General features: G+C 50.9%; 9 protein-coding genes, 1 non-coding gene and 1 pseudogene across 32 annotated transcripts; 3 read left to right on the top strand and 8 right to left on the bottom strand.

Annotated features, from left to right (window-relative positions):
* The first annotated feature begins 5,720 nt into the window (after positions 1-5,720).
* Positions 5,721-35,498, top strand: ZER1 (zyg-11 related cell cycle regulator). 2 transcript variants are annotated; one of them, XM_028107790.2, is made up of 16 exons: positions 5,721-5,840; positions 16,968-17,219; positions 19,572-19,722; positions 19,932-20,368; positions 20,680-20,856; positions 21,686-21,800; positions 21,967-22,113; positions 22,461-22,628; positions 26,690-26,905; positions 27,663-27,704; positions 27,866-27,985; positions 28,785-28,900; positions 29,217-29,405; positions 30,607-30,704; positions 32,404-32,506; positions 33,808-35,498. In XM_028107790.2, the coding sequence occupies exons 2-16, from the start codon at positions 17,062-17,064 to the stop codon at positions 33,863-33,865; spliced, it is 2,295 nt and encodes a 764-aa protein (XP_027963591.1). In that variant the 5' UTR covers positions 5,721-5,840; positions 16,968-17,061; the 3' UTR covers positions 33,866-35,498. The 2 variants fall into 2 exon arrangements, with proteins under 2 accessions (XP_027963591.1, XP_027963590.1); XM_028107789.2 differs by having other exon boundaries at positions 22,461-22,634.
* Positions 35,499-39,457: 3,959 nt separating this feature from the next.
* On the top strand, positions 39,458-42,884 carry ZDHHC12 (zDHHC palmitoyltransferase 12). 5 transcript variants are annotated; one of them, XM_028107884.2, is made up of 5 exons: positions 39,458-39,599; positions 41,072-41,208; positions 41,572-41,649; positions 41,857-42,023; positions 42,216-42,884. In XM_028107884.2, the coding sequence occupies exons 1-5, from the start codon at positions 39,500-39,502 to the stop codon at positions 42,544-42,546; spliced, it is 813 nt and encodes a 270-aa protein (XP_027963685.1). In that variant the 5' UTR covers positions 39,458-39,499; the 3' UTR covers positions 42,547-42,884. The 5 variants fall into 5 exon arrangements, with proteins under 5 accessions (XP_027963685.1, XP_027963687.1, XP_087874971.1 ...); XM_028107886.2 differs by having other exon boundaries at positions 42,238-42,523; XM_088018845.1 differs by having other exon boundaries at positions 41,038-41,208; positions 41,766-42,023; positions 42,216-42,523.
* Positions 42,452-53,798, bottom strand: PKN3 (protein kinase N3). The gene is made up of 22 exons (XM_028107883.2): positions 53,575-53,798; positions 50,947-51,187; positions 50,613-50,758; positions 50,022-50,133; positions 49,822-49,949; positions 49,461-49,644; positions 48,371-48,517; positions 48,178-48,287; positions 47,928-48,071; positions 47,432-47,507; positions 47,178-47,346; positions 46,896-46,998; positions 46,721-46,788; positions 46,355-46,418; positions 46,113-46,204; positions 45,597-45,773; positions 44,583-44,645; positions 44,387-44,463; positions 43,815-43,957; positions 43,618-43,725; positions 43,362-43,442; positions 42,452-43,270 (listed from the first exon to the last, which is right to left on the bottom strand). Exons 1-22 carry the CDS (start codon positions 53,782-53,784, stop codon positions 43,058-43,060), a joined length of 2,856 nt encoding a protein of 951 aa, XP_027963684.2. The 5' UTR covers positions 53,785-53,798; the 3' UTR covers positions 42,452-43,057.
* A 3,618-nt stretch (positions 53,799-57,416) lies between these two features.
* Positions 57,417-65,296, bottom strand: SET (SET nuclear proto-oncogene). The gene is made up of 8 exons (XM_028107839.2): positions 64,863-65,296; positions 63,267-63,324; positions 62,471-62,613; positions 62,022-62,125; positions 61,803-61,916; positions 60,688-60,858; positions 60,453-60,599; positions 57,417-59,218 (listed from the first exon to the last, which is right to left on the bottom strand). The coding sequence occupies exons 1-8, from the start codon at positions 64,933-64,935 to the stop codon at positions 59,195-59,197; spliced, it is 834 nt and encodes a 277-aa protein (XP_027963640.1). The 5' UTR covers positions 64,936-65,296; the 3' UTR covers positions 57,417-59,194.
* A 24,579-nt stretch (positions 65,297-89,875) lies between these two features.
* Positions 89,876-111,465, top strand: DYNC2I2 (dynein 2 intermediate chain 2). Its single transcript, XM_028107821.2, has 9 exons — positions 89,876-90,061; positions 101,983-102,231; positions 108,021-108,130; positions 108,586-108,743; positions 109,307-109,416; positions 109,919-110,086; positions 110,284-110,516; positions 110,761-110,918; positions 111,094-111,465. Exons 1-9 carry the CDS (start codon positions 89,876-89,878, stop codon positions 111,330-111,332), a joined length of 1,611 nt encoding a protein of 536 aa, XP_027963622.1. The 3' UTR covers positions 111,333-111,465.
* Positions 111,464-172,330, bottom strand: SPTAN1 (spectrin alpha, non-erythrocytic 1). Of its 9 annotated transcripts, XM_028107815.2 has the most exons (57): positions 172,222-172,330; positions 160,934-161,173; positions 159,858-159,983; positions 155,820-155,960; positions 155,301-155,447; positions 153,208-153,341; positions 152,894-153,038; positions 152,662-152,816; positions 151,788-151,923; positions 150,444-150,545; positions 149,442-149,579; positions 148,859-148,969; positions 148,084-148,161; positions 147,789-147,944; positions 147,346-147,550; positions 146,662-146,843; positions 146,078-146,321; positions 145,764-145,886; positions 145,000-145,217; positions 144,111-144,203; positions 143,630-143,764; positions 142,403-142,551; positions 141,322-141,381; positions 140,007-140,205; positions 139,118-139,222; positions 138,679-138,702; positions 138,136-138,171; positions 136,377-136,424; positions 135,127-135,218; positions 134,700-134,844; positions 134,413-134,594; positions 132,238-132,337; positions 131,876-132,073; positions 131,630-131,776; positions 130,807-130,910; positions 130,540-130,702; positions 130,153-130,167; positions 128,379-128,510; positions 127,843-127,980; positions 126,792-126,896; positions 124,628-124,836; positions 123,505-123,625; positions 123,166-123,287; positions 122,699-122,831; positions 121,157-121,255; positions 118,919-119,078; positions 118,181-118,257; positions 117,397-117,606; positions 116,823-117,119; positions 116,352-116,464; positions 115,942-115,959; positions 113,400-113,454; positions 112,852-113,048; positions 112,685-112,738; positions 112,457-112,603; positions 112,224-112,371; positions 111,464-111,925 (listed from the first exon to the last, which is right to left on the bottom strand). In XM_028107815.2, exons 2-57 carry the CDS (start codon positions 161,168-161,170, stop codon positions 111,800-111,802), a joined length of 7,434 nt encoding a protein of 2,477 aa, XP_027963616.1. In that variant the 5' UTR covers positions 161,171-161,173; positions 172,222-172,330; the 3' UTR covers positions 111,464-111,799. The 9 variants fall into 9 exon arrangements, with proteins under 9 accessions (XP_027963616.1, XP_027963618.1, XP_027963617.1 ...); XM_028107817.2 differs by lacking the exon at positions 115,942-115,959; XM_028107816.2 differs by lacking the exon at positions 130,153-130,167.
* A 5,633-nt stretch (positions 172,331-177,963) lies between these two features.
* Positions 177,964-206,685, bottom strand: GLE1 (GLE1 RNA export mediator). Of its 3 annotated transcripts, XM_028107786.1 has the most exons (16): positions 206,521-206,685; positions 202,702-202,923; positions 199,389-199,499; positions 195,427-195,575; positions 195,135-195,195; positions 194,646-194,900; positions 189,317-189,548; positions 187,575-187,687; positions 187,360-187,429; positions 184,935-185,077; positions 184,644-184,834; positions 183,137-183,266; positions 182,048-182,152; positions 180,787-180,869; positions 180,038-180,101; positions 177,964-179,177 (listed from the first exon to the last, which is right to left on the bottom strand). In XM_028107786.1, exons 1-16 carry the CDS (start codon positions 206,617-206,619, stop codon positions 179,109-179,111), a joined length of 2,097 nt encoding a protein of 698 aa, XP_027963587.1. In that variant the 5' UTR covers positions 206,620-206,685; the 3' UTR covers positions 177,964-179,108. The 3 variants fall into 3 exon arrangements, with proteins under 3 accessions (XP_027963587.1, XP_027963589.1, XP_027963588.1); XM_028107788.1 differs by lacking the exon at positions 199,389-199,499; XM_028107787.1 differs by lacking the exons at positions 177,964-179,177; positions 180,038-180,101 and adding an exon at positions 180,109-180,393.
* Positions 206,686-208,893: 2,208 nt separating this feature from the next.
* Positions 208,894-243,077, bottom strand: ODF2 (outer dense fiber of sperm tails 2). 6 transcript variants are annotated; one of them, XM_028107797.2, is made up of 22 exons: positions 242,914-242,997; positions 241,579-241,817; positions 240,116-240,206; positions 239,112-239,228; positions 238,704-238,829; positions 232,316-232,486; positions 231,302-231,462; positions 230,376-230,505; positions 229,647-229,778; positions 224,923-224,994; positions 223,487-223,558; positions 223,249-223,365; positions 222,354-222,539; positions 221,835-221,944; positions 220,199-220,334; positions 216,648-216,758; positions 216,447-216,551; positions 215,264-215,422; positions 213,872-213,972; positions 211,542-211,704; positions 210,982-211,107; positions 208,895-210,304 (listed from the first exon to the last, which is right to left on the bottom strand). In XM_028107797.2, exons 2-22 carry the CDS (start codon positions 241,608-241,610, stop codon positions 210,116-210,118), a joined length of 2,607 nt encoding a protein of 868 aa, XP_027963598.1. In that variant the 5' UTR covers positions 241,611-241,817; positions 242,914-242,997; the 3' UTR covers positions 208,895-210,115. The 6 variants fall into 6 exon arrangements, with proteins under 6 accessions (XP_027963595.1, XP_027963596.1, XP_027963597.1 ...); XM_088019219.1 differs by having other exon boundaries at positions 238,761-238,829; XM_028107794.2 differs by lacking the exon at positions 241,579-241,817 and having other exon boundaries at positions 208,894-210,304; positions 242,914-243,077.
* On the bottom strand, positions 228,972-229,172 carry LOC114212948 (U2 spliceosomal RNA; annotated as a pseudogene).
* Positions 243,078-254,591: 11,514 nt separating the features above from the next.
* Positions 254,592-265,256, bottom strand: CERCAM (cerebral endothelial cell adhesion molecule). Of its 3 annotated transcripts, XM_028107964.2 has the most exons (13): positions 265,057-265,256; positions 263,512-263,622; positions 263,221-263,338; positions 262,550-262,684; positions 262,239-262,443; positions 260,314-260,433; positions 259,907-259,983; positions 259,699-259,805; positions 258,722-258,854; positions 256,893-257,020; positions 256,514-256,717; positions 255,879-256,125; positions 254,592-255,135 (listed from the first exon to the last, which is right to left on the bottom strand). In XM_028107964.2, exons 1-12 carry the CDS (start codon positions 265,251-265,253, stop codon positions 255,879-255,881), a joined length of 1,782 nt encoding a protein of 593 aa, XP_027963765.1. In that variant the 5' UTR covers positions 265,254-265,256; the 3' UTR covers positions 254,592-255,135. The 3 variants fall into 3 exon arrangements, with proteins under 3 accessions (XP_027963765.1, XP_087875064.1, XP_027963769.1); XM_088018938.1 differs by lacking the exon at positions 260,314-260,433; XM_028107968.2 differs by lacking the exon at positions 263,512-263,622.
* Positions 265,257-273,169: 7,913 nt separating this feature from the next.
* Positions 273,170-273,381, bottom strand: LOC114212949 (small nucleolar RNA U3). Its single transcript, XR_003610084.1, has one exon. It is a non-coding gene; the product is annotated as a small nucleolar RNA U3 (small nucleolar RNA).
* Positions 273,382-279,598: the final 6,217 nt, after the last annotated feature.

Genomic DNA, 279,598 nt, shown 5'->3' with positions numbered 1-279,598 from the left:
AGCCCCGCATCGGGCTCCCTGCTCCGCGGGAAGCCTGCTTCTCCCTCTCCCGCTCCCCCTGCTTGTGTTCCCTCTCTCGCTGTGTCTCTCTCTGTCAAATAAATAAATAAAATCTTTTTAAAAAATGTGTAGTATATGAATTATATCCCAATAAAGTTGTTAAAATGCATTTATTTTTTATTTTATTTATTTTTTTATTTTAGAGAGAGAGAGTCTGTGGGCATAAGCTGTGGGGGGGTGGAGATAGAGGGAGAGAGAGAGAGAGAATCCCAAGCAGGTTCCACGCCCAGTGCAGAGCCCAATGTGGGCCTCCTCTGGAGCCCTATCTCACGACCCTGAGATCATGACCTGAGTCAAAATAAAGAGTCAGACACTTAACCGACTGAGCCACCCAGGTGCCTCCATCCCTTGTGAATATAGATACAAACATTCTGTTAGGAATCTTTAACAGAATAAAAACGTAATGAAATAAACTGAATTCTCAATAGAATAGACTGCCACACAGTCTGTAGTAATTTGTTACAGAAGTTCGAGGAAACGAAAACAATAGTCTGTATAGAAAATTCTAGGGAATCTACAAAAACGCCTCTCAAACTGATAAGTGAGTTTAGTAAGATTTCAGGATACAAAATAAATAAAAGCAATTAAAAGTAAGTAACAAATAATAATTTATTATGGATTAATTTTATTAGGGGCACCTGGCTGGTTCTGTCAGTAGAATATATGACTCTTGATCTCGGGTTTGTGAGTTCAAGCCGCACGTTGGATGTAGAGATTACTTAAATAAGACTTTCAAAAAATTAGTTTTGTTATTATAAATAATAATAAAAGAAAATTTAGAACAATGGTATCTCTGTATTCCAGTTATAAACAGTTGGAAATGGAAATTTAAAAAATACCATGATAGCACCAAAAAAAGAGATATTTGGGGATAAATAGGACTAATTATGCATAAGACCTCTACACTGAAAACTACAAAACATCGCTAAGAGAAATTAAAGACTAAATAAATGGAGAGGGATTTTATGTTCACGGAGCAGGTGATTCAGTAGTGTTAAGGTATCAATTATTTGCAAATTGATCTAGAGATTCAGTGCAGTCGCAATAAAAATCCCAGCAACTTTTTCTTCCCAGAAATTCCTAAGCTGATTCTAAAGTTCATATGGAATGCAAAGGACCAAATGCAAAGGGCAGAACAACTTTGAAAAAGAGGAACAGAGTTGATGGAGTTACGCCACCACCTAACAACTTCAAGACGTATTATATTGCTACAGAATTATATTTGATTTTTATAGAATTATAGGGCTACAGTATGAAGGAGTTTCAAGACTTATTAATTATGAAGGTACTTACATAGTGTTGTGAGACCGAAACGGTAGACAAAGACATCAACAAAACATAGAGTCCATAAACAGATCCCACCCATAAGATTAACTGATTTTTGCCAAAGGTGCAAAGGCAACTTAGTTGGAGAAAGGGTACTCTTTTCAACAAATGATGCTGTCACAGTTGGATACTCATGTGGAAATAAACTTTGATCCCGACCTCACCTCATTTATAGAAATTAACTCAAGGTACGCTGGGGTGGCTCAGTCAGTTAAGCGTCTGCCTTCGGCTCAGGTCATGATCCCAGCGAGAGAGGGAACACAAGCAGGGGGGGTGGGAGAGGGAGAAGCAGGCTTCCCACCGAGCAGGAAGCCCGATGCGGGGCTCGATCCCAGGACCCTGGGATCATGACCTGCGCCGAAGGCAGACGCTTAACCGACTGAGCCACCCAGGCGCCCCTAAATAAAATCTTAAAAAAAAAAAATAAATAGAATAAAGTGAACAATCCAGTGTGACTGGGAAGAATTTTCTCTGCCCATCAAGGTCTTTCTAGCTGGACTGAGAATCAAATTGACGTAAAACAAATTAACAGGAGAAAATCAGAATTAATTTCGTACATATGGGTAATCCACACACACGGAAATTCCAAAAACAGGGAGGCAAAGTGAGATATAGATGTCATTCTGGACCAAGGAGAAGGGGGTGGAGTCTGAGGCTTCAAAAGGAAGAAATATAATTAGTAGGAAAATGAGAAAGAATAAATGTCTGGCAAAAAGGTATTTGCTGGGTCACCTAGAAACAACGGGACAGAGAGGATGTGGATCAAACAGGTCTTGCTCGGTTCCTCCCTGTCTACCATCCCCAGCTCCTAGGAGGGTGTAGTTATCTACGGTGATAGCTCTCTTCCTGGAGCAGGTCCTCTATCAATCCTTTTTAGGCAGTTGTGGGAGTGGGGGCAGGCAGGCGGAGCAAAGAGCTTTTCCTGAATCTGCTGGGTTTTGATTGCATAAGTAACCTTTACGCCAGTGTGGACCATCTTGGGACTGCCTGCCCTTGGCCCCTACAAGTGATTTTCAGAATATTCAGAGTCACACATCTAGAACTATCATCCATCAACCATGCAACCATCATCCCTATCTAATTAAATTTAGACCATTTTCGCCATCCCCCAAAGAAGCTCTGTACCCACTGGCAGTCATTCCCATTTCACCCCCTCCTCAGACCTAGGCAACCACTAATCTACTTTGTCTCTATAGATCTGTCTATTCTGAACATATGAATAGACTCATACAATATATGGCCTTTTGTAACTGGTTTCTTTCATTTAGCACATTTCCAAGGTCCATCCGTGTTGTAGCGTGTCAGTACTTCATTCCTTTTTATTGCTAAATAATATTCCATTGTATGAACATATCATACCATCTCATTTCCATCTGCCAGTTGATAGACATTTGGGTTGTTTCCACTTCTTGACTATTATGAATAATGCTGCTACGAACATTTCCTTTGGGGTATATAACTAGGAGTGGAATTGCTGGGTCATATGGTAACTCTAACTTTTTGAGGAACTGCCAAACTATTTTTCAAAGCAGCTGCACCTTTTGAAATTCCCACCATCAGCATATGAGGGTTCCCATCTCTCTACCTCCTCAGTAATACCTGTTGTTGTCTGTCTCTTTGATCAGATCCATCCTAAGAATATGAGGTTGTATCTCATTGTTTTTCTTAAAACTTACTTTAGAGAGAGAGGTGGGGGGAGAGGAAGGGGGGAGGGGGAAGAACCCCAAGCCGACTCTGAGCTGAACACAGAGCCCAACACACAGGGCTTGATCTCAGGATCCTGGGATCATGACCTGAGCCAAACCTAAGAGTTGGACGCCTTAACCAACTGAGCCACCCAGGCGCCCCTCTCATTGTGGTTTTAATTTGCTTTTCCATGATGACTAATGATGATGAACATCTTTTCATGTGCTTGTTGGTCATTTGTATAACTTTTTTTTTTAATTTAAATTCAATTAGCCAACATAGAGTACATCATTAGTTTCAGGTGTAGAGTTCGGTAATTCATCATTTGCATATAACACCCAGTGCTCATCACTTCATGTGTCCTCTCTAATGCCTGTCACCCAATTACCCCATCCCCCACCCACCTCCCCTCCAACAACCCTGTTTGTTTCCTATAGTTAATTTTTTATTTACTTATTTATTTATTTGAGAGAGAGAGAATGAGAGAGAGAAAGCACATGAGAGGGGGAAGGGTCAGAGGGAGAAGCAGACTCCCTGCTCAGCAGGGAGCCTGATGCGGGACTGGATCCTGAGACTCCAGGATCATGACCTGAGCCGAATGCAGTCGCTTAACCAACTGAGCCACCCAGGCGCCCTGTTTCCCATAGTTAAGCGTCTCTCATGCTTTGTCTCCCTCTTTGATTTCTTCCCATTCGGTTTTCCCTCCCTTCCCCTATGATCTTCTGCACTATTTCTTATATTCCACGTATGAGTGAAACCATATGGTAGTCGTCTTTCTCTGACTGACTTTCATCTGTATAACTTTTTTGGAGAAATGTCTATTCAGTTCTTTTGCCGATTGTAAATTGGGTTATTTGCCTTTTTGTTATTTTGTTGCAAATTCTTTACATATTTTGGATTGCAAGTTCTTTTTTTTAAGATTTTATTTATTTATTTGACAGAGAGAGACATAGTGAGAGCAGGAACACAAGCAGGGGGAGTGGGAGAGGGAGAAGCAGGCTTCCCGCAGAGCAGGGAGCCCGATGCGGGGCTCAATCCCAGGATCCTGGGATCATGACCTGAGCCGAAGGCAGACGCCCAACGACTGAGCCACCCAGGCGCCCCGGATTGCAAGGTCTTTATCAGATATATGATTTGCAAATATCTTCTCCCATTCTATGGGTTATCTTGTCACCTTCCTGATGTCCTTTGAAGCATAAAAGTTTTTAATTTTGATGAACTCCAATTTATTTTTTCTTTTGTCACTGATACTTCTGCTGTCATATAAGAAACCATTGCCTAACCCAGTCTCAAAAACTTACTTTTATGTTTTCTCCTCAGAGTTTTAGCCTCTTACGTACACATGCATATTATACACATATATATGTGTATAATAAAGGACTAAGGACTATAAAGAATTATAAATATATTATATATAATATATATATATATATATATATATATATATATAAAGGACTAAGGGGATCCTCACCAAACTGCTAAGAGCGGTCATCTCTGGGGAAGGGAATGAAATTGGGGTTGGGTTAGGGTTTGAATGGGGATTTTCATTTTTCCTCCCAACATACATTTCTAATTGTTTGGATTTTTTTTTTTTTTGCACGTATGTCTTCTTTTGGTAATTTGAAATCATCAATAGACTTTTCAAAGTATTCAAAATTGTACAAACATAGTTGTACACGGTGGAAGACTACAAAGAAAAAACATGCGCAAAAGTAGTCATGGCATTAGAATTGGCGGGGGGGCGGGGGTTGTGTCAAGAAAGTAGCTTCTAAACTGAGATTAGAAGCTGGAAGAAAGAGCATGTTGGCTATACATATTGCAAGAAGTGTGTTGGATATGAATATAGCAAGAGGACTGTTCAGTCGGGAAGAAATTATTTGAGCCTATAGGAGAGAAGGAGGCTGGAGAGGTGATGCTAGTCGTCTATGTTAAGGGTTGTTAGCAGGAGAGTGCGCTGATCTGCTCCAAGTTCGGGGCGGGGGGGGGGGGGCGGAACCCTCCGGGACGGTGCAGAGAAGGAGCGGAGGGCGCGTGAGGAGGCTGCCGCCGGGATGCAGGGAGGAGATGCTGGTGGACGGAGCCGGGCCCTACTACTGGGGGAGGAGAGGCTGGTCTGCGCGACGGTCAGGACTTGGCGACGGGAACCCGAGCTGAGGGGAAGGCAGGCGCCAAGGCCGACTCCCACTTCCCCACGTGGCGGCCCGTTAAGCAGCGGGCGAAACCGGCGCGCTCCGGGCCGCGTGGGAGAGCGCTACCTGCGGAGCACCCGCTGGGGACGTTCAATGGGGCGCCCGGGGTGGGGGGCGGGGGGCGTCCAGAGAGACGTCGGTGCTGACGCGGGAGGAGGAGTCCGTCCCGCCCGTCACCACTGCCCGGGCTCTGCTGGCCTGCAGGCCACAGCGGGCCCCAAGGCCGGTGTCACACGGCGGGTCCCCCCGCAGCCAGGGAGCCCCCGGAGCAGCGCGCTCGAGGCCCGGTGGGGCCCACCTGCACTCCGCCGCTCGCACACCTGACCCCGCCGGGAGAGGAGCCGCCGCGCGCTCCGGAACCTTTGGCCGCCGCCGCCCGCGTTCGCCGCGGGACCCGTCGGGGGAACCCGTTCGCTGTTGCCAAGGGGCGGTCCCGGAAGTGACGCGCCCCGGGTTTGTTGACAGCGGAGGCGGCGGCGGCTGCAGGCTCCGAGCCTCAGGAGCCGGATCGGGGGAGGGGCCGGGCCCCGGAGCCAGCACCCGGCGGCCCTCAGCCCCGCCCGCAGCCCTAAGGGCAAGGTAACGGCCACGGAGTCCCCCCCCCCGGCGCGACCCCCTCCCTCGCGGGGCTCCAGTCCCCGGGATCCCAAGCTCCGCCCCGCCGACCCCAGTCTCCCGCAGACCCCGGCCCTAGCCTGGCGAGATCCCCTGTCTCCCTGGCGCTCTGGCCCCAGATTCCCCCGGGTCACATCCCCGGCTTCCCTCGCAGAGGAAGCGAGCATCCCGTCGGCTCCCGGTGCCGAGGGTATTTATCTGCGTCCTCCCCCTTTCCCTTCTGCCTCAGGCGCCTGGGCATCGCCGCTGCAACCTCTTGCACAGGTCCATTTCGGCCAGTGGTGGGAGGGCTCCTTTCTCTGCCCCTGCTGCCAGGTTTGAGAAACGTGCCTTTTAAAACCGAGCTCCCTTCCTCCAGAAAGAAAATGACGCCCTGTCGGATGCCCCTACAAAATGGGGGATCGATATAGGGCTAAAAGGGCCAGCCTCTGCCCCTCCTACCTGTTGGACGAGCTTAAGTTCCTGCAAAGCAATGCCTAAAAGCTCAGGGACGGCTTGGATTCTGGAACGACTCCCAAAAGGGATGACAAGGTGTAAGAAATCCAACAGGATGAGGAAGGGATGGGCTGGGGTTGCAAACCTGAGGGCCAGGGGAGCCTGATAGGTGAGTTGAAAGTGAAACTGTCTGCTGGCCACTATAGTTCTGTGTGTGGAAATTGACTTGGCTGCTCTTTGGACCAGGGAGTCCAAGATTTCCAGTCATTGCCTGTGCCTGTCAACGCGCTTGGTTTTTAGGGGAGGGAGGGAGGCCTGGTGCCTCCACAGGGAAAGATAACCCCTTTGGTCTTTTCCACGGAATGTTTCTCTTCACGGTTCAAAATGGTTAGAATGAGCTTTGAAGACAGCTTTGAGAAGAGTAACAGGAGGCTGTGCTTAGAGCAGGAGGTGGTTGCAGTGGTGAGGGGTCTCTGTTTCAGTTTATTGCTTCATTCAGAAAATAAGAAACATATAATATGTAGGGTGTCATGGAGAAAAATAAAGCAGGAAGGGCCATGGCAAGGGCCAGAGGGTGGGGTCACCTTTGTGGAGACGTTGATCAGAGAAGGTCTCAAATAAGGTGACGTCTGAGCAGAGTCCTGAAGGGAGCGAGGGAGCAAGCCATGCATCTGTCTACAGGCAGAGCATTCAACAGCAAGTGCAAAGGTCCTGAGGTAGTATACTTGATGGTTTTAAGAAAGGAGAGGACAATGGGACTGGAGCAGAGTGAAGGAGGGGAAGAGAGGGAACCAGACAATGGTGGGGAGAACGTCAGGGGCTGTCTCTGATGCAGGGTCCCAGAGTACTAAAGGAGCCCCCTTTCAAATCTGTACAAATGTGGTCAGAGAAAATATAGATTTGTTTTAGATGACAAATAGCCATTATGCTCTGGCCTGGCATTATAGGTAATCTTTTTCCATCTTTGTGATGACCCTTGGTGGAATTAATACAAAAAGGACAGCCATAGAGCACTGTAGTTAAATCAGGTCATGCAGCTGCTTCCTGGTTGTGAGAACTTGGACGAGGGACCACCTCAGTGTCCTCATCTATAAAATAGGGTTGTTGGGCTTAATGAGACATCACGCACTGAAGTGCTTAGCGCACTATTTAGCACGGATTAAGTATTCGGTATCTAACAGTTGTGATGATGGCAGTGGCCATGATGAGGAACTGTTTGCATGTGTCTACCTCAAAGCCTTTCTTTTTAGCACCAGCTGGTGGTGCCACCAGCTCTGGCTGCCTCCTGAGCTGGTAGAATTTTGGAGAACAGTGGGGGTGAAGGGAGACACAGTGGACACTTACTGTCACCCCTCAGGGGGAACAATGTTTGTATGTCCTACAGAGAGGATGGTAACTTGGTCTTGGCTTTCTTGACGCCACTCTTAGAAGGTGATGGGGGCTTTTTAAAAAGAGCACAGCAAATCCCCATTCTACCACGTAAAATAGATAAAATGATGGTGTTGGCCTCAGACATGTGGTTGGGATGTGTGTCGCTGATCTGCTGATGGAGAGCGTTAATCTGAGAAGTACCCAGCAGAGGCTGAGACTTTGCAGCCTACCTTATAGGGAGCGGAACAATGGTTGATCTCCCTCCTCACCCCTCAAGCCTGGACTATATCATCAGGCCTGGGTCATAAGCTGAACAAGGTGACTGGGCCAGATGATTTAAAAACGAAAAGTCAGAGCGCTTGGATGCTGAGAGCCAGCCTATTTGAGCAGCTCTTGCGGCTGGAACCTAGGACCAGCCACCTGGGGACCTGGGTTCAAGCCCAAGGTCTGCAGCTGGCTCACTATGTGAACTTGGGGGGCAAGTTCCATCCCCTGTCTGGGCCTCGGTTTTCCTATCTGTATACTAACTCTGAAGGCTGTTGGAAGGATGAAATGAGACCCAGGTCGTGAAAGTATTGGGTGCACTCTAAAGCTCTCTACAGAGGCAAAGAACAGTTCTTGGTATGACTAGTGCCATCAGTGCCTTAGCTGCTCTTGACTCCTGAAAGGCCACTTCAGGGACCCCTGATGGGTCATCTGTTTTGGGACCGACATTCTTTATCTGGCTCAATCACTAAAGCTGATTTTCCACCTTCCAAACGGACAGAAGGCTCTCCCCAGGCATGATTCCTAGGCGATCCCTCCATAATGATTGTTCACCACCTTCTTGGCATCTCCTCAGCAAGCCCACACAATGTGTTTGCAACACATTGACCGATAAGGACCCTGATGAATCCTGAGGCCGACAAATATTGCTTGGGGATCTCGTGCAGGCGAGGCTCCTTCATCTGCAACCAGCCAGCTGTACACTCACTGTGTCATGGAGATGCCATGGATCACACAAGGCCCCCGCCAAGAAGCTTCAAGTCGTGTGGCCAAAATGATATATGCTCATAGCACAGTTACCAGCGGTAACAGATCATCTGTGCTCGGTGCCTAAGGACACGCAGAGTTTTAAGGAGTCAGTGAAGCCTCATCTGCAGAAACAAGATCGGGGGTGGGGGTGGGGGGAATAGTTCCTGCCCCTAGCGTCATGCGAAGGAGAGCCAGGCACTTTCTGGGGGACCTTGGGCAGGTCCTCACACATCTTTGAACCACGGTTTGCTCATCTGGAAAACAAAATATGTCCCTCCTAGGTTATTTGTGCCTTCAGTGAGAACATGCATGGAGAGCTCGGCACTCTGGGTCTGGAACTAACGCATACATGTGTATGTGTTGCGAGGTACAGATAGACCCTTGAACCTATACGTAGTCCGTGGCAGATTACTTTGCCACTCCTCAGCTGCCTCTCTGTAAGTTGTAGATTCTAATAACTCCTGCTTCATGTGGTTGCTGAGGGAGTTAAATGACCTGACGGATATCAAGTTCTTGGAATATGTTGCTTGGTATGGATGTGATTGATCATTAAGTTTGCGTGTGAGCTGGGAACCCAGGTATTCCCCAAGGCCCCTCTGCCTCCAGGTGGCACCAGTGAGCGGGGAGGTGCATGCCTCCCTCATTCCGTTTCTGCATCTTCTTAACATCACCCACTCTGTGGATTATGACCCCGTCGGGATGCTTTCCGCCCCTGGCCTGCACCCTGGCCCCCGGGAGACCCTGTCACTTGCCCTGACTCTCCTCACAGCAGCTTCCCACCCCCAATATCTGGACTGGGATCTGCTCCCTCCTGGAAAACTTCCAGCTTCTGTAAATAGGGCATTTGTTTGGATTCCACCCCCACCCCCCCACCCCCGCCCAGCTCTTGGGTTAATATTTCACGGGGTGGGCGCTGCTCCAAGGCTCAAGCTTCTGGCTCCCCCAGCCTCTCTGTCGGCCGGGTGTCAGGTCGCTGGTGGGGTCCCATGCTCCCTCTGGACCACAGTTCCTCTTTCCACCCACTGCGCTGCATGGACAGAAGACCCAGTGGTGTGGTGAGATGCACGGGTTTGGTTTGGAATCGCATCCCCTGTCATCCGTTGTGTGATTTCAGGCAAGCCTCAGTGTCTTCCTCAGCAAATGGGGGGGTAACAGTCAATAGTCAATACCTCAGCTGCTATAGTGAGATCAGGGCAAAGGCAAACCTTTATTCTGACGCGTGCCAGGCACAGACTGGCACAGAGGATCCGGGAGCCTGCAAGCAGACTGGGTTCCCATCCTCCCCAAGCTCGTGAGCTCACAGGCTGTGGGAAGGTGTTCAGCAATTGTTATACAAATGTCAATTAGCTTCAAGTACCAGATCCTAGGGAATGTGGTTTGTTGGTTAAATAAGGAACTATATGCAGTAAAGCATGAGGGGCTCAGCGCCCCACCTGGAAGAAACCGGGGTGGAGACTGTGGTCACTGCTTCTGTGTTCTGCCTTCTCTCATCTGCTCCCTGCCACTCCCCCCTCACCCCCCATGTCAGAGCTCAGGGTGGATCCAGTGTGAAGAACCTGCTAGAGAAGGGATGGAGGAAGACATGGGGTTCTTCTTTCCATGTGGTGTGCTGTCAGAATCAGAGTTCCCTCTGTCCCTGGTTGCCAGAATCCCAGATGGCCGGTGCTTGCTCCAGGAGTGGGGAGCCCTCGGGGGTGGGTGTGGGGAGGGTAGAGATGACAACCGCCTGGGGGCACCAGTGGCAGGGCGCCCCTGGCCCCTCGGCCTCCCTGCCAAGATGAGGGTGGCCCCTTCCTTCTCCAGCTCACCCCAGCCCCAAGCAGCCAGGTCCCACTGCCAAAGGGTGGTTAGCAGATGGTACCATCTGCCTGGTTTGTCTTTGGGTGACCTTAGTGGCTGAAAGGGTGGTGTTTCTTCCACCCGGGGAACAGGGTCAGGGCCTGGTGGGTACCCGGGTAACTGGGCTCAGCCCTGCCGAAAAGGCAAAGCCCCAGGCGGTGCTCTCTTGTTCAGAGTGGTGAGGGTTCCTCTGTGGCCACTGGGTCCTCCCACTGTCCTGGCACAGTGGACAGGGAGGATACAGAGTGTGCCTTGTGCCCCAGGCACCGGCCACGTCTGCCACAACCTGCAAGTCCCTCTTGTCCCTGCCAGAGGCACGTGTTGAAACCCTACCATCTGTCAGGCCCACACAGGGTGTTCAGCACTTCCTTTGTCCAGCAAATTGTTGTGGAATTGGGCCTCTGGCACCAGCATCCCATACCCTCTGGCCTTTCAGCCTGTGCACATCATTTCTGTCTTCCTGGAATGCCTTTCCCTTCTCTCCCCACCACCAGAGTTAACTGTGACTCCTCTTTCGGGTTGCAGCTGAAATATCACTTCCAAGAAGCCTGCGCATGACTCCCCAGTCCGGGGCAGGTCCCCTGGCATAGGCACCCAGAGTGCCAGATACCTCCTTCTCCAGAACACTGGTCCCAGGGACATGGTGTGAGGTTTGTGTGCTGCTTAGGTGGATGTCTGTCTCCCTCAGAGTCAGTTTGCTCCATAAGGACGAGGACCTTGTCTGGTTTCGCTCACCACTGAACCCACAGTGCTCAATAGACAGCTGCTGAGTGGATAAAGAAGTGACCTGGGCTCAGCGCAGGGCGATGCCACACAAGACAGCCCGGTTCCTGTCCTCACGGAACCGACCGTCTGGCAAGGAAGCCCGATCACGAAACCAGCATCAGTTCAAAGTGTTAGTTGTTCCGGTGGGGCCGTGGGCGCACATGGTGGGAGCACCCTGGCGGGTCAGGGAAGGCTTCCCAGAGGAAGCGATTTTGATACCAAGGCTGGCGATGTTCGGGGCAGTGTTCAAAGGTGGTGTGGGCTGGCGTGTGTGTGGGCGGGGATGCTTCCTGGAGGAGGGACACGGATGTGTTTTGGGGGTGGGAGTAGTATTTAGAATAGAAAGTGGGATAAGTCATTGAATTGGGATGCTCCCAGTTGAAAGAAAACAGACTGAGCAAAGGTCTGAAGGTGACCCTGTGCTTGGGGCCTGTTGCCAGTACCACGAAGGAGGCCAGGCCGGCTGCCGTAGAGCCCAGCAGGCCTCGAGTGGGCCAGAAGGCTGGCTGTGGCTCAGGAGGCCTTGAGTCGCTGCTTGAAGAGAGGGGACTCGGTTTCCAACAGGATGCGCCTCCCTGTCAGCGGTTCTTCCCCGGCTCCTGTTGACCAGGGAAGACCTAGAAGAGAATGAAGGTAAAGGAAGGCCGTGCCCAGTGGCCCAGGCAGCCTGTTTATTGTGCCTTCCCTCAAGGGTGGCACGCAGCCGGTGGGGAATTGGCACCATGGGCCTTGCGGCAAGAGCCCCAGGCCTGGGGAGCACAGGACTGCACCTGGGCAGGAGCAGACCCCGCTCTGTTGGGGACCAGGGGAGGTGAGGCAGGAGAAAGGGATGGTGACGGTGATCACCGTAATTGTAATAGTAGCTTCTTTTTATTGAGCAGTTACCACGGGCCAGGTGCCAGGCTAAGCTCTTCCGATATTCCGTGTTAGCCTCACACAGTGCTCCCTGTTTTAGAGAAGAAACCGAGGCACAGGGCAGTGAAGACCCTTGCCCAAGTTCACCTGCTCTTAAGCGGCAGGGCTGGGACTTGAAGCTGGGTGGGCCTGACTCCAGAGCTCTCAGAGCACTGGCACCAGTAAGTAGTGGTGCTGGCACTTAGACCTTGTGATCCCAGACGGCACAGGGCTCTGGGGCCGCCCACTGGGTTTCTAGAGCAGCCTCGAAGGCTCACATATGGACACGGGGGCTCCAGGAAGCCAGGGGCAGTGCTGGGCCCCGAACTCCTTCAGAGCTCTCCAAGGGTTGATATGATGGAGTCCGAGAGACCAGGTTCAAATCCCACTTTGGACAGAGTAGCCTCTCTCAGCTTGAGTTTTCTCATCTGCAAGGTGGGATCATAAGCAACATTTCTTGTGTACTCAGTCTCATCAAGCCCGAGACCAAGCATTTTCCCGGCATCTCATTTATTCCAGCAGCCCTGTGAAGTGGGGATTATTATCCCATTTTCCAGATGAAGAAACTGAGGTCCAGAGAGCTTAAATAATTTACAGTGAGGGCGCCTGGGTGGCTCAGTTGGTTAAGCGACTGCCTTCGGCTCAGGTCATGATCCTGGAGTCCCGGGATCGAGTCCCGCATCGGGCTCCCTGCTCAGCAGGGAGTCTGCTTCTCCCTCTGACCTTCTTCCCTCTCATGCTCTCTATCTCTCATTCTCTCTCTCTCAATAAAAAAAAAAAAAAATCTTTAAAAAAATAATAATTTACAGTGAATTGTAGAACTGGGTTGAAACATAGATCTATCTGATGACAGAGCCTGCGCTTAAAAAAAAACAAAACAAAAAACTATTGAAGTATAACCTAGCTAGGGAAAGGCCTGGAAAGCGTGAGTGGACAGTTTGATGAATGTGCACCAGCAAACACACCTATCCCCAAGGCCCCCCTGCCACTTTCTAATCACTGCCTCTCTGCAAAGGGAATCACTACCCTGACTTTTAACACCATGGATTCCTTTTGCCTATTTCCCCCCCTTTCCGATATAGACTCTGACAGGAAGATGGTTTGGGATTAATTCCTGACTTTCCTCAGTTCTATAAATGGTTGATTGTTTTCTATCTTGTTCATTCAATTTGAGTGTGAAGGTTCAGTTTTCATTCTCTCTCAGCCACCTGTAGCTAAGGAGCTATACTGTCAGAGCATCACTTCACTGAACCCCAGTCCCCTCTAAATGTGGACCTTTTTGGTGTCCAGGCCATTTTCTTAACTCTCATTGAGTTATAATATACATTTTGAAAAATCATACCAGGGTATACAGCTCCCGAATATTCACAAAGTGAACACACCTATGTATCCAGCACTCTGATGTGGGCCTAGAAGCTTCTCAACACCCAGCCAGATCCCCAAAGTAAACTCATTGCTGACTTCTGCCACCACAGATCAGATTGTTCTGGCTTTTTTTTTTTTTTTTTAACTTAATGGAGTAAAACATGAATGGATTCATTCGGTATATAATATGATACATGCTCTTTTGTGTCTGACTCCTTTCACTAAACTTGGGAGGTTCATCCAGGCTGTTGTGTTAACAGTAGTTTCTGCCTTCTCGTTGCCCTTAATATTTCATTGGTGAGTATACTGTACTTATTTATTCTAATGTCAGGGACATTCAGATTCTTTTCTGGTTTTGGCTATTCTGAATCATGCTGCTGTGAACATTCTGGTCTGTGTCTTTGGGGGAACATGTATATGTGCATCTCTGTTGGGTGTGTGCCTAGGAGTGGAATTGCTGAACATTGAACATATGTGCATATTCAGCTTTAGTAGATAGTGTCGCACAGTATTTCATTATACTGTCAATTCGCACCAATTTACACTCCCACTCGCAGCGTGGGTGACATCCCGCTGTTCCGTCTTCACCATAGCACAAGCTTGGTAGTGCCTGGATTGTTTCCAGTTGAGCCATTCTGGTGGGTGGGACATGGTGTCTCATTGTGGTTTTATGGATATTAATGAAGCTGAGCCCTTTTCCATATGTGTCCATATGTTTTCTATTCTTTATGAAATGCCTGTTCTAGTCTTTTGCCCATTTTTTAGTTGGATGCTATGTCCTTTTAAAACAATTTGGGGGTGTTGCCTGAGTGGTTCAGTCGGTTAGATATCCAACTCTTGATTTCAGCTCAGGTCGTGATTTTGGAGTTGGGAGATTAAGCCCTATGTGGGGCTCCATGCTTAGTGGGGAATCTGCTGGGAATTCTCCTCTCCCTCTGCCCCTCACCCTGCTCGCTTGTGCATGTGCATACATGCACACACATACTCTCTCTCTCCCTCTCTTTCTCTCAAATAAATAAATCTTAAAAAAAAAAAATGATTTGGGAGCGCCTGACTGGCTCAGTCAGTGGAGCATAGGATTCTTGATCTTGGGGTTGTGAGTTTGAGCCCTGCCCTCGGTGTAGAAATTGCTAAAGTCTTTTAAAAATGATCTGTAGAAGGTGTTTATATATTCTGAATATGAGTCATTTGTTGGATATATTATTGGAAATATTTTCTAGTCTGTGGCTTGTCCTTTTTCTTAATGATATCTTTTGATTAACAGAGTCTTATATTTTAAGGCAGTACAATTTTTTCTTTTTATGGTTTCTGGGGTTTTTTGTGACCTGTTTAAGAAATGATTGCCTACTCGGGACACCTGGGTGGCTCAGTCAGTTAAGCAGCTGCCTTTGGCCCGGGTCGTGATCCCGGGGTCTTGGGATCGAGTCCCGCATCAGGCTCCTTGCTCGGCAGGGAGCCTGCTTCTCCCTCTCTCTCCCTCTGCTTGTGCTCTCTCTGTCAATAAATAAAATCTTAAAAAAAAAAAAAAAAAAAAAAGGAGCGGCGCCTGGGTGGCTCAGTTGGTTAAGCAACTGCCTTCAGCTCAGGTCATGATCTCAGGGTCCTGGGATCGAGCCCCGCATCGGGCTCCCTGCTCGGCAGGAAGCCTGCTTCTCCCTCTCCCACTCCCCCTGCTTGTGTTCCCTCTCTCGCTGTCTCTCTCTCTGTCAAATAAATAAAATCTTTAAAAAAAAAAAGAAATGATTGCCTACTCTAAAGTCACAAGATAGACTCCTGTATTTTCTTCTAGAAACCTTGTTGTTTTACCCTTCACATATAGGTCCGTGGTCCATCTTCGATTAATTTTTGTGTATATATGAACAGAAGTTTCTTCACTTCGGTGCAGATTGGTTTATCATTTTTCCTTATGAGTCTTATTTAAGGAATCTTTACCTAGCTCAAGATCATGAAAGTAGTAGGAGACTTTAAGGTTGCTTTTTTTTTAAGTTTATTTATTTATTTTTTTTAGTAATCTGTACTCACGACCCTAAGATTAAGAGTCACATGCTCCTTAGGGGTGCCTCGGTGGCTCAGGCGTTAAGCGTCTGCCTTCAGCTCAGGTCATGATCCCAGGGTCCTGGGATTGAGCCCCGCTTCGGGCTCCCTGCTCAGCGGGAAGCCTGCTTCTCCCTCTCCCACTCCCCCTGCTTGTGTTCCCTCTCTCGCTGTCTTTCTCTCTCTCTCTCTTTCAAATAAATAAATAAATAAAATCTTAAAAAAAAAAAGTCACATGCTCCACCAACTGAGCCAGCCAGGCACCCTGACTTTGTTTATTTATTTATTTGTTTGTTTGTTTGTTTAAGTAGGCTCCCTGCCCAAGGTGGGGCTCAAACTCACAACCCGAGATCAAGCGTCGCATGCTCTTCTGACTGAACCAGCGAGGCACCCCTCAACTTTAGTTCTTTAATAACAGTTTTATTGAGCTACAATTCCTATACCATACAGTATACCTATTTAACATAGATAATTCAGTGGTTTTTAGTATATTCAGAGTTGTGTGACTCTCACCATCATCAATTTTAGAACATTTTTATCACCCCAGAAGAAACCCTGTACCTCTTATCAGTCATTCCCCATTCCTCACAACCCCCCAGCCCTAGGCCACCACTAATCTACTTCTGTCTCCACAGGTTTCCTATTCTGGCTAGACATTACATATAAATGGAACCATACAGTATATGGCCTTTTGTGTCTGGTTTCTCTTACTTAGCATAATGTTTTCAAGGTCTGTCCATGTTGTAGCATGTGTCAATACCTCATTCCTTTTATGGCTGAATAATATTCCATTGTATGGACAGACCATTTCTGTTTATCCATGCATCAGTTAATGGAAAGTAGTTTCCATTTCCTGACTATTATGAATAATACCGCTGTGAACATGAATGTATAATTTTTATGTGGACACATATTTTCATTTCTCTTGGGAGGAGCCTTCACTCTTAATCATATACAATGAGATTCAGTGACAACATGTCTATAAAGTCCCGGCATATACTGACTGTTCCCACAGTGACAGCTATTTATAGGTTAGGTTACATAGTAAGGGATGCCTCAGTGTGGCTGTTAATGGAAGCCCCTGTTATCCTCAGCCCAGCATTGAGTCCCCAGCTTGTCTGCCCACAGACACTGTGAAGGCATAAAAATGCTTGGACAAGGCCTCCTGCTCTTTGCAGGTCAAATCACACCTCGCTAGTGGCATAGCAGAGAGGAGCAGGGAAGGAATCAGGAGCCTTGGGGCATGTCTCTGCTAAGCTGCTAATTTGCGTGTGACATCTGGGGCCTCAGTTTCCCTGCTCAGAGAGTGGGCATAGGGTAGCCAGTGGTTGTGGCTCTTATGTGTGGCTCACTTAGCTTCTTCCTGTCCCCCAGGTTGTGGTTCTGCCAATGATCCTGTGAGTGCTAGGGAGTCACCGCTGCCCCTAGGGGCCCCTGTCCTGGGTTGGTCCACCCGCCTGCCCTCAGCATGGCGTCCGACACCCCCGAGTCCTTGATGGCCCTCTGCACCGACTTCTGCCTGCGCAACCTGGATGGCACATTGGGCTACCTGCTGGACAAGGAGACTCTGCGGCTGCATCCAGACATCTTCCTGCCCAGCGAGATCTGTGACCGGCTCGTCAATGAGTGAGCAGTGGGGGCGCTGGGGCACGGGCCTGAGTCTTAGCATGAGCGCGTGTGGAGGCTCTGGGACCATCCTGTGCACCACACGGGGATGTGGCTATGGATACACACGTGTGAGGGGGTGTGCACACACTTGGGTATCTGTGCGTGCAGGAGAACAAAGTCACGTGTGTGCACGTTGGTATGTGTATGGAGGTGTGTGCATGTGAAGGAATGGGTATATATACACACCTGGGCTTCTGCAGCATGGGATACATTTGAGTGTGTAACTGCGAGTGCACATTACATCTATGAGAGGGTATGAAAACCTGCATATGGGGCGCCTAGGTGGCTCAGATGGTTAAGCGTCTACCTTCGGCTCAGGTCATGATCCCAGGGTCCTGGGATCGAGCCCTGCATTGGGCTCCCTGCTCAGTAGGGAGTCTGCTTCTCCCTCTCCCTCTGCCACTCCCCCACCACTCATGCTCTCTCTCTCTCACTCTGCTCTCTCTCTCAAATCAATAAATAAAATCTTTAAAACAAAAGAAGAAGAAAAGAAGAAGAAGAAGAAAAAAGAAACCCCAAAACTAATGATGTAATGTATGGTGATTAACATAACATAATAATAAAAAAATAAAAAGAAAGAAAAAAGAAACCTGCATATAAATGAAGGAGTTCTGTGCTGTTCTGTGTGTGCGCACGCGTACCTGTGCCTACAAACACGTGTCTGTGTGTGCACATGGCCACGAACATGTTTATGCTCTGGTACACAAATAATGGATCTATGACCAGGAATCGAATCATTCAGAAAATCTTTATGTGGACCCTCCAGGGGACTCCCCACTATTAGAGGCTCCTAGCAATAGGATATGCATTCACTCACCTCAGGGAGTTCAGTCTAGATGCCCAGAAGGAAACTTGTTAGACCAAACAGTTGCACATAAAAGTGGGAACTTGTGGGGCACCTGGCTGGCTCAGTCAGTGGAGCGTGCGACTCTTGATCTTGGGGTTGTGAGTTTGAACTCCACATTGGGTGTGGAGTTTATTTAAAAATAAAATCTTTAAAAAAAGTTTTTTTAATATTTATTTATTTGGGAAGTAGAGGGGCAGGAGGGCAGGAGGGGTAGAGGGAGCAGGAGAAGCAGGCTCCCAGCCGAGCAGGGAGCCCGATGTGGGGCTCGATCCCAGGACCTTGGGATCATGACCTGCAAAGGCAGACACTTAATGGACTGAGCTACCCAGGTGCCCCAAAATCTTTTTTAAAAAATGTATTTATTTATTTGAGAGAGCACAAGTGGGAAAGGCAGGAGGGAAAGGGAGAGAGAGAATCCCAAGCAGACTCCCCACTGAGCCGAATACAGGGCTCCATCCCAAGACCCTGAGACATGACCTGAGCCGAAATCAAAAATCTTTAAAAATCTTTAAAGCATCAATAAAATAGGGAGCGCCTGGGTGTCTCAGTCCATTGAGTGGCTGACTCTTGATTTCGGCTCAGGTCATGATCTCAGGGCCATGAGCTCGAGCCCCACATTGGACTCCACACTCACCAGGGAGTCTGCTTCACTCTCTCCCTCTCCCTCTACCCCTCCCCTGCTTGCTCTCTCTCTCTCTCTCTCAAATAAATAAATCTTAAAAACAAATAAATAAAATAAAATCTGAATAAAAGAAAGGAGAAAGAGTGGGAACTTGTATGTGACCCGAGGACAGAGCCCGACTTGTAATCATGTTCTGAGCATTTAATGTGGGTCAGGCACTCGCTTGGACGCTTTGCAGACCAGAGTTATGTCCATTTTACAGATGAAGAAACTAAAGTCTGGGGAAGTTCCATTACTCATGTCAAGTTGCCCAAGTGTTGAACAGCCACGCTAGGATTTAGAGTCCAGAGTGTTTGACTCCCAAGGCTTTTCCACCAGACCAAGATTCTTGTATCAACTGGCATCTCAAACGGAGTTTTATTGAGTGCTTGCCCTGCACCCAGCTGGGAATGTTAAACCCCTTGGCTTAATCTTCGTATTGGAAAGGGTCCCGGGAGGGGCCGGTCAAGGAACAGAAGCTGGCTTAAAATGAGGAATGTGGACGTGTGTGTTTGTTATAGATGTGTACGGCTTTGGGAGGAAGAGTTTGGGATTCGCTATTGATTACAGGCCCCTTTATCACCTTTGCCCCCCTGGTGCCTGGGGCCACCCTTCATCTCACCTGCAAGGGGGTCAGGATCCAAGCAGGTGCTCTTAGAAAGAGGGGCAGGGAGCGGAGGAGATGGAAGCTGCTGATGGGTGGTGAGGGAAGTTTCCAGGGACAGGACACCTGGAGCTGAGCCTTTAGAGAGGACAACGGTCCCCGGGCCCCTCCCACTAGCCAGGCTTTCCTCCCTCCCAGGTATGTGGAGCTGGTCAACGCCGCCTGCAACTTTGAGCCGCACGAGAGCTTCTTCAGCCTTTTCTCAGACCCCCGCAGCACCCGCCTCACCCGGATCCACCTCCGCGAGGACCTGGTGCAGGACCAGGACCTGGAGGCCATCCGCAAGCAGGTGAGACCTGCATCGCCAGCCAGGGGGGCTGGCCATGGGGAGGCCGGCCAGAGAGGGTCAGTGAGTCGCCTCCAGCACAAGAATCTGGCGTGCCCCCTCCTTATGCACGCCCCTCCCCAAGCCTGCCTGTGGTCTGGGGTCAGGCCTGGGGGTCGCCGGAGGCGGGGGTTGGTGGGCTGTGGTGATGACGGAGCTGTGCCTGCTACCAGGACCTGGTGGAGCTGTACCTGACCAACTGCGAGAAGCTGTCCGCCAAGAGTCTGCAGACGCTGAGGAGCTTTAGCCACACCCTGGTGTCCTTGAGCCTCTTCGGCTGTGCAAACATTTTCTATGAGGAGGAGAACCCAGGGGGCTGTGAAGACGAGTGCCTCGTCAACCCCACCTGCCAGGTGCTGGTCAAGGACTTCACCTTTGAGGGCTTTAGCCGCCTACGCTTCCTCAACTTGGGCCGCATGATCGACGGGGTCCCTGTGGAGTCCCTGCTACGGCCACTCAACTCCCTGGCTGCCTTGGACCTCTCAGGCATCCAGACGAGCGATGCGGCCTTCCTAACCCAGTGGAAAGACAGCCTGGTGTCCCTTGTGCTCTACAACATGGACCTTTCAGACGATCACATCCGGGTCATCGTCCAGCTGCACAAGCTACGGTGAGCTGCTGGCCTGGAGCTCACTGGGGTAAGGGTGGGGGGTGGGGGTTGGCAGTCCCAGGAGGTTTGTGAGCCCCTGGCCAGGCAGAAGTGGGTTTGGAAGAGTCAGTCCCCTTCCTTAAGCCCAGTGTTTTGGCTGCATCCCGGCTGTTCAGGGCCTTGGGGTGCCAGCAGGCTCTTCCCCAGAATGCCCTGGAGCAGCTGTGGCAGGGATGGGCCCTCCCGTGCCATGGGCTGAAAGAGCAGGGGTCTCTGAGGAAACCCCAACCCGTGTCCAGCTCCTGACCTTTGGCCCCCACTCCAATCTCCAGACACCTGGACATCTCCCGAGACCGCCTCTCCAGCTACTACAAGTTCAAGCTGACTCGCAAGGTGCTGAGCCTCTTTGTGCAAAAGCTGGGGAACCTGATGTCCCTGGACATCTCTGGCCACATGATCCTGGAGAACTGCAGCATCTCCAAGATGGACGAGGAGGCAGGGCAGACTAGGTGGGGACCCACCCGCCATGGTTGCCAGCAGGGTGTCATTCAACAAGCATTTATTTACCGAGCCAAGTCCTGTGCTGGGTGCTAGAGATAAAGAAACGAAGCAGGCCCTGCCCTCTGGAGTCTGTACGAGCTAATGGGGACAGAGGAGTCATTAATAGGACTGTGGTAGGGGAGGCACAGGGCTGTGGGGTTGCCCTGAGGATCAGGAAAGAGGAAGGAAGAATGGCATCCAAGCTGTCCTGAAAGCTCCTTCTGAGTTTGCCAGAGGAAAGGCGTTCCAGCAGAGGGAACAGCATACGCAAAGACTGGAAGGTGCAAGCTTGAGGAGTGACCAGGAAATTAGGACACTCAGCCTGGCTAGAGATCGGTGGCGGTGGTAGGATGGGCCAGCAGTGTCCACCATGCATTAGGTATCACAGCAGATAGGTTGCTTCCTGGCTCGGTTGGTTGAGAGATCCGATTCAAACCCATCCAGCTATAATTGGCTATAAGCCCTATTACCAGCCATACGTTTGCGGGGTTTGGTTGACGGGCATGTCCTTCATGATTGTTGGTAGAACTTTACATAAAGTGGACAAGTCCTCACTAGAAGGGCATATAGTATTTTCCAGAGATGGTTGTAACAGTATCTCCCATCCCACATGTTATACAATTTGACCTTGCCATCTTTCTGTCAAGAGGTGGGGGTCTATGTCCCAAAATACGAGACAGGAGGGCCTAGAAGGGGGCCCCAAGTAAACGCCTAGCCACCCTCAGGGAGGAGCCCTCCTGAATGAACCCAGGGCAGCCCCCGTCCATAGGCCACTGACCCAACACCCTCTTTCCCCAGCATTGAGCCTTCCAAGAGCAGCATCATGCCTTTCCGGGCCCTGAAGAGGCCACTGCAGTTCCTTGGGCTCTTCGAGACCTCCCTGTGCCGGCTGACACACATTCCCGCCTACAAAGTGAGAGAGAGAGTTGGGGAGGGGAGGAATACGGAGCCCTGGGACAAGGGGAGGGGGTGGCCTGGGGGCCCCACGGTGTCTACCCTGGGGCTAGAGATGGAGCTGGGATCTAGGGATCCTACCACTTGGCCTCTTCTGGGTGGTTCTGAGCATGTTCCATTCCCAGGTAAGTGGTGACAAAAATGAGGAGCAGGTGCTGAATGCCATAGAGGCCTACACGGAGCATAGGCCTGAGATCACCTCACGGGCCATCAACCTGCTTTTTGACATCGCACGCATCGAGCGCTGCAACCAGCTTCTTCGGGCCTTGAAGGTCAGCCTCAACCTGGGGGTCCTTGGTCTCCTGCCCATCCCCAGCTGGCAGGTGCTGGATTTGGTTGAGCCGGAGCCCCCGTCCCTCCTCTGCACCTCCTCCTCATCCCCGGGACTCCAGCCGTCCTACCCCCGAGCCCCAGGCCTGACTCGTCCCAGCACCGGCCTTGTCCCAGACCTGTGGCCCTCTCCTAGTTTCTGCCCGCCATCCTCACTTCTCTCAGAGAACAGGATTGGGATAAGCTGTAGCCCAGAGGACCCACCGCAGCCCCCTGGCAGAGCCCTCGGCCTGGCCTTGCACAACTTGAATGGGACGTGCCAACCCAGGCCTGTCCTGTCTTCCTACAGCTGGTCATCACGGCCCTCAAGTGCCACAAGTATGACAAGAACATTCAAGTCACGGGCAGCGCTGCCCTCTTCTACCTGACCAATTCTGAGTACCGCTCCGAGCAGAGCGTCAAGCTACGCCGACAGGTCATCCAGGTGGTGCTGAATGGCATGGAATCCTACCAGGAGGTGACGGTGAGCCCCCTACCCACGACAGCCCTGCATGCTCAGGCCCAGCCCCTCCTTTTCCCGTGCACCCTGTGTCCCAGCCTCACCAACCTGGTCCCTCAGGGGCCATCCTTTGCCGCCTGGCTCTGTACTGCACCCGCCCTTACCCACAGCATCCCTCCCAGACTCTGGGACCTGGCATTCAGGACCCTGTCATCCGGCCCCACCTGACCAGTCCATCCCCCACGGCCACCCCCCACCCAGGGACCCTGTTCTCCTCCTGCCCCTGGGCCTCTGCTCACGCTGACTCCTCAGCCCTTCTGCCCAGTAACACTCTGCTGCCGGGGGAGGAGGGATTGTTTTCCAATAGATGCTTTTATTATAAAAGTCACACAAATTTTGACCTTAGAAAAATTGTAATTACAGATAGAAAGAAAAAGAAACACCACCCATAATCCCACCACACAGAGATAGCCACCGTTGATGTTGGATACCAGTTGTTCTGGATTTCGCCCGTGCATGTTTATTTAGTAGATGGGGTCATTCTGCACTTACTGTTTGCATAATGTGGATTTTTATTTCAGCAGTGTCTTCTGAATGTGACCATCTCCCAGATCAACAAACATTTTTACAACAGAACTCTTAATGTTTTTTTCTGATTATAAAAGTAAGACGTCTAATGCTTGAAAACAAACTCAAACACCACTGACCCTTGAACCTCATTGGTTTCAACTGTGCAGGTCCACTTAGATGTAGATTTCTTCTTTAAAGATTTTATTTATTTATTTATTTGAGAGAGAGAGAGAGAGAGAGAGAGAAAGAGTTAGGGGAGGAGCAGAGGAAGAGGGACTAGCCGACTCCATGCTGAGCACAGAGCCACGGAGCCACGGAGCCCAGAGCCTGATGGAGGGCTCGGTCCCACGACTCTGAGATCATGACCTGAGCTGAAATCAAGAGTCAGATGCTCAACCTACTGAGCCACCCAGGCACCCCTTTTTTTAAAAAACAGATTTATTCAGGGGCGTCTGGGTGGCTCAGTTGGTTAAGCGTCTGCCTTCGGCTCAGGTCATGATCTCAGGGTCCTGGGATCGAGCCCCGCATGGGGCTCCCTGCTCAGCGGGAAGCCTGCTTCTCCCTCTCCCGCTCCCCCTGCTTGGGTTCCCTCTATCGCTGTGTCTCTTTCTGTCAAATAAATAAATAAAATCTCAAAAAAAACAGATTTATTTATTTATTTGAGAGAGATCGAGATCAAGCAGGAGCAGGGGGGGTAAGGGCAGAGGGAGAGAGAGAATCTTAGGCAGGCTCCGTGCCTAGCACAGAGCCCGACACGGGGCTCTATCTCACAACCCTGAGACCATGACCTGAGCCAAAATCAAGAGTCTGGACACTTAACTGACTGAGCCACCCAGGCACCCCAGATGCAGATTTTATTTGACAAATACAGTATACACTGTCAATGTATTTTCTCTTCCTCATGATTTCCTTACATATTCTTTGCTCTAGCTTACTTTATCGTAAGACTACAATATGTACCACATATAACATGCAGAATGTGTTAATTGACTATTGACGTTATGTAGTCAACAGTAGGGTATTAGTGGTGAAGTTCTGGGAGGAGTCAGAAGTTATTCGTGGATTTTCAGCTGCACGGCAGTGGGTGCGGAGGAGGTCGGTGCCCCTAACTCTCAGGTTGTCCAAGGGTTGACCATGATATGAAAATGTGTTGGGACGCCTGGGTGACTCAGTCGGTTAAGTGTCTGACTTCGGCTCAGGTCATGATCCCAGGGTCCTGGGATCGAGTCCCTTGTCAGGCTCCTTGCTCAGCAGGAAGCCCGCTTCTCCCTCTCCCTCTGCCTGCCACTCCCCCTGCTTGTGCTCTCTCTCTGTGTGTCAAATAAATAATAAAATCTTAAAAAGAAAAAAGAAAATGTGTTAACTACAGAGTGAAAGTTGTCCCCAGTCCAGCTCTCCTCCCCCTCACAGCTGGGCTTAACCGTTGTGTTATAGTTGTTGGTTATCAGCACAGTGTTCGGCATCCTCACCCAGGGAAGGCCGCTCTGGAGCACACTGTGAGCTGGAGCTGGGAGGCAGTGGCCAAGCCCTATCCCCACAGAGTAGCAGGCCGGGCTGACCCACAGGCCCGGGCTATAGTCACTGAGTTAGCCCCTGTGTGCTATTTCAAATAAGGCTTTGCTGACTCTAGTCAATTGCTTATCCTTATAATACATGACTAAAAGGGGCATTGCCAGGGCAGTGAATGGGTAGGTGTCTTTTTAAAGCATCTGGGACGTACTTTCGAATTATCCTCCTGAAAGTCTCTGTAGGGATGAGAAGGCCTGCTTTCCCACTGCCTGCCAACTCCAGACTTTAGAGCAACTGTTTTCTACATTGAGATTGATCTTATCTTCAGGTAAAAGGGCTGTCTTTTTTTTTTTTTTTTTTTTTTTACAAAAATGCTAGTTGAAGACTCCCAAACAAATTAATAAACTCTATCAAAGAAATGGAAATTAAAATGACGAGATACCACATTTCATCTCAAGAGACCGATGATCCTCAGCGTTGACAGAGGTCAGGGGAGAGTACTTTCACATACTTCTCACTGGTGAGGTATGAATTGTACCACCGTTTTGGAGGCCAACTGGCAGAATTTGCCAAAACTGGAAATGCATTGATGTTTGGGCCTATGTATTCCACAATTCAGATGTTTTTTAGAGGAAGAAGATATACATACATCCACCCTTTTTAATTAAAGATAAATTAGAGGAAACCAGAATGTTTTAGCAATAGGGACCTGGAAAAGTAACATACTCCCACAATGGGATATTATGGTAAATCTGTACATCCCTAATGTGGAAAGATGTCCACTGCATATTGATAAGTGAAAAGTTTTGGACCAATATGTATAATATCGTTTTTTGCCTCACCTCTCCCCCAAATATATATTTGTATTTGCATGATAGAAAAATCTAGAAGGACATGCACCAAACTTTGAATAGCGATTACTTCTGGGGAATAAAGTGAGAGACTTTAACTTTTTGCTCAAATACTACTATTTGAACTTTTTACAGTGAGTAAGTATTGGCTCTTGTAATTTAAAATAAATTTTTTCTCAAATTAAAAAATGTATGTGTAATTTTGGGGGAAAAGTTAACTAAGGGGCTACCCTCTAAATTACGTAATTAATAAAGTACAATGATCTCCCAAAATCTAACGAGAAAGGATGGAAGGAAATTAAATTACAGGCATACGCTCCAAGAATACTTAAAAAAAAAATCCACAGACAACGCAAAAAGAAATCGAAGATGTCGAGGAGCGTGAGGCCTCCTACTCTGCCAGTAGAACTGCCAGCTGGTACAGCCACTTTGGTAAACTGTCTGGTTCACCTGGTCAAGTCGAAGACATGCACGCCGTGTGACCCAGAAGAAACCATGTGTGTGGACGCCAAGATGCATGCACGAGCATCATTTGAAGTTGCCAAACACTGAAGCCCCCTCAGATGCCCACCAACAGTGGGATGGGCGAATAAATTCAAGTACCGTAATGCAGTGGACGAATGAATGCTTTTCAGCTGCTTATAACAACATAGGTGATCTTGCAAACCTATGGTAAACAACAATAAGCAAGATGCTAGAGAATCTCTCGTGTAAGTTTATCTTGCAAACCTATGGTAAACAACAATAAGCAAGATGCTAGAGAATCTTTCATGTAGACTAGCAGGGACGGTAGTTCTCTCTAGTGTGGAGAGGGGCCGAAGACCAGGAAGGGACCTATGGGAATTTCCGGGTGCCGGCAGTGTTCTGTTTCCTGACCCAGGCTGTGGTTACATGGTTGCCGAAAAGCTTGTTTGCTTCATAAATGCTCGTAAAACTATACATTTGTGTTTTATGTCCTCTCTGTATGAAAATTATATTTTACAGTTTTTTTAAACATAAAAAAAAAAAATAGCCTTGGAGGCTCCTCTTCCAGAAAGCCTTCCTGGACCACTTCAGCTCTGGATGATCTCACGCCTCTAGAGCGCCCCTGGAGTCCAGCTCCCGAGTCCGACCCTGACTGTGCTTCCCTTGTCTCCTGTCCTGGCCCAGGTCCAGCGGAACTGCTGTCTGACCCTCTGTAACTTCAGCATCCCCGAGGAGCTGGAATTCCAGTACCGCCGGGTCAACGAGCTCCTGCTCAGCATCCTCAACCCCACTCGGCAGGACGAGTCGATCCAGCGCATCGCCGTGCACCTGTGCAACGCCCTGGTCTGCCAAGTGGACAATGACCACAAGGAGGCCGTGGGCAAGATGGGCTTCGTTGTGGTGCGTGCCCTCGGGTGGCCCCGCCTCCCCTCCCTCCCTGCCTGCCTTCTCCAGAGCCCCTCTGCCGCCTGAAGGATTTCAGCTAGACCAAAGGAAGAATCTCCTCACCATGAATGTAGCTTATGTCCCCGTAGATTTGCTCCGCCTAAAACATTCTGGCATCTTCTCCCAGCCGCTCCAGCTGCCCACTTGGTCCCACTGTCCAAGCCACTCCTGGCTCCTCGGACCAGGTCCCCTGTTAGGTCTTTCTCACTGGGGTTAAATAAGTATCTGAGGGACTGTCTGTTTAATGTCGGCCTCCCCACTGGGTTGTGAGTTCTGTAGGGAAAGATGCCACACTCTTGCCTTCTTCCGTCATGACATCCCCAGCACTTTCTAGCATGGGGCCTGGCACACAGTGGGAAGAGTTAAGTATTTGCTGAAGAGTGGAAGGAAAGAATGAGGAAGGAGCATCTGTTCTCCTCTTTCTTTAGCGCTGGATAGGCTGGAGCCCACAGAGGAGAGGGCCAGGCCCAAAGCTACATAGGGAACCAGGGTCGAGCCAGGACTAGCACCCAGGTCTCCCGATGCTAGGGACCAAGTCTGTGGGTTGCACTTCTTCAAACAGCCCCCCTAGACCAGATAGGCACGTTTGGTCTTTTCAGGATGCATTAGCCAGGAGTAGAAGTGCTGATTCTCCTCTATCCATCTTGGTTCTTGGGGGACACAGTAGCTCTTGAGCCCTGGCCCCCCCGCAAGTTCTCTTCTCTGCCCACAGACCATGCTGAAGCTGATTCAGAAGAAGCTGCTGGATAAGATAGTAAGTCGAGCCTTCATGAAGCCACTCTGCCCCTCCCCGAGCCCGAGAGGGGATGGTTTTTCCCCGGAGGATACCCAGGTTTTGTTAGGGGGCGCCCTCGCAGGTGTCAGGAGCCTGCAGGGCCCTCCAGGTGAGCTGTGCTGAGCCCACTGTCCCTTCAGTGTGACCAGGTGATGGAGTTCTCCTGGAGCGCCCTATGGAACATCACGGACGAGACGCCCGACAACTGCGAGATGTTCCTCAATTTCAATGGCATGAAGCTCTTCCTGGACTGCCTGAAGGTACTGCCCGTGTCCAGCGAGGCGGCCTCCTTGACCACACACACGGCCACTCTTCTGTCCCCAGGCGTCCCACCACCCAGATCTGTCAGCAGCCCCTCTCCCCATGGTTCCCACGGAAGGGCAGTGGGGGCCGACTTACAGGCCCACCCCTCTCTCAGAGCCCTCCCTCCCAAGGGAAAACCCAGTCCCATCCTCCTCCACAGCGATTTCTCGGGCTGCCCACAGTCTGGCTGGGGTTCACTGGGATGTCAGCTGGATAGAATTCTGTCCAGGAGGATGGTCTTTTAAAAGTCATCATTGGGGCACCTGGCTGGCTCAGCTGGTAGAGCATACGACTCTTGATCTCAGGGTCATGGGTTCAAGCCCCACGTTTTCAAGAGCTTCCTTTAAAAAAATAAATTACAAAATGGTAGCAATTATAAAAAATAAATATAAAACTCATCCTTTATTTTCTTTCTCGAGTTTCTACAAAGTTTCCCTTCAACTAATACTTTGAGCTTTTGGCAAATAGAACCATGTTTGTCCTCTTGGGAGTTTTTTAGGTCAGATCTCCATTCAGCCTTTGATTTTGTAGCAAGGAGTCCCCACCATTTGAATCCTGTGTGGCATGTACCCAGCACTGTACTCGGTGCAATAGAAGATGTGAGGGCAGCATATTGCTCCCCCTCTTTGTCTAGTTGGAGTGGCCAGATACCCATAAAGTTTCTAGGCTAACAGTACCAGACACTTCACAACACAACAGTACCAGACACTAAGTAAGTCCTAATTGATGTGGCCCCAATGGCTCTCATTTTGCCAGGAATTCCCAGAGAAGCAGGAACTGCATCGGAACATGCTAGGACTCTTGGGAAATGTGGCCGAGGTGAAGGAGCTGCGGCCCCAGCTAATGACTTCCCAGTTTATCAGTGTCTTCAGGTTGGTATTTCTTTCCCTTTTTGCCTTGGTTGCCAGGATGCTCAAGGCTGTAGTCTGTGTTCAGTTGCAGCAACTGCTCTCTGCCTAGGTTTCCGTTAGAAATGTCACCTTCCGTCTACAAGTGGTTTCTCTCAAGCCTCCATAAATGGTCCTCTTGTGGCTATGTCTTCAGCAACCGCAGATCTTTAGAATAGTCACCTGGGTATGGATAATAGGTGATAAGTCAGCAACGCCTCTGGCATCCGGTTTGTAAGCTGGGGCCCAGCAGCTGGTGTCTGAAGAGGGACTTGGAGGGATTTTTCTCTCTTCTTGGCAGCAACCTGCTGGAGAGCAAGGCCGATGGGATTGAGGTTTCATACAATGCCTGCGGTGTCCTCTCCCACATCATGTTCGATGGGCCTGAGGCGTGGGGCATCTGCGAACCCCAGCGGGAGGAGGTGGAGGAGCGCATGTGGGCAGCCATCCAGAGCTGGGACATCAACTCTCGGAGAAATATCAATTACAGGTGCGGAGCGGGGATGGCAGGGAGGGGTGTGTGAGTGGGGTCCGTGGGCAGACAGGACGCTCGTTCCCAGCAAGGCCTTTCTTCTCATCTCCTGTCGGCTCTCCCTGAGGGACAGCCCCCACACAGCCCACATCTCACCCATAAAGCTGGGTGCATCTTTCATGTAGATCAGTGTACCCAAAGCATGTAGTTTACAAACATTTGAGACGTGCTTATTTGTGGGAAGAAAGAAAAAGAAGAGGAAAATAGCGACACGCACTAGGGAACAAAACAGAAACCATTCGTGAGCTTGCTCCCTGAAAGAACCCCTACTCCCAGTCTGGCGCCCCCCTCCCAGCACTTTCCCTCTGCACTGAGTTCGTTCTTTGCAGTGCAGCTGGTGTCCAGTCTTCCTATCTTATGGCTGGATTTGCAGCCACAAGATAGGGGTCTCCCTCCTCAGGTCGTGACTGGGTCACTTTCTGGGTGTGGATGGGCCATCTTGTACTGTGACACTGACATCAAAAACCCATACTGGGGGACACCTGGGTGGCTCAGTTGGCGAGGTGTTTGCCTTCAGCTCAGGTCATGATCCCGGGGTCCTGGGATCGAGCCCCGCATCGGGCTCCCTGCTCAGCGGGGAGTCTGCTTCTCCCTCTGCCTGCCGCTCCCCCTCCTTATGCTCGTTCTCTCTGACAAATGAACAAAATCCTAAAAAAAAAAAAAAAAAAAAGAAAACCGACATTGGGAGGAGCAGGCTCATGCTTCTGGCTTTGCCCAGGCTCCGGTGACTGCCGTTTCCAAGGAGACATGAGCTGGAGTCACTGGCCCAGGGGGTTTGCATTTTCAGGCTCTGGGGCCATGACTCCAGGGTGGCCTGTAGAAGGCCATTATAAGAAGTGCAGTCTCATCTCTGTTTCTCACGGTACTTCTCCCTGCCTCCCCAAGACCAGCTCTCTCCTCCTTGCCGAGGTCCCCCATTTCTGCACCGCCTAATCAGCGTCCCTCCTGCCTCCCTTACATGCCCCTGCTCTTGACCTCTCTCACAAGCGAGCTCCCTTCATGGAGCCTGAAGGGCCCGATGCCCCCGTGTCTGCTGCAGCCTACTAGACTGCTCGTGGGTTTTCTGTAGGACCCTCCAGGAAGGAGCTTTCCAGCAGGAGAAGACGCACTCCCACAATCCTTGGCATCAGAAGTGACCCTGATCTCTGTCTTTCTACAGGTCATTTGAGCCAATTCTTCGCCTCCTTCCCCAGGGCATCTCCCCTGTCAGCCAACACTGGGCCACCTGGGCCCTGTACAACCTAGTGTCTGTCTACCGTGAGTACCCACTCGCCCTTCGTTCGGACATGGGGCTGCTCACCAGGCAGCAAGCACACTTGCCCCCAGGGAACTTATAACCTGGGTGCGTAGTACTGAGAGAGCTGGCATCAGTGTCTGTACCTGGGAACACAGCCCTCCACTTTCCAGCATCTGTGGGACGCCCAGCAGAATGGCTGGCCCTGCCCCATCACCAGAAGCAAGCCTGGCAGGCCCGACGGCCCATCCAGAGTTCCCAGACAGCTTTCTTAATGTCTCCTGCTTCCATAGAAGTGAATAGTCAAAAATCTCCATGCCTTCTGCAGGACAGAGTAAGACCAACCCAAAGAACTAAGCCCCAAGGAAACAGCTTTCCAAGAGAACAGGAGAGAACTTTATAACAGAATTCTAACTTTATTCCTCAGAGAGCGCCCCATCCTCCCATAGAAGAGCCTGAACCGTCCTCTACTGGGTGGCTCTGGGGGGAGGAGAAAGAAGGGCTAGCACTAGGAGACCCGGACGACAGGCCTCGTTCTCTTTCTTACTGGTTACGTGACCTCGTGCAGGCCATTTAACCTCTCTGGGCCTCGGTTTCCTCCTCTGTAGAATGGGGCCAGCGATAATGCCTACCGCATAAGATCAATGTGAAAAGAGAACCAGCACAAAGTGCCCAGTTCGGTGCCTGGATCCTGCTCAGTCCCGTTAACTGGCAAAATGGATCAGAGTGCGGGTTCTGGGGGCAGACATCTGGCTTTGAACCCTGGCTCTCCCACTGGCTGTAGCTGTGTTGCTTTGAGCAGGTTTCTCAACCTCTCTGTGCCTCAATTTCCTCATCTTTAAAATGGGATAAAAATAGGATTGCTGTGAAATAAGGCATGTAAAGTGCTTGGAACAGTGCTTGGCCCATACCAACTCTTCAATGAGCATCAGCCTTTTTCACCACTACTTGAGGTTAGTCTTCCTAAAAAGTAGCACCTGACCTCAGAGAGGCAGTATAGTCCAGAGGGAAGAGCCCTGAGCTGGGACTCCCTCGGACAAGCTTCCAGAATGACTTTGGATGAATTACTTCCTCCCTCTGAACCTGGGTTCTTTCATCTGTAAAATGGAGATCGTAAAAGTAGCTCTGACTACATAGCTACGTAGAGGGGGCGGGGGTTGAGGGGTGGGGAGGGTCCACTGAAATGCCTGTGTTCTCCATGGAGCATAAAGCCCTGGATCCTGAGCACTAGAATATTCTTTATCGGCGTGAACCGTGAACCACCCAATAATAGGAAGGAATGCTGCTTCCAACCTGGCTGGCCACCAGGATCACCTGGTAGTATACTGTGAAAAATACAAATAAATACGGGTTCCTGGGTCTGTTGACTCAGAATACCCAAGGGCAGGGCTTAGGAATCTGTATTTTTACAAAAACTTCTCTGAGAATAGAAGCCACTGGTTTGGGTGTTATTTCCCATGGGTGAGCTGTGGAAAGAAACGTGGCTGCGTCCCAAAGTAGCCTTTTCCAAGGATTCACCCCTTGCTCCCCCAGCGGGCCCAGGAACTCGGGCCCACGGGGCTGGGCAGACAGGCGGCTCCCAGGTGCAGCGGCCCTCACCCAGGCCTGCGTCTCCACTCCCCCCACCCCTCGGGGAGGGCAGCCCTCGCAGCAAGGGTGGGTTCTGGGTCACAGGCTGCTGGAAGACCGACCTGGTCACCTGCTCTCCGCCCCTCCCCACAGCGGACAAGTACTGCCCCCTGCTGATCAAAGAAGGGGGGCTGCCCCTGTTGAGGGACATGATCAAGATGGCGACCGCTCGGCAGGAGACGAAGGAAATGGCCCGGTAAGAGACGGGCAGTGTTTCTGCTTGCAGCCTCGGTGTGGGGGAGCGGGGGGCGCCATGGGGGGCCCCCTGAGATTCGCAGGGGCAAGTCGGGGTGAAGTGTGGAGGCAGACAGCATACTGCTGTCCAGCGGGGCCCTCCCTGAGTGTCATTCCGGCCACAGTGTGGCCGGAAACTCGATCGTCCGGCTCTGCGCAGAGCATCATTGCCCTCCTCTGTAAGCTTCATTTTCTCTCACTCCAGTGAATTCCATCCTCTCCTCCCTGGCCCTTACCGAGTTAGATCAGAATTCATTATTTTTGGCCAAAGACCTTCCAATGAAAGAGGACACCCCGTGGCAAAGTATATTCTAGAGAACTGGCGGGCGAGTGCAAATGGGTTTGCACACGTGGGGGTGTGAAGCCGTGCACAGGGCAGAGCTGCCAGTCCCTTTGAACATCTACCCCAGTCCCTTTGCACATCTCTGTAAGACCTGAGATGTGTATCCAAGCCAGCCGACCTGTCTGAAGCAGGTGTGAGTGGCACCAAGAGGGAGCTCAGAAGTCACTCCGCCCATCCCACTCCTGTCCCACTCTGGGCACCCCTCACTTCCTAAGAGGCAGTAGGCACCTCTTTAGCACATGGAGGCTGCAGTGAACACTGCCCCCTGTCCCCGACCCCAACCCAAGGTCCATCCAAGGTCCCAGGTGACACCTGACTGCAGTGGGGCAGCGGTTCTCAAGGGTCAGTCTGGAGGGGGCGCAAGACCAGGGCTCTGAGCACCAGTGGCAGGGGTTCCCCGAGACCGCTGCACCGGGCCTGGCCGCTGGAGGGTGTCAGGGGCCCTCATGCTGGCACGGCTGCCCTGGCCCCACCTAGCCTGCCTCGGGCCCAGGATCTCCTGGCAAATCTGACATGCAGGCAGTCTGGGGACCGCTAGTAGGCTGCCCGGGTAGGCAGGGGGAAAGTGAAGAAGGCAGCGGTGCTCAAGAAAGGAGCAGGGAGGGTTGTGAAAGTCAGGCCTGAGCCAATTTAGGGGAGCCCCTAAACAGTGAGGCCCTGGGGCTGAGAGGTAGGGAAGGGAGGCCCGAGGAGGAGGGAGGGGGGCACAGGGGGCCGATCGTATTGGTGGCCACAGGTGCCATGTCCTGGGCACTCGGCATGTGCCAGCCACCCCGCCAGCACCCCTAAACGCACCTCCTCCGTCAGCATCAGCATCACTGCTGACATTTGCTAGCAAATCCAGTGGCCTCATCTGCCGGGAGGAGCCAGGCCCACCCGACCCAAGGCCGCCCTCTGATCCTCTCTCCCGTGGTCTCCAGCAAGGTGATTGAGCACTGCAGTAACTTTAAAGAGGAGAACATGGACACGTCCAGATAGAGGCCTCCGCCGCCACGGCCGCCACTGCTCTGGACCACAAGGCTGGGAGGAAGCTCTCAAGCAGCCCAGCGGGCGGACCCCCACCCGGGAGCCTCCCACTGGATGAAGGGACACGGGGACTTTTGCACAACCGACGCTTTTCCTTAACATTAGTGAGATATATATATATTATATATATATATATATATATTATTTTTTTTGGTTAGGAAGTGTGAAGTTTTGTGTGTATGATTTCTGTACAAAAACAAAAGAACACTCCTTGAGTCCCTGCAGCTTCCTTGGCCACTCTCAAGCCCCACCTCCAAGCCTTCATTGCTGCCGCTCACTCCTACCCCCTTCAGACTCAATGCCTCTAAGTTGTGAGAGTCCGGGCCTTTCCCAGTGACCTCAGACCCTGGCCTCGCTTCCCATTAGGAGAGGCAGCGGGCTTCTAACAGCCCACTCCCGCACCCCAACCCACCCGCCAAAGCCTGAGAACCCCATCTGGGCTCCTGGGTGTGGCTGCTGGGGTTTGGGATGAAAACTAGCCCCACTGGGTCTCCCGAATGCCTTGGTGCTCCCAGCCGTGGGCCATCTGGGGCAAGGAAGTGAGTGCCCAGGCCCAGGCCGCCCCAGCCCCTGGGGATCCTCAGGAGCGGGGCTCCGAGGAGCCCCGCCAGTTCTCTGGCCAGGCCTGCCTGAGGCCACGCTGCTATGGAGGCTGCCTCCTGGTCTCCCACCAGGTCCCAGGCTACTGAAGGCCCCAGCCCAGGGCTGGTCAGAACTCAGGCAGATTCCACTGCCCCTTCTGCCAAACATATTCAGCACTCGCCCCAGCCCTGGGAGCCAGCACCGCTGGGGCCAGGGGCTTGCTCCTCACTCCCCAGCCCTTCCCCTGCCCCAAGCACCCATGGTGCCCAGGCACCCCACCAGCAGAACTGAGCCGGCCTCTTTTGCCCCTCCCCTCCCCGCCCCGCTGCCCGGAGGACCCCACACGTCTCTCGGTGAGGCAGGAGGTCCCCACTCCAGCCGGACCCGCAGCAACAGGTAGCTGCCTCCAGACCAGCACTGGGCACAGCCTACGGTGGCCCCATTGGCCATTCTGAGCCCCTCCTCCCTGCCCCCAGGCTTTACCTTGGGAACCTCTGTGCTGTGTTTCAGAGAAGTGTGAGCTGCAAATGTATCCTGAAATATCTTGTGGTCCTCCCTTGATGTAACTCCGAATTGCTTCTCTGGAGACAGGCGGCGGCGAGGAGGCCCCCCCACCCCCCAGAATAAAGCGCTGGGGGAGCAGGGCCGACTCTGCAGGCATCCCCGAGGGGATGACCTTTCTTCCTTCCTCCTTCCCTGGGCCCGTGTGTGGATTCTGCTAGCGTTTCTGCCTGGAGGTAGAACAGGCTGGATGAGCAGCCCAGGGGAGAGGCACCAGGCCTTCTCCCCCTGAAGTCTGTCCCTGCCAGCCCTGGGAAGGAGGCGGCTGCCCTTCTCTTCCCAAGCTTGGCAGACAGGCCACAGCTGGCCCGCCCCTCCATGCTCACATGGCCTGAGCCAGACCCTGGGCAGAGGTCACGTCGCGTTGCTTTACCACCTGGGGCCTGGGTAAATGTCTGTACTTTGGGATGTCACAGAAATACATTTTTGTGCAAAGTGGAAAGAGCAGAGTGTCTTTTTTTTGCGGAAGGGATGGGGTCAGGAGACGGGCTGGAGCCACTTCGGGCACTGGGCCTTGAATGAGGGGACCTGGAGTGGGGAGGGTGCCTCGGGTCGATTCATGTGCCCAGCCTGGAGGGCCAGTCAACTGCAGCCTGGGGACAGGTGGCAGATTGGGCTGAAGTACCTGCCTGCTCTCATTCTCCCCACGCCCCCATGCCCAGACACGGGTACAGCTCTCAGCAGGCCCCCTGCCAGAGTGGTCCAGTCTGATGGTAGAGACGATGTTCCGTGTGAGATTAGGACCCAGTGTGCAGTGGGCAGGGAGCACAGAGAGGGTGCCTGCCGTGGGCTGGTAGGAGTGGGGGCGGGGGACCCGCACTTCAGCGAGGGCAGAGCACCCTCAGTGTGGAGGTAAGAGACAACATCGTGTCCCCAAGCAGGCAGGGAGGCTTCTCACGAGAGGAGACGTGTGAGCTGAATCCAGCAAAAGACAAGGCTGCCGGGGGGGTTAAGCGTCCGACTCTTTTTTTTTTTTTTAAGATTTTATTTATTTATTTATTTGACAGAGAGACACAGCGAGAGAGGGAACACAAGCAGCGGGAGCAGGAGAGGAAGAAGCAGGCTTCCCGCCAAGCAGGGAGTCCGATGTGGGGCTCGATCCCAGGACCCTGGGATCATGACCTGAGCCAAAGGCAGACACCCAACGACTGAGCCACCCAGGCGCCCCTAAGCGTCCGACTCTTTTTTTTTTTAAAGATTTTATTTATTTATTTGAGAGAGAATGAGAGCACGAGAGGGAAGAGGGTCAGAGAGAGAAGCAGACTCCCTGCTGAGCCGGGAGCCCGCTGTGGGACTCGATCCCGGGACTCCAGGATCATGACCCGAGCCGAAGGCAGTCGCTTAACCAACTGAGCCACCCAGGTGCCCCGTGTCCGACTCAATTTCAGCTCAGGTCATGCTCTCACGGTCACGGGATCGAGCCCCATGTTGGGCTCCCCATTTGGTGGGTACTCTCCTTGAGATTCTCTCCCTCTCCCTCTGCCCCTCCCCTCCTCTAAAATAAATAAATCCTAAAATAAAAAAAAAAGACGGCTGCCAGGTCTGGCCGTGGGGGAGCCACGGAAAGAGCATGGAAAGGCACGGCAGACAGAGGGCCCTGCTGGAGGGGCCTTCCCGGGAGAGCCAGGAAGCTGCCCCCTGTAGCTGCCGCAAAGCAAAGGAACAAGGGCACGAGCAGGAGGCCACAGAGAAGCGGCTGGGCGTCCGGCTTTGTCCCGGCGTCACCGCCGACCATGCCCTCGGTGCTCCTGAGGCACTAGTAAGGCTGCACCCAATCGAGGAGAGTGGTTCCCCAAAGAACAATCTAGGTGCTCGTGGCCGATCGAAGGGGATCATTCCCCGACAAATGCCAGGCGGGTGTGTGCCCAATGCCCAGAGACAAAGACTCGCTCCTCGACCGAACTCTAGTCAGGCTCCCCTGGGCCCTCTTCTCAGCTAGGACTCAACCTGGGCCCATCAGAGCCCTACTACGTACGGGCTCTCACCACAAGTGATTTTGTCCATGTCCCTCCCCTGCCTTAAAACAACCACTGGGGCGCCTGGGGGGCTCAGTCGTTACGCATCTGCCTTCCACTCAGGTCGTGATCCCAGGGTCCTGGGATCGAGCCCCGCATCGGGCTCCCTGCTCCGCGGGAAGCCTGCTTCTCCCTCTCCCGCTCCCCCTGCTTGTGTTCCCTTCTCGCTGTGTCTCTCTCTGTCACATAAAATCTTAAAAACAAAACAAAACAAAACACTTAACCACTAAGGTGGTTTCTAACAGCTCAAGGTCGCAGCCCTAGGATGACCCCAGTCCCCCTTAAAGGGCCTCCCTGAGAGCGCTCAGGATGCCAAAAGGATTTACTGTTTATTTTAGCCACCACCTGAGCAGAGCCCCCCCCCCACCGCCCCCCGAAGCATTTACTAAAAAGGGCTTACAGTTGGGAATCTTCCTCTGCCCCTTTGAAATGTATTTGTGTCTTCTACAACTCCGGAGACCTGAGAGCCATTCCTTCAAAGAGCAATGCTCAGGAAGAATCCGGCCTCCATCTCGCAGTCCCTGGGGGAGGTCAGGCACCTAACTTCAACTGTTACCAGCTAGCACACACAGCTGGCCTACTCAGCATTTACACTGACCGATGCTTTGTAATTTTTCACTTCCCTGAGTCTGCTCAAGCCACCGCCATTCCCTCTCCCTCCACTCCCTCCTGCTCCCTTTAAAACACCCAGTCACCTCTGTACAAAGCAGAGTTGCATTCAATTTACACTGCAATAGCATGGTACTGATGAAAATCTGTCCTTACCACTTTAACTAGTGTCTGACTTTGTCTATCTTTCACACCAGCACAGGGCCTGACTCATGGAAGCTTCAGGATGATTTAAGTGTTTCCATTCAGCACACTAAGTCACCCATTGCAGTAACCAAGACTGAGTTGCAAGTGACAGTCACTCAACTCAAATACTTACCCAGGCTAGTCAAAGGTGGGAGGGAGTTCAGTAAAGGAACCTAGAGGTTAAGATCAGCTTCAGGAATAGCTGGATCCAGGGGCCCAGACAACGTTGCTAAGACTCTCTCACTCCCTTTCAGTGCTGCTTATCTCTATGACTCTGTGAGTTGACTTCATTCTCTCCTGCCACAGTCTCCCTCCACATAGTGTAAAGACAGCTGCCAGTTACCTTTACATCCTAATTCCTTATGTTTGAGTTGGGAGAGAATGCCCCTTTCTCTCTCAGCATTTACAGTACTCTTCTAGAATGATTCTGATTGGCTCTGCTGAGTCACATGTCCACCACCTAGGACCAATTACTGGGGGCATTGAGATAGGGAACCAGGTTTGGCTCTCTAGAGTCACATGCCCACATCTTGTCTCCTGCCACCCTGTGGAGTGAGGGACACAGTTCCTCCAGAACCACATGGGATGGGGAAGCATCAGTTCCCCAACAGAAAAGGGGATGCTGAGCTGACAAAACAGATGCCAGAAGGGGCATCTGGAGGAGCCGGAAGGGCAGATCTGTCGGAGAAGGTGGATGTTGGTATCTGTGGGAAGTGTGGCTGGAAAGGTGGGACTGAATGGGGAATGCCCTGGGGACACAGTTGAAGGAGGGTGAACAGTGAACGATGATGAGGTTTCGTCTGAGATAGCCCGAAGCCTCGGGTTGGATAAGTCCTTCCGGCAGGGTGAGGTGTTGGTTTATAGCGGGGGAGACGACAGTCGCGTGCTAGACACTGGCTGTACCTGCATTATTTAATCCTCCCGACCACCTTGGCAGGGGGGGATGCTGTCATCAGTCTTCACTACAGAGACAGAAAACAGAGCTCAGAGTGGTTAGGAACCTGCCCAAGCTCACACAGGTTAGGAAGGGGCAGTGCTGGTACTTCTGACTCTGACTCCACTTGGGCCCCTCCTACCCAGGATCTGCACCACGGACGACCACTTTGCCCTCATCCTGTTTGCAATATCTAAAAATGAATAGCAAGGCGGTAAGGGTGTCACCACGGAGCAACCGAGGCCGAGTCCTTACCCTCTACAGACCTCAGGCATCACACCCTCGAAACCTGAACAACACAAGCTGGAGTCACACCAAACACCTTGAACATGGAAGCGCCCAGGGAACTGTACGCATGCGCGAGGCCGTGGGGATGGGGAGGGCGGGGTGGGAGCCCAAGGGGGCGGGGTCAAGACTCGCGCCTGCTCCTCGGCTTTCGAAAGTTACCTGGCTGGTGGGGGCTGGGGTTGGGGGAGTTACCAGCTGCGCGCGCGCCGACCCCGCCCCCAACCTCTTCAGGCACCTGTTGGCTCGAGGGCCCCCTCAGCCGCGGCTGCCATCCAATAGGCAGCCTCCCCGACCCAATCAGGCCCCGCCCACCCCCAGATCCACCAATCCGCGGGTGGCCGCGGCCCCTCTCTCCCTCGAAGGGCCCGCCCCTCCAGGCGCTTCTTCCGGGTGGGGCCCCAGGCGGAGGAGATGGCGCCGTGGGCGCTCCTCAGCCCTGGGGTCCTGGTGCGGACCGGGCACACTGTGCTGACCTGGGGGATCACGCTGGTGCTCTTCCTGCACGATACCGGTGAGCCGGACCCCGCGCGATCCCGGACCCACCCAATCCCGCGTGGTTCCCCAGACGTTTGGGTCTCACTGGGTCTCCTGCTGAAGCCCCAGAAATCCTGGGATTCACCCCATTTCCGCCAGCTCCTGAGCCTCTTCCCCATCTATCATTCCAAGAGCCACCTGCCTCCTGCCTAATACCCAGTTGATCCCTAATTAATCCCAGCATCTTCCTGATCCCTGCCAGATGCGCTGTGCATCCCAGGACCCACCCGGTGCCCACCAGATCCGACGAGATCAGGGAGCCCCCATCTCCCCTGATCCCGGGACCCACCCGGTCCTTCCCAGGAATTGACTCCCAACCGTCCCTCCGTAAGATTCCGAGAATCAAGTAGACCAAGGACTGGCACCCCGCCCATTTCCGTGGCCACTAGCTGCCCAAGTCCAGGCTCCCCACCCTCTGGAGCAAGAAAACACCGAGGGGAGTGGCCTGTCCCGCATTTCCCCATCCTCACTTCTTGCCCTGAGGTCCTCATCCACCCCACTGCCCCGACCCCACTAACATCCTTTCCCCTCTTTACCTGCCAGGCTGCCTCCAACCCAAGTTCTCACCCTCCCTCCCTGCCAACGAGGGTAGCCCCACTGCCTCCATCCTTGCTCCAGCCTCAACCGCTGGACTGGAGGTGTTGTCACTTTCCTGCCAAGACCTTCTCAAGCCTCCCCCACGGTCTTCACTCTTAATCCTAAAAACCTGCTCAGTCTCCCCATCAGAAAGGAGCCCCCAACCCACCTTCCCTTCTCTGCTCCTTTTCACAACCGCGGGGCCCCAGAGCTGTCCACACTCTGTTATCTAACTGTCCCATGCCCCTCACTCCTCGCCCCTACTCCCCCCCAAATCCTCATTCACCCCCATGAGTTGGAGAGTCCCTGGCCAGCCCCTCCTCTATCTCTGTCTCATGGGCATATCAGACCTGGCTGGTCTCCCCATCATGGAGCCGAAGGCAGGGACCCCCTCCTCCCTCTCCCACACATCTAGGCAAGTCTGGCCCCTTCACCCCCTTCCTCCTTACCTATCCAGCAGCCCTTTGTCTCCACTCTTCCTGCCTGCCTGTGCGCTCTCGGCTGCCCTCCTCTCCCTCCTGGATAGGCTCTCTGCCTCCAGGCTTCCTCCCCCCCCACATCTGTCTTTTCTCCAGCAGGAGGGTTTCCAGAAACAGATCTCACCCTGTAAGCTTACATGGTTCCCTATCGCCCTTTGCCCTCCAGATAAAATGCAGATGAACTTTTTTTTTTTTTTTTGGCTGGGCCCAAACTTCTCCCTCCTGTACCCTATGCAGCGGCCACACTTGCAGACTTGACCACTCATTAAACCCCATCTCCAGGCCTTTGCTCAGCCAGGGACAGACTCTCCACCTTCAGCTACATCCCCCTACACATAGCCTCCTCCTGTTCGCCTCCAGCCCCAGCCTCACTCTCCTTCTCCGGCCTCTCCAGCGCTGCGGCAGTGGGAAGAGCAGGGGGAGCTGCTCCTGCCCCTTACCTTCCTGCTGCTCGTGCTGGCCTCCCTGCTGCTCTACCTGGCCGTGTCGCTCATGGACCCGGGCTATGTGAATGTCCAGCCCCAGCCCCAGGTAAGCAGGGGGCCCCTTTCCCCCACCAACAGGACACACAAGGCCCCTGTAACAGTCTCACGCCAGGATCTGTGCAGAGTGCTTTGCGGGGGGTACCTCAGTGAATCCTCTTAGCGGCCCTAGAACCCCCTCCTACAATGAGGAAGTTGCCAAGGCCCAGCGAGGGGATACAACTGAAAGAGGTCACACAGCTTCGCTTCACTCAGACCAGAGCATTCTGCCCTACCCTACCCCCTCCAAGACACAGGGGATGGGCCCCCAACAGCGCAGACCCAGAGCTAAGCTAGCCCCCAAGGGAAATGCCCACCTGTACCATCTGCCTCCCAAGGGGACCCTATCTTATACCTCATCTCCCACTTTCAGGAGGAGGTCAAGGAGGAGCAGACAGCCATGGTTCCTCAAGCCATCCCCCTTCGGCGCTGCAGATACTGCCTGGTGCTGGTGGGTGACCAGGGACCTCCACGGGGGTGGGGGGGGAGCGCGGGCACCGGCGGGGGGGGGGCAAGGTGGAGACTCCCTGACCTCCTGCCCCCATGCCGTGGCCTCCCCCCCTCCAGGAAGGCCTCCCAGATTGAGGCCCCAGCCTCCTGACCTCATCACTCCCCTCAGGGGAGCCGGCCTTGAGCCCTCCCCTCTCCATGCCCACAGCAGCCCCTGCGGGCCCGGCACTGCCGCGAGTGTCGGCGCTGCGTGCGCCGCTACGACCACCACTGCCCCTGGATGGAGAACTGCGTGGGGGAGCGCAACCACCCGCTCTTCGTGGCCTACCTGGCGCTGCAGCTGGTGGTGCTTCTGTGGGGCCTGTACCTGGCATGGTGGGTGCCACTGCCGCCCGGGGTATGGGGGGAGGGCCGCAGCATGCACCTGCAAGGTGGAGAGAGCCAGGACTCCCTCTTGGTGGCCTCGGACCTTCTCCCAAATGGCCTGCCCCCCCCGCCTCCCCAGGGCTCCCTGGGGCACCCCTGCCGTCCCCCCACGTTGCTCCCCATCTCTGTCCTGCCCTGCAGGTCTGGCCTCCATTTCTCCCAGCCTTGGGGGCTATGGCTGCGGTCCAGCGGGCTGCTCTTTGCCACCTTCCTGCTGCTCTCCCTCTTCTCTTTGGCGGCCAGCCTGCTCCTCGCCTCACACCTCTACCTGGTGGCCAGCAACACCACCACCTGGGAGTTCATCTCCTCGCACCGCATTGCCTACCTCCGCCAGCGCCCCAGCAACCCCTTTGACCGCGGCCTGACCCGCAACCTGGCCCACTTCTTCTGCGGATGGCCCTCGGGGTCCTGGGAGACTCTCTGGGCCGAGGGAGAGGACGAGGAGGAGGAGGGCAGGAGCCAGGCTGTGTAGGGTCGCTGGAGGCCAGGCCGCCATCTTGTGCCTGAAAACCAGAGAGGATGTGCCCCGCTGGGGTCGGCCCTCAGAGAGCCTGAGGTTCTTCACTCCTGCCTGTTCCTCCCAGGCCTCAGAGCCGAGCTGAATGACAGGACCCCTGCCTCAGTGGGCAGTTCTGCCCTCCAAAGGAAGAAGGGGAGGCAGAGGACCTGTTGGGGGGCTCGGGCACCAGCGACCTGGGCTTCAGAGACCTCCACCCCGCCTCCGACGCCAGGATGCCTCCAGAGGGCACAGTTTTACTAGTTTAATAATCCATAAAGCAAGTCAAGTATTAAAAAACCAAACCAAACTGCTCCTTGCTGTGCTGCCCTTTCTGGTCCAGGTCTCCCAGGGGGTGGGGAGCTCCCCACAACAGCCCCACCACTGCCACTTCAAGGCCCAAGACCCCCGAAGAACCCGGCAAGGCCCAGGCCTCCAGGGCAGGGCACGCAGCTGGGCAGACAGGGCGGACGTGCCAGAGAGGCCCTCAGGGCCCCAGGAATCCTTCTGACACAAAGTCGAAGTCTCGGAAGGCGGCCTGCTGGCGGGCGGTCAGGGGGCAGCGCGGGTCAGGCGGGGTCAGGGCCGGCGGCAGCCCCGTGAACTCGCCCTCGAAGTAGCGCAGGTCCGTAGGGCCACAGAGCGTGGGCAGGAAGGGGGGCCGGACGGTGCGGGCAAGCAGGGCCTGCCAGTCGGTGGTCTGCGGGCGAGGACAGAGCTGCCTGAGACAGCGAACAGTGGCCCACGCGGCCCAACGCCTCCCACTGTGCCAGACGCCCAGCACCACTCACCCTGAAGAAAGGCTGGGTCTTGATCTCCTCCGCATCCTGCTCACCCGCTCCCAGGCGCTGCTCCGGGCACTTCTGCAGGAGCTGGGCAAGAGGATGGGGGGCTCACGGAGGGCACTCGGCCCCAGACACTGCCCACCTGCCTGGGTTCCCCAAGTGAGCTGGGCCACAGGGCCCCCAAGAGAATGGGTGGTGATGGGGCAGCCGTGCGCCGCAGCCACTGTCCAGCCCAGCCCTGCCCAGCCCCTGCGGTGATTACCTTCTGAATGAGCTCGAGACCTTGCACCGACAGAAAGCGGGGATATGGGGCATCCGCGTTGACGATGCAGTCAAATACCTCCTCCTCTGTGTCCCCGGGGAATGGGCACTACGGAGAAAGGGGGCTCAACAGGGTGCCTAAGCCACCCCCACCCCACCCCAACCTAGAGGCCCTGGCAGCCCAGGTCCAGTGCTCACCTCGCCCACCAGCATCTCATAGAGCAGCACACCCAACCCCCACCAGTCCACAGCCCGTGTGTAGGCCTCCTGGGTCAGCACTTCCGGGGCCAGGAACTCTGGGGTGCCGCAGAAGGTGCTTGTCCGGTCCCCAAAGCCGATCCCTGCAAACCAGCATCCACACTGGTGCCGGCCCGATGTGTCTCATCCACATAACCTCAGTGGGTGTGAGAATCAACAGCCAGCCCTCATGACCTCAGGTACGAAACCCCGTGCCAAGCCCTGCCCCATACCCTTGGAGGTGGGAGCATTTTTATGCCATCAGACAGGAAGAAGCGGAGCCTCAGCCAAGCTCACATGCCAAGGTCATGAAGAAAAAGAACCCGGTGCCCTCTCCCACCCCGAGTATGGCCTCTCCCTCTGGCTGAGGGCAAGCTGGGGTTCTTTAAGAGGGTCTAGGGCTGGGAAGGAAAAACCAGTATGTCCAGCTGGTCCCTGGAATGAGGGCTGGGGTGGGGGGGGCCCAGACCCTGCTGGCCTGGGCTGGGCGAGCAAGGCTGGAGGACAGGGGATGCTGGGCAAGAGGCACCCACCTTCCTTACACAGCCCAAAGTCTGCGATCTTCAGGAAACCCTGGGCATCCAGCAGAAGGTTATCCAACTTCAGGTCCCTGAGGGTGAGGGGGGCAGATCAAGGGGGCCCTGGAGCATCACAGGAGGAGGGCAGTGGATGCTCCTTTACCACCCCACTACCCGCCCCCCCCCCCCCAGCACCTCCGGGGCAAGTTACCTGTAAATGATCTTTTTCTCATGTAAGAACTGCAACCCGAGGACCACACAGGCCAGGTAGAACCTGTGGGTGGCGTGGGGGGAAGTTGAGGCCCAGGACTGTGGGGGGCAGGGCAGGGGTACACCAGGATGGCCCTGGCCCTGGCAGCCCTGGGTGACCCAGCCAGAGTCAGGTTAGATGAGAGCCTGAGGGGAGCCTCATGCCAGGGGGAGGGGCGGGGGAGAGCGGATGCTTCTGCAGACAGTGGCCCCAAGGCTGCTGCCCGCTGACAGCCTACCCTTCTTGGGCTCTGAGATTGTGCCAGGAATGATGCCACGTGTCCTCACGGCTTACTCTCCCACATCCCCCCAGCCACCCGCAGCTAATACTCGTCACATCTGTTTTTCAAAGGAGGATCTAAGACTCCAGGTCAGGGATGCCCCTGGGGTCACACAGCTAGTGGCAGACCCAGACTCCAGGGCCTGCACTCTGCTGGGCAAGAAATAATTCCAGGGGTGCCTGGGTGGCTCAGTCAGTTAAGCGTCTGCCTTCGGCTCAGGTCAGGATCCCAGGGTCCTGGGATCGAGTCCCGCATCGGGCTCCCTGCTCAGCGGGGAGCCTGCTTCTCCCTCTGCCTGCCGCTCCCCCCTGCTTGTGCGCGCGCGCTCTCTCTCTCTCTCTCTCTGACAAATAAATAAAATCTTTAAGAAAAAAAGAAAAAAAATAACTCCAGCTGCTAGTCACTCACTAGTCACAGGTTCCCGTACTCCACAATTTATAAACATTGGATTCATCTACCCAACAAGCCTATGAAATAGTTCTCATTCACCCCATTCACAGCTCCGTAAACCGAGGCCCAAGGTCACAGTGCCGTGAGAGCTGAAGAGAGCCGACAACCAGGATTTGAACCAAGGCTTCCCTGACTCCACACTGTTCTGCTGCTGGGCACCCTGGGGGAAGCAGGGCAAAGGGAGCGGGCAGAGGGGACCAGGGAAGGCTTGCTGGAAGAGGCAGACAAGAGGGGTGGGCACCCACTGGGCCTGGGGCTCAGGGAAGACGTCCTCGTGGATCTGCATCATGAGGTCACCACCGGGTGCAAACTCGGTCACGAAGCAGGCGTGGCTAGAGGTCTGGAAGCAGGCAAGGAGGGAGAGCAGGAAGGGGTGCCCCGTGCGGCCCACGGCCTCCAGGATGCGTTTCTCGCAATACAGGCTGCGATGGGGGAGGGGGGAGAGGGGGCGTTTGGAGGGAAGGAAGACCCCTGAGAGCTGAGCCCTGCCACCCACACAACAGCCCTGGCCCTCTGGGTCTTCTAAGTGCCAGGCGGTAGAATGATGGTTTCTACGTCTCAGGCAGAGAGAAGAGGGGACCCGCCCAAGGGCACCCAGTTAACCGCTGCAGGTGCTAGAGAAAGAACCCAGGACTGGCTGGTCCCAGAGGGTCACCTCTTCAAAGCCCCAGGAGCACTCAGCTGCCTTCTGGCGCCCCCAGCCCAGGCCCACCATCCGGGGTCCCCTGCAGCGCTGGGTGCCCACGGGCCTGACTACACACCTCTCCATCTCGTCCCGGCTCAGCACCTCCTGCTTCTTGAGCGCTTTGATGGCGTAATATTTCCCCGTCCCCTTGAACTGGACCAGGAGGACCTGGGGACCAGGAAGAGCTCGGGCTCCAGGTGGACAGCACGAGGCATCCTTTGCTCCCCCCACCCAGGGCCCCATGGGTCACAGCCTCCTCCCAGCTCAGGTGCTGGGGCCTGCTCACCCACTCCCACGAGACCCTCCTCAGCCCACTACCTTTCCGAAGTGTCCCCGGCCCAGCACGGCCAAGCAGCGGAAGTCCTGAAGCCGGGGGGGTTTCCTGCAAGAGAGAAGGCACGGGAAGACCCCTGGGACAAGAGCTGGGCCTCCATGAATTGCTGCTCCAAACCACCCACGCCCAGTCCTGGGCTGTCCCTACCAGTGAGGCTGGAAAGCCCGGGGCTGGGGGGTTCCTGGGACAGAGGTTTCCTAGAGTCCAGAATGCAGCTGGAGCTCAATAATGTAGGTTTAGTGAGTAAGAACCTGAGAGCAAGGAGCATCAGATGATGTCTGAATGGACACGCAAACACCCGAGGGAGTAGGTAAATGTCTCAAGCATAACAGTGAGCCTGACGGGGGTACCTGGTGGCTGAGGTGGGACGAGGCGGCCCGAGTCGCGTCCTGGGCTCCATGTGGGGGCGTTTGGTGCGCTGTGAGGGCAGAGGGGCTCAGAGCAGAGCCGGGCTTCCTGCCCTCTTTCCCTCCAGCCCCACCATCCCTAGCCCAGCAGCCCCCAGGGCCACCAGCACCCCCTCACCGGGATCTCCTCGGGGGTCGGCTCCCGGGGCAGGTAGAGGCGTGGGGGCTTGGGCGGGGGCCTCGTCTCTTCTCCCAGGGGGCTCTTCTTGGGTGGGAAATTACTACGCGGAGAAAGCAGACATGTGGTGGGGCACAGGCCAATGGAAGAGCCATGGGGACGGACACACAGCAATGCCAGCGACAGACAGACGGAGGGTCACAGGGTGAGCAACACCAGTTGCACCTGGAGAGAGGCAGACGTGGCAGGGAAGCGGGCAGCCAAGGCGGGGTGGCTCCTCACCTGGGCGAGGCAGAGTCAGTAGCTCCCCGGGGTGTGGCCGGGCTCTGGGGGCACACTTTGGGGGGGCTGATCGTGTTTGGGGAGCTGCAGGGGGGCAGCAGGCTCATGACCAAGCGTCCCCAGGCCGTCATGCTGAGGTTCATCTGCGAAGCCCTCAGGAAGTCCTGACCTGGGACAAAAGGGGGGCTCAGTCCCAAGGCCCCCAACGGCCCCTTCCCTGCCCCCTAACTGCACAGCCCTCTCCCCGTCCACACCTCTGCGTTTAGAGAAAATGCGTTTCTGCCTCTGCAGCCGGGGCCTCCTCTCAAAGACAGGGTCACAGAAGGTCACCTGCGGGGGCAGAGGGCAGGGTTGGAGACCGGTCCTCTCCCACCCCACCTGCCACCAGGGCACCTCGCTGTTCTCCAGGATCCCAGTCTGAGCCTCCAGTGGCAATGATGCAGGAGCCAGAGGGGCCCAGAGAGAGGGATTCAAGGTCTGCCTTGGTACCAGTGGGGAAACTGAGGCCCAGAGAAGTGAGGCACTTGTCCAGGGTCGCACGTGAGGCTGGGCAGTCAGGACCAAGACACGGGCCTCTAGACTCCCATGCAGTCCTCAGACAGGGGCTGGGGATCCTTAGATCCTGGAGACCCCCTCCCTCCGGGCCCCAATTTCCACTCCAATGTGCGGATGGGTCACCTAGTCTTGAAGGGCTTTCTAGCTCAGATGGAGCCGGGACCTGTCCAGGTCAGAGGGCAGGGTAGGGGGCACCTGGGCAAAGAGCAGTCCCTGGGGCACCAGGCTGAGGGAGAGCTGGTGACAGGCATTGTCCAGGAAGTCCTCCAGCCGCAGGAAGGCCACGCCGCACAGCTGCCTCCAGTCCCGCCAGCGCACCCCGATCTCCAGCTCCCGGGCCTACGTTGGGGAGGCCAGGCTGAGGAGGGGGGCATGGCACGTGCCCCGACTTGGCCGGCCTTCCGCCCCATGGTCTGAGGTCACACCTGCCCGCCCCAGGGCTCACCCGCTCCAGGGGGACAATAAAGGTCTGGTCCCAGGACTGCTTGGCCACCGGCCCCCAGCCAGTCTGGCCCACGACACGATTGTCCACCTTCAGTACAGCCAGCACTTCAGCTGCAGGGCCAGACAGGGAGCTCAGGGCAGGCGAGGTGTGGAGGTCCTCTGCTGCCCCCAGCTCCCTGCGGCCCCCTACTCACTGGCCAGATCTCCTCCACCACGCTGCGGCTTGGCCCGGCCCCGGAGCCAGCCCTGGGAGGGGCTCCCGGCCAGTGCCACCGCCGGGGACCGTCCAGGCACGGCTGTCAGCAGCTGCTCACAGCCCAGGAGGTGGACCTCCAGCGTCCCTGCGGGGAAAGTGATGGGGAAGCACCGTCAGGTACCATTCTCCCACTGCCACACCCAGGTCTCCCGAAGATGGCTGAACCCAGATTAGTTGGGGTGTTTAGCCAGGAGACAGGCTTGCCCACATTAGTTGGGGTGTTTAGCCAGGAGACAGGATATAAAGTGGCCCCAAGTAGCCAGCCGAATTTTAGCCCTTTTAATAAGCCATGCCCCGCCCTGCCTTCCCCAACTTGTCTACTTGGCCAACTCCCAGAAGCCCTTCAAGGCTAAGTGTAGACACCACCTCCTCCAGGAAGCATTCCTTGATTCCCCAACGCCAGGTGAGGGAGCGCATGCAGCCCCTGTCCTTCCCCTTCTCAGCTCTGCTCACAATAGGATGTGGCCTGTCTAACCCTGAACCAGCTCTGAGCGGGGAAGGTGCTGGGCTCTCTGGCTGGCCCTGTGTCCTGGGTAGGAAGTTCAGGGTTTCCAAAGTCAGCATGCTTAGATTATTTGTTGATGATGATTCAGTTACAATTCAGACAAATCCAGCTCAGGGATAAGAAAGGACTTTCTAGTAGTCCAAACTGCCCAGGACTGAGTACCACAGCCTCCAGGGCTGTGAGCTCCCCTAACATGGAGACTTTAACCATTGTCATGGTTACTTATTTAAATAACAGCTTCGCTGCTCGTGTGCGGACTATGCCGGCACTGTGCCTAGCGCTTCATGCGCGACAGCTCACTGAATTTCACAGCAACCCCACGGAAGTAGGTGCTGTCATCATCCCCATTTGACAGAAGCATAAACTAAGCGTCCAGAAAGCAAAAGTCTGTTGCCCCAGCTCACACAGCTAGGGGGCGGCAGGACCAGGGTTGAAACTCTTCTCCAGAGTTCTCACCCTCTGTGTTTCAGGGTGCTTGCTGGGAGAAAAGGGGAGCCCTGATGTGGGAGGGACTCCTGGCTACCTGTCATGGCAGTGGGCTTCACAAGCACCCCCGAAGGCTGGGGGTTCCCAGACCCAGCGGTCCGCAGCTCCCGGGCCACTCGGCCGCGCAGAGGATGAGCGGGAGGCAGTCCCTCCAGCAGCTGCTCCAAGGCCAGCCGCAGGAGGTCCAGTTTCTGGGAGGACTCCTGCAGCTGGGCCTGAGCCTGAGGAGCAGAAACGGGCAGGGGGGACGGGTCCATGAAGCACGGCGGCCAGGGCCAGTGGCTCGGGCCACCTGCCCGCAACCAGGCCCCACAAGTCCTGGCCACAGTGCAGAGGGTGGCGTGGGGACAAGCAGACGCTCAGAGAGGAGCAGCAATGGGAGGGCACCCTGGTCTGACCTCGGCCAGCGCCTTCCGGTCTTGTGTTCGCCGTCCACCCAGCAGCTTCACCACGTTCTTGGCACCCTCGGCCACGGCAGCCTCGATGCATAGCCGATGTCTTAGCTCCTCTGCCAGCAGCTCGGGACCTGGGAGGAGGGGTCAGCCCTCAGGCCCATGCCCTGCTCTGCCTGGCCCGGCCCCACTTCCCCAAGCCTCACCTGGTTCCGGGGACCCACTGGCTTCCAGGCTGCTGATCTTCATCCGCAGCAGGGCTACCTTCAGCTGGCTGTCCCGCAGCATCTGCTGGGCAGCTGCCAGAAGCTTCCTCTCCTATGGGGGCATGCATGACATATGCCCCCACTGAACCAGGGCCAGCCCTGGGCCTCCCTGGTCAGACCAAGGCTGAAGCCAATCCTCCTTGGTTAGCCTCAGTCTGGGGCAGAGCCTCCTCCATCAGATGAGACAAGAGCTGGGTCAAGCTTCCCCCATCCGATCAGGGCCGAGCTCCCCACATCATGCTGGGAGTTGGGGCTGCGGGTGGGCCTTCCCTACTAGACTGGGAACATGGCCTGGGGTTTCCCCATTAGACCAAGTTGTGCCTTCTGTTAGATTAGGGGTTCAAGCCGTGCCTTGCCCACCAAGCTGAAACTGGGGGGCTGTGCCTCCCCCATCAAACTAATGGTTAAGAATGTGTCTCCCTTATAGGGTCACTGGCCCGGTTGCATTCCCTCTCAGAATAGGGGCTGGGGCAGCACTTCCCCTAATAATCTGAGAGCCACAGCTCCCCGCTCAGACCCCAGGAACCTTACCTTGGGCGTGCCGTTGGCATACGTGTGTGTCATATTCTCTGCCCCCTGCTTCACCTTCAGCTCCACCTGCAGCTGCCTCTGGAGAGCCTCGAGGTGCCGAGCCCTGGGCTGCGCTGCAGGTGGCTGGGGGCCCGCAGCCACAGGTTCTGTGCACAGTGTGGGGCCCATGAAGCCCTGACCCAGAGCTGAGAGCCCCGCGCCCTAGGGCCTTGCTCTCTCCTCCCCTCCTGGGCAGGGGGACACCTGAAGAGGCTCTGAAAGGGCTCAGGGCCGAGGTCGAGGAGCTGGGTGGGCCCGGCACCTCCCATCCCCAGGGGTCCGACCCCTCCCTCACCGGCCAGGCCGGGTCCAGGGCCGGGCAGCAGGATGCGCGCATGCAGTGCCCTCAGCTCTCCGTGTAGCTGCTCCAGGCGGCGGTTGGAGGAGCGCAGGAGTTGCTGCACGTGGCCCAGGTGGCGGCGATCTGTGGCTACCCTCCGCAGGTTCTCTACACCCTCCTTGATTTTCAGCTCCTTCTGGATGGCCCGGCGGATCACCTCTTTCTCATCCTCCGGGGGCCGCTGCTGGGCCCCAGGCTGTGGAATAGCAGAGCAGTAATGCCCCCCGCCATCCCAGCCACTAGCGGCCTCGGGTCCCCCCAGACGGAGGGAGAGGGAGGTATGCCCAGCAGCCAGGATGGACCCCCAGGGCTCGGGAGGCCTCTCTGACCTTCCAGCTAGTATCCCCAGGCCAGATGCAAACCCAAAGCGATGCATCCCGCCCATGTTCCTGTCCTCTGCCACTAGGGAGGAGGGAGAGGGAAAAATTCGCAAAGTTTACAGTCGACTCTTGAACAACACGGGTTTGAACTGTGCCGGTCCACTTATAAGCAAATTGTTTTCAATAAATACAGTACAGGGCTGTAAATGTATTTTCTCTTCCTTACAATTTTTTTTTTTAAGATTTTATTTATTTATCTGACACACAGAGAGATAGCACAAGCAGGGGGAGAGGCAGAGGCAGAGGGAGAAGCAGGCTCCCCGCTGAGCAGGGAGCCCGACGCGGGGCTCGATCCCAGGATCCTGGGATCATGACCTGAGCCGAAGGCAGACGCTTAACCAACTGAGCCACCCAGGCGTCCCTCCTTACGATTTTCTTAATAACGTTTCCTTTTTTTCTAGCTTTTTTTATTTTAAGCACACAGTATAGGATACACATAATGTACAGAATAGGTGTTAGTCAACTGTTGATGTTACCGGTAAGGCTTCTGGTCGCCAGTAGGCCATTAGTAGTTAAGTTCTGGGGGAGTCAAAAGTTATACGTGGATTTTCAACTGCCTGGGGGGGAGTCAGTGCCCCAGACCCCTGGGTTGTTCAAGGGACAAAAGTACACGGTGTCAGGGTCTGAGCTTTGCATACATTAATTTGTCAATCCTCACAACAATCCCATGAGGTAAGTATAGTTATCATCCCCATTTTACAGATGGGGAAGCTGAGACACAGAGAGGTTAAGTAACTTGCCCATGGTCACAACACCGAGAAGGGGATACCACCCTCCCCTCGCCAACCCATCGGGCTGCCCTCTCCAAGGCTGAGATTCCAGCCGAGATTTGGGGCCAGAAAGGAGGCTAGGGAGCCACCCAAGGTCTCACAGAGAGGGCAGCCAGAGGCCTGTGTAGGGGCCAGGGATGTTCCCTCAGGTAGCAAAGCAGAGGCTCAGAGAGGGGCTGAGGAGGTCTCTGGGGGCCATTCCCAGCTCAGCTACTGGGAGGAAGTAGAGGCTTTCTCATACTTCACCCCAGGTGGGAGCAAGGAAGAGGAAAAGCTCCTTCTCAGAAGCCAATATTTCAAACCAACCGGTGCCAAAGCTGACCTCAGCCCAGGGTAACGATGCCCCCCACTCCCCATGGACTCCTCTGGGGCCTCCACCTTACCTCTCGGCTCTCCATCTCCTGAGCCCAGTGTTAGGGGTGCCACCCCAGCCTCAGGGACGCCCCCACCCCAGGCCTCTGCTGGGCTGCTGGCCTGGCTGTCAGAGGGCAGGGGCGGGACTCAGGAAATCCTTTGAGGGCCCTAGGCCGGAGGGCCAGAGCCAAAGGCCTGAGCAAACAAAGATCCCATGGAGCAGGGGGCCCGGCCACTGGGGTCCTGAGTCACCCAGCTGCCGCTGCTGGGCGGAGGTTCACAGGAAATCGGAAAATGTGTACAAGCCACTCCTGGAACAGGCGGAGGGACCTCCGGAGGAAGGGGGTGGGAGGGGGCAGAGGCAGCACTTAAGGTTGCCTGAGACGTTGGGTGGGGGCACTCGAGGAGTCTTGTGGAGGACACTTTGCCCTTGGGCATACCCCATGGTCCTGTCTGCTCTGGGTTGGAATTCTGCCAACTACACACGTCAGCCTTTCTGCTCTACAGCTGGGACCCCACCCCATTTGCTCTGGGCAGACCTCCACCCCTCCCTCCCCACTAACAAACACACAGCTTTGGCTGCTGTGTCCACCAGCACCTACTGCCAGGGCTGGCAGGAACCCCGCCGCCCTCGCCATTTGGACTAGAACCCTCTGTGTACCCGAAGCTTCCTGCCCAGGTGCTGGGCCAGGCCCCCCCAATTCTGTCCAATTGGATTGTGTCCAATCCCCACATGCCTTTGTGATCTGGGAAGGACCCCCCACAAGTGCACAGAGATTGGCCCCCTCCAAGTCCCTCTTCTTCCTGCACACACACACACACACACACACACACACACACACACACTCCTCTCCCCCCAGGACTGGTCCCAATGTGCCCCCACGGCCCCCCTTTGCCTTCCTGGCAGACTCCCATTGGTCTTACAGTCCCACAGGAAAGAACCGATTTGGGGAAACTTTGGGACCCATCCTGGTGGCCCTGACTGCGGATTCGGACGTGCTCGTGCGCTGGCCTGACTAGAGGCTCTGAGTCACTTGGGGGTACTTTGGGGACGTTTTCAGGGCACATGAACGACTCACCCCCATGCTCAGGTTTGCCCTGAGAGGTGTAGCGAAGCCCTGGGCCGGGGCTGAGAAGGGACCCGGGAGGGGCTGGGGGTCGGGTCTAGGGGACGTGGCCGGAGCTCGGGGCGCCCGCGGCGTGAATGAGACGTCCCGACCCCCACGGCCCGCGCCCGCAGCCCTGCCTCTCAGGGCGCCGTTCACCTGCCGCGGCACCCCCTCCTCCATGGCGCCGCTCCGGCCGCTCGGCCCCTCCTCTCGACCACTGCGGTTCCGGAAGCCCCGGCCCCTCCGCCAGGACTTTCAAACTTGAAACTTCCCGGGAAGCCGAGCGGCAGCCGCGGGATCGGGCGCCCCCTCCCGAGGTCCGCTGGTCCTCGCGGGACCTGGGATCAGCGCCGCCTCTCGGCCGCGAGAGGTCAGCGCCCGGGACCCTACTCCTCAACCCGAGGTCACCGCGCCTCCCCGTCTCCCACTTCCCGCGGGCTTTGGGGCCCAGCGCCCCTTTCCTGAGGCCGCAGTTCCGGCTCGGTGTGACGCTGAAGCCCGCCCCGGGAGAGAAGGGCAGGAAGGGACATTTCCCGGGCCGGGGTTCTCTAGCTGCCCTGAGGGGTGGCAGGGTGGCGATAGCGCCGCCTGCCGGCCGCGGGACACTGCCGGGGCGGCCGGCCCGCTCCAGCCTGGCTCAGCGACTGCCTCCGAGCCCCGCCACCACCTGGTTCCCGCGCCTAAGTTTCTCATAGTCTTAGATCCTTGGTGTCAAATGGGCTAATCCCAAACCTGTCTTGGCCCTGTCTAGAGTCACTACTCTAAGAAGGTATGCGTCTCAATAAAGTAAAGCCTCGACCAAATCATGCCAAATTACAAAGGACAGATGAATAAACCAAACATCTCCAGGCACCTGGGTGGCTCAGCTCATGGTCCCAAGGTCCTGGGATCGAGCCCCACGCTGGGCTCCCTGTTCAGCGGGAAGTTTGCTTCTCCCTCTCCCCCTGCTTGTGCTCTCTCTCTCAAATAAATAAAATCTTAAACAAATAAAGCCAAATATCTCTCAGGCCCCCACCACTCAGAGTGGAGCTTTCTGGGTCAGCCAGAGCCACTATTCTTCCCTTGCCCTAAAGAACCCATCCAAACAGAAGACACATTTACATCTTAGGAAATAGCCACAATTTCAGGAAAGCCAATCGGTGGGCACTGACTGACCTGGCAGTGGCTTGCCTGTGTAAGAATTCTAGGATCCTGTGCTAACCAGCACTCTGTGCCAGGACTTCACGGGAAGGAGCCTGGTCCAAGGGGCTGGGAGTAGGGGTCAAATATTGAAGGTGGCTGATTTGCTGACTTGGAATACACGCCCCCCAGTGCTTTTACTGAAGGAAATGTCAGTTCCACTTTGCTCTGACCACCTCCCCCACAAGAGTGGAGAAGGTGATACTGACAAGCCATGGACAATCCTGGGTTGTCCTGCAATGGGAAATCAACCAAATGACACCGACATAGGCAAAGCCAACTTGGTTCAGTGGGGGGCGTGCCTACAGTTCATAATCAGAGGCAAGCCGAGACACTTTTACACATGGGCGCAGAGTTGCTGAGGGCTTAGACAACAGCACATAGTAGGCTCTTTTAAGTGGGTTATTATCAAGTTGTGCTGAGCTGAATGTTAATTAAGCATAATTAAGCAAAAAGACTATTCAGTTTCTGAGTGCAGGTCATAGGATTGAGGGAAAGCACAAACAAGTGAGCAAAGCTCCTCTTTTCAGCAGGCGTCTCCCATCTTGAGGATCGTTTGTCGACTCCTACAGCCAAGAAAGCTGAATTATGTGCAAGAACTCAAAATGATTTTCCAACTTTGCTGTGTTTCACTGCCTCACTGGTCAATAAAGGAAAGGAGGTCAAAAGGAGCAGAAACCATAAACCCCAGGCTGGGCAAACCCACAAGGAAACCAAATCCTAGGCTGATGGAGGAGTCTGACCAAATAGCTTCATCCTGTCTGATGGTACTTCATGAAATTGTAATTCTTAAGAAAACTGAAGTTCACTTCACATTCAACATCCAGGAAATAGTGAATGGTGCACAAACAACTCTCCAGCTAATTGGCTATTAAAACTATATAAACATCAACCCAACAGAAACGTACAACTTTCTGGCAGGGTACATTAAAAAAGTTTTGACTTTCTTTACTTTTTGCTTCCCGGTATTGCAAACATCAATCCATCTGTTTAGATTTGCCTCCCTTGGGTAGCAGGAGCATTTAATGTCACCAACTAATCAAGTTGGCACACACCCTACACTCGCTCTTCTTGTTCTAATCACAAAACTGCAGTCCCTTGCCTTGGACCTGAAACTTCCTAGTCTTCATGAGCACAGCCATATGTTCAAAAGGAAATGGTCACTGCCAGGGTTGGGGCAGGGAGGGAAGGGACGCACTACTTTTCAAAGGGCAAGATGTCCTCTTTAAACAACTGGGGTGGCTACTCATTCTTCTCCTAAAGAACTTGTCTTGATCTCCAGAAACTCTGAGAGTTTTCATCCTTTGCAACAGAATTCCGTTCTTGAAACGGCCAGAAAGACTTCATAGCAAAACCTACCCAAAAAGGCAGAAAAACTAAACCTATGTTTTCGGGACCAAGGGAAACCCTGAAACCAGTTGTTATAATGATAAAAATGACCAAATTAAGCTCAGAAACACAACTGACCAGGAATCCTCTGAAGCCCAAAAGGCCCCCAAATCCAGCAAGTCAAAAATCCTTACCTTTTGGGAGCCAGACAGCTAACACAAGTGAAACAGGCCAGATGTAAAACCAATGGCAACCCAAGGAGACAGGCAGGATCCTGCGGACATTTAAAACTCTACCTCCTAGAGCCAGAGCTGCATCAACCTGCAGGGCCTGTCACAGAGGTCAAGGGACAGTTTAAGTCTTTTAGAAATCAAAACATCCTTGGAGAAACCACCTGCACTGCAGGGATGGTCTAAAATAACCTATTCCTCCAGGTTTGAAATGAAACCTGAGGATACATTACCAGAGATACATTATCTATACATTATGCTCTGTGCCCCAGTTCATGTAGTTTACTCCCTCATAAGCAGAGTTTGGCACAGCTTTGGAAGATGCCCTCTTCCCTGAGAGTACCTCAACTGCCACCACTTGCCCTTCTTTTGAAATGTCCTTGTACCAAACGAGTTTAAAGCCATTCATCTGGCACTTTCCAATACACACTTGCCTAAGGGCCAGCCCGAGAACTCTTGCAACTGGACAAAGTGCACTTGCTACTCTGTAGCACTTTCCAGTACTCACATTGCCACTTGCCTGCCTCACAGCCCAGCTCACTCCTTCACAGGATTTGCAGGCACATGGGGATCTCAATAGTTGGAAGTTACCTTTAAGGGCTATTTTTTTTTTAAATCACCTTCTCAAAAGTAAAGGAACATCTTAAGATTGGTTATTAATTGTGACCTATTACAACCTGACAGCGCTCTGATCTCACCAGCCCATAAGAAGTCAGTTTTAGTAAGCTGTTAACTTTTGAGAAACAAAAATTATAGGCCTACTTAATGAGTAATAATTCAAGCTACTAGGGATACTTTGCTAGCCCAGAGTCCTTTAAATGTTGAGACTTCGATAGGAAAATACTCAATCCCTTCAGGAACTGACTACATTCCAAAGAAGTTTCTTTTCGATGACCTTTACACCTACCCTTTCATACCGACATGATCTCTGCCATACTGTACAATTTGAAGAGCAGTTTCCCCCCCTCCCCAGTCACTATGAACACAAATCACACAGAAAAACTTCCTTATGATCTCAATCCAAAAGCAAGTAACATGTCTCTACAAAACAAGGAGAATGACCCCAGTCAAAAAAAATCTTTATGTTCCTTTATTGGAGCAAGATTCCTGACCAGTATACAGTGATGTATTACTAAACAAGACCTGTGCAGAAATTACATACTATCCATCTAGACAGGTTTTCATTACACTTTGCCTATTGATGGAATAGTTCCATTTATAAACTTTTATACATCAAAAAGCTTTGAATTTTGACCAGGCTGTCCATTAATTCATCTCTGAAAAAGTTAAGTGGCATTTAATTTTAGCTACTATAATTTACAGCATTAAAAAGCTTATGCATTAGGCAGCTTCCCAAAATGGTATCCTATGCACAATGGCATTTAGCAGAGCAGGGCCCGGCATCTCACCCGGATTCACACAGACAGGCCTCGCTGGAGAGCTATATGCTAAATAGCTAGTACTTTGACACAAAAGTACTCCTGAGTTTCTTACCACCAATACGGACTTCTTACTCTGAGAGTCTGTCTTCTTGGCCACATTTCATAGTACCAACGAAGACATGCCAGTAACTGCCTTGTGTGTAACTTGGCATTAGAGCACCAGGTCTGTCTGATGGTGGTGGCAGGCACTATTATTATATCCAGGTAAATAAAGGCCCATTTTTAAAAATGCCAATTTGAGACACAAATCAAGGGCACAACATAATCAGAACTGAGTTTTGAGCAATCTGGTATCCTGACTGATGTGAAGATTTCAGAAACTGACAGCAAATTGTACCCACGATGGCTCCTGGCTTTGGAGACATTACTACATTGATTCAGATCCCTTTCTCAGTCCACAGAGCCCTGAGGTCACCCTGCAAAGTGCGTATCAAAAAATACGGAGTCAGGGTAACAAAGTTTGACAATACGTTATACAAGTCAAACTTGGAAAATCATATTAAATACACCTGTTCTGAGAGAAAAGCATCAAATCCTTTGTGTACACATTTAGTTTTATTGTAACAAAGCAACTTGTACACTTTTAACGTTTAAAACTGAGCATCATCTTTCCTTTCCAGTGAAACAAAAAGAAAATTTAAAAATAAACAGGAACAAAATTACAATAGAGAATGTCAATTCCAAATAAGATCCTACAGGTTCTGCTGATTCTCCCATCGAGTGGCAGGGCTCAAGTCATCATTAGGAGAGAGTTTTATTTTAAAAGTGTCATCTTAAACTGCAAGGATGTCCGTTAAACATCACAATTAAACATGCCAAAGGAGAAGCCATGTTGTCAAAATGCCCACTTAACCCACCCAAACATCTCAAACCCACCCTTTGCTGTCCTTCTATAACCCCATTTTTTTAAGTTTTTTTTCTTTTTTTTAAACAAGAGAAAGTAGACAGGTACATGTTGGTAAATGCTAACTGTCCATATTCACATAGAGACACAGTGTAATCTCTGAGCCCAATATACAGAGAAAGGAGGAAAAAAGCTAGAATTCTATGCACTACTACACAGGGGCCTAGCACCCTCCAGCTTCCAGCAGAGCTAAGGGAGCAGAAGGTTTTTCTTTTTTCCCACAGAGCACGGTGGTGTTGATTCCATAAAGTTTTTGTTGAGACAGGAAGGGATAAAAATGAATTTGGAACAGAAAGGGGTAGAGATTCTTTTCCCACTGTATTCTGCTCAAGGTATTTCCCCCCAAAATAAGTTGAGAACCATGGTATAAAGGGAGAGAAAAGAGACTTCAAAAAACAGGGCGAATGAGCACAAGAGGAGGAAAAAAAAAAAAAAAAAAGACGGCAACTTGCTCCCAGGGACTGAAGAAAATTAAAAAAGGAAGGTTGGAATCCATCAGTGTTCCATTAGTCATCTTCTCCTTCATCCTCCTGTAAGAAAAAAGTGGGCAGTCAATCTTCAAAGGTTAATTCTAAAGTCATTCCTCAACATTCCAACACTTACGGACTTCCACAGAACAAACTACCACGTTACAGGGACTTGTAATCTTATAAGCCTACAAATCCGTCTGTAACAAATCTCAACTGCAAGACCCAGTGATATTGTTTCAGGTAAATTAGTTAACTTTTCAGCACTCACCAAAATCACTCATCTCTTTCACACCAAATAACAGAAACCAAAAACCAATCTATCTCAATCTCACTGTAAGTTTTTTTTTTTAAGTATTTTATTTATTTATTTGACAGAGAAAGACAGAGCGAGAGAGGGAACACAAGCAGGGGGAGTGGGAGAGGGAGAAGCAGGCTTCCCGCTGAGCAGGGAGCCCGATGCAGGGCTCGATCCCAGGACCCTGGGACCATGACCTGAGCCGAAGGCAGACGCTTAACGACTGAGCCACCGAGGCACCCCTCACTATAAGAATTTTTTTTTTAAAGATTTTATTTATTTGAGAGAGAGAGAGAGAGCACATTGAGAGGGGGGAGGGTCAGAGGGAGAAGCAGACTCCCTGCTGAGCAGGGACCCCCCCCCCCCGATGCGGGACTCGATCCCGGGACTCCAGGATCATGACCTGAGCCGAAGGCAGTCGCTTAAGCAACTGAGCCACGCAGGCGCCCTCACTATAAGAATTTTAATGTTTGTCCAAAACATGCAAATCTGTTATTTAGAGATCTCAGAATTTGACCAACGGCACGGCATTATCAGTATCACCTTCATTAAGTACTGGCCAGGGAAGGACAGGATGGAGTACTAACCACAAAGGCAGAACTAGTTACGTAGTTAAATCACAAACACATGACCTTATTAAAATCTTCTTCCATCCTGTACAATAAAATAGCTTGTCTCATTGCAAATCCATAATCAGCTGGCCAGTTCTATTATACAATATATTTATTTATTTTTAAAGATTTTATTTATTTATTTGAGAGAGAGAGAATGAGAGATAGACAGCACGAGAGGGAAGAGGGTCAGAGGACAGACTCCCCGCTAAGCAGGGAGCCCGATGCGGGACTCCATCCCAGGACTCCAGGATCATGACCTGAGCCGAAGGCAGTCGCTTAACCAACTGAGCCACCCAGGCGCCCTACAATATATTTAAACCCACAAAATAACAAGATAAATCCTTTGAGATGATCTTTTTTTGTACTTAACCAAATTTTCTTTTACCTCTCCTTCCTCCCCCTCATCATCATCTTCATCTTCTTCACCTTCATCCTCATCTCCTTCTTCATCGATGTCTTCCAATCCTTCTTCTTCTTCATCATCATCATCATCTTCTTCTCCTTCCCCTTCTTCATCATCCATATCGGGAACCTTAAAAAAACCAAGAGTTACCTGAGGAACTAATTTTCAAACAAAGGAGACAAATACAACCTTGAATAAAGGTACATTCTCAACTCACCAAGTAGTACTGTAACGGATTTGGCCAAATATCATCTTTGATGACCTCTCCTAACTCATCTGCACCTGCATCAGAATGGTCAGTAAACCAGGTGAAGAAGCTCTCTGGTTCCTCATGCTGTCTCTTCCTGCTGGCTTTATTCTGTGTTTGACTTGAACGTTTCGTCAAATCCTAAATGAAGACAGAAGAATTTTTGATACAGGTTTTCCACACCTAAATTCCCTACAAATTAAGATTTTAACCCAAAACTGGGGGGGGGGGGGGGTGTTTGTAACACTGTATGTTATCTAAAACAAATCATAAAACATACAGCAGGTAAATAAATCCTAGAACTCTTAGGTCTGCAAAGACTTGTCAGATTTGTACAACAAGCTTTTCCTGAAAAAGTACCATGTAAATTTGGCTTTTTTTTTACAAAATTAGTTCCACTTTGACAACCACTACCGTAACACAGTACAATAATTTAACATGGGGGGGGGGGGCCTTGGGTGGCTCAGTATCCGGTGATGGAACTGTGCATAGGGCTCTCTGCTCAGCATGGCATCTGCTTATCCCTTTTCCCCTCCCCCTACTCATGCTTGCTCTATCTCCCTCTCTGAAATAAATAAAATCTTTAAGAAATTTTAGGGGTGCCTGGGTGGCTCACTCATTAAGCGTCTGCCTTTGACTCAGGTCATGATCCCAGGGTCCTGGAACTGAGCCCCGCATCGGGCCCTCTGCTCCGCGGGAAGCCTGCTTCTCCCTCTCCCACTCCCCCTGCTTGTGTTCCCTCTCTCACTGTCTCTCTGTCAAATAAATAAAATCCTTTAAAAATTAAATAAATAAATAATTTTATATGGGTTCACCATTAAAACACAGACAAAAATGTAGCTTGGGAAGTAACAAGCCATTTGAAAAAGCTCAGTCACCAATATGAAAACCAAAAAAATGTAGCCTGTTTCTTTAAAGACTTGCACTAGACTTTGTAACAGCTCCAAGCCATTGTATTTGGCTAGAGTTTTTTACAGTTTAAGGATCTGCATCGAACACATCACCAAAGTGGCAAGTATTGGTAAATGGTTCAACTAAACCAAAATACACAAAATGATACCTTCACCCAACAATTCCTCAAATACCTTTCCAGATTTCCATTTGATTTCGGTGGACTTTGAAGATGGATCACCACTCTCATTCAGATGAAATTCTTTGGAGAGAACTTTATTTTCGAAGTAAGGGTTTTCATCAAAATACTATAATAAAAGATTGAAGAACTGGAAATCAATACAAACAGGTCTTCCAACCAAAGCTCCAATTCATTTCCACAGCGGCAAACAAGAGGAGTTACTGATACTTACAAAATCTATTCTGTAACCTGATTTAATATCTTCAAATTCTGTCACTTCAACTCTTGTCAAATAATGCAGCGCCTCTTCATCCTCCTCCCCAAGCAGTGCAGACACTAGACGAGCAAATTATAGGTCAAATGAGTATTAAACAATTCAAGTGATGCCTTTAAAAATTTTCCAAACTTAGTGAGCATCTTTGATTTCATAAATCCATTAAGTGCAAACCATATGGCTCAGTGTTAGAGCTGTCACTATCTTTTACCAAGTAATTAAAGAGAATTCCAAGTTAGAATATAGTCACTTCTAAAACACAGAAAGCTTTAAATGCAAGCCTCCCCTCTCTTGCGTGTTTTAATCTCATGTAACCAAGATGTTGGACCAAGTTCTCAAGCCAAGTCCCTCCACTCTAACAAGCACAGACATCCCATACCCTGGAATAATGCTCCGATACAACATACCTTGTGGATGGTTGACAAATGTTGTTACCCAAAAATTGGGGATTTTGGCGATCAATTCCGACCTCTTCTGAAAAAATGGTTGGCGGAGTTTGTTATATTTCTGTTCTACTTTCAAAATCTCCTCACTGGCTTGTTCATTAAGTCTGAAGCAAATGAAAAACAATGTTGCCAATGATGGTATTTGACAAATACAAAAATTGCTGAAACTCCAGAATATTAGCTTTCAAAGAGTACAAAGTAATTATTTATAATGACCAAAACACCTAGATTTTTGTAGAGACTCAAGTCAAAACTAAGATGGCAATCTGATATGCTTCACCAACACACTCAATAATTAACAGTTCTTAAAGTGCCCAAACTGATCGTTTTGGTAACATTGTATATTTACATCACCAACTCTATCACCAGGCTAACTGCAATTGTTTCCACCTCAAGCAGATGTTTAAAAAAAAAAAAAAGGTGCTAATAAAGTAACAAAGTATAACCCAAGTGGGAGCAACACTGATGCCATGCTAAACTATCAGAAGTCCAGGCACTGCAATTCAGACAACTTGTAGCCTTTGAAAGCAAACCCAAGTTTTACAAGGTCAATGTACTTTCTTCAAAAACTTTTTGGTTAACATACAAGTCTTTCACAGGAAATTAAAACTGAACTTTCAAAATATTTCCAACTAAGTTATAATCATCTTCACTTAGCCAGTGGATACAGATTTATCTGACCCATAGTTTCAATGACTATCAGACTGTAAGCTGCATCTCAGAAAACTTCTGCAAAGTAAACTACAAAAAACTTTACCTGTCTATTTCATTTTGTACTTCATCAATATGTTCAATTGCTTCTTGCTGTTCTTTTTCTGCAAGAAAAAGGTGTATAGGACTCAATACTAGTTAGAATATAAAATTCGTTTTCCTGATGTTGTTTGTGATGTGACATATCAATAAAAGTTTAAAAAAAAAGAAACTGCCAACTACAAGGCATGCTCTCCACGTGTTCGTGCCTGTAGTTGACAAATTACTTTTTAATTAAGACTATTCACAAATCATGCAATCTGCTAGGCTACTCAAGAATGTTTGCAGCACTTTTTGAAGAGTTTCCTTACAAGAAAGAGTCCAGTTACTAAAGTTTCTATTATGAAAGAAAAGGAATAAACCTTATTCAAAAATTCTTAGTTATTTACCACATTATATACCTGTTAACAGAATGATGCCAGCTGTTAACTCCAATACGGAAACTAACCCAACACCATAACGAAAATGAGGACACCACCTATCTCAGTGGTAGAATCACTTCTTACACAAAGTTGAAAATACTGCTCAGTATCGATTACAATTAAGACATCAGACATGCCTGACAGGTAAGGCCCTTGAATCTTCCGGACCATCGTAAAAACACTGGACTTTACCTTCTTAGAATAAGAACCCTAGGATTCGACCCTGACCTTTCTCTCCCCTCCACCCCAGTTTCAGGCGGGCTTATGAGATGAGGCCCCACACGACTCTGAAGCACACTTAGGGGAGCAAGCCTGAAGTCTGAAAACTATGAGCCACGGAAGGCAGAGGAAGGAAAGGGGTGTGCTATGGAAGAGGTGCCCTTTTGTCCGGTGAAGACTGCAGAACCTACAAAGCTAAGTGGGCGTGAAGGGGCCTGATCGCGCGGTTCATTTCCGGTAACCATCCCGGGTTTTGCAGCCCCCCTGCCGAGAAAGCCTTTACGGCCAAGGCTGGGAGGTTTGCTGAGAGCCATTGTAAAGCCCCTCCGACACGCTGGCCGCCGGGCCAGGTTTCACAGCGTTCTGCCGCGACGGGGTGGCCACCCCACGTGGGAAGTCTGCCCGCGGCCGGCCAGAGCATCCTCCCGGGCGGGCCAGGCCCACTGCGCGGCCGGCCGCGTGCTTCCCCGCGCCCCCACCCCGCCCCAGCTCCAGGCAGAGGTCCGCGCCGGGGGCCGGCCTCCGGGTGCGGGTGCGGGGGCGCCGCCCGCAGGCCGGGCGCGAAGGGGGAGCCGCGCGGAGGCCCGGCCGCGGGGCCGCGTCCGGCCGCACCATGTGGCGGCGGCGGCGGCTGATGGGAGCGAGGCATCATGGCGGAGCACAATAAAGAGAGGCTTCTCGGGAGGGAGGGAGGGGGAGGAGAGCGAGGGAGGGGGGAGAGGAAGGGGGGGGTCTCCTCCGCCCGCGCCGAGCAGGCCGCAGCGCCCCCGCCTCGCAGCGCCGTCCGCCGCCGCGGCGCCACCCCGGCCCCGGCCCCGCGCGCACAAAAAAGGGCGCCGAGGCGCGCGCCGGCCCGTCCGCCCAGCGCCCCCCGCGCGCCCCGAGCCCCGCCGGCGGCCTGCGGGCCGGGCGGGCGGCGAAGATGGCGGCGCGGGCCGGCCCCCGCCTCGCCTGCTCCTCACCTGAGGTCTCGTCGGCCCCGTCGTGGTTGGAGTTGAGCTCCTTTTTACTGACTTTGGCCGCCGGCGCCGACATGGTGCTGCTCCGCGGTCGGGGGGGGAGCGGGGAGGGGGAGAGAAGGGAAGGCGAAGGGGGCGGGCAGCGGCTTCCCCTCACGCCACACGCGCGGGCGCTCGCTCGGTCCGGCCGCCTCCTCCCGGCGCTCGCTCGCTCGCTCGCTCTCCCTCCCCCTGGCTCGCGCGCGCTGCCCTCGCGGCCTGACGACGAGGGAGGGGCTGGGGCGGCGTGCCGGGCCCCGGCCCGGGCTCCTGCTTACGGAGGGGAGGCGGCGGCGGGCGGGCAGGCGGCTCGGCTCCCTCACTCACGCTCCGCGGTCCAGCTCGCTGCTCGCTCTCCCCGAGCCGCCTCCTCCTCCACCTCCTCCTCACGGCGAGGGGCGGGCGGCAGGGCGCAGGCGCGCCAGGCCCCGAGCGCACGCCCCGCCCCCGGCCGGAGAGGCTCGCGCCGCCCCGCCATTGGCTGGAGCGCCGGGACGAGGGGGCGGAGCCGCGGCGAGGAGACACAGGGCCTGGCCGAGAGGCGGGAGGAAGGAACGCCGCGACGTACGGGGCCGGCCCCCCGCGCCGCGCTCCCCTCCCCCGCTTTCCCCTTCTCCAGCCCGACCCGGGACATTTGCGCGCTACGGGCGCGCGGCGGCCCGAGGGGCGGGGCCTCTCCGGGCTGCGCGCAGGCCCCCCGGCGGGCGTGTCACGTGGTGGCGGAGCGGCTTCCCTTCTCCGTGGGGTGGCGCGGAGCGGGGTGTTAGAGCCCCCCAAGAAGTGTAGGCCTTGTTATAGCCTAGCTTCACACCCGGGCCCAGAAATACACCCACCCCGGGCTCGGCGCCGTGGGACACTGCTGGGGCATCCCTCTTCGTGGGTGAAGGAAGGCGACATCTCCATCCTATTTTCCAGATGGGGAAGCTGCCCTTCGGACTCACTCAGGCTTGTTTGCAAACCCCGAAGCTGTCCAGTCCACTTACAAGGCCTTTTCCTGGCTTCTAGTCCAAGCTCTGCCCAGACGGCCGTGTGCACTTGGGCAGGTCACCTTCCCTCTCTGTACCTATTTCTGAAATTATATAATTCAAAAAAAGGCTGACAAAGGGGAACGTTGTGTGATTGGTGACTTTTAGGCAGGGCCGTGCCAAATTGGAAGTCCTCTGAAGGCAGGGAGATGGCCACGCTCATCTGCGCGTCTTTTTTGCCCAACTTGGTGCCTAACGCTTGCAAGAAACAGTGCTAGGAGCCAGTCCCAGCAATAGGAGTAGATCTCATTGAGGGGCACAACTACGCCCGAAGGCGTAGGCGGTGTTAAATTCATTTCACCACGTCAGAGATAGGACCTACAAGACCTGCTTTAGCGGCCAAGACTTGAACCACTAAGTAAGGCCAATGCATTTCTGTTTAATGTTTTTCAGGTAAGGGCGCCTGGGTGGCTCAGTTGGTTAAGCGACTGCCTTCGGCTCAGGTCATGATCCCGGAGTCCCGAGATCGAGTCCCACATCGGGCTCCCGGCTCAGCGGGGAGCCTGCTTCTCCCTCTGACCCTTTCCCCTCTCGTGCTGTTTCTCTCTCTCTCTCTCTCTCAAATAAATAAATAAAAATCTTTAAAAAAAAAATGTTTTTCAGGTAATGCAAATACACCACTGTTCTACTCCCTCTTCCAGAGCCCCAAGAGGTGGACCACCAAAAGCCTGAAATCTCTCGCCTGGGCCTTTGTAAGCAGAATTTGGGGTTGGATTATTTGCCTTCTAGCACTCATGTTTTACTATCAGCTCTTAAAGCTCAAGCAGTGTCTTTAATGTTCAAGACAGTCCATTGGTAGGTGATCGATAAAGATAAATGTTAAATAAATGGCATACAGTCCATGGGTGGAGAATACAAATGTCTTCTTGGGACTCTCCCCCAAACCCAGAGATTCATCTAATCCTTTCCCTCCTGAGCCCAGCTCAATCCCACACCTGTCTCAGTTGTTGGACAGGCTTTTTAAAGGAAGAATTACTAGCACCAGCGATAAGCTGGTAAATGTTTGACAACCATCTCTCAGAAGAGGAAAAAATAAAAAACAAACCACACCAAAACCCCTGATTTGTAGCATTTGCTGATTTTAGTGGTGTATAAATACTCTCATGGCCAATTTCCTGCCGCCACTGTGATGTCACTGAACAGCGCTGAATTAAAACACCAGGCTCTAGTGCACTGCTGAGGAATGTACCCTGGGCCACAGGCTGTGATAAAGTACATGTGTTTTCTCATTTAATCCTCACAAAATACAAGGTAGGTATTAATATCTTCATCACACAGCTAAATCCAACTTTTTTTGATGTGAGTGGCAGAACCACAATTCTAAACCATGCCAGTGGATAACAAGGCCCCTGCCCTAAAACTGTTGTTTTTTTTTTTCATTTTTTTGACCTGACATTTGACATCAGGACTCAGTATATACCTAGACACAAAATAATACTTACCCTTACTAAGTGTGATGTGCCTCTTAATTTTCTACTCTATTTTATTTTCTTTAAATGCAGGTCGCACTCCACCTAATTGATTTTGTGACCCATTAATGGGATAAAACGGTCGGAAAAACACTGTGCTGAGGGCTGCTGTTTTCAGACAAAGCCTGCTTACAGGCTGTGAGTAGCAGTGACCCAGAGCATCTCCTGAGTTCCTGATCTACCTGTGTTTCCCACGCATCCGCAGGGGCTCCAAGTCTCCTTTCCAACCATCCCAGCCCTTAAAACCAACCCGCTCCTCTTCCTGACCTCTCCCACAACACTCTCAAGATGAATGCAGGGAGCACACACTAGGAAGTGGAAGAGAAAGAGAAAGCAAAAGGGCAAGAGTTTCAGTAAACAAGGGAGTGGCATGGACATGCCAAGAGATAATTCACCCATGCTGAATTAGTCACTGTGGTCTCCCCGAATCTAAATCATCCATGAGCTCTGCATTCTCTCCTTGGCCTCTCACCTCCCTCCAGGAATTCCTTCCTCTCCTCTCCTTTCCTCTCCTCCCCAGCTTCCTTTGATGGAGGAGAGCCCTGCAGCTTAAAGATTGGATGAGATGTGGGCATTCCCTGCAACACAGCAGGGTCCCAAGATGACCAGGAAATCTTAGCTAGGATGGCCTTCAAAACCTATCCCCTCCACCTCTCTGAGCCTCCTTTTTGTGATCTGTAAAAGGGAATTATTCACAGCTTCTGTTTTGAGAGCTGATGGATAAAGAGTGTATAGCACTGTGCCTGGCTGACCAGTGCCCAGGAAGTGGCATGAGCTGTCATTTGGTTTTAGATGAACCACCCTGGAGGAGCTATGGTTGTACCTTCTAATCCCTCCCGGTCCTGTTGATTCTCCCAAGGAACTAAACAGAAGGTGACCAGGAGGACTCATCCACATTTTGCTGCTCACAAGTAGGGAAGAATTTACAAGTAGTAAATTTCTTCTCGTGAAGAAGAAATTTACTATCCATCAAGAGCACTGATTATGAGCCATTCGATGTCTTGAGTGTTTCATATCTATTTAAGCCACACAGCAAGCCTAACAGATGGGCTCTGTTGAGCCCATCTTACAGAAGAAGAAGGAAGCACAGGTTATGTCACTTGCCCAGCAAGGTCACACAGTCAGCCAGAGCCAGGTTTCGAACACTGGCTGTCCAGCTTTACCACGGAGGTGGGGGGCATCAGCTGGGCAGGTCTTTTGCATCTCATTTTGAAGGGGATGGGGCTGGGACCCATTCAAGTCAAACTTGACACATCACCCTCAGACCCACTGGAGCACCATGATATGGACTCCTCATCCAGTGCTCCTTCCACAAGCATGGCTGGATCTCAGCCATGTCAGCAAATAAGGAAGATTTATGGGCTCCCGAGCTCTTCCCCTCTGCACTTACGCAGCCTGCTGTCACATTTTCCTAGGGCAACGCTTTCCTGTCTTCTTACTTATAGAGACCCAGCTCCCTCGAAGTTCCCACCAAATCCCCACTCCATCAGAGAGGCCTAATCACACAAACAAACCAGGTTGTGACTGGTTCCAAGCAGTGTGTCTGGAAAACCCAGCCCTCACCTCTAAGTTAACAGTTAATGGGGAGGAAGGGGCAGACGTGAAACAGACAATGACAATGTAATGAGGTAAGGGCCAGGCTGGGGGGTACTCTAAGCACTACAAGAGCAGAAGGGGGCTCCTAACACCAGCAGCTGTGGCTCAGAGAATGCCTGCAAGAAGTGACTTATCAGCAGAAAGCTGCAAGAGGAGAGGAGCACGGGCAGGGAGACAAGAGTGATCCAGGCAGAGGAAAAGTGGTCTTCCAGGCCCTGAGGTGACAGAGAGAAGAGCAGTGGAAGGTGTTGCAGGGAGCAGGAACCTGGAGAGGTGGGCAGGAGCCAGGGGGATGCGGGGAAGTCACTTAGTCGATAGCTCGAGGGCAATGGGGAGGCAAGGGTTTTAAACCAGGGAGTCACGTGATTGACTTTGCTACAGCGGATGGAGGTTGGGGGGGTTGGAGGTTTGGAGGAGGAAGCTGGAAGCAAGAGGAGTGGCAGTAATCTGGCCAGAGTTGTGGGCAGGCAGCAGCCGCAGGAAGGAAGTGGATGGATAGGAGAGGTACTGAGGTAGAACCACCAGGACTTGGGGATTTGTCTGGATGTGGAGAGGTGAAAGAGAGGAAAGGGGTCATGCATCACCCAGCCTCAGGCTGGCTATTGGTGCCACTTGCCAAGACAGGGAACCCTGGAGGAGTGAGTTTGGGAGCTGGGAGACAGCCCACCTTAGGTGCTGGGTTGGGGGCAGGGATGAGCTCCCACATGCTCTAGGTCTCTCAATTTCGCCCCTTCTAGTTTTTTCTTCGCATCACCTAATCCACTCACCCACCCTGGGCTGAAACACTTCAGGGTGTTTGGGGTCATATCTCAAAAGGCATTGGGGGAAAAAAAAATCCCTTAAGTCTCCGATTAAGTGTTGTAGGAACATACCTCCCTTAGGCAAGTGCTGAGATGTCGACGTCTCCTGCAGCTTGGGGGCAGGAGGTAGTCTCGGTTTCTTCGTTTGAGGCAGGAGTGAAGACTGGCGTTTGGGGGCCATGCTGTGAGGAAACTCCACGAAACCAGGAGAGAGTCACGTCTGGAAAAAGCCCTGCTTGCTGGAGCTGCCCCAGGTGGTGGAGGTTTAAATCTACGGGATTGGCAGCCAGGAAGGGATATTTACATGACAGTGGGACACCCACCCCATCCCCTCCCCTAGCCTCATCTCTTCCCTCCCACCCTCCAATCAAGATCAACTTCTTTTAGTTGCTCTCTGCAGTTCCCTATGGGGCATTCTCGGCCCTGGGTGGGCAGGAGGAGGTGTTTCCTGTGGGAGAAATTCTTTCCTCTCTAGGACCCTCTCGGTAGTGACTGGAAATACCAGCAGCCTTTCCTAAATCCTCTAGATAGGCAGACCTGCCCCCACTGAAAACTTGCCGTCGTCGTCGTCGTCTTCTTCTTCTTCTTCTTCTTCTTCTTCTTCTTCCTCTTCTTCTTCTTCATTTTTTTTCCCCTTTGGCCTCTAGATTTAAACATGCCCTTGCCTTACCTCAGCCTGGAACATTCTTCAGGGCCATTAACTTCACCTCCATCTCCACGTCTGGCTAACTCCCACCCAAATTCCAGGTCTCAGCTCAGAGATGTGAATGAACATTGAAATACAGGATTCCCAGTCAAGAATTACAAAGGAAGGGGCGCCTGGGTGGCTCAGTTGGTTGAGCGACTGCCTTCGGCTCGGGTCATGATCCTGGAGTCCCGGGATCGAGTCCCACATGGGGCTCCCTGCTCAGCAGGGAGTCTGCTTCTCCCTCTGACCCTCTTCCCTCTCGTGCTCTCTATCTCTCATTCTCTCTCTCTCAAATAAATAAATAAAATCTTTAAAAAAAAAAAGAATTACAAAGGAAGAGGGAAAAGAAGGTGCCCTTGAGAAGACTTGGAGCATTTCATTCTACACTCATTTTGGATAAAGACAGGAAGTTGAGTTTGAAGAATTTTTAGAAGGCATCCTGTTTCAGGGGATGAAGGGGGGTGGATCACAAACATCAGTGCCTCTTGCAGCCTGTCAGGTAATAACTATGTATAAGCAAGCAACTGGATTTCACCACAGCTAGTGGAAGGCAGAGTGGTACAATCACTCTGGAAAACTGCCAGCTCCACCCAAACTGAACTTATGTTCAGCACTTCTGCTCCTGGTTATATTCCCAACAGAAATGCTTACCCATGTATTCTAATATGTGTGATGGACATGTGCAAGAATGGTCATAGCGATATTCATAATAGTAAAAATCTGAAAATGAAAGTATCAATACTGGAATGCATACATCGTGAAATATTCACACAATGGAATATGATAAAGCATTGAAAATGAACGAACCCACAACTACATACTATGATGAGGTTACAGCCTACAAATGTAGTGTTGAATGAAAGACACAAGACACAAAATAGGATAGGCTGTGTGATTTCATTTATATAAAGTACAGAAACAGGCAAAACTGACCTATGCTTAGGAGAAGTCCAGAGTGTGGTTAACCTAGCCTTGAAGAGAGATCTTATTGAAAGGGGACACTAAGGGCCTCTGGAGTCCCCCTGGTGCCTGGTTTCTGGATCTCGGCCTTGCTACACCACTGTATCTGTTTGTGAAATCTGTGTTGCCAGGTCTCTGGTCTTCCTAAAGAGAAGCCAGAGGTCCTTTTTTTCTTTTTAATGTGAACTCTGGATTTGTTAAAAATTAGCAACAAATTAAATATTTTATTTATTTGTTTGTTTTTAAATCAGAGAGAGAGAGAGTAAGCACAAGCAGGGGGAGGGGCAGGCAGAAGGAGAAGCACGCTCCCTGTTGAGCAAGGAGCCCGATGTGGGACTTCATCCCAGGACCCTAGGATCATGACCTGAGCTGAAGGCAGCCGCTTAACCGGTTGAGCCACCAAGGCATTCCACGAATTAAATATTTTTTTTAAGATTTTTATTTATTTATTTGACAGAGAGAGAACAGAAAGAGACACAGCAGGAGAGGGAACACAAGCAGGAGGAGTGGGAGAGGAAGAAGCAGGCTTCCCGCAGAGCAGGGAGCCCGATGCGGGGCTCGATCCCAGGACCTGGGATCATGACCTGAGCCGAAGGCAGACGCTTAACGACTGAGCCACCCAGGCACCCCCCACGAATTAAATTTTTTTTAAAGATTTTATTTATTTATTTGAGAGAGAGAATGAGATAGAGAGAGAGCATGAGAGGAGGGAGGGTCAGAGGGAGAAGCAGACTCCCCGCTGAGCAGGGAGCCCGATGTGGGACTCGATCCCGGGACTCCAGGATCATGACCTGAGCCGAAGGCAGTCGCTTAACCAACTGAGCCACCCAGGCGCCCACGAATTAAATATTTTAAAACACTTTGTGGACCAAATCAAACACGTTGGCCAGGCTACTTTCATTCTGTAAGCCATGAGTTTGTAACCTCTGAGAGGGTGCAATGATTTTCCATCTTTAAAAAAAGGGTTTGTTGGGATGCCTGGGTGGCTCAGTCGTTACCGTCTGCCTTTGGCTCGGGTTATGGGATCGAGTCCCGCATCGGGCTACTTGCTCGGTGGGAAGCCTGCTTCTTCCTCTTCGTCTGCTGCTCCCCCTGCTTGTACTCTATCTCTCTCTGACAAATGAATAAATAAAAATCTTTTTAAAAAATTAAAAAAGTGTTTGTTTTTCCCCATCAATTAATCTCTTAACAAAATAAATCTTAGGCATAAGTCTGTGATGTTAATATTGATAAAAAGCTCAGCTCTTTCCGGAAGAAGACCCCCCCACACACACACCACCATCTCTCATTCCCCTCCATCCCTCCATTCTTTGTCGGTTTCTGAGGGACTTTGGGCTCCTTCTAAGACATTTTGAAAGCCACAAGTATGTTGATTTACAGATAAGCAAGCTAAGACCTGAAAGAAATGATTTGCCTAAGGTCACGAGAAGAATAACTGAGTTATAGCTAGAACCAGGGTCTTGGGGTCACTTGATCACAGGGATGCACCTTTTAACCAGCCTCAGTCTTGCTGTTTATACCTGTAAATTGGGTTGTAATAATGCCTGCCTCTTTGTTTTAGGATTTTCAATTTGAGGATGAAGGGTCATCTTTTCACTGTTTTTACTACAGAAATTGTCCAAAAACAGTAAAGGGGAAAAAACGAAAACTCCCTTTTGATGAAACTGGGAGTCAGCTAAACCCCAAACCACAGAATAGGTGGCTGGCTGGCCAAAGCAGTGGAAAAGAAACAGGATGTGTGCAGGAAGAAAGGACAAGGCGCCTTGGCTACAGATTTCTGGGAGTATCAGCAAAGGACACTTCTGGAAATGGAGCAGCAAACTCAAAATCTATGCTTGTAGCAGCCACAACAGGGTGTACTGACAGGATGGTGCACTGGATGGGTTCCTAGAACAAAGAAGGGGCTAAATGAAGAGTAGCCCAGAGATGCCTCGTAAGATCAACACAAACTGGGATTTCCTTGAGATTCCTTTTTTTTTTTTTTTTTAACTCACCAACCTGAGATCCAGAAGTTTAGAAACACCTTGCCTGGGAGAGGGTGTGAGGAGAGGTGCTCTCCTTATTAGTGGCAGCTTAAAGAGATATAGCTCATTTGGAGGACAATTTAGCCATCAGAATATCTATGGAAAGTGCAAAAGTACCTACCCTTGGCCCAGATTTTCTCCTTCTAGGAATTTATCCTACAGATTCATTGTATTGCAGGGAGAAGGCACCTGTATGAAGCAATTCATTTGCAACATTGTTTATTTATTTATTTTGAGGGTGGGGCGCAAGAGTGTCCACATACTATAGCTAGCAGGGGGTATGGGAGGGGTCACAGAGGGAGAGGGAGAGAGAGAATCTAAAGCAGCCTCCACACTCAGCACAGAGCCTGACTGGATCTCCCAACCCTGAGATCATGACCTGAGCGAAATCAAGAGTCCCTGGCTTCATGGATTGAGCCACCCCAGACGCCCCTCATTTGCAACATTGTAAAAGCAAACTACTGGAAACAATCTAACAGCTTCTTTAGGCTCCTGGGGACCAAAGGATATATCCAAACCATGGAATGTCTTATAACCATCAAACCATATAGGGAACCAGAGCCATGGCTATGTGAAATAAGCAAAATCCTATACCAAGTAGTTAGTATGTTACTATTTGCGTTAAAGGGGGGTATAAAAAAAATACATATTCACTTATTTGCCTGTATCCCTATAATACAGGCTTGAAGGACTCCTATGAAGGCCATAGCCCACCAACCTTGAGGAGGGGACTGGGTGGTGACAAATGAGAGAACAGGAATAAGAAGGAAATGCTTCACTCTTTACTTTGTGGTACATTTTGAATTTTGTACCTTCTGAATATATTATATTAAAAAAAAAACAGGGATCCTGGGTAGCTCAGTCCATTAAGCATCTGACTTCAGCTTGGGTCATGATCTCAGGGTCCTGTGATCAAGCCCTGAGCTGGGTTCTGAGCTCAGCAGGAGTCCGCTTGCCTCTCTGCTCCCTCTGCTCCACCCGCCCCCCCCCCCCAGCTCAGCAGGAGTCTGCTTGTGTCTCTGCTCCCTCTGCTCCCTCTGCTCCCACCCCCCGCCTTGTGTACATGTTCTTTCTCTCTCTCCCAAATAAATAAAATCTTAAAAAAATAATAATAATAGGGGCGCCTGACTAGTTCAGTCAGTAAAGCAGGTGATTCTTGATCTTGGGGTATTGAGTTCAAGCCCCATGTTCAATGTAGAGATTAGTTAAAAAATAAATAAAATAGGGGCGCCTGGATGGCTCAGTTGGTTAAGCGACTGCCTTCGGCTCAGGTCATGATCCTGGAGTCCCGGGATCGAGTCCCACATCGGGCTCCCTGCTTAGCTGGGAGTCTGCCTCTCCCTCTGACCCTCCCTCCTTTTGTGCTCTCTCTCTCTCTCTCATTCTCTCTCTCTCAAATAATAATAAAATAAAATCTTTTAAAAAAACAAATAAATAAAATATTTTTTTAAAAAATGACAATAACAACAACCAAAGATTACCTAAGTTTCAATACTTAGAGTCACTCAGATCACCTAAATACAACACCCACTAGGTATATGTCAGCTTACATTCAAACATGCATGACCCCACCTTTCCTTTCCTCTACAGCTTCCAAAATTTTAATTTCCTGGATTTCCAGAGGTGTTACTAGGCAACTGTGCAACTCTGCTTCATTCCAGGACAGCTGCAGGCAAGGTGGGGGAAAGGCAAATGGCCTCCCTCCAACCCACCAAAAGGTTGACAGGCTCATGATGTTCTGTAACCCTGAGGCCGGGCTCCTTTTGGGAACCAGGAGTTTCCAAAATATCCAGAACTCCCCATTGTTTAGTTATCTGTGTGCACCAGGAGATAGCTATAAATAGCTACAATTTATTGAGCGTTAGTGGTATGAGAGGTATTCACTAAGCATTAACCTTTTGAACCCTCCATCATCCTTGCCAGGACAGTATCATGTCCTTATTTTGCAGAGGGAGAATCAAACCAAAATCCAGAATCAATACTCAAAGAATCTGGTCCCAGAATCAAAGGGATAGAAGAGTCAGGATTCGAACTTCTGTCTTTCTGACTCTTCTATGCCACTTTTGGCGCTAATGGGATGCAAACAAATTGTTACCCAGAGTCTGATTGCCATGTAAGCCCAAAACACACCAAGACTTATCTCTGAGACTCATAGAACCTCAGGAGATCATCTCTGGCCATCTCTTGGTAGATTTTACTTCATACTTCTCAGCATGGAGGGGGCACTTGGATTAAGACAATCTTTTTTCTTTTCTTTTCTTTTTAAGATTTTACTTGTTTATTTGAGAGAGAGAGTGAGAGAGAGAGAGAGTGCACAAGAGGGAGTAGGGTCAGAGGGAGAAACAGACTCCCCATGAGCAGGGAGCCCGATGCGGGACTCGATCCTGGGGCTCTAGGATCATGACCTGAGCTGAAGGCAGTTGCTTAACCAACTGAGCCACCCAGGAGCCCAAGACAATCTTTCTTCTTAAATGAGTGCCAGGGCCTGAAGGTCACTTGGTTCTTCTTTCATTGCCCCCTACCCCCATTCTGTGCTTTGGCTCCTTAGTACTCATTAAAAAGTTATAATAGTATTTTGATTAAAATTTAAAAATTAAAATAAGACAAAGTTCTACACCCAAGACATAGCAAACTACTAATATAACCTACCCACATAAGATAACATTTATGTTGGGGCGCCTGGGTGGCTCAGTTGTTGGACGTCTGCCTTTGGCTCGGGTCAGGATCCCGGGGTCCTGGGATCGAGCCCCACATCGGGCTCCAGCCCCACATCGGGCTCCCTGCTCTGTGGGGGGCCTGCTTCTCCCTCTCCCACTCCCCCTGCTTGTGTTCCCTCTCTCACTGTGTCTCTCTCTGTCAAATAAATAAATAAAATCTTAAAAAAAAAGATAACATTTATGTCACACAACATAATACTCTTGTACATTTTTATTTTTGTTTAGATTTTATGTTTAGGTAATTTCCTTTTTTTTTAAGATTTTATTTATTCATTTGAGACACAAAGATACAGAGAGAGAGAGCATGAGCAGGGAGGGAGGCAGAGGGAGAGGGAGAAGCAGGCTCCCTGCTGAGCCAGGAGCCTGATGTGGGGCTCGATCCCAGGTCCCTGGGATCAGACCTGAGCTGAAGGCAGACGCTTAACGACTGAGCCACCCAGGCGCCTGTTGAGGTAATTTCTAAACCCATTGTGGAGCTCAAACTCACAATCCCAAGATCAAGAGTCACATGCTCCACCAAATGAGCCAGCCAGGTGCCCCTAAATGTGCTATGATTTATTTAAATGTCAGCGATGGAAATTTAAGATGTTCTTACTATTTTGTCATAAGTAAGTGGTGATGAACATCCTAATGGCTAAATCTTGGCACACATACATGATTATTTCCTTAGAATACATTCCTAGAACTACAATTGTTGAGTGAAAAAGTATGTAAAATAATAAGAGCTTTTAACATGTTGCCCAGTTGTCCAGTTGCTGGGCTGCGTGCAGGGTTTGTATAATTCCCTGAACCCTGCCTCATTCTCTGAAGTTCGGGTTTGGTAGGTGAAACGTTTTATCTCAGAGTTGGTATGCTTAGTGAGACAGAACAGTTTTTCTTATGCTTCTTTTCTGATGATATTTCTTCTTTTGTAAATGGTACATTCATATCAATTTACCCAATTTCCTATTGGGATATTTCTCTTTTCTTTGTTAATTTATAAGTGTATTTTACATATTAAGTATATAAACCGGAGTGCCTGGGTGGCTCAGTCGTTAAGCGTCTGCCTTCAGCTCAGGTCGTGATCCCGGGGTCTTGGGATCGAGCCCCGCATCGGGCTCCTTGCTCCGCGGGAAGCCTGCTTCTCCCTCTCCCACTCCCCCTGCTTGTGTTCCTGCTCTCACTGTCTCTCTCTCCATCAAATAAATAAGTAAAATCTTAAAAAAAGAAAAAAGAAATAAAATATATTTAAGATTTTATTTATTTATTTGAGAGAGAGAGAGAGAGAATGAGAGACAGAGAGCATGAGAGGGAGGAGGGTCAGAGGGAGAAGCAGACTCCCCGCCGAGCAGGGAGCCCGATGTGGGACTCGATCCCGGGACTCCAGGATCATGACCCGAGCCGAAGGCAGTCGCTCAACCAACTGAGCCACCCAGGTGCCCCAATAAAATATAATACCTTAGTGAGTCTTCCCCAGAATTAAAGTCACTAAAAATACAGTGAACAGCAAATAATCTAGGAAAAAATATTTTTCTGTATATAAGAGAGGTTTATAGACTTTTTAAAAAAATATTTTTATGTAATCAAGGCTCTCAATTTTTTCTTCTTGTTCTCCTCTCTTCCTCCTCCTTCTCTTCCTCCTTCCCCACCCCTCCTCCCCCCTCCTCCCCTCCTCCCCTCCCCCATCCTCCCCTCTCTTCCCCCTCCTCCTCCCCTCCCCCCCTCCTCCCCCTCCTCTTCCATCCCCCTCCTCCTCCCCCTCCTCCTGTCCTCCTCCTCCCCCTCCTCCTCTTCCTCCCCCCTCCTCCTCCCCCTCCTCTTCCTCCCCTCCCTCCCTCCTCCTCCTCCTCCTCCTCCTCCTCCTCCTCCTCCTCCTCCTTCTTCTTCTTCTTCTTCTTCTTCTTCTTCTTCTTCTTTCAATGGTTTCTGCCTTTGGAGATGCTTAGAGAGACTCCTCCATCCCAAGATATAGCAAATAATCACCTGTGTTTTCTTCTTGTATGGGATATCTTCCTTTTTAATGCTACAAGTTATAACCTATCTGAATTCATTCTGGAATATGATGTGAAACAAAGATATAATTAGACTTTTTTTCCCCAAATGATTGTTCAGTTGATCCAACACATTTTCCTTTCTATTCAATACATATCAAGTAACTCTTTTTCATGAGAAAGCTCCAGTTAAAAGTGATGGCAGGGGCACCTGGCTGGCTCAGTAGGTAGAGCATACGACTCTTGATCTTGGGGTTGTAAGTTCAAGCCCCAGGTTGGGCATAGAACCTACTTAAAAACTTTTTTTGTGATTTTTAAAAAGTGATGGCAAACATAAAGATGTATATAACACACACCATCCCCCACCAAATAACTTTGAGGTTCATAGAGTTTAATTTTACCCAAACAACTGTTTACATGACATATTTCTTTCAATAGAACTTGTGCTACAATTCATAACGTTGACAAAAGAAATACTGGAATTACCATATTTAGAAGAAAATTTGCTTATATAAATTCACACTTATTCATTCACTCAGTCAATATTATTGAGTGTCTAATACATGCCAGGTAGCAATGACTACAAGGTCTATGAACAAAATACAGATAATAAGGTAAGACCTTCTTGGAGTACCTGGGTGGCTCAGTCAATTAAGCATCTAACTTTGGCTCAAGTCATGATCTCAGGGTCCTGGGATTGAGCCCCACATTGGGCTCCCCATTTGGTGGGGAGTCTGCTTGTCCATCTCCCTCTCTCTCAAATAAATAAAATCTTTTAAAAAATAAGGTAAAGTCTTCTTAATGAGCTAGCATTTGGACAAAGACCTCAAGGAAGTACAGAATGGGCATTGTGATCATTAGGGGAATAACATTCTAGACAGAGAAACAAGAAGGTCTAAGTCCCAAGGCAGGAGCATTTTCCAGGAGAACCAAGGAAGTCAGGTTGTTGGAATGAGGTAAATTGTGGGAGATGGGCTAAGGGAATGTTGGAGGCTTGTGGGGCTTGTGGGCTGTGTAGGGCTTGTGGGCTGTGACAGGGTCTCTACATTTTTTCTATATTGGGCATACAAAATTCAAAGCTGATTTTTTTTTAAAGATTTTATTTATTTATTTGAGAGAGAGAATGAGATAGAGAGAGAGAGCATGAGAGGGGGGAGGGCCCGAGGGAGAAGCAGACTCCCTGCTGAGCAGGGAGCCAGATGCGGGACTCGATCCCGGGACTCCAGGATCATGACCTGAGCGAAGGCAGTCGCTTAACCAACTGAGCCACCCAGGCGCCCAAAAAATTCAAAGCTGATTAAGACATGCCTGTGTCCTGAGTATCTATAGTTCTTGTCAAAAACTGTAATAGATATGAACAGAATTCTGTAGGATTAGAGAAAACGGAACAAATAAATCCATTAGCAGAAATCAAAGGTGAAGTTTAAGCTGGGTCGGTAAGAATGAATGGATGGCAAGGGATTTCTTTCGGGGTGATGAAGATGTTTTAAAAATTGATTATGGGGCCACCTGGGTGGCTCAGTCAGTTGAGCGTCTGACTCTTGGTTTTGGCTCAGGTCATGATCTCAGGGTCATGATAGCAAGCCCGGCGACAGGCTCCGTGCTCAGTGCAGAGTCTGGTTGTCCCTCTCCCTCTGCTACTTCCTCCCCCTGCTTCTTGCTCTCTCTCTCTCAAATAAATAAATAAAATCTAAAAAAAAAAAAAGATAGTTTCTAGGGGCGCCTGGGTGGCTCAGTCGTTAAGCGTCTGCCTTCGGCTCAGGTCATGATCCTAGGGTCCTGGGATCGAGCCCCGCATCGGGCTCCCCGCTCCGTGGGAAGCCTGCTTCTCCCTCTCCCACTCCCCCTGCTTGTGTCCCCTCTCTCGCTGTGTCTCTCTCTGTCAAATAAATAAAAAATCTTAAAAAAAAAAGATAGTTTCTAAAAAATTTTTTCTAGAATTGATTATGGTGATTGGTTGCACATTTCTTTGAATATACAGAAAATTATTGAGGGACGCCTGGGTGGGTCAGTCGGTTGAGCGGCTGCCTTTGGCTCAGGTCATGATCCCAGAGCCCCACGTCAGGCTCCTTCCACAGCGGGGAGCCTGCTTCTCCCTCTCCCTCTGCCTGTCACTCCACCTACTTGTGCTCTCCCTCTCTCTATCTCTGTCAAATAAATAAATAAAATCTTTTTAAAAAAAAGAAAATTATTGAATTGCACACTTTAAATGGCTGAATTGTAGGGTATATGAACTTTTCTCAATAAGGTTGTTAGAATTTATTTATTTATTTGTTTGTTTATTATTAAAGATTTTGTTTATTTATTTAGAGAGAGAAAGCACGCAAGCAGGTGGAGGGGCAGAGGGAGAGCGAGAGAGAATCTCAAGTAGGCTTGGCACTGAATGCAGAGCCCGACACAGGGCTTGATCCCGTGCCCCTGAGTTCATGACCTGAGCTGAAATCAAGAGTCAGAGGCTTAACCGACTGAGCCACCCAGGTGCACCAAAGTTGTTAGAGTTTAAAGAAAAAATGAGTTCAAGGGGCACCTGGGTGTCTTAGTCGGTTAAGTATCTGCCTTCAGCTCAGGTCATGATCTCAGGGGCCTGGAATCAAGCCCCATTTTGTGCTCCCCGCTCAGCGGGGAATCTGCTTCTCTTTCTCCCTCTGCCCCTCACCCTGCTCATGCTCTCTCTCTCTCAATCGCTCTCTCTCTCTCAAATAAATAAAATCTTTTAAAAAATGAGAATTGTTCTGAACCTTTGAAAATTGCAAGGAATTGACAGCTCAGCCCTTTAGAGAATGGATATTATTTTTTTTATTTTTTAAAGATTTTATTTATTTATTTATTTGAGAGAGCGAGAATGACAGAGAGAGAGAGCACATGAGAGGGGGGAGGTCAGAGGGAGAAGCAGACTCCCTGCTGAGCAGGGAGCCCGATGCGGGACTCATTCCTGGGACTCCAGGATCATGACCTGAGCCGAAGGCAGTCGCTTAACCAACTGAGCCACCCAGGCGCCCTGGATGTTATTTTTTTTTAAGATTTTATTTATTTATTTGTCAGAGAGGGAGAGAGTGTGAGAGAGCACAAGCAGGGGGAGTGGCAGGCAGAGGGAAAAGCAGGCTTCCCACTGAGCACGGAGCCCAACTTGGGACTTGATCCCAGGACCCTGGGATCATGACCTGAGCCAAAGGCAGATGCTTCACTGACTGAGGTACTCAGGGGTCCCTAGAATGGATATTATATGTTTCCAAGCACTGAGCTAGACGGTAGGGTTGCAAAGATTAAAACAATGTAGCTCCATCATTCAAATCTCATAGATGAGTGGAGTGTGTGTGATGGCAGGGTTATGAATGTACATCATTCACTGAATATAAGTATTCCATCCCACTCTGAAATGTCACTTCTGACATACCTTAAATATATACTTACATATATCTGGTTCTGGGTTTGCTTTTCCATTGAATAGATATCTATGATTATTCCAATATCAATTCATATTCTTTATATTATTTTTCTTGGACTATTTCTCTTTCTCTCTCTGACTTAACAGCTTTATTTAAGTATCATTTACATGCCACGTATTTCACTCATTTTAAGCATACAATTCAATGATTGCTAGTAAGTTTACAAAACTGTAGAACCATCACCACAATCAGATTTTAGAATATTTCCATTACCCCTAAAAGAAACCTCATGCCCATTCCCACCCCCAGCCCCAGGCAAACACTAATCTACTTTCTGTCTGTAAATTGCCTTTCCTGGACATTTCATACAAATGGAATCATACAATATGTTGTCTTTTACATCTGGCTTTACTTTGTCTATTTCTTACTGTGTGGTGAGGCCTGGCTTCTTTAATTTTAGGAAATTTATTGGGCATTCTTATGGGTTTATTCTTCCCAATGAACTGGAACAGAAGTCATGTTCACAACCCATTTTATAGATCAAAAGAGATCACTTTGCTAGGTCCCAACATAATCATTTATTTTGTATTTGACTAAATCTTTTTTTTTTTAGATTTTATTTATTTATTTGAGACAGAGAGAATGAGAGAGAGAGAGAGCACATGAGAGGGGGGAGGGTCAGAGGGAGAAGCAGACTCCCTGCTGAGCAGGGAGCCCGATGCGGGACTTGATCCAGGGACTCTAGGATCATGACCTGAACCGAAGGCAGCTGCTCAACCAACTGAGCCACCCAGGTGCCCTCTGACTAAATCTTGACTCTAAAAATCAGGTCCATCTGGGTGCCTGGGTGGCTCAGTTGGTTAAGCGACTGCCTTCGGCTCAGGTCATGATCCTGGAGTCCCGGGATCGAGTCCCGCATCGGGCTCCCTGCTCAGTGGGGAGTCTGCTTCTCTCTCTGACCCTCCCCCCTCTCGTGTGCTCTCTCTCTCTCTCATTCTCTCTCTCTCAAATAAATAAATAAAATCTTAAAAAAAAATAAAATAAAAATCAGGTCCATCTTTGGGGCCCTGGCTGGTTCATTTGGTAGAGCATGTGACTCTTGATCTTGGGGTTGTGAATTTGAGCCCTACATTGGGTGTAGAGATTACTTAAAAAAATAAAATCTTAGGGACACCTGGGTGGGTCATTCGGTTAAGCATCTGTCTTCAGCTCAGGTCATGATCCTGGGGTCCTGGGATGGAGCCCCACATCAGTCTCCCTGCTCAGTAGGGAGTCTGCTTCTCCCTTGGCCGCTCCCCCTGGTCCCGGCTCCCCCCATCAAATAAATAAATAAAAATCTTAAAAAAAAGTCAGACACTTAACCAACTGTGCCCCCCAGGCACCCCTATAGCTACTGTTTATTAAGCCCTTTCAGGTGCCAGATGCACTTAACCTTCACAATGACCAGGTATAGGAAGCATCATTATCCTTCCAGTTTATGTATGTTCATTTAAGGTGGGCACACGTTTATTGATGACCTGCCATGGGTGAGGACTGACCTGGCACGGGTAAAGCTGAGGCCAAGGGGACAATGGTTGCAGTGCATGGTGGAGTGGGAAAACACACATGGCAGAGCAGGAAACAAACAGCAAGCATAATACCAAGTTAAGAAGGGCTGCCAAGAAGGCAGCCAGTGGGGGGTGAGATGGAGAATAATGAGGAAGGCCTTTTTCAATCAAATCTTTAGGGAAGGGCGCCTGGGTGGCTCAGTCGTTAAGTGTCTGCCTTCGGCTCAGGTCATGATCCCAGGGTCCTTGGATGGAGCCCTGCATCGGGCTCCCTGCTCTGCGGGAAGCCTGCTTCTCCCTCTCCCACTCCCGCTGCTTGTGTTCCCTCTCTTGCTGTGTCTCTCTCTGTCAAATAAATAAAATCTTTTAAAAAAAATCTTCAGGGAAGTTTCTTCTAAGAAGAAAATCTTCACTCTCAGACTTAAAACACAAAAAAATAAAAAGGAGTCCACCCTTCACAGAGCTGGGAGACAAGCATTCCAAACGGAGGATACTTGGGCACAGAGAGGGTCAGGAAAGGCAAGAGATTACACAGTAACTGCACTGAAGAATCAAGATTTGAAGGGCACCTGGGTGGCTCAGTAGGTTAAGCGTCTGCCTTTGGCTCAGGTCCTGATCCCGGATCCTGGGATCCAGTCCGTGTCAGGCTCCCTGCTCAGCAAGCGGGGAGTCTCCTTCTCCCTCTCCCTCTGCCCCTCCCACAACGCACCCCCCCCCAGTGCTCTCTGTCTCTCCCTCAAATCTCAAATAAATAAATAAAATCTAAAAAAAAAAGATTTGATGGGGGTGCCTGGGTGACCCAGTAGATTAAGCGTCTGCCTTAGGCTCAGGTCAAGTTCTCTGGGTCCTGGAATTGAACCCTGTGGTGAGCTTCCTGCTCAGCGGGGAGTTGGCTTCCCTCTCTCTCTCACTCTGCCCCTCTCTCCAGCTCATTCTCTCTCTCTCTCTCTCTCTCAAATAAATAAATAAACATCTTAAAAAAAAAAAGATTTGAAACCCTACTGCCAGATGCCAAATTCCCCTCCATGACGTTCTAATAACTGGCCATTAATTGGCCACGTGTTGGGGCTCAACTACAGCAGATCCCAAGAAAAATCACCCTTGCTTGATCCTGGGCAGTTGGATCAAGGCTGGGGCTCAACTGATATCTATGCTTGTGAGTCTGGGGAGGAGTGACTGTCCTGTGCCTTGGCTGGGAAAGGGGGTGGGAGTTTTAGCCCGTTGTCCTTCCCTTCTTCCTGTCCTCCAACTCCAGCTCTGACAAAGCTGTTTTAATTTAATTTAATTTAATTTAATGAGCCCCACATGGGGCTCCATGTTCAGCACAGAGTCTACTGGAAAATCTCTCTCTCTTTCTCCCCATTTACCCCTCCCCTGTGCTCCTGCTTTCTCTCTCTCTCTCTCAAATAAATAAATGAAATCTTAAAAAAAATGATGTTAATAATTAAAAAGTAGTGGGGTGCCTGGCTAGCTCAGTCAGAGGAGCATGTGACTCTTGATTTCGGGGTGGTGAGTTTGAGCCCTCCGTCGGGTGTAGAGATTACTTAAATAAATAAACTTTAAAAATAATTAAGAAGTATTAAGTACTGATAACATACTAGGCACTGCTTTGTGTACTTGCTCTCCAAGTGTTAACTCTTTCAATCTTATTTCAACTCCAATGAGATAGACCCTATGGCCTCAGTTTTATAGACAAGATAGTTGAGGCACACAGTGACTTATTTATTTATAAAGATTTATTTATTTACTTATTTTTATTTTTATTTATTTCTTTTTCTTTAGATTTTTAAAATTTATTTATTTGAGAGAGAGAATGAGAGAGAGCATGAGAGGGGGGAGGGTCAGAGGGAGAAGCAGACTCCCTGCAGAGCAGGGAGCCTGATGCAGGATTCCAGGATCATGACCTGAGCCAAAGCCAGTTGCTTAACCAACTGAGCTAACCAGGCACCCTTACTTATTTTTAAATATTTATTTATTTATTGGAGAGGGAGAGAGAGAGAGCACAAGTAGGAGGGGCAAAAGGAAAGGGAGAGAGAATCTCAAGCTGACTCCACGCTGAGCGTGGAGCCTGAAATGGGGCTCGATCTTACAACCCTGAGAACACAACCGGAGCTGATACCAAGAGTCAGATGCTTAACTGACTGCACAACCCAGGTGCCCCTATTTATTTATTTTAGAGAGAGAGAAAGAGAGAGAGAGAGACAGAGAGAGCATGAGGCGGGGCTGGGGATAGAGAGAGGGAGAGAGAGAATCTCAAGTGGACTCCCCACCCAGCACAGAGCCTGACATGGGGCTTGATCTCATGACCCTGAGGTTATGACCTGAACTGAAATCAACAGTTGGATGCTTAACTCACTGAGCCACCCAGGCGCCCCAAGGCACAGAGTGATTTAAAGGAAGGACCATGGGCTTTCGAATCAGGCAGTTCGGGGTGTTAATCCAACCACCATCTCACCAGCTATGCATGACCCTGGGCAAGTCATAAGGTTCTCTGAGGCTTTGTTCTTTCTTATCTCTGTGAAATGTGGTTTATAGTAATACTTGACCTATCAGGATATTGTGAGAATTCATGCAAAGTGTTTAATACATGGTGAGAACGCCATACGCTAGGAGGTGTTATTATATTTGTTGTTTCATCCTCGGTGCATGGTATAGACGTTCGAAGTTTGAGTTGTTTACTAAGTAGAACTGAATGTTCCTGAAATAATTGCCAACAGGGTTTTATTTATTTTTTATTTTATTTTTTTAAGATTTTATTTATTTATTTGACAGAGAGAGACACAGCGAGAGAGGGAACACAAGCAGGGGGAGTGGGAGAGGGAGAAGCAGGCTCCCCGCTGAGCAGGGAGCCTGATGCGGGGATCGATCCCAGGACCCTGGGATCATGACCTGAGCTGAAGGCAGATGCTTAACGACTGAGCCACCCAGGCGCCCCAAAACCAGCAGGGTTTTAAAATGGGGATGCCTTCTTTTTTGACTCTTTGCAAGCGCCTCTTTGAATGCATTTGAATGTTCTCTGAACATACATTTACTGAACTTTTTTCCTTTTTTAAAGATTTCATTTATTTATTTATTTATTTGAGAGAGAGAGAGAGAAAGCACATGAGAGGCAGGAGGGTCAGAGGGAGAAGCAGACTCCCCGCTGAGCAGGGAGCCCGACGCGGGACTCGATCCTGGGACTCCAGGATTATGACCTGAGCTGAAGGCAGTCGCCCAACCAACTGAGCCACTCAGGTGCCCCATTTACTGAACTTCTTGTGCAGCAAGGAGTAGAGGTAGGAAGAAGGAAGCTTCCTGGAAATGGCCTGATACTCCATCTGAGACTTAAGAGGGGCTCCGCCCTTCTATAAGGCTGAAAACTGTACTTACCAATGGTGAGGCATTTGATTAGTCTTTGCTGTATGCCAGGCACATTGCTGGGCTCTGGGGACACCTGTGGTCCCTATGTTAGTACAGATGACCCACTGGGGCAAAGACAGGCATTACTACCTTGTTACCTAATTACATGTTTGAGGAGTGCTCCAGAGGAGAGAAATTTGGTTCCTGAGAGCCAGTAACAGGGGTTTGGGATCTGGTCCCTTTAGCAAGTAACACTTCTAGGGAGGCCTGAAGGTTAGGAGAGCAGGGAGGAGCATCCCAGAGGTTGGGCAGAGGAGTTTGAGTTGCTGTCAGGGTAACGGAGGATGGGCCAGAGTGCCTGTTGCTTCAGGATGAGGGCTGGAGAGACACCACAGGGCCACTGGCTGCCCGACTGCTCTTCTCCTTGCTCCCTCCACTCCTCATCCAGTGCTTTCCCTTTCAGCCTCCTCCTTTCTGGCACATATCCCTGCTTAAGACTTCCCCCCTGGATACATTACCCCAACCGTCCTGCTTGCCCAAGGTATAATACTCTCTTTAGCATACTAAGCATAGTCCGAGCCTTTGTTCATTCATTCATTCATGGCTTTCTTTTTACAAATAAGCCATATAGGGCGCCTGGGTGGCTCAGTTGGTTAAGCAACTGCCTTCGGCTCAGGTCATGATCCTGGAGTCCCTGGATCGAGTCCCTGGATCGAGTCCCGCAACGGGCTCCCTGCTCGGCAGGGAGTCTGCTTCTCCCTCTGACCTCCCCCATGTGCTTTCTCTCTCTCTCATTCTCTCTCTCTCAAAAATAAATAAATAACAAATCTTAAAAAAAAAAAAACAAATAAGCCATATAAAACTTGAATGCCACAAAGAGAAAAAAATGAAATTTAAATCACCCAGAGGCAACTGCTATCAATATTTGGATCTATACTCCTAGGTTTTGTTAGAAGTATATATTATAATGATATATATTGTATGATATATAATATCATAAAAACAGGATACACTGTGCATAAATTGAGTTTTATAAAAACTTTAATATGTGGGGCACCTGGGTGGCTCAGTCGTTGGGTATCTGCCTTTGGCTCAGGTTGTGATCACGGGGTCTTGGGTTAGAGCCTCGCATTAGGCTCCCTGCTCAGCAGGAGGCCTGCTTCTCCCTCTCCCGCTCCCCCACCCTGCTTGTGTTCCCTTTCTCACTGTCTCTCTTTCTGTCAAATAGATAAATAAAATCTTAAAAAAAAACCACTTTAATATGCTGCACATTTTGCCACATTTAAATATCTATATAACAACACTGTTAATGGCCACCTGAGATTCTATACCCTGTGTTAGAAATATTCAATTAAAGGCCTACTATACATTCTTTCTCAAATATTTTTTTATTTAAGATTTTATTTATTTATTTGAGAGAGAGAGAGTGAGTGAGAGAGAAAATGAGCAGGGGGAGCAGGAGAGGCGGAGAGAGAAGCAGGCTCCCCACCTGAGCTGAAGGCAGATGCTTAATTGACTGAGCTACCCAGGTGCCCCTCTTTCTCAAATATTTTGTGAGCACCTGTTGTGTGGCACCACTTTGCTTGAAAATTTAGGTTGACTGCAAGATCCTACTATTATCATAGTAATGTTATTATAAATGAGGTGCTAGTGACTTTCCTTGGGGCTCAACATTTGGGCAGATCTGTAACTGTTGACACAGGAAAAATTCCCGAAGTAGGATTTCTAGATTCAAGAGGAGACTTTAAGATTAAATTACCCTCCAATTAGGTTTTAAATGAAAAATTTTTTTAGAGATTTTATTTATTTAATTGACAGAGAGAGACAGAGACAGAGACAGAGGGAGAGGGAACACAAGCAGGGGGAGTGGGAGAGGGAGAAGCAGGCTCCCCGCCGAGCAGGGAGCCCGGCATCCTGGGATCACGACCTGAGCCGAAGGCAGACGCTTAACGATTGAGCCACCCAGGCGCCCCACCCTCCAATTAGGTTTTACCAATTTACACTCACACCTACTTCCTGTCTTTAACTGCTTGATAATGTCCATTACTTTGTCTACTTCCTTTTTTTTTTAAGATTTTATTGATTCATTTGAGACACAGAGATAACAGAGAGAGAGAGAGAGAGCATGATCAGGCAGAGAGAGAAGCAGGCTCCCCACGGAGCCAGGAGCGAGCCTCGATCCCAGGACCCTGGGATCACCACCTGAGCTGAAGGCAGACACCCAACCATCTGAGCCACCCAGGCGCCCTACTTTCTCTACTTCCTTCTTTCATTCTTATAGCCTCTGCAGGCCGGCTTTTGTTCCCCCTACTCCACTGAAATTATTCTCACTAAGGTCATCAGATATCATCCAGAGTGTCAGTTTCAGTGATTGATCTATTTTTGGGTCTTATCTACATTGACCTGTTTGGGCCATTTAATACCTCTGACCACTCTTCTCTTCCTGAAATATTTACCTTCCTTGGTCAAGTCAAGCGGGTCCAGTCTTAGTAGCTTCATTTGACAGCTAGGAAACCAAGGCCTGAAGAGGTACCCGGTCTATCAAAGAGGACATTTAATAAGTTCAACATACATACACCTCTGGGCTCTGCCTGACTCACGATCGACACTCAGTAAGTGGTAGTTATGTGGGCCTTTAATTTCGATTTAACAAGCATTTTTTCTATATTCGATCTCATTTGTGCCTTCCAATTATCCAACCAAACTCTACCTCCGCAGATGGATATATTTTTTAAATATTTTATTTATTTATTTATTTGAGAGAGCGAGAATGAGAGAGAGAGAGAGAGAGAGAGAGAGAGAGAGAGCGCGCGCACATGAGGGGGGAGGGTCAGAGGGAGAAGCAGACTCCCCGCTGAGCAGGGAGCCAGATGCGGGACTCGATCCCGGGACTCCAGGATCACGACCTGAGCCGAAGGCTGTCGCTTAACCAACTGAGCCACCCAGGCGCCCCGCAGATGGATATTTTAAATCATTATTTTATCACGGCAGAGACTGAGGATCAGAGGGCGAGCACATGGACTCGGGGTGGCCGCCAACTGCGAGCACCCAACTTCTCAGCGGGCTCTGCAACTCCCAGGCCCCACAACTCGTCAGCCCGCCACGATCGCAGCCTCCCGTCCTCGCAGCCTCCCGTCTTCGCCTCTGCGTCTGGCCGCTCAGCGCCATCTTTGAGCCTGGCACGGTGCTGTACTTCCGCCCTTCCCTCCCCTAACCCAGGAGTAGCCGCGCATGCCCAAGCGTGCCCCTACTGGGATGAAGTATCCAAAACTGGCCAGGCTTGTCTCCTACTGACCGAAAATAATAATTTATCTTGTTCTCTCACGTCTTGGAGGAGGCGGTCTGACCAATTCAAAAATGGTGGGGATAGCCTCACCTCCCCTGTCTTCCGCTTTGGAGGCGCAGGGGCGAAGGTCACGTCGGAGTGCGCAGGCGCGACAGGGCGGAGCTATCTCCATGGCAACCCGCGCGCAGCCCAGGCAGCTCGGCCGGGCGGGAAGTGCGGGAGCTGAGACGCTGGCGACAGGCGGGGCTGCGAGCGCCGAGGGGCCCGGGCGGCCTGGGCCGCTGCAGGACGAGACCCTGGGCGTGGCGTCTGTGCCCTCGCAGTGGAGGGGCGTCCAGGGCATCCGCCGGGAGACGGTGAGGGGCGATGCGGGCAGGAGGCGAGGGTCCGCGCGCGGTGTCCGGGCTAAGTTCTGGCGTGCCACCGGGTTATTTTTGTATTTTCACCCACAGACCGAACCCTTGCGGTATTCCGGTGCGTTTCCTCAGACTCTGAACAACGACATAAGGGGTTTTTCCTTAAGACTTCTGAAGATCCCGTGTTTTGAAGGATTTTATGTGAACCGCCGTTTTTAGGCATTTCCAACTACATTTTCTTTAAAAAAAGACGATTGCATTTCAAGGTCGAAATACGCCGGTTTTCTAGGAGCGTAATCAAAAGCACACGCAGAGAGGTTCTTTTGAGGAATTGAGGGGCAGGGCTCCTGGGCGCCAGGTCTTCTCCTCAGGGGTCTTTGCGCAGACTTTGAGGGCCTGCTGTGTGCCAAGAGCTCTTCCCTCCTGGAGCTGACGTGGGGCCGTTTGTAGGGCACAGCGAATAGGCAACCCATGTAATCAGTAAATTATGCTGTGTGTTCGTTAGGAGGTGAGTAGTGCCACCGAAGAAAGTAAAAGGAGGGTGAGGGATTGGAGGGACTGGGTTGGAGAGTGAGGGGGTAGGTGGGCCTCATTGAGAAGGTGACATTAGAGGAGTGGGAGTGTTAGCCAAGTGGATTCCTGAGGTAGAGCAGCCAGGCAGGGCAAACTGCAAGTGCAAAGGCCCTGGGGTTGGAGCAGATCTTGTGTGTTTGAGGAGGCAGCCGCGCTGGGGAGGAATGAGAGAAAGGGAAATGGTCCCAGTTGAAGTCAGAGTGGGTAAGCCGAGGCAGGTCAAGTAGGGTCTTGCAGATCACTGTAAGGATGTTGGCTTTTCCTCGGTGAAGATGGGGAGCATTGTAGGGTGCTGCACATTTACCAGAAGAGAAAACTTAGCTTGCCACGGGAGTGGCCAAACCTGCAGAGCTTAGGTCCTCACCAACACCAGTGAGCTTTCCGTGAAGTCTTACTCCTGAAGACGGGTTTCTTGCCTCAGGTCAACAGTCTGCACGCAGGTCTCAGGCCAGGATTTGATGTGGCTTCAAAGCACTCCGCACCTAACCGTGCTGCCTAGAAACATTGTAGTGCAAAGCCAAGTGGATATTTATAAATAAGTTAAATTTAAGTTAAATCTCTCCATCCTTATCACAGGTAAACATATAATTCACATTTACTGGCCTTTAAGAACACTTGAAATAACTCTTGTTTGCCGAAGACCCAGATTCTAGAAGACTTTAGGTTGGATACCACGATTCAGTCTTTTTTTCTTCTTAGAGAATGAAATGGAGGCAGGTACATTTTCTTTCTTTCTTTTTTTTTTTCATTTTCTTGTGACTATAGTTTTCACCTGTAGGATTCTTTTTTTTTTTTTTAAGATTTTATTTATTTGACAGAGAGAGACACAGTGAGAGAGGGAACACAAGCAGGGGGAAGTGGGAGAGGGAGAAGCAGACTTCCCGCCGAGCAGGGAGCCCGACGTGGGACTCGATCCCAGGACCATGGGATCATGACCTGAGACGAAGGCAGACGCTTAACGATTGAGCCACCCAGGCGCCCTTAACCTGTAGGATTCTAAGAACAAATTCAAACTCTTGAGGTTTAAGAGCTTTCATCTGTGAGGGTGATTTCCTTGGACTAGCATCTCCTGTCTTATTGAAGGAGATTTTTGATTAAGTTGTAAGAACGTTGCAGGGGTCGGAAGAAGGAGGTAAACTGCTTTTTCCAAATTAACTTTTTTCTCTTTATAGAAGTTAATGTGTCCAAAATGTAGAAAAAACCTGGCTGCACACACACAAAAAACGGAAATAAAAATCACCCAATTCCGGGGTGCCTGGGTGGCTCAGTGGTTGGGCGTCTGCCTTCGGCTCAGGTCATGATCTCAGGGTCCTGGGATCGAGCCCCACATCGGGCTCCCTGCTCCGCAGGAGACCTGCTTCTCCCTCTCCCACTTCCCCCTGCTTGTGTTCCCTCTCTCGCTATGTCTCTCTCTGTCAAATAAATAAAATCTTAAAAAAAAAAAAAAATCACCCAATTCCCCAGACATTTGGTTTGCACTTGTCACAACTGTGTTGTCTGTTTAAAAAAAAAAAAAAATGGAATCACACTACACAACATTTTGTAGACCGCAACAAATTTCCACGTTAAAAATTTTTTTTTTTTTTTGTGGGCGCCTGGCTGGCTCAGTTGGTTAAGCGACTGCCTTCGGCTCAGGTCATGATCCTGGAGTCCCGGAATCGAGTCCCGCATTGGGCTCCCTGCTCAGCGGGGAGTCTGCTTCTCCCTCTGACCCTCTTCCCTCTCGTGCTCTCTATCTCTCATTCTCTCTCGCTCAAACAAATAAAATCTTTAAAAAAAAAAAATAAAAAAATTTTTTTTTGTAATTTCATTTTATTTAACCATTCTCTTTTGGTGGGTTTTTAGGCAGTTTCCAATTTTTCTTTTATCAGTAAACCCCATGGTGAGGGTTTTAGCTAACTTTTACTTATTTACTTAAAAAATTTTTAAGCTAATTTTTAAATACACTTCCTTAATTTTTTTTTTTTAAGATTTTATTTATTTATTTGACAGAGAGACAGCGAGAGAGGGAACACAAGCAGCGGGAGTGGGAGAGGAAGAAGCAGGCTTCCCGCGGAGCAGGGAGCCCGATGCGGGGCTCGATCCCAGGACCCTGGGATCATGACCTGAGCCGAAGGCAGACGCTTAACCGACTGAGCCACCCAGGCGCCCCCTTAATTTTTTTTTTTAAAGTCTTTTTGGAAAAGTTGAACATTCGTCTCTGGTTGGCCCATGTAGTGGTGCAATATTTGAATGTACTTCCACGTTCCAGTGATGAATTTCTTTTCTCTTTAAAAAATTTATTATTTATTTTTTAATATCTTTTTTTAAAGATTTTATTTATTTATTAGAGAGAGAGAATGAGAGATAGAAAGCACGAGAGGGAAGAGGGTCAGAGGGAGAAGCAGACTCCCCGCTGAGCGGGGAGCCCGACATGGGACTCGATCCCGGGACTCCAGGATCATGACCTGAGCCGAAGGCAGTCGCCTAACCAACTGAGCCACCCAGGCGCCCTATTTATTTATTTTTAAAAGGTTTTATTTATTTATTTGACAGAGACACAGTGAGAGAGGGAACACAAGCAGGGGGAGTGGGAGAGGGAGAAGCAGGCTTCCCGCGGATCAGGGAGCCCGAGCGGGGCTCGATTCGGGTCATGACCTGAGCCCAAGGCAGACACTTAACGACTGAGCCACGCAGGCACCCCTAAAAAAATTTTTTTTTAAAGATTTATTTATTTTAGAGAGAGAGAGGGTGGGAAGGAGAGGGAGAGAGACTCTCTAGCAGACTCCCCACTGGGTGCGGGGCCTGACCCCATGACCCTGAGATTATGACCTGAGTGGAAACCAAGAGTCAGACACTGAACCGACTAAGGCACCCAAGTGCCCCTTTAAAAATTTTTTTTTTAAGATTGTATTTTTTAAGTAATCTCTACCCCCAATGTGGGGCTCGAACTCACAAGCCAGGTGCCCCTTTTTTTGTTTTAATATTAATGGTCTTTGGCCTGACTTCTTGTCATATTCCAATCTGTTCACAGAGGGATAATGTCTTGGACTTTGGTCTGAGACCGGGGTGCACACACTCTTTAGGGCTTTGGGCCAGTCACATGATCTCTTCTTCTGCGAAGTGGGTCCTTGTGAGAATACTTCCTGAGGGGTTAAATGAGATTGTGGGTAAGAAAGCAGTTTGAAAGCCTAGAGCTGCTCAGGTGGATGGTATGGGAGTGTCAGGCAGCCGTCTAGCTGCCTGAGATGGAGGGTATGTAATTATCCCTCTTTGCTCATCCGTTATTTCTCAAACTTGGCTGACACTGGAATGTCCTGGAGACTCTTGAAAAATATGGACGTCTGGGTCCTACATTCAGCGATTTCAGCTTAATTGGTATGTGGTGTGACGTGGGAATCTGATTTTATCAAAGCTTCCCAGGTCATTCATTATAATGGGTAGCAAAATTTGAGACCACCAATTGAAGGCATCCTCCTTTCCAACAGCATTACCTTTCTGAAGCCCGATTCTGATCCTAGGAAAATGTGGGGTGTGTTTTTTTCCTTTTTTAAAAAAATTGTGGTGGGGCACCTGGCTGGCTCAGTGGTAGAGCATGTGAGTCTTGATCTCAGGGTCGTGGGTTCGAGCTCCATGTTGGACATAGAGATTACTTAAAAATAAATAAAATTGTGGCAGGAGACATAAAATAGAAATTTTACTGTTTTTAAGTGTACAGATGAATGGTGTCAAGTACATTCACAAAGTGCCAACAAGCATCACTATCTAGTTCCAGAACTTTTTCATTCATGGGATGCATTTTGGACATTCAGGTCTGTCTTCCTTGGACTGTGAGCTCCCAGAGGGCAGGGGAGTGAGTCTTGTGTACTTTTGTACCTCCCAAAGGCACCCAGGAAACACTGGATTGAATAATTTTCCTGTGTGCTGTTATCCCACACAGGGTACATCTCTTCTCTCCTGCTTTGAATTAAATTAGCTGCCTACCTGCGGGCTCTTCCTCCTTCCCTGACTGGCTGCTGCTTTGACGCCCTGGTGGCTTCTGTAGCCTATGTCACCCCCTGCTGGAAGGTGTTTTGTTTTGTTTTTTTTTAACCTGGGGCCTGGCCTCTTAATGATTTTCAAGGAGAATTCAGTCTGTGGTTCTCTACCTTTGAGTTTGCTAGACAGTGTCGATACTAGATTTTTTTTTTTTCAAAGAGCATGAGAAGAGATGAAGAGGCTAAGACGACACCAAGATTAATTGTAGCTCCAAGGTGGTCTAGCACCTCGGCGGCTCCCAGCTTCTATGGAAATGTCTGCTGTTGCCCTCCGCACGTGGCTGGCTCCCGGCTTTCGTCATCCCTCGAATAGCTGTTTGTGGCTCTGATACGGTCAAGAGACGAGTTCATCTGAACAGGAGGTTGTGCCTTAATGTCGGTTCCAGGCTCAGTTACTCCACGCTCGTGGAGGTGTCCTGGGACTGTTGTCCATGCTGCATCACGAAGCCCGCTCAGCTCAACTTTGCACCCAAGACATTCCCGCCGCACCTTGTCTGCTCATTAGTGGTGAATTGCGCCTCACACCTGGGTCAAATCGAGGTGGGGCTCGCACGTGGGCTTTGCAGCGAGCGCGAGTCGCGCATGGAGAGCCGCTGACCTAGGCCGGGGGCCTCTCTGCTGCCGTCACACCTGCCTTCTCAGGTGTGCAGGACCCGATGGGGAAGGAGGTGGAAGAAGGGAGGCCTTGGGGTGACAGCAACCTGAGGAAAAGGAGACTCTGGGGAGGACGAGAGGAAGTGGCCTTGCTGGAGGTGATGAGGTGACAGAGACAAGCCACTCCCCCCACGCGTGCCCAGCAGCATCCCTCGGGTGGGCTCGACAGCATTCCCCACCCTCTGGGGATGAGCCATGTGCTACCTGACCCCAGGTGAAGCCCCAGCCCCCAGAGTAGCGGAGATGTTAGAAAGGGGAGGAACGTGAGCGCGGTCTGTACTGGGGCAGGGGGGGCGGGCGGGTAAAAGGTGATGCACCTCAGATGCCGTAGCCCTGGGAGGCACATAAACGGGTGGGGCCCACATGTGGGGTCTGAGTAACAGCCCCCCCCACACCTGCAGCGTCAGCATCACCGGGGGCCTGTTAGCGCAGTACACTCAGGAACACCTCCAGGAGGTGGCAGCTTGTGTTTTAGCAAGCTTCCAGGTGATTCTGGGGCCTGCCCATTGAGAATGCAGGTCTAGAATGGTCTTTGAGGTCCCTTTCCACCCTGGAGTCAGATGTGCTGGCTCAGGCTGGTTGGGAGGGTGAAGTGAGAGGTGGTATGCTTCTGGTATTTGCTGGTCGTGGTTACTACCCAGGGGAGTAATGGGGACTGGGCCTCTCACTGCACATCATCCCAGACCTTCAAACACACATTCTTTCTATGCTGATGTATTTCCTCGATTAGAGGACACACGTCCACCCCCAGCCTTTTTAACAGATCTTAAAATTCGGTGTGTCTCACAAATGAACTGTGTATTTAATACAGTTTCTCCCTGAAGAGCTACTCTTAAATAATTGGAAGGCTTTATAATCAATACATCCTAGAGTCAAGGAGATCTAGAATGTATATATTTTGTCTATCTTTTTTTTTTAAATAAAGATTTTATTTATTTGACCGAGAGACACAGCGAGAGAGGGAACACAAGCAGGGGGAGTGGGAGAGGGAGAAGCAGGCTTCCCGCCGAGCAGGGAGCCCGATGCGGGGCTCGATCCCAGGACCCTGGGACCATGACCTGAGCTGAAGGCAGACGCTTAGCGACTGAGCCACCCAGGTGCCCCAATATCTTTTTTTTTTTTCTTGAGAGGGAGAGAGAGAATCTTAAGCAACGTCCACGCCTGGCACAGAACTAGATGGGGGGCTTGATTTCACGACCCTGAGATTATGACCTGAGATGAAATCAAGCGTCAGATGCTTAACCAACTGAGCCACCCAGGCGCCCCATATCCATCTCTACATCCAGCGTGGGGCTTGAACTCATGACCCCAAGATCAAGAGTTGCGTGCTCTACTGACTGAGACAGCCAGGTGCCCCTAGAATGTGTATTTTTAACATGAAAGTGACTATTCTACTCATGACTTTCAAGTTGGCCTGCCCCATATTGATATCCCCTGGTGGATTTCTCTAGCTGGCCAGTTTCTGAACGACTGAGTCACACATCAGCACAGTTACACTGACACTGGTCAGTCTTTGACCCTTAAGGTAGGGCAGAGCCCAGGATTCTGTCAGCACACCTCTTTGGGCCTGGGGTGGGGGCCGGTCACTGGACCCAGTGGGGCCATTTCCTCTGTCATTATGAGTGTTCCTGAAATTGATCGGCCAGTCCTAGATGCCAGCCAGAGACCCCTTATTTCAGAAGTGAGGCCTTGAGGGGTGGCAGTCTGGGGGTCAGGGAGCCTTCCTAGGGTTCATTGTGATAGCAAGTGACAGAAACCGGCCAGGCACTTCTCTTCAGGATGCAGGGGTCTCCTGGGCCTCTGCATGGAGGTGCAGCTGGTCCTGAGGAATCCAGGAGGCTTTGGGGGCTGTCTGCCTCTCAGCTCTGCTGTGGCTATGCATCCCCTGAGGCCTGTCTCTGCTTGTCTCCTGGTCGCATTGTGGCAGTGGCTAAGTGTCGAGGCCCAGAGTTTCCAAGTTTCAGTTCCAGGCCTGTGCTGTTTAACTTGTGAAATCTTTGCCTTCGTCATGAGTTTCCCTGAGAGAGCTTGATTGGCCCAGCCTAGGTTAGTGTCTACTTCCTATCCAGTCAAAAGCTGCAGTCCTGGTGTTGGGGCCTGTTTTGTGGCTTGGGTAGGAGTCCTGACATTCTGGGTATCTGCAGGCTCTCTCTTGGGGCGGGAGAGCTGGCTCTCATCCTGGACTCTGCTCGCTGTCTCATTGCTTTCCTCTCCGCTGGAGGTCACCGGGGCTTCAGACTCCAGAGCATGGAGCCTGGTGATCTCGGTTTGGGAATTGTTTTGTGTGTGATTAAAGTCTGGCCCCAGCACCCCCCACTCCCCCCCCCACCCCGTTTCCCCTGCAGCACCTCTGCCTCCGAGGTGTGGGAGGCAGGCTGCAGACCAGCATCCCTAACACTCTCCTTCCTGGCCCTGCCGAGGCCTAGGAAGCAGGGATTCCATTCAGCCCTGACTTCTTCCCTGACATCTCAGATGGGAGCCTCAGCCCAGCCACACACTGCCTGGCACGGAAGGCACCAATGTATATGAGGTGGCCTTGAGCAATGGTGGTCCCTTCCCTTCTGGAGGTTTGGGGCTCCATCCCCAGACGATATGGGCCGGGTCAAGGTCAGACCCGATACTTGGATCTTGAACCATGGGAACCTACTTCGGTGTCCCAGAGGGAAAAGAGTAATGGTGGTTTCCTGCCAATTCACAGGAAAAAAAAGTTGCGGGTGCAGTATCTTTTTTTTTTTTTAAGATTTTATTTATTTATTTGCCAGAGAGAGAGAGAGAGGGAGAGTACAAGCAGGGGGAGTGGCAGGCAGAGGGAGAAGCAGGCTCCTTGATGTGGGACTCGATCCCAGGACCCTGAGATCATGACCTGAGCCAAAGGCAGATGCTTAACCATCTGAGGCACCCAGTTGCCCCTAGTATCATTGGTTTTAAGTTTTTTTCTCCCTAAATTTTCCCTAGTGTTTTGACATTTGTTGTTTGCCTGAATAAACAAGCAGCAAACAAATATTAGTAGAGATAGCTGGAAAGGTGACAGCTCACTGCCTCTTGTGGACATTTTTGTTTTACATTAAGACACTGGGTTAACATTCTTTTTAAAGATTTTATTTATTAGAGAGAGAGAATGAGAGATAGAGAGCACGAGAGGGAAGAGGGTCAGAGGGAGAAGCAGACTCCCTGCTGAGCAGGGAGCCCAGTGTGGGGCTCTATCCGGGACTCCAGGATCATGACCTGAGCCGAAGGCAGTCGCTTAACCAACTGAGCCACCCAGGCGCCCAGGGTTAACATTCTTTTAGAAACATATTTCTGCGGGGCGCCTGGGTGGCTCAGTCGTTAAGCGTCTGCCTTCGGCTCAGGTCATGATCCCAGGGTCCTGGGATCGGGTCCCGCATCGGGGTCCCCACTCGGCGGGCTCCTCCCTCTCCCTCTCCCCCTGCTTGTGTTCCCTCTCTCGCTGTGTCTCTCTCTGTCAAATAAATAAATAAAATCTTTAAAAAAAAAAAAACATTTTTCTGCGTTCATCGGATGTGATCAATGGCCAGGTACGTTGGACTGTTTGGGTGAGAACACCATTGACTTAGACACAGTTTGGTGTCACAGGTCCGACTACCTGGATTCAGGCTCCACTGCGATCACTTCTGTGCTGTGTGACCTTGGGTGAGTTACTTCTCTGTGCCTCGGTTGCCAAGAGTAGTAATGCAAAGGTAGGATTTTCTTCATAGGGTGGTTGTGAGCATGAATAAGATACGGGTAGTGCTTTGGGGACAGTGCCTGAGTGAGCACTTAGTGACCGACACTCTTACCATCATCGTGGCTTCAGGAACTTCGATGATTTTCACCCACCATCTCTTGGCCTGTATACTTTTTTTTTTTTTAAGAGTTTATTAATTTATTTGACAGAGACACAGAGAAGGACCACAAGCAGGGGGAGGGGGAGAGGGAGAAGCAGGCTTCCCGCCGAGCAGGGAGCCCGATGCGGGGCTCGATTCCAGGACCCTGGGATCACGACCCGAGCCAAAGGCAGACGCCCAACGACTGAGCCCCCGAGGCGCCCCAGCCTGTATACTTTCTGATCCCCGTGCCCATCCATGAATTCCTCTGTGTGCACACTCCACTGGTATTGGGGGACTCCTCCAGTGCCGTGGCTTCAGGTCACATCTCTGCTGGATGCTCTCCAGAGCCTCGTGCCTTTTGACCGCTTTCGGGACTCCTTGACGCCTCCATGTGGATGGTGGGGAGGCATCTCAGTCTGGAGGAGGCTCAACAGAACTACTTCTGTGTTCTCTTCTCCCAGAATCTGCCATCACATCCACTGGTTGTCACACCTGCGCTCTGCTCCTCACTTCTCCCTGAGCAGCCAGACAGGCATGGCCTTGCTTACGGCCACCCTGGGGCTCACACACAGAGAGAAAGTCCCGCTCGTCCTGGCTCTCAGACAGCTCCTGGCTTTGCCCTTGCTTGTGTGCCACCTTCCTCATCCTCTGCGGCCGGGCGCGCTGCCTGCTGTCCAGTCTCTGAGCGTGGGGCCTTTTCTACCGGCAGGTTTTGCTCTCGCCTCCCTGCCGCCCCCCCCATCCCTGTCCAGGCCCCTCTCCTGTAGCTCTCTGCTTGTTCTTCACACCTCAGCTCAAGTGCCATTTCCCCAGAGGCCTCCCCAGCTGTTCTCTTCTCTCCCACACCTCTGCTGCTCTTAGCACATAGGTAGTCAATGGGTTTTCTTGTTTGTGTAGCCCCAACCCTGTGGAAGCTCCTTAGGCACAGGAATCTTGCACATTTTGTTTTCTCCTGTATCTGTAGTACCCAGACAGTGCCTGGCAAGTGGATGCTCAGTAAATAATGTGTGTGTAGCATAATGGAGATGTATATAAATAACATGTGGTATGTATAATATGTGTTACGTCAGTATACGCGTGTACATGACAGGTGGTGGGTGTGACGCGTGTTACGTCAGCACACGCATGTACGTGAGAGGTGGGTGTGACGCGTGTTACGTCAGCACGCGTGTACGTGAGAGGTGGGTGTGACGCGTGTTACGTCAGCACGCGTGTACGTGAGAGGTGGGTGTGACGCGTGTTACGTCAGCACACGCGTGTACGTGAGAGGTGGGTGTGACGCGTGTTACGTCAGCACGCGTGTACGTGAGAGGTGGGTGTGACGCGTGTTACGTCAGCACACGCGTGTACGTGAGAGGTGGGTGTGACGCGTGTTACGTCAGCACGCGTGTACGTGAGAGGTGGGTGTGACGCGTGTTACGTCAGCACGCGTGTACGTGAGAGGTGGGTGTGACGCGTGTTACGTCAGCACACGCGTGTACGTGAGAGGTGGGTGTGACGCGTTACGTCAGCACACGCGTGTACGTGAGAGGTGGGTGTGACGCGTGTTACGTCAGCACACGCGTGTACGTGAGAGGTGGGTGTGACGCGTGTTACGTCAGCACGCGTGTACGTGAGAGGTGGGTGTGACGCGTGTTACGTCAGCACACGCGTGTACGTGAGAGGTGGGTGTGACGCGTGTTACGTCAGCACGCACGTGTACGTGAGAGGTGGGTGTGACGCGTGTTACGTCAGCACGCGGGTACATAACATCGTGTCACAGATATATATATACACACTATAACTATATCTATATCTATATAGTATGAATGAGCTTGTGCCGTGCGCCAAATACCATGCAAAGTGCTGGGGATATAAAGAAAGATCAGACAGGGTTCTGAAGCTGCAGGAACTCACAGTTTAATGGGAGGTAGGTAAGCAAGGAGCATTTTGTGGAATGTGAAGGGGAACAGGGGGGATAGTATTTCCTGTTCTAGCAAGAGCTGCCCCTGTGGGGGGCCAGCTCCCTTCCCTCAGGCTTACTAGTGCTGGCCTGGTGCCCAGTGCTGTCCCCCCCAAGCCTGAGTAGGGGGCACAGGGGTCTGGGCCTTGTCATTGCCCTGTGAGTTCAGGTTCCTGGTGAGGGGCCGTGTGAGCAGGGCCGCTTGTAAGACGCTGTGTGGTAGAGGGCCCCTCACCTGGTAAACGGTGAGTCATGTCCGTATAAGAAAGAGGCTGATCTATTGTGTGTCCCTGTGCCCAGCTAAACAGGGGTCAAGGGATTGGAGGCAAATGGCAGGGTGGAGAAAAGGGGCAGCTGGGGAGAAGCCTGCCTTCTACCAACTAGCTCATCACAGACACACTTGCTTCCTTTGATCATGGGGGCAGTTTGGAAGGTGCCTGCCAAGGCGGGCAGATGCTGTGGGGCATTCTGCTGGGGCTAGGTTTGAGGTGTTTCCATGTGCTGGCTTTGGTGACCACCACTGGCTTTAATATGACATGATTCTTATTATTGTCAGTATCTTCAAAAGGGCACTCCTAAAAAAAAAAAAAAAATTTCCTGCATCCCCTCCAAATAGTGTCATAATGTCACCAAAAGTCCTGGGTCGGGCTCTTATTGGGGCATGTTGGCTGCCCCTGGACCTCTCACTGTGACCCAGGGCGCATAGGAAGGTTGAGGGGTCATCTCCACCCATGGCACATGGATCGGGCTTGTGCTTTGGAAGATGGGCCGGTTACAGGAGGAAAGGGACAGACTGGGGCAGCTAGGGTGACGGGAGGCCCAGAGGCCTGAGGGTAAGTGGCAGCATGGGAGGGGAGTGCGCAGGCAGGTGAGGCTGGGTGGTGACCGCTGGGTTGTGATCTTCTGCAGAAAAGTTGCCAGACAGCAAGCATTGCCACCGCTGAGAAGGCTGCCCAGACCCGGAAGCATGTGGATGCCGAGGTGCAGACGGAGGCCCCAGTGCCGGTCAGCGCGCCGTCCGTGTCCTCACACGATGACCCCCGGCTCGCAGCCTTTCTTCGGAGGGTGGAGGCCATGGTTATTCGAGAGCTGAACAAGAACTGGCAGAGTCACGCTTTTGATGGCTTCGAGGTGAACTGGACCGAGCAGCAGCCGACGGTAGGGAACGGGCCCGTACGGCCTGGGACGCCCCCCTCCTCTGCCACAGCTTGAGCCTTGGCCCCGTTTTCAGTCCTTCCTTTACACTGCCCAGATGCTGATAATAGCGATAATAGTAACAGCATTCAAGAGCTCCAATGGTCTGCCAGGTGTATAGTTTTTTTTTATTTTAAAGATTTTATTTATTTGACAGAGACACAGCGAGAGAGGGAACACAAGCAGGGGGAGTGGGAGAGGGAGAAGCAGGCTTCCCGTGGAGCAGGGAGCCCGATGCGGGGCTCGATCCCAGGACCCCGGGATCACGACCTGAGCTGAAGGCAGATGCTTAACAACTGAGCCATTGAGGCGCCCCTGCCAGGTGTATAGTTTTATAAGAGTAAATTATCGAGGGGAATATCCATTTACAGCTGGGAAGTACTGGGAGGTACAGGTGGGAGACTCCGAGCTGAAGTGACTTTTCCAGGATCACACAGAGCTAGTCAGCAGTAGAGGCAAGGTTTGAACCTGGGGAGTCGGACTCTGGACCGAATTCTCTCCACTGCTGACTGTGTCTCCCCAGGCAGCACACGGTGAGGATTCTCTGTGCCATCTCATTCGGCATGACTTCATGAGGCAGCACTAGGATGATTGCCATTTTATACAGGAGGCCCAGAGAGGCTAAGTGACTTGTCCACGGTCACACAGCTGTCACGGGCCAAGCTGGGATGTGAGCCCGGTTTGGTTTCACTACCACGCTCTAGTGACTTCAGTGTCGCCAAGGCTCAGTTCAGAGCTGTCACCCTGTATATTCAGGTGTCCAGCTACACAGACAACCCAGGCTTTGAGATGAGGGAGCCTCTGAATGAATGGGGGACTCTTGGTTTGGCTCCATGCTGGACCTCAGCCTCCGCTGTGGACAGACTGCTGGCTCAGTGCTGCATGCCTTCAACCGACCGACTGACCGCAGAGCCTTGGAGTTCTGGGCCAAACTTCTTTTTTTAATATATGGTTTTAAATTTTTTATTTATTTGAGAGAGAGAACACAAGAGGGGGTAGTGGTCAGAGGGAGGAGCAGACTCCCTGCTGAGCAGGGAGCCCGATGCGGGACTCGATCCCGGGACTCTGGGATCATGACCTGAGCTGAAGGCAGTTGCTTAACCAACTGAGCCACCCAGGCGCCTTTGGCCAAACTTTTTTTCATATATTCTTTCTTCCTCGGGAAACAGATGAGTAACTATGTAGTCAGAAGCCCTGCTCTAGCCCCTCTTCCTCCTCCTCTGCCTGCTTCCCACCAAGTCACTGGAAGGCATGCGAGAGTCGATTGGTTTGAGGGAAATCCTCAAAATCACTCTGAAGAGCAGTTGCCGAGGCCACACCGCGTGGGCAGGCCCCAAATGTTTGTAAAGCCGCGCACAGGAAGGGCTTGGCGAACAGTAAGAGCTCAGCGCGTTCTTCTCTCCTTGCCATTGCCGATCCCCCACCGCCTCCATTTTACAGTTGCATTTAGAGAGGTTAAGCTTTTGTTCTTTATTAGTAGTGCTTTCCCCCATTTCTATGGAATAATTTGGTCCAAGTGTGTATTACTCTCTCTCCCTTTACGAAATATCTGTTTTCTGACTACAGAAACAATACGTGTTCATTATAACAAATCTGGGCATTACAGAAACACAGGGCGTACACTGTGTAGACAGGGGGAGGGAAAACCTGTTCCTGGGCCTTTAGCTCCTCCCTGTGCTACACTCACACACAGCATTGTTACTAGTGTTGTCATAAAGAACATTTTTTTTTTTTTAAAGATTTTATTTATTTATTTGACAGAGGGAGACACAGTGAGAGAGGGAACACAAGCAGGGGGAGTGGGAGAGGGAGAAGCAGGCTTCCTGCCGAGCAGGGAGCCCGATGCGGGGCTCGATCCCAGGACCCTGGGATCATGACCTGAGCCGAAGGCAGATGCCCAATGACTGAGCCACCCAGGAGCCCCAACATTTTTTTTTTTTAAGGATCTTATTTACTACTTATCTGACAGAGCACAAGCAGGGGGAGTGGCAGAGGGAGAGAGGGAGAAGCAGACTCCCCACTGAGGAGGGAGCCCGATGCGGGGCTCGATCCTGGGACCCTGGGATCATGACCTGAGCTGAAGGCAGACGCTTAACTGACTGAGTCACCCAGGTGCGCTCCCCCCAACCCCGAACATTTTAAACAAAAAATGGAAAGCACCGTACATTTTCTTTATGACTTTTCTCACTTTGCTAGAGCTTTCCATGTCAGTTCCTATAAAGGTGCCCCAGGCTGTGTCCCACCGCACAGACATGCCATCCTTTATCTGAGTCCCCTGTGGGACTCAGGTCTCCTCCGGAAATGAGTGCACAGGCGGGGGATTGGGCCGCACGCTCTTCGCGTCCCGAAGGCCGCGTCTTAGCGGTTCCCAGAAGGCCGGGCAGAGAACTTTCCGAGTTTGCTGTTATGTTAACAGTGTCAGCAAATCTCTCTCTGCCTCAGTTCTTCTTTTGCATCAGTTTTTTGTTGATTTCCTCATAGTGGAATTATTATTTTGGCTGATGTGGAGTTTTTCTGTCTCTCCTGCCGTCAAGGTGTTGGCCTTGACATTTCATCGCTATCCTTGGCACTGCTGTAGCAGCTCCGGAAAGGCTGGGATGCTGCTCTCAGAGAGAAACCCTGATTTCAGATTTCCAAAAACAATGTGACAACCTTGGGGAACACTTAGAAATCGGAGATAAGAGACAGGGGCTCCCACCGGAACTTCTGATCTCCTCGCTCTGTTGTTTCCTTCCTCTGGTTTTGCACATGTGTGTGGACAGCTGTGCATCACTGTGACCGATGTCCGGGTCTTCTCTGGTCGGGAGCAAAGCCCATTCTGTGCTGTCAGGTGGCTACAGAGACTTCACGCTTGTCCTTTTAAAACCACCGAATGGGGGCGCCCTGGGTGGCTCAGATGGTTAAGCATCTGCCTTCGGCTCAGGTCATGATCCCAGGGTCCTGGGATCGAGTCCCGCATGGGGCTCCCTGCTCCGTGGGAAGCCTGCCTCTCCCTCTGCCTCTATCTCTCTGTCTCTCATGAATAAGTAAATAAAATCTTTAAAAAAATAAAATAAAACCACCGAATGTTTCATCCACACACTGTATTTTTTGTGCCAGGTCTGTCAAGGTGTGTTCTCCCTGCAGGTCTGTTCACCCTTTGTGCTGTTCTGGGCCCGCCATGGTGTGGAGACGGTGTGGAGCTGCCCCGTCGTCCCCAGCTTCTCCCACTTTGCAGTTTGTAGTCTCATCTTCAGATTTTCAATCGTACTGGTTGCTGCAGTTATGACAATTAATATATATGGTTTATTTCTAAATGTAAACTTCGGTTGAATGTGACATAAAAACATGCACAAACTGCCACTTCAGGCCTGTGGCTTTTCGAAGTGAAAACACTCATGGAACCAGAACCCAGATCAGGAAACCGAATGTGGTGAGACCCCAGAGGTTTCCTTGAGTTCCCTCCACCTCCTACCCCACTGTATAGCTTTTCTTTTCTTCTTCTTCTTCTTCTTTTTTTTTAGTTTATTTATTTTTAAGTAATCTCTACACCCAACATGGGGCTTGAACTTATGAGCCTGAAATTAAGAGTTGCATGCTCTGCTGTCTGAGCCAGCCAGGCGCCCCTATACGTTTTGGTTTTAAATAACAGATTTATCGAAATACCATTCACATCCCATATAATTCACCCATTTAAAGTGTACAGTTCAAGGGCACCTGGGTGGCTCAGATGGTTAAGCCTCTGCCTTTGGCTTAGGTCGTGATCTTGGGGTCCTGGGATCGGGCTCCATGTCAGGATCCCTGCTCATTGGGGAATCTGCTTCTCCTTCTCCCTCTGCCCCTCCCCCTCGCTCGTGCACTCTCTCTCAAATACAAATAAAAAATACTAAAAAAAAAAGTGTGTAGGGGCGCCTGGGTGGCTCATTCTGTTAAGCGTCTGCCTTCGGCTCAGGTCGTGATCCCAGGGTCCTGGGATCGAGCCCTTCATCAGGCTCCCTGCTTCTCCCTCTGCTTCTGCTCCTTGCCCTGCTTGTGTTCTCTCTGTCAAATAAATAGATAAAAATCTTAAAATGTATAGTTCAATAAGTTTTTATGTTCCCGGAGTTGTACGACACTGGCACAATTTGAGAACATTTTCATTACCCCCACAAGAAACCCCATGCCCACCAGCAGTCACTCTTCATTTCCCCCCCGGTCCCGGGCAGCTACTCTTCTTTCTGTTTCTCTGCGTCGTCTCTTGTGGACATTTCACATAGATGGAATCCTCTATGGAGGGGTCTCGGTGACTGGCTTCTTCCATGTGGCCGAATGTCCGCGAGGCCGGCTATGGCACATGCCATCACTGTTTTCCTTCCTGTGGCTCAGCAGTCCTTCCCGCACTGGAGGGATCAGCTAGTGGGCATCTTGGCTGTTAGGAATAATGCTGTGAATATCTCTGTACAAGTTTTTGGATAAACATGTGTTTTCAGTTCTCTGGGTGTGGACCTAGGAGTGGAATTGCTGGGTCATAGGGTGCCTCTGTTTGACCTTTGGAAGAACCACCAGATTGTTTCCCCATGGCGGCCGTGCCATTCTGCGCTCTTGCCAGTGGCGTGTGAGGGTTCCCACCATACGGCTTTTTACATGTTTTAGGTTCTTTCCATTGGATAGTTTCTTTCTATGGGGTCGTGGGGAGGTCAGGGGGTATGCAGCTTTTCACAGGAGTTTTGATCTGTGCTGCAAATCCTGTCCCAGAAACCTTGGGCTGATCGCTCATGGTGGCCTGCACGGCCAGCATTCTCATGTGCTGCGCCAGCCTGCTCTGGGTTGAGAAGATGCCAGGCCTTTACCTGTAAAGCCCTGTGGCACTGAGCATAGTCACATTGTACAGCTATCAACTGCCATCCAGTTCCAGAAGCCAAAGCTTTTTTTTTTTTTTTTCCTGAGGTGGGGTGAGGGGCAGAGGGAGAGGGAGAATCTTAAGCAGGCTCCACTCAGTGCAGAGCCTGACACGAGGCTCAGTCTCACAAGCCTGAGATCATGACCTGAGCCAAAACCAAGAGTTGGACACTTAACCGACTATGCCACTCAGGCGCCCCAGAAGCCAAAACTTTTGAAATGATGTGTAGAACTGGGTCTAACTCTGATCCAGAACCTCCATCTGTCTCAGTTTGGGAGATCCTTTCTTCTGTTTTTTTTTTTTTTTTTTAAAGATTTTATTTATTTATTTGACAGAGACACAGCAAGAGCAGGAACACAAGCAGGGGGAGTGGGAGAGGGAGAAGCAGGCTTCCCGCCGAGCAGGGAGCCCGATGCGGGACTCGATCTCGGGACCCCGGGATCATGACCTGAGCAGAAAGCAGACGCTTAACGACTGAGCCACCCAGGCGCCCCTGTTTTTGTTTTTGTTTTTTTTTAAAGATTTTATTTATTTGACAGAGAGAGACCCAGCGAGAGAGGGAACACAAGCAGGGGGAGTGGGAGAGGGAGAAGCAGGCTTCCCGCTGAGCAGGGGGCCGGATGCGGGGCTCGATCCCGGGACCCTGGGATCATGACCTGAGCCGAAGGCAGACTCTTAACAACTGAGCCACCCAGGTGCCCCTCTTCTGGGTTTTTTGGAAGTATCCTCTGAGGAGTGGTGTTTGGATGAAGCCTCCACGTTTCCCTCCAGGACCTGGCAGTGGACCTGGATGGCTTGGGAGGTCCAAGCCTTTGTGTGGTTTTGTTTAGGTGGCTATAAGGTCACTTGTTGGGTGGCTCTGGGCTAAGGGTTGGGGATGGTCTGTCTCTTGCAGGTGACCTGTCTGCACACCCTGGGCTACCCCCCAGCCCAAGGGCAGGGTCTGCATGTGACCAGTGTCTCCTGGAACACCACTGGGTCTGTGGTGGCCTGTGCCTATGGCCGGTGAGTGGCAGCCAAGTGGCTGCAGGGCACTGGGAGGCCCTCAGACCCTGGTCTAAGCCTCTTTTTCCCTGTGTGGTGCAGGGTTGGCTTGGAGCTTGGCTATTCTGGGAGTCTTTTCATTCTCAAGGCTGCCTGGGCACCAGGTTGGCTGGAAAGAGCAGAGGAGGGAGGGCTGAGAGCACAGGAGTCCCGGTGCCCACCTGTCCGCACAGGGCAGTGAGCCTGGGCCTGCTGCCTCTGCTCCACGAGCTGTCTGCTGCGGCCACGGTTCCCCTCCCTGCCATCGTGTGGACCCTTCGTTGGTTCCGGGAGCCCTTTTCTAGAGGTCACGTCCTCGGGGTGCCATGGAGACACCCGTGCCACTTCAGTACCCAGGACCGTCTGGGTGTGACGGGGAAGCGGTGGGTCAGGTGATAGGAACAAGGTGAGGAGGACCCAGCCTCGTCCCTGTGCAGGCTGGACGACGGGGACTGGAGCACACTCAAGTCCTTCGTGTGTGCCTGGAACCTGGACAGGCGAGGCTTGAAGCCCTGGCAGCCGTCGGCGGTGGTGGAGGTGCCCAGCGCCGTCATGAGCCTGGCTTTCCACCCCACGCAGCCATCCCACGTTGCAGGTGAGTCTTCAGCCTGCCTCGCGTCTGCCTCCCCCCACCCTGCAGAGGGCGGCCGGAGGTGAGCTGTCCACTGGGCCCTCAGCCCCCGGGGCACAGCCGGGGCAGGTCTGCTGCGAGGGAGAAGAGACTGGGTGGCCCTGATCCCTGGGCTCAGGTGAGGATGCCGAGGATGCCCGGTATGGAGCTTGGAGGAGGAGGAAGCGGGTCTTCGCTGAGTCTTGTCCGGGTGTGGGCCATGGAAGGGCACGGCCTGGTCAGGACCAGAGGAGGGTGACGAGGGCACCCGTGGGGAGCTGTCAGCGGTGATAGGAGCCCCGTGTGTTGGGAAAGGGGGTTGTGCTGGGGGGAGTGGCAGGGCGCCGGGCTGTGGAGATCAGCCAGGCAGCGGGAGAAGCTTCCTGGGGTGTGGGGGTTGCGCAGAGGGCGAGGACTTTGACTCCGCCAGGTGGTTTTGGGGAAGTGGCTCCACATTCTGGCTCCGTGGGTGCAAAGGGCTGGTACTTGGCCAGGAAGCCAGGGTGCTGGGTGAGTCGGCTCCTGCCCGGGCCCGCTTGGTCCTACAGGTGGGCTGTACAGTGGCGAGGTGCTCGTGTGGGACATGAGCCATCCCGAGGACCCGCTGCTCTGGCGAACGGGCCTGACAGACGACACACACACAGACCCCGTGTACCAGGTCAGAGCAGTGGGCTGTTGGTTGGGTCGGGGAGTCACTGTCCCCTTCTGCCTGAGCGGGGCTGGGCTGGGCTGTCACAGGCCTGCTCCTGGAGACCAAGCAGGAGAGAGGGCGCCCACTCGGCCTAGCCATGGCAGAAGGTCGCCAGGGAGTTGGCAGTTGGACAGCTGCCTTCAGCGTTCTCAGAGCTCCCAGGGCATGAGTCACCTCCCGCCCCCGGCAGGAGCCCCCCCCAGCTGCCCCACCCCCCACCCCCCCAAGCTGCCACAAGAGGCTCCCAGCTGTTCTGGCCTGCCCGGGCTCAGGGACGGAGCTCAGAACCCTTGGCACTGCCCCCTGGTGTGTGAGGTGGCTCTGGGCCTCCCCCAGAATTCTCCCTCTCGCTTTCCTAGAAGGGGTGGAGGGAGGACGGAGGGTGACTGTTGGTCTTGCTGGGAGGTGGAGGCAGTCTGGGGAGCGAGCAGTGCTTCCCTGACCTTGGTCCCGCATCCTGGTGCCCCAGGTGGTTTGGCTGCCCGAGCCCCGGCACGGCCACCGATTCCAGGTGCTGAGCGTGGCCACGGACGGGAGGGTGCTGCTCTGGCAGGGCGTCGGCGCGGGCCGGCTGCAGCTGACGGAGGGCTTCGCCCTGGTCGTGCAGCAGCTCCCGAGGAACAGCAAGCTGAAGAAGGTACTTGGGGCCCCCGTAGGACCTCCATGAGGAGCCCTGGGTGGGAGGGGGCAGGCGGCACGGGCACCCGTGCTACCAGCGGAGGACCTGCCACTTGACCTCCTTGGGCCACGGCGCCCACTTGAAGGACCAGGCTCCTTTGGGACACTGTGGGACCAGATTCCCTTGGCTCTGCCCCGCCGTTCATCTCTCCACAGCCTCCCCGGGGAGAGACCGCGGTGGGTGCCACGGCGGTGGCCTTCTCCAGCTTTGACCCCAGCCTTTTTGTTCTGGGCACGGAAGGCGGCTTCCCACTCCAGTGCTCGCTGGCAGCGGAAGAGGCCGCCCTCACCCGGACGCCTAGCTCTGTGCCCCTGCGGGCCCCAGCACAGCTGACCTTCTCTCCCCACGGCGGCCCCATCTACTCCGTGAGCTGTTCCCCCTTCCACAGGTAGAGAAGGCCCCAGCGCCCCGGCACAGAGAGGGCGAGGGGGTCCCACAGAACCGCGGGAAGGGCCTGTTGTCTGTCGTGGGCCCAGGTCTTCCCCCACGGGAGCCCTTGTGCCCAGAGCGCTGGGGGTTGGGTCCAGGGCATCGGCCCCTCGCTCCCTAAGGGGATCCCTGGTTTGGGGGGGGCGTCCAGGAAGGCCCAGTGGGCCAGGACACCCAGCACTGCCTCCCTGCATCCTGTCTAGGCATCTCTTCCTGAGCGCGGGGACCGACGGCCACATCCACCTGTACTCCCTGTTGCAGGCCCAGCCCCTGGCCTCCCTGCGGCTGTCCCACAAGTACCTGTTTGCTGTGCGCTGGTCCCCAGTGCGCCCCTCGGTGTTTGCAGCCGCTTCGGGGGAAGGTAGGAGGAGGGACAGCAGCCCCCCACTCGCCCACGCCGCACGGGCGCGGCACAGAGCTGGGCCTCGGAGCTGGGGAGACAGCGCGTGGCGGGAGGGGTGCCGCTCCAGGCGGTGGCCTTGTTTTGTGCCGTGGCCTGTCCAGGCTCTTGCCCCCACGAGTCTCTCCCCCTGCAGGTGACGTGCAGCTGTTTGATCTCCAGAAAAGCTCCCAGAAACCCACAGTTTCAATCAAGCAGACCCAGGATGCAAGCCCAGTCTACTGTCTGGAATTTAATCGGCAGCAGACTCAGCTCCTGGCTGCTGGTGACGCCAAGGGCACAGTAAAGGTGTGGCAGCTGAGCACCGAGTTCACGGAACAAGGGCCCCGGGAGTCCGAGGACTTGGCACGGCTGGCAGCCGAGGTGGCCACCTGAGGACAGGGAAGCGCCAGCGGGGCTCTGTGGGTGGGGGCGGAATGTCCCCAAGTCTGGGGCAGGCGGGGTGAGGCCACACCTGTGCCGAGCTGTGGCTCTCTCATGGAAGCTGAATGAACGCAACACAAGCGTCTGGGGGAGTGTCATTTATTTGTCTTTTACATGAAAACAAAATGAAGTGGGGAGAACAGGAAAGGAGCAGCCAGCTGCTTCGATTTCTCGAGCCGGAATGGGGCCGCTGGCTTCACAACAGGAATCCAGGTCCCCACAGCAACAGGGCGGGTGCCACTGGACCGGGAGCGGCTTAGTGAAGCATCCTTTCTACTAAAGTCTTATCCCCAAGCCAAGCGGACACAAGCTTACAGTGGAGAGTGACACTGGAGTACGTGGGCACACAGAGGAGGTGACATGCAGCAAGGCGACAGCAGGGCAAGCAGCGTGGGCCAGGCAAGGCAGGGGGGGCGGGATCAGTTCACGAAGAGCGAGCGGGTGAACTCCACGTAGTCGAAGGCGGTGGGGAGTTCGCGGCCCTTGCCGTCCACGTAGGGCTTCATGTGGGAGACGCAGTAGTCAGCTTGTTCCCGAGTCAGGTTCTGGAGGGAAGAGGCCAGCTGTCAGCCCAGCCCCGCTGTCCCCAGGGGTGGGGGGTGGGGCAGAGGAGGAACGCCCGGGCCCCAGCCTCAGGGAGAGTGGCACGTTCTCCGAGCTGCCGCGGACAGGGAGTCAGCGCTAAATGGGGAGGAAACACCTGCCCCCAACAGAGTGCGCCAAACGGAGGTCTGTTATACTAGACTGTTGTGCCCCTGGGCAACCTTGGCCTTTACTTTTCAAAGGAAACCTCCAGCCCCCAGCCCCGTCCCCAGGGCAGGGAAGCAGAGCAGAGCCCCAGACCTGGTACAGCTCCTCCTTGGTCACGTAGGGCTTTCCCTCAGAGCTCAGGGCCCGGAAGGCGCTCTCGATCTCCTCGCTGGATTTGACATTCTCCGTTTCACGGCTGATCATGAAGGCCATGTATTCTTGCAGGGAGACGTGGCCGTCCCTGGAGAGGGGCAGGGGCGGTGAGCCAGGAAGATGCGGGATGATGCAGAGGCAGAGCCGCCGCCACTATCCTCCCCCCAGCTCACCTGTTTGGATCCACGGTGTCTAGGATTGCCTCGAACTCGGGGTCGGGCTCCCCTTCCTCCACCATGGGCAGGTCATAACCCAGGGAGCGCAGGCAGGACTTGAACTCCTGGTGGTTCAGCCGGCCCGACTTGTCCTTGTCGAAGTGTCTGCCGCACAAACGGAGGGCTGCTCAGCACGGGCCCCGGCGCTGAGCCCACCGCCCCTGTGCCCGGGGAGGCCACACTCACTTAAACATCATGCTGAATTCTTTGAGGGCCTCCTCAGTCACTCCGGTTGTGTTCCTAAAAGAACAGGATGGAGTGAGCAGGTAGCACATTCTGTTCCATCCCAGTAAAGTGAATGCTGGACGCTGGGGGGCATAGGGGCAGGGGGCTGCTATGCTGGGAGCACGGACCTGGCCTGGATCTGCTGCTCCAGGTTGTGCTGCATGCGCATGCCCAGCTGGTCGAGCTGGTCCCACTGCTGGGCCAGGCCCACGGTGCTGTGCTCTGTGTACTTGTTGTCCAGGATCAGAGCCTCCTCCATGGCTGCCCCCAGGTCCTCAATCTTCTTGAGCTGACTTCTCATGGCTCGAATCTCCTGGTGCTTGCGCTACGGGCGGGGCAGCGAGGGTGTAGGGGACAGTCTCGCCTCGGTCACCGGCCCCGAGAGCCCGTGTGAGAGCCCTCCCGGCCCGAGGCCTGCGGGGCTGCGCAGGACGGCAGGAGGGGCAATCCAGCAGCCTCTGCCCAGGGAGGGGCGAGCCAGGGGCAGACTGCCAGGAGAAGTATACACTAAGGACCAAAGGACTCTCTTTCTTTTCAAGTAAGACCCCACAGGACAACTGTCAGAGACAAAAGACTTTCTTTAAAATGATGGGGTCCTGTGCTGCTTTATGCAAAGTGAAAAAGAACACCCACCCAGCCTACTTCCTGCCTGGCTTTAAACGAAGGGGGTGCTTACTTTGGTAGCTTCAAGCTGGGATTCCAAGGTCCCAGATTCTTCCACCATGCAGGACCTAAACACAGAAGCACAGTGAGGCGCAGGAGGGCCTGATCGTGAGCTCAAAATTAGCCCCAGATAACAGTGCCTGCTGTCTTGAAATTCTTTTTCTGAATCTCTCTCATCGAGGAAATGGCCGCCATCTGCTACGGGCCGGCTCTTCCTAAGTGGCCCCGGGAGCTGGGAGGGCAGGTAGTCTTTGTCCTGCTGCAGAGACAGGACGCCACTGCCCCACGTGGTGGGCTACCTGCCCCGGGCCAACTGGGGGTCCTGGGCCGAGCCCTACCCAGCCTGCTCCCAGGCTAGGACCCTTCCTCATGGGGCTCCTCTGGCCCAGCCAGGCTGGGACCTGGCCCCTCACTCAAGCGAGGCCCTCAGGGGCACCTGAGGAACAGAGCGGAACTGTTCCACGGCATGACAGAGGGGCCTTGGGCCTGATAGCACGCCCCACTACGGCCACTGGGGAGGAAGGCTGACAAATGGAAAGCCACCCCCAGAAATCCCTGCAGGTTCCTGAGCAGGGGAGCCCCATTCTAGGGTGTGACAGCTGTGGAGGAGACGCAGTCAGATGACCCCTCAGACACGGAGCCAGGATGCTAAGAGATCACGACCAGATTGGGTTTTAAAAGTGATTCTAATTCTGCCCAAAGGAGGGAGGTGGCTGCGATTAAGCCCCCGATTCAGGCTCCGTGAGACCATCTGGGCCAGAGGCTCCCAGGGCCAAGTTCCGAAGAGCAGCGGTGCCCCAGGGAGCCTCCATCCTCCCGATGTTACACAGTGTGAGGTCACAGAAGGCCACCAGTGAACGAAGACAACAAACGAGTCGGGGTTACGTGCAGGGATGAGTCACACTGTGCGCATGGCCTTGGTGGGATTTTAGCCCGGCCTCCCCTGCACCCACGTGTGCCCCAACCTACCCTTTCGGCACCCAGCGAGCCAGGGTTAGCTCTGACATTTCCCTAAGTTCAAAGTGCTCGAGCAAGGCAAGGCACCAGGCTTCCTTGTACCCCAGCAGATCAGACTCACAGTCACGCCATGTCCCCCAGGGAAAAGCAACCCCCCGCCCCGGACCCGGGGGCAGGAGGCTGGGAGCTGGTGCAGTGGGAGGACAGACCCCTCCTTCCCAAGCGGCCGAGGGCTGTGGGTTAGTCAGAAAGCGGAGCCGCCTGGGGAAGTCAAGAGTGCGCTGGTAAAACCACAGTGAGGGAAGAAGAGAAATAAGAAGAGAAAAACCTTCCAGACAGATCATCCCCAACTTCATACTGATACACACGAATGACCCGACGGTACGCTATGCTAGTCAAAGAAAAGAAACCAAATGAATACACGGAAGGCACGGACAGGCAAGAGCAGACCGAGACAGACACGCGCCACGAGGCCCAAGCTGGTAGTGCACAGGCGGGGCCGCCTGGCGCCCAGGCAGGGACCTGGTGGGGCTGGGCCGCCGGCCACAGGGAGCACAGCGGGCCCGGGGCAGCGCACACTGGGACCAAGCAAGACGGGACGGGGCTAGGGAGGAGCCACACGGGAAGGGAGCATGGCACCCACGGCGACGAGACCAGATTGGCAGACACAGGGCTGGGGAGGGGAGTGCAGGCCAGCTGGCTAATGAACTCCAGCTACAAACTGTGATCCCTAATCACCAGCCCCCCACCCCCCCACCCCCGCTGCTTTCAGCACAGGTGGTCATGTCAGCGTGCACCTGTTTCTCCTGGTGCCACGCTCAGCTGTCCCAACTACCCGTCTGCGGGACCCCAGGAGCGCTAGTCTCAGCCACTGAGGTTCCCCCCGCCCCGCCCCAACCCCGGCTCTACATGGGCCTGGCAGAGGCCAAAGCCTCGAGGAGAGGCCGCTTCCAGGACTGGACTGGGCAGGGCCGCCCTGATCCTCCCGGGGGGGCTCCTCCCCAGCCTCGTCTCTCCATCGCTCTAAACTCCGGGCACTTTTGCCTTTTATTAGGGCAAACAATGCTCTTCCCTTTCCCCTGGGAACACTGGGGGGGTGGGCCTGGGAGGGGTGTCAGTGCACAGCTGGGGACTCACTGCACCCGCTGAATCTCCTTCTCCTTCATGACCATGACCTCCTAGGAGCTAAGTATGGTCCCACTGGACACACGGGGAAAAGAAGCAGAAGAGAAGTCCAGTGAAATCCCAATGGCTGGACAGCATGGGGTTTCTCAGAGGCTTTGGACCCCAGCTCTGGCCCTCTGCCTTGGTCACATCCCCTACCTGAGAGCACCCTTGGAATCTGAACAGGAAGATGGGAGGGCTCCCTTCCCCAGACCTCAGGCTGTCAAGGGCTGTCAAGGACACGCACTCCTTGTAGGGTGATGGGGACAGAGCTGGGGTGAGGGTGGGCCGGGGGAAGTGCAGCCCGCCTGGGGCAGGAAGGCCCATCCTGGGATCCTCTGCAAGCCAGGCCACAGGGGCACGGAGGGCAGGGGGACAAGCACACAAGACACCACCACACCACGAGCCCGGAGAAACAAGAAGACAATATTAACCCATCGAGGAGATACGTTCTGTGCAGATGGGATCCAAGCAGCCGCAAGACAAGGTGGCGTCCAGACAGCAGCAGTCGGGAGGTGGGGGACGGAGAGAGAGACACAAGAAAGAAAAGAAAAACAAAACCAAGAACATCAGTGCCCACGTTGCGTTTGACTGTTCTGTGCATCACCGAGGTGCTACCTAGGACTGACCGCCGGCCACGCACGGTCCCACCCAAGCAACTTGACCTTCAGGAAAAGTACCTTCGAGAACTGCCCCCCACCCCCCACCCGCCCTGGCTCGAGCCAGACCAGGGCGGGCCCCTAACCCTTCTTTCCTTCCTGCGAGCGTGCCTTCCAGTTTCCCGCAGGGCTCCCCTCCCGCTAGAGCCAGGGGCCCGGAGGCGCCGGGGGGTGGCGGCGGACACCTGGTCTCCTGGATCCACTGGTGGAACGCGTTGGCATGCTGGGCGAACTCCTGGCGCAGCTTGTCGTTCTCCTCCTGCCGGCGCTGCTCCTTCTGCAGCTCCAGCTCCCGCTCCTAGCGCCCGGAGGGAGGAGGAGGCCGTGTCAGTGGGGCCCGTCCTGCCCGCCAGCCTGCCCTCGGGCCGGACCAGGGGCCTTACAATTTCAGTTTCTGGATGCTGAACGTGACCAGAAACCATCGCTTTGTGGGGCAGGGAGAACCGCATGTTGACATCAACCCAGAGGAGGAGCCTGGGAGACACTCAGGGAGCTCAGAACCCTCTGTTCCCCGGCTGCTCACAACTGGCCCCCCAAGAACTCTGGCAAGAGGCGAGGGGAAGCGGCTGCTGGCCGCCACCCCCGCCAAGCCCCCCCCGCCCCCGGCCCGGGCCCCTAAGCCCCGGCTGACGGCCCTGGGTGGGGGCAGCGCGCACCTTGATGATCTTCTGCAGGTTCCTCCACGTCTCCTCCAGGGCCTCCATGGTGAACCAGGTGTAGGGGTTAGAAGCCACCCGAAAGCTCTTGATCTGGCGGTCCAGCTCGGCCAGCTGGCTGAAGTCGGCCTGGGCAGAGCTGAGGGACGAGCGGAAGGCGTCGTGGGCCTCACGCAAAGCTCTGATCTCCTCCAGGGAGTTGCAACGCACGGGATCGGTCAGATCCTCTTCGGCGTTTTCGAACCAGCTGTTGAAGGCAGAGGCCTTTTTGGCGAACGTCAGGAAGAGGTCTTCCACCTGAAAGCAGAGCAGCCTGCGTCAGGGCGCCGTCAGGGCTGCGTGCGCCACGCTTGGGCGGAGGCCGCAAGGCAGGATAGGAAAGGCAGCGGTCGTTCCCGGGGCGGCCGGGGCAAGCTGGGTGCTCCCACTTCCATGTCTCGAAAGGCCTCTTTCTTCCCTCGCCACCCTTTCCCCTCAGTCTGTCCCGGCTGCTTCGTCGGCCAAGGGCCCTCAGCTGGGTTCTGGCAGCCTCCCCGCAGCCGGGCCGGGGAGCTGCGCAGGGGCCCACCCTCACCTTGCGGAAGTGACTCTGTGCCTCCAGCAGCTTCTTCTTGCGGGCGGCCGAGTTGGCCAGAAGCTGGCTCCATCGCTTCATGAGGGAGGCGTGCCGGGCCTCAATGGCCTTTGACTGAACGTGCTTGGCGGCCAGCAGCTGATCTTTGAGGGCGGTGATGTTGGCGATGCCCTCCTGCTGGAAGGCCTGCAGGCCAGCGTCAAAGGTTTCCTGGAACAAAGAGTGGTGCGCTCATCTGCAGGGTCGCTGGGGATGCTAGAAGCCACCCTTTCGGGGTGCCTCAGCTCGATGGGTCTGTTAGGCCAGCTGCCCAGGCCACACTGTCAGTCCCAAGTCCCCACCTTCTCCTGACATCCCCCTGCCCCCCGGGGAGACTGAGGTATGGGGGGGTCGGGGTCCCCTAAATGTGCCCCACTCTCCCCACTACCTCTGCCCGGGACGAACGCCTGCCTCTGTCCCGACCACCTGGCAGTTTGCCCTTCGTGCCCTAGCTTAGATGCCCCTCCTCTGGGAAGACTTTCCACATCAGCCCCTGCTTGCTGGAAACCGGGTCAGACAGCTCTTGGGGGTTAAACCCACAACACATTCTGCTGCGCTCCACCCTGGGAGGGCCGTCAGCCTGTAGCCCAGATGCCTCGTCTGGAAGCTCCCCGAGGACCAGAACGACCTTGCTCACTGCTGAGCCCTTAGAGCCTTTCTCAAGAGTGACAGACGCCAACCACCATTCATGTACCAGGAGGTACTATCTGCATACATTTCAGTCAACAAAGGGGCTGCCCCTGACCTGCTTGGTAAGGAGAGTCTGGACGGAAGACAGGTCTCGGCCATAATCATCTGTCTTCAGGCTGTTCTCCTTTTCACCTAGGAAACCAAGCATGGGAAACAGGCCAGCCTTCTTGGTACAGGAAAGGGAATTAAGAGTCTTCTTTGTCCTCAATATTCAAGAAGGCCTCCCGGGCAGCCTATCACCCTGTTGACATTTACAACCCAGACTCTTAACAGCAGGCTCTGACCCCACGCTGGCTGCTCCTTCCTCCCTGCAGCCCGGGCCCCCTTGGCTAGCTGTGCCAGGAAGAGATCCTTCCAGCTCATCCCAGCTGTGGTTCAACTGCCACGTACGTGACAGCAATCACCGGGGTCACAGGGGTCCCAAAATCAGAGTGTAGCTCCCCCTCGCTCGGGAGCCAGACCACGCCCTGGGCAGCTAGCGGACAGCTCGGGACAGCACAGCTGGGGGGCCCGCTGCTGCGCCATTTTGTTTGTGCTGTGATGCTGATTGCTTCCCCCAGGGTTTAAAGATTTTTGTTTTGTTAACCCTGGTGCTGGTCCAGTGCCGGGCACCACGGGGGCCCCCGCTCTTGGCCGCAGGACATGGTTTCTTGTTCTCTGAAATGCCCACGTCACATCTGTTTCTTCTCTGGAGAAGACCAACTGCTTAGGTAATAAACGAGCTATGGCTCTGGAACAATCTTCCTGGCCTGGGAGAAGAGACTGGGGCCGGGCCGGGCGGGACAGCGCTCACCAATCCAGGACTCCACCACGTCAGCCTTCCAGTTGAACTGAAGGAAGGCCGAGTTCTCCTCAAGCTTGGCCTTCCTCTGGGCAGCAGCTTTCTCCAAGTCTGACACCTTCCCATTCAAGCCCTTCATCTTTGACGAGATGTTCTCCTCATGGTGATTGTTCTAGGCCACAAAGAGAAGGCATAGTCTGGTCAGCCTTACCTCCTGCTGTGGCTAGATGATCCACGGCCACCCTGCCGGGGACGGTGCGCCAGTACTGGAAGGCGGACCCTGCGCCCCCCGCCCACCACCTGCCACTCGGGGGAAGCACAGGGAAGGCCTTTCTAAGGGCAACATGAGTAAAAGCAATTTCACTGATAGGAATGAATCCTGAAGAAAGGAAGAATGAGCTGAAACACCACAACGATGTATTCATTAGTATTCCAGAAAGCAGAAAATTAGAAAAAAGTGTAAATAGTTAAGACTTAAACAAAATGTGATACATACAAACAACGACTCGTATAACATAAGCAATAAACACGATGGTCAGAAAGCGGACACTGAAAATTCTTGAGCCCCAGACACTCAGATTCGGTCTTGGAATAACTGAATTTGAAAACACACAAGGCAGCATAAAATTTAGAGAGAAACTCAAGGAGGAAACAGACTGTTGCTGACGGTAAAGCACCAGGCTTTTGTTGGAAAGCTGCAGAATATTCAAACCAGTCACTGCACAGCCAGAAAGAGCAGAGACCGTGACTCGGGGCTGCATGTGGGTGACGATCGCCCACAGCCCTCATCCCTCCCTGTACACGGTCCGGACCGGAAATCAGCTTGATGTTAGCTTATTTGCCCATAAGGGCAAGGGGAAAAAAGCTCTCTAGTGAACACGGATTTGAACATACTTATTAACTCCTACGAACCAAATCTCTAGTCTCGAGATCATGCTTACTGGAACAAATTCCATGATGAGAAATCTTATCTACTAGTTACATCTGTAACAGGAAATTATCATTGTGAAAAGTGGCTTGTCGGGGCTCCTGGGTGGCTCAGTTGCTAAGCGTCTGCCTTCAGCTCAGGTCATGATCCCAGAGTCCTGGGATCAAGCCCGCGTCAGGCTCCCTGCTCAGTGGGGAGACGGCTTCTCCCTCTCCCACTCCCACTCCCCCTGCCTGTGCTGTCAAATAAATAAATAAAACCTTTTTTTTTTCCAAGATTTTATTTATTTATTTGAGAGAGAGAGAGAATGAGAGATAGAAAGCACGAGAGGGAAGAGGGTCAGAGGGAGAAGCAGACTCCCTGCTGAGCAGGAAGCCCGATGTGGGACTCGATCCCGGGACTCCAGGATCATGACCTGAGCCGAAGGCAGTCGCTTAACCAACTGAGCCACCCAGGCGCCCAAATAAATAAAACCTTTAAAAAAAAAAAAAAGTTGTTTGTCTTAGGGACACCTGGGTGGCTCAGTCAGTTAAGCCATCTGCCTTCGGCTCAAGTAATGACCCCAGGGTCCTGGGATCGATGCTCAGTGGGGAGTCTGCTTCTCCCTCTCCCTCTGCCCCTCCCCACCACTCCTGCTCTGTGTCAAATAAATAAAAATCTTTAACAAAAAAAAAAGTTGTCTGTCTTGTGGTACCGAATACCTGTCACTGCACCTAAGCGATCAGCGGTGACTAACTGGGGACCAACGGCAGCACCACGTTTAGTCTGGAACGCTAACACGCCGGCGACTGGACTTCACTGCTGGGGAGAAAGCCCCCGGACCCCTCCCATCTGCGCTCTCGCTCAGGGGTTGTTTGAGCGAAACCCAAACTTTGTGATTTTAACACATTCATTTCTAAACCTGCCAGGCTTTGTAGAGAGACATGTCGATGGAACAGGATCTATCCTATGTAGGAGTGGCTCTTAAGATTTTTCTTGTATTTCCAACCACTTCTATCAAGAGCTTGTACCACCTGAGAAATAACCTGAGAGAAGAGCTCTGTGGGAGCACCGGGGTCACTGGACGCCTCTCTGCCTAACCCACGCAGAAAGCGTACGTGCTGCACAGTGACCTCGCTAACTGGCTTCACGAAGGGGGAAGACGTCCAACCAATCACAGAATCTTTCTGTTATGAAATACGGCAGTGGAAGTGCTCCCAGTCACCGTGCAAACCTTTCATGGGTGAATATTCCAGGAAGATGGGCTTTGTGGGGCCACGGTGGCCTGAGCATGGGGACGTCGGGTGTGGGAAGTGAGCGTCTCACCAGCAGGCCAGGCTCACCTTCTTGATGAGGTCCTGTCCGTTGCTGCAGACGTCATTCACCCGGTCCTTGTGTACTGTGAAGTCTGTCTCAAAAGCTTCATGTTTCTTCAGTAAGCCCTGCAGTGGGAGCAGAAGGACCAGTGGCTGAGAGCCTGGCATGCGCCGGTGGGCGGGCCCGGTCTCGGGTCGGAGGAAACCGAAGCTATAAGGTGCCTGCCCTCACAGGCAGCCCAGTCTAGTTGGGGGCCGAGGCCACAGGGACCGACATCGACAGGTAATTACAAACGTGGTAAAACCCAGATGCAGCAAGGATAACCGGCAGAGGCCGAGCTTGAGAAGGGACGCCCGGGTAGGCCTTTCCTGAAGGGGGTGAGCTCTTGCTAATCAACCAGCACAGCGTCCCTCTTCCCCTCTGGAGGACCACACAGAAAACAATAAATCCCATGCGAGCTTAAGATAGAGCCCAACAAAGGGTTTCCCCAAGTACCGCTCCTAAGGGACCTTCCAAGTGTCCCTGTCCTCAGTATACCTCAAGGACCAGAGACAATGGCTCTGGGTGGGCTTCCCGGGAACGGGTCTGTGCAGGGGATGGGAAATCCCTCCCTCCCTCTAAGCCACCTGAAGCACCCGGACCAGCCGAACAGGACACCCACTCTGAGAACGTGGCACAGGGACTATCCAGACTCTGGGGAATGCAAACTCTGCCTCCACGGCCAGTGGCCCAGATCTGGGAACATTTGACCATAAAGTGTGGCTCCTCCCAGCAAGAGGGGAGGCGGTTCAACTAGCCCATGGCTCTGGGCTGCTTGCGACCACTCTGACAGAACATAGCACGGACAATGTCACGTGACATCTGAGGCTAGGCCTTGAAGCTTCCGCCTCTGCCACTTTGAATGCTGCCTATGGAACCGGGGCAGGGCCACTGAGGGAGGGAGGCGGGGGGGGGGGGGGACGGAGTTGTGCCAGCTGCCAGTGACATGATCGTGGCTCTCTCAGGCGGTCACACAGTGTAGTGAGGGCAGAGGCTGAGGTGTCCCCCCCCAAAAGAATGACGTCCTAACCCCTGGCACCTACAAATGTGGGAGATGCAGAGATAATCAAGTGAAGAGGCTCAGATGCGGTCACTGGGGTGGGACCCTACTCCAGGAGGCCTGTGTCCTCGAGGGGGAACTCTGGACCCAGGCGGCCCGGAGGGAGAGCCCCGGGCACACGGACGCGGAGAGAAGAGGCGTGAAGAGCGGAAGCTGCGGTTATGCTGCCACAAGGCTGGGAATGCCAGCGAGAAGCTGGAGGGCAGGGCTGAGCCTCCCCTAGAAGTTTCGGAGAGCGAGGCCCTGTCTGCACCTTGACTTCGGACCTCCGGCCTCCAGAACGACAGGACAGTAATGCCGAGGGTGTGCCGCGGCGGCAGCCCCTGGACCCCCACGGACCTCAGGGACCCGTGGCACCGGGGCCACCATCTCCAGCGTGCGGGCTGGAGGCCTGGGACCAACCAGGGACACCAAGGCTGCCGGCTGGGAGAACAAGGCGAACGGCGCGACCAAAGTCAGCTTCTCGGACCTGGATAGCGGCAAGCGTGTCTCCGTAATCCTCACTGGCTACCAGAGTCATCTTCTCGTTGATCCAGGCTTCCTCCTCTTCCACGTTGGCTACAAACTGCTGATACTCCAAGGATTCCTCAAGCCGCTGACCCCTAGTTACAGGACACACAAAACACCAGCCATTAGTATCGTCCAACTTCAATTCCGAGAGCAAACACGTGTTTAAAAATGTTCCTGACAAATGCGGGACGTGACTGGTTCCACGGAGCCGTCTCTGTAACACGAAGCAGACGGACTGTTGTTCACTCATGAAATTCTGGAACCATGTACTGGGTTCAGATCCCTGTAAGCGGACGGGCTCGGCACGGACCGGCCAGAGCGGTTCTGAAACAAGCCGACCGTGGACCCGGCTCGCCGCAGACGAGGGCCCAGGTGGTGGCAGGAGGGCCTGCCACACGCAGCACGCGCGCTGTCCCCACCACTCACCGCGCTGCGGCCAGATGCTTCAGCTCCTTCCAGTGCTCCACAAACTGGGCCAGACGCTGCTGAATCTCCTCCTTGCCAATGGTGTTGTCATCAGACAGCTTCTTCCCGGTGTCCAGGACACCCTGACAGGCAAGGATTAAAGTAACCGCTATCACCTGCTCTTAGATGCGGCCAGAAAAAGGCGCTGGCATCAAACCCAGGACTTTTCTTCCGGGTTTGGAACGAGGGGTCGTAGACACTGCAGACCCCAGTGGGATGAACGAGAACGAAGGGCTTCTCCGTACATCATGTGGGCCCATCGGTCCCTGCTGCCCCCTCGGCCGGAGGCGCCCCCCTCACCTGAATCGCTGGCTCATGGGCAGCCAGTTCTGCCTCCAGCCGCTTGTGCTTCTTCCTCAGGTTCTGAACACCTGTTAAGTCTCGGCCGTAGTCCTCAGAGCTCACCAGCAGCTTCTTCTCCCTGGACAACACAGGTAGGTACTCTGCAGCCCTGTGCTTCCACCCGGACAGGTCTGCTCAGGAGCCGTGAGGTCTCCAGACCCCATGATGTCCTTCACCTACACCTACCGATCTCGCCACGAAAATCCTTGCCAGTCTTCTGGAAATAAAAAGCCTCTATTTCCAAAACGAGGAGCATCGATGTAGGAATCTAGAAGCACCTACCAGGCTCAGGGTGTGCAGAGAACAAGGAGGTGCTAGTGGTGTCGCCCTGCCAACCCTACTTTAGCAAATGTGCAGACACCACCCGTAGAAATATATAAAGATACGGACAGAATTATTTAAGGAAGTGAGGAATAGGGGCGCCTGGGTGGCTCAGTCGTTAAGCGTCTGCCTTTGGCTCAGGTCATGATCCCCGCATCCTGGGATCGAGCCCTGCATCGGGCTCCCTGCTCAGCAGGAAAGCCTGCTTCTCCCTCTGCCACTCCCCCTGCTTGTGTTCCCTCTCTCGCTGTCTCTCTCTCTGTCAAATAAATAAAATCTTAAAAAAAAAAAAAAAAAAGGAAGTGAGGAATAGAAGACAGGATTTTTTTGTCCTTTGAAAATGGTGTGTTTACAAAATGCGACACCACCACTGACTGCAATGGGGGAGGAATTAAAAACAAACAACTCTCCTTCCTTCAAGGACTGATCCTGCCCAGGGTATCAGGCTGTCTTTTCCAGAAGGGCATTCACGAATCTCCCCGGGGATCCCAAGGCAGGGTCTATACAAAGTCTAGCTCAATCATCACGTATTACTACATGGAGTAGCCATGGAGGCCATCGATGGCCCTATAACTGCACACCTGGGCATCAGAAGAAACCAAGGTGTCCCATGGGCCAGGCTCCGGCACACTCTGGGAGAGAGCCAAACCTCATGGCCAGGCGGCCCGGAGCTCCGGACCCCCACTCAGCCTGGGGCTCCCAGTGCCTGCTCAATGGGCATCCCGGAGGACCCAGACTGTGAAGCCCCGAGGACACGTACTTGATCCAGGACTCCTCATCATCCATGTCCCGGAAGAACTGGTGTAGGCGATGCGATTCATTCAGTTTGGCTCGCCGGGAGGCTGCCATGCTCTTGATCTTCTGGAAACGACTGTTGATGGTGTCCCGTTTATCCTTCACTTGGGAGGTGTCGAAGGCACTGCTGGTCATCAGGCTGTCTGCTTGGCTGTTCAAGTCCTTCAGGCGGTCCTGGGGCAGGGGACGCAAGGGGAGGGGTGAGAAACCCGGGTTTCCCATGAGTATCTGCTTGAAAACCAGAACTCTGGAATTCTTCACCGGCAGGCTGGCTTTGTGGAGTGCTGACGCTCTCTCAAGGTGTCCTATGGGGATCCCTGGGGTTCTAAGAGATCAAAATTATTTTTGTAATGCCACAAAGACATCACTGGCCTTTTGCACCGTGTGGACGCTTGCACACGGCACGACAGCCGTGCTGGGGGTGCCGATGTCTCCACTCAAGAGAGTGACACACCGTGCCAGGAGGACTCCGAGCTGCGGTAAAAACGTGTTCTCACTTAAAGACATCCTTATAAAAGCCAGAAGTTGTTGATTTTATCAAATCTCCATCTTAGAGTACATGTCGACAACAATATTCTGTGTGACAAAATGGGAAACGCACACAAGCACTTCTGCGGCATACTCCAGTTCAAGGACTGCCCTGAGGAGAAGCCGGTGTCCTGAGCCGAATTAGCCCCTTGTTTGTGGGCTGTCCTTCTGAGAGAACAATGACCAGACTACAGCCATGCAGACTTCGGTGTCTGACAGAGACTTGCTCCGAAAGAATGAAGTCAACCTGTCACTTTCAGGAAGGCAGAGTTTGCTGCTACTGATAAAACCTGAACTTTTAGGCGAAAATGAGAATTCTGGAAGAAGTGCGTTCAACCTCCATGAGCATGACAGCCACTCGATCTGTGAAGATTTTCCTTTCGAGACTGGCTGTGATGTCAGCGCACGGGACCAGAGGCAATTCTGCCTAACTCAACAATGTTTTCCAAATGATTTTGTGACATCATGCACGGGTTAAAAAAAAACAAACCATTCCGTGTCTAAGATGGACCAGGGGATTTTAATATTAAATGGGATGAAAAAGTGACTGACAGGGTTTCAGAGTCCACTTTGCAACTCACCTTGAAGCGACTAGCACGTACTGACTGGTGTCAGAGTATCCACAGTCATCTGAATGAACACACTGCTCACTTCTCCCACCTCCCGGCGGGAGGCTGGGTTTCCATCCTATCTGACACACTTGCACAGACTGAATTCAGAGGCATCTACGAGAATCCAGCTGTTTTCTATTAAACTGGACTGAAGAGATTTGCAAAATACAGCCAATGCCGCTCTTCTTACTATGTCGTGTTTTGGTTGCGGATAAACGCAGTTATCGTCCATAGAAAGTGCTACTCATGTTAACTTGTGACGGGATTATTACTTTCAGTAAATGATTTATTTCTCAGATTTACTTTTAACTTTTCATTCTGAAATAATTACGGACTCACAAGAAGTTGTAAAACTAGCACAGCTTCAGAAACCAAAAAACAGCACAGCTCCTGTGTGCCCTTCCTCCAGCTCCCCACCAGAGCAGCAGGCTCCACAGCACACCAGCAAGACCAGGCCACAGACACCGGTGCAATCCACTGGTGCAAAACCACAGGTTTCACCAACTTTACGTGCATCCATCCGTGTCTGCGTGGGTGTGCGTACGTCATTGTGCACAATTTTCCCCTCCATGTAGATTCCCGTAACCCAAACCAAGATATATCCTTCCGCACAAAGGACTCGCCTGTCCCTTCCTCACTGCACCCCATCCCTGTGTCTAACTCCTGGCGACCACTGCTCTGTTCTCCATCTCTATAATTTTGTCATTTTGAGAATAACAAAAAGTCCTTGATGTTGTCTTTTTAAAAATTTAACTTTTAAAATGTCGTTTTTTAGTAACGGTAAATACCTTCAGGCAAAACCCACATAAGCAAACTCCTTCAGGGACCTTCAATAATAGCGCAGGGTATAAAATGGCCCCGAGGCCACAATATTTGAGAATGCGGCTTGAGGTGCCGAACACCCTGCTCCTCCCCTACGTGCGCCGGTTCTCCTAAAGAGTCAAGCACAGCTGTGTCCCGGATGGAGCCTGCCCACCCCTGTCTGATCACCTCATGGGCAGATATGTCCGCCTCCAGCAGCTGATGTTTCTTCAGCAAGTTGTTCACAGAAGCCAGGTCTTTGCCGTAATCCTCAGATGCCAGAAGGGCCTCCACCTGGCAGTGAAATAGAAAAGGGGAAAGGTTATGGTGTGGTGCCCAGTGTGTATGATGCACAGCGGGTGTTCTGGAAAATCCAGCATGCCCAGTTGTTTGGCCAGGTCTTTGGCCAGTTGCCAACTTGTCAATCACAAGTTACGTTGTTACAGTGACCCCGCCTGTATCAGCCCGTATGGCCTGAGTCCTTCCCCTTTCCTGTCAATCAAATGCAGACTTGAGGACCTAGGACTTGAAATACTACAGCTCAAGGCAGGGTCCCGGAGCCTTCACGGAGGTACAAGGGGCAAAGATTAATACACGAAGATGTTCAGTGCGGACGTCCCACCAGAAAGCTGGGAACACCCCAATGTCCAACGCAGGAATGGTTAAATTATGGCATGACGAGGACGGACTTACGCAGCTGTTCAAACGTTTAGGAAGAATTCTTAATGACTCAGGATAACACTCCCAATACGTACTCATGAAAAATTGCATTCTGAACTATGTATAAAAATATAGCTACACTACTGTTGATGGAAATAAGTGCAGACTGGAGAGAAATACTAACAGTGCTCTCTAAAAATTTGTTTCTTTCTGCTTTCTGTACCCCTGAATTTTCTACTAACTCTGGCTTCCTGACTTAACTGCTAGTTTGGTTTCTATCTGGGCACAGACTCGATAGAGCTGCCTGCCACACAGACCCCACCATCGCTTCCTGTTTGCGTTCTCTATGGAGAGGAGTGGGCCACAGCCTAATGCCCATCTATACGCTCTCTCTTCTTGAAACATTCATTCCCTCTGCTAATAGACCCCTGACAGCACAAGGCTCGGTGATAAGGAAGACTTCTGTAGGAAGGGGCATCAGGGGTGCCCTGACTTTTTCACGGTTTAGGGCTTGCTGACTGTCCTGTTAACCCAACTGACCAGAAATCCTCCACTGGTGGGAAGGAAAACCTGCCATTACCTCAGAGAGCCAGAAGTCAAAGTCCTTGATGCCGGTGTTAAAGTTCTGCTGTTTGTTGGCTTCTTTCAGTTTCTGGCTCTTTTCGGCTGACTTCTGCACCAGGAACTGCCACTGGTCAGCTAAGGCAGCCAGCCGGGCCTGAGGAAGAGAAGGGGGCCATCAGAGATGGTGAAATCCAGGAAGAGTCCCTTCTCCTAAAGCCGAGTGACTCGCAGGGAGAGACAGAAAGCCTCACGGGAGCCCTTCTCACCAACATTCCCCATCTGTCATGTAGGCAGCAAAAGTCTTCTAATCTGCTTTTTTTTTTTTAAGATCTCATTTAATTATTTGACAGAGAGAGCACGTGCACAAGCAGGGAGGAAGGGCAGAGGGAGAGGGAGAAGCAAACTCCCCGCTGAGCAGGGAGCCTGATGCGGGGCTCGATCCCAGGACCCCGGGATCATGACCTGTGCTGAGGGCAGACGCTTCAGCGACTGAGCCAGCCAGGCTTACATCCTTAAAGCTGTATTTCCACATCGTCACCACGAGGACCATACCTTGACAGCATCCTCGCTGCCAGCACAGGCCCCACGCTCGATGAGGGAGTTGCCCGTGTCAATGACCCCACGGATCCGGTCGGCGTTGGCGTGCAGTTCTGCTTCGAAGGCCTGGTGCTTCTGGTGCTTGCTCTAAAATTCCAGAAAGATGACCTTTCAAAACCAGGTCCTGAGAGGTTCCCTCTTTGTAGGGATGAGGGATGCTCAGGATAGGCGAGTGGTAGGAAACTTAAAGAACTGGGGGCAAGTGTCAACATTTCTTATAGAAGGCAGTCACGGGATTTGTGCAATAGTTTAGGGTTCAGGCTGTTGGGAGTTGGGCGGAAGGACCGGGCTGGGAGAAAGGAGATGGACCAGCTCAGGAGCAGGGGAATGGAGTCAATTCTTCAATCAGCTGGGAGCAATGTACTTTCTACCATTCTGCAGAAAATGCCAGCCGCCAAGTGCAGTGTTTAACCTACTTGGACATCAATTTCCATCCACGACCTTCTCCTCCATGGACAGATGATCTAACAGGTAACACACACCTGGATCGCTTGTCATACACACAAGGCCGTGATCACGGCAGCCGGCAGGCGGACCCTCCGCCGACGGAGGTGCATCTATGGCTTCCTCAGACCTTGACTTGGCTGCCTTCTCATTTAGTAGCTGTCATTAACCAAAACTCACGGATGCTGTCAAAATCCAAGCTTGACTACAGGTAGGAAATGATTTTTGCCAGGGAAAGAGAGGGCTGGGAGAATGCCAGCCTCCTGACGCCAGGGCGGAAGGGGATTTTAAGAATCCACAAAGAAACAGAAGGTACGGGAAACACTCTGAGAGACAGTACAAGGACACAGCTGTGGCACAATTCTGGGTGAGAAAGGCAGGGTCTCGGAGGACATTATTTGGGGGGAAAAGAACTAAATGGGAAAAAAAACAAAACAGTTCGGTTGGGGAAGGATTCTGCATCAAATGTTTCATTTCAGGGGCAGCAACTGTCAAAGAACGGAGCCGCCGGGCTGGCAGAGTGCAGCGCTCACATCGGGTGTCCCCCCTTCCGTGTTCCACTGCCCGAGTCTGAGCAGGGTCTCAAATACCCACATATCCTGACCTAAGTCCAGTTCCCCGCTTCTGTTTCTTGCTCTGATTACTCTTTGGTTCAGCCCCACCAATTTTGTTTCTTTACCTCTTCCATCCGTTTAAAGCACCATCTGAGCTACATTTTCACTGGAGAGTCCCCTTCGCTACCCCTTGAGTAATAACGTCCCCCTTTTTCCTTAACCTCTCACCCGTGGGTCCTGTCAGATTTGGAAACAGACCATCTGCTTCTCTGGGGCAACTTAACTGTCCCTCTCCAGGGACCAGCACCTCTGGATGGCAGCCTGGGTGCGTCATCGGACTCTCATGCCACGCCAGACTCCCTGTCCTTGGCCACCGAGAACTGTGAGAACAAATCCACACTCCAGAAAAAGCTGATTATTTCATTTTTAAAAAGAAGTGCCTCTGAAAAGACAGCAGCTAACTACTGCCCCCAAATCAAACATCGTCCAGAGCTTGCCTAAATGACACACAAGGAAAAGGGAGGGGGGCGCAGGGCCACAGGCTAATTATGACAGAGAAAGCCATATCCCACAGGGACACTTGAATGGAGTGTGATGGGTCATTAGAAATGAGCAGCACGGGTGAGGAGACACCAGCTGACCGCATGAGGCCGCAACAAGGATCTATGCAGAGCAAACACAAACACTGGAGCGCGTTTAACTAAAACTCATTAAGAAAATTAGAAACTTACCAGCAGCTTGGAAAGCTACAAAAATAGATTAAAATAACAAGAGTTCAGTATACTGAGATGAACGCACATATCGGCTACTAAAGCTGCAGCTCATTCTGCCGTCATACTTCCCCTGGGAAGCTCAGCACGGGGGGGGGGGGGGGGGGGGGAGCCGCTAGAGGGGACTCTACAGACAAGTGAGGAAAGCACTTTCTCACATCGGATCAGTTAGTGACACTTTTCCACAGCTTCAGCTTCTTAGAATAATTTTCGCGGGATTCAGCACGGATACTAGGAAGTGGTTCTCTCGGTAGAGCCCCCCACCCCGCCCCAAAGATGCCTTCTTTCCCAGAATCTACCCGTACCCGAGGGCACCTCGGAGACGAGCAGTCCCTAGGCTCGGCTCACCTGGATGTTGGTGGGGTCCTTGTACGACTCGTCACTCGCAGTCTGTAGCTTCTCGCTGATCCAGGCCTCGATCTCATCCACGTCCCGGCTGAACTGCTGCAGGGTCTGCGACTCCCCCAGCTTCGACCTCTTCTCAATCATCTGGGCTTTCAGGCGGCGCCACCTGAGAAAGCGAGACGGAGCCTGAGCGAGAACCTCTCCGAGAACGAGACCAGGCAGGGCTCCCGCACGGGGCCGTGAGCGCACCCAGCACCCCCCGGCGCCCACCTGTCCAGAACCTCGTTGCGCCGGCTGCAGATGTCGCCCTCGGCATAGTGGCCGGCGGCGACGAGCTGGTCAGCAAAGGACTGCAGGGCGGCAATCTTCTCCTCCTGCCGGCAAACAAAGGCATGAGGCCGAGGTGGGCGGTAGGCCCAGCCCTGCCCGGACCGCAGGTCTCGTGAAGAGAGTGATTGTTCTGGGCGGCTTGGTGACTAGCCGGTGGCGGCATCAGAATACACTGACACTTTAGAAGCGGGAGAGCAGAAGGCCAAGAAGAAAGCTTGATTTCGACCATTAGGAGAGTAGAGTTTAACTCAAGAAGACTCCAGGTCACACTGGGGACAGGGGTTATGACACCAGGAGTTGTCACACACAAAATCAAGCTGACTGTGAAAAGAGTGTCAGATTTTCAACAAAATGGGTTATAAATCGAAGAGGTGCACCCATTTTCCTGAGTTGTTCGTGTTCACACATTCTCTTTCCTTACCAACACATTTGTCCTTCTGCTTTGATAATGCATTTTTTCTGTGAGGCATCCCCGTTACTAAAACCTCAGAAGTATCAGAATTTAGAAGTTTTAAAAAGCATTCATGTCCGTATCATTTTTCCCAATCCACACAGGTACCTGATGCGGGTGTGAAGGGGACCATTCTTCCTTTGTGTGGTCAACAGCAAGTCTACACATTTTAGCCAGCGGCCAAAGCTTGGTTAAGTACGTTAGGGACGAGTTTTTATTCTCATTGTTGAGACAGAAAGGAGCAGCAGCCCACAAATAGAGCCATCCATCTGGACAAATTTACATGGAGACCTGAAGGTAAAAAGGCCTCACCTGGACGTTGATGGCTTTGTCGAAGTCCTCATGTTTTTTGATCAGAGCCTCCACGCTGTCCAGTGAGTCTCCTTTGTCCTCAGTATTCAAGAAGGCCTCCCGGGCAGCCATCCAGTTCTCAGCTTGCTCACAGTCCCGATGAAACAGCTAAAGAAAGGGAGGCAGGTGGGAAGATGGGGTCGTTGGCCACGAAACTCCCAGTCAGAAAGGCTGTGGCAAACGGGCAGCGATGTCCCGCACACGCACCTGCAATTCGAGACACTGATCCAACATCATCCTCCGCTGAGCCCAGGCCTTCTCCAGACCCGCACGCTCCCGATCTAAAATATCTAGTTTCTCCTTGACCTCTGGGCTGGCGTAGTGCCCATGAGCCAGCAGCTGCTGCCCAAACTGCTCAAAGGCCTGGAAAGTGCCAGCCCTGGCATCGATTTCTGTCCGGTGCTCCTGCCAAGAGGAGGGACGGGGTTAGGTTAACTGGCAGTAGATGCCCACCGTCGTGTCAACCGCCGACTCGTGGCGAGGGTGCTGCTGGTGGTGCTGGTGGGGGTACCAACGTCTTCCCAGCCCAGCAGCGCAACCCTCCTTCTGCTGCAGGCCGATCTTCCTACCTGGTGCCGTTCCAGCAAAGCTTCAGCTCCGGTGACATCCTTGGCTAGCTCGTCTGAGGACACCAACCCTCGTATCCCATTGATCCAAGACATGAGGTCCCTGGCAACCAGACGCAGAGGAGTAGCTACAACATGACCTGGCAAGTAGGCTTTCTGCCCAGGAAAAGAGAACTACACAATTCTTTTCTCAGATTACCTGGGGTCAACTAGTTAATCTACTAACTAGTTAATCTACTGAATGGTTAACTAGCATCTCTGGGCAAAATATTTCAAAGCCTCTTGTTCATCCTATTGAGATGATAAAAAAATTAAAAACAACAACAAAAACCAAGCATTCCTCAGAAGACAACGAACTTAAGTTTGTAACTAAGATCTTCTGACCCTAAAGAATAGTAGGTTCTAGGAGCTCCTGGGTGGCTCAAGTCGGGTGAGCATCTGCCTTCGGCTCAGGTCGTGATCCCGGGGTCCTGGGATCGAGCCCTGCATCGGGCTCCCTGCTCCACGGGGAGCCTCCTTCTCCCTCTCCCACTCTCCCTGCTTGTGTTCCCTCTCTCGCTGTGTCTCTGTCAAATAAATAAAATCTCAAAAAAAAAAAAAAAAGGAGGGCGCCTGGGTGGCTCAGTTGGTTAAGCGACTGCCTTCGGCTCAGGTCATGATCCTGGAGTCCTGGGATCGAGTCCCGCATCGGGCTTCCTGCTCAGCAGGGAGTCTGCTTCTCCCTCTGACCCTCTTCCCTCTCGTGCTTTCTATCTCTCATTCTCTCTCTCTCTCTCAAATAAATAAATAAAATCTCTAAAAAAAAAAAAGGAGTAGTAGCTTCTAACACAAACAACGACTGTGTTTAGGTTTTGCATGGCTTCGGAGAAAAGCACTTTTCTTTGAGCTCGCAGCAGTCCTACGCCTATGCATGCGCTGAACCTTCCTTCTTACTGAGGTCTGCATATGAGGGCACAAAAATCACCGTGTAAAGTCACAGGTCCCATGCTTCCTTTGAGAAAATACACCCGGAATAGGCAAATCCACAGAGACGGAATGCAGACTTGATGAGGAGAGAGGGGAAGGGGAGTGACTCCCCCTGGGGCTCGGGGTATGAAAAGTTTCTGAACTGCAGAGAGCGCTGTGGCTGTAGAACACACCGCAAGTGCACCAATTCCTAGGGAGCTGCACGCTTACCCCCAGGTAACTGTTATGTTCCTCGATCTTTACTTTAAAAAAAGAAAAACGAAAGCCAAAAAACCAAAAACCCCAACTGGGGCCTCCTACTAGAGGCCTGGGAAGGGGGAGAGCATCACCTGCCTAGTCCCATCGCCGAAGAGGAAATGCCTAACACACACACGTACGTGTGTACCCATGTGCGCACACGTGTGAAACGCTTGTTAGCACAAAAGTGTGCCACAAAGAAACCCCTGTCCTTTGTCCTCTTCATCCACAAAGAAACGCCAGGGACCAAGTTCCAAATCATCCACCGGTGGTGTGCTATGTAGCCTTAAAAAAGACTGAGGTCCCAGGTCACGGACATTCAGGGAGACAACTGGCCCAGACTCTTCAAAACTGTCAATGTCGTGAAAAATGAGACACAGAGGGCGGGGGGTGAGGAGACAGGGTACTACTGCAACGGGAATTCCCAACTGGATCCTGGACCAAAAAACAAACCCGGACTAGTGAAGACGTACTTGAGACAACTGGGAGAAATGGAATCGGGCCTAGGTACAATATTGCTATACTGGCCTCAGACGTGGGGGTGGAGAGCGGAAATGCAGGGCACACAGGAGGCAGAGGCCCAAGTAGTTAGAGGTGAAGGGCCGCGGGTCTGCAAAGCACAGACAGGTGGGTCCGGCAACACGGAAGCGTGTGCTTAGAGGTAAAGCCAACTGGTGGCTACTGGCGAAGGGTGTCATGCGGGTTCACTGTTTCGTCCTTTCTAGTTTTCTATAGCTGTGAAATTCTAACTAAAACAGGTTTGTGGAAGACTAAAGTACACCTCTAGCAAGTGAGAGATACGTCTAAGGAAGAAACCGAATGCCATCTGGCGGGAAGTGGGGGAGATGGCGCGCACGTGGACAGGGAAGCAGAGACTCATTCTTGATTTGCTGGCATTCACTAGCCGGAGGATTTCACATCGACCATAGTTGACTTTCCCGAGAATGACCCCATGAAGGCTTTTGGGCTTCGTACCGGAAATCACTGAGGAAGCGCTGCAGGTCGTGGGAGTCGCCCAGCTTGGCCTTGCGCTGGTCTGCACGCTTCCCCAGGCTGCTCCACGCCTGGTCCAACTCCGTGCACTTTTCCTGCAGGTCCTCGGCCGACTCGGGGTGGGACTGGATCAGGCGCTCGGCTGTCTCCCCCAGGGAGTTGACCTACGGGAGCAAGGTGGCAAGACAGCAAGTAAGGGAGCTGAGCTCTGCCGAGTGAAGAGTCACTCTGCCCAGGGCCAAAATGTCCATGGCACTGCCACCTCTCACCTTGTCGCCAAGAGCCGCGAGATCCCTCTCAAAGCCCTCGTGCTTGCGCTGCAGGGCTTGGACACTGGCCAGATCATGGCCATAATTGTCTGTGTTTAGAGCCTGATTCTTCTCTTCAATCCACTCTTTGGTTTCGTCGGCATCTCTACGGGGAGACACACAGGCGGTTAAGGACTACTGGGCACAGCTGCCTTGAGTCCAGGACAAGCACGACAAACGTGTCTAGTGGGCACCTGTATGTCTGTCAGCGGCTAGCACTGAAAGCTCCGAGAAGCGGAAAAACACTCACTCACTCACTCTACAGAGCAATCTACTCCATGACAGATAGGGTCTCAGACACGGGCACGCAAGTATCAACCAGATCTGAATCAGCACGTTTAAGGATCGCCAAGGTCAACCCCCTCTCCAGCCCCGAGCTGCCCCACACCTGTGGAACCTCTGCACTTCATGGGCGCTGCCCAAGAGCTGGCTCCGCTCCTCGGCCAGCTGCTGTAGGGACCGCCAACGCTCGTTCAGCTCCTGCAGGACGACAGTTGTCAGCTCCGCTGCACCCCCTTCTGTCGCGCCCATGCCAGACCAGGCAAGGGGCAAAGAACCAAAGCTGGCACTCAGCTTGTAAGGAAAGGCTGGAGCACAGACAATTTCCTGTCTCCAACCTTCCTAGCTGAATAAATTAGTATAGACAGGACAGCAAAAGTCTCGAAGGTGAGGACCTCGCCACAGTTAGCCACATCAGACGGCGCGAACGCTCCGTGAGTATCTGACCTGGAATCACCTCGAAAGCTGCAGAGACATGCAGCCGACTTATCCTCACTCTTAACTCCTAGCCTGGTGCCTCCCATGCAGCAACTGTTTCATAAATAACTACCGTGTGGGGGGTGTCTGCCTTTGGCTCAGGTCATATCTCAGGGTTCTGGGATTGGCCGGCCTCAGGCTGCCTGCTCAGTGGCGAGTCTGCTTCTCCCTCTCCCTCCCGTACTCACTCTCTCTCTTTCTCAAATAAATAAAAATCTTTTTAAGATTTTATTTATTTATTTGGAGAGAGAGAAAATGAGAGAGAGCACAAGAGGGAGGAGGGTCAGAGGGAGCGGCAGACTCCCTGCTAAGCAGGGAGCCCGATGCGGGACTTGATCCCGGGACTCCAGGATCGTGACCTGAGCCAAAGGCAGTCACTTAACCAGCTGAGCCACCCAGGAGCCCTAAATGGATAAAAATCTTAAAAAAAAAAAAAGTAACTACCGTGTGGATAAATCCCAGAGCCTACTACCCCCGAGCTCTGAGCACAGCTGCACCCCAGGCCACGGCAGGCCAAGCAAGGCCTTGCGCTTGAGACAAAACACTGTGGGGACCAGAAAGAGGCCAAACCTCTCCTACGAGGCGGCAAGAGAGGCATTCCCCGCCTTCCGGGCCCTACACTTCTTGCAGCTCCTGGCCCTACTAGAAGTGAAGGGAAGGCTGACTTTACCACTGAGGCCTGGTGAGTTCTTGACGAGGAAAGGCAATCTCGCCAGCCTGCCACGGAGAAGAGCGGACACTTTCCCAGGAAACCCTCGGGCCCAGGACAGTGACAAGTGCAACAGCTTGCGTGACTACTTAGGACGAGGGCTTGGCTACAGTCAGGAGAAGGAAAACAGTGACGGAGGCTGGGAGACAAGGGGGCCGGCCACGGTTTCTTACCTTGATGGAATTAAAGGTGGCCACGGTGTGAACCATCAGACGAGCAGACTATGTAGGGGAGGAAAGCAGAAGAGCAACACTAATCAAGTGTCTGCCAATTAAGAGACAATTCCGAGGAGCAAGTGCTGTTCATTAGGTCCCGATTATCAACCAGAATTATCTTAAGGGGACACAGTCAAAATTCTGAGCAGAGCCACAAATAAAGGATTAAGAGTGGAAAGGCACAAAGCACTCAAGTGCACAATTTAATTAAGTTCACTCGATGAAGAGTCAAGAGAGAGTGGTGACAACCACAATTAAAACAGCGGGCTGGGGGGGGGGGGGCACCGGGCTGGCTCCGTCGGTAGAGCATGTGACTCTTGATTTTGGGGTCGTAAGTTTGAGCCCCATGTTGAGTGTAGTGATTAATTAAAAATAAAATCTTAAACACACACACATACACACACACAAAAACCCCCAGCTGGCTGACAGAAAACAGAGCTCAAAAACTGTCTTCTTGTTCATACTACAGAACAGTCCAAAAAACACCCAATTTAACAAATGCTGGCAACTGAGACTGAATAAATATACCAAGAACTTCGTATCTTTCCTTGGCTCCCGGGCTGCTCTTCTTTTTAACAGTTTCCCCCTTGAGCTAAGGGCAACAGCCTTACCAGATTGGGGGGGGAAAAAAACCCCAACACAAAGACCAGCGAATTAGCTTTCTTCTCATCAAGGTACAAATCAGATGTTCCTTGGGCTCGCAAAGCCCACCCAAGTTTTACGTGAAAGAAACCCCGTATTACAATGCCTGTGATCTTCAAATATGTTAAGAAAATCAGGGGCCAAGCTGGGATGCAGGGAAGTCAGGCTCGTCGGTGCTCCTGTGACACGCCCAGGTGACACTTTCAACCAGTGTAGGTTCAAAAAGTAGACACCTCTGTCCCCAATCCGTTTCAGAAATAAAAAAACCAAAAAACCAAAACCTCGTATTTCTCTATTTATTTAGTGGTATTGGTATTTATAAAGCTACCTGAAATTACTTCTGAAAACGTATTTGTTACCAGAAAAATCCTGCCAGGAGATTAGACAGGTAAGGATGTTGCCCACTCATACCACCAACGATCATATATTGCTTATGAGAACAATTCAGATTGAGAACAAGGGAGAAAGCTGAATCAAAGGGAAAAGGCATGCTCCCCCCAACGTGGCGCCTCTGTAATGCGCAGAATCATGCGGGCCAGGAAGGGTGAGGCCAGAAGCAACGGACCCTAGCCAAGCACCTCTCTGTGTCTGTTTGGAATAGGGTCTGTAGTAGGCATCTCTCTTTTTGTTCCTCCTCCTGCATCTCTCTGCAGGATCTGGTGTCTTTGAAGCAGCATTTCTTAGACCAGCGGGCAAAGTGGCTAGGCAGAGGTCATTTTCTTTCCCTGCCCTGTCCTTCCGGATTGCAATCCCAGAGGTGCGACCACACCTAACAATGCAGGCCACCTGTGCGAGCTTTATTCTGGGAGCGCCGTGGGTATTAAACGCCATCTAACCCTACTCTTTCTGAGCACTTGCAGGGAAATACCTTGCTTCTCTATATTAACAATTGCATTTTAAGACATGACAAGAGTCAAAGAATAGAACGCCAGGGTCAAAAAGAAACCAGCCCAAACAACTCCAGAAATGACCAGACTCCCAACAAGCCCGAATCCTCAGAAACACCAGAAAAACACATAAAATATGTCTATTCCTGAAAACCTTTGGAAACAACAATTGGCAAAGGAATTCCTACCTTCCATGGGGACGCAGTCTTGGAATCGGTTTCATCCTGTTCAGAGGAGGAGGCAGAGTTTACGCAGCCATGCGGTGCAAAACAACGCAGCCCCCACCCTCTCCCATCCATGGCGGGGCGGGGGGGGGGGGTCCCAGAGCCATCAGCCGGACTGGCGTTTCCCTGAGATCTCTAACTGTTTGCTGGCTTAGAGCACACCACAAGGCTGCTTCAGGGAAGTGAAGCCAACAAACAGGAGAGGAAAATTCTAGTTTTTTATGGAGTGGACCAAAATGAAGAGAATTGGGAAATTTAGTAAGAAAACTACCAACTTGTATCTCTGTCAATGTAAACAATTGCTGTGGAAAAAGTTTTAGAAAACTGAAGAGAGAACTTTTTTTTTTGGTCTTCTGGACAATGGCAAATCCAAACCTATTTCTGCTATTATTTCTTTTCCAAAGATTTTTGCCAACAAAGGGCATCTCTGAGGGTTGGGGACAGAAATCCTTAAGAGACTCGTAACTTTATATGCTTCCCATGACCTACTCCTCCTCACGGACTTACCCTGGGCATCATGCCATACACCTCCTACAAGGAGAGAGGGAAACGAGTTTCATTACTAGAGCAAACACACAGCTCTCCAGGACACTCGTTACTGTCAAACCCGGACACGGGGACAAAATTACAAGAGAGACGAATTGGCCGGAAGAGCCTCTTAAGAGTCTAACAGAGTGTTTATATGTAAAACCTTTTATTTATTTAAGAAATGGGTGTGTTTAACTACTAATTAAGGACCATGTAAACAGTAAACAACTTCCACAATATGGAATGGGCACATGGAGAAGACAGGAGATAAATGAAACAGTGATGGAGAACACCTGACCACACCCTGGCCACCCCTCTGCGCTACGGGACACTGTGTGTTGGGTTCAGAGGGACACAGGAAGGAGCCAAGTTGCTTCCTGCCAGTCACACAGCCTCAAGCCAAGCCCCGGATACTTGCCTGCTGCTGCACCGCCTGCACCTCCTCGGCCATCAGACCTTCAGACTCCAGGTCTTCAGCCACCTTGTTGATGTCCTTCAGCCGTGACTCATTGGCCTTCAGATCCTTTAAAGCAAAAGCCATAATAACTAAGACTCTGAGAGCAAATCAGAGGAGGAGGCGGGCAAAAGAGGTTCACAAACGATGGTTTGAACCTATTCATTTCTGTTCACTAGGTATCCGATGAACTAGCTTTTCTGTTCCATGGCAGTCACCTCCATCAGGAAATCGTGACCGTGGCTATCAAGGAAGCAAGGAAATAACAGGGCACTGTCTGACAACAGCCTGTCTCAAGTTCATTTAATTAACTGTGGTTCATAAACCATTATTCTGTTGGGATGGAAATTTGCTTTCATCTTTCTTTGGAGAAATGTGTTTTCAAAATGTGCTGAAATTCTAATACCAGCCCTGTGGGAAAACAGCCCCTCACCCACATTAACTGGTTATAAAACGCTTCAAGTGGGGACGATACACACGATGTGGCCGGGCCGCCTGGCGGCTCGGAAGTCAGGTGTCTGCCCTCAGCTCAGGTCATGATCCCGGGGTCCTGGGACCTCCCTCCCCCACTCCCCCTGCTTGTATTCCCTCCCTCGCTGTGTCTCTGTCAAATGAATAAAATCTTTAAAAAAAAAAAAAAAGGGTCTTAGAACAAGAAAACCGCCTGTATTTCCTTGAAGCTAAACTGGTAAAAAAAAAAAAAAAAAAAAAAGGTCCAATTCACACCACCGAGAAATGGCTCCTCAGCGGGTGGAACAGTCTGTACCGTGTTTGTTCTAGTAAACTACAGTCACGGGTCCAGAGATCCAAGTCTTTGGGCCACTTTTCAGCTCAGATGCAAGACCTCCCCTACCTTCTGGAAGTCATCGAACTTCTTCTGCAGCACCTCGACCTGCTCCAGGTCAGCGCCCACCTCCTCGCTGGTCAGGGCCGCCTCCTTCTCGTTGATCCACTGCTGCAGCTCGTTCGCCTCACGGAACAACATGAACCGCTTACAGCTCTTCTCCAACATGCCCTTGCGCTTCTCGCCTAGCTCCAGCAAAGAGTGATACCTGAGGTAATTGAAGAGGGTGATAAGAGGGGACGGGTAGGCAGTTAGCTTCCTACAGAAGCTAACCTAAGGGCAAACCACCAGTGTCTCTGAAATGTGGGTCCAAGGCCATGAGTGTGTCATGATGGTGCCCAGGTGACAAGGGGTCAGAACAGAGATGAAGATGAAGCTCCTACGGGCCCACACTATGGCCTCGGGGATAAGTACACACTTGCCGTTTGCCCCTGGGTGGCTCGGACAGCCAGGCACACTCATCCCCGGGCCCATTTTGCACTTAGAACATCACAACCACAAACGACTGGAACCAAGCGTCTAGCACAGGAACACGGGGTTCATGCGAGCACAGCGGAGACGGGATGCTGAGCACAATGCAGACAGAGGTCCTGCTCCGCTCTCGTAACTCCCTGACTGCCCCAGGCGGTGGGGGGAAGGCAGCCCATGTTTACAACAGCCTTGTACGGGGCGTTAGCCTCTCGGAAGGGTAGGCGAGTGATACATTGACTTCTCAGAAAGTTGTAGCAACTTCAGAAGGAAAATCAGGTCGAATGCAGAATATCTGCACCACTTCAGTGGTTGTAAGATTTTTTTTAAGAAGAATCAAGGAATACTCACGCTCTTAGGAGCTAAAATACAAAAGGCTGAACTACTTATACTATGTTCGGAGATGTAAACGTGATGAACTTAGTAAAACTAAGTTAAAGGCTAAAGAAAATCCACCATCACCATCAAATCTAAGCTTCTCAGAGTGAGATAAAAAAAAAAGGCAACGAGGTACCAAGACTCAAAGCACTTTAAAGGGAGGAATTTCGTTTCCTTCCCACTGAGCAACACTAAGGACCCAGCCTTCAGGTTCGCTGCCGAGAGTGGCTGGCCCCCCACCAAAGCCAACAGAGGGGGAGACCAACAACACTCTGAACGTACAGCTGCACATAGAAGCGACCCAGGAGACAAGCGGCCATCGACTGACACGGTGCCACCAAAACCTCTTCCCTGGTGAAGCTGCCACATGGCGGCACAGTCCCCCCCACCTCGTCTTTCTGGATGAACAAGTGCCTTGAAGAGAAGCGGCAGAGGGAGAACGGACACGGGCGCTTGGCAAGGCCGCCCGCCTACTCACAGTTCCTCCACCTGTTTCATACGCAGAGACACACTGCCGGCCTCCTTAGTTATGCGCGTCCTGCACGGGAGGGGGGGGCACAGCAAAAGCATGCACAGATTAGTGGGATTAATCCACAGGAAAGGAGAGCGGCAGCTCCGACGGGCACCAGGAGGCCGGACGCTTCAAGTGGGGGCAACTGAGGAGCCATTCAAAAGCTCTCGGAAGAAGGCCAGGCCACAAAGGAAATCAGTAAAAAAATAGCCAGGAAAGTAAATTAGAGGGGTTAGTTTGCCTTCCTTTTCCTGAACAGTCTGCCACATTTAAGGTGGACAATTTTCCTTGTACTGGCAACACGGGGAACTTCGCAGAGCAAGGCGAGGGGAGGGAAGGGCTGCCCCGAGAAAGGGACCGGCCTGAGAGCGAATATGCTCCACCAGTCCCACAGTTACAACCCTGGTCCAAACCGCTTTCCTGTCTCAGCAGGAACAGAAAAGGTCTGGATGTGGACCTGATCTTTTCAGGGATCTCAGAGTCACAAAATTTCTATTACAACAAAGTCTAGTGAGAACATATCTTCCGGGTATTTTTCAAGTGCCCAAAACTTTTGAGCTCATTAGCAGAGCAAGACACCCTACAGGAGGGACACAGGTCGATATGGGAGCTCAGGTAGAGGACAGGGGACAGAGCCATTTCATGAAAAACCACCTCTGTCTCAGAGCAGAAAGCAGGAGAGAACCACTCTCCCAACAGCCTTTTAAAAGGGGCAGAGCTGTAGAGGACCTCTATCAATCCCAGAACATCTCCCCAACTGACGGACAAAGGTTCAGAGAGTGATGTTTAGAAAATGCTGTCGAGGAAGAGAAACTCACTTTAGGGGAAGAAACAAAATAAGGAAAATAAAGGTATCAGTCAAAGGTTTTAGGTCCAAAGGGGTTAAAAGGGACTTGTGCAAAGTGGGAAGAGGGTGTCCTGAGTGCACATGGGCGCGGGAATAGTCGCTCTGAAGCCTTGGGACACTGCCTCAACCGTAGCCTACATGGGATGGAAAGTAAGCCCTGAGGGACACCGGGACCTTTGTGGTTGCCAGTATGGCCCTTACTGGTGGTCAATCTGCTCCTGCCGCACGGTGATGCTGCCCTGCTCCTCCAGGAGATTCTCGCGGGAGGCCGACTGGGCGGGGTCCAGCTTCTTCACGTACGCGGCCGGCACGAAGCCCTGCCGGTCGTTCACTTCCACCTTCCACCAGTCCTAAGGAGACACGCGGACAACTGAAAGCACCAATTCCCCAGGAAGGGAGAAAGCCAGGAGGCCTGTGCGCGCGCACGCATGCACACGCGCACACACACACACGCACACAAGGATCTCATGATAGTGTCAAGGTCACTTTGTTCAAGGACTGTCACCTGCCAAGCACGGAGAGCGGCACGAGAAAGCCGCAACGACACCCAACGTGAGGGGCAGCCCTCTCTTTGTCACACTTCAGAACTTCACTAACAGTGTGACCACTAGCCATACGTGGCTTCATACGTTTAAATAAATTAGATTAAATTAAGTTTAAAAACTCAGTTTATAACCAGTGACATTTCCAACGCTTAATAATCACTTGTGGTAATAGCTACTGCAGAGCGAGCACACACAGAAAATGTCCACCATCACAGAAAGTTCCATGGGACAACGCTGTTGAGTAAACCAGAATGAGACCGGAAGATGGCTGAGAGTCAAAAGAAAATACAAATCACAGGTTTTCTCAAATGCTCATGATTAGGGTAAACTGGGGGTATAAGAATAACGTCTTTAACGATGGCTGTGAACATTTCTCCAGCCTCAACTAGTATCTTTGGTGATTTATTGGATGACGTGTGGAGTACCATGCACCTCACCTCAAAGTCACTGTCAAACCAGCATAAGTCAAGGGAGGAAGGCCGTTGACCCGGAAAGCATTTAATTTTGAGAGCCTATGGGGTGACGTCACAGCTGTTGTCAACTATCTGCTGTAGTCACACAGTCTAGGTTAAGAACCAACAGCTGCAGGTTCCAGAAAAACAAACTTTGGTCTGAAGAGAAAGAATTTCACCCAGAGGTGTATAATCAGGAAAAGAAGCTATCCCAAGAGTGAGCCAGCTCACTGCTTCCAGGTATCTGGGAAGATGGACGGATTACCCTCTTGATCTTCCACGAGATGGACCCGTATCAAGGGGGAGACTGGGCAACTCTGATCTCTCCTCAAATTCTAACCCATTCATTTCAGACACAACGACCCACAGACACCCCACCGAGCAAAACTGGTGGTGCTGACAGAGACACGTGACCCCTTCCGACGCCTTGCCTTGTTGGTGCTGTTGAGTAAGGTGAGAATATCCCCTTTCTTCATGGTGACCTCTCGAGGGCTCTTCTCCTGATAGTCGTAGAGAGCCAAGACCAGCTCCTTCCCAGTCTCATCATCCATGGGGGCCACTTGTTGCTAAAAATCCCAAGAAAGGGTAAACCCAGTTAAAGGACGTCCATGGTGTGTCATCCAGGCACATGACAGACTCCAATTTCAACTCCAATTATACCTAACACATATTAGAGTTCTCCTCTGAAGCTACCAGTAAATTCTGATTCCAGAACTTTAGCTGTTCTGAATCTTAAAGAAAAAAAAAAATCTCATTTTAAAACATTTATACATCATCTTTGTGTCACAGGACGTCGCAGTGAGGCCACCACAATGTTGCCTACACCCATCACACCTGCCGGAAGTGGCTGGGCCCAGCCCTGCAGGTTCCTGAGCCCCCACTGCACAGCGGCTCAACAGAAGCCCAGCTCACCCGGCACGACTGAGCCTGGTCCCGCAGAGCCTGGATGCTGCTGCCGTAGGCACTGAGGTCCGACATCAAAGCTTCGTGTTTCTTCAGTAGAGCCTGAAACCAAAATCACACACGGTGACCCCAGCGCAAGGAACTGGGGCGCCCCAGCCACGCCGCCTCACCGACCCGCTGTCCTCCCAAGATGTGCTCAGTTACACGCTGATTTGATGACCTCCCGCTCCACACTCTCTCCCCGTTTCTAAGGAACATCAAATTTGGGGGATCTATTCTTTGTGATTCGTAATACTGTCTTCTCTCCCTGCCCATACGTGCCTACGCGGGGCTGGAAACAGACACGGAGACAGAAGGCACAGTATCGCACATGTGGTGAATGCCCCACCCGTCGTAAGAAATCAACATCACCAGCAAAGCAAAGCCCTCCCCGTGGCTACTCCTCTCCTCGCCGCACGTGGGGCCTTCACTGTCACCCTCCATCACCGCTGTCCCCTCCCCGACTTCTGGGAGAATCCTGGATGCTGCCTGTTGTCATTCGACTACTCCGGTTTTTGTGCAGACTGGCAAACTAAGAGTCAGTACAAGGGCTACATCTAGCCCGTCACGAATAAAATGTCAGGAGTTTCACTCAAAAACATCAATTACTGGCAAAACACGGGCTCATGGACATGTGTGCACACGCACGTGGAGAGAACAGATGGGTAAGAATGGCACAATGCCCATGGTAGAAGGCAGTCTCATCTCTCCTCCTGGCACGACTGTTTCCATGGCGGAAGTAAGTAACAGGTTGTGAAGCGCCCTGGAAAACCAACAGCCCGGAGGCCGCAGTGCTGCAGGCGGCGCGGTCACCACGGGGCCCCGGCCTGAGCGCTGGCCGGCCCGCACGCTCGCTCACCTCCGCGGAGTCCTCGTCCTTCCCGTAGTCGGTGCTGCCCACGATGGGCTCCTTCTCCCGCAGCCAGGACTCGGCCTCGTTGGCATCGGCGAAGTACTGCTGGGCCTGCAGGGAGTCTTCCAGGTCCTGCCGCCGCTGGGAGGCCTTGGACTTGAGGGACTCCCACTTCTGGTTCAGTTCGCTGAGCTTGATCTTCACGTCCTCTGCAGCAAAGTGGCCTGGAAGGTGGGCGAGGGAAGGGAAGACGATGTAAAGGAGGCTGCCACATCGCCAGACAGACAGGTCTTCCAGGTACCCACGGCACCTCCAGGATGCATGCGAGCCAGGCCCCGATGAATGCCCGGTTTTAGGAGAGGCTTGGGTCCCAACCTTTTAAGCGATCGGCTCAATTTTTGCCTCCTTGAGCCATGATCTCTTTCTGGACCCTACGAAGCACCAGAGATTGGACCATAAGGATATACTAAAAGCTTAACAGCGCCACCCCTACTCCTTGCTCACTGAGACACGCGCCAGGCTGCTCCACTCTGTCCCCTACTTGACCTCACTCGACCCTCCAAACTACGTCAGGAGTAGGTGTCATTACCCGCATCTCACAGGTAAGATGTTCAGATCGAGAGCGTAGGATCTAGTCAAGATCACACAGGGAGGAGAGAATGGGGAAGGTACTCAATCCCACAGCCCAATCTGTACTTAGTCCACGTACTTAAGCAAAGAAAGGACCTAAGAGCAATAGTAAAGCCACTCCCTGGATGGTAACCACTCACCTTCCTCCACCATGGCGTTCCCCTTCTGTGTAACGGCTTTGATGCGGGGCTCATGCCCAGCAATTTCTGCTTGGAGGGCTTGGTGCTTCTTTAGCAGATTTTGGACTCCAATCAAATCTTTGCCTGAAAACAGAAACCGCTCCCTGGTCACCCAAGCCATCAAGAGAAAAGTCAGCCCTGTCGTTCTTAAGATTCCACCGGGGTTCCAGTTTAACTGAAACTTGACCTTGCTTGTTCTGACACGCACCTCTTTTATGCTATAAGGGTAGAGCCCCTTCTCAGACTTGATTCTTATCTGACGGAAGCAGACTGACCTCTGTTGGTGGATGCAGCGATGGGCTCTTTCTCCCGAATCCATGTCTCCTCATCCTCGACATCACGGAAGAGCTGCTGCAAACGTAGAGAATCAGCCAGCTTCTGCTTCCGGGCAATCATGGGTTCCCTGAGAGCCTCATAGCGAGCCACGAGGGCTTCCTGCTTCTTCCTGATGTTTTCCGCATCAAAATGGCCAGCATCCTGGAACTGGCGGGCCTGAATGGTGATGCCATCAATCCGATCCTGGATATGGGAGAGGACGGAGGCTTGAAAGCGTGAACCAGCATCGGCAACTAGGTTCTGGACTGACCCTACTTCAAGAGTGGTTTGATCATATACAAAGAAAAAGTAACACAATTGTCTCCCCAGCCCGGAGTATTTTTCTGCCATCTCTTTCCCTCATTGTGGGCTTCCAGAAAGTTCTGAGGGAGTTTAGTTGGAGAACAGGGAACACATAAGGCTACCTAAGAAAATCAACACCTTTTATCCTTCCAAAAACAAGTGTGGTCTGGATGTCCCTTGCCGTTCTTCACTCCTGTTTCCACACCACTGACCTGGCAACAGCCCCCAAGTCACACTCTACCTGGTGAGCAGCCACATCCGCCTCCAGCAGGGCATGCTTCTTCTGGAGGTTCTGGACGTTGGTAAGATCTTTGCCATAATCGTCCGAAGCCAGGTGACCTTCCACTTCATACAGCCACAGCTCAATATCCTCAACATTGCGGTTGAACTGCTGCTGCTGGTTCGCCTCGCGAAGCTTTATCCCTGGTCAACGGAGCAAGTCTGATTATCTATCTGTTAACACTACCTTTCTGCCAATACCGCTCATGAACAATGGCCTCTTAGTGAAGGACCAGGGGTCAGGATTGTCGTTACTGCTTCACCTCCTTCACAAAGGTAAAGAAGACAAATGCTGACTTGGAAGTTCTGTAAAAAGCATTCTGACCCCTGTGAGAGAAGAACGTCTGAGATTTACTGAATGCCCTTGGCTCTCACCTGAACTTTGATTTTCAGTGATGGGGCCCAGTTCAGTCACAGCCGGTTGACCGAATCACCCCCTTCTGACTCAGGCTCCCCCACTGACCAGCAATGTCAACCACATTTGCCACATCAGCAAAGCATTGAGAATGTAAGGCAAGTAACTCCTGCGGGGGATGAGCCTGCGCACCCACCTTACCTGGGTGGTTTATGTTCCTACACTTAATGAGGAAGGGACGTGGAACCCCGCAGCATTCCTCTCACGACCCAGGGAGACAGCTTCTCTTACCCTTCAGTTCAGTGGCTTCCAGCAACTTCTTCCATAAACTGATGACCTCATTCATACGAGCTGCTACCTCATCTTTGGCATAGTGGTTGACATCAATCAGCTTTTGCCCCGCTTTCTCCAGGGCGTCGATGCGGCTCTGGTTGGCCGAGAGCTCAGCCTCAAAAGCCTGATGCTTCTGTACTTTTCCTTGTAGGTTGGAGGGGTCCTGCCAATAAAAGGAAGAAGGGGGTTCTACCTTGCACCTAAGTATGGTCAAACTACCCTACAACGTACGTTACATTCGTACTTCTCTTTATGGGCAGGGGGTGGGGGTCGAAAACAGCCTACGTTAAATAGTGAGGTTTTTGGAATTCCCTATTTCTTTCTTCAGCTACAATTTATCTGTGTGAAGTGCCTTTAGCTTCCCATCCAAATGCTACATGGCAATGCCGACAGGACATTACTTTATAAGCTTCATCTGTGGCAGTTTTCATCTTCTCATTGACCCAGCTCTTGAGCTCATCGGAGTCGCGGAAAAACTGCTGCAGGTGGAAAGAGTCCGCCAGCTGGGCCCGGCGACACATGGCTCTCTCATGAAGGGCGTTGCGGCGGCTCAGCAGCTGAAAGACAAGGAGCCGTGTAAATCTCTGATTCCTACTCCCCAGGGATTTCTGGCTCAAGAGGCTACAAGGCAACACGCATCTCAGAAGGGAAACCCAGGGGTCGAAGGGAAGGCACGTGGAGAAGCCGGGAACGCACCGCATCTCGGCGGGTGGCCACGTCGTCCATGGCGTAGTGGTTGTTCTGAATCAGCTTGGTTGCAAACTCATCCAGTGCCTATGAGGGAAGAATCAGGGCTGTTCACTGGTAGGCACATGGTTGCACAGTGTGGCCTCCAGAGCGAAGTAATTACTGACAGGTCACAAAACACTCTAAACCGTAACACAGGTCAACGTTTCTCCTTCGCTTTTGAGTGTTTGCTTGGCGTTATTAGTCAGAGACAACATCGTCACGCTAGCTCCCTTCAGGACGGGAGACGTCTGCTGTAGCTGATGTCAGGACACATCAGACAGGATCAGACAGGGGTCACCAACAGGTCAGCAGCCTTCCAGTTCTTGCCTCTAAGAACTGTTTTCAAGGGGAAAAATACCTCTCCATGAGCTCTAGCTACCTTTACTTTTTAATTTTATTTTCTGAAGATTTTAAGTAATCTCTACGCCCAATGTGGGACTCACGACCCTGAGATCAAGACTCGCACAGTCCACCGACTGAGCCAGCCAGGCGCCCCAAACTCTTAACTACTTTCAGTGGAAGGGAAATGTCAGCGTGGAGGCTGACATCAGGAGAAGATCTAATCCCGTGAGCTATGGCAGGCCTCCGCCGAGGCCGTGCTCCGCCACCACCGTGAGCTCTGAAGTCCCCCCAGGGGCGCCTCTCACGCAGATCCTCTATCATGTCTCCTCGGAAACCCTCAAGAAGAATGGACTCTGGGCTGAATCTAAGGATCACCCAAAGGTACAAGAAGGGGTCTTACTGTAATTTTTTCCTCCTGGGCACTGAGGGATTTCTCAAAGTCCTCATGCTTCTTGAGGAGCGCCTCCACACTATCCAAGGAGTCTCCCAAGTCTTCGTTCAGCAGGAAGGCCTTGAGAAAGGAAACGAAGTGCTCAGAGGGATGCCCTAGTCCTTTCACCCCGTAAGGCTTTTGGCAAGCAAAGGATACAGTGGCCAAAACATGAAAAGGAAAGAGATTCTACAGCTATTAAACTTCTAAGATCTCTTCCAGAAAGCTTAACATCCTTTAGATTCACTTAACACTAATCTAAGAATAGGGTGAAGTGCTAAGTTCCAGACCAAAAACACCCAAAACGCCTCTAGAGTAAGAAGCGATCCCACACCAGTGCACTCCTCTCTAAGCCTGGGGCCTGTCCGGCAGGCTTCCAATCCCAGTGGCGGAAGGAAGGCTGGCAGAGCTGCCAGGAACCGCTTGACGAGCCTTCACCCGATTCATAACCACAAATTTCCTGGTAATTTCCTGCCCATAATAAGCCAGCCATCTGAGCAGCAGACGAGAGAGAAAAGAAGCCGTGGCGGGCAGGCGGGCGGGCGGACGGTACCTCCTGCTTGCTCATCCAGTTGTCCACCTGCTCAGTGTCACGGTAGAAGAGCTGCAGGTCCATGCACTGCTCGTACTGCTGCCGCCGCAGCTCCCACAGCTCCAGCAGGGCGGCCCGCTCCTCGGCCAGGACGCTCAGCTGGGAGGAGGACATGGGGGCCATGGGCGCAGGGCAGGTTGGCCACCCCCCCCCCAAGGCAAACAGAAAGGCTGCCCTTGCATTTCTAATCCTTATGCTCATCTTCCGGCCTGTTTTCTGGTTGGCAAAGGGGGCGCATCCCATTCACTTGGGTCAGCCAAGTCCCAGGGAACCACACAAATCCCTAGTGGTTTGTATGTTTATGCGAATTAGGAGGGAACTCTAGTTAATCTAGAATTAATTTACTGCCATCAAATGATGTTAGGTCAAAATGCTAAGGAAACTTTAGGTAGAAGGAAAAGGGCATCTTTCTAAAAGGTGGGCAGTAAAAATGGGAGTAAGGCATCTCAGCTGAGAAAGGTTGACTGGATGGGTGTTCCATAAAACATGGGAGGCTCACAAAGGCCCCAGGCGTAAGTTTTAGGCTCCACAGCTGACAACAAGTGTGTCTTTGAAACGTCTCTTCCTAGTCTACACAATCTTAAAACATCATTCTCTAATGTTCCTCAGGTATCTTCATACTCAGATCCTGTGGAACTTGCAAATCGTGTACACTTCTACGTATCATCTGAAAGAAAGTGGTTTCCTCTGGCTCCACCACTAACGTAGGACTCAACTCCCTGCAAAGTCCCCTTTAAGTAGGAAGTGGGTCACAAATGTCCCCAACGGTTGGAACTGTCTCCCTCTGATCAATCACCATCCTACACATAGGTCTTCTTTTTCAGTCTCTCAAGAAGCTGCCCCTGAACTTCCCGGTGCAAGCTCTGTGGAAGCTTCTCGCATACCATGGCGACGCAGCCTGGATATTAGAGGATGGATAACAGCTTTCAGAGACTTTCAGTTAAAGAACGTCTCCTCTCTTACCTTCTCCCTCACTTCATCTGAGGCATAATGGCCAGCAGCAAGCAGGGCCTGTCCAGACTCATCTGCAGATTTAAAGCTGTCCTCGTGAGCATCGATTTCACCCTAGAGTGAGAAAAGGCACAATTTATGCCCAGCAACTTAGAAAACAGAGACGCTGAATTTCACACAATTGTTACAAATCAGAATATCCCATCTCCACCAAGGAGCAGGATCAAAGAGGGGGCCAGGCTCCCTAACATCGGTCTGGGTTATCCAACCACGAGGGCACCATTTACTGAGAACTTTTTGCCACTGGCTTTTCAGGCCACCTCTGTCAAAGCCTGTCATGTTTCCATACATTCAAGGCTCTGAGCCCCGTCTTCTGTTCCACTGGGCTCTCTGCCCTCCTTATGCTGGATGGGGGGGATTGAGGATTTTATAGCACCTGGTAGGGTACGTGCTTCCCCTGATCCCACCCTGTTCTTCAAAATTGCCTCAGCAGGTTTTGAATTTTTTTCTTCCAAATCAAGTTTAGAATCAGCTTGTCTCATTCCAGAAACAAAGAAAGACCTGCAGGGTTTCTGTGTGGAATGGCACTGAGCGTAAAGATCCTGGGGAGAATTTTTCTACCTTCACAAGAGATCGTTCCAGCTGTGCACGAGATAAGATGTTCCCCTTTAGTCTGTCTTTCTTCGGTCTTTCAACAAAGCCTAACCACTTTCTCCGCAGATGTCAACACAACTTTTGTTAGATGTATTCCCAAGTACGTTATACTTTCTGATACAATTATAAGTAGCATTTAAAAAAAATGATTTTTCTGTTGCTAGCGTATTTGACATTCATATATTGACTTTCTTACATCTACCGTATTAAAACCTCTCAGAAGGCTTATACTAATAATTTTTTACGATCCTGTTTCATAGTGTTTTCCAAAACTACCAAGCCACAGAAAACCTTTCTAAGATAAAGCCTATTAAGAGCTCATAAAACCAGTTTCCTGTGGAACATAGTTTAGGGAAAAACCAGAATAAGAAATTTAATTACACCAAATATGAAACTCAGCATTTAAATGAAGACACTGTTTAAGATGGTACATGATTGATGTACAAAAGAGTAGCACCTCCATCTTGCCAGGGCGTGGCCTCTCACTTTTACGGACCACACTTAATCTCCTGACATTTAACCTGTTTCACCATCTATGAGAAGCAGGCAAAGCCAGTCTCCAAAGGCAAAACCAACAACAATCCCATGGTGAGAGCCACCTGTGAACAAATTTCAGCCACTCTGGCTGTAAGTAAGAGTCCCACCCCGATGTGTTTGTTACAAGCTAAGGCCTTTCCTTCTGGAAGATGTTGGAGACGCTACCTTGTGCTCCTGATGCCTGTCCAGCAGGGCTTCAGCCCCGGCCACGTCATTGGCGAGCTCATCGGCATTGATGAGGGCTTTCATCTCAGTCACCCAGCTGGTGAGGTCACGGAAGTCAGCAAGGAAGCGTTGAAGTCTACAGAAAACAAAGATAAGCCATTAGATGTTCCCAGTGGAGAGCCCGGATGAAAAATGCCTTCCTAAAACTCTGAATTCTGTCCTCAGACCATGCCAACTCTAGTCCTGGGACACAGAGGATTCTTCAGTCTGACCACAAAGGAAAGCAAGAGAAAGATGCAATCCTTTAAAACCTAGGTTGTGTCCATCCCTGTAAGTCCCCAGTCTGGTCCCTTCTCTCCAACTTCCTGGTCATTCCCCAGTTCCAGCTCTGCTTAGTTATTAGCATTCTTTCATTTCCCAGTGCTTGATTTACTCAATTTTACTGTTATATTCCACTGGTGCTCTGATCGCTAAGGAGAGATTTCCACTTCTACTGGTAATACAGCAACATAGGACGGAAGAATATTCATAAAGTCATAAATACGACACACACACACACACACACACACACACACACAGCAGAGTGGCCAGTCTCCAAACAAATACGGCAGAATATTCATAAAGTCATAAATACGACACACACACACACACACACACACACACACACACACACACACACACACAGCAGAGTGGCCAGTCTCCAAACAAATACGGCACAGGCAGGAAAATGCCACCTGCACCTTCTTAGTACAGGAAGCTGGCAGGTGCACAGCAGCGTTCTCAGTATGCACAAGGGACCCCAAAGCCCGCCTCCCCGACTCTCTAAGAGATGTCCAACGGCACGGGTCGCTGAGTCCCAGGAGAGGAGTCCCACCTGTAGGAGTCGTTGAGGCGGGCGTGTCTCTCGGCCGCCAGAGTCCGGATCTGCTCCCAGTTGGCGATCAGCTCCTCTCGCTTCACCTGAATCTGCGCGGCGCTCAGAGGGTGGGACTGCTGCAGGCGGTCGGCCTCGGCACACAGGGCTTTGACCTGGAAATGCCCCCCGTGAGACTGTGCCCGTGCCCCCTGCTAACTTACGTATGGAACCGGCTGCTTTCCGAACCCACCTTGTCCTCCAAAGCAGCAAGATCTCTCTCCAAACCCTCGTGCTTCCGCAGCAGAGCCTGAACGCTTGCCAGGTCGCGGCCAAAATCGTCAGAGGCCATTAACTGCTCCTTTTCCTTAATCCAGCTGATAGTCTCATCCACATCCCTACGGAACGGAGACACCAGGGCAGCCACTTACAGCAGCTGTCTAGGGCCGGGGGTGCCACAGCGGGCCAGGGCCCAGGTGGATCCAGCATCTTCTTGGCACATGCCATATACTCGACCTGGCCCCCCAGGTATGTGCCCATGCCCAGCAGCCCGCCCTGGCTCAGTACCTGTTAAAGCGCTGAACCTCAGCCGCCCCGAAGAGCTTCCCCTGCCTCTGAAGGGCCAGTCCCTTCAGCCGCTGCCAGGCTGCGTTCACTTCATCCTGCCTGGTCTTGATGGTTCCCTCCTCGGGGTGCTGCTCCTACATGAGGGACAGCAGACTAAGAGAGGTCCAATGGCACAGGTCGCCGAGTCCCAGGAGAGTCCTGAGCCCCTGGCTTGTCCAAGTCTCTGCCTCAGCAAATCCTCATCTTTCTGAAGAAATACTGCTTTTATGCGTGAAATGAAGCCAAGCTTGTTTAAAACTAGCTTCCAAGGGCACCTGGGCGGCTCCATCGGTTAAGTGTCTGACTCTTGATTTCGGCCCAGGTTGTGCTTTGGGGCTCTTGAGACCAAGCCCCACGTCAGGCTCCACACTGTACGTGGAGCCTGCTTAAGATTCTCTCTCTCTCCCTCCCTCCCCCGCTTGCTCTCCCTCTCAAATAAATACATAAAACTACTTCCATTTCCTCTTACATAAAAAGGGAAGGGTCATTATCTATCCCTTGGAGTAGATGGTGAGGCCATAAAGCAGTGGCGGGTATCAGTACCAAAAACCTTTATTTATTTTTTTATTTTTTAAAGATTCCATTTGTTTATTTGACATAGAGAGAGAGAGAGAGAGAGACAGCGAGAAAGGGAACACAAGCGGGGGCAGAGGGAGAGGGAGAAGCAGGCTTCCCGCTGAGCAGGGAGCCCGATGCGGGGCTTGATCCCAGAACCCTGGGATCATGACCCGAGCCGAAGGCAGACGCTTAACGACTGAGCCACCCAGGCACCCCAAAAACCTTTCATGTTTTAACAACACTTCAGCTGCAACTGTGGGGTAGCCTCACCAATGCACCCATGTCGGTCCCAAGTGCTGGGAAATCTGTTATTTTGAACGTTCATGAGCCTATCAAGCATTCCTTCCCGTAGACATGATCTTCAGGGTTTGCTCCTCACTTCAGACTGGAGCTCTTTCTTTAAAAGTATCCTTCTCCACCAGCCACATTTTGGGTTTTGTTTCAATAAAAATAACATGTAAAGTAACAAATGAAGCATTTCAGGGTTCTGGGGTCCATCTGTGAGATCTCAGGCGTGGCCTGACTGCTCTTCTCAGCACAACCTTGGGATGCCCCAAGATTCTGGGGCAGGGGGTGGGGGCTTACTGTGGAAGGTGAGTTATTTCTGAGGAACGCTGGCTATTCTTTCATCACCGGCCAGAAAGGGAACAAGTACCAACCCTGAAGCAGATCTGTAAGTTTAAGATTTAGACCCCCAAAATCAAATTTCCCTGAAAGCAAAAACTCCAGGTCCTGCTGTTGGACATCTGTGGAGTACTCTGATGCCCGTCTCGGCATCAGAGGGGAAAGCAGCAGCTTACCGGACCAGGCACATGGGCAGTGCGGAAAGGTTACAGTATCCCCTCTTAATGGCTCAGGGCCACCAGTGGAGAGCCCATTCATTACAAGGTTCCCCAGGTTCCCAAGAGAGCAGTCAGGCATCAGTGGATGCCTGCCAACCCTAAAGAAGCATTCACCACCACACCCTCATCTGGGAACCCCTGACACCCAGCTTCAGCAACCCAATAAAAGCATCGCCAAGCCCTACCCGAAAGTGGGTGGAGGAAGCAGATGAAATGAACTCTGCCCTTCCTACCTGTGGCCCCAAGTTAGAAAGCAGTCTCTACCTTAGAAATAATCAGCATTGCTGCATTACTTAGATCTAAACAAAACTCTCAGACATGCTTACCAAACCTTGCTCACTCAGAAACTAGGGAAGTGATCATCAAAATTTTCTTCTGGGGGTCCCTGCGTGGCTCAGTTGGTTAAGCATCTCCCTTAGGCTCAGGTCACGATCCCAGGGTCCTGGGATCGAGCCCTGCATCGGCCTCCTTGCTCAGCAGTGAGTCTGCTTCTCCCTCTCCCAAGCCCCGTGCTTGTGCTCTCCTCCGCCCCAAATAAATAAATAAAATCTTAAAAAAAATAGTTATTTAAAAAAAAAACCCAAAATTTTCTTCTGAAAACACCAGAGTTAATATTATGATGTGGGAAGAAGGACATAGCACATTGCTACCTACCTGAATGAGCTTGGCAGCAAACTGGTTCACTTCATTAACTCTTTCTTCATGGGCAGCCATATCTGTTTGAAACTCTTCAAATTTCTTCTGTAAAACCTCCACGTGCTCCAGGTCCTGGCCCAGCTCCTCAGAAGTCACGATAGCTTCCTATTCGGGGACCATACCAGAGCCAGAGTCACCAACCCCTGGAAACGATGGCTCCCAGAAACCCAGCATGAACGAGGCCCACGAGGATGGGCCACGTTCGCTTTAGTGGATGCTGGTTTATCCTGTGTGATCTTAGCTCTCCTCCTTGTTAAAAGGCTGAGCGCATGACATTTCAGTGTGAGACTCCAGGTTTTAGAGTTCCAGGCGAGCACCCGCCAGGGAGCAGCTGGAGCTGGAGCAATCCCACTACCCGCCTTCTGCCACTCACACAGGCTCGGCTGTGGCTGCCGGGGTGGGGGGTGCAGGGGGGGGACCCTTCCCTCGCTCTCGTGAAGGGGAGTTACTCTGCAAACCTTCCCCTCGAAAACATACCTTATCATTGATCCAGTCCATCACGTCCTCACACTCTCGCAAATACTGCACCAGCTTCTGGGCCTGCAGCAGTTTGACTCCCTTCTCCCGCATCTTCTCCAAAAGCAGCTCCCACTGGCGGTGCAGCTCCATCAGACGAGTCTGCACCAGAGATCATAACCATTTCTATGGGATCTGGCTCCCCCACAGACTTCCCATGAGTCAGAAACCCCACAGCTCGGAACAAGTCTTTCTAAAGATAATCTCTGCTGCCCCCTCCAAAGATATTCCCGAAACGGAGGGAAACCAGAAATCTGAGAACTGGAAAGAAGAGACACCTCACCGTGGTTCAGTAGGTCTTAAAGAACAAAATAACTGACCTTTCGCAGGTGGAGTTTTTTCCAGTTTACTTCAGGGGAATTATATTAGACTGTTACTGATATTACATTACTCATAATTTATGTTCTTAGCAATGAATCGTTAAGTGGGATTCCTGGGTCAGAAGACCCCTGGGGAAGGAGAGAGGAGGAACTGACACGGAAACTGAGCAGAAATTCCTCAAGCGCGTGTTCTGAATTGTGGAGAGAAACAATGCAACAAGAGATCTTATGGGCATTGTGAATGCAAAGAAATAATGAGGAGGTCCAAGTCAATAGCAACATCTGCATATAAAAATAGAAGAGGGCGCCTGGGTGGCTCAGTCAGTTAAGCGTCTGCCTTCGGCTCGGGTCATGATCCCAGGGTCCTGCGATCGAGGCCCGCATGGGGCTCCCTGCTCAGCAGAGAGCCTGCTTCTCCCTCTGCCTCCCTCTCTGTCTCTCATGAATAAAATCTTTAAATAAAAAATAGTAAAAGTAGAAGAGATGGAGCCCTGAAACGTAATCAGCGATCGAAAAGGATTTTTGGTAGAAAAGTTTTGGAACTTCGATGAAAAGATAGTTTGTGGTCCAATACATCCAGGTTGGGTTTACTTCCAACTTCACCCAAGTGGCAGCCCCAGGCTCAAACATACTCACTTCCCAGCATCTTTGGGTACCCATGGCACAGTTTCTAGTAAGGACCTGCCCACAACTGGGGGGATCCAATCATCAATTCAAGCTTCCGGGATGCTTTCTGGTATCTAATCCAATCTCCATGTGTTGCCTATGCCTACCCAAGACACTGGGAGTTTCCAGGTAACACTGGCAGACCAAAGTAAAACACACGACAAGGCTGAAACACTCACAGAAGAGAAGTCTGGGATCCGCCCATGGTTGAGACACCCCTCCCAGCCAGCTAAAAACTTGAAAGCCAAGGGACAGCCAACATGGGTGGATCCTCTTAGAAACAAGGGTGCATGTTTCACTTCAAAGGAGAAACAGCAGGGGGAAATAAATATTCACACAATTCACTTCCACCACTGCAGGTTGCAAAGCAGCCTGCCAATGGGAAGAAAGTGAAAGGCACTCCAAGGCAGGGGGGAAGGAACAGGCAAGCAGCTGCAACTCAATACTCCACCTACTCGGATGTGGGACCCGATGTGGGTGGCGGTGACTATGGGGCGCCACGCTGTCCGGTACGGTGTGAAAGTCTAAACCGGCGACAGAGAGGTTATCCAGGACATAGAAGCAATCTTCACCCTCCACCCCCCGCCCCCATGTTACCTGCCTGCCAAAAGCTGTTACTGAGTTACGGAGCCAGATAAAGCACCAAGCCAGGATCATCATGGGAACTGTGAGCATGACAGTGAAGATTAAATGAAAGCCCTTTGCTCCAATTAAAAACGAGACCACCGGAGGCTCACAGAAAACCTCACCCTCAAGTCCGTGGTCAGTCCCTCACAAAGTTCTTTTTCACACCGTCGGGGAAAGAACTAGGGCAAAGCCCGCTCCAGTACTGGAACCACCCTCCCATTCCTGGTGAATCTGATCTCGTAAACATTGCAGGTTAAGAGTCCAGTTTCCCAAGCACGCTGCTGTTCGAGAGTGTGAGCGGGCAGGAAGGCAAGTGCACTTGGGAAAGGCACAGAAAGCTGACAGGGTGGAGGTGAAGTCCTGGTTCTGACTCAGGTGGATTTCTCAACAGGGGCATGAGCAAACAGCAGGAGCTTTCAGAGAAGCAGCTGGGTGAGAAAATAAGGAAAGCCAACAGGAATGAAACAGAGCTTGGAAAAATAAAGCAAGTAATTGTCAGTAGACAAAGAAAGGCGTGGACTGGAATTCCAGTTGCCATCTACTAGCTGTGGGGTTTGGAGAAGCTACTCAAACTTCTCCGAGCTTCAGTTTCTTCTCTTCCATACCGTGGGGATGATGGGTACCTAGTGAGTTTCTAGTGAAGAGCAGAGACTACCTGTGTCAAAATGGCAAAGTGTTAGCACATAAATAGCTACTCAACAAACGGTGGCTAACAGCACTTTTAAATGTTGCTTTAATAAGATCTCCAGGAGGAGGGTCATTACTAACAGAGCTGAATGAAGTGAGTGTGGGGTGTCCTCTTCTCCAGATTAATCACTAAAGTCAAACACTCGATCTGTTTCTCTTGTCCCACATCTGTAGCCTGGTTATATACTATTACAGCGCCACGCACTCCGGGCAAACAACTTCTATCAAGCCGATAATAAGGCATGCTGCTTTCATTTACTTTAAGACTGTATACAAAATAGTGAGAAAATGAGCAGAAAGATATTTATATTTAATTGCAGAGACACATGGTACATATTTAATTACAGAGCTACATGTTACATTACCCAAATGGGTTGAACGTAATTAAATAGTTGGTCATATGGTATTCAGAATTTACTCTTATTTCCTACTCACAATCATTACTAGTAATAGTTAATTATTAATAATCATCTTAGGGCTGATTGCAAGTCTTTAATATGAGACTACAGAGTCTATTAGTGCAAAAGAGAGACAACAAGTATTTATTGTTGAAAACCACTAGACCAGATCCTATGGGAATGAAAGCTCCACAAGGGTGTCAGGGAAGAGCAGGGGGCGGGGACGTTTCTAGCTGGGGCTTATGAATGCAGCTTTCATCTAACTTTCCACAACTGCCTTGACTGGTAAGGGACTGAAAAGGCCAGTCCCTCAAGGGAACGTGACTTTGGATGACAACGAATAAGACACAGAGATAGGAATGAGGTAAATCAGAAACAGGTAAGAGCATCTGTTATGAGAAACTGAGTGTAAGTGTACATACTTTATCCTAAAGAGGTTTGCTTTCCCTTAGTGCCTTGGTACTGGCCATGCTAAACCAGAGAAAGATCAATTATCAGTGAACTGGCACCAAACAAGCCAAATCAAAGAATACCAGGATGCCTGCTTCAAAGTTGGCTATATCAATCATTATGGTCACCGAGCAATAGGTGCTACAAGTCACTGCTCACAGCTGGACCCTTAACTGGCTTGGGGACTAAACCTCAGCCAACCACCTCCTAGGGCAAGCCACCAAGACCCAGAACTCCAGTTTTCAATAGAGAATCTTATGGTGTCTGTGATTAATCCTATTGATCTTTGGGTCCTGATCCCCAAATTCATGAACTTCACTAATATGCTCTCCCCTTTAATTACCATCTATAAATTTAGGTTTCATTTGCATAATCTTATTTAAAGTATAATCACCTTCTCATTTGTTTTACAAAAAGAATATTAATTTCCCCACTGAGCAGACACATACTTGTTTATATTCATACTGAATCATCATATGACAAAGGCAAGATGTGGGTAACTCCTTTAGGAGACTTCACAAATTCTTAAAAGGCTAGAAAAGTGGGGTGCATGGGTGGCTCAGTCGGTTAAGTGGCCGACTAGTGATTTTGGCTCAGGTCATGATCTCATGGTTCATGGGATCGAGCCATGTGTTGGGCTCTGCACTTGGTGGGGAATCTGCTTGAGATTCTCTCTCTCCCTCTGCCCCCCACACCACTCTCTCGCTCTAAAAGAAATAAAAATCTCAAAAAAAGCTAGAAAAGTCTTTTTTAGAAACCCCAACTGGCATTTAATCCACATTCCTCCACCAACCAGATGCCACCCATACCAGACCAGATGGCCTCCCGTAGCAGGCACTACTCCTACTCACCCTTATGGTTTCAGATGCAAAATGCCCTTCTGAGATCATCAGGTTTCCAGTTTCATCCAGTTTAACAATGGCTCCTGAGTTGGCCTGCACTTCAGCTTCGAAGGCCTGATGCTTCTGAAGCTTGCCCTGTTGGCAGACCATGAAGTGAGCCACAGCTGCAACCACAGGGCATTCACCATTCTGCCCTCCGCCCTCAGGTCCCCTTACTTCTCCCCTCTTGAATCCTGTTCCCTCTAATTAGGGACACTCAGCATCACCCATTCCTCCCCCCTGCTCAATTACTCAAATACTCTGACCTCATCTACACTGGCTTTTGGAAGCTTGGCCACTGAGGACCACCACCTTTGTTTAACTTTACTGTCTATCAGGAAATTAGCCTTTATGTGGACATCCAATCCCCTCTAGAAATACAGAGCCACACCAACAATTTTCTTAGCATGTACAATTTACTCTTGGATAATAACCCAACCACATTCACTCATTATATGACACTTTTTTTCTCTTCTTGGATGACTGTGGTATAGTAAGAGAACCATGTGTTCCACCTGCTAAAAAAAGTCTTTCACCAAAATCAATGAGAAGGAAAGCTTTGTCCTTTTTAAAAGAACAGCTTTAGTGAGGCATAATTTATATCACAAAATTAACTTCGGTTACAATTCAATGATTTTTAAAGACTTGCTTTTGATGTAAGACCAGTGAGTTGCTTAAAGAGATGCTTAACTATAAATTTCCACCACCAACATTGTTAGCGTGCCTTTCTTGAAAATTCATATTCCAAGGGCTCAACCCAGACCCTCCCCAGAAACATGCTGAAGTACCACCAACGGTTGCAAGGCAGTGGTTTGAGAACCATCAGCTTGAAGCATCCAGAAAAGCTAAATACCTGCAAGACTTCACATACACCCTTAGCGTGTACAGTATAACACACCAAAGGCTTTTCAGAATAGTTGGTCCTGCTGATGTCTGATCTACATTCTTCTTGCTCAAGGTCATAATTAAATGACTTTGTGTGATTTGGGGGCAAAAACATTTGAGCTCATGAGTTCTGACAGGAATCTCGGGGAGATGAGACACACCTGCAAGTTGGTTGGGTCTTTATAATTCTCATCAGATGCGATCTGTAGTTTCTCCTGAATCCATTTCTCCAGCTCCTCGGCATCTCTCTGGAAAAACTGGAATCGATAGGAGTCTTCAAGCTTCTGGCGCCTAAGGGTTGAGAGCTCCTTGAAGCGGTGGTATCTGTCTAGGACCTGCTGCCGCCTCTCCTGGATGTCCTCTGCTGTTTCCAGCACTTTGACCCCACTTGGGTCCATTTTCTGAAAAGACAGAATGGCCTGAAATAAGCAAAAGACCGAAGTGGACTTCATGGAATCAACCTTTCTGAAGGAAAGAATTACCAGATAGCCCTGGCAGACAAATGAAAGGAGAAGGTAGTCCCTTCTCAAGACAGAATAATGAGCCTTGATTCTATCCCTTTGTGAAAAATAGCCATCCACTTGCGGCAACACCTGCCTACATCGGTTCCCCAGAGGATGCCTAACCAACATCGCAGCCAAATGCAGAGAAACCGGGAGAACTAGAGTTTACCAGCAATTCTACATGGGCTCTAAGGATTCAAAGGAAATGCCAAAGTGGTACTCAAAGAATTACTGAAAAATCCATTCAAAAGTCCTTTCACCTGGTCTCTATATTCCATTGTGTGGAGATTAGAAAGAATTTACTCTTACTTAAATCAGTTTTTCTAGCTTTCCAGATCTCAGCCTGTCATCCAATGAAGAAAAGGGGATGATTACAGAGTAACAGAGTCCTTAACATCAATAAGAATTTACCTAGTCAGGGATGCCTGGGTGGCTCATTTGGTTGAGCGTCTGCCTTTGGCTCGGGTCATGATCCCAGGGTCTTGGGATCGACTCCTGCATCGGGCTCCTTGCTCCTTGAGAAGCCTGCTTCTCCCTCTGCCTGCCGCTCCCCCTGCTTGCTGCTTCCCCTGCTTGTCTCTCTCTCTCTCTCTCTCTCGTTCTGACAAATAAATAAAATCTAGAAAAAAAAATTTACCTAGTCAGAGCCCCTGAGTTCCCAGTTTTTGGGAAACATCAACCCTCAAGTCTTCCTCAGGCTACCAGAGCGCCTGGCCAAGAACAGGCTGTGTTGCCTGTGAATGTGCACAAAAAAAAAAAAAAAAATCACAGTGCAACTTAAAAAAAAAAAGGGCGTGGTGAGTTGTACACCTGAAACTAATAAAAATGGTATGCCAACTATACTTCAGTTTTAAAAAAATTCAGGCTTATGTCACAAATACTTGCATTACATAAGTTTTAAAGTAATGGATGCTTTACGTAAAGATTAGTAGCGATTATTAAACAGGTAAACAGGTGGTCATGCATCTAAATCTGAATCTGATACTAAAAATCAGTAATCTAAACACAAGAACAAGAAGATGTGTGCAAGGTTTACCCTGCTTTCCGCCCACCGACTACTGTGGACAGCACACTGTGGACAGCACACTGTGGAGCTCAGCCTCAGTCTCTAGTTTGCCACAACTGCAGGCTGACAGAGGAGGCAGCACTCCATCTGCTCCAACTTTAAATCCCCAGATTTCTGGACATGTTTAACCAAATTTTCAAGTCAAAAAGAAAACTTGACTTATTGATGGGCAAAACCCAGAAGATGCTACCCATGCTCATCAGGAGTAAGCCTGATTCCTCTAACCTACAGACCACAGCAGGAAAGAGGTACAGACTAACGACAAAGAGCTTCTAAATGTGTCAGTACCACATGACCTTGCACGGGCCACCTTCCTGTGCCTCAGTTTCCTACAATGATTAAAAATGACAGGTGAAAATGAGGCATCTCGGGACCCTTCCAAGTGTCAAATTACATTCTACAGAAGATTCAGAGATTTGGTAAGAAAGCAGAACAGATAAAACTTTCTAGCCTCTCTGGCTATTGTCCCATAATTTACACATGGTATAAAAACCGTGTTACCCAGGAGACATTTCAAAGTTCTTCTTGTTCACCTGGCCGGACTAACAGCAGAGGGTATGCAAGCTAAGGACTAGGCAGGGAAGTCTCAAGAGTGCCCCCAGCATCCAGCTGGGAGGTAAACAGCATTGGTGGGATCCAGGTGAGGTCAGTTTTTAACTCTACGGGGATTAAAGCAGGTTCAAGAGGTGGCAAGAAATCATCCACTACACCTGATCAACTCTGAGGACTACTCTACCTCTCTAGGAAGCCATGATCGTTCTCACGGAGAGCACATGAGGTGATTCTAGCCCTATCACCACTCCTTCCAAATTATTCTCCATGTACTGACCACTTATTTTGTTGTACTATTGTTTCCCCACAAAGTCTGACTGATTGATTGATTGATTGACTGATTTTACTATAAAAAGAAATATATTCTTGGCCACATGCTCCCATGCTTTAAGGCCTTTTATGGCTCCCTTCTGAGGGAGGAAAGAATCCAGCTCTCGGGCGCCTGGGTGGCTCAGTCGTTAGGCGACTGCCTTCGGCTCGGGTCATGATCCCAGGGTCCTGGGATCGAGCCCCACATCGGGCTCCCCGCTCCGCGGGAAGCCTGCTTCTCCCTCTCCCACTCCCCCTGCTTGTGTTCCTGCTCTTGCTGTCTGTCAAATAAATAAATAAAATAAAATCTTTAAAAAAAAAAAAGAATCCAGCTCTTTAGCAGGACCTTGTGATTTGGCTCAACACATGTGACTCCTATCATCTCTCACCCATGTCCCCTACCCTCTAGGAATACTGAAATATTCTTTCTCCTCCAAATACAGAATTCTCTTTAAAGACTCTAAGCTAGGGACGCCTGGGTGGCTTAGTCAGTTAAGTGTCTGCCTTCAGCTCAGGTCATGTTCCCAGGGTCCTCGCTTGCTCAGCCGGGAGCCTGCTTCTCCCTCTGCCTGCCACTCCCCTTGCCTGTGTGTACGCTCTCTCTCCTTGACAAATAAATAAAATCTTAAAAAAAAAAAAAAAGACTCCAAGCTATTTGCCCTGGCTTCCTTTGTGTAGAATGATCTGCCTCTCCTCTGCCTAGATAACTCCCATTTATACCTCAATGCCCAGCGGAGAGGAGTAAGCTGTATGATCTTGCCTCTTTCTCAAGCTGTACTCAATGCTCCTTCCTTCCCTCCTTCTCAGAATTAATCACACTTTTCTACAGATTTACAAAGCACGTGTAGATACTTTCCACGGTATAATTAGACGGAGCAACCTAATCTTTGTACCCCTGATTAATGGCACACACGGGCCATTAAGAAATGTGTGTTGACAAATAACCAAGTATATGCTGAGTGCCGTAGCTGCCACGCAGGAGATTGGAATTCACTTGTAAAAAAGGTGGGGACAGAGCTCCATCATCCACCCAAGCTACATTTTCCATATTGTCAAATTGGAATTCCACCCAGGTAAAAGCCATTTGTGACAAGAACTGCAAATGGAGAATGAAGCTCTACAACTAGGTGTCAGCCTACTGAGCAAATGGGAATTACTAATCTTGGACTGAGCACATGGCAGTACGTTTTGAGAAATGAGGTGGCCTTTTCCCTCCAGTCAGGTGTGCCCTTGGTGAAACAGAGCTCAAGGAGGCAGTTCTGTTATCAACAGATAGCTGTGTCTAGAAAAAGTTATCTTCTATCCTTAAAACCCAAAACTGAGGGTAACCTTAAAAAATTAAATGTCTGGGGGCACCTGGGTGGCTCAGTCGGTAAGCATCCAACTCTTGGTTTCGGCGCAGGTCATGGGATCGAGTCCCATGGAGCATGGAGCCTGCTTGAGATTCTATCTCCTCCCTCGGCCCCTCCCCCCTCCCTCAAATAAATAAAGTTGTTTTGTTTTTTTTTAAGTAAACATCTGTTCACAATGGAGTGGAGTTTCTGTAACGATACTTCATTACAACAAGGAAGTTCTGGTTCACACTGCTGCCCTAAGAATCTCAGCCTCTTTGGGTTTTTGACAAGGATCACTACCACACTGACTAGAAGGTAAACGGGATTTCACTCACTCACCTGTCTGCTCCAGCCGTACCTCTTATCAGACGCCCACACCAACTCCAAGTTACAGGCCCTGGCAGGGCCCATTTCCCAGTTTAGAAAGTCCCCGTGGTCAGGAATGTTCTCTCCTACTCCCAGATTCACCACCGAATACCATACAAACCCCTCCAAGTCTAAAGCAACTACCTTGTCCTCTCTGCAGTCCTAAGTCAGAAGTCTTCACTCCCCCCATGCTTCTCTTTAGAGCACGTCACATTCTGCCAGGTTTTCTCCCGGCCATTTTTGTGATTCTTTAGTAAATTCAGAGTTCCTAAGGGACTATATAAAAAAGACCTTATCTTCCTCTTCCTCTCTGACCACAGAACTCAGCACACAGTAGAGCAGTTACATTCTGAACCTGGAAAGAGAGAAACTGTGGCACTTCATTATTAAGTAGGCAGGGGACACAAGGTCATCTAATAACCGAGTCACAGAGCCTAGGGGGGTGAGCCGGGATCCTCTGGTTCCCAGACTAGCGTGCCGGAACCAATGATTCTGCACATGACTGCAACTGACATATTCTTTTATTGACCGCTGTTTGCATATTCATTCCTTTCACTACCTCTTATTTTTCCCATCACCACTTTGGAGGGAAGAAAGGGGGAAGCAGATATATTAATTATTCAAAAAAATAAAAATTGGGCTCCTGGATGGCTCAGCCGGTGCTGCATGTGACTCTCAGGGTCGTGAGTTTGAGTCCCACACTGGGTGTAGCGATTAAATAAAAACTTAAAAAAATTTTTTTTAATCAAGAAATAAATATTGTTTTTGTAAGATTGAGTCTTAAGTTAGTAAACAATCAGCGTTAAGAAATTATACACTTCCTTTGCTCTACTCCCTTGAGAAACCATTTAAGATTAAAAAAGAGCAGGACATTTTGTCTAATTTGCTCCCTCACAAAATTTTCTGGCAACAAAATGTGCCAAGGAAGGTGTAGTTACGTATGAAACCACCACAGTGCACGAGTTCCTGCAAGATGTCTGAGTCCTTAGATGAATGCTTAGGGCGTCTGTCCTGTCTCTTCATACACAGGATTCACTGCATTTCGAAAATCCTTTAGCTGCTATGGAAATTTCTAAGAAATCTCACTGGGGAGCAGGCCGTTTATGACGAAGCCAAGAATCCCCAACATAATGCGGCAAGGGCACCGCCTTAGCAAGTCCCCCTGCCTACCAATCCAGGGGGACAGTCCAGCGAGGCCCTGCTGAAATTAACCAACCTAAAAGGCCCTCTTTGTCACCCCAGTGAAGTAGAACAAGTCAATTCTATACCAAGTGCTTTGGTCAGGCAATAATGGACTTTTCTTTCCTGCAGATCAGCTGACGTCAGTAGGTGGGAGCTCTGCCAAGCCACCACTGGCTGTCCCTGGGGAGCTGGGCATCTGAAAGTCATCAAAGCTTCTCCCACTGCTGTGGGCATTCAGGATCCTCATTTGCATGGTTACAGGAGCCTAAGATGACGGGTTAATAAGAGTTCCCCACCCCTTAACCTGATAGGGAGCTGTCTCTAAGTTTATCTATAGAAGCTCCAGTTTCTTTGCTCAGAAACGGGTCATTTCCATTGATGATATTAAAAATCAGAAAAATGTTTGTATCACCAAGAACTATTGCCGCCGGAAGATGTGCTAGGCTCTCCCCCAAAACTACGTGGAGGGAGTTAGTGGGATTTCTTGGACTCTGCCTGTGTGTGCAACATTCCCCCAGGACTGAGGCCGCAGGCGGCAAGAACCCCACCCCTGCCCTGAAATATGCAGCTGACTGATAAGGCAGGCTCCACAGAGAATGTTCCAGGTTGTTCCCAGCCTTAATGGGATTAACGCCTTTTGAGAGCTAGAAAGGAAGACTTTGGGAAATGTGCCATTAAAAAACAATCTCCAACCACACCAGCCTATCTATCTATTTCACTAACTGTCTAAAAACCCACAGAGGAACCAACTTCCCAGGACTGCAGTCGACTGTTTATCTCAAAGGAGCGCATCAACTCTGATTTTACCAATCAGGTCTCTGTCCACAGAGAACAAAGGAGAGGAAATGAAGTGCTAAATATATTCTCTGTATGTTTAAGGACAGCTTCCCAATGAAGGTAACCGAAGAAAAATGTTGTAGTTTTGCGAATATTTTTCGAGAAGACTGAAGATATAGGCTATTTATAAATGCTGCAATGCAGCAGTCAAAATGTTAGCCGCGTCATTCAGCAAGTAACATGAATTGATCTCGGGGGATAAAACAAGAATTACAACTATGTCCTCTATTGTAATAAATAAAAAGACCTTGTCAGCATTCTTACAGTACTGCCAGATCTCTGGGAAGAAGGGGGGGGGGTGTCTAAAGATATGAACCTTGGGTAGAAAGTTCTAGTTTAATCCAAAGATATAACACGCCTGAGAATGACTCCTCATATCTGACACAAATTCACACATATTATCAACTGAAAATGGCTTTCTACAGCTGAGCCTAGACACTAATTAATAACTGTCATCTTGTAAATGCCAAGAGACGGCTGTCTGAGCCACTTCTTGGTATTGAGGGAATTTTTAAATGGCTTGGCCTCACCTACAGAAGCTATCTGCCCCGCTGTGCAAGGGGATTCATCTCTGGAGGACGGGAGGGATGGGTATTAAGGGATCTGAGTTAGGCAACAGAAAAGACTGCAGATAGAAATTGTTCTCGGACCAAAGGTCAGATGCCTCCAACTCAGCGAACCTGGCACCTGCAGTGAGTAGTTTAGGACACCCTCCCGCAGATCCTGGGAGAGGGGAGGAATTCAGCACAATTTCCCTGTGGAACCCCACAAGAGAATCCATTTGTAGTAAGGATGAAGGAGTCATGGAGACAAAGCGCCGGATCAGCCGCAGAATGTGCGGGATATAAGAGGCATCTGGAAAACTACACAGTGAACTCCAATTTCACCAGATACACTCTTTTGCAAGGAAAGGGATTTGGGGGGACTAAAGGGATGAACAGATCATTTGGCTCTACGGAAAAATTCATACACATCTCGCAAAGCAAAGGGTCAGAAAAACCATCCCTCAGATTTACTTTGGTTGCTTAGTCAGAGCTCTTTAAAGGGGCAGGACTGGCAACGCAGGTTTTTCCCTGGCTCAGAAAGCCAACCTATTACCAAATTTTACACGTGCAAAGCAGGAGAACTATATCCACACATGTGGACGGGCCTCTCCGGAGAACAAAGCACCAAAGAACTGTTTAGCACGCATTAACATTTTATTCCAACTGATTCTCAGATCGAGCAAATGAACTCCAAACCAGCTCAGCTGCAGATTCTAGTGGCGGAGCTGATGGTAAGCAGAGAGGTAAATAATACATAAATTAAGAGTTTCAACCATGAGGGGCGCCTGGGTGGCTTGCTCAGTTAAGCAGCTGCCTTCCTTCGGCTCAGGTCATGATCCCAGGGTTGTGGAATTGAGCCCCACATCGGGCTCCCTGCTCAGCAGGAAGCCTGCTTCTCCCTCTCCCACTCCCCCTGCTTGTGTTCCCTCTCTCGCTGTATCTCTCTGTCAAATAAATAAATAAAATATTAAAAAAAAAGAGTTTTAACCATGAATAAAACAACAACTATTTTTCCTTCTGTGGATCTGCATGTCGGCCCTTAGACTATTAATTCACTTCAACTCATTAGCCCATTTCTGCAGAGGTGAGCAGGGACTTAGCTTTAAGAAAGCAAAAGATTCATACTGCATTGCATCAAAATCCAGAAATGCAGAGCAACGTTGAGAAAACTTACTTCTGAGTGCTTCCCAAATACTATCATGTTGCTACTTACCTCTTAACCTGTAAAATTCAGATGAGAGGTATGTAAGTGCAAAGTATTGTTACTGACATTCAAAACAGGAAAAGGTTATATTTGTGGCCCATTTTTATAAACCTCGTTTCAACCAATTCACCACTCTGATTTATAAAAGGGCTTGCCTTGGATTTATCACCCATAATCACTAGAAATTTGCAAAGTTTATATTTCTCCTTATAGGCTATCAAGACATTAATTTTAAGCATTTTTCTTTTTGAAAAAGGTCCAATTTAGCAAACATTCAAAAACTGTACACAAAATAATATAGTGAGCTTTTTTTAGCCAAGAAAATACAAGCTCCATTTCCTTACAAGGATTGTGGCAAAGAAAATTAGTCGATGGGAACAGGAAACAAACCCAAGTTTATGATATTTGTCAAATTTAAAAACACTACTTTTATGACACATTTTCAGATTATTTTTTCCAAATATCTAAGATAATCTGTTCAGTCCCTTGGTTCTTAAAAACCAAGTAACCATCAATAAAAAGAGCAAACACTACATGCAAACACCAGTAGGGTGAGAAAAAATTAATATATTCATGCCTGAAAGAGAGGAAGGCAAAAAACAGGAGGCTTCGGCAATTTTAGAATAAATTTACTAAGACTTTTGTTCATGTAACACCAAAAAAAAAAAAAAACCAGAGAAAAACCCCAACCCTAACCAATTGGCTTCACAGAAAAGTCATGCAGGCAGGGTTTTCTACCCCCCTTTGGATCACTCAACCTCTGCCACAAATGTGTCTTCACTGCAAGCCAGGCAAAACCGAAAAGGCAACCCGTTTCCTGCATGCTGGTCAAATACCTGGACTCTGCGTTTACGAAACGATGACAACATGATGGAGGAATGTGGAGTCTAAAGAGGGAGGGGGAGAGCAAGGTAACAAGCTTCTAAGGGCAAACTGAACAAAATCATTTCAAAATGAAAACAGACCATTAGGAATATCTGAAACACAAATAAAAACCAAACTCCTGGTGTTCTCCCAACGCCTTTCTTGTTCTGCAGAGCTTCTGAATCCCACAGGGATTTAAAATATGGAAAGAGACCCAATGTTCTCTGGTCCCTTAGCAGTTCCTATTTATCTAGATGTGCTCCCTCGGCCAAGTTATACCCCCTTTGGGTCTCAGCTTCCCCACTTTTCAAATAGAGAATACTGAATATGCTTTCTAACACTAAACACGCCCTCCCCAGATCCACAGTCCAATAAATTAAGCGAGACTCCCAAGACTAGCCGATTCCTAAATCCCCTTCCATTCAGTTACAAAACACCAAGACCTCATGAGAAACAAGAAAGAACTCAAGCTATAGAGATCTGACTTGGGCCTCATTTACTGGTATATTTCCTTTACAGAATACTATTTCCTGTTCAAAACCCATACAAGAGGAATATGCAAAAAAGGTGGAAGGGAGGTAACTGGCACAGCTGCTCCGTGCCCCGGGGCCCAGGCCCCAAGTGCTCGGCCGGCTCTGCACTCCTTCTCAGCATTCCGGGAGTCAGCACTTGCCATCAGGGCGGCGCATTCTTCTACCTACTCTGACCACAGCTGCAGTAGCCCGGACCACATAGCTAGCGGAGTCCTTGCATAGCCCACGGAGGATTGATTACAAGGCCGGCCTCGTGCCCACTATCCTTCGTGCAGGTTCAGCAATGACAGGGCTGTGGACTGCAACTGACACTCGCTGCTTAGCAGTCGGCCCCTCCCTTTGGGATGAAGGCAGGTAAGGAAAAATAGAGCAAATTCTAACCCAGGGAACCAAAAGAAAGATGTATTTATAAACCGGATCTCACCACCTAAACCTGTTCATCAGATATTTGACAAGCTCATATTACAGCCTGTGACATATCAGATTTCTCCAATTGCTAGATTGCTACAAAACCCACTGCCAAGACCAAAAGCATATCCGAGGATGTTACTCAGCTGATGGGTTACTCTAAGAACTGCTTCACATCTGTCCAGCACTGGGCAAATCCTCCCTTCGAGGTCCGTCTCTCTGTGGAGGTCCCTAGATAACAGCTAACACACTTTGAGGGTCCCCTTGAGTAATTATTGGCCCAGTTACGAAAAGAGGTTTATTGTTAATTTCCTGCAGAGGCCCTTACTGCAGCACATTTTTTTTCCCAACAGCACATTTTTAAACTTTGACTTCAATTTGACCTTTGAAAATCTAAGACTTTTGCTGCAACAAAAGGGAAAAGACTAGTTCAGGAGTTGGAACCTTGGCTCAATAGCTTCATACAGCTGAGTGGCTATTCTTAAGATTTTCTGTTTCCTGACACCCCCACCCTTCCATCTTTGATACATTGTTTTACTTAGGTCCGATTGCTATGACTCCGCAATTTCTCCACACATTAGAATACTTCAGATGGTCTCTCTTCTATTCTTCTCTAACAACCATGATGGTTTAGTTTTTCTAAAATACCATGATGAAGACGTAACAAAGGGCCTACGTATTTTAGTATCTATTATATAAAAGAGATTTGAGAAGGTGTTGGGGCAATTCGATCATCTCAATCCAACTTTATGGGCTATTGAGGCTTTTCATTTAAAACATATGCATATGCAACCCTTAACCTTGACAAGCCCCTTATTTAAAATATTCTGTCCCAATGCATCAAAGAAACTCTTAAAGACAATTTTCTTTAGGAAGCATCTTGTCAAATTCGCAGGGCTAGCTTTCAAACAAAAGGCTGCTCTATCATTCAACACTGCCGTAGCTGTAGAATTTTGGACAAATAATATAATGTCCACCAATCGAAAGACCGTCTCGGGTGGGGCGGGGGGTAGGGGGAGGGGAATAACTCGTAAGCTATTGAGTTATTGGATTTGAGTCTCATACAAAGAAGCGCCGCATCTACCTGTTATTTACAAGCAAATCACAACTGGGTAGGAAAGAAATGTTTATTACGAGGAAGGAAAAGGAGATGGCCAGTCTCGGACCTCTCTGCGTCTAGAGAGGCGGCCAAGAATCGCCACATTGGATGAAATTAAGGTCAAAGAGCCCTTTCCTCTATGCTCTCGGCTCTCCCTCCCTCAAGGGCTGGGCCGGCACTGCTGTGGGGACTGGGGAAAAGGAGCTGCAGAAGTCGCTCCCCACCGAGGCAAGGGATCGGGGGCGCTGGGGGAGCGCTCTGCAGGAAGGGGTATGGTGACGATCCCGCTAGGGGCCCCCGCCCCACCTGCCGCAGCCGGATGGGGCAGGGCGGGGCCGCAGCCCGGCTTGGGGGTGGGGGAGCGGGACGGACCCAGCGGCCTCGCCTCCCCCCCTCCGCCCAGTCAATGACATTCCAGCGGCCGGCGCCCAGGCTGGGCCGGGCGGCTCCTCCGCAGCCCACGCTCCCCGGGCCCGTTGCGGCCGGCCCGCCGGATCCCCGCCCGTCGGAGGGAGCTGAAAGGCGGCCGGGCTCACCTGTCCGCGCTCGGGCCCCGCCCCGCCCCAGGGGCTGCCCGGCTCCCCACCCAGGGGCCGGCTGCCCTCGGGCCCTGCTCCCTCCCCGAGCTCCCCTGCTCCCCCTCTCACCGGCTCCTGCAGGGTGAGGGCGGTGGGTGCGCCGGGCTGGGGGGGGGGGTGTTGCTGAGGGACCGACGCGCCTCCGCGGCCTCCCACCTTGCCGTTCGCTCCGCAGCGGGTAGTGGCGGCGACGCGCGCGGCTCGCCTCTTTTATAGGCGGCCACGCGCGTTCCGGCGGCGGGCGGGCGCGAGCGCGGGGGAAGCGCCGGGGCGCGGCGCGAGGGGCGGGGGCGAGCGCCGGCAGAGCTAAGGGGGCGGAGCTCTCGCCGGCTCGCTTCCCGATCGCGGGACGGAAAGGGCCGAACGCTCCCGGAAGGAGCCGAAGCGCCGCTGCGGGGGAAGAGCCGACTCCGGGGAGCGCGGCTGGAGGATGGGAAAGGAGGGCGCGCGCCAGGGGTTGGGGGAGATGGTGCAATGGAGTCACTGCCTTCGCGCGGGCGGGCCGAGATGCGGCAGCCGCCCCGCCCTTCCGCACCTCGGATCCTCCAATCCTGCCCCTCCCCGTCCTGCAGAGAATCTTCTGCACCCCACCCCGCCCCTCCGCCCCTGGGAGCCCTTCCAGGACTGCAGCGAAGGGCGGGGCAGGGGCCGTCGCTGCAGTCTGGCTGGGGATGCTGCGCACCCATGTCTGTAAAACGCCCAGTCCCCAAGGGTGAGATCACCCCCAGGCTTTTCTTCTTCCTGCCCCCTTTCCCTAGGAGATGGCTGCGGCCGGGCCCCAAGTTAGCCTACTCTGGTGGGGGCTGGGGCCTAGAAACCGAGGATGATTTGGGCTCCAGGTTTGAGGTGGTGGTAAGAAAAGGCCAAATCCGATCCCCCAAGAATAAAGACTAATTTGGAGTTGAAGTCTGTCGTTTGGGATTTGGAGAGTTAATAATTTCTTATATCCTTATAGCGAAAGCTTTCTGACAGGTCGCCGGTGGAATAAGATGCATTAGTCGTATTTTATAAACAAGACGTTAAAGTTCTTCAGGCCACAATTAATTGAACTTTCCTTATGTACCAGGCGCTTTGCTAAGCATTTCATGTGTTAACCTTTTTTTTCTTGATCTGTGCAATAATTTTACAAGGTATGTATTATTCCCCCATTTTAGAAATGAGCACTCTGACATGGAAGCTAGGTCTCTTGCCTAGGTTAAGCAGCTAGCAAGAAGAAAGGCTAGGATTAAAAAGAAGAAGAAGAAGAAGAAAAGCTAGGATTTGGATCCAAGCAGTCAGAACCTTCTCCTCGACACTATGTTCTGCTGCCTTCCCCTAGGAAAGGGAGGCACTGCAACGGTGGATGCTAGGGTGCTGGGGTGGGGGGAAAGGGGATTTCTGGAGTTTCTGTTACTTACAGTCTTAGCAGTTTAAGAGCCTGGCTCTAAACTCTGGTGCAGCCCAGAGCCCTCTGTTGGGAAGCCCTTTCCCCACCCCCTGCTTCTGTGACAGCTGGGCAGCAGCCATTGGGAGTAACACCCAGATCATTCCTGGGCAGTCAGGCAGACCAGGAGCTCTGCAGCTCGGAAGGCCTCAGCCTCCTGGTTACCAAGAGGCCCGGGACACTGTACCAGAACTTGGGCCCAGGCCCAGCCCTGGGCTTCCTGGTCCTCTGCCGTTTGGCCTTCTTCCCCTGTGCCTGGGATCCGCCATCTGGTTTCTAAGCTGCCCTCTTCTAAAGAAATATTCTCCTATTCCCTCAACCCATCGGAGTGCAGGGAAAAGGAATGGCCACACCCCAGGAGCAGCTTTGTAGAATCTGGAGGAAAAACGTAGGAGCTAAGAGGCATTTCCTGCAATCTTCTATAAAGAGAAAACAGGACTGGGTAACGCCTCCCTGGGGTGTGCGTTTCTGGAACAGTTGATGGCGTCGACAGCCTCTTCTGCACCGGGGAGCAACAAAATGTTTAATCATATAATCAGCTCTGGGTACAAGATGGCTTACACAATCATAGCTCTCCAAAATTTCTAAGATCTTCTGCTCCAGCAAGGAATTGGTCTCAAGGGCCTGGGCATGGGCTGTAAAAAGGGAAGATCTTTCTTGTAAATCACTACAGCCTCATGGTGAAATGGGGATTTTGTTGCTTTTACCAGATGAAAAACAGTTTTGAGAGCTGTGGTACTGGTACAGAAACTAAAATCTTACTCTTTGATCCTTTGTCTGATCTGAGACAAGGCCAAAACCCATTATCTCTGGCCCTACACCTCCCACTCACTCACCCACCCCATTCTGCACTTGGCACTGGAAATGAGACGTTGAAAAAGCCCTTCCTTATGTGTTCTGTTGTGTGCCTACCTCACCTCCCACCAATTTCACTGTACGCCTAAGGCTCTGCTAGGTGTATAGGGAGAGATGACAGAGCAGATAATGGCTCTCTTTGTTTTGGAGAGAAACTCAGTCAGGAAAAAAAAACAGTGCAGGACAGTATAGCAATCAACTCCCAGTTCCCAGTGTCCTCCTGAACAGCAAGGAGGGGGGCGGAGAGACTGAATTCCAGCTTTTTCTATCCGCCACCCCCCCAGTTCTCTGAAGGTTTGATATGCACCCTAAACTTAGGCATCCAGATAGTCCCAATACCTTTTCAAGTTCAAGAGGACAACTGATTGGAAATACACAAAACATAATGATGTTTTCATCTGTTCCAGCCATGGAAAATTACCCTCTGGCTCTCCCTGGAGAAACTCCCTCTCCCTCCCTCCTCTCCCTCTCTCTCTCCCAATCTCCCTCCCGATCCACGTGCACAGCAGTTAACAAGCACCAAGCACTTCCACTTCTTCTCTCCCCATGAAGGAGTTGATTGAGAAGTTACCCTGGCACGTGGACTGTACTTCTTCCCAGATGACATTCTGCAGTGTCAGAGCTGGCAAGGAACACAGTGGCTGGATGACCCCCGAGGATGTTATGCTAAGTGAAATAAACCAGACACAAAAGCACAAAGACCGCACCATTCTACTTACTTGAGGTCCCCGTTAGAGTCAAGTTTATAGAGACAGAAAGTAGAGCAGAGCTGGCCAGGGGCTGGGGTGAGAGGAGGATGGGCAGTGAGTGTTTAACGGGGACAGGGTTTCAGTTTTGCAAGAGGAGAAAGTTCTGGGCACAGACGGTGATGGCTGTACAACAGTGGGAATGCATTTAATGCCACAGGACCATATACTTACAAATGGTTGAAATGGTAACTTTTGAGTGATGTATGTATTTTACCACAGTTAATAAACAAAGCAGGGGCGCCTGGCTGGCTCAGTCGGTGGAGCACCCGTCAGGGTTGTGAGTTTGAGCACCATATTAGGCGTAAAGATTGCTTTAAAAAAATAAGTAAGTAAACATTTCCTCCCTTAAAAAAAAAAAAAAGGTGGGGCGCCTGGGTGGCTCAGTTGTTGGGCGTCTGCCTTCGGCTCAGGTCATGATCCCAGGGTCCTGGGATCGAGCCCCGCATCGAGCCCCACATCGAGCCCCGCATAGGGCTCCCTGCTCCGCGGGAAGCCTGCTTCTCCCTCTCCCACTCCCCCTGCTTGTGTTCCCTCTCTCGCTGTGTCTCTGTCAAATAAATAAAATCTCCCCTTTTTTTAAATAAAATCTTTTAAAAAATGATTAAATATATGATTCATAAGTTCAACAGACCGTATTGGTGATATACTTCACACTGATGGACTTGAAAAGTATTTGAGGTATTACTGAGTGACCACAGGTTACAGAACAACATGGGTTCCGAGTCTATTTACTTAAGAACTATGCTTGTATAAGAGTGTATATAACTGGGGCACACGGGTGGCTCAGTCAATTAAGCGTCTGCCTTCAGCTCAGTTCACGATCCCAGGGTTCTGGGATCAAGTCCTGCATCGGGCTCCCTGCTCAGCAGGGAGTCTGCTTCTCCCTCTGCCCTGCTCATGCTCTCTCTCTCAAATAAACAGAATTTTTAAAAAATAAGGATATTCATTTTTATGACCACAGTACAATGATAAAAGTCAAATTAATCTTGAATACTATTATCTAACTTACAGACCTCATTCAAGTTTTAGCAATTGTCCCAGTGTCCTTTATAAGACACTGAATTTTTTAAAGACTTTTTTTAAAGAATCTTTTCTGGTATAGGTTCCAATTCAGGGTCATGTACTGCATTTAGTGTAAGCAACCTGAAGAAGCTAAAAGAAAAATGTTTCTTGAATGCATCAGCTGTTTAAATTCGTATTAAAAAAAAAAAAAAATGGAGCCCAGCTGTAAACTAGAGAATAAGTTCTTTTTTCTTTTAGGGAGGCTCCACACCGAATGTGGTGTTACCGCAAATTCACCACTGCTCTCACCTGCTTTCTGCAGGTCCACAGGAAATCTAGTGTCAGGAACTCATTCAGTGGGACAGAGAAAGGGGAAGTGAGAGGCCAGGTCTGAGGACTCCGTCTGAGGCTCTGTGGCTCCCCTGGCTGCCCTGACACTGAGATGGAAGACAGCCAAACCTAGTTAGGTCACTGCTTTCAACACAGGAAGCTTGAGGAGTAGGGGAAGGAACTCTCCAGAACCATTCTTCTATCCAAGGGATGTGCAGGGTTTCTCTCCTGTTGGAATTTTTAACTCATCCTCAAGTTTGCTTTAAAATGATATAGGACAATGACAGAACAAAAATATGGGCACTGAGCCTGAGAAATGAGGTCAAGCTTGAAAGGAAGCAAGCAGGCAAGTGAGTGCCTGAATTTAAAAACTGGATGCCAGCCTTAGTATTCCACTTTAAGGAATCTGATGCTACCATCAGAGGTGTATCTATCGGCCAGCAATCGTTCTCAAGACGACCCTGTCAGCGAGTATCAAAAACCTGGCTTCCCCAATGCTCTCCTTTCTTGGTTTACCGTCAAGAACCTATTAGGAATTCTAAGCATCGACTGATGTGTGCAAGACTGTTAAACATGCCTAGAGAAAAAACATTCAAATATCAGGAGAGGTGTTTTCTATGGAGTGGTATAGACAGATTCAAAGTGGAATGGACTTCAGAGACCATTTTGTCCAGTCATTTTTCACGTTTCATTTTTGGAGGAACATTCCCATATATAATCTTACATAGAACCACAATCTATATATACAGCACATATAGCAAAATCCCTATGGCAGAGAGGATCCCAGGGTTCCCTTAGGGCCCCATGTACAGCTGGGCAAAATATAAGCTACAAACTCTAGTAGGCCCCGTGCACCTCAGGCGATCACAGATTATAGGGCTGGGCCCCATCCACTCAACATTCTGAAGTCAGGGCTTCCCAATCTCTTCCTGGTCATAATGCATAGAAAACAATGGCAAACAGCAACTGGCCTTGGGGGCCACAGCCACTGCAGGTCCTGCAGGCTAATGGGTCTGTGCCCCTGACAAACCCGCTCGGAGGCTCTGCCCTAAGGCACTGCCACGGAGCCCTGAAAACTACTATGCTCCTGACTCATCCAATTCTTGTGTTTTTGCAGGGGGAGGGGAAACTGGGGCTCAGCGGAGGCGAATGACTCACCCAAGGACATAAAACCTAAAAGTGAATTGCACCAAGTCTCCTGACACCTTCCCCAGAGTTCATTTTGTTGCATCCACATGAAAAAACTTCAGTACTTTTCCATTCCTGCTAGATAAAACCAGGTCAGTTATTGGTACATAATTCTGAAAAGGAATGACCAAAAAACAGTTTTCCCTAGGTGAAGGTCAAGAAGACAAAATAGGGAGAAACACACACCATTCTAGAGCTAGGCCAGTGACATTCACAGCTCAAGGTACAGGAAAGTGGCCACATCAACCAACTAGATACTAGCAATGGGTTTGTAAAAATCAAGCTTTATTCCTTGTTTTTTGGCACCAGAGTCTACAATTCATAGAAGGTATCACTTCAAGCCGCTCAGGAGTAGCAGGGGATATCCCGCCCCCCCAAAACACATCCCCGCAGACGACACATAGTACAGAGGAGATCCACAGCTGCCTGTAGTACAAAAGACGAGGAGTCTTTCCTAAAACAAACCTCAATTCTTATCTGAACAGCCAAGCTCTGAATTTCTGTAGTGGCTTTAGTCAGGCGAATCTGTTACCACTCTTTACTCAGGACATGTCAACAATTCTAAAGCAGCTCCCAATTCTTCCCAAACACCTTTATTTTATTTAACCCCTGAGTCATTGCTTGTAGATGCTCGGCTCATGCATAATGTTGCAAGGCCATCTCAGCCGTCTTCAACCAAATTCAAAAACAACCCCCGCGCCCCCAATCCCTGGTTCATGCATCCCTAGTCATCCAGGGGCCAAATTCCAAATTAAAAGGACCAACAGTGCATCCTGTTCAACAGAACATGTATTAACAGTCCTAGTCCCAGATGCTAAACTATGTCTGATACAATTTGGGACTTAATCTATGTCTACATCAGGCATTTCCTCTGAACTTATAAAGACTTCACAAGCCGAGAAAAGGAAAACCACTATAACCCAGACTTGCATGTAAGGATTTGGGCCTCAAGTATTAACCTGTACTCTGAAAAGGGACAGCATGACTTGGTGGGGGTCGGGAGGGCGGTGGGAGAGGATGGAGTGGAAGTGGTGGGCTCATTTCAGCTCAGAGTTAAATATAGTAAACATAGTACCTTTCAGAAGGTACTATGTACCTTCTGAAAGACACCAGACACAAGGGAAATGAATGATGAGACCAAGTACTAAGCCACTCTTCTCACCATACTTCAGAAATAAGAAAAGCCAATGCCATTTACTCTGCCATGTAGACCCCTTAAGGAGCCTCTAACCTTTGAAGAGACCTGCTAGGTTCTGGGACCCCTGAAAAGTCTCCTCTCCCAGTCGCAAGGTACAAATATATTGGTGGATTTCTAAATCTGACATGACTTCTCCCAAATACAGCTGTTTTCAGTTGCTTTATTATTGTCCCTCTGCAACAAAACGGTGACGGTGGGTGATGGAGGGCCATCAGGAACGCCAGAAGGAGGAAGTCAGAAAGCCCTTGGGGACAGGAACCTCCTTGCGCTGCAAACATTTCTGGTCAGGGAAAGATGGAGAAAACAGAATGATTTTCTGCTAACACTCCTTCCGACATCTAACATTTGGAAGAAGCTTTGAGGGACAGCAAGCTCAAGTCCTCCGAACAGCAGTCAACAGCGGGCAGAGTAAGACCAATGGCAGCAAGGAGACTTCTGCTTCTGTGTGAACTGCAGCAGAGGACCGAGGCCAGGCTGCTGGTTATGCTGCCCCCACCCCGCCTCCCACAGGCCCGCCTCATCCTTCTCAACCGCCTTCTGCCCACTCGGGCTACTGGAAAGTGGAAGTCAGGGGTCTTGTCCTGGCAGACCGACCACAGACTTCTAGGCTGTTGGTCAGACTTAGCCTCTGGTTTCCAGCACTGAGAAACGGGAGGAGTCTGGCTGAAAGTGTAGTTTGTTCTCATGGAGAAGAGGGACCAAATTTCCCAGTTCCCCTGACCTGAGCCTGAGGAAAGAACCTCAGCCAGCAAGCAAGAAATTTATTAGTGACACCAGACTCAGTAAGTATATTTTATTCACCCCTAAGACAGTTTCCCCTCAGGCAGCATGGACGATGGCGCATAAGATGATGATGAAATGCCATCCCTTAAGGTGAAGGGGGAATCAAGGACAAAAAAGTAGGGTTCAAAAAAAATCAAGAGGAGTGGCGACCAGCTGGTTCAGTCGGAAGAGCAGGTGACTCTTGATCTTGGGGTTGTATGAGCCCCATGTTGGGTGTAGAAATGACTTAAATAAAATAAAATAAAAAAATCAAGAGGAAGACTGCAATCCGAGAGCCTAGAGGTCCATGACTTGTGAGACACGGGTGCCCTCGAGGTCAACAACAGCTCAGAACGTGTTGGTCTAAGGACATCTTACCTCTAAGAACTGCTTGAGGCGTATGAAGGAACCCATCTGTCCTGAGCTTGTGATGGCTTCAATCCTGCAGGGAGAAGAAGAAGACTCACGGATCACAGCTGTGATTCCCACCTTCCTCTTGGAGAGGAGTTTGGGCCATTGCTGATCTAGAGGAAGGGGTAGATCGAATGATTCAGATGTCTTCTGGACTAAGGATGCTGTCATTCTTCCAGACGGTCTCAGGCTTCTTTTCAAACCAAGGGATAAAGGAAAGGGAAGACATTCCTTTCCAAGGTCTTTGCGATCAGGCAGGATGGGTGCTGCCAAGGCCTCTCCCCCAGCTGAAATGCCAGGGTGTTGAGGAATGAGAAGGGCACCTAAAGGCGAAACGCCATGACAGAGTCAAGCAAACAGTTGGAGAAACTGACTTATTAAGGGAGTTTGATTCTCTGGGTTAATTCATGCCTGCATGTAATCATCATCCCAGATTACCTGGGGGATTTTGGAAAACAGAGTTAAAGAAATGTCAGATATCTGAATCCAGGATCTTCTTAATTCATTTTTTCATTTAGCCAACAATATTTAAGAGACTCTCATTACAGTTCAAAAGCATTTATTCAACTATCAGAGAGGAGGATAAGAGAAGATGTCACACTTAATACATGTGCTTTTAACCAAGTCAAACCCAGCATGTCACAGCATGCAAGGGCCTCTGATACCATGTGTTTCACCCACTGAGTCCCATGTAGTCTATTCAATGCACCACATACCTGGGGAAGTAGTCTTCTTTGATGAGAAGGATCATCTTCCAGAACTGTACCTGGTACTGCTTCATGAGGGCATTTCCACACACCTAGGGAAAGACAGGCACTGTCAGAGCAGAGAATGCAAAGTCACACTCATGCGAGAGATCCGTAAAGAACACCAGCCCTCTGCCTTTCACTCCTACCAAGAATTTCAGCCACAGTGCCACTCAGCTAGCTCTGCAAGGGAATAAATGGAAAAATCCAACCTTCTTTGGAAGCATTTCTCTATATATGATAACACTTCCATTAAACCAGACCGCCAAGAGGCCAGGTATTTTAGCAAACTAGAAAATGTGAATCAAACTTATTTATTCTTTGATTCTACTGAATGGAAACCTTTTTGAAGGCATGGCATTCTGCCTAACCGTAATAAGCAGAGCATACAGAACATCACCATGTTCTCAAATTTAGTCATGATCTCTGCTCATGTCGTGTGACTTCAGGAACTCTAAGGTGAATGGAAGCATTTGGCATTCTAGGCTCAACAGCCCAGATCTGTTATGGTGTGTGCCCCCAAGCCTTTAACCTTTAAGAAATGTCTCCTTTCCACAGAAACCCTTACCCTCATCCTATAGTGGTGGCCCCTCATAGGCAGACAGGACCGTAAAGAACCTCTGGACGCGGGAGATACCTGACCCAAGCTGGCTGATCATATTCGTTCTCCCAGGAATGAGGGATCACAAAGATGGGACAGCAGTTCCACTACCCTGGGGGACCACACTGAGGCGAAGGGCTAGAGCCCAAGATGGCCCATCTTCTCCCCTGGGCACAGAGAACTAGAGAAAGCTGGCTTATAAGGAAGCAGCCTGCACGAAGAGCACAGGAAGGACCATGTGGCCCCAGAGAGACTCTTGGTATCTGGTAACATTCTAGTTCTCGCTTCGAGGCCCACATGACAGTCAACTGTACATTCTACCATTCTACCCTTGGTTCTGGGAATCAATGCTCTATCCCTAAAACAAATGTCCCTTTCTGCTTGTGCTGGGATGTACAGTTTTTTTCTTCTTTACAATAAGAAGACAAGCACACAGAGAAAGAAAGCACAGTGGGAAGAAAAGCCAAAAGCTAGGTTTGTCTTTAGCACTCGGGAAAAATGTTTTGACACCGGATCCTAATGCTGTTCACCACCAGCCTCTGTTTCTATACTGATTCCCGATCCAGGTCACGCAGTGGCCGAGGGCTGCTTCAACCACTGTCTCTCTCATGTGGTAACCGCATTACGTACCTCCAAGAAGTCAAAGAGGAGGGTGGCCGTCACATCTGACAGGGGCTCCGTATTTAAGATTTGTGCCAACCAGCGCCAGCCGTGATTTAAGCCATGAGGATGAACCTGGGAGGGAAGACATTTGGTCACGATTTGATCTCACTGTATCCAGAGATCTCAACTCCCAAGGTTATCCTCCAGCCATTACTAAGTGACATGAACCCCCCCAGATCACCAAAATCAAGCACATGCTGCAGAGCAGAACAAGACGAACAAATTCTGTTTTCAAATGTCCCAACACACTGGAACCCACACATCTTTTACAGGAACCCCTAGTCCACATCTGGCAGCTTTGGTTTCAGGGATTTCAACAGTTACCAATATAGACATTTTATTTATTATTTTTGGTACCTTTAGCACAGAACTCGGGACGCAGCAGGTACACGATAAAAATCTGGACTCGATCCATTACGATCCCTTCTCGTTAGGTTCCCGAGTACATTAACTTCTCCATATCTCTAATCTGTGTCCTTTGAGAAAACCACTGGGCTGGCAGGTCAAAGCCCTGCACCCCAGCTGTGGCTCTGTCACTGACAGTGTGTGTCACCATAGCTCGCTGCGACTCCATCTGCTCATTTGTGATATGAGACACCAACCAGGTCGAAAATGACAAGAGTCAGGGCTCCTGGCTGGCTCAGTCAATAGAGTATGCGATTCCTGATCTCAGGGTCATGAGATTGAGCCCCACGCTGGGCTAAGAACTTACTTAAATAATAACAACAACAACACCTGATACTCTTATCATTTAAATCACTCCTCTTCTAATAGAATCTTCTAACCTTAATGACTGGTTTACAACAGATTGTCATCTGGTAGACCCTCTTAGAAACCCAGTTCTTTAAAGGCTCAACTAAATCAAATAGCTCCGCTGGACCAAATTTTCCAATACTCAACATCAACTTCTCTAAAGCACACTTAGGGAGCAGCAACACACACTAAGTTCTCATGTAATGAGACTGCCCCAGTAGCAAGAAGGGCAATAGTCCCCGTGGACAAAATACACAAATACCGTCTGACCTCTCACTATTGATAGCAGGCATTTTCTACTACCTCTTGTCGGCTTCCATATGGCCACCGGAGCTGGATGATGGCAGCGTAGAGTCGGATCATCCCAGACATGCGTTTTAGAAAGTTGTCCTGCTGTTCCATTTTGGAGTCCTTCACTTGGTAGCCAAGCATCCTGTGTGGAAAGAAAAAATTCAGTGTGACAAGGCCAAAGTGAGGGTGACAAATCACGACTTTTTATGGATAAAAGGAACAATCTAGTCCTATTACATTTAGCATTATTATTAGTATTTTTACTAGCACTAGTACTAGTTTTTTAAAGTAGACTCCATGCCCAATGTGGAGCTTGAACTCGCCACCTCGTAATTGAGAGCTGCATAATCTACAACTGAGCCAGCCACACGCCTCAATTTTTTCTTTTTTAAAGTAAGCTCTAGGCCAACATAGGGTTCAAACTCATGACCCCAAGATCAAGAGTCGCATGTTCTACAGACTGAGCCAGCCAGGTGCCCGTTTTTAGCATTATTCTTACTACATATCATTATTGTTACTACATATCATTATCTCTGCAGAATATTTTGTTTACAAAGCAAGCCTATTGACAATCACATCTGTGTATCACATAAGCCCCGCAAGGTAAACTCACAGGATTTTTTTTTTTTTTTAAGATTCCATGTATTTATTTGACAGAGAGAGCACACAAGTAGGCAGAGCAGGCAGGCAGAGGGAGAGGGAGAAGCAGACTCCCCACCGAGCAGGGAGCCCGATGCGGGACTCGATCCCAGGACCCCGGACCACGACCCGAGCCAAAGGCAGATACTTAACTGACTGAGCCACCCAGGCGTCCCAGGATTTTTTTTTTTTTTTAAGCATTTTATTTTTAAGCAATCTCTGCACCAACGTGGGGCTTGAGCACATAACCCCAAGATCAAGAGTTGCATGCTCTACCAACGGAGCCAGCCAGGCACCCCAAAAATCACAGGACTGATGGATATCATTACCCCCATTTGCAAACAAGGAAAATGATGCTCAAGGAGCGTAAGTGACTGACCCACTTTGCAAATCATTAAATGATGAAGCAGGGCACAATTCTAAAACCCCCGGATTCTAGATCCAGTATTCTTTTCCCTAAACTATATTAATTATTGCACCTGATTCCACAAATCCCAAAGTAGCCAGTCTGTATGAAAGACACTTGATTATCTGATAGAACATTCCGGGTATATATGAGCAGCTATGAAAGGAGGGAGGATGAACCCCAGTTCTTTTTTTTTCTCTTAAGATTGTATTTTAGAGAGAGAGAGAAACAGAGAAAGTGCACACACGAGCAAGGGGAAGGGCAGAGGGAGAGCGAGCGAGCATCTCAAGCAGACTCAGTGCTCAGTGCAGAGCCCAACATGGGGCTCGATCCCACAACCTTGAGATCGTGACCCGAGCTGCTGAAATCAAGAGTCAGATGCTTAGCCAACTGTGCACCCAGACACCTCCAAAGCCCAGTTATATTTGTATTTCATTCAGCCCCTGAGGAGAGTGAGGAGAAAAACCACCTCACCTCTGATAGTCTTCCAACGCCATTCCCTCCTTGAAAGCCGGGTAGAAGGGAACAGAGTAGGGACACTTCCTGTGGAGGTGAGCAAGAATGAGGTCGCCCACTCTGGGGTGGAGCTCCCAGATTCCAGACGCCACAACTGCAATGGGGAACGCCGCTTCATGGTGAGAGGCCACCTCCTCCTCTCCTTGTTTCTGGGGGGAGCAGAGACAGGGCCACATTAGTTACTATGAAGAGAAGCTTAAAGGCTGAGCCCCAGCCACCCCCCATACCTCTGGCAACAAGGATTCTCACCACAAATTTCTCCGCCAGCTTGTACTGGACAAAGTCCAGGCCCTGTGGGTTCAGGGTGACGGACACGGAGCGCCCGCCACACTGAACGGGTTTTCCAGAGAGCAGGCTGTGGATCTTGTCAAAGATCTCCTTCAGCTTTGAGCCTGGGTATGGCAGAGATAAAGTTGGTTAAAAAAAGACTCAACTGCAGACCACTCTGCTTCTCATGATCGCAGTAAGAAGGCCTCTACAAAAAATCCAGCCATACAGCCCTGCACAAGGTCAGAAGCTAAAGCAAAATACTGTTGCAGAAAAACATATGACATGCAAATAAAATATGTGCTGTCTGGGGTGCGGAAGTTCATGAGACGTGGTACTATTTCAAAGGAACTCCTTGTTTGGGAAGGAACACATTCTGAAACTGACACACAGAGCGGGGAACGGTACGGAAACAGGTGTGGGATGGCTACAGATCCCATGCGGCCGACATCCCAAGAGGAGTCATTTGCGGGGCGCCTGGGGGGCTCAGTCACTGGGTGTCTGCCTTCGGCTCAGGTCATGATTCCGGGGTCCTGGGATCGAGCCCCGCGTCGGGCTCCCCACTCCGCGGGAAGCCTGTTTCTCCCTCTCCCACTCCCCCTGCTTGTGTTCCCTCTCACTGTGTCTCTGTCAAATAAATACATAAAATCTTTAAAAAAAAAAAAAAAAAAGAGGAGTCATTTGCATCTCTGGGAAAACCCTTCTAAAGGATCTTCCCAGCTCTCAATGACTCCCCCTTCTCTGGGACCTGCCTCCTTCCATCTCAGACACACCGCGGTGGGCTCACGATGGCTTTATTTGGATTCCGGATCCTGTGTGCCCCGGCTCCGAGCTGGCTACAGTTTGATGAGGAGTGACCAGCTGAGCCAATCAGCCAACTGAATGAGTCACCTCCCAGAAGTGGATGGCCCTGCAATACACGTGCTCATGAACACCAGGGCCTTGCACCTGCTGAGTGGTCCGAAGAACAGTGGTCTACCTAATATCAGAGATGTGCAGAGGGAAGATGAGAGAAAAGGTTCCTAGGTTTTCTAGCTCCTGAGACCTAGCCCCATTCCTGCCAGGAGGTTCTGAGAAACACCCCTGTAGCTTTAGAATAAATGCCCTTTTTTTTTGGCCTCAGCAGATCTAAACTGGTCTCCATTACTTAAACCTTACCGAGATACCAAAATAGTAGCTCCCACCCCTGCTAAGTCACACTTCAGTACTACTTTACTGATGGTTTCAAAGGACCAAATTTCCTATCAACCCCTTTCTCTGTGCTGTTCCAGTTAGGAAAAGTCAGCTCCCAACCCTCTGCCTGGCATGGCCTCCCACATCCCATATGCCACACCAGCACCAGAGAGATTTAAATTCTGCTCCAAATCTAACCACTCATGGATGTCTGCCTTTCAAGAGGCAGGAATTAGACCATCCATTTCTCCGTACTCAACACATACTGAGCACTGACTCTAGAGCATGTCTGCATCTGGCTCTTCAAAGACTTAACCATGATAGTGCAGACAAAGGAAACATAGGAAATATGCCGTAAAGTGAAGAACAGCAAAACTAGAGCCTAATCAGAAGTGAAGAATGAAACAGGACTGGGGACACTGAGTAGAGCAGTGAGAGGGTGGCGTGGCTGTCAGGTCAAGCTCACGCCCATTGCTGTTGGGAAACAAAGGAAATGGCACTTTAAAGTCTAGAAGGTGATTCATGTTTATTTATTTATACCTTGCCCTGATCCAGAGAGAACTTCAGGCAGCGGGGTGATACATAAATTCTGTCACAGCATCTCTCATGGTCAAGAGCTGCAACTTGTTTAAACTTTCTAGGCAACAAGTGAGTCAGGGGAACCAGGACCCAGGCTAAGTCAGAGCAGATTTTCAGCTGTTCACACTCGCCAGCCACCGGGCAGCACAGCTTGTAACATGGAAGCTTCCACATTTAGAGCTCTATAAAAACGAACCGTTGTTTCTGAATGAGAGAAAGAAGGGTCTTTCCCTGTCCTCTCTAAGCTCAGTCTCTGGAGATAACAGGAAGATGTTCTAAAGTATTAAGGCAGGTCTCGAGCCTGGACAAGCTAGTGTTACAGGACAAAAGCAAAGAATGTGAGTCACATCCCAGCTTCCCAGAGCAATGTTTTCAGCAGAGATTTTCAACTTCAGGTAAGAGCCTTCCTAAAGAATTTACTGTTAATATGCAACTTATTTATAAAAATCGAGCCAACCAACACATAACGATTACCTTCTACATGTTGAAGAAGAAACAAAGGAGAGTAAGATTTAACTTATACATGCCTGATCCAATGTCACTTGTTTGAACAGACTCTGTCTACAGGAACCTTACAGGTGAGTAGATCTGGAGTCTTAAAAAAAAAAGTAACAAAATGAAGCAAAGGGCCACGTTCTTAACTCCTCTGACCAACCTGCAATGGTGGAGATTTGGCTCACTGGGATGGTGGCAGCCTTCTGGAGGTCCATCTTTATCTTTTTGGCCTGCCAGGAGAGAACAGTGAAAGAGCAGGCGGGTAGATGCCAGTAGGATGGGGGAATGTGACATGCTAGAGACATTCTTTTGGGACAGGAGGCTGTTCACAGCACTACCAGGCCCAGAGGGTTCCCAACCTACAGCCCTCCCTACCTGACTGTCTTTGCTGTTGGTCAGTTCCTCAAAGGCCAACACGCACTGACTAGAAGCATCCTGAAGCTGTTGGTACCACTGCATTGTACTATCCTGTACCTTCACCTGGAGATCTGAGAAAGAAAAGCGAGGCTTTCGTAATAGCTAGCATTCACCCAACGCTTTTTCAAAGAATATATATTTATTTAAGTAATCTCTTCCTCCAACATAGGGCTCGAACCCACAACCCAAAGATCAAGAGCCTCATGCTCTTCCGACTGAGCCAGCCCTGGTGCCCCTTTGCTGAACACTTAAAATGAGCCAGGCACTGTTCTAATCAGCTGATATAAATATTAACTGATTTCATTGTCACAACAACCCTATGAAGTAGATACATTATCTTCATTTTCTAGATAAGGAAATAGGCGTAAAAAGGTTAATTTGCCAAAGTCACATGGCCAGGAAGTAGAAAAGCTACATTCCCACGGATCTGGCTCCAAAGCCAGCATTCTCAACCATTATGATATACTGATCCTTTTACGTGTTAAGTGAGCATCTATTGTGTACATATTTATTTTACCCTTGATCTTAGCCAAAAGGCCAAAAAGCAATCGTGCATTATTTTAAAAACTCAGAGCAGCTGGGGCACCTGGGTGGTTCAGTTGGTTAAGTGTCTGCCTTTGGCACAAGTCATGATCCTGGGGTCCTGGGATTGAGTCCCGCATCAGGCTCCCGCTTAGGAGGGAACCTGCTTCTCCCTCTCCCTCTGCTTATGCTCTCTCAAATAAAATCTTAAAAAAAACAAACAAACAACCGGGGAGCCTGGGTGGCTTAGTCGTTGGGCGTCTGCCTTTGGCACGGGTAATGATCCTGGGATCAAGCCCCGCGTCAGGCTCCCTGCTCAGTGGGGGGCCTGCTTCTCCCTCCCCCTCTGCTGCTCTCCCTGCTTATGCTCTCTCTCTGTGTCTCTCTCTGTCGAATAAATAAAATCTTTAAAAAAACAAAAACAAAAAACTGCATTTAAAAAAACAAACAGGGCGCCTGGGTGGCTTAGTTGGTTGGGCGACTGCCTTCGGCTCAGGTCATGATCCTGGAGTCCCGGGATCGAGTCCCACGTCAGGCTCCCTGCTCGGCGGGGAGTCTGCTTCTCCCTCTGACCCTCTTCCCTCTCGTGCTATCTCTCATTCTCTCTCTCTCAAATAAATAAATAAAATCTTTAAAAAAAAAAAGATTTAAAAAATAAATAAATAAAAATAAAAACACACACCAAAAAACCAAAAACCCCAAAACCCCAAAACCTCAGAGAAGCAAAACATGGGATAATACATCTACTAGAATGATACAGAATTTCAAGGGCGCCTGGGTGGCTCAGTTGGTTAAGCGACTGCCTTCGGCTCAGGTCATGATCCTGGAGTCCCTGGATCGAGTCCCGCATCGGGCTCCCTGCTCAGCAGGGAGTCTGCTTCTCCCTCTGACCCTCCCTCCTCTCATGTGCTCTCTCTCTCTCTCTCATTCTCTCTCAAATAAATAAATAAAATCTTAAAAAAAAAAAAAAAGAATGATACAGAATTTCAAGTCCTCATGGCTAGTGTCTGGCTCCGCATCAACCAAACTGAATGTAAATTCAATAAAAATTCAGTACGGAATTTTACATAATGTAAAAGTTCTGGTATATTGTCCTGAAACTTAACACCGTTATTTAAACACGTTCTTGTTTCCTTTCACATGCTGGGTTAAAGGACTGTATCCACGCCAACACCCACCTTCATTCTGTTTCCCTCCTAGGCCCTGGCTGGGAGCTGGGGTCTCTCGGGGGACCTCCGGCCCCTGCTGCATCTTTGACTCCTGCCGCTTTTTGTGGGCCACCTCCTCATCCTGTCTCCTCTTGGCTTCACAGGCCTTGGCGATCTCCTGCTGCAAGCTCGTGAGGAGGTCCCGCATTTCCTGCAGGGCTCTCTCTGCCACAGCCTGGTCCTCTGCTGTGGGAAAGCCGTTCTGTCAGGGGGACAGAGGCAGAGCTTAGTGTCTGTTCCCTAGGCACCTGTGAAGCTGAATCACAACTTACACACAAGTCAACAATTTCTAAATTGGAACCGTTGCACCAATGAAGTGCCCACGTTCAACACGATGATACCTACCGCTTCCTGTTCTCTTAAAGGTGATACTGATTTACCATCACATCCATAGGCAGACCTGAGCAAGGATGCTTCCATGCTCTCACCAACACTGGCTGAGATAAGTTTTTGAAAGTTTGTAACAATAGTCTAGATAAAAATGATATTGTGTTTTAATTTGCATTCCATATATTAATGGTGATTTTAAACTTAATTTTAGGGGGTGCCTGGGTGGCTCAGCTGGTTGAGCATCTGCCTTCAGCTCGGGTTGTGATCTCAGGATCCTGGGATTGAGTCCCATGTCTGGCTCTCTGCTCGGTGGGGAGTCTGCTTCTGCTGCTCAGCAGAGTCTCCCTCTGCTGCTCCCCCTGCTTGTGCTCTCTCTGTCAAATGAATAGATAAAATCTTTTTTTTTTTAAAGATTTTATTTATTTATTTGAGAGAGAGAGAGAATGAGAGATAGAGAGCACGAGAGGGAAGAGGGTCAGAGGGAGAAGCAGACTCCCTGCCGAGCAGGGAGCCCGATGTGGGACTCGATCCTGGGACTCCAGGATCATGACCTGAGCCGAAGGCAGTCGCTTAACCAACTGAGCCACCCAGGTGCCCCTAGATAACATCTTAACAACAAAACAAAACAAAACAAAAAAACCCCAAAAAACCTAGTTTCAAATTTACCAATTGTATTTCTCCTTTTACAGCTGCCTGTCTGGTCTTTCCTCAGCTTTCTGTTACTGGAATGGAGGTAGAGAGTGATTTATTTATCCTTTTTCCCATAGATATAAGAACTCCCTCTGTAGCAAGGACATTAAATTTTGGCCTGTTATAGATGTTAAAAATATGTTTCCTAAGTTATAATGCGTCTTTCAGTTTTGTGAACTCATATCTATTGATCCTTCCCATTGCTATGCCTCCAAACCTTAACATAATTCAAATATTCACCTAGATTTTTTTCACTAAACATGATTTTTGTCTCTTTGACAAAGATTATAGAGTTAATCAGATGAAAGAATGGTACAAATTTAATCTTTACTTTTTAAATTTTATTTATTTGACGGAGAGAGAGAGAGAGAGAGAGAGCACAAGTTGGGGGGAGCAGGAAAGGGAGAAGAAGGCTTCCCACTGAGCAGGGAGCCTGATGCGGGGCTTAATCCCAGGATCCTGGGATCATGACCTGAGCTCAGAGCAGACACTTAACCAACTGAGACAACCAGGTGCCCCTTAATCTTTACTTTTATGGTTCTAATTCATCTTTTCCCCACTGATCCGAAATGGTACTTTTTAAAAAAAAGATTTTATTTATTTGAGAGAGAGGGCTCACAAAGTAGGGGCAGGGACAAAGGGGAGAGGGAAAAGCAGACTCCCCGCTAAGCAGGGAGCCTGCCATGGGGCTCGATCCCAGGACTCTGAGGTCATGACCTGAGCTGAAGGTAGATGCTTAATCGACTGAGCCACCCGTGTGCCCAGATCAAGAGTAGCATGCTTTTTCTACTGAGCCAGCCAGGTGCCCCACGTATTCACTTTTTTTTTTCTTAAAGATTTTATTTTTAAATAATCTCTGCAACCAACACAGGGATTGCACTCATGACCCCGAGATCAAGAGTCACATGCTGGGGCGACTGGGTGGCTCAGTCGTTAAGCGTCTGCCTTTGGCTCAGGTCATGATCCCAGGGTCCTGGGATCGAGCCCCGCATCGGGCTCCCCGCTCCGCGGGAAGCCTGCTTCTCCCTCTCCCACTCCCCCTGCTTGTGTTCCCTCTCTCGCTGTGTCTCTGTCAAATAAATAAAATTAAAAAAAGAAAAAAAAAAGAGTCACATGCTCTAGAGACCGAGCCAAGCAGGTAACCCTAATTTAAATTTTTTTTTAGATTTTTTTTTATTATTTATTTATTTGACAGAGACAGAGACAGCGAGAGCAAGAACACAAGCAGGGGGAATGGGAGAGGGAGAAGCAGACTTCCCGCCGAGCAGGGCGCCTGGGTGGCTCAGTGTCTGCCTTTGGCTCAGGTCATGATCCCGGGGTCCTGGGATCAAGCCCCACATCAGGCTCCCTGCTCGGCGGGAAGCCTGCTTCTCCCTCTCCCACTCCCCCTGCTTGTGCTCCTGCTCTCGCTAGCTTTCTCTCTGTCAAATAAATTAATTAAAAAAAAAAAATTCAGTTCTTCAGTCACAGTAGCCATATTTCAAGTCCTCAATGGTTACATACAGCTAACGGCTACTGTATAGCAGAGCATAAATATGGAACATTTCCATCACCACAGAAAGTTCTGCTGGATGGCACTGTCCTCAAGTTACCAGTTCACAGGAAATACAGGTAATAAAGAAACCTAACGTAATATACCACAGGGTTAGGGTTAGCAATTGCATTCTGGAGTTTTCCAGAATGTAGAAAATTTTATAGAACCAATGATCCAGACTCTTTGATAATTAAATGGCAAGGAAAAAGAAATAAGGGATGTAGAATCTTGAGATTAAAAGACTTAAGAGGGGCGCCTGGGTGGCTCAGCCATTAAGCGTTTGCCTTCGGCTCAGGTCATGATCCCAGGGTCCTGGGATCAAGCCCCACCATCGGGCTCCCGGCTCCGCAGGAAGCCTGCTTCTCCCTCTCTCACTCCCCCGGCTTGTGTTCCCTCTCTCACTGTCTCTGTCAAATAAATTAATTAAATCTTAAAAAAAAAAAAAGACTTAATTAAGAGACATAGACCAAAAGGTTGAAACTTGTGTAAATGTTAATGTTCCAACCAACTGTTAAAAAAATTTTAGGGGAGGGGCGCCTGGATGGCTCAGTCGGTTAAGCATCTGCCTTTCGGCTCAGGTCATGATCCCAGGGTCCTGGGATCGAGCCCCACATTGGGCTCCCTGCTCAGCGGGAAGTCTGCTTGTGAATTCTCTCTCTTTCTCTGTCAAATAAATAAATAAAATCTTAAAAAAAAAATTTAGGGGAGCCTGGGTGGCTCAGTCGTTAAGCGTCTGCCTTCAGCTCAGGTCATGATCCCAGGGTCCTGGGATCGAGCCCTGCATCGGGCTCCCTGCTCCGCGGGAAGCCTGCTTCTCCCTCTCCCACTCCCCCTGCTTGTGTTCCTGCTCTCGTTATCTGTCAAATAAATAAAAATCTTAAAAAAAAAATTTTTTTTTTAGACAGGAGTGCCTGGGTGGCTCAGTCGGTTAAGTGTCTGACTCCGGCTCAGGTCTGATCTCAGGGCTCCGTGCTCAGCAGGGAGTCAGCTTGTCCCTCTGCCCCTCCCCCTGCTTGCGCATGTGCTCTACTCTCTCTTTCAAATAAATAAATAAATTCTTTAAAAAAGAAATTTAGGGCGCCTGAGTGGCTCAGTCATTAAGTGTCTGTCTCCGGCTCAGGTCATGATCCCAGCGTCCTGGGATCAAGCCCCGCGTTAGGCTCCCTGCTCGGCAGGGGGCTTACTTCTCCCTCTCCCACTGCCCCCCTAACCCCCACTGGTGTTTCCTCTCTCTCACTGTTTCTTTCAAGTAAATAAATAAAATCTTAAAAAAAAAAATTTTAGACAAGTGGAAAAATTTGAACACTTACTAGGTATTTGGTCATATTGTTTTTTTTTTTTTTGAAGATTTTATTTATTTATTTGACAGAGAGAGACACAGCCAGAGAGGGAACACAAGCAGGGGGAGTGGGAGAGGGAGAAGCAGGCTCCCTGCTGAGCAGGGAGCCCGATGCGGGGCTCAATCCCCAGGACCCTGGGATCATGACCTGAGCCTGAGCTGAAGGCAGACGCTTAACGACTGAGCCACCCAGGTGCCCTAAATTGTTTTGTTTTTTTTTTTCCAGATGTGATATTAGTATTCTGGTTCTGTTAGCAAAGAGTTTTATCTTTTAGAGATACATACAAAAGTATTTTCCCAGATGAAGTTACGTCTGAGATTCACTGTAAAACCATTCGGGAGAGGGCATGCAGCTGGAAGGAGAGATGAAATAAGACTGCCATGTATTGATTCTTGCTCAAGCTGGGAAATGGCTGCATAAAGGTTCATTATGCTGTTCTAATTCTGTGAGGTTTGAAATTTTACAAAAGGAAAGGTAAACAAAAGCTATAAAACGAATTCAAAGGGAACGATAAACTATAAAAATAAACTTCTGCCTCAAATATGATAAGTGCACAAAGTTCTTAATATTTAGAACATGTATCAACTAGATTTTTAAAACAAAAACTCACGTAGAAATACGAACTAAGGGTAAGAAGGTACAATTCATAAAATGTGAATTGCAGGGGGCTCCTGGCTGGCTCAGTAGAGTCAATAGAGCAGATGACTCTTGATCTCGGGGTCATGAGTTTAAACCCCATGCTGGGCATGGAGCCTACTTTTAAGAAAAAAAAAAAGTTAAAAAAACAAACGTGAATTGCTACAAGCTTTGGGTAAGAATCAAGAACCTTAAAACTCTTTGACCAAGTAATTCTGTTTCTATGAAATTTTCTCAAAGAAATACAAGTAAGACATATATAAAATAATATCACTACAGCATTATGCATGGTAGTAAAAATACAGAAACTTAAATGTTCAACAGTAGGCATGTTTTTTCAAACGATTTTCGTTAAGATTATATGTGGAAAGTATCCAATTCTGACAAGTTCATCAAATAATACTGAATATCTGCTATGTGTCACGGTAATACTTGCAGTTTTTAACACTGCTTTAATTAAAAACATCAAAATATCGTTAATGGTTATAGTAATTATGCTTTCAAAATACGTTAACTGAAAAAAGCAATGCACATTCCCATAAGGTTTTAACTTTTACCATAGCATTGCAGGTGCTCAATAAAATACTACTGAATGAACGCAACTATTTTGCAATCAGAATAAACAATTATCCGTTTAACCTAAGATAGGAAACTCGGTATGTACGAGTCCAATTTGGCATGGGGATAACTGCCCGCCCCCCCACCTTGTCAGGGAAGAAAGATGAAATGCTAACCGGGATTATCACAAGGTCCCTCCGAAGACCCTCACCTCAGATGTGGCCCGAATGATCCCTGAGACAAGGCCACACAGCTGGTTGCCTCGGGTCCGGAAGGCAGACAGGTCAAGCTTCAGCGCGTCTTTGTGCGGCTCAGAGGCATCCAGCTGCTGGTTGAGGTGCAGCACCTCCTCCTGCAGGGCATAGAGGCTCCGCAGGCGAACCTGGCCTTCTTCCCTCCGCAGCCGTTCCTGCTCCACCTGCTTCAGGCGCTGCTGCTCGGCCTCCCGCAGCTTCAGGTTGAGAATCTACACGAAGGACAGTCCTGTTACCTCTCTCCGAGGCGTCCCTGGGCCTTCTCTTTCCACATCCCCCAAGCCTTATGTGGGCTCCGTATGTTCACAGATGGGTCCACAGCCCAAGGTGAGTCCTATGGAGGCACGATGTGGGCCAGGTCCTCCTTGCCGGTCGGCCAAAACCCGACTTTTGTCAGGTTCGAGCGAGACACAGAAAAACCCACATGGATTCTCCCAGGCTCTGACCTTTGCTCTGTGACGATGCTCAGCTTTTAGTTTCTCTTGGTGCCCCAGGGCTTCTCTGGAGCTGCGCGAGAAATGGCAGGGAGGAGCAGTCAGGAATGCTTCCTAAAGATGTCTTACCTCACCTCTCCTAAAAGCCTCCCTTTTCTTTGTGATACACTGGTCATCTTTCTAGGTCATAAGCTTTTCTGGCTAATTTCATTTTGACATTTAAGGCCTCAGAAGTCCAACTCTTTCCCTTTGGGTTTCATGTTGGGAAAGAGGTGCCGCTGAGCACACTGAGGGTCCCACTCACCTCTTCTCCATCACTTCCCGTAAGTCCTGGAATTCTTTATGATGTTTCAGCTCCTTCCGTTCATCAAAGCGCTTCAGTTGTTCAGATGCCATCTCGGAGAGGGCTCGCACCTTCCTCTCCTGCTCCTCCTGCCACTGCCTCAGGCCCTCCTGGAAAGGGTCAGCACCTGCTCTCTGTGGCTCCGTTAGCACCTTGCTCAGTCACCGTGGGGTACCCCCCGTCGGTCCTTAGCTCCAGAGACACTCGAGGGCATGGAACCAGCTCCTTATTTCTCAGAAGCTACACTCGAGTTGCATCTCCCCTTTGGGTGGATGTTTAAACTCAGCTGTTTTGGAAAGCTCTTCCAATTTGCCCCATTCAGTTCATGTCACTCCAATATCAGCTGAGAATGAACAGGTATTTACCAACATAGTGTCAAACAGCCCTGCGCGTTTAAGCCTCCATCCTGTGCATTCTGATGAGGGTTTCAGAGTAACCAACAGAAATTCTCACTCGAATTCCATAAACATGCTATGCCCATTCCTATCTCACTCCTTTCCTTACCTTAGCATCTCTGCCTCCATCTCCCCGCCCCCACTTCCACTTAGGAAAGTCCCGTTCCTATATCCCTAAGGGTATCAGGTATTCCATTTATTACTCATGAGAGTACTCTCATATGGTTTTTAAGGGTGATGTGACATTTTAGCTATCAAAATTTAAAGTGTATATATCCTTTGAAACTAGTTTAATTTTAGAAATTTATCCTGAGGAAATATTTGCAAGCGTGTGCAAAGGTATTTGTACAAGGATGCTTACAGCAGCCCTGCTGATGATGGCGATACATTTAAAATAATTTAAATTAACTAGGGATCGACTAGACATATTACAGTGGGTCAGACTAGAGAATACCTTTCAGCCTTAAGAAGGATGAGCCGCTGTATACAGCAAAATATATTGTGAAGACACTGTGTTATTCTATTTTAAAGCTTCCAGTGCAAGAAAGCAAAGTGACCACAAGCATATATAACCTCTCCTCTGAACCTCTGTTTAAAGAGAGCTGGGAAGGAAAAAAAGACTCAACAATAGAAAGCACATGGAATCATCAGCAGGGAAAAACTTTCAACACGCTTCTGGAAGATAGAAAGTTTCTGTGGAGGAATGTGGACTGACAGAGCAGGGCTGAGAAAACGTGAGGATGCACGCACACACAAGCAGATTACGCCTCTCGGGGAGACAGCCAACCTAGCAGAACCTCAGAGAGGCTCCAGATTGAAAAATGCCAGGTCTGAAATCAGGTGAGGTTCATGTGGCCGAAAACAGAAACATCAGCGGAATGTTTATGGACAAAATAGTCAACCCTCGCCCCCACCCCGAAGCCATGAGATCAGAACAGCCAACAGCCAGGTACGTGTGCTGTCGTGATTTTTTTAAAATATCTTTTCACGTGCTTCTTTGCCTGTATCTTTGGTAAAGAACCTCTACTTTGGCCCATTTTGTACTTGATTTGCTTTTACTGTTGTGTACTATGTAATGATTTAAAAAGAGATCTGCACATTCTCTGACACCCTCCCATCTCCTCCACTTCAACCTGAGCAGGGCTTCAAGACTGCCTTGACCAAGAGAACGAGGGAAAGAGAAATAATGTTACACAACTTTTGAGAAAGGCCACACGGCTCCAGGATGTTTGTTCTCAGAACCTGAGCTCCGTGCTACGAGGAAGCCCCAACATGTGGAGAGGACAGACGCCGCAGCCAACGCTAACTTCAGCTGCTACCCAGGTGACAGAGAAAGCCTTTGAAACACCTCCGGCCCCAGCCGCCACACCCGCACGGCCCTAAGTGAGAACCATCTAGTGGAGTGGGTTGACCTCCAGAAACATGAAAGACAGTAGTGACATGCCAGGGGTGGTTGTAAGCCACAAGTTTGGGGCGATTTATTACACGATCACGCATACTCCCACCCCCCCAAAAATAACGGAGAGTTCTTTCCTATAACAAAATGAATAAACTGTCCGGAGATAACTGGATCGGCTAGCATGGAGGCTGGTATTCCAGAACAATACCCTACGAATGCTGACACTCAGGAAGTTCAAAAGCATTATAATCTTGTTCCTGACTATGCACCTGGAAGCCTTGGTCCAACCACTGGCAAAGAAAGGTCATGGTCATTAGCTATTTGAGGAAACTGTGTACCCTAGGAGATCAAGGTGAACAAGTGGAAAATAACGAATCTAGAAGAAACAGGTATTTCAAAGAACACAAATCTAAAAAAGGACTCTAGTATGATATGAGAATAAAATGCTCTGAAAAAAAAAAAACAAGTGGAAAATAAGAGAAAGCTCATGAACATTAAACCCATCATTTAAAAAATACATAAATACGTATCTTTTCAAACAACAATGGAGGGATAAAATAAAGAAATCTTCTGGAAAATAGAGAAAGACAAAAGGAAAATGAGAAAAAGAATAGGAGAAATAGGGAATTTATCTAGGAGAGCCCATCTCTGCCTAATAAAAGTTCCCAGAAAGAGAAGAAACAAGGAAATGGAGAGGGAGAGAAACTAATCAAAGGGAAAAAACTTTCCCACAGATGAAGGACCTAAGTCTTCAGCTGAAAGGGCCCCACCTCTCCAGGATCTGACCACTCCTCACCGTGCACACTCGTAGCACCTGAGTGGAAGCAACCATCGCCTTTCAGAGTATAACGGCTTCTACCTACGTTGTACTTACTGCTCTTGTTCACTCCTACCTCTCCTCACCAGTGCAGAAGCCCCATAAGGGCCTCGATTCTCATCTGCTTTGCTATTGTCTCTAGACCTAGAACAGCATCTAAGTGCTCAATAAGCATGTGAGAGCTTGACAACTATCGGCTGACTCAGTGAATGAATGAATGAGGGTAGACGCCGGAAGACTTTCACTTTATAAACTCACGTAACCTGTAGAAATGTTTACAAAGTCATGCATTGTTTTTCTAATTAAAAAATAATAAAGTCAGCTCTTTGGGCTCAGATCTAGTTGGTGGTGACATGGTGAAAGGCCCCCAGAGGGTTGGGATCCTCTGTAAATACGGGAGCCGTTATGGTGCCTCCCTCAGGAAAATGGCGGAGAAAACTGAAATAAACCAGCACGACAAGTACACGTGCTCCTTCTGTAGCAAAACCAAGATGAAAAGACAAGCTGTGGGGAGCCGGCACTGTGGTTCCTTCATGAAAACAGCAGCTGGTGGGGCCTACAGCATTTGAAACACTGCTAACCTATAATAAACGGCTTACTTTATGTACTGAAATTACATGGGTTTGTTGTTAAATTTATGAATTAGGTGTTCCAATTTCTGTTGCCTTAACTTTGCTTTCTCAAAAGGCTTGGGAATTAAAATCCTTCTAACTTTTATTGGAAAAGCATGAAAAAATAATAAAGTCCAAATAAACTATTAAAATAGTGTTATTCCTGGGGCGCCTGGGTGGCTCAGTCATTAAGCGTCTGCCTTCAGCTCCCAAGGTCCTGGGATTGAGCCCTGCAGCAGGCTCCCTGCTCGGCGGAAGCCTGCTTCTCCCTCTCCCACTTCCCCTGCTTGTGTTCCCTCTCTCGCTGTGTCACTCTCTGTCAAATAAATAAATAAAATCTTAAAAAAAAAAAAGTGTTAATTCTTTCCTCCGGCGGCTGTTAAGATCCATCTTCTCAGTATAACGTTACTGACAGGCCCCAGATCACCTTCAAATTCTGAAGAAGTAAATGGAAGCCAGGAAAGTCTAAGTAATTTTCTTGAAGTCATATGTAAAATAGAAGAGCTAGGATTTGAACCCAGATCCCCCCTCAGAGAGCTCACTTGTGACTGCTCTGTTACACTATCTCCCCAAATGAATCGGGAGCTACTAGCACGGGGGCCACGATGATTAGCATGAGGTGGACATCCATAATGCCTGAAGAACTGCATTTACAGGTGGCTCCCTCGGGTCAAGCCTGCCTTATTTCGTGGGTCACTTACTGTTCCTCTCATCCTGTGCACCAGCTCATACATTCGGATGCAGCCTTCCACTTTGACCCCCCGGGAGGACTGAAGTACCATAGGCTCTGTATGCTGGGACTCATGTTTGCCCTATATACACAAAAAATGGAAAAATTAAACATTTCAAGATGGTAAATTTGGTGTTATCCCTTCTAGACGAAAACCACATCCCTACTTATGAGCAATAACCATAAGAAGAAGAATAAAACAATTTAGGTTAGAACCAGTGTGCTTGGGCGCCTGGGTGGCTCAGATGGTTAAGCATCTGTCTTTGGCTCAGGTCATGATCCCAGGGTCCTGGGATCGAGCCCCCTATCAGGCTCCCTGCTCCTTGGGGAGCCTGCTTCTCCCTCTGCCTCTCTCTCATGCATAAATAAAATCTTAAAAAAAAAAAGAAAAAGAAAAAAAAGAACCAGTGTGCTTTTCATGATGTTGATCTTGTTCCAACTGTTTTCCTTAGTAAAGGAAATAATAAACTATATTTATATAATAATATACAAACCAATAAATGATTTCTTGCTTTGGACAGTTCTTTTTTTTTGCTTTGTTTGGGGCACCTGGGTGGCTCAGTTGTTAAGCGTCTACCTTCGGCTCAGGTCATGATCCCAGGGTCCTGGGATCGAGCCCCGCGTCAGGCTCCCTGCTCCGAGGGAAGCCTGCTTCTCCCTCTCCCACTCCCCCTGCTTGTGTTCCCTCTCTCGCTGTGTCTGTCTCTGTCAAATAAATAAATAAAATCTTAAAAAAAAAAAATTTTGTTTGCTTTTTTGATTTGCTTGTCTGTTTTGATCTACCCAGCAAACTTCTCCCCTTTCTTCTGATGTGTCCATTTGTGCTGAGGTGGTTTGAATGGAGCAATCCCAACCCACATCCTGTTCTTCCACCCTCCTGCGTCAGAGGTAATCATGTGACCAGCCTACCAATCAAAGTACTCTATCGGGCCCCCCACCCACCCTGTGCCCCAGCATCTACTTCAAGAATGAGGCTTATGACCCAAGCTAGGCTAGGCCAGACTCCATCTCTGAACTTTTCTGATGGAGTTATCTGGAAAGGCTTAATACTTCTGGAGATGCTAATCTAAGAAGATATGTGTCTAGGGTTACTAATGGCCAATTTGCCACAGGGAATCTATATAAACAATAAAACTAAGAAGAGTAAACAGAGAGGAGAGGCAAAGCCCCGTATTTGGGTCACTGGATCAAGTCAGAAATGATGTAAAGCAGAGACAAGCAGAAAGTAGACTGCCTGGACTGACCCGATTCTGAATGCATTTGTAGACTTTATGGTTATATGAGCTAATTAATTAATTCCTTTTTCTCCCTCTTAGTTTTGCTTAAGCTAGTTTAAACTGGGTTTCTGTTAAACACCAAAAATTCCTAAATGACACAATAATCCATTATGTGAAGCCATCCAAAACTTTATTTAAACTTCAAGAATGGTGGCACCTGGGTAGTTGAGTCGCCTAAGTGTCTGACTCTTGATTTTGGCTCAGGTCATGATCTCAGGGTCCTGGGAACAAGCCCCACGTCGGCTCTGTGCTTGGTGGGGAGTCTGCTTGAGGAGTCTCTCCCTCTGCCTCTCTACCAGCTCACGCATGCTCTCTCTCAAATAAATCTTTAAATAATAATAAAAATAAATAAATAAACCTCAAGAACGATGGAATTCTCTATCTGGAAAGGAACTCAGCAATGTGGCACAGTACCAGATTTCCAGATGAAGAAGCTGAAGCATGAGGAAGATGCCTGCCCACTGGCATGCCACAGTACTGGCAGGATTGGAACTGAGAAGCGCTCATAGAAACAGAAATCTTTTTTAAAAGATTTTATTTATTTGTTTGAGAGAGAGCGAGAGAGAGAGAGAGAGAGAGAGAGATTGAGAGAAGGAGTGGGAGGAAGGGCAGAGGGAGAAGCAGACTCCCTTCGGAGCAGGGAGCTGGACAAGAGACTTGATCCCAGGACCCTGGGATCACGACCTGAGCCGAAGGCAGATGCTTAACCAACTGAGCCACCCAGGAACCCCAGAATTTTTTTTTTATTTTAAAATAATTCTAATTCACAGGAAGTTGAAAAAATAGGTAGAGGGAGGTTTGTGCACTCTTCACCTAGTCTCCCCCAATACTAACATTCAGGAATACAGTAAATATTAAGAAGAGTAAACCGATGTTGGTACAAAGCACAGTACTACTTCAGATTTCGCCAGTTGTACAGGAATCCATTTGTGTATGTGTACCGTTCTATGCAAGTTTATCTCACGTGTAGATTTCTGTAACTATAGCACAATGAAGGTACAGAACTGTTCCATTACCATAAAGCTTCCCAAGCCACACCTACCTTCATACCTCTAATCTGTTCTCTATAATACTCTTATTTCAAGAATGTTAAGTAGATGGAATCATACTGTATGTTCCTGTATATTTGTATATACACTACTTCTGGAAGTATATCCCCACCCCGCCCCCCCCCAAAAAAGAAAGAAAAGAAAAGAACGCCACCAGTAACAATTTAACACTTGTTAAGTGGGAGAAACAAAGGCAGGGACAAAATAGAATCAAAAAGAGAAAAAAAATGCTTTTTTTTTTTTTAAAGATTTTATTTATTTATTTGACAGAGAAAGACACAGCGAGAGAGGGAACACAAGCAGGGGGAGTGGGAGAGGGAGAAGCAGGCTTCCCGCTGAGCAGGGAGCCCAACGCGGGGCTCGATCCCAGGACCCTGGGATCATGACCCAAGCCAAAGGCAGACGCCCAACCAACTGAGTCACCCAGGCGTCCCTCCTTTTTATTTTTTAAACAAATTACAATTTTTGTTTTACAAATTATAGAACCAATGATAAGTTACATACGTCTGGAGAACAGGTATGAAATTTACTGTAAGCCTCCAGCAGCCAACACAAAAAGGGAGACCTCATGAGTTAAACTCATGCAATGGTCATGAGAAAAAAACCAACCAATTGCTCATGAAATTGCTATTCTTGGTACCAAGAACAGAGGGGACTCTCTCTCTTAGCTCTTCGTTAAGAGGACACTGCATGATGTAGTGAATGGAGTCCCTATGACAGCCACAAGAGTCATGATCTTTCCCAGGGTAAGGTCACTGTTGTCTGACAATGTTAAACACTTCAACTTTTTTAAAAAAGATTTTTAAGTAATCACTACGCCCAACGTGGAGCTCGAACTCACGGCCCTGAGAGCAAGAGTCGCACACTCCACCACTGCATGAACCAGCCAGGGGCCCCTTAAACACTTCAGCTTTTCGGCCACCTCCACCTTCTGTCTTAAGCTGAACAAAAACCTTACCTCGGCTCCATCTGGTGTTGCTGAGGAGGATGGTGAGAAGGCAGGGGTTCTGCCAGGAGATCTGGGAACACAGGAAGGTTGGTCGAGGGTGGAAGTGGACCTAGAGGATGCTGAGGTCTCAGAGGAAGGTGGGTTCTCTTGTGTGTGGGGTAAGACATGGTCTACCACCCATCCAGAGTAGGAAGACAGCTTGGGAAGAGACATACATTCTTCCAAAACATCCTAGAGAGAAGAAGAGGGTGAAGCCCAACTTGCATGTCAACTGATTCAAGCAATCAAAAATAATTTTGGCCTTATTTTCCACTATCTGCCTTACTGGTTATCTAAGAAGGCCTGAATACATACATACATACATACACACATACCAAAGACCCAATCTAACTGTACTAACAATCAGAGATGGAGACTAAAAAAAAAAAACAAAACAAAACTACTTTAAGATTTTATTTATTTATTTGACAGAAAGAGACACAGCGAGAGAGGGGACACAAGCAGGCCTCCCGTGGAGCAGGGAGCCGGATGCGGGGCTCGATCCCAGGACCCCGGGATCACAACCTGAGCTGCAGGCAGAAGCTTAACGACTGAGCCACCCAGGTGCCCCGAGAAAGTAGTTTCTTTTTTTGTAATTTAATTTTATTATGTTATGTTAGTCACCATACATTACATCGAAAGTAGTTTCTTGGTAATGACCCTGACTACCATCCTTTTACAGCATCAGACTAAATAACTGTAACCACAGAAAAAGGAATGACACACAAAGATGGTCATTAAAGCATATTCAAGGGGCGCCTGGGTAGCTCAGTCGTTAAGCGTCTGCCTCCGGCTCAGGTCATGATCTCAGAGTCCTGGGATCGAGCCCCGCATCGGGCTCCCTGCTCGGCAGGAAGCCTCCTTCTCCCTCTCCCACTCCCCCTGCTTGTGTTCCCTCTCTGTCAAAAAATAAATAAAATCTAGGGGTGCCTGGGTGACTCAGTCATTAAGCGTCTGCCTTCAGCTCAGGTCATGTTCCCGGGGTCCTGGGATCGAGCCCCACATCGGGCTCCCTGCTCAGCAGGAAGCCTGCTTCTCCCTCTCCCACTCCCCCTGCTTGTGTTCCCTCTCGCTATGTCTCTGTCAAATAAATAAATAAAATCTTTAAACTAAATAAATAAAATCTAAAAAAATTAAAAATAAATAAAGCGTATTTGAAAGCAATCTAAAACATCAGAATGGAAAAGAACACAGGGAATTTTGACCTAAGCTACAATATACACAATCAGGGGATATTAGTCATTTAAAAGTACTAAATGTGGGGGCGTCTGGGTGGCTCAGTCAGTTAAGCAAGGGTCTGACTCTTAATCTCAGCTCAGGTCTTGATCTCAGGGTCATGAGTTCAAGCCCCACATTAAAAAAAAAAAAAAAAAAAAAAAAAAAAACACTGATTGTGAATCCTATGTTAACACCATACTTCAGATTCAAATTTTCCCCAGTTTTATTGAAAAATATTCAACATATATCACTGTATAAGTTCAAAGTGACAGTATGATGGGTTGATTTACATTAAAATATTAACGATTACTACAATAGGTTCAGCCAACATCCATCTTCTCCTATAGATACAACACAAAGAAGAAAAGAAAAAAGGGAAAAGAAAAACTTTTCTCCTTGTGATGAGAACTCTTAGGATTCACTCTTAACTTTCCAATATAGCATATAGCAGTGTGAGCTACAGTCACGTTGTACATTACATCGCTAGTACTTATAACTGGAAGTCTATCTTTTTTTTTTAAGATTTTTTTTTTTAAAGTAATCTCTACACCCAATGTGGGGCTCAAACTCACAAGTCCAAGATCAAGAGTCACATGCTCTTCTGGCTGAGCCAGCCAGGTGCCCCTTGGAAGTCTGTATCTTTTGACAACCTTCCTCCCATTTCTCCCGCCCCCAAGATTCAATTTTAAGTGAAAAACCAGGAGTATAAATAAATGTCTACAATTATATAAAATTTTAAAAAATGCTAATACACTGAAAGACATGAAAAATATGCTAGAAGTTATGCTTGGGTGATGAGTGACATATTTCTCCTTGTTCTAATTCCCTAGATTTAATTTTTTTTTAAAGATTTTATTTATTTATTTGACACAAGAGAGACACAGCGAGAGAGGGAACACAAGCAGGGGGGAGTGGGAGAGGGAGAAGCAGGCCCCCCGCCGAGCAGAGAGCCCGATGCGGGGCTCGATCCCAGGACCCTGGGATCATGACCCGAGCCGAAGGCAGGCGCTTAACAACTGAGCCACCCAGGCACCCCAACAATGCATACATTCTGTTGACAAGGCTGCAGGCAAAAAGGCACGATCATGCATTGTTGACTGGAAGGCAATCTGATGCATACATAATGGGCGGCGGGGGACATCTATGTTTACCTTTTGACCCAGCAATCTCAAGTCTCGGAGTTTATCCTGAAGATACACTTCCCACACAATGAAAATAACACACACAAGGGTGCCTCGGTGGCTCAGTTGGTTAAGCGACTGCCTTCGGCTCAGGTCATGATCCCGAGTCCTGGGATCGAGTCCCACATTGGGCTCCCAGCTCAGTGGGGAGCCTGCTTCTCCCTCTGACTCTCTCCCCTCTCATGCTGTTTCTCTCTCGCTAATAAATAAATAAAATCTTTAAAAAAAAAAACAAAAAGAAAAGAACACACACACAAGGGTACAAGTAATGGATTACAACTCAATGAATAAAACAGGAACCCAGGAGTACATGATGATATAAACAATTCATTAAACAGGGGAGAAAAGAAAGCTCTTCCTTACAGTAGAATGCCAACTACTAAGCGTAGAAGGAATGGTGGATATTAAAGAAACGCCATCTGGTTACCTCACAGGGGTGACTGATTCAGACAGAAATAATGAATGCCAACCATGGAGGTTTGACGAGTTAAAGGATACTAGTGTAATCTTGGATTACCTCCCCATAAGATACTAATCAGTTACAAAAGGAAAAATGCCCCATTTTAAGTGCAGCTATCTGGCAGGTAACAATGTGACCAGGTGATCAAGGTTAGGATTCCCAGTGTTGGGATGGGTTGCAGCATATGTATGCTTCCTGAGATGACTGAGAACACAGCATCACTTCTATGGTATTCCTACCAAATATGCACAACGTGACTCTACACCAGACAGACCCATCCTGGGATTCATCCTACAGAATTCAAGTTATGTATTCCCTAACACTGCCAGTGATAATAAAAGACAGGGAAATGCTTTAGAACGTGTAAATAGACAGGTCAACATCGTATCTATAACTAATTATCAGCAACTTGGATACAGGAGCTATGCCTTAACCTTGTCTACAGCCCTGCAGTCTAGTGCATGGGTTTGCAAATTCTAGGTACAGGGACCAGGCCACCATTAAACTTTCCACGTCTGCCCAATGTCATCTAGAATTTTCGTCTTTTCAATAGGTTAGGTCATATTAGTCGTTCTCCGCTAAATCTCCTAGCACAAAAGACGTGCAGTAAATAACTGACCCCGAGAGGGTTGCTTTGACAACACAGCGGAGGTGCCTAACTCTGACTCTGACTGGGAGTGGCAATGAAGCCTTTAGAGAAGAGCACCTTTGAAATAAGAGGAGGTCCCTGAAAAGTTAGAAAAGGCAGGAGAGGGCAGACACTCTACGACACAGAGATGCACACACGGGAGTCAAGAAACAAATGCGGGTTGTCGGAAAAAACGCACGTGTTCCAAGCGCAAGACGTGCCAAGGGTTAGGGAACAGCGGGGTCTCGTGGCCAGGAGCCGGAAGGGCACCGCCCACTCCGGCCCCCCCCCCCTCCGCTCACCTCGCCCCGCAGCAGCCAGTCGCGGTGGTAGCTGAGTCGACCTTTGTCGGAACTGCGCAGCGCCTGCAGAGTCTCCCAGCAGCGACCCTCAGACGGCATGGCTCACCTGAGGGAGCTTTTCAGAGTCTCCGCTTGTAACAAAACATGTCCTCGAATCAGCCGCCCGGAAACGGGCCCTAGCTTCCGCTTCCGGGGCACGCACGCAGCCGCGCAGCGCAACCCCGCCCTTAACGGCTGCGTAGCCCCGCCTCCGGCGCCGAGCCCGCTTGCCAGCGCGCTTGTGCGTAAGGTTTGGTCCCTATGCTACCTCTCTTGCTTGCCGCTAGGATCAGGATCTTCTGAAGGCTGGAGTCTCTGGATTGCAGAAATCCCAGTATGTTTTTTTGTTTTGTTTTGTTTTGTTTTTTGTTTTTTTTTAAGATTTTATTTATTTATTCGAGAGAGAGAGAATGAGAAATAGCACGAGGGAAGAGGGTCAGAGGGAGAGGCAGACTCCCTGCTGAGCAGGGAGCCCGACATGGGACTCGATCCCGGGACTCCAGGATCATGACCTGAGCCGAAGGCAGTCGCTTAGCCAACTGAGCCACCCAGGCGCCCCCCAGTATGTTTTGATGAGGATGTGGAGAAATTGGAACATTGCTGGTGGGCTCTGAAATGGGGCAACTCCTGTGGAAGACAACCTGAGAGTTCCTCAAAAGGTTAGCGTTACCATTGACCCAGCACTACTCCTAAGGGTGTATGTATATACCCAAAGAAATGAAATATGCATCCACATAAAAACTCGAATGTTCGTAGCAGCATTACTCATAGTGGCTAAAAAGTGTAAACACAAATGTCCATCAACTGATGAGTAAATAAAATAGGGTGTATTCATACAATGGAGTATTATTTGGCCATAAAATGAAGTACAATGCATGCTACAACATGGATGAATCTTGGGAAACATTATTCTGAGTGAAAGCACTGGTCACAATATTGTATGATTTCATTTTTGTTAAATGTCCAGAATAACAAACATATCCTTAGAGACTTTGTTAGTGACTGCCAGGGGCTGTGGGGAGGGGAAAGGGGGAGTGGCTGCTAACTGGTATGGGCTTCATTTGGGGTGATGAAAATGTTCTAGAACCGGATAAAGTTTATAGTTGCGTAACTTTGTGAATATACTGAAAATGACCGAATTATACACTTTAAAGGGGTGAATTTTATGGTATGTGAATCCTATCTCAATACATCGGATAAGATTCACCATTGCTGGGAACCAGCTTTAACTGGGACTTTTTAGCTTTGGCAATTCTTTTGCCCATTTCGTGGGATCTCAGTTCGAGGTAGAAAGGAAACACCCTCTGGAGTTTGAAGTGTTATAAACATTTTCATTTTTTCATTTTTTTTTTTTTTTTTACAAACTCTCTGGACTGTTTGTAATAAAATACTTTACAAAGAAAAATAGACCATCGTTGAGAGGGTCCCAGCAATAGACTCCAAAAGAGGTGTTTCCCACCAGCGTTGTAAATAGCAGTGCCCTGCAGGAGGAATTTTTCATTGGTTTTACAAAAATACAAATGAGTTGTGCAGATATGTACCACACTGGTGTAAGCTTGCCAACTGTACTTTTTTTTTTTTTTTTGGTGGGCAGCAAAGTGAAGTTTATTGAGTGATAGTACAAAGCTCCCGAAGAGGGAGGGGACCCAAGAAGGCTGCCCCCAACTGTTCTTTCTTGGAAGATCTTTCATACATTGTAAGTTCTAGTCCATTTATCATTAAAGTTATGAAAACAGGCTTCGTATTGTGGCACTGGTAGCTGGTGCTTGTTTTTCAAATGAACTCCCTTGGCAAAATTAAAAGCTGGAAACTGCAAATGTCCAAAAATTTGAGGGGGGAAGGAGATTTTCTGAATCTAGATGCCTGTGTGGGCCCATTGTTTTTGAGGACATGGGGGAATTCTCTGGAGTTCATTGCCCATGAGTTAGAGTAGACAGAGGACAAGATTGGATCACCCAGAAGGCCAATAACAGCTAAAACAGAAAGGTTAGGGTTCAGCACAGTAGCCCATTCATTCACCCTCTAAGGAATGTGTTCTTTCGTTTAAATACAGGAAAATGTGAAGAGCACAAAAATAGCCCATAATCAGAAACCAACTAACAGGGGGCACCTAGCTGGCTCAGTTGGTACAGCACGCAACTCTTGATCTCAGGGTTGTGAGTTCAAGCCCCATGTTGAGTGTACAGATTATTTAAAAATAAGATATTTAGGGGCACCTGGCTGGCTCAATCAGCAGGGCATGCAACTCTTGATCTCAGGGTGTGAGTTCAAGCCCCATGGTTGGGTGTACAGATTACTTAAAATCTTTAAAATTTTTTTAAAAATAAGATCTTTATTTTTTTAAGATTTATTTATTTGAGAGAGAGAGAGCACAAGCAGGCAGAGGGAGAGGGAGAAGCAGGCTCCCTGCTGAGCAGGGAGCCCGATGTCGGGCTCAATCCCAGGACCCTGGGATCATGACCCTAGCTGAAGGCAGACACTTAACCGAGTGAGCCACCTAGGCATCCCCAAAAATAAGATCTTTATAAAAAGAAAAACCAACTAACATTTTAAAAATAGTAATATATACACATCCTGTCTTCTTCCATCCTATCCACCCCACCTGACACTGAGCTGTGCCTTACAAAGTGTGTTCTCCAGTCATCTCACAGGATTATGTTGTGAAGAAGGTGCACAGGGAAGGAAGAACCAACCTGGGCCAAAACGAAATGAGAAGCCTCACGTCCCAGGCACCAAGTACTTGTTTACTGGCTCTCCTGCAACATTTTCCTTCATCGTTTTTAGAAAAGGGAAGGGGTGGGTAAGGAAATCATCCAATGGAGCCTTAAATATTGATTATAAAAGCTTCTTATAAAACAACACACATATTTCCAGAATAAATGCATTCCACAGATACAGACCTGGCAAAGAGAAACAAAAATCAGTGAGATTGGGATTACACTTTGAAGAGGCCACTGGACATGGGCCCTGCAGCGTCTGTTGTGAAGTGCTTAGGGACAGGGTGGCCTCAAGGACACTCGAACATGAGGTTTCCAGCGGGCGTGGGAGGGAGGCGTTGGGGCAAACACCGTACCCGTGACAAAAAACAGCAAGTGAACATGCTTACAGCCCAGGAGGGGTGGTGAGGGCCTCGGCCTAATAGATCCTGCTGGTTCAGGGAAGAGAAAACCCAAGGGAGAGATTCCTCAAAAGAGGAGGGCTGTGAGGGAACTGGAAGAAAAAGTTCAGATCATTTTCTCTGGGAAGGAAGGAGCAAAGTCATGGTGAGTTAAAATCGGGTACCCTAAGATTAGTAGATTTATGGTGTGTCAAGGTAATTAATTTCCATCAGATGACTCTGTCAGAGGGGAGAAAGAGAAAACTAAGTCATTCCTGTCCCCCACCCCCACCCTCTCGCTGCTTTAGGGACTTTTCTGGGGCCAGTAGCTCAGACAAGATCCTGAACACACTTCCATCAGTGGAAGAGAGAGGAAAGCAACAGGCTTTGCAGCTATGGCTTGGCCCCTCTGCGGTTCCCATGGCATCAATCCGGGCTCCTGGCCCAAGACCGGCGGCCTCAGGCAGGAGGAGATCGGGAGCGGATGGGAGAGCTGGTCAGGTAGGTAGTGTAGGGACTGTCCCCGAACACATTGGCATAGGATGACTTGAGGAACTGGACGTAGTTCTGCATGCTGCGATTGGTGCTTTCTGACTGCTCCAGGCGATCTTTGAGGTCCTGGAGCCGGCTCTGGTAGCGACGGTCAGCCTAGGAGGGAGAACCAGAGTACGGGCCAAGTGTGAGTACAGGCCAAGTGTGTAAAATGTCCGGGACAGACAGATCCCTAAGAGACTTGATCAGTGGTTGCCAGGGGCTGAGGGCGGGGGAATGGGAGGGACTGCTGATGGCTATGGGGTTTCTTTTTTTTTTTTTTTTTTTTACAGATTTTATTTATTTGAGAGAGAGAGAATGAGAGATAGAGAGCACAAGAGGGAAGAGGGTCAGAGGGAGAAGCAGACTCCCTGCCGAGCAGGGAGCCCGATGCGGGACTCAATCCCGGGACTCCAGGATCATGACCTGAGCCGAAGGCAGTCGCTTAACCAACTGAGCCACCCAGGCGCCCGGCTATGGGGTTTCTTTCTGAAAATATTCTAAACTTAGCTTGTGACGATAATGGCACACCTCTGTGAATATGTGAATATAATAAAAACCACCGAAGCGTACAGTTTAAATGAGTGACTTTTATGGTATGTAAATGATACCTTAGCAAAGCGGTTAAGAAAAAAAAGGGATCTGCCTGGAATATCCTTAAGGGATGGGAAAGTGATTTGAGAAAAATAAAACCATGTCATATTCATAAAAACACCTTGCCCTGCAGGCCCCAGGAAGCTAAAATCTCAGCCCACTCCCTCCTCTTCTGCCCCCTACCCTCCAGCCCGACTCACGTCGTCCCGGCTCCGCCGCAGCTGGCTGAGTTCAGTTTTGGTCCTGCTCAGCTGGGTCTCAAGGTCCAGGATTTTGCTCTGAGCAGCCCGCTCTTTGGAGACCGCATGCTCCTTGGTTTGTTCCACCTGCCCAGGAGGCCCGGAAGTGTGGCTGGCTTACCTGACCTGGGCACTGCCAGGCAGAGAAGCCTGGGCAACTCCCGCTCTGGTCTCAGGGACGGCCCGTGCACATCGCCGTGGACGGCTCCCGGGAGCCTCGGGGCAGGAGCTAAATACAGGACTTCTGCAGCCCACTTCACCTGCCCCTTCCCCACACTCCCATGAGTCATCACCTGAGCCCTGGTAAACCTGGCTGAGTCCCACGCAGGCTGCAATTGAATAAGCCATCATGAATAAAGGGCCAAATCCTCTATAGTAATTGCTCATTTGATCCTTACAATGAATTCATGAGGCAGGTGCCACTACTGTGTGCCCATTTTTTAGATGGGGAAATAGGCTCAGAGAGGTCAGGTGATTTGCCCAAGGTCATAGAGTCAGTTAGTAATGGAATCGAGACTGACCTGCCTCCTAGCATCTTCGATGGCGCTCTCCAACTGCCTGGCCAGGGTCCCACACTCCCGTGTTTTCTCCTCTAGCCGCAGCTGGGACTGGTGGATTGCCTCCTCTCTCTTGGCAATCACCTGTAGGAACTCGATATTCTGGGCGCTGGTTGCCTCCAGTTTCCTAGGTGAAAGCACTTAATCAGATCCTGCTCATACCCCTACCTGTCCTGTTCCACCCCACCAGGGGGCTGCCAGTCACCCCTGGACGGGGGCTCTCATCACGCCAAGAGTCTCCAAGGAACCACAGGAATAAACCAAAGAAACCTGCTGATTAGCAAGACGGCAGGGCGCTGAGCAGCCCGGACAGCCAGTTAGAGGGCTGTGTGAAGAGTGGGCGGGCAGGGAAAGCCGACTGAGTGTGCCTGTTAGCACACATGATACAGCACCTTGTATTGAACTTAAAATTTAGAAGTTATACAATGTTTCACAAATGCAATTAGTTTGTTTCTTATGCATGTGGGAGAATGGTTAGGAGAGAAGGAAGTTTCTAGAATAAGATTAAAATGTATTCCTTTATAATTAAAATTTTAACCTTAAAAGAATTTATAGAGGACAAATAAAATTGCCACTTGTAAAACAAAACAAAAAACAACAACAAAAACACGGGTCACCATTATCCCCACTCTACAGATGGAAGAAACTGAGGCACTGAGAGCTAAAGTCACTGGCCCGAGGTCAACGCAGCTGGCAGGTCTGTCACCAAAACCCATGCCCTCAGCTTCTGTTCACGGCTGCCCCCTCAGCAAAGGGACTTCAGCTGGACCACTCTACCGCGGATGTGAGTCACCACGGGCTGCAGTGACCATTCCGCTATGCACACATGGTCCCCAGTGCACTTGCAGAACATCTTCCAGTTGAAAGCTCTGTTAAGTTCTGCTGAGTCCAGTTGCACACTGGAGGCCAGCAGAGCAGAACACTGGCAGAGCCCAGGAGACCTGCTTGCCCAAGTCCCCGCATGCAGGCTGCATGAGCCACCTGGGCAGTCATGGCATCCCAGGGCCCCGGCCTTTCAGCTCTGAAACTAAGGCCCCAGCCCTCATTTTACAGATGCTTAAAAGCTCCGGAGGAGAGTCAGGGGCCTACGTCACAGCTTTGCCAGATACCAGCTGTGTCACCTTGGGCAAGTCACTTTACCTTTCTCCATGCTCAGTTTCCTCATATTTAAAATCGGGATAATAGTAGGGGTGCCTGGCTGACTCAGTCGGTAGAGCGTGCAACTCTTGATCTCAGGGTCGTGAGTTCAAGCCCCGTGTTGGGCATGGAGTATACTTTAAAAAAAAGGCGGGGGGATAATAGCAACAATGTGGTAAGGCCTTTGAGGAAGGCCTCATGGAAGAGTTACTGTAACCTCAGGAGCTAGATTCTTATCCCTCCCTCGATCCCTTTCTCAAGATGAGTAAACGGAGGTTCAAAGGGTTCAAGGATTTGCTCAAGATCCTAATACAAGTGGCCAAGCTGAGACCCAAGGCCAGGGCTTCTGACTCTGGGTCTCTGTACCCCTCGGTTGCCTGTGAGTCTCCCAGATTTGGACCAGAAACATTGACGAGTTTTCTCATTGCTGGGCTGGTCCACACTACCGTGCACGTGTGCACTCTCTCTCTCTCTCTCTCTCTCTCTCTCTCTCTGCTGCTTTATTCCTTTTCCTCCTGGTTTTTTCTTTCTTCAGTTTCCTTAAAATAATCTCTCCTTCTTAGAGCATCCAAGTGGATTCAAATGCTGAGATCTGCCAGGTCTTAGAAGTTGCCTATTTCGTTCTGCTCAACGCAAAGATGTGCCTCCCCTCCCCTTCCCCTTTTCCCTAGATAAGAATCTAGCTCATGAGGTTATTGTAAGTCTTCCTGTGAGAACCACAGGGAAACAGGAAGAGCTGTACTCTTCCCCTGACTGCCTCCAACAGTCCGTAGGTAACAGAAGAATCAGATCAGAAAGGTCTTGGGGAAGGAGGATCAGAAACAAAGAGCAAATTGTGAAGGGGGGGATGCCCCCCCCAACAGCCGCATACTGGTCCTGCTGGTTTGCTGGGTGAAGTGTGCCTTTTTAGTCGGTGGAGCCTGTGGGTGGTCTGAACGTGACCACACTGTTCTGGAGCATCCCCCGGTCAGGAGACCACCTTCCTCTCTCCCACAATGCTTACCACTGCAATGGAAGCAGCTTTTCCTCTGAGGTCTGCCCTGTACCTTCCAGGGCCTTGAGTCCCTCAAACACTTCTGCACACTAAGCCCAAAGCAGCTAAGTGGCTGAAAGTCTCAGGTCCTAGGAGGACAGAGATGGGACCAAGTGCCTCTAACCTCTCCAGTTCATCCACCTTCAGACTCAGCTGCTTATTTTCCTTCTGGGAAGCCTGATGTTTCTCTCTTGCCATCTCCAGCTTGTCCCCCTGATGTTCAATCTAAAATGACAGGAACACAGACCTGTTTATGAAGGAACTTCCCGGTGCAGCCCTCCCTTCCCCCTAGGACCTGTCATCCACACCCAGGAGAGGGGCACGCGGCCCTCAGCAGGCATCCAAGTCTCAACGCACAACCTGGAGGACAAAGGAGAGGAGGGGCAGGTTAGGCCCGACTCCCAGGAAGGCTTTCCCCACACGAAGAGAAGCCAGGTTTGATCCCGATGACCCACGGTGATGCTTTCTTGATCAGCAGAAGCCACTCAATGGGATCCGGGGCAGACATGAGAGGGCGGAAGCAGATGGTGGGTTTAACGGGCCCACACGACGTGCCACGGCGCTTTACCAGTTACATTGTTGGCACCGCTGATTTCATTCTCCCACTGAATGGGGACAGGTGCTCGCAAGGCAACAGGAAACCTAGCAAGTCTTTCAGGCTGGCGAGTTTGAGAGGTTATCCAGAGGGCTGCTGTATGCAGAAGCCTCAGATATCAGGCTCAAAAGGCCCTCAGAATGCTCAGGTTCAAGAGAGGGTAGGCAACTTAAGAGGACTGAGAACATGGGCTTGGGAAGCAGATGGAGCTGGCTGGGTTCCAAACCCTGTTCACTAAGTATCAGCTCTGTGACCTCAGGAAATTATGCCCCTATGCCTTGGGCTGCTTTCTGGAAAATGGGGGAAAAGAGTATCTACATCTTAACGTTCCTGGGAGAATTACGGGAGACAATACTGGGGCGCAAAGTCTGTGCTCAAGAAACGACAGCTACTTTTATTATTACAAGGTAGCAGGTCAGGAGAAGGGAAGGGCCTCACCCGAGGTCCCACTGCAAAGGAGAGGCACATAGTTTCTTACACTACAGGCAGGATTCCAGTAACCCAGAGGCAGACTGCTTCTGGGAGGAAGGGAGCCCTCTCTGGGGTCAGAACCTCAGGCAATGGAGCTAAGAGTAGGGAAAGGCAGCTAAAGCAAGAGAAAGCTGGGAAAGAGCACTCGGAGGGCTGGGTGTCTCCCCAGGGGCCGAGCACAGCCACAGAGCGGTAGAGACTTGGAGCACCGGGGGGCGGGCAACACAGGACAGTGACGGCTCCCATAACTACAATCACTTTGTGCAAACACAAGGCATTTGGCACACCAGACTTTTATTTCACAGCACTGATGATAGCTCACTCCTTTCAGAAAGCGGCAGCCAAGAAAAAGGAAGTGGTCCTCCCTTGGGGGGGTGTGTGTGCAGCTCATCTTGGTAAGCGGGACCCTGCTCGCGCCAGTTCGTGGGACCCTTTCTGCCAGTCCCTTACCCGGCTGCGCAGGTCTGATATGATGGCTGTGAGGTCAATGTTCTTCCTCTCATAGCCCTGCAGCTGGTCTTGGCACTCCGCCAGCTTAGCCTCTGTGATCTTGAGGATGTCGGGCAGCTGCTGCAGGTCAGCCAGCTGGGACTGGAACTGCCTACGGGCCTGGAGTGGGAGAGAAAATTGGGAAGGGCCAAATTGGGAAGGGCCAATGTCCCACCATTGGGAAGGGCCCTGCCGCTGGTGGGGCCAGGCGGAGTCCTTTGGAGTTAGGGCAGGGCCGCCCTCAGTCCCCGGAAGAGGGTCCTGTGAGAACCACAGGCAGGAATGTGGCCTGCCCTCCCCACAGGCCACTGAGGGTTGTCCAGCTGTTCTCTGAGGGACACACTTGACCCCAAATGGCCCTTGAGCCTGCCACTCCTTTAGTCATTGAATAACAATGGCAATCACACAGCAAACACCAGGCCCCAAGCCCCATGCTAAGGGCTCTCTCAATTAATTCATACAACAACCTATAAAGTGGGGGCTGCTGTCCCAATACAAGGGCTCTAAGGATGATAGGAGCAAAGTCATTTCCCTAAGGTTGCTCAGCTCAGCTAGAAACTGACAGAGCAAGGATTAAGGTCCAGTCTAACTCCAATGCCCCTAGGAAGGCAATCCTAACGCTACAGGTCAGAGAAGGTCAGAGCTCTCTGATTCAGTCCGTCCCTGTGTTAACAAGGAGGTTGAGGACTGGATGGGGCAAGGAGTTGCCCAAGGCTATGTAACATTAGTGGCTGGGCCTGGACTCAGCCCTTCTCCTAGGTTAATATTAAGATGATCCCTTTATCTCTGGAATAAGGCTCTCTGGGGAAAAGGGGAAGGGGGAGGGGAGGCACATCTCTGGGTTGAGCAGAACGAAACAGGCAACTTCTAAGACCTGGCAGATCTGAGCATTTGAATCCACTTGGACGCTCTAAGGAGGAGAGATTATTTTAAGGAAACTGAAGAAAGAAAAAACCAGGAGGAAAAGGAATAAAGCAGCAGAGAGAGAGAGCGCGTGAGAGCGCATGTGCACGGTAGTGTGGACCAGCCCAGCAATGAGAAAACTCGTCAATGTTTCTGGTCCAAATCTGGGAGACTCACAGACAACCAAGGGGGACAGACATGGGATTGGGTGGCGGAAGAAGGCAAGGATGGGGGACGGTACCGCTTCAATCTCTTTGTTCATCTCATCTTTAAGGATCTTGTTCTCTTTGTCACAGCGTTCCAGCTGGGCGGCCACTTCATCAGCCTCCAGTCTGGTCTTCATCACCTGGGGGTCAGCAGAGCATTGGGCAGAGTTTCGGTGAAAAACACCTTTACAGCCCACCCTTCCTGGGAGAGGTCAACGTCCCGGGCAGCCGCCTACCTGACTCTTATAGTTGTCAATCATCCCTTCATAGTTCTTAACTGACGCCTTCAGCTGCTGCACCTCGATGTGCGCCTGATTGAGCTTGTCCTCCATCGGGGCGAAGCTAGCCTGGAAGGGGCGGCTAGTGAGTAACCCACAGGAAGGCTCCCAGAGCAGGCGGCCATCCCACCCTCGCCTCTCACTCCGAGGGGCCAGCCAAGGGAAACCCCACCTACTCAAACCCACACTAGCAGTTTTCCTCAGACGGGTGCCAGGGCAACTCAAGTGAGTAAAGAGTTGGCCCTGGAACAAGGAATGGAGGGCTTAGGGCCACCAACCTCCCACACAATCGAAAATGCACCTATAACTTTTGACTCCCTCAGAACTTAACTACTAACAACCTACTGTTGACCAGAAGCCTTACCAATAACATATACAGTCGATTAACACGTATTTTGTATGCTATATGTATTATATACTGTACTTTTACAATAAAGTAAGCTAAAGCAAAGAAAATGTTAGGGAAATCATAAAAAAATACATTTACAGTACTAAACTGTATTTATAAAAAAAAATCCACATATAAGTGGACTCACACCATTCAAACCCGTGTGTCAAGGGTCAACTGTAGGTGCAAATAAGCAACTCTTATGCTTTCTTGTCCTTACTACAAAAGCAATACATAATCATTAAAGAAAATGGAGGTAATAAAAAAAAAGAAAAGAAAAAGAAAATGGAGGTAAGGGGCACCTGGGTGGCTCAGTTGTTAAGCGTCTGCCTTCAGCTCAGGTCATGATCCCAGGGTCCTGGGATCGAGCCTCGAATCAGGCTTCCTGCTCAGTGGAAAGCCTGCTTCTCCCTCTCCCCCTGCTTGTGTTCCCTCTCTCGCTGTGTCTCTCTCTGTCAAATAAATAAATAAAATCTTTTTTAAAAAAAGAAAGAAAAAAAAAAGAAAATGGAGGTAACACCAAGGAAAACCAATCTGATGCCTTGCTTTATGGCTATCTGTCTGTAGCTGAGTTAGATACTTTATTTTTTTTTCCAACAGGAACAGGATTATATTGTATTTACCGCTTTGCAACATGCTTTTGGCAAGTAACAATTACCTTACCTACTTCTCAAGTCAACAAATGTCCTCCTACAACTTAAATGTTCACCTTAGTAGATAGGACAAAAGAAATCATGGTATCTCAATAAAACAATCTGCAGTCATTTGAAAGAGATAAAGCTAAAAAAAACCAAACCAAACCAAACCAAAACAATAACCCGACCTAAGAAGATATCCATGAGATATGGGTGAATGAGAAAAGCAAGCTGCAGAACAATAGGTGTGTGTGTGTTTGAATATCTATATTAGTATTGGGGGAAAAAACCTGGAAAAATATGTATCCACAGTTCACAAAGAACATCACTTCTATATCACATTTCTGTTATGTTTTAAACTTTTCCTGGAGAACATCATCTAAGACAATATACTTCTACAAACATCATTTTGAATGGCCACACTGTATTACTCACCACAGACACCCATAATGTAACTAATCCCCTAACCACTTGTTAGACTTGGAGGCTGCCTTTCATTTCCCAGCAACCTCACTGCAACAAATGAGGGGCTGCCCCTCCCGCCAGAAATGGCTCCAGTGAGGACTGACAATACCAAGGGTCCCCCAGGAGACAAGGAGCAACTGTTACCTCTCCCATACCCTTGATGGCAGTGTAACTTTGTATAACTGCCTTAGTCTATGGCAACATCTACCAAAGCTGAATTTATGCTCACCATCTAATGACCTGCAATTCTACCTCAAGGTATTTAACTTATAAAAATACCCCAAATAGGTGCATCCAAAGATGCATGAAGATACTGTACAAGTCAAATGTCCATTGAGAGGAGAGATAAATGTAGCATGGTGTGATCCTACAGCCGCAGACTGGACAGCACGGACCTTGAGACCTGCCACACAGCATGGATCATTTACAGACAGAACGCTGAATGAAAGCCAGGCACGGAATTCAAAAACAGGCAAGCTGATCTGTGCTGACTGAAGAAGTCAGGAGGACAGTCACCTTTGCACAGGTGTTTGTAAGTGGGTGAGGTCACTAGGATGCTAGTAAGGTTCAGATAAGGGTGGATGATGGGATAAAACGTGTTCACTTTATGATAAAGTCTAGAATGGTGTACCTTTCCATATGTCATACTTAAATAAAGCAGTAAAAAAAATAAACCTAGGGGTGCTGGGCTGGCTCAGTCGGTAGAGCATGTGACTCTTGAGCTCGGGGTTGTGAGTTCAAGTCCCACATTGGGTGTAGAAATTACTTAAAAATAATTTTTTTGAAGATTTTATTTATTTGACAGAGACAGAGAGAGAGAGAGAGACAACATAAGCAGGGGGAGTGGCATGCAGAGGGAGAAGCAGGGAGCCCAATGTGGGGGTTCGATCCCAGGACCCTGGGATCCTGACCTGAGCCGAAGGCAGAGGCTTAACTGACTGAGCCACCCAGGCATCCCTCAAAAATAAAATCTTTAAAAAAATAAACAAACCTAGACTCGACTGTCCAGATCAGTTAAAAAGATCCGACCTGGCTCTGAAACATGAACCTTGACTCAGTGCCTCTGCCTCAACTGTGCTGAGAGGGTGTAGAGCAAGTGGTCAAGAGCTGGAGCTCCAGAACGAGACTGGCTTCAAATCTTAACGCCAACACTTCCGGGGCAAAATCTTGGCAACAAACGTGACCCCTCTCTAAGTCTGTGTCCTTATTCTGTAAAGTAGAGACAACTACTCACTATCGGGAGGTTGGGAGGTTAGGGAGAATAGATGCACATCAAGGGGGCAGCAGCCCCCAGGAGTCACTGTTCACCTCTAGTCGGGTGTGGTTTTTTTTTTTTTTTAAAGATTTTATTTATTTATTTGAGACAGAATGAGAGAGAGAGAGAGAGAGCACATGAGAGGGGGAGGGTCAGAGGGAGAAGCAGACTCTCTGGCGAGCAGGGAGCCCGATGCGGGACTCGATCCAGGGACTCCAGGATCATGACCTGAGCCGAAGGCAGTCGCTTAACCAACTGAGCCACCCAGGCGCCCTCTAGTCGGGTGTGTTGCACGCACACGGGCTGGGTGTTCATGTTAAGTGTCTCACACACATTACCACATTCTCATGAGAGCCTGCTTTCCTCCAAGAAACCACAGTGACAAAGGATAAACTGTCTAGCCTAGGGCCTGTAGCTAGTGAAAGGCGGTCAGAACTTGATCCAGGCCTTTCTTTTTTTTTTTTTAAAGATTTCATTTACTCGAGAGGGAGGAGAAGCAGACTCCCCGCTGAGCAGAGAGCCTGATGTTGGGCTCGATCCCAGGACCCCAAGATCATGACCTGAGCTGAAGGCAGACTCCTAACTGGCTGAACCACGCAGGCGCCCCGAATCCAGGCCTTTCTGACTCCAGCACATGCCCTCCTAATCATGTTGCTGCCTCAGGCCCTCTGAAGACCCCTGAGTCATTTCTGGGGGCCATCTGGAGTGCCCCATCAGGGGCCCTGCTGCCCTATACCCACTGTGTGGGCCCGCTCTCACTACAGACCTTCAGCCTCTCGTTCTCTAGCTTGAACGCGGAATACTCGGCCGTCTGCCGGTGTAACCTCTCCACCAGGCTGTCCCGATCTTCCCGCATCTTCTCCTCCAACGTTTGCTGTTGGTTTACGAGATCTGTCACCCGGCTAAAAGGTCGCAGACAGAAAGCAGACAAAGAGAAGCCTTACATGGGTTCTGAGAAGCCAGGTCTGTGTGGAGTGGGGCCAAGTGTTCCTCCCCAGGGCCACCTCTTGGTGCCCTGTCTGCTCCCCACTCTCCACTCCACTGCCCCGCTCTGCCCTGGCGCATTCCCACATACCCCCCTTCTCTTCTATCAGCCTTTAGATTTGTCTCCCATACCCCCCCTTCCAGAAGCCTTCTGTGTTCTGATCCTCCCATGAGGCCAAGACACGCCCTGAAGACAAGAACCAGAGACGGGGTCCCTTCCCAACTCTCCATGGCCCCCCTTGGATCTTTTAGCCCAGCAGGTCTTCAAGTTAGGACAGAACTCCCAGGCTGGGTAGTCAGGGACACCCCCAGACATCCCTCTCCCTTCTTCACACGTGTGAATATTTCCCTCGCACAGGCGGGAATGCAGTGAATGCATACAGCACAAAGGGAAAGAAGTCATGCTCTCACGTGCCCTCACCCTCTTCCCCTCCCCCCGTCACTCAGCAGGGCTGTAGTCCAGCAACAGAGACCACGGCCCCACAGCAGCATTCTGGCTCGCAGATGCTTATCTTGACCACAGGCCCGAAACAGAACCTTGACAGTGTGTGCTCTCAGGAATGATCAGTTACAGTTCATTCAGCAAATACGTGCTAAGCACGGAGTAGGCCCAAGCAAACACATCATGTTGGTTTAGCCTGCAAACTCCTCCTCACCCTTAGAAACCCAGTTGAGACTTCCCTCCTCAGAGCCTCTCTTCCCCGACCCCTCTCCTCTGTACCATGTATCCTCCTACCCTCATTATCAGTTTCCTCCTACCAGACCGAGAACCCTGGGAAGGTTGCACCTGGCCGAGGGCCCAACACATAGCAGGTTCTCCGAATGTTTGCTAAATTGAGTTGAATCCAGCAAAAGACACTTCCTCAGCTAGCAACCCTGTGACCGGTCCAGAACCCTGGGAGTCCAGGTCTCTGTAGCCTGGTGTTTTCTACTAGAGCACAGGGTTAACTCCACGAGGGCAGGGAATGCATCTGCCTTGTCTCTGTGGTGACCCTAAAGGCCAGCACCCAGCCTGGTAGAGAGCAGATGCTCAATAAATATTTTTTCAGATGAATGAATACATGATTATAGGTGACACTGAGAACGTCTGAATGGTCACTGGTCCCCAGTGGCGAGAAAGGTGTGAGTTCAGTCCCCTACCACTTGAGACCACTTTTGCCCCCTACTCTGACCTACCAACTGCTGGGCCAAACAGCTGCTATCACCAGGCAGACAACAGAGAGGAGAAAGGGCCATTTCCAGCAGCTCCCAGCCCTCTGTGAGCAGAGAAGCCGGGCCCCTCCACAGTGCAGCCCCTGATGGGCGAGACCACACAGCAGCCATGAGGGCGCTGGGCCCCACCTCACGTTGCCAGGCCCCTTCCACCTGTGCACCCGCTTCCCTCCATCAGCCCACACGCCCTCTCCTAACACACGTACTCATTCAGGACAATAATTTCCAGCTCGAGGTCTCCTTTGTCTTTCACAACTTGATTGTAGCGGCTCCTCCATGATTCCAGAGTGGATAAAGCTTCAGCAACATAAAGATCCTGGGAACATGGGACAACAGGGCCCGTCAGCCCTGAGGTGACAGCGCTGAGGCCGAGGGAGCTGGGTGCTGGGCTCACCCTGGACGGTTCCTCACCCCCACAGTCCCTTTCCAGACAACACCAAGGGTGACCGAACCCAGCTGTAGCTTCTAGATTTCCAGCAATCACACATGCGCTTTACGTGCACATCCTTCCTTAACCAACATTCCACGCACCATATTGACGCAGGCTCAACTGTCCCCTCCAGCATCTCCAGCCAGCCGCCCACCCTGCTTTCACCCTTTTACCCCTTTACTCACCCTCCCCTCCCCCCAGCACAGTCACCCTTTCCACCATCAGCATCCCTCTGATCACAGCCTAGCCAGCCACAGGCCTCCACCCCCAGCCGCCCTCAGGGAAGGCCCGCCACCTTATCAGCAAGTTGCACGTGCAGCTGCTCAGCATACTCCTCACTCTTCTCAGCTCGTTCCTTCTGGGCTCGGATGGCCTTCTTTAAGGTTTCTTTGTCTCGGTCTCCCTTTTGCTTTAATTCCTTCAACTGCTCCATGATGGCCTCCACTTCTGCCTTGTGCTGGTTCCCACTGCGCTCCAGGTTCTGGGAGGGGAGGGCCAAAAGCAGGTGGGGGGGGTTGGAGAGAGACAAGAGTGAAGGGGAGAGAGGGGAATGGGGACCAACAGAAAGAAGGGGTGAGGAACAGGGAGAGAGAAAATGGGTCACCAACTGTGTGGGGGCTCAGGGCTCTCCAAATGCAGGCCAGGGACAGGGGCCGTTCCCAGCACCCCATGGCACCTCTCCAGATCGCTGAACCCACTGGGTCTGAATGTTAGGACAGAACTCTCTTCTCGAATTCTTCCTTCAACTCCAGGTAATGTGGTCTGAAGTATCTCTCAGTCACTCAGGAGAGCTGTGACCTCAGAGGGAGGTCCCTGGCTCACTTTGGCAAGCGGCATTTGAGACCACCCCCTCCCCAGGGGGGAGTTACAGAACCCAAGGGCCTAAGGGATTAAGTGATTGGCTCTGGGTCAAGGCACCAAACCCGGTCACTGCAGGGAAGGGCACTCAGGGTAAGCCCAGCAGCCAGCTCCCTCGGCCTCAGTGCTGTCACCTCAGGGCTGACGGGCCCTGTTGTCCCATGTTCCCAGGGTCCACTGCTCTTGCCACTGTCCCACAGTATCTCTGAAGCAGAAGGGCACTGGCAGCAAGCACCCCATAAACCGTCGGGGCAAAGCCTTCCTGAATGCAGCTCACTGCCTTGGGACTGCCACGCTCCGGCCCTCCGCCCCACTGCAGTGCCGGCAGGTACCTTGATCTGCATGCACAGGCGACTGTTCTCTGCCTCTTTGCACCGGAGCTGTGCCTGCAAATGCCCACGCATGGACTCCATGGATTTAGAAAGCTCGGATGCTGTCTTTGCTTGAGCCTTTGGATAGATGGAGAAAGTGACAGAGCCAGCATGTGAACGCATGTTTCCAGTTCCAGTGCCCACTCTACATACGAAGTTCTACTAGCTCGTAAGGAGAAACAACTGTCAGGGATGGTACCTTCTCACATTGTATTTCCTGCAGTAGCTCTTCTACCTCCTTGTCTTTGTCTTGCAGGAGTAACAGCAGGCGCTAGAGAGAACACACACGGTCATGAACTCCCGGGGAAGGGCAAAGAAGCCGGGCCCGGGGGGGGGGGGGGGGGGGAACAGCCACTCCTATGAGTGCTTGGCCACCAGGGCCCAAGGTCCAGAATACACCAGACCATGTCACAGAGATCCTGGCCGGAAGCACCCAACATCTGTGTTAAATATTTAAGACAAAAGACATGTATTGATCTTGCAATTTAAAATCATGTGAGGGGCGCCTGGGTGGCTCAGTCAGTTAAGTGTCTGACTCTTGCTTTCAGCTCAGGTCATGATCTCAGGGTTGTGAAACTGAGCCCCGCAGCAGGCTCCACACTCAGCGGGTGTCAGCTTCAAGATTCTCTCCCTCTGCCCCTCCTCCAACTCACACATGCGCTCTCACTCTCTCCAGTAAATAGATGTTAAAAATACATAAATAAAATAATGTTAGCTGTGGAAAACTGAAAAACAAAAAAAAATGCTAAAGAATCCCCATAAAAAAAAAAAAAAAATCCCCGTAGTCCCCCAGCCAAAAGAACCACTGTTAAAACACATTAAAAAGTCTCATGCGTACGTTGTTCCATACGTACAATCCCACCACATTTACCATAATGTGATTATATCTTCTACTTCTTTTCAAACAGCAGCTTAAAGTTTCAATTTACTGGTGTATCATGATTCGATTCCTAGCCTTTCAAGCTGGGGATACAGACTTAGGCATTATCCCCTTCATTGCCAAATCTCCCACTGTGGTATTTGGAGAGGCACTAAGGGCCAAGGGCCACACCTTGGGAAACATGGCCTCCATCTTCCTTCTCTCTTGGAGACTCATGTGGGCATTAATACCTCAAGTGCTCCAAAAGGTTTTGGAGTTAACCCAGTGACCTTTTTGTATAGGCCAGCCAGTCATTTCCCAATTTATCTGGCCTCGCATCACTCCCTTCTTTTGTTTCTGGCACCCATTAACATCGTGAGGAACTTAGGATTCCATGAACAGACTTTGGAGTGTGCTGCCTTAGGAGAGATTCCTAGAATTGGAATTGCTGAGTCAAAAAGTCTGAACCTTTTGATGGCTTTTAATCCATAATACAAATAAGGCAATTCAAGTAACAGACTCTGATGGTTAATAAATCCAGCAGCAGCGGCAATATCCCTCATGTTGTGTTTAGCATGGTGGTTCAAGCCCCCAAGTGACCAACTAGACAAACCGAGTGGAGCAGGCAGGATAGGGGACATCAGCCCATCTCATAGATCATGAAATTAAAACCCAAAGAAATGTCAGAGCGAGGCACCAGCGCGGCGGCATTGGGCCAGCCCCTCTGCGCACTGTCGCCTGTAAGCCACTAGAGCCGGCAGGGGGCGCTGTGTTACCGCTTTCTCTGAGTCCGCCTCGGCCAGCCGTTTGAGTAGTGCTCCTTGTTGCTCCATCAGCTTTTCCGAATCCTTCAAGGGAAGGCACAGCGAGAGCCAAGTGGTTAAGCAATGAACCCAGATGTCTACATCCCTTCTGGATTCTCTTCCTTTTCCAAAATTTGTATTTCCAATTATAAGAGTCATACATAAATTGCAATCTCATTATAAAATATTCAGTGAACCAGTAATGCTAAAGTCCCCTCATCCACCTCCAAACCCCATTCCACTGTTTAGTTTAATGAATGTCCTGCCCACCCTTTCTCTATGCATTTATATATAGCTACACCGAGAGATACAGTATCTTTTAGGGGCTGGGGGGGGGGAAGGGATCTATGGGTGGTTTTACCAAAATGGTAACATATTATATTTTTGTGCTACTACTTGATTTTTAAATTTTTTTTAAAAGATTTTATTTATTTACTTGTGAGAAAGAGCGAGCACAAGCAGGGTGAAGGGCAGAGGGAGAAGCAGACTCCCCACCGAGTGGGGAGCCTGACGCAGGGCTCGGTCAGGACCATGTTAAAGGCAGATGTTCAATCAACTAAGCCACCCAGGCGCCCCAACTACTTGATTTTTTTTCTTAAGTTTTTTTTTTTAAGATTTTATTTATTTATTTGACAGAGAGAGAGAGCACAAGTAGGCAGAGCAGCAGGCAGAGGGAGACGGAGAAGCAGGCTCTCTGCTGAGCAGGGAGCCCGATGCGGGACTCGATGCCAGGACCCCAGGACCAATGACCTGAGCCGAAGGCAGATGCTTAACCGGCTGAGCCACCCAGGCACCCCCGGACTACTTGATTTTTTAAAAACAGCTTAATTGAGAAGCACCTGGCTGACTCAGGGGGGGTGGAGTGAATGACTCTTGAGATTACTTAAAAATTAAAAAAAACTTTGGGGCGCCTGGGTGGCTCAGTCGTTAAGCGTCTGCCTTCAGCTTGGGTCATGGTCCCGGGGTCCTGGGATCGAGCCCCGCATCGGGCTCCCTGCTCAGCAGGAAGCCTGCTTCTCCCTCTCCCACTCCCACTCCCCCTGCTTGTGTTCCTGCTCTTGCTCTCTGTCAAATAAATAAATAAAATCTTAAAAAACAAATGAATGAATGAATGAATGAATATAATCTTTAAAAAACAAAAACAAACAAACAAACAAACCGGCCCGCCTGGGTGGCTCAGTCACTAAGCGTCTGCCTTCAGCTCAGGTCATGATCCCAGGGCCCTAGGATCGGGCCCTGCATCGGGCTCCCTGCTCAGCAGGAAGCCTGCTTCTCCCTCTCCCTCTGCCTCTCTCCCTGCTTGTGTTCCCTCTCTCACTGTGTCTCTGTCAAACAAATAAATAAAATCTTTAAAAACAAACAAACAGGGATGCCTGGGTGGCTCAGTCGTTAAGCAGCTGACTTCGGCTCGGGTCATGATCCCAGGGTCCTGGGATTGAGCCCCACACTGGGCTCCCTGCTCAGCGGGGAGTCTGCCTCTCCCTCTGCCCCTCCCCCCCAACTTGTGCTTGCATGTTCTCTCTCTCAAATAAATAAAATCTTAAAAAACAAAACATAAACCTTGCCATTTTTACCATTTTTAAGTGTAAAATTCAGTGGCATATAGTACGTTCACAACGTTCTGCAACCATAACTACTTGCTAATTCCAGAACATTTTCATCATCCCACAGGAAAGCTTGTACCTGTTGAAGTAATCTCTTTGTCCCCCTCCCCCAGCCCCCAGCAACCACTAATCTGCCTTTTCTCTAGCATGCCACTACATTTTTAACCTCTCCCCATGCATAGCCTCTGGGCAACGGGGCTATTCATCATCAGGTTGCACAACCGCAAACATTGTAGCAACGTACGGTGCTGGGCTGGGCCCGGACAAGTGTCTTTATAGGGTTGATACCAAGAGGAGGAATGACTGAGCCAGGTTTGTGAGCTGAAATGACCTACAAAATGCCTGCACGGATGTGCATGGCCACAAGCAGGACAGGAGGGCCCTGGGCAGCAGGCCAGTCTTTGCCAGCAAGACTCCTGCTGTTTTAGCTTGCATTTTTCTAACTACTCATATGTTTATCAGCCACTGAGTTCCCTCTTCCCCTAACTGCTGCTCCCCTTGCCCATCTTCCCAACAGGCTGTGTCTGTGAACCTTCTGTATTCTTCCCTAGCGGGGGGCTCGCCCTCCCTTTTCCTCTCAGGCTCACAGGTTCCCTTCACAAGCCAGGACAAGACAGGGAGCAGTGAGAAGCCAGCATCGTGGTTTCCAGCAACAGGGAGGCAAACACAGGATGAAAGCTTAGGCCTGATGGGGCTCCCACTGCCCTTTATGCCATGTCTTCTGAGCTTCCAAGGGGACACCACACAAATTTAACACAGTCTCACCAAATCCCCCATTCTAAGGAGCCACGTACTACCACCACCCCCATTTTTAAGAAGAGGAGATCGAGGCTGCGAGAAGTGAGGTGAGCTGCGTGAGATCACACAGCTGGAAATGGCAGAGCTGGGCCCTAAGCCAACTGACCCCATTGAGTGTCCCTAGCAAGCACCGAGATGAGGGGTCTGTCCCAAGTGCTACATGGGCAGGAGGAAATGAGAACCTGGACTGAACATGGAGCACCTGCTGTGGGTGGGAGTCCAAATTGGCTGACCCTTCATCTCCAATGGGAGATTCTAGGATTCCAGGACAGTAGAAGCTAAGGGGTCAAAAGGGAAAAAACTGGGTAGAAGAGGTTTTGGGGAGCCACGGTCCCAGGACAAACAGCAGCAGCACCTACCACCTACCACACACCAAACACCTATTGGGTGCTAAGCAGTATGACACTCCCTCATCCATGTCCTCACATGACGCCATGTGGAAGATGCTATTCCCATTTTACAGGTGGGAAAACTGAGACCCAGAGAGGTTAAAAATTGCCCACCCAAGAACACTGAGCCAGACATTAAACAGGTATTAATGATTTTAAGAGGGTAATTTAGCTGTAACTAATAAAATTGATAGAAATATATTCTAGAAACTCTTGGGTATACCAGGATAGTGTACATGAATACCCAAAATAACACTGCTTGTAATAGCAAACTGAAAATATGTTTCCATCCACAGAAGAGAGGTAGTCATTGTGGTAGTCATTAAAATGGAACATAGTGGTGAAAATTAACTACCTTAGGCCTCAGGGATAAAAGTGGATGAATCTCAAAAATACTGAGTGGGGGCGCCTGGGTGACTCAGTCAGTTAAGCGTCTGATTCTTGGTTTTGGCTCAGGTCATGATCTCAGGGTCCTGAGATCGAGCTCCGCGTAGGGCCCTGCTCAACAGGGAGTCTGCTTGGGATTCTCTCTCCCTCTCCTTCTGCCCCTCCCCCTGCTTGCTCTCTCCCTCCCTCTCTCTCTCTCTCTCAAATAAATAAATCTTTGAAAAAAATATATTGAGTGAAAAAAGAAAACTCAGAATAATATGCATGGAACCATATTATTTATGTAAAGTTTCTATTATGTCATGTATACGTGACAAAGATGATCAGATTGGAGATAAAGGATCCCTCTGATAAGCTTATCACCAAAGGAGACACAAGAGGGATGTAACTACCTGGATAAGATTTTGTTTGGAAAGCTGGCCAGGGCACACACGGTTCTATAGTACTTATTTAAACACTAATATCTGGGGAGCACTTGGCTGGCTCCATCGGTAGAGCATGTGACTCTTGATCGTTTTGAGTTCAAGCCCCATGTTAGGTGTGGAGCCCACTTAAAAAAAACTAAATAGGGGCGCCTGGGTGGCTCAGTCAGTTAAGCGTCTGACTTCAGCTCAGGTCATGATCTCAGGGTCCTGGGATTGAGCCCTGCGTTGGGCTCCCTGCTCAGTAGGGAGTCTGCTTCTCCCTCTCCCTCTGTGCTCTCCCTCTCTCTCTCAAATAAATAATAAATAAATAAATAAATTCTTTTAAAAAACATTCAATAGGGGCGTCTGGGTGGCTCAGTTGGTTAAGCGACTGCCTTTGGCTCAGGTCATGATCCTGGAATCCCGGGATCGAGTCCCACGTCGGGCTCCCTGCTCAGCAGGGAGTCTGCTTCTCCCTCTGACCCTCCCCCCCATGCTCTCTCTCTCTCTCTCTCTCTCATGCTGTCTCTCAAATAAATAAATTAATAAAATATTAAAAAAAGAACATTAAATAAATAAAAATATTAAACTGACAAGAACAGATACTACACTTGAATTTAGCCAAAAAGCCGAGACGTAATTAAATAAAAATATGAAATACTAATTTTTTAAAAATCTAAACAAGAAGTTGACAATGCTAAAAAACAAAAAACAAAAAACAAAACACCATACTACAGTCTCTCTTTGGTTTGAGCCCAACAGGGAGACAGCTATTTATACCGTTGGTCTTTCCAGAATCATTTGCTAACACAGAATATCATCAGGAACCCATCTTCTAAGAAAACAAAGCGCTACCCTACAGTTGGCGTCTGCCGGCCCCGAGCCATCCTCTGTTTAACCAAGGGCCAGGCATGCCCCTGACGCCTCAGCTCCTTCATGCGCCACCAGCTCCAGCTTCAACAATGAAGGCAGCATCCTCTGCCGGGTGACCAGCACTTCACGGGAAGACTGGTCACGTCTTTCTATGGCCCTCTCAGGTCGGGCGCGGAGGGTACCTTTCTGTCACGAGGAACGGAGGCTCAGAGCAGACAGGCCTGCAGAGGCCAGGAGCTCACCTCTTTGCTGTGCTGTTCCCTCAGCAGGTCTCGGAGGGTGCGGTTGGTCTCTTCAAATGTGCTCAGCTTCTGCAGCAGAAGTTCCTTCTGCCTCGTTAGGGTGTTGATGTCCGTGCAGGTCATTTGTTTCTCCTGGAAGATAGCAGGCAGTCTTACAAGGTACACGGGGAGAAGGGAGGAGGCGGCCGAGGCAGGCCCCTCTTAAGGGGTGCTGGTGCCAGGAAGCCCAGTAAGAAGCCCTTGGCTGTGTACAGGACCACAGGGGTCAAAGGCAGGCTTCCCGGAGGAGAGGAACCTGGAAGGATGGGGGCGGGAACTGAGTCAGCTGAGAGCAACAAGTGGGGAGAAGGGCTGGGGAGCTCAGGGCAGGCAAGTGAAGTTAGGGCAGGCTTCCTGGAGGAAGAGGAGGAGGGCGACACCTGGTGGCCGATACTCGCAGGAATCAAACTGTGACACTTGGCAGGAATCAGACTTAGGCCTTGACCCACTGTGATCCCAGGAGACCCATGATGAGGTCTCCTCAGAGACCCTGGCCACCAGAGGTCATCCTCGAGGATCAGGCCCTGGAAGTGAAAGTGGGGGTGGGGGCTGAGGAGTTAAGTGTGCGCTCCCCTGGCCTGGAGATGTCATAAAGTCAGCCTGATGACTGCGTAAAGACCCCTCCCCAGCTTGCAACTTGCCTGCCTCTGGGCCCAGTCCCAGGGCTGGGTGGTTCTGCCTGCCACCTACCGTCTTCAGCTTCCCGATAGTATCCTTCAAGGCCATGACTTGCTTGGCAGCAGCAGCCCCATCCATTTCAGCTTCTACCAGCTTGGACATGAGGCACTCCTTCTCCTGCTGGAGGTGTTTCTTCTGAAGCCTGGGGCCAGAAAGAATAGTGCTCTGTGAGCCCTCCCAGGCCCCGGCCCGCTCAGAGCTCTGAGGCTCGCCTCACAATGCCCTGCGAGGCTCATCTCCTGGTCAGGGAACAGTGAGAGAGGGGGAAGGAGGGCTCCTGGAAGGCCACCTGGGCACCAGAGCAGGGCCTTCATCGCAGGTGACATTATGCCATCCGTGGCCCTGCTTGCCTCTCAGCCACTAGCATCACCTCTGTCCCCAGCCTTCGCCACAGTCTCGTAACCACCACCTTCAAATCCACTTTTGAGCCATCCATCGCACCCTTCACCCTGGAGCCACGTCTGGCCCCACCACTCCCCGCTTTGAAAACCTTTCCATGGCCCCTCAATGCAAACTCCTCAAAGCAACTGCTAAGAACAGCCCCTGCCAAGCTCCACGGCCGCCCTGCCCTCTGCCCACCCCTCTCCTCACTATGGCCCGCTTTCCAATTCCCAGTCGCGAACTCCTCCCTTGGGGCTTTCACTCGTGATCCTACATGCCTTCTTTCCCAGCGCCTACTGCCTAGCTTCTAACCATCCTGCAGGGCTCTCCTTAAACGTCACTCGTTCCAGAAGCTTCCCTGCCCCCACTGCACCCTGTGGGGTCCTTGTCCTCCCTCACAGCGTGAACCGGTAACTAGCTTGTGGCTGGTGAACAGCCGTAAGCCTGGGTACACTGTGCCCCGGGGACGGCGCCTGGGCCTGCCTCCGTCGCTTTCCGCTCCCAGGGCCTGCGGCGGCTGGGCAGGAGAGACATACTCGGGGGCAGGGCCGCCTTACATGGTGAAGTCCTTCTCCTCCTTGATGCGCTCGATGTTGTGCCTCAGCACCGTGTTCTCATGCTCGGTCTCGGCCAGCTCGTGGGCCACCTCCTCCAGCTCCTCCTTGCGCTCCTCCAGGAACCTTTTGGCCATCTGGCGCTCACCCTTCTGCATCTTGACCTGTGCGGGAGCATGCAGGCAGGGGCCACTGAGGGGAGGCTCCTTCTCGGCCACATGGCTAGGCTCGTTGCTTTGGACCAGTTAAGGGCGCCTCCGGTTGACAGATACACAGGTACTTAGGTCCTGTTGGGCACAATCTCAGTCAATCAGCACAGAGATGAGGGACGGACACTGTTCATCTCATTTCCTTGTTACTGAGGTACGGGTACAGAGAGAGCCCAAGTGACCGACTTGCTGGTTGGGGACAGAGCCAGGATACAAACCGTGGTTTGCTGGCACACCACAGGGGAGATGTCACAAAAAGGCCCATGCTCTGCGGGCTTTGGAGAAAGGGCTGTTGCCAGGCAGCCAGCCCGAGGCTCTCCAGGTGGGCCCATGAGCCCCGAATGCAGGGCAGGGGATTAAAGACACAGGCCACGTCAGCTGTCAAGACCTGAGTCTTGATCCCGCCCAAGGACACAGCCTACCAACTGACGACAAACTTCCTTCACCTCTTTGGGGCTTTGTTCTCTTTCCAACCTGCCGTGTAAAAATGGGGAACAGAGCTCCCAGTGTCACAGTCACGTCATCTCCAAAATGGGGGCGATACCCCCACTGGCTTCATCTATCACTGTGACAAGTCAAACCAGGGCGTCCATACAGAGCACCAGGTGGGGTCAGAGTCAGGCCCTGGGCTAAGTGCTCAGTGCCCCGGGGCTACCTCCTCAGAGGCATCTGAAGCCCTGGGCAGCCTGCTGAGAAGGGCGGGAGGCCCACAGGCGGACAGCCCCAAGGAAGCAGGCCACCAGGAACCGACCTGGGCGCTCTGTCACACCCTCAGGGCCCTAGCTACTCCAGCCCCCACCTCCCTCACCTCAGACTTGAGACAACCAACCGCGTTCATTAGACTGTCAATCTTCTTATCGTAACGGTTCATTTTACAGTGACCCGAGTCATCATCTTCTGTAGAGAGGTCACTTAACCGCATCACCGAGACCAGCTTTTCTGAAGATGGTGGCGTGATCTCCAGACAATGAGGTGGATTCTGATGCAGAGGAAGGAGACACGTGAACTCATAAGGCAAGGCCGCAAGCATCGGTTCCAGCGCATCTGCTTGTCCACTGGAGGCGAGAAGCGCTAAACCACTGAGGGCCGGCCAGAGGGACCCCAGGACGGACAGTGCACCAGGCCTTCTCGATGGAACGTTACCTACCCACGTTTACATGAGGTTTCTAAAGATTCTCTACCAAGAAATAAACCTGTGTTACAATGTCAAGTTTAAAATAAAGGATAGAACAGACTGGCAAAAATAGTAATACCCCACGTTGGCAAAAGTTTGGGGCAAGAGATGTTTTCATATACCTAGGGTAAAAGGGAAATAAGTCAGAAGCCTTTTAAGTGAATATGAATGTGTGACAGTGGATAGTTGCGAGTAACACAAATCTGCTATAAAAGGTATTTTAGGGACAAGTGGGGAAATCTGAGTATGCACCAGATACATAATAATAAGAAATAAAGTTTTTAGGACTAATCACTGTTATTCTGGTTACGTAGAAAAATATTATTAGAAATGCATACTGAATAATTTAGGGGTCGAAAGGGTATGATGTCTGGAAAATATTTATTTAAATGCATCAGCATAAATACATATTTTTTAAATCAAATGCGTGTGCCCTGGGGCGCCTGGGTGGCTCAGTCATTAAGCATCTGCCTTCGGCTTGGGTCGTGATCTGAGGGTCCTGGGATTGAGCCCCGCATCGGGCTCCCTGCTCAGCAGGAAGCCTGCTTCTCCCTCTCCCATTCCCCGTTTGTGTTCCCTCTCACTGTGTCTCTGTCAAATAAATAAATAAAAATCTTAGGAAAAAAAATGCATGCACCCCTCTGAAAAGTTTATGTAAAGCTGTATAACCCTTTGCTTGTAAGACTCCAGATAGAAAGATATTATAATCTGGGAGCCAGGGCCTCCATGAGTTTCTGATATGTTGAACTTGACTCTCTCAATCTGTAAGTTTATTCTGTTGCATTAATTGTTATTTCTCATTTTTTGTACAGTTCTGTGCTCCTCTTTAGCTGACGTGGCCAACGTTCTGTGCCAGTTTCCAGGGGAAGAAAAATAAAAGGAGTATTCAGTAAGAGAGTAACTCTTGTGCCAAACAAGTAGGACTTACAGGGTACGATGTTAAAACTGCATGTGCCCTTTGTCCAGGCAATTCTATTTCTAGGGACTTATCAAGGATATTTATGAATGTGAATCAATATTTAAAAGCAAGGCAAGAAAAAAATAAAATAAAATCAAGGCAAGGATAAAGACAAAGGTATGACAAGAGAGTATTAGTTAAATATATCATGGTACAAATATACACACAATGGAATACTTCCTTAAAAAATAATGTGCAATGTAAATATAGTCAAAATGTTAAAAAAGAATATAATCAAAAATAAAATAAAAAAAGAATGCAATGATAAGTGAAATATGGTCCCATTGTTATAAAAATCAAAACAAGGAGTCTCTTCATAAGAAGAGATCAGGTAGGCTTCCACCGAGAAGTTCCAGAGCTCTTCTCAAACTGGTGGGATGACAGGTGTTTTTTACTTTCTTCCTTGTGTTGGTTTAGATTTTCTAATTTTTCAACAGTGACCATGTATTGTTTTTTTAAGACAAAAAGTTTGCAATATTTAAAAGGAGGATAATAAGACAATATATAGTATGATTACAATGATATTTTAAAACCCAAAACTACGCACAGGAAAAAGTGTGACAGTAAATATACCAAAATATTAGCAGTTTCAGGAGGGTGGTTCCCCTGGGGGGTGGTAATGACAGCATCAGGACCAGAGGGGAGCTTCTGGGGAAGCTAGTGATGATGTGGTTTCTTTCTTTTTTTTTTTTTTTAAGATTTTATTTATTTATTTGAGAGAGAGAATGAGAGAGAGAGAGAGCATGAGAGGGGGGAGGATCAGAGGGAGAAGCAGACTCCCTGCCGAGCAGGGAGCCCGATGTGGGACTCGATCCCGGGACTCCAGGATCATGACCTGAGCCGAAGGCAGTCGCTTAACCAACTGAGCCACCCAGGCGCCCGATGATGTGGTTTCTTAAGCGGGGAAGCAGTTACACAGTTTATTCAGTTTGTAAAAATTCATCAATCAAGCAATACATTTCTGATGTGTGTGTACTTTCCTACACTTTTCACACAAAGCTTTTAAAACTTAAAAGCAGCCACATTATAGTAGTAAGATTACAGGTGATGGTCTATTTGTCTGTATTTTCAACTTCCCATAATAAAAAATAGATCACTTTCAATAATAGGGTAGAGAAAAAACCCAGACCTCCTTTCTCCCAAAGGTGATCAACCTATACCAGAAGGGGTTTTAAAAAATCAAACAAGAATCCCCACATGTACACAGCAGCTTCTGAGGTCCATGTCCAGCTCATCCCATATTTCCTCGTCGTAGGGTCTTTCTCCCTTGTCCACAATGGAAAGGGTCAGGCTAGGTCTTTCCAGAAACAAAGAGCACCACTGGGAAGGGGAAAGGCACTGGCTCAAGAGGGCAGCATGAAATACAGCTACTATTTGAGAGACAAGTCACCTCTCTGGGCTCCTCCATTCCTAGGATTCTGCGGCCAGAGGACTGAAACTGGACATTTGAGCTTTCCAGGGGGGACCATAGCTCCTAGCAACCTCGGTCAACAGGGAGGTCAATTTCCATAGTGGCAGACCTTCAATGTATACTTTAAAACTACCAAGTCTTGGGCGCCTGGGTGGCTCAGATGGTTAAGCGTCTGCCTTAGGCTCAGGTCATGATCCCAGGGTCCTGGGATCGAGTCCCGCATCGGGCTCCCTGCTCCTTGGGAGCCTGCTTCTCCCTCTGCGCCTCTCTCTCTCTCTCTGTCTCTCATGAATAAATAAATAAAATCTTTAAAAATAAATAAATAAAACTACCAAGTCTTTTTGGTTTTTTAAAAAAGCATTTTTTTTAAAGATTTTATTTTTTTATTTTATGTAATCTCCACCCCTAACATGGGGCTCGAACTCAAGACCCTGAGATCAAGAGTCACACACTCCATCGACTGAACCAGCCAGGTGCCCCTAAAAAGCATTTTTAATTATAAAATATAACATGCTTGTTATAATGAAATTCAAGCAGACCATAAAAAATAAAGACCCCTCCAACCCAGAGGTAATCACTTCCTGTATATCTTTCCAGAAAATGTTATAGATATACAAACATGCATATACACATGGATACAGATGTCCTTTTTCTTCTTTTTTTTTTTTAAAGTAAGCTCTACGCCCAACGTGGGGCTCAAACTCACAACTCCAAGATTAAGAGTCGCATGCTCTGTGGACTAAGCCAGCCAGGTGCCCCACAGACACCCTTTTTTGCACAAATAGGGCCAAACTCTACATGCTATGTGGCTCTGTGCTTCATTATCATTTATAAATATCTACCTCCATCTTTGGATTGTATGGATGTACACTGCATGGGTGTATCATCATTTAACCAATACCTCCTGATAGACATTTAGGTTGCTTCCAATTTTTCTCTCTTACAAACATCTTGATACACCATCCCTGTACTCTTCTGTGACTTTTTAAGGATAAATTTCTAAGTATAAAACTACAGAATCAATTCCTAGATATAAAACTATAGCATCCCTGGGGTGCCTGCCTGGTTCAGTTGATGAGCATGCGAATCTTGATCTCAGGGTTGTGAGCTCAAGCCCCACATGGGGTGAAGAGATTAAAAATTTAAATATCTGGGGGCACCCGGGTGGCTCAGTTGGTTAAGCGACTGCCTTCGGCTCAGGTTATGATCCCGGGGTCCTGGGATCGAGCCCCGCATCAGGCTCCCTGCTCCCTGCTCCGCGGGAAGCCTGCTTCTCCCTCTCCCACTCCCCCCGCTTGTGTTCCCTCTCTCACTGCGTCTCTCTCTGTCAAATAAATAAATAAAATCTTTAAAAAAAATAAAATAAAATAAAATAAATAAATAAAAATTTAAATATCTGGAAAAAAATTTTTAAAAACCCAAACTATAGCATCAATGTTTAGATAAATGCTCCACAGCTATTAAATGGCTTCACTATCCTCTCAAAATGGTCTAAAAAGGTTTGCTGATTTCTCATATGCTTGTCAACATGAGGTATCAGTGAGCTTTTTAACTATATTCCATTCAACAAAAATGAGAGCTTGTGTTTGTTTTTAAAAATATAGTTGTTTTTCATTTATGTCTCACTGATTAGTGAGGTACATGTAGTAAGAAATGGAAGATAGCATTTTAATTCCAATCTTTCTTATATAAGTATATGCATATATGTGTGTGCATATATATACACATATAAATATAGACACATATATGTATATGCATATATACACGCAAATATAGACACATATATGTACACACATATATACACATATATGTACACACATATAGATATAAATATAGACACATGTATATGTACACATATACACGTACATATATAGACACATATGTACACACATATATACACATGTACACATACATAGACACATATGCGCACATATATACACATGTACACACATGCACGCGCATATAGGCACACATAGACACACACATATAAATATAGGCACACATGTGTGTACACGCACATACATGTGCATATAAAGAGGCACATATGTGTAGACACACGCACATATAGACACACATATGTACACACATACACACACATAAATATAGACACACATATATGTGCACATACACACGCACATAGACATGCATATGTGTACAAATACACACAGACACATATATGCACACACATATAGACACTCATATATGCACACGCATGTACACGCACATACAGATACACACATATATGTACGCACACATATACACGCACAAATACACATATATGTACGCACACAAATACACACATATGCACAAATATACACATATATGTGCACACATATGTACACCTATACACACATATAAATACATGCACACATACATGTACACACATACACACACACACACACACACACACACTGGTCAGAACACTTTTATTTGTATCGTTTATTCCCTAGAATACCCCATACTCCCTTTGTCTCTTAGGAAAAACTGGTAAATCAGGGAGTCACACCTGTGAAGTCGGACTTCAGAGTAATTACTTTTATTTTTTATTTCTAATTTTAAAAGTAATCAACTAGGGGCGCCTGGGTGGCTCAGTCGTTAAGCGTCTGCCTTTGGCTCAGGTCATGATCCCAGGGTCCTGGGATCGAGCCCCGCATCGGGGTCCCTGCTCGGCGGGGAGCCTGCTTCTCCCTCTCCCTCTCCCCCTGCTTGTGTTCCCTCTCTCGCTGTGTCTCTCTCTGTCAAATAAATAAATAAAATCTTAAAAAAAAAAAAGTAATCAACTATCAGCAAAAGATTGAATGTTTCAAAATGAGCCAGGCACCATTACCACCTCAAAGCAGCCTCTGGTCCTTTTTACTAGCCCTGATTGAGATCTTTGTCTAAAATGCAGCTATAAGGTCTTGCCTCATCACTGAAGTTTTTCATTGCAATGGACTAGAATGTAAGCCTAAGGAGGGGTATGCCTGCGAGTCTGCGGCTGTCACCCCAGGGCCCCGCAGTGTCTGGCATAAGTCTCAAGAAACATATGCTGCAAGAATTACTGCACAGATGGATGGACAAGCAAAACATGCTGAGGCGTGGCTTAAAAAAAAAAAAGAAAAGGACAGTAATTCTCTTGGCACCTTGACAACTGATACGGAAGGCAATCATTCCCCGAGATTGTTCCAAAAGTGGTTTTGATGACATCTGTGGAATACACGCATGATCTCTTATGAGGACTACCTCAAAAGAGGGGGTGCTTTCTTAAATATGCACCTGGTATATATTTTGTTGGCTACGCTTCAGATGCTATCACGGTTACACAGGGAAAGACACGTGGCTCCGCACACACAGATCAGAGAGGCCGAGGGTGCAACTTCTAGAATGAGACCTCCCTCCTCCCTGACTCCAGCTCTGCTACTTTCTCTGGGACTTCATCTCTATGAACCTTGGTTTCCTCATCTGTCCACGGGGAGAGCAAGACCTACCACCTGGCAGTGGTGTTAAGGGCTCCAGAACATTCGCGTACTTTCAGGGTTTAGCCAGGCCGCTCACTAAACAGGACCTACTGGGACATCTCTGATAGTGACAGCTGACCCTGAATCACACAGAGTTTGAGGCCTGCTAGAACCTGACCAGTCCGAGAAGAAAAGCCTGAACAAGAATGAGCCTACCTCCCACTTGCATCCCACATGCCGGGTGGATGATTTTCCAGGGGGCATCCAAGGTACCTTGGTTTTCACCCGGACACTCCGCCGCACATTCACGGTGTCCCCTTTCATTCCGCGCTTATGAGATTTCTGTGGAAAGGGACAAACCCAGGGTCACTTCCCCACACAGCTGGCTGTGGTCTCACTCTGGTGGTATCCACTTCCAACTCTGCAGGGGAGCCTCTTCTGACTAAGGCTACCGCTGCCATTTCTGGATGACAGTGCTGCCTACCTTCTAGCCAGGCAGCTGACCTCTGAAAGCAAGTGCATTTGTCTCCCAAACCTTTATGGATTTTGAAGCCCGAGGAGGCCGTGCTGGGAGGGGTCACCCTGCTCCACAGCCTTCACCTTGCCCGACCGGCATGCTCCTACCTGGCTGCTGGTCGCTGATGGTTTCGGGAGTTTTTTTATGTGGACGTGGACAGGAGTGTTCTCATCCACATGAACATGTAAGGGGGGGGTTGAAGAGCGGTCCTTCATGCTTCGCTTCTGGCAGGCAGGGGAGGGCAACACAAAAAAGGTTGATCTGTGGATGAGTAAACTGGCATAAAAAACAGAGCTCACAGCCTCTGGGGGCCACTGAAAGCCTAGCCACCAAGCGAGCAGGACAGCTACCAACTACTGGCATGCAGGCCGGAACCAGGGCAGTAGCACCGTTCAGCAGACTCCCACAGAGATCCCGGCTGAAGACCACCTGGAAGATCTAGGTCCACTCAAGACAGGGGTCTGCAAGACCTGCGGGTTCTCCAAAAGAGCACGAACCCAGGCCCCGGGGTCCTCAGAGCCGAATCTCCTTCCGAGCCTGCTGGAAGGCAGAGCTCCTCTGTAGACTTAGTGTAGCACAGCTGGGAAGCAGGGGAATCCTTCTGCCCCGTGATCTGATCTGTGCATGCACGGTAGCACAGGACACACACCACATGGTTAGAGTGCACAGTAAATCAGGCAGAAGGCAGGTGGAAGATGAGGAAAACGGAAAGCTAAAGGAAATGCTGAGATGAGAAGGTTGTATTGATTCGGAAGAGAACTGGAGCAGGGCAGAACCCCCCCCAGCCCACACACACCCCTTGCCCACCACCCGCAACGCGGTCCCCTCCCCGTTCTCTTTTCTTCTTTTTTTTGGAAAATGCGTTCTCAGGACTTCTGGAATTTGGAAGGATTAGGTGAAGACAACCTCCTCACACCCAGCAGCTTTACCACAGGCAAAATAACCAAAACCAAAACCAAATCCCCAATGAGCAGGATATGCAGGAAAGCCTCTAGCAGAGCACTAGGCCACAGTGGTGGTGGCGGGGAAAGGCAGCTCCTGGAAAAGGCGAACCGAAGCATTTCTGGTAGGGCCATAGACCGGAGGGCTGCTCCGTGGGCATGTCACCTACCGTCACAGTCACACTGGGTGCGCCACAAGGTGTCCTCAAGACCTTTTTCTGCGTGAGACTTGTTACTCCGTTCTTCCCACAAGATGGAAACCTGCACCCAGGCACAAGAACCAGATTGTAAGCAGAAAACTAGGGCTCTTCTATCTCTTAGATCTCTCAAAATGACACGAGTGAACGGCTAGGAGAACCAGTCTGGTATCACTTGGCTCCCTTTACATGGCCACCGAACACTCATGGTGCGCCTGGCAGGGGGATGGAAACGGGGTGATGGGCATTCACAGGTGATGGGCCTTTTAACCTCTGCCGTCGCATCACAAGTATTGTGACCTTTTGCTGAAAAGCCCAGCTGTCATCCTGTCAGATGACAAAAAGCAGGCAGCATGGGAGCACCAGGCAAGGTACTAGGGGTGGCCAAGGGTGAAAGTGCCCAGGACTGTGCCCGGAGCAGAAGCGGCCCTGGAAAAATGCTCCGGAAGTGACAGACATCAAAAGACAGAGCAGCAGGCCCAGGAACAAAGTCCCTGTGACTCAAATTCATAAAATTAACAGTCACATATTCAAGTAAGCTGACAGAAAGTTACTATGTCCCCAAATATTCTACTTGCTACCCTTTAAAATCCTGCGAAGCAGGGTTATTTTTGTTTTGGAGAGGTTTTGTTTTTTTTTTTTAATACTATGTGCAATTTATCATGTTCATACATAAACAGCCCCATCACCAGGTCTGCAAATATAGCAAAAGTTTCATCTCCAATATTTGGCAGCAGAGCGTCCAAGAATTCCACGACGGAAAGGGACTTGGAAAATTCATGTGATCCATCCCACTACCTCCTGACAGCCTCCAAATAGGACTTCCATCCTCCCCACAAATACTTAGGGGAGAATAATGCAACCTAAAAATGCAAGAGAAAAATGCTCAAGCACTTTAGCATGCATCCTGCTGTATGTGTATCACACCCTGACGAAAAAGAAAAAAATATTTATTGGGCCCTACTCATCATTTAGGTGAGGAATACCAAATCTGAGTAGACAGATTTTTTTTTTTTCCCTCCTCACTTAAAAGCCAACAGATCTGGGAAATCTGTCTCCCCCTGCGGGCTTGCCATCAAATCACCTGGACCGCATCAACACCTTGTTAACTGCCTACATCACTGTTATTTATTTACATGTAGCTTCCTTTCAAAAAGGACCTGTGCCTAGTACTCCATGAAGACAATGGTGGCCCTGTTTGCTAGGAGGAACTGGGGCACCTGGGGAAGGGAGGGCAAGAGGGAGGCAGAGCTGGGATTTCAAGCAAGCACTTTTTTCCTCCTTCCCTTTAAAAACGACTTTTCAATGTTTTGGTCCAGACTTTCAATACACAGAACAGGGAAGCTGAAAAGAGAAGCCTCCAGCGAGCCTGGCCTGGGGACCCCTGCCCACCTGTCCCTGCCCTTCTGCGGAGGCGCCCCGCACGTTGGTAGTACCTGGGGGAGCCGCCTGAGGATGAGGCAGACATGGTTAGGCATCAAAGCCGCAAAGGTGGGCAATTGGGTCAGCAGGCTCTGCTCAGGGGGACCCAGAGGGGCTTGTCAATGAGAATCTCAGGGGCCCGGCATCAAACGTCCTCTCTGAGGGGAGGAGGGTGGATGGAAGCTTTAAGGGTGGCAGTTGGATGAAAACTTGGGAGGCGCTCCTCTACTGTCCAAGTCGCACAGCAACTGTCCTGCCAAAGTGGGGGGAGATAGGAGAGGCTGAGCGACCTGCGGAGCAGTGCGTGGGTGGCTGGTAGGTGGTGGGGGGCGCGGAGGGAGCTCCCCTCCCCAGCGAGGGACGGGGAACGGAACTTCGGAGGCAAGGACCACCACGCCTAGGTCCCACCCGGGAGAGAAGGTGGGTGGGTCACCAGAGGGAAAACCTGAGGCGCCGGCTGGCGTGCGTGAAGGGCGGGCGGGCACCGCTAGGCCCCCAAGTGGGCCGCAAAGGGCCGAAACCCGCGCAGGGAGCTGGAGGGATATTCCGGGCGGGACCAGGGCAACTGTCTCCTAGGAGAAGGGGCGTTCCCGGGAGAACAGAAACCCAGAGAGGACCAATAGTGTTTAGAAGGCGGGAGGGGCGGCAGCTGCAGGGGAAAGGTGCTCGCAGCCGCCAAGTGGGTACCCGCGACGACGGAGGGAAAATCCTCCCGGGCGCAGCCGCCAGCGGCCACTGGGATTCAGTATCCGAGCTGGAGCGGGTCAGACGCCGGGTGGTGCAGGGAGCGGGACGAAACCCCCGGTGGCGTCCCCTGCACGGGTGATCCCACTCCCGCGGGGTCGGGAAGCCGGGAGGCGGCCGCCGGGGAATAGCGCTGCCTACGAGGCGCGGACAAATAACTGCCGAGCCGCGGCCCGCAGGGAGGGACAGGCGGCCGGGGCGACGCCCACCGGCGGGCAGGGGGCGCGGGGCCTGTCTCCGTCGGCGGAGAGGAGGGAGACCACCCACCAGCGGGCAGGAGGGGACCAGTTTCTGCCCATAGAGAGAAGGGTGAAGCCCTGCCAGAGGGCGGCAGAGGAGGGAGCAGAGTCCTGCCGGAGGCCAGGTTAGGAGGGAAGCGGCCGGCCCGCCGGTTAGCGGGAGGAGAAGAAGGCCCGCGCCGGGGGGGCGGGGCAGGGGCCACATTCTGACGGGAGCCGGACGAGCGCGCCAGGGGGCTGGAGGCGGGGGCGGCCGCGGGAGGGTCGGGGAACGACGGGGGCCATGCTGCCCGTGGGGACGCGGCCCGGCGGTGGCCGCGGAGCGCCCAGGAGCGCCCGGGATCCCGCCTGCCGGAGGCCTCTCACCAGGAGCGACACGGCTGCGCCCAGAAACGTCTCCTTATGAAGTCGTTGAAGTCGGAGGCCAGGGCCGTGCCATGGAGACGCCGCGGCGGATGCAGTCCGGCTCCCGCGGCGGCTCCTCCCCGCTTCCGCCTCCTTTTCCGACACCCGGTCGGCAGCTCGCCCATTGGCCAGTTCAAACCCCCCCGGGAGCCTCTCGGGTTTCGCCATTTAGGCCCAGCCTCTGGCGTCACAGAGATGCCCCTCCCCGCCCGAAGCTCCGCCCACGTCCGGGCCACGAGTCCCGTCGCCGTGGAGACGCGCGACGCCACTAGCGGGCCCTGCCTCGGCTTGCCCCGCCGTTCAAGGCCCAGCTGACCTTCCGCCATTTTTACCCCGGCTTGGTCCTCCTCGAGTCCCCTACCTCGAAGGAGCGCTAAAACTCTACCCCAGACCCTTTGATACATGTTAGGAGACCAGGTTCAGACAGAGGACACAGAACACGTTTGTGGCCAGAGCTACGCGCTGCTTCTGGAAATCCAACCCTGTCAATACTCCACTGTTGGTGCACACCACCCAGACTCTCTCCCCCTCCCACAGCGCCTCCTCCGTCCTTGTCCAGACCAGAGGAAGGGGCTGCGTTCCCCTTGCCCCTCACCGCCCTCCTGCACACTGGGTGCTGCTGTGTGTACAGACCTACTTCGATGAGGTTCTCGCTGAGCCGCCATCTTCTCAACTATGTCCACTGTTGACCAATCCAGGCGGGCTGTCACGTGGCTCACCGCGCCGCCCTGGATTCTGGGAGACTTGAACATCCTCAGACCAAACTGGCCTCAGTCTCTCGACATCCTCATGTCCATGACTTTCCCCTGCACCTCAGCCAATGCACCCCAAGGGCCACACAACTGATCCACGTGAAATCTGAAATTCCATCTTCCCCCTTCTCCACATAGTACCTGCTTTTCTGGCTTCGTTTTCGCGGCTAGTGCCCACCATATTCATTCCCCAGTGTTAGGGAGCCCTCCAGGTCCATTCATCTTCTCCCTGAGGTTCTGCAAGGATGAAACACGTCATTACTTCCACCTTCACCTGAGCCCTCACCACCACCCAGAATTGTTCCATTTGTTCCTAGATCCCTTCCCTCTCCACAAATGGCTTTTCCAAACCTTTGCCTCTTACCATCCCATACTCCAACTCTCCTTTTTCAGAGAGAAAAATAAAGCCATCAAGTAGAATTCCCTGCGGGTGCCTGGGTGGCTCAGTCGTTAAGCGTCTGCCTTCGGCTCAGGTCATGATCCCGGCGTCCTGGGATTGAGCCCCGCATCGGGCTCCCTGCTCTGCGGGAAGCCTGCTTCTCCCTCTCCTACTCCCCCTGCTTGTGTTCCCTCTCTCGCTGTGTCTCTCTCTGTCAAATAAATGAATGAAATCTTAAAAAAAAAAAAAGTAGAATTCCCTCTACCTTCTCCCTACCTGACCTCATCTTTAACTTCCCCCATCCTTTAATTCCCCCTTCAGAGGAAGAGATGTCCTTCTTGCTGCTTAAGGTAAACTTCTTGCTGCCAGACCTAGGCCAATTATCTCTGTAAAATGTCTCTTGCTACCCCCAGCACAGAATTGTTGATCATTTCTCAATGCTCCCACATTCGTTGAACCAATATTTATTAAGTTCCTGCTATGTGCTAAACCCAGTTCAAGAAGCAACGAACACTACCTAGTCTTTGAGGAGCCCATGGCCAACCTCTCTGATGTGACCAGATAACATGGTTAAAGCTTTCCCCTGCCTGGGGCGCCCGGGTGGCTCAGTTGCCTGGCCAGGATTGGCCACTTTTTTAAAAGAGCGATGCCCAGCACTGACAAGGACATTAGGAAACAAGCAATCTCGTATGTTGCTGGTAGGATTAAAAATTGATGTACTCTTTTGGGGTGCCTGGGTGGCTCAGTCAGTTAAGCATCCAACTCTTGGCTTTGACTCAGGTCATGATCTCAGGGTTGTGGGATAGAGCCCGGGGATGGGGTCCATGCTCAGCGAAGAGTCTCCTTCTCTCCCTCTGCCCTCCTCCCACTCTTCCCCCACATGCTCTCTCTCTCTCAAATAAATGAATGTTTAAAAAAATTAAAATCGATGTTATCTTTTGACAGAACAACTGGACATTATATCTATTTTTTAAATATTTTATTTATTTGAGAGAGAGAGAGAGAGAGAGCACATGAGAGGGGGGGAGGGTCAGGGGGAGAAGCAGACTCCCTGCTGAGCAGAGAGCCTGATGCGGGACTCATTCCTGGGACTCCAGGATCATGACCTGAGCCGAAGGCAGTCACTTAACCAACTGAGCCACCCAGGCGCCCTGGACATTATATCTTAAAAACCTTAAACAGGTTGTGAGTTTGAGCCCAATGTTGGGTATAGAAATTACTTAAAAATAAAATCTTAAAATATATATATATTCCTAAATATATATATATATTCCTAAGTGTGTGTGTATGTATATATTTCTTTTTTTTAATATTTTATTTATTTATTTGACAGAGACAGAGACAGCGAGAGCAGGGACACAAGCAGCAGGAGTGGGAGAGGGAGAAGCAGGCTTCCCGCTGAGCAGGGAGCCCGATGTGGGACTCGATCCCAGGACCCTGGGATCATGACCTGAGCCGAAGGCAGACGCTTAACGACTGAGCCACCCAAGCGCCCTGTATATGTGTATTTCTAAACAGCTGGGTCTAAGAGGATGTTAGTGTTAAGGTTTTTATTTCTATTTGTTTTTTAAGATTTTTTTTAAAACAATCTCTACACCTGACATGGGGCTCGAACTCACAACCCCAAGATCAAGAGATCAAAATTCATGTGCCAGCCAGGCACCCCTAGGAATGAACTTTAACAAAATAATCAAGAAAACATTTAGACCTTAAAGAGAAATTTCCTTTCATCCTTTCTTTTCCTCAATGTGATTGTCTTTGGACTGACCCCTCCTTACCTTCCCAAGGGAGTAAGAGTCTCAGGGAAAAGACAGCAAGGTGTCCCTCAGGCTTGCCGGTAGCCCAGGCAAAAAGAGGGCTCCACATGGACCAGGAAGCCTTATGGGTTTGGAGCAAAAGCCAATTAGTAACAGGCAGTATGCATTTGCACAGTGCATACCCTGTGCATATTATTTCTCTCTGGAGGCTGGTGCAAGAATGAGCACACAGTGCAGTTACCAATAGAGAGTAATTAGAAGAAAACAGGCAGTAGGGCGCCTGGGTGGCTCAGTTGGTTAGGCGACTTATCCCAGAGTCCTGGGATCAAGTCCCACATTGGGTTCCCCCTGCTCTGCGGGGAGCCTGCTTCTCCCTCTCCCTCTGTCTGCCACTCCCCCTGTTTGTGCTCTCTCTCTGTCAAATAAATAAATAAAATCTTTTTTTTTTAAAAAAAGAAGAAAACAGGTAGTAATTTCTTCGACATTAGTCTTAGCAACATTTTTCTCAATATGTCTCCTCAGACAAAAATAAACTCTTGGGACTATCCCAAAATAAAAAAAGCTTTTGCACAGTGAAAGAAACCATCAACAGAATGAAAAGACAAACTCTGAATGGGAGGAGATATTTGCGAATGATATATCCAATGCGGCTTTAGTACCCAAAATTCATAAAGAAGTTATACAACTCAACACCAAAAAAACACAAATAGTCCAACTAAAAGATGAGCAGAGGACCTGAATAGATATTTTCCCAAAGAAGACATACAGATGGCCAACAGACACATGAAAAGATGCTCAACATCATTCATCATCAGGGAAATGCAAATCAAAATGTCAATAAGGGGCGCCTGGGTGGCTCAGTTGGTTGAACATCAGACTTGATTGTTGGCTTAGGTCCTGATCTCAGGGTCATGGGATAGAGCTCCATGTCAGGCTCCGCTCTCTGTGTTGAGTCTGCTTGGGATTCTCTCTCTCTATCTCTCCCTCCCCCTGCCCCTCCTACCTCCCCCCACCCCAGCTCGAGCTCTCTAAATAAATAAATAAATAAAATCTCAAAACCTCAATGAGATGTCGTCTCACACCTGTCAGAATGTAGTATCAAAAAGACAAGAAATAACAAGTGTTGGCAAGGATGTGGAGAAAAAGGAATCTTCATGCACTGTTGGTGGGAATGTAAATTGGTGCAGTTGCTGTAGAAAACAGTGTAGAGAGAGGTTCTGCAAAAAATTAAAAATAGGGGCGCCCAGCTGGCTCAGTGGGTAGAGCATGTGGCTCTTGATATCTGGGTCATGACTTCAAGCCCCATCTTGTGGGTAGAGATTACTTAAAAATAAAAGCTTCTAAGGGGCACCTGGGTGGCTCAGTCTGAATCTTGACTTCAGCTTAAGCCATGATTCAGGGTCTTGGGATCAAGCCCTGAGTCAGGCTCCACGCTGGGCATGGAACCTGCTTAAGATTCTCTCTCTCCCTCGCAGTCTGCCCCTCCCCCGATCTCTCTCTCAAAATAACTAAATAAATAAAAATAAAATATTTTAAAAAGAAAGAAAGAAAATGAAAACACTAATTCAAAAAGTTACATGCACCTGTATGCTTATTGCAGCATTACTAATAATAACCAAGATATGGAAGCAGCCAAGTGTCCCCTGATAGATGAATGGATAAAGATGTGGTGTGTGTGTGTGTGTGTGTGTGTGTGTGTGTGTGTGTGTATAGATATTTAAACTTTCTGAATATATGTAACATAATTTATCAAACAGCTAGGATTGATTTTTCATCCTTCCACAAATATTAGTCATTTTAATTAGGTCTCAGGTTAGACAGACCTGTGTGTTGAGATCTGGTACCTATGAGATCCTCCCTGCTTCATACTGACTATCCTCTATTGTTTCTTTTCATAGGGCCATGATTTTGTCTCTGCATGAAAACCACCTGAGTATGTTACTACCAGAAGATAAAAAGAATCTGAAGGAGTATACACTGAACTGTTAGGACTGATGGAAGATGGAATTAGGAGAGAGATTTTCACTAGTACATTGTGAATTTCTGTAATGTTTAAGTTTTGTTTTGTTTTGTTTTGTTTTGTTTTTTAAGTAATCTCTACACCCAATGTGGGGCTTGAACTTACAACCCTGAGATCCTGGGTGGCTCAGTCGGTTAAGCGTCTGCCTTTGGCTCGGGTCATGGTCCCAGGGTCCTGGAATCGAGTCCTGCATCGGGTTCCCTGCTCTGTGGGGAGCCTGCTTCTCCCTCTCCTCCCCACTTGTGCTCTCTCTCTCTCACTATCTCTGTCTCTCTCTCTCAAATAAATAAAATCTAAAAAAAATTAAAAAAAAAAAGAATTGCATGCTCTTGGGCACCTGGGTGTCTCACTCGGTTAGCCGTCTGCCTTTGGCTCAGCTCATGATCTCAGGGTCCTGGGATGGAGTCCCGCATCGGGCTCCCTGCTCAGTTGGGAGCCTGCTTCCGCCTCTCCCTCTGCCTGCCGTTCTGCCTCCTTGTGCTCTCTCTCTTTGTCAAATAAATAAAATCTTTAAAAAAAAGAATTGCGTGCTCTACTGACTGAGCCAGCAGGCATCCCTATAATGTTTAAGTATTTTTGCAAGGGAACATGTTTGTAGTCAGAAAAAAAAATCAACAGATTACAAACTTGCTGAAAAGAATAGAGAGATAGTGCAGAAAAAACATGTTGAGGTCGTAAACCACAAGCTCAGTGTAAGGCTTGTGCAGATGTTTGGGAGGCTGGGGAGAAATGTAGATAGAAATTCATAGAGAAGGGGCACCTGGGTGGCTCAGTCAGTTAAGCGTCTGCCTTCAGCTCAGGTCATGATCTCAGGGTCCTGGGATCAAGCCCCGTATGGTGCTCCCTGCTCAGCGGGGAGTCGGCTTCTCCCTCGGCCCCTCCCCCATGTTTGTGTTCCCTCTCTCGCTCTCTCTAAAATAAATAAAAATCTTTTTTAAAAATTAAAATGAAAAAAAGAGAGAAATTCATAGAGAAAAGAATGCAAGTTTCTGGTAGAGGGTATTTCTTATGGCCCTCTTGTATATTCTCTGTGGTACTTTTAATACCACAAACTGAGTGACCTAAACAACAGAAATGCACTGACAGTGGTGAAGGTGAGATGTCTGAGGGCAAGGGGTCAGCCGGGCAGTGCTCCCTCCAAAGGCGCTAGGGAAGGATCTGTTCCGGATCTCTCTCCTGACTTCTGGTAGGTTCCTCGGTGGCAGAACTCCAGTCCACACAGGACATTCTCCCTGGTGCACATCTGGGGCCAACTTTCCCCTTTTTATAAGGACACCAGTTATACTGGAATCGGGGCCCAGTCTACTCCAATATGACCTCATCTTAACTAATTGTGTGTATAATGATCCTATTTCTAAATAAGGTCACATTCAAAGTACTAGGGGTTAGGACTTCAACATCGGAACTTTTGGGGGACACAATTCAACCTATAACCTACTGCTCATGTTCAGTTTAAAGATGTAATAATAGGGGCGCCTGGGTGGCTCAGTTGGTTAAGCGACTGCCTTCGGCTCAGGTCATGATCCTGGAGTCCCGGGATCGAGTCCCACAGCGGGGAGTCTACTTCTCCCTCTGACCCTCTTCCCTCTCGTGCTCTCTATCTCTCATTCTCTCTCTCTCAAATAAATAAATCAAATCTTTAAAAAAAATAAAGATGTAATAATAAAATAAACACAAATGGAGCGACCACTCAGTTTAAAGAAATGGGAGATTGCAGGGTGCCTGGCGGGCTCAGTCGGTAGAGCCTGCGACTCTTGACCTTGGGGCTGTGCTGTGAGTTCAAGCCCCATGTTAGGTATAGAGATCACTTAAAATAAAATAAGAAAATCTTTTTTAAAAAAGAGAAATAAATAAGAGAGTAAACATTTTTTAGGGGCACCTGGCTGGCTCGAGATCGTGAGTTCAAGTCCCACGTTGGGTGTAGAGCCTATGTAAAAAAAAAAAAAAAAAAATTGGGGGAGGACGCCTGGGTGGCTCAGTGTTAAGCGTCTGCCTTCGGCTCAGGTCATGATCCCAGGGTCCTGGGATCGAGCCCCGCATCGGGCTCCCTGCCCAGCGGGAAGCCTGCTTCTCCCTCTCCCTCTGCCTGCTGCTCCCCTTGCTTGTGCTCGCTCTCTCTCTCTCTCTCTCTGTCAAATAAATAAATAAATAAATAAATAATCTTAAAAAAAAATCACGCCTCTTCCATTTTACAGAGGAGAAAACTGAAGGGTTTTACTGCAAGGGGAGGCACCTGACTCAAGTGGCACAATTAAGTGTCAGAGGGGAAACTGGAAATTAGATTATCTGTTTCCAGAGCCTCCTACTCTCTTCTGACTCGGGCAGACCTCCCATGTCCATCCAGATCCACTCTGTCACTGAGTGTCGCCGTGACGCCGGCAACCGTCAGCGCAGCATCCCCTGTGCCAGGCAGGGTGCTCACCTGCATGAGCTCAGCGAGGCCGCACCACATCCAGTCAGCTTGGCATGAGGGCTAACCCCATTTTACAGAGCAGATAACTGAGGCTCGAGGAGGCTCAGTACACTTGCCCAAGGTCACAGAACTAGAAAGGACAGAGACCACTCACACCAGGTTTCTCTGCCCCGGGGGGGGGGGGGGGCATGCTGGGGCTAGCGGGAACACCAAAGTTTGCAGAGAGCGCCACCATCCAGGGAGGGCTCTTCCTTAGCGTCTACAATCCAGCGGAGACCCCAGAAGGGAGACAGAAATCTCCTTGAATCAGCAAAACAGTTGGCAAAAAGGCAATGCTCCAAAGCTACTGCCATTTACTCCTAGGAAAGCCCTTGTCTCTTGGTTTGCAAACAAATGTACCAACCTTGGGGGGTGGGGCAGAGCAGAGCAAAAGCAGTCCCCCAAGAGGGAGCTGTAGGAGACGTGGTTCCTGCCCACCGGCCCCCATCCTAACTTTCTCGCTTTCCCTCAGTTATCCATGCCTCCCCCCAAGCACTGGCCGTGCCTCAGGGCAAGGCTTCCCAACATTTTCATAGCAGGGCACACATAGAAAACCAAAATATTTGCACAGCATCTGAGTCACACGGAGGGTATTGGGAGATATTTGGAAGTCTTTTTTTTTTTAAGATTTTTTATTTATTTGACAGAGAGAGAGAGACAGCGAGAGAGGGAACACAAGCAGGGGGAAATGGGAGAGGGAGAAGCAGGCTTCCGGCCGAGCAGAGAGCCCGATGCGGGGCTCGATCCCAGGACGCTGGGATCATGACCCCAGCCGAAGGCAGACGCTTAACGACTGAGCCACCCGGGCGCCCCGATATTTGGAAGTCTTGATGAAAATTTCAGAACACATGCTTCATAACATGTTAGGATTAGAAACTGTATAACATATTAGGGAAGGTGTTAAAGTTTGGTTTTGTACAAAACTTCCAAATAAAACATCATACCCGTTAAGAGAAGACACGAGAGGCCACACTCATACTGTATGAGTCCGTCCGGACAACAGGGTGGAAACAGCACAACCATCGGGGCAGAAACCGGATCTGTGGTTTCCAGGGGCTAGGGTGGGAGAAGGGTGCTGACTGCAGGCTGGCGTGGGGGAACTGGGGTATATATTCCACGTCGCCATTGTGGTGGTGGTGGCTGGGCTGTTGACATTTGTCAGAAATCATCAAAGTCAATTTCACTGTGTGTCGATTTAGCGGGAGTTCCTGGAGCTGTCCGCTCCTCAGAATCACCTTGGGTGGGAAGTTCAGAAAGCCAGGCCTCACCCACAACCTACTGAATCAGAACCTGGCTGGGGGGGAACGCGAGGGGTCAGTAATATGCATTTTAACAAGCTCCCCAGGTAACGGGGCGGCGGGGTGGTTTGCAGTGTGTGGTTTGGGGCCAAGGCTTCTGGGTCAGGACAGGATTCCAAGCTTCTATCTCCTGCCCAGACTTGAACCCTGAATCCCAGGCTCATACATCAACGTCCACCTGCCCTCTGCCCCCGGATCCTCACCAGCCCCACCCATAGTCTTCTCCATTTCAACTGATGGCAGCTCCATTCCTCCAGAATTTGAGGCCACAAACTTTGACATCATCCTCCATTCCTCTTTTTTTTTTTTTTGTCTTGTCATTTAGTTTTTATTTCACAACTTAACTCTTATGTCCAGCTGGACTGGGAGGGGGAATAAGGAACATGTGGAACCCAGAGATCTATTGTGAGAGCACGAAGACCATAGGACTCTGCGGGCAGATGGGGAGAGGGGTGCCCTCCCGAGATAAAGCACAAGCCAGTTTATTAGCGCTGTCCGGAGACAATCCTGGTGACCTGGCTGGTCTTGCCATTCCTGGATCCGGAGCGATCCACGGTGTCTGTGTCCTCTTTCACCTTGCCAAAGACCACAGGCTCACCATCCAGCCACTCGGGCTTGGCAGCCCAGATGAAAAACTGGGCACCATTTGTGTTGGGCCCAGCATTGACCATGGACCAGATGCCAGGACCCGTGTGCTTTGGGTTAAAAATTCTCATCATCAAACTTCTCCCTGTGGATGGACTTGCCCCCAGTACCTTCATGGCATGGGTCGTCACCGCCCTGGCACAGAAATCCGCGAATCCTTCTGGGAAAGCAGGAGCCAAACCCTTCCTCCCCAGTCCTCGGAGCACGCAAGTTTGCTGCTGTCTTGGGAACTTTGTCTACAAACAACTGGAAGGCGGTGCTGCCCAGCAGCTCAAGAGTACAGTGGGGTTGACCATAGCTGGGCAGCGCAGGGAGGCTCTGGGTGGCGGGGCCAGCATCTGCAAAGCCTCCTGTCCTGCTCTAGAAATTCTGTCGGCTCTGCCTTCTCACTGCCCCGCTGCCAGCGAACACCCTGCTCTGGGGCACCATTGTCTCACCTGGATTATTACAATGGGTTCCTAACTTCTCTCCTTCTCTCCCCTGGGCTGACCTACAGTTTATTCTCAGTACTATAGCCAGGGTGCTCATGTTAAAATAACTTAGATCAAGTCATTTCTCGGCCTCAAACTCTCTGGGGGCTACCCGTTCCAGAGTAAAAGACAGAATGTCCTCCAAGGCCCTCGTTGCTCCGGCCCTGACCTTGGCTCCATCACCTATCTCCTCGCCCTCCAGGCCTTGCTCACTCGGCTCCGGCCACACTGGCCTCCTTGCTGTCTTTTTTTTTTTTTTTTAAAGATTTTATTTATTTATTTGAGAGAGAGAGAACACATGAGGGGGGAGGGTCAGAGGGAGAAGCAGACTCCCTGCTGAGCAGGGAGCCTGATGCGGGACTCGATCCTGGGACTCCAGGATCATGACCTGAGCCGAAGGCAGTCGCTTAACCAACTGAGCCACCCAGGCACCCTCCTTGCTGTCTTTTGAACCCGCCAGTCCTGCTCCTGCCTCAGGACCTTTGCATGTGCTGTTCCCTTGGTCTGGAATGGGCTTCCTTCAGTTATCCCCACAGCCTACCCCCTCACCTCCGAGTCTTTGTTCAGATGTTAACTTCTCAAACCATACTTGATGTCTCCTTCCTCATTTGGCTCTTTAGCATCTACCACTCTAATATTTGCTTATTTATTTCTGTCTATCTCCCTCCTAGAATGTCAGCTGCACCAGGTCAGGGATTTGGGGGGCACTTTTATTCACTGCTGTATCCCTAATGCCTAAACCTGACCCACAGGACGGGCTCAATAAATGGTTTTAATGAGTGAAGGGGACACCGGAAGCCTAGAGAGAAGGGACTTGCACAAGGTCATCGCCATCTGGAATCAATGGCTCTTCGCTCTTGGAACTAACAAAGCACCCGTCCAATACCTTTGACCCGAAGTCCTTCTCCCAGCCATGCCAGGTCCCGGGACCAAAGCCAGGCCAGCAGGACCTCATCCCCAGGACAGAAGCAAGGGATATCCCAGCCTCAGGGGGTGCCTGTCCGACTCTGCCAGGACCCTGGGTCTTGTGCAACCAAGTCAAGGAGCTGCCCTGGGATGGGGCTCCTCTGAAGAAGGAAGCCTAGACATGCCGGTGCCACAGTCTTGTGCCGGTGGAGGCCAAGGCCAGGAGCCACCTCCCTACGCCCTCCAGCTGCCTGAGTTCAGGCATTGGAAGACAGTAACTGGGCCCAGAAGCCGAACCCAATGGAGGGGGGATGGAGAGGGAAGACCAGCAGGTCCCCAGCAAGAGAGCCGGAGAACGTGGAGCTGCTGTAGGTAGCCCACCAGCACAGGGGGCTCATTCCAAACGCCCGAGGCTCCCTTTCCCCTTGCGGTCCCACACCAGCAGAAGGCGCCCCGGCCCACAAGGTCCATGTTCTGCTTTCTTTCGCCCTCTGGTGGCCACATGGGTTAGGGCCAGAGGGGAGCCTTGCATCCATCTACCCCGTCTCCCTCCAGCGAAGGGTTGCACCCTCACAAGTGAAGATTCAAAGAGGAGGAGGCTCAGCAGCCCTGGGTCTGGGCCCACCCTACCCAGCAAGGTGAGGCTGGTGATGCCCAGGACAGCCCCAGTGGGTGAGCATTTATTGTGGGCTGGGCTCTGGGCCAGGCCATTCTATACCCACCTAGCCCCTGACATGCTTCTCTTCCTCGAAAACTTCACCACCAAGCAGACCAAGACCCAGGGAGGGATGGCATCCATCCAAGATCACCTAGCAAGGAGATGGTGATGCCAGGTCGGCCTGACTCCTCCCCCAGGCTGCCCTCCCCTCTCTGTCTCTCCAAGGGCTCATCCATAGATCAGGAGCCCTTCACTCCCAGTCCTCGTGACACAGAAAGAGGCTCCTCCAGGAGTTAAAAATATAAAGTGCAAATACCAGCTGGCTTTTACTGAGGGCTTACTATGTGCTGGGCACCAGGTCTGCCAGGGCCCTCCTCCCACCTCCCTGCACTTCCCAGTGGCCAGGGGGAGAGGATGGGCCCAGGCAGCTGAGACCCAGGTGTCGAGTGGGGAGGGGGCTGAGGTGGAGGTAGAAGGTGGTGGAGGGGCCCCAGCAGTTGGGTCCACGGAGAGGGCAGGGCTCCTGGTGTCCGTCCAGCTTGAAACCAAAGGCTGGGGTGCCCCCCTCCCTCCCTCCACCCCAGGCCCTGAGTCAGGCCGGGCAGGGTGAGAGGGCCTGTGAGCCCTGCCTTTTCTCTACACGACCTTCAGGGAAGGGGACCCATCTCAGAGTGGTCTCTCCTAATGCAAGACGGGGCCAGAGGGCAGAGTGGCCATGGCTAAGGTGACAGTCGGGTCTCTGTGGGGTCTGTGGCTCTTGGTGGTGGTTCCTGCAGCTATTTCCAACCTCCTCCCTGGCCAGCTACAGCCTGCTCCTGGCCATTCCTCTGGAGTCACCGCCTGGCCCTGGTGGGACAGAAAAGGCAAGAGAGAAAGAGAAAGAACTAGAGTTGGATATCCAGAGGCATCCGACAGAAAAAGAGACAGGGCACCTGGGTGGCTCAGTCATTAAGCGTCTGCCTTCGGCTCGGGTCATGGTCCCGGGGTCCTGGGATCGAGCCCCGCCTCGGGCTCCCTGCTCGGCGGGGAGTCTGCTTCTCCCTCGGACCCTCCCCCCTCTCATGTGCGCTCTCTCTCTCTCTCTCATTCTCTCTGTCTCAAATAAATAAATAAATAAATAAATAAATAAATAAATCTTTAAAAAAAAAGATTTTACTTATTTATTTGACAGAGAGAGACAGCGAGAGCAGGAACACAAGCAGGGGGACTGGGAGAGGGAGAAGCAGACCTCCTGCTGAGCAGGGAGCCCGATGCGGGGCTCGATCCCAGGACCCCGGGACCATGACCCGAGCCGAAGGCAGACGCTTAACGACTGAGTCACCCAGGTACCCTCAAATAAATAAAATCTTAAAAAAAGAAAAAGAAAAAGACACAGAGAAGATCCGAGAGACACAGATAGGCAGAGAGAGAGAAGAAGCTTAAGATAGAGAAATGCAGGGAGCCACAGAGAGAGAGCACAGAGCACAGCCAGAGAGAGAGAGGAGAGAAGGCAGGCTGAGAAGGAGGCAAGAAAGACCCAGACCCAGCCTAGAAGGGAGAGCAAACTGAGGCGCATGGGGCTGGGGTCCTCTTCCCAGGCCCACCCTCACCTAGAGCTCATCCCGGGGGTGGAGGCTGTGCCCACTGCTGCCAGCCAGGTCCAGGCGGGGGCCACGCAGCGTCTTGTGAGAGCCACTCCAGCTGATGATGCGGCCGCTGTCATCGTCCCAGGGCGAGGATGTCTCCGTGTCGCTGAGCCACTCAGCGTCCCCTGCATAGTGGGTGGGGGCAGCGAGCAAGGGCCGGGCGGAGAAGGCATGCAGGTCCCTCGGCCAGAAGTGCGCCTTGTAGTGCTCACTATGAGGCAGGGGCAAGGCTCAGGAGGGCTGAGGTGGGTCCCGCCAGCCACACCGCACGCCCGCCTGGAGCCGGACACCTCACCTGCCCGAAGCACCTCACCTCACTGCCCTCCCCCTCAAGACTGCACAACAAACTCAAGAAGCAGGGTCTCTATTCTCCCCATTTTCCAGACGGGGAAACTGAGGCTCACAACAGGGACGTGGCTTGGCTAAGAACCACACAGGCGGCCCAGAATTCACACCTAGGTTGGTCTGACTCCAGGGCCAGGCTGGGCTACTCCTTGGCGACCTTGAAGAAGTGACTCAGCCTCAGTCTCCCCGGCTGCCCTCGCCAAGGTGGGCTCCCCGGATGAGCTGACCCTGCCCGGCCCCCATCTAAGACTCACTTGGGGTGCCGGTCAAACATGATGGGCAGGAACTCGTCCACAGGCAGCATTCGGCGCAGGGGTTGGGAGGCCAGCAGCTTGCGAGCACCGGCCAGACTCAAGACATAGGCCAGGGTCCAGTAGGAGTATCCGGCCACCACCAGATGTGGCAGCCCATCCACGGCGGCCTCCTCCTCGGGGTTCACCTGCTTCCGGCCCAGGTAGCTGCGGGTGACAGCGAGGGCAACCAGGAGTCACTGCAGGTCCTGTGGTGTCCAAGGACCCCTTCCCCAATCACAGACCAGGCTCAGCGGGAGGACTGGCCAGGCTTCCAGCAGGAGAAGGCAGAGCCCCAGAGCCCCCCGCACTGTGCACCATCCCACAGGTGCAGGCTGCCTACATTAGGTCCCATGGCAACTTCTCTGCCTCCACCTCCTCCATCAGCCGCTCCAGTCGCCCCCTGAAGTTGCTCTCAAAGCGCACGTCGTCCTCAAACACCAGGACCTGGGCCAGGCCCCTGGCAACCACCTGCAATAATGGGGTGAGGGGGCGGAGCGACACACAACATGGGGGAGGCTCTTTAGATTCAGGCGGTCCCCTTCCACCTGCCTGACAGACTCTCCCTGGCCTCCATTATATGCCAAAGGCTCAGCCCTGGCCACATCACTCAGCTGCTCCAAAGCCTGCTGGGGCTCCCACCGCTTGGGGACTGAAGTCCCAACATCTGGCTCTGGCAGTCAAGGTCCTCCAGGCCCCCAGTCTAGCTCTCCAAGTAGACTCTGATGGCAATCATAACCTTTGCCACGTTCACTGGGTGCAGCTATGTATCTGTGGGACCCTCAGGAGGCAGGACACATGATGTCCCCGTACTGCAGTAAGGAGACTCCAGGCCCAGCTCCTCACTTGGCCTCCTAAGCTGTCCTCAAGGAAGCTGGGCTGGCTGGAGGTGGGGGAAGACCCCAGCCCCCACAATCCCTAAGAGAAAGGTTTTTTTGTTTTGTTTTGTTTTTAAGATTTTATTTACTTATTGGACAGAGAGAGACACAGTGAGAGAGGGAACACAAGCAGGGGGAGTGGGAGAGGGAGAAGCAGACTTCCCGCGGAGCAGGGAGCCTGATGTGGGGCTCGATCCCAGGACCCTGAGATCACGACCCGAGCCGAAGGCAGACGCTCAACGACTGAGCCACCCAGGTGCCCCTAGAGAAAGTTATTTTTGTAACTTCTGGAAATGTGAAAAGAACATGAAATCAGCTCAGTAAACGGTGAAATGGAAGTCATCTTTCAATCTGTTCAGGGACCGTAGAAGATGGGGCGCCTGGCTGGCTCAGTCGGTTAAGGGTCTGCCTTCGGCTCAGGTCATGATCCCGGGGTCCTGGGATCGAGCCCCGCATCGGGTTCCCTGCTCGGCAGGAGACTGTTTCTCCCTCTCCCTCTGCCTGCAGCTCTGCCTGCTTATGCTCTCTCTCTCTCTCTGCCTGTCAAGTAAATAAATAAAATCTTAAAAAAAAAAAAAAGAAACAGTAGAAGATAAACAGAAACATAAGCTCATGTCCTTATATTTTGGTTATGGTGGAAAATAAAAACAAGGAGTGGGTCTGGGTGCTGCCTCCTGGAGGGGGCACCCGCCCCTTGGAGGCCCAGTCCCCTGGTCCCTCCTGCAGTGGCCAGGCAGTGACCTCTCACTGGCGCTCACCTGACCCCCCAGCCCTGAGCTGAGGTTTCTGGGCCAAGCCCCAGGCCTTTCTTCTCCCCCCCCACCCCCGAACACACAGCTCCGGTCTGCCTCAGGGCCTTTGCCCCACCGTCTTCCTCTGCCCGGAAGGCTCTTCTCGCTGCCCCTCGGTGGTGAGGCCCACCCTGGTCCCACACCAGGCCAGGAATGCAAGCCAGCCCACACTCCAGGACAGTCTGTACATCTCCCCTCCACGGCTAGCTTGCTTCTTCCCGGTTTCTGTACCCCGCTCTGGTCCCTGAGCCCCAGAAGGGTGAGAGGGGCCTTTTCCTTGTTCACCTCTGTATTCTCAGCACAAGATCTCCCAGCACACAGGATGGGCTCCGTAGAGACTACAGTATGAGTACGGCACAGGGTTGAATGCATAGGTTTAAAGCTGCTGGCCAGGTCTTCCTTTGTATATCTATTCACCCGCTGGTTCCCCTGGGCGCTGAGCACAGAGCAGCGAATAGGGTGCCCCCCCGCCACTGCTCTCCCTGCGGGAGCGGCGTCCTCACCTCCTCCCAGATGGAGTAGTGGCTGAGAAAACAGCCCACCTCGCCCTTGGTCAGTGTGCGGCCCGAGTAGGGGTCCTGGTAGCCAGGGAGCAGGTCCACGCCGAGGCTCCTCATGATACTGGTGTTGAGTGTCCTGAGGGAGACAGGTATCATGGGGCGAGGGGTGCCTGGCCTGTGCCTGCTGGGGGCAGTCACACTGGAGTTTAATTTAAAGGTGTCAACCTCGTTACTGCTTCATGTGGCCTGAAGATGTTGGAGACGACCCAGGGAACCAGAGCCACCTAAGGCCGGGGTGACCCTCGAGGGAGGGAACAGAAGCATGGGGAGATGGGCAGCAGCCTGAGGGGCATGCTCCCCAGAATGAACGTAGGGGGACACAGCATCTGCTTCTCAGGCAGAGGCCTGAGAAGAGGATGAACATCCTACTGTTGAAAGGGCTGGGGGCACAAGGGGCCAATAGCTGTGGGCAAGCACAGCCATGTGACCTCTGGTTCCTCAGGGCTACAAGACCGGCCCCGGCCCCCACCCCCACCCATCAGGGCCCTAAGTCCAAGACAGAGAAGAGTAAGCCTGATAATAATAAAGACACCTAACCTTTAGAATACTTCTTCTGTGTCAGGCCCTGGCAAAGTCCTCACCGAGCCCTTAGAAGTCCTAAGAGGGAGGCACAATTAACTGCCATTCACACAGCAGGGCTGGGAGGTGGCGGTGACTTGCCGGAGGTCACCCAGCTGGTAAGTGGCAGAGCTGGAACGCAAGCCTAGGGGCTCCAGATTCTGGGCCGTGCTCTCCTGTGCTCTCCTCCCTCCGGTAGGCCCTGGGGCTCTCTAAGACAGAATCACTCGGGCCCTGTTTGATCACCTCCTGGAACAGCAAACTCATTCCACTCATTTGTCTGCTCTTCCCAAACCCAGGGAGCTCCAGTGGGCCACACTGCTCCCCTAGCTGCCCAGGGCCCCGCCCCCGGGGAGCCTCACCGGCCGTCCACAGCATCCACCACCCGCCCAGAAATCTCCATCTCCCAGAGCGAGCTTAGCATGCGCTCACGGCGGTCGGGCCGGCGGGCCAGGCTGATGACAAACACCTAGAGGAGGCAGGGAAGGTGGGTGCGGGAGGGGTGGGTGTAGCGGGAGGGGAGAGCCCACCCACTTCCTGACCCCAATTCTGCGGGCTGAGGGAACTTACCTCATCAAACCCCATCTTGCTGGGTCGTTTGGGGGGCCGGGACACATGCGCTGAGGCCCACATGGGGGGCCCGTCCACTGCAGAGGAAAGTACCCCCCATCATGAATCCCTACAGACTGTTGTCAGCAGTGACCCTGGAGTCCCCGCCCCGCCCCCACCCTTCACCCCTTGGAACACCCAGGAGGAAGGGCCGTCAGAGATTATAGGATCCACCTGCTTCCATCATAGAGATGGCGACACTGAGGCTCAGCGGGGAAAAGGGCTTGCCCAGAGTCAGGGAGTAAGTTAGACGTTGAGGCTGGGACCGCAGGCCCACTGCCCAGTCAGGTCCGGGGCCTGGGAGAAGGGGCACCGGCGGTGGGAGGCTAGCATGGCAGCAGGCTAGTGACCTGGCTCCCAGCCCTCACCTAGGGCTTCCAAGATCAGGTGGATGAAGTTGACCCTCTCATCCTCCAGGCCCTGGTGGGATTTCACGGGCACATTCATGTACCCGTAACGGTGTGCATTACACACATGGACTGTAACCCCTGTGGAGAGAGGCCAAGTGAGTGCTGGAGCAGGGGAGCAGGGCTCTTGGAACCCAAGGCAGGCATCCTCTCTGGGACTCAGTGTCCCCGCTGTGGGGCTGGAGGGAGAAAAGGCTTGACTCTAACAATATCTAAGGGACCTTTCTAGCTGAGATGGTTTCTGCTGGTCTAGAGCACCAGCTGGGTGCTGGAGGGTGGTGGTGAGCAGGACAGAGCCCTGTCCCTGGGGGATCATGGGGCGACAGGAGAAAGCAAACTCCCATCTGACCATAGCCTTCGGGCCAGTCCATTGCTCTACCCGCTAAAGCTCCCCACCTCCCGGCCTTGCCACCCCGCTGGATCCTGCACCATCACTTCGTGCCCAGACCCCTATGAGCGACCCCACACTCTCTCCTGCCTCCCCCCGCCAACCAGAGTGGCCTTTTCTATTTCTTCAATATTTGTCACCTTTACTGCAATTACTTCTTTCCCCTTTATCTCCTATAGACTGTGAACTCTTGAGTGGCAGGCACACAGAATCCGCTTGAAAGTCAACCCCACGCCCAGCATGGAGCACAGAGCCTGGGCCAGCGTGGGGACTCAGTAGCTGGGTGCGGGGCGCCTGGATGACAGGGATGAAACCCCCTGCAAACCGCTGACCAGTTAACAGCGGCGGACACCCGAAGTAGTGGTAGCAATGACAAAAACACGGCAACACTTCTGCTTCTTCTCATGGATTCTCCATGGGTTTGTTTTTCCTTCACTTGCCTTTTGCACTTGATACGACTTTTTTTGCCTTGCACGTCTGCAGTAGCAGACTCCACCAACACCTCTTGCATGAAAAAGCCAATGACAACATGTCCCCCTCTGGCCACTGTGGGCACGCTGCTTGCTCAGGTGCAGCACTCCTGGGTTACATCGTCACTTCTCCTTCTCCCTGAATTGGCCTGTGCAGTCCTCTCAAGATCCTTTTCCCAACACCGGGCGTCTCTGTCTCCCTCTCATCTCTGACTCTTCCTCAGGACTGGATTTATCCCGGCAGAGCCCAGACATTTTGCGGTAATTTTCATCTTAAAAATAACGCCAACACCCGAGTGTTCTTTTCAGTGTGTGAAGCCAATCGCGTGATCCTCTGATGGCTGCCCAGTGTTGTCAGGCTAAAGACCAGATGCTGGCCGGTCAGGTCCACACAGGCTGGCCCCTGCCTAGGTTTCCTGCCTCAGCCTCTGCCACGCCTCCCCTCACTTATTATGCTCCTGTCACCTGCCTTCTTACATTGCCTGCTACCATAGGGCCTTTGCACCTGCTGGTCCTTTGGTCCTGTTGCCTAAAATGCTCTTTCTTGCTCTTGTTAATGCTTTCCCGTACTTCAGATCTCAACCTCAAAGTTCACACCCTCCAGGAAGCCTTCCCTGCCCAGATCTACTCTGGCCTAGGCTCCCTGAGCACGCAGAATCAAGAAGCATTCCTTCCTGTCATGGCTGCGATTGGACACTGATTTGTGTGATCCTTGGACTGACTGGACTGGAAGTTCCAGGAGGGCAGAGACCGCCTGACTTTACTCACCACTGTCTCCCCAGTGCCTGGCACATGGTGGGTGCTCCATAAATATTTGCCTAATGAAGGAATATGTGCAAGTGCCATGATGGGGAGCCAGAAGGACATCTAACCTCCCAGGGCCACGGGCTCAAGAAAGGCTATGACCCAGACAAACAGGAGTTTAACAGGATGGATGGGAGACTGGGGAAGGGCGTGCAAAGCAGAGGGAACAGCATATGCAAAGACCTAGAGGCCTCCAGGGTTGCTCACAGAGAGCCGGTCCTCACCAGCGGCCTGGCAGGCATAGGCGAAGACGATGATATCGTCGAAAGGCCAGGTGTAGTTGGGATGAGGGGGGTAGAAGGCGAGCTGGGCTGTCCCGTTAGCCCGCAAGGACACCAGGAAGGTGGAATGGACCATGGGGACCTGGAAGCAGCCCCGGCGCCGGCGGTTCTTGGTGGGGAAGTAGTCGGCTGTGCGGCGGTAGTAGCCCTGGGGAAAGGGGTTGCTCTGAACTATGATGGGGCCCCTCCATCCCCAGAACACTGCCTCCCCTGACATGGCCCACAGACCCCGAGGCCTCCGTCCCCAGCCTTACCTGGGGCGTGATCCCACACCAGAAATTGGAGTAGTAGGTCTGGGAGTCCAGCATCGGGGCCACCACGGGCAGCCCCTGCTCTATCAGAAGCCTCAGCGTCTGGTTGTTGGTCAGAATGTTGTCTGTATCTGCAAACTTTTGGGAGAGGGGTATCACAGACCCCAGCCTTGTCTGGGCTGTACCCTTAAGGAGTCACTGAGTGGGATCCCTCTAGATTGCCAGAGACGCTGCCTGTCTCCCAGGATCCAATGGCGTCCCGTTAGAGAGTTCTATAAACCAATAGGTGTATTTCTGGACCAATAGCTCTGGGATCGGGTCCAGAGATTCTACCTGAGTTGCTAATCTAAGAGCTTTATTCTAGATCTGACTTAGGGAGTAGAGCCAAAGACCTACGCTGAGTTCTAGTCTGGGGAACGAAGCTCAGTTTATACTCCAGGCTCTAGCCCAAGAACCTAGGCTCAGTATATACCCGGCAATCTGTTTCAGGGATCCAGGCTTCATAGCTAATCTGAGCTCAAGCATAGGGATCCAAGCTCAATGTCCAGTCTGGGTTCTGACCCAGGTTGCTAGCTGAAGGGTCCAGCCTACAGGTAGTTAAGTCACACCAAGACTGCTATCAGGGACAGATACCACCACCTGTGGGAAACCCCATCCTAGCCAGGCTTTCTTACCAGGATGTAGTCAGCCCCCCAGTCCCTGGCAAAGGTCAGGGCTTCCTGTTTCAACTCCATCAGAAACTGGTGCCTTTCTCTGGTCCAGTGCTTGGGCCCCTCTTCGTCTGGGTAGGACCTGAGAGGTTCGAGAGATGAGAAGTTCACCAGGGGCAGGTGTCCGTGGTCCCCCTGGCGGCAGGACAGTGGAGAGAGCCCTGGCCTGGAGGTGGGGGCTTGCAGCTGTCCCTTTTCCTCCCTGGGTGGCAGCTGTTAGCCCTCTTCCCAAGAACCCTTCCCTCCAGTCACCACCTGGGCTCCCCCTCGGGCCTCCAGACCACAGCCGCGTAGTGGTCACCCACAGCGGCCAGCCACTCCTGCAGCATCTGCGTGGTGTTGTCCGTGTTGTGGTCCGTGGCACACCTGGGGATGCGGCAGGAAGAAGGGTGAGGGGGCCCTGCCACCGAAGGGCCAGACCCCGAGGCAGCACTGACCCCTGGAGCACCAACCCCTCCGAGGCTGGACGCTTGGGTGCTGCGGGGGGAGGAGGTGTGCTACAGAGTAAGGCAAGCACCCAGGTCCCAGGCACGGGTCTGTGACCCACTGTGTGACCTCAGGCGAGTCCCATTCATCTCTGGACTTCACTTTCTCCCTCTGGAACCAGAAGCTGTCCTGCCTGGCTCATGGGCTGAGACCCCAGAACATGAACGCATTTGAAAGACAAAGCACCTCAGCTTTGAGGACCACACCTGCCACGTGCCCTGGCTACCTTCCTTCCTTACCAGGAGACCACAGATCCGTGCCTCCCCTTGTCTGAGTCAGAACTGGACAGAAGAGCTGCTGCTTCCCTCTGCCAGAAAATTGTAGTAAGGACCAAACCCTCCTCCGAACATCCCTGAGAAGTGCTGATGCGCCTGAGCTCCACGGCCACGGAGCATAACCTCTCCTCTGCGGAGGGGGCTCCCCAGGCGCGGGGGGGGGGGGGGTTGGCGCAGAGGGCTTAGCCAAGATCCCAAGTTTTAGGTGATCCTGCCCCTTTAAGCCAATTCCCCAGAAGTGAAGACTAACTACGTGTCAAGTCTCCTAGGGGTGGGAACTAACTAACTCAGACTGTGGTAATTGTGGGCAGCCTCCCCAGACCCTGGCTCCACCCTCAGCGCAACTTTGGTGTGCCCTGGGGGGTAGTTTGTCAATTCTCTCCAGTTTATCCCCAACCTCAGCCTGGGGCTCCTCCCTGTTCTGGCTTCCACACACTGGGGCCGCCAATTCCAGTGAGCCCTGTGGGGATGCCTGGGGGAGAGACTCTAGGAAAGGGGCTCTCTGCCCTGCGCAGGCAGGACCCAGACCCTCCAGAGAGAGGCTGAAACCAGCGCGGGGGAAGGAGGAGCAGGTATGACGCCCCGCTGCAGAGCAGCATGGAGGCAGACAGCACCCTCACCTGCTCCCCAGGCACCCCCAGGCCTGCTGATCTCTGCCACGTGGGGACCCAGGGCAGGGCAGGCCAGCTGTTCCTGCCGGCTCCACTCCAGGTCAAGCCAACCCCAGGGCCCATGGGGGTTTGAGTTTGGGCTCTGAGGCTAGGGCAAGAGGACCCCACTTAAAGCCAGAGGAGGTCCCCAGAGGAGTAAGGGCCGGGGTGGGTGTTCCGGGGTCAACGTAAAGCCTCAGAGGTCAGTCTGCAGGGCCAAGGGGTAAGGGGTCCGGTCCAGGGGCGCAGGGCCGGGCAGGGCCTGTCTGCCAGGGGAGGGGCCTGTCTGAGTGGTGTCTGGACGGAGCAGACGGGGCCATCGGGAGTGGAGGCTATCTGTGGGGCGGGGGGTACATGCCCAGAGGGTGCCAATGCCCGGTCTCTCTCACCAGAGGGCCACCCTGGCCCGGGGGTAGTCCAGCCGCTCCAGCGCGCCCAGGTAGTGGGGCAGTGAGTGCTCGGCATTGCGGGCCAGGATGGTAAGGACCACGGCGGGCAGCGGCGGCTCCACGACGCCCGCAGCCTGGAGCCACGGCCCCAGCAGGAGCAGCAGCTGAAGCAGCGGGGCGGCGGGGGCGACGGGCATGGCGGGCGCTCGGGCGGCGGCGGCTGCCCCCGGGGCTCGGGCCCGGCGGAGGGGAGTGGGCGGGGCGGCAGGACCGGGGCGGGGCCTGGGGCCAGGGCGGGGCCGAGGCGGCCGCACAAGGGCGGGGGGTGGGTGGGAAGCGTACCCCCAAAGACTGGGCTCCACCTCCCAACCGCTACGCGCTGATTCTCAACTGTCCTCTCCTCAACCCTGGGTGGCGGAGGCCCAGGGCCCGGAGACCCGCCCCACGCGCGACCCGGGGGCAGCCCCCTCCCAGCTGGCCGGCGCGGGGGGGAACGGGGGACGAGGGGAGGGTCCGGGGGGACGGCATCCGAGCCGCTCCGGCGCCTGAGAACGCTCCACTCCGAAGCCTGGTGCGTTCAGCCCCCGGAATCCGGCTCTACCGAGCGTCCGACGCCCCTGAGTCCGGATTCCCCGGCCTCGCGTCCGACCCTCTGACCTGAGCCGCAACCCCGCGGGGCGGGACCGACGGGCCGCAGCCCTTGCCCGGCTCCCCGCTTCCGCCCCGCCCCGCCCCGCCCCGCCTCCGCCCCCGGGCGCCCTCTGGCGGACCCATGCGGAACTTCGCAGACCTGCGCGGTGACAGCCCCGGGCGGGGGGGCGCGGGCGGGGTCCCCCGGACCTGGGCGCGCCATCCAGCCCCCCGGGGCGGGGGGCACGGGCGGGGGTCCCCCGGACCTGGGCGCGCCATCCCAGCTGCGTCCCGAGCCTGGCGTCCTCCGCGTGTTGTCGTCCTCGCCTCCGCCGCCAGCGCCGGCGCTGCTCAGGCCCTTTAAGAGAACAAAGCCCACTCTCAGGCGGAGTGTAGGCCCAGGGGGCACCACGGAGCCCGCACCTTGACCCAGCCCTGTCCAAAGCAGAACAGCCTCCCCCGGGGCAGAATCGGCCTCAGGGCCCCTGCTGAGATGAGAAGGGGGCTGCAGCCTCCCTTAAGGAGAGGGCAGAAAGGGAGGGCCCTGAGGGCCCCAGGCCAATTCCAGCTCAGTATCTGCTGTGATCCCAGACAGGTCACTTTCCCTGAGCCTCTGGTCCTCATCTGGATGGGTTTGCAAGGATGCCTCGAAAGAATGAACGCACTGGATGCTTCTCTTTGCATGGAGCATGACCCCGGAAAGAGTTGCTGAGGCTGGAAGACAGGACTGGAGAAACCAGGCTCTCCTTCCATTCACCGCCCACGCCCCGCCACCCACCTGGAGGCCTACTTTCCTATGGCAGCTTTGGGTCTCCCTTCAGGCTCTTCCCAGGGTCAGAGAAGAGGGCTAAGCCTGTGCACACTATCTCTGCTGGGAGGGGAGGGGTGGGGAACCAGCAAGGAGTGGACTTGCCTGGTGCCGGGGCAGCCTGTGGGGGCATCGAACCCGGGAGTCCCTGTCTTCAGCGCAGCTCCTAAGCTTCCACCAGACCCCGGTCAAAGCTTCGGTGGCCAGTGGCCCTGCAATGAAAGGTCTGAGGCCTCATGGAAGAGTCCCTTCCCTTGCATGGTAGCCTCTGGCCGGAAGGCACTCCCATCCCCAGAATGGGGATTCCATTTCTAAAGCCAAGCGGTATGCCCCACCTGACCTGTCCCGGAGTCATCCCAGAGCCTCTGCCCATCCTATTGGTCACAGGGGCTTCCAAATTCTTCTCTGGCCTCAAGTCTTCTTCCTCCTCCTTCTCCTCCTCTGAATGCATTCACGCCTCCCACTGTCCCCTTCCTCCTTCCCCAGTCCATCCAGTAACCCATCCTTGTCACTGACTCCCTTGCCTGTGGGGTCTCCCATCATCCCTGCCCAGGAAAACCCTATAACCATCTTGCTTTTTGGCGTGGTGGGACTACTGCAGACTCAGGATTTCCACTCTCAACGGGACTCTCGCCAGGCCCAACGGGCCAGTTTCCCTTGCTCCTGCCCCCTCTCCTCTGTGGCATGTCACAGCTTCTGAAGCCCCCACTCGAGCAAGGATCTCCCTGCTACTTTTTGGAGAAAAGAGAAGCCCCCACCTGGGAGCTCTCATTTCCAGCGTCCAAGCCTCCATCCCCTGCCGCCAAGCCTGCCTCAGCTCTCACTGTCTGGTATAAAGGAAGAGGCGCCCCCTCCTCACCCTCCTCACGATGGAACAGCTCCGAAGCTCCAAGTTCCATCCCCTTGCCCTTCCTGGATCATCAGCCTCCCTCTCTTCTGGGTGCTTCCTTTGACATTCCAAAGGACTTAAATCTCCCCCAGCTTAAAATAAGAAAACAGCCACAGCCTTATCTCTCTCTCTCCCTCCCGAACCTCTGGAAGGGGGATCTGTGCTTTGCTCCAGGTCTCCCTTCCTCATCTCCCATCATGGCTTGACACACACCAAGGCTGCTCTAGCCAAACTGCTCCTGCCAAGACCAGGGTCCTCCTGGCCACTCCCCTCGACGTTCATTGCCTCCTCATCCAGAGGGCTCCCTTCAGCACCTGACCGCATGGGCCACTCTGTCTTTCTGGAAAACCAACAGGAGTCTCCACTGCCCATCTGGACCCCAATTCCACCTGTTTTTGGTTTTTGGGTTTTTTTAGGTAAACTCGACACCCAGTGTGCGGCTCAACCTCACGACCCTGAGATCAAGAGTCACATGTTCAAAACAGAACCCCAACCTTTCCCCCAAACACGCTCCCCCTCTGTTGGCCTCCCCAGTCGAGAGAACGGCACCTCGGCCACCAGGTCCCTCGAGCTGGAGAGTCCGGTGTCCCGAGATGACAGGTCCCTCTTTCAGCCCACGCCATCACCGCGTCCGGGCAGGCCCGCCTCCTCAGTATCTCTTGCACATGGCCACCTCTTTCCTTCCACACTGCCACTCGCCTGGCTCAGGGCACCAGCACCACTCATGGGGCCCATAGCGTCTCCCAGAGACCTGCCCCCCACGTGTTCGCCCTAGAAACCATTCTGCCCTCAGCCACCCTTTGGAAATGTCTGCGGTTAACACCCTTCAGGGACTGCCCCCTGGGAGCACCGAGGCCCTGCAATGGCCTGCGTGACACTTCTCCAACTCCTCTCACCTCCCCTGCCCCTTCCTTCCCCTTTAATTCTCCTGCTCAAGCCAATTTGGACAAGGTACGGTTTCCCAAACACTCCATGCTTTAGGACCGTCCCACATCCTTTTTTTTTTTTTTTGCTTCCTTCTGCCTGAACTGGTCTTTCTGGACAACTCCTACAGGCCCTCCAGTGTCAGCTGAAACTTGCTTCTCATGGAAAGCCTTCCGCATGTCATGTCGGGGGCACATACCCTGACACGGCATCCTATATAATCCCATTCATTCGGCAAGTATTTATTGAGCACAGACTTACTACATGTGCAGGTAGAAGGTGCACCTCTGCCTCTAGGGTGCTCACATTTCCGTGAGGGGACAGACAGGAAGCAAGCAAGCAAGCTGATAAATTAAGAGATAGTTTCCGAGAAGGGTAAATGCTGCATACGACATAAAACCAGTTAAGAAGAACAGAAAACTGCTGGGGGTGGGAGGCAACATTGAGTAGAGGAGTCAGTGGATCTCTTTCGGGGTGTAAGCGAGCCAGCCAAGGGCAGTCCTGGGGGAAGAGTGTTCCACAGGGAGGGAACAGGTCTGGCCAAGGCCCCTGCAGGGGGTGCAACCCAGGAAGCCAGTGGTTGGAGCCCAGTGAGCAAGGGGAGGGTGGAAAGAGGTGAGGATCAGCTAGGGCCTTGAAGCTGAGACAGGAGTTTGGATATTTTTTTTAAAGATTTTATTTATTTATTTGACAGAGAGAGGAAACACAAGCAGGGGGAATGCGAGAGGGAGAAGCAGGCTTCCCGCTGAGCAGGGAGCCCGATGCAGATGCGGGGCTCGATCCCAGGACCCTGGGATGACCTGAGCCAAAGGCAGACGCTTAACGACTGAGCCACCCAGGCGCCCCTGGATATTTTTTTTTTAAAGCGCAATAGGAAGACACTGGAGGGGGTAAGCAGAGAAGTGATGTGATTTGTCTTAAAAAGATTGCTCTGGGGGCGCCTGGGTGGCTCAGTGGGTTAAGCGTCTGCCTTCCGCTTGGGCCGTGAACCAGTGACCAGTGGGTCACTGAGGTGGGCTGATCATGCACCTGTGCTGCCATTTCCACTCACTTTTCACCCCAAAATATAATAATAGGACATACTCTACGGAGGTAATATTGGGCCAAATTCACAGAAACGCTGAAGCAGTGTTGTCGGAACATGGTCCCTGGACCAGCCAGCATCAGCCTCACCTGGAAATTGTTAGAAATGCAAATTCCTAGGCCCCTCCCCACACCTAGTGAATCAGAAGCTGTGGGAGTGGAGGTTAAACCAATAAGGCTTCCAGGTGATTGTGATGCAGGCTAGTTTGAAGCCGCTGTTCTCTGGGACCTATGGCCTCATTGTCCAGGCCATGTAGATTATATGCCTGGGAAAAAAATGATGGTTTGGGCCCATCTGGCCGAATAGGTCCAGACCACCCCTGAACCATCATCTAACTAGGCTCTGGGTCACCCCCACCCCACCCAAAACAGCATCTTCACTCCCATCCCTCAGCCATTGTGGTTCTGGCCAGAGCCAGAGGGTGGCGCCAGCACCCCAGGCTTTCGCTTGGCTTCGGGAGCTAGAGACCCAGGAAGAATTATCCCCCTCCCCTGTGCCTTCTCCCTCCCCACCCCCCTAAAGCCTCTGCTCCAAGGCCTGCCCACTTGGCAAAGGCTTTGCAGGGTGGCTTTCATCAGGGAGGGGGGAGCTGAGGCTGGCACACCCAAGGTAGGGGCCAACCCCTTCTTCCTGGAGGTTAGGAAGGTGGGCTGGAAAAGCCCCCTTGGTCAGGAAGAAATTAGGGTGTCTGGCCTGTGGGGCTTGGGGGCCAGGAGCTCAGGCAGGCGGCTCTGGTCCAGTTGCCTCTGGCTATACCCGTTTAACTCTCTGCCTATCCTGCCCAACCTCAGGTGAGGTCTCAGGTGCTGCTTCTCCACCCATGGGCGGGAGCAGCCTGGAGGTACCCTGGGGCCCCGACAGAGCCCCAGTGTTGGGGTCCTCATAGCCTAGCAGCCAAGCAAGCTAGGAACAGGGGCCCACGGCAGAGAGAATGCGTGGATGGAGCTCTTACCAGCTGCCAGCTTCACGTCTCCTGGGTTGGGGGCTCTCTGGGCCCCTGTCCTGCTTTGTGGTCAAGGGATCCCAGCCTCCTGCCCAGAGGAGGAGCCCATGCCCTGCTCCTGGTCCTGGGTACAGCTCGGCAGATAGGAGTCCAGGAGACCCGCCTGGGTTCCTTCCTAGCTCAGGTTCCAAGTCCCGTTCCAAGAGGACCCAGGGCTGTGTGCAGGCTTGACCCCCATCGGCTCCCCTGCCCCTCATCTTTCCTCCTTGAGGGGAGACTGAGACCCCTCGCCCAGCTGGAGTCACTCTGTCCATGCTGCTTGCTTTGGTCTCTGCTCCAGGGATCTGCCCACACCCCCTCATCTTCAGGGGTCCCACCCAACGCCCACACCCACTCCAGAGGCCCACCCTCTGCCTCTTGGCCATGCCCGGGTCTCCCAGGACCCCAGATGGGGAGTTAGCCTCCTCTGAGGTTCTGCCTCAGTCCGCAGGAAGCTGGGGCTAGGCCAGCTGCTTTTCCCGGGCAGCCAGCTGTTTTGCCCATCAGGGAGCAGCCCTGGCTCCCCAGCTGAAACCGTGGCCATGGCTGTGGCTTGCAGCGTGGCAGCCCTGCTGGTCCGGGGCCTGCGGGCTGTTAACTCCTCTGGGCCCAGCTCCCTTCTCCATTGCCCCCCCCCCTGGAAGCAGCCCAGTGAGAGACTTCCAGAGACCCCAAGAAGACCAAGCCTCGCTACCCCCGCCCCCCTCAACGACTGCTAACCAGACACCCCTCCCCGCCACGGAGCCTTGTCCTCAGGCGACCCCAGGTAAGACGGTTCAAAGGGCCAAATGAGAACCCCATTCAGAATACTACTCCTACTAGCTATCATGAACCCCCTGCTGCGTGCCAGACACTGGGCTAAGGGCTTTAAATGTATTCTCTGACTTAATTTTCACACGGGTCCCGTGAAGCAGGGAAGACTTTCATTTTACAGATGAGGAAACGGAGACGTGGCGAGTCTAAGCGGCCTGCCCAAGCCTGTACAGACCTGGGGTTTTAAACGGGGCTGCCCTGGCAGTTCCCCGAATCCGAGCCCTTGGTGGTGGTGCTATTTCAGTTCCCCCCAGCTCCTTGCCTCCCACCCCCCCTGTCCCCCCACCCCCACCCCGGGGGCTGGGCGCTGGTAAGGGCCATCTGTGGAATGGGATAACTGATGGGTGGAGTTTACACCACCAGCGCCCTGGAGCCATGCCGGGCTCTGTGCTCAATACCTTCCAAGAGTTTATTAGCAGATCGTTCCTGTCAGTGGCTGCGGGTCAGCCTGGGCTAGAAGCCCGGCTTTGCTGTTTCCAGCAGCCCGGCTTTGGGCAACTGACTTGACATCCCAGTCTCAGTGTCCATAGCTGGAAAATATTCTGCGTCCTTGATTTTCTTGTGAAAAGGATGAGATGGTTGGCCCAGCACCCCACGCGGGGGAGGGGGGCATATTATTACCCCTTCCTGTTAGGACCACTAACCGCAATCTGGAAGGGTCTGAGTGGCCCACCCGGGCCTGTGCCCCCTCACGCCCAGCATGGAGCTGGCATACAGGAGGGCTCTGTCGCTCCTTGTCAATCAGTGAACCCTGGTCCGTGGAACCTCCATGGGGACAGCAGGCTGCAAGAGGGATCCAACCTGCCCAAGATCACAGCGACTGAGATAGAGCTGCAGGGATCCCAAGGCATCCAGCTCTTAACTCCTGCACCCCTGCGGCCTTCCCTCCTGAGGCAGGAACCTGGTCTGGTGGGAGGGGGAGGAAGGACGAGGGAACAGGGGACAGTCCCAGGGCTGAGACAGCCCAGAAGGTGACTGGGCTGCGGCTGGGTGGGATCTCAGGGTCTGGGAACGACCCCTCAGGATGCAGTGACCCGTGCTCTCCCCCCTTTGTCCTCTCCCCCCTGCCCACCATGGGTCAGCTCCCTGGTCCCAGCCTAGACATCTGGAACTGGAGCAGACAAAGGACTGCGAAGGGGGACAATAACCTTCTGTCCATTTTCAGATGCCGGGCTGGGCCTGGCCAGGGCTGGGGGCCGGAGCCCCGGCGAGGCGGTGCCAGGCCCCCCGCGGGCAGCGGACAATGTTGGCAGTGATGGAGAGGAGGCATTTCAAAGCGTTTTGTTCCCGCTGACCCCCTCCCCTCCACATCTCGCCCGGCTCGGGGTGAGGCCCCAGCCCCACCCCCAGCCACCCAGGCCCCTGCTCCTGGCGGCTTGGGGACCGGCCACATTCTTGACCTCAGGGGAAAAGTTTAGACTCTTTGCGCGCTGGGCAACAATAACGGTGTCACAGAACTGATTTAGGAGCGGCACTTACCATCACAAAGCAGCAGACAAAGAGCCAGGGCTGAGAACGCGCCGGGCTATTGCGCCTACTCCGCCGAGCACCGCCACCACTTCTCTCCCCGGCCCTGCCTGGGCGGGACTGGGTGCCAGGAACCCGACCCTGAGCTCCCAAGAGGAGGGCCTGAGCTGGGGAGGGAGCCAAGGAGAAGGGATGGGGATCCCATGGGGGATCAGGGGGGCCTGAGAGCTGCTTCCTGCTCTGCCACCAATTTGCCACGTGACCCTGGGCCAGTCCTTCCCCACTCTCGGCCTCAGTTTCCCTATCTGTAATGAGGAGGCTATAAACTAGAAGGCCAAAAGCATGAGGCTCTGATCTCGCAAGGAGAGGGATTTCCATGATGATGATGAGATGATGATGGCAATATGGTGATATTAGTATTGACTCTTTGGTTCTGGGCACTTCACAGGTGCCAGGCACTGTGATCACTAACCCCTTTCTGGCCGTCTTTTTTTTTTTTTTTTTTTAACTACAGAGACCACTCTGCACCATCCTCTCCCTCTCGCTCTCCCGAAGGAAGAGAAGGACAATTATGGATGACAAATGGCAGTTGCAGAAGCAACACCAAGACCCGGCTTCACACTTGAGAGAGAACACTGCATCTTCCTCGTGGTTTCTGAGGCTCTAGACAGTTCAGAGAAACTTCTCCAGTAACAAACTATAGAAATGATCCCTGAAAATACAGTCTTGTCATCCCCTTTGATCATTTCCTTCTCAGCAACCTCACAAAGCAGGTGCATCATGAACTCCAGTTGACAGTGGATAACTGAGACTCAGAGAAGTTGAGTCACTTGTCCAGGGCCACACAGCTTGGAGGCTGTGCAACCGAGACACAAGACAGGGCTGGCTCACTTCTGATTATAATGCAGTGAGGAGAGAGGCTAGGAGGCAGCTGGACCCGGGGGGAGTTCTGGGTGGGAGGGCCTCTCCTCCTGGCCAGAAGGCTATGAATAAATAAATGTCTGATTACCCCCAGGGGGAATTCCACCCTTGGAGCAGGTGCTTTTAAAAAACGAGATTGATTCTTGTCTGTGAACGGAGGTTGGCCCAGCAGACACCCAGATGCAGGGGACTGGACCAAATGACCTCTAGCGGAGACCTCCTAGGCATTAGAAGCAGGCTGGAACATTTGAGGGCTCCTGGCTCTGGAGCCAGGCTATGGGTTCCAATTCTAGCTCTGATTTTTCCTGGTAGTAGGTCCATGGTGGACAAGTGCCTGCAACATTCTGTGCCTCAGTTTTCCCACCTGTAAAACTGAACGCACCTTGTAGGAGTGTGCTGACCATTCAGTGCACTACTTAGAAGGCCTTAGAACAGCGCCTGACTCCATGAGGGCTGCCAGTTTCTATTTAGCAAGATCCATGCAGCCAAGTCCAATGGCCAGGACACCTCAAAGTGGGCACTGCTAGGACTTGGTGGCATGCAGTCAGCTGTTGACGTTCTTTCCCAGGAAATGGTTGTACTTTGATTACAGCATGAGGGTCTTATGGTCGGACACCGAGAGCAACGGGGGCCCTGTTCTCTGGGACTTGTAAGGCAAAGACCAACCAAGTTTCCCGGGCAGTCAGAAGAGACTGTGGCAGGGGTTGGCCAGCCCTGGGCATGGTGCCCCGCCATGAGGACAGGAAGGGAAGGGGGCCCTGGGAGGTGCTGCTCGGAGTCTGCCCCTCTCCACCCCTTAAATCCAGAGGGTCCAAATTATACGTGGAAAGTAAAGGAGAGGTGGCCCAGCGTGGTGTCCATAGCACCAACAGTACTACCCTCAGCCTGGTAAGGGAGCCCCGTGGGTCTGAGGCTCAGCTCTGCCAACTTGCTGCGTCGCCCAGGATGAGTTGCTGCCCCTCTCTGAGCTCATTCCAAGAGTCTTTCAGAATCCAAAGTGTTCAAAGGAGACCATCACAGGGGCCTCTGTGCATCTGCAAGTCTGATAAAAAAATTGGCTTGGAGCCCAGGAGTCCTGCACCCCAGACTCCAGCCCTGTTGTCTCCCCTCCACCTGACTTCACCTCCAGCTTCTCTAGCCAACCTTCCCTTTGGCTCCCCTCGCCCAAGTCCCAGCGACACACGCATCACAGACGGAGGGTGAGACAGTCCAGCGGAAAATGTCATGGATTCTTGGGGGTTGAGGAGTGGTCCCAGCCTCCCCCTCCCTCACTGGCTGTGGGGCCAGAGGAGAACTCACCTGGGCAGAGCATCTTGGGGTCCCCTCGGCCCGGGAGGCAGATGGCACTGCTGGGGCCGGCTCTGGCACAAGGTGACTTCCCCACCCAGTTCCCGCTGCTGGAAGGGCTGGTCAAGCAGGCCCTCAGGTGCCAGACCGTCCTTCCCCCAGACACAAGGTTTCCTGGCAGGAAGGGCACTGGCTGGGGTTTGGGCAGTGGGGCAGGGAAAGATGCGGGTGAAGGTGTCTCCTAAGGGCTTGTCCGTAGCCCCTAAACCCACCTTCTCTCTGGATGCTGTGGGCCAGGGGTCCAGGAAGCCAGGAGAGGGCTGATCCGGGAGAGGCTGAGATGAGCCCAGGCCCCTGCCCCATCCTGCCGGCCCCCTCCCACCCCCCAAACAGGGCCAGCAGGGCCCAGGCTGAGGTGTTTGCTTTTCCTGTCTCTACACTGACTCCATTCAGAGCGGACTTTCTCCACCCCCGGCCAGCAGCCAGCAAGCCAGGGCACCAGGGAGAGAGATCACCGCCCCCACCCTCCCTCCTTTGCAACCTCCCCAAATGCCATCTTCACTTAAGGGAAATGGCATCTCCCAGGACTTGCTAGTTTTCGAAGGGGGGCACTACAGAAGTAGGGGGGCTGGGGAAGAAGGGGCCCACCCCAAAGGAGAAGAGGGAAAGAGGGAAACCGAATGGAGAAGTGGGTGGTGGGAAAAGAGGGACATGAAGTGAGGCCGGGAAAGAGAAGACGAACAGAGGGCCGCGGAAGGAACTGGCAGAGAACCAGAGAAAGGGGCTCCTAAGGGAGGAGGCCCCAGGCATAGGTGGGGTGGGGAGGGGCACAGTATGGGAAGCCACAGGCAGAGACTGACCCAGGAGGCAGGGAGCGCCTTTGCAGGCTGAGCCAGGGCCTCATGCCTGGCGCTTTGCCACCAAGGCGGGACAGGGCCTGAGGCCGCCCCTGGGGCTGGGTGCTCCTGACTCCCACCTGAAATCCCTGGAACAGGGGCCCTGGGGTGGGCGAGGCTGTGACCTGGTCTGGGGCCAGGGGAAGGAGGAGGGTGAAAAGTTTCCCCAAGTCAGAAGGCCAGGGGGGAGGCCTCTCAGGGGGTCCTGCTCTTTGCTCTCTCTGACTGTCACTTTGGTACATAAAGGGGGTAGAAAGGTCAGCTGTGGCCTTTCAGGTCTGTGGGAAAAACTCTGCCCACTTCCCTAATGCATATTTATTGGTGTGAGCCGCTGGGGTGGGAGAAAGCCCCCACTCCACCCGCCTCGCGGCCAGGCCAGGTTAGCACTAAGAACCGGCTCCATGTCACCGAAATCCTCCTCTTTGTCTCCAGATTGGCTCCAGAGTCCTCCCCCTTCCCTCCTCCCCTTGGCTCCCCCCATCCCCCTTTGGGGTTGCCAAGCAACTGTGGAAGGGTAGCTGAGATATTTTCTTTATTACAAGCAAAAGCAAGACAGCATCATGGCCCCAGGAGGGGAGCAGGGTGGGGGCTGGGGGGAGGGCATCCCATGCTCTGGGGGGAACCTCACTACCTTGGTGTGCTCTGGGCTTGGACAGTGGGGAGACTCAGAGCCCCAGAGAAGGTGGAGAATGGAAGGGAGTGGTGGGGTGGGTGGGTGCACAGACATTGATCCAGTCTACATAATGCTGAAAGAAGCAGCGCCAAGGGACCCCTGGCGAGTCCCTCACCTGTCACCCACCAGCTCTATTTTCAGGCCAAGTCATTTGCTTCCTCTGGGTCTAAGTTTCCTCCTCAACAAAACGGGGATAATGACGTGTACTATTATCTCATTTAATGCTCGCGTCAAGCCCAAGAGACATTTATTTTTCCCGTTTTACTGGTTAGGAAACTGACACTCAGAGACAGGAAGTGACTTGCCAAGCATGCAGGTAAATGACGATGAGACACTTCAGCCCCGACTCCTTTTCTATTTATTTTATTTTTTCAAGTAAGCTCTATGCCCAGCGTGGGGCTCCAACTCATGACCCCAAGACCAAGAGTTGCATGTTCTACCGACTGAGCCAGTCAGGCGCCCCTCCCCACCCAACTCTTTTTATAAAAAACATTTTGTATTTGGGTGTGGTTACACACTGCGACATTGGTTTCAGGTGTACAACACGGTGATTCAACGTCTCCGTAGTTAGGTTATACCCACAAGTGCAGCCACCATCTGTCACCATACAACAGTATTACAGTATCATAAATTGTGTCCCTTATGCTGCGCCTTTCATTCCCATGACTTACTCATTCGTAACTGGAAGCTCGTACCTCCCACACCCCTTCACCCATTTTGCCCATCCCCACCTCCCTCCCCTCTACCCAACTCTTTATTTTTACTTATTTGTTTAAAGATTTATTTATTTTTATTTTAGAAAGAAAAAGAGAGTGCGCGAGTGCAAGTGGGGGAAGGAACAGAGGGAGGGGGGAGGGAGAATCTCAAGCAGACTCCCCTCTGAGTGTGGAGCCTCGCATGGGGCTCAATCTCAGGATCGATGAAATCACGACCTGAGCCGAAACCAAGAGTCAGACCCTTGAATGACTGAGTCACCCAGGCGCACCTACCCAACTCTTTATTTTTTTTAAGTTTTTATTTATTTGACAGAGAGAGAGAGAGAGAGAGAGCGCGCATGAGTGGGGAGGAGAGGGAAAGGGAGAACCAGACTCCCCGCTGAACAGGGAGCCCAACACAGGGCTCGGGGCTCGATCCCAGGGCCCTGGGATCATGACCTGAGCCAAAGGCAACCGAGTAATCGAGTAATCGAGTAACCAACCACGCCACCCAGGCGCCCCTACCCAACTCCTTTATAGCAGCTTTACTAGGGGGGCCTTGGTGGCTAGGTGGTTAGGCGTCTGCCTTCGGCTCAGGGCATGATCCCGGGGTCCTGGGATCGAGCCCCGTGTCAGGCTCCCTGCTCAGCGGGAAGCCGGCTTCTCCCTCTCCCTCTGCTACTCTGTCTGTCTCTTTCTGTTAAATAAATAAAGTCTTTAAAAAGAAAATAGTAGCTTTACTGAGGTATAAATCACACACCATGCGATCGCCCATTTAAAATGTACAATTTAATGGTTTTTAGTATGTTCACAGAGTTGTGCAATCACCACAATCAATTTCGAACCCTTTCATCATCTCCAAAAGAATCACTGTGCCCATTAGCCTTCACTCCCCCTTCCCTCCCAACTCGCCCTGCCTCCCATCCTAGGCAACCACTAATCTGCTTTCTGTCTCTACAGATTTGCCTATTCTGGATATTTCTATAAATGGAATCAGACAATATGTCTCCGTCCGAACTCTTTACTTCCAATGGCTTTAAGCTCACTGGGTGCTGGGGTGACAGAGTATCAGGTATCATGGTTAACAACGTGAGCTTTGCTGTTAGACAGACTCGGGTCTAAAACCTGGCTCTGCCACTCAGTTGCTCTGTACCTGGGGGAAGTGGCTTCCTCTCTCCAGGCCTCAGGATTCTGATCTGTAAAATGGGGTGAGTGGTGGCATTTCTCACAAATCTGTAGGGATCATGAAAAGTGTTCAGCCCAGCGCCAGTGCTAATAAATGGTGGCTGTTGACTGGATTACAATGATCCATGCACCCATCTATTTATCCCTTTACTGGGGCATTTAATCAAATTCAGGACCATCTAAGACTCAGGCCTTGTTCTAGGTGCCGGGGATAGAACAGCGGGCAGGACGTGATCGCTGCCCGCATAGGGCTCACATTCTAGTGGACAAATAAGACAGCCGGTGAGGACAGGCTTTCAGAGCGATGTGTGTGATGAAGACAAGAGCACGGGGGATGGGATGAAGCAACCCAGGGGGTGGAGGCGGCTTTCGTTGGGAAAGCTTCCTTGCCTTGACATCTCCTGCAGAGGAACTTTTTCTAAGTAAGCTCTACACCCAACGTGGAGTTTGAACTCAAGACCGTGAGATCAAGAGTCGCATGCTCCACCGACTGAGACAGCCAGGAACATCATCTTTTATAAACTGGAACATGCTATGCAGGGCGCAGGGGTTCTTAGGGTCCCCTCTGGGTGGGGACGGTGGCCTGGCTTGGTTATCTTCTGAGAATGGGGACATTCTCAGGTTGACAATTCATTTATGAAGGCAAGCCACTTGGTCATCAGCGTGTAAGAACCCCGGCTGCCCTTAGAGAACTCTGTACAGGCAGGGCCTGGCCTGGGGAGGCACGACGAGTCGGGGCAGGGCTCTCTGCTCCAACCAGGCCACCCTGAAACGGGGATTGATAGCAGTATTTGGGGACAGGATTCCAGGGTTGGAAATATCCTGCCCGGAGGTACAACCTGACTGACGGGTCCCCAGGCCGCTCCCTGGGCGTTCGTCTGCCCTGCTGCACATCTTGGACAGGGTTCTGAACCGCAGAGACCAGGCTGCTTCATGAAGCCTCTTAGAGCCTCCTTCACTGAGCCCTCACACAGCAACGTGTCCTGATCTGCATCTAGAACCTCAGCTGATTGGCTACATTCACGCATCCAGGCGCTCAAGTCATCTTCCATCCAAGTGTCCCAACAACTGTTTTTTCATCATCTGTCTGTCCATCCACCTATTCATTTAATTATTCCTCCAATAAAGCACCCATTCAGTCATTCATTCAACAGGCGTTTACTGAGCGTGTCCTTTGTGCTGGGCAGTGTTTGGTAAAATGACAGTCCTGGAGGATAGGGCATGCTTAATGGGCAGTGTGGACAACTTTGTCACCTCCTTCCTGATGTGTTGGTCTTTTTTTTTTTTT

The sequence above is a fragment of the Eumetopias jubatus genome, unplaced genomic scaffold (genome assembly GCF_037043125.1).
Source record: "Eumetopias jubatus isolate StellerSeaLion01/CBP00866 unplaced genomic scaffold, mEumJub1_p1.0 scaffold_15, whole genome shotgun sequence".
Lineage (NCBI taxonomy): Eukaryota > Metazoa > Chordata > Mammalia > Carnivora > Otariidae > Eumetopias > Eumetopias jubatus.
This window is presented reverse-complemented; position numbering and strand designations above follow the sequence as displayed.

Coding starts and splice junctions, on each gene's coding strand:
- ZER1 (XM_028107789.2), top strand. CDS start 17,062: ATGGCGTCCGACACCCCCGAGTCCTTGATGGCCCTCTGCACCGACTTC. Junction 20,857..21,685: donor GAGGAGGCAGGGCAGACTAG/GTGGGGACCCAC, acceptor CTCTTTCCCCAG/CATTGAGCCTTCCAAGAGCA. Junction 29,406..30,606: donor CGGAGAAATATCAATTACAG/GTGCGGAGCGGG, acceptor GTCTTTCTACAG/GTCATTTGAGCCAATTCTTC.
- ZDHHC12 (XM_088018844.1), top strand. CDS start 39,500: ATGGCGCCGTGGGCGCTCCTCAGCCCTGGGGTCCTGGTGCGGACCGGG. Junction 41,209..41,571: donor ATGTCCAGCCCCAGCCCCAG/GTAAGCAGGGGG, acceptor TCCCACTTTCAG/GAGGAGGTCAAGGAGGAGCA. Junction 41,650..41,765: donor GCAGATACTGCCTGGTGCTG/GTGGGTGACCAG, acceptor CCCCCCCTCCAG/GAAGGCCTCCCAGATTGAGG.
- PKN3 (XM_028107883.2), bottom strand. CDS start 53,784: ATGGAGGAGGGGGTGCCGCGGCAGGTGAACGGCGCCCTGAGAGGCAGG. Junction 44,464..44,582: donor GAGAAAAAGATCATTTACAG/GTAACTTGCCCC, acceptor CCTCACCCTCAG/GGACCTGAAGTTGGATAACC. Junction 43,271..43,361: donor AGACCCAGCCTTTCTTCAGG/GTGAGTGGTGCT, acceptor CCTCGCCCGCAG/ACCACCGACTGGCAGGCCCT.
- SET (XM_028107839.2), bottom strand. CDS start 64,935: ATGTCGGCGCCGGCGGCCAAAGTCAGTAAAAAGGAGCTCAACTCCAAC. Junction 62,614..63,266: donor GTACAAAATGAAATAGACAG/GTAAAGTTTTTT, acceptor CATTTGCTTCAG/ACTTAATGAACAAGCCAGTG. Junction 59,219..60,452: donor ATGAGGGGGAGGAAGGAGAG/GTAAAAGAAAAT, acceptor TTTTTCTTACAG/GAGGATGAAGGAGAAGATGA.
- DYNC2I2 (XM_028107821.2), top strand. CDS start 89,876: ATGGCAACCCGCGCGCAGCCCAGGCAGCTCGGCCGGGCGGGAAGTGCG. Junction 90,062..101,982: donor AGGGCATCCGCCGGGAGACG/GTGAGGGGCGAT, acceptor GATCTTCTGCAG/AAAAGTTGCCAGACAGCAAG. Junction 110,087..110,283: donor GGAACAGCAAGCTGAAGAAG/GTACTTGGGGCC, acceptor ATCTCTCCACAG/CCTCCCCGGGGAGAGACCGC.
- SPTAN1 (XM_028107815.2), bottom strand. CDS start 161,170: ATGGACCCAAGTGGGGTCAAAGTGCTGGAAACAGCAGAGGACATCCAG. Junction 138,172..138,678: donor TGTATGGCATGATGCCCAGG/GTAAGTCCGTGA, acceptor TCCTCTGAACAG/GATGAAACCGATTCCAAGAC. Junction 130,703..130,806: donor CGCAACGAGGTTCTGGACAG/GTGGGCGCCGGG, acceptor TCGCTTTCTCAG/GTGGCGCCGCCTGAAAGCCC.
- GLE1 (XM_028107786.1), bottom strand. CDS start 206,619: ATGCCGTCTGAGGGTCGCTGCTGGGAGACTCTGCAGGCGCTGCGCAGT. Junction 202,924..206,520: donor ACTGGCTGCTGCGGGGCGAG/GTGAGCGGAGGG, acceptor TCTTCTCTCTAG/GATGTTTTGGAAGAATGTAT. Junction 179,178..180,037: donor GCCTCAAGCAGTTCTTAGAG/GTAAGATGTCCT, acceptor TTCCCTGACCAG/AAATGTTTGCAGCGCAAGGA.
- ODF2 (XM_028107794.2), bottom strand. CDS start 243,077: ATGGGCGAGCTGCCGACCGGGTGTCGGAAAAGGAGGCGGAAGCGGGGA. Junction 230,506..231,301: donor GAGGAGAAGGACTTCACCAT/GTAAGGCGGCCC, acceptor TTCTGGCCCCAG/GCTTCAGAAGAAACACCTCC. Junction 215,423..216,446: donor TGAACAAAGAGATTGAAGCG/GTACCGTCCCCC, acceptor CTCCCACTCCAG/GCCCGTAGGCAGTTCCAGTC.
- CERCAM (XM_028107964.2), bottom strand. CDS start 265,253: ATGCCCGTCGCCCCCGCCGCCCCGCTGCTTCAGCTGCTGCTCCTGCTG. Junction 263,623..265,056: donor CGGGCCAGGGTGGCCCTCTG/GTGAGAGAGACC, acceptor CCGCATCCCCAG/GTGTGCCACGGACCACAACA. Junction 263,339..263,511: donor AGGCCCGAGGGGGAGCCCAG/GTGGTGACTGGA, acceptor CGAACCTCTCAG/GTCCTACCCAGACGAAGAGG.